The sequence below is a fragment of the Saimiri boliviensis genome, chromosome 17, assembly GCF_048565385.1.
Source record: "Saimiri boliviensis isolate mSaiBol1 chromosome 17, mSaiBol1.pri, whole genome shotgun sequence".
NCBI lineage: Eukaryota > Metazoa > Chordata > Mammalia > Primates > Cebidae > Saimiri > Saimiri boliviensis.
This window is the reverse complement of record NC_133465.1, coordinates 18,243,224-18,478,908: the sequence shown is the minus strand read 5'-3', so window position 1 is coordinate 18,478,908 and position 235,685 is coordinate 18,243,224. Positions and strand designations below refer to the sequence as shown.

General features: G+C 55.4%; 2 protein-coding genes across 12 annotated transcripts; one reads left to right on the top strand and one right to left on the bottom strand.

The window, feature by feature from the left end:
- Positions 1-971: 971 nt before the first annotated feature.
- Positions 972-27,780, top strand: SREBF1 (sterol regulatory element binding transcription factor 1). 8 transcript variants are annotated; one of them, XM_074388298.1, is made up of 20 exons: positions 972-1,271; positions 15,410-15,499; positions 18,726-19,157; positions 19,520-19,707; positions 19,792-19,926; positions 20,008-20,229; positions 20,836-20,950; positions 21,300-21,520; positions 21,746-21,947; positions 22,107-22,285; positions 22,522-22,783; positions 22,867-23,033; positions 23,219-23,387; positions 23,887-23,995; positions 24,277-24,386; positions 24,471-24,603; positions 24,825-24,990; positions 25,464-25,664; positions 25,766-25,877; positions 26,379-27,780. In XM_074388298.1, exons 1-20 carry the CDS (start codon positions 1,181-1,183, stop codon positions 26,606-26,608), a joined length of 3,534 nt encoding a protein of 1,177 aa, XP_074244399.1. In that variant the 5' UTR covers positions 972-1,180; the 3' UTR covers positions 26,609-27,780. The 8 variants fall into 8 exon arrangements, with proteins under 8 accessions (XP_074244399.1, XP_039332777.2, XP_074244398.1 ...); XM_039476843.2 differs by lacking the exon at positions 15,410-15,499; XM_074388297.1 differs by lacking the exon at positions 15,410-15,499 and having other exon boundaries at positions 21,743-21,947.
- On the bottom strand, positions 27,703-156,840 carry RAI1 (retinoic acid induced 1). 4 transcript variants are annotated; one of them, XM_039476838.2, is made up of 6 exons: positions 156,399-156,840; positions 113,236-113,370; positions 39,539-45,131; positions 34,921-35,014; positions 29,573-29,622; positions 27,703-29,154 (listed from the first exon to the last, which is right to left on the bottom strand). In XM_039476838.2, exons 3-6 carry the CDS (start codon positions 45,113-45,115, stop codon positions 29,140-29,142), a joined length of 5,736 nt encoding a protein of 1,911 aa, XP_039332772.2. In that variant the 5' UTR covers positions 45,116-45,131; positions 113,236-113,370; positions 156,399-156,840; the 3' UTR covers positions 27,703-29,139. The 4 variants fall into 4 exon arrangements, with proteins under 4 accessions (XP_039332772.2, XP_074244394.1, XP_074244393.1 ...); XM_074388293.1 differs by lacking the exon at positions 113,236-113,370 and having other exon boundaries at positions 28,372-29,154; XM_074388292.1 differs by lacking the exons at positions 113,236-113,370; positions 156,399-156,840 and adding an exon at positions 55,343-55,586 and having other exon boundaries at positions 28,372-29,154.
- Positions 156,841-235,685: the final 78,845 nt, after the last annotated feature.

Sequence of the window (235,685 nt, the reverse complement as noted above, 5' to 3'; positions counted from 1 at the left end):
TCTTATCACATTCAGATAACTGAATGTTAATTCTGGTTTATTTCAAACCACCTCATTGGGACCCCTTCCCTCCTTCCCGCTCCACCTGGCTCTGTCCCTAGGCCACAGAACTGGGTATGGTTTCCAGCCCTCTTCTCAGCAACGCTGCCTGCTCTGATCTAGTCCTAGCTGTCACGGTCCAGGGCAGCCTGGCTCTGATCTAAAGCTCAGCCAACTCTTCCTTGGGGCCCCTGTCTTGGTCACTCCCAGGAACAAGCACCAAATCTGGGGTCAGACAGCCCTGGGGCCAGTCGCCCTTGGGTAACCGCTTCCTCTGTCAGGAGCCGCACTGGGTCTACTGGGGTCCTATCTCTACGGCTGGATCTGGGAGGAAACCAGATGAAGACGAAAGGAAATTCCAGCCTTTCTTCGGTCACTCCTGCCTTCAGCAGGCCAATCTTCTGGTTTCTTTGGAGGGAGGGCAGGCGGATTTCCACATCGTCAGCCTCCCAGCCAGCCGGCGAGGAAGCATCATTAGGCCCACGTTACAGATGAAGGAAACCGAAGCAGAGCGATGTAACTGGCCCAGCAGTTACCTCAGGTCTGCTCACAACACAGCAGGCCTGGGACCCCTGTAACTTGGGTCCTGGTCTGTCCTGTTCTCAAGAGTGAAATCTAGAAGTGAGGAAGCTTTGGTTTGTGATGGGCCCGGGCCTGGGGCTTCCTCTCAGCTCCTCGCTTGGTGCTGGAGAAACAGAGGCCCAGAGAGAGGACTTGGTTGACCCGCGTTCCTGCAGCAGCCGGCCAGAGGCCGCTCTGCCATGGTGCGCGAGGCTGGATAAAATGAAAGACTGGAGGGCGCTCTGGAGGAGGGGCCCGCTGAGGGCAGATTGGTGGCGCAAACCGGGAATCAGGGGTCCCCGCTCTCTCAAGGTGGGGCGGGGCCGTCTATCTGAGAGGGCGGGGCCTCCCCCGAAAGGCCCCGCCTCCGCCTCCGCCTCCACCGCCCAGCGGAGCCGCTGCCGCGGGAACCCAGTTTCCGAGGAACTTTTCGCGGGCGCCGGGCCGCCCCCGAGGCCAGGGCAGGACACGAACGCGCAGAGCGGCGGCGGAAGCTGCGAGCCGGGGTCGGCGGCAGTCCCTCGGAAGGGCCGTGCGCGGCGGCGGGCCCGGCGGGCCTCCCGGAGGAGGCGGCTGCGCCATGGACGAGCTGCCCTTCAGCGAGGCTGTTTTGGAGCAGGCGCTGAGCGAGCCGTGCGATCTGGACGCGGCGCTGCTGAGCGACATCGAAGGTGCGTCAGGGTGGGCAGGGCTTGAAGCCGCGCCGGTGGCGCGAGTCGGGGGCGCGCAGGTGGCTCCCCGGCCTTTGTCTCCCCCCGGGCGCCAGCTTCGTGCTGTGCTCGCGCGGGGCTTCCCGGCGTCTCTGAGCTGCGCGCCATGGCCCTTGGTGTCCCGGGCCTTGCCGAGCCTTCCTGGCTCCTTCCCTGGCTCCCGCCCTGGCGTCTCGATCCGCGCGCTCGGCGAGGACCCCCGGGCCGGGCCGGTGTCACTTGGCGGCTCCGGGCCAGGACACATGCGCCTCTACGCGTCCCAGGCCAGGTACCGCCCGGCCGGTGGCTGAGTCTCCAGCCCTGTGGCGGCCGCGGCTGGAGCTGGGGACCCGGGCGTCGCCGAAGCCCCGCCCCGGCCCCAGCCGTGACGTCAATGCGGGGTTACTCGCGGTCATTCCCTCCGGCCCGAGAGTTCAGCTGGGCGTCGGAGCTCGTGCGCATGCGCACGGGTGCAGCTCGCGCACTCGTCGGGCCTCGGGTCGGGTCCTCCGGGTCCGCGCTCATTCACTAACCGAGTGCCAGGCCCCGTCTTCAGCCCCGAGGGTTCACAGACCGCCCTGGGCACCCGCTCTTTTCGAGAACACCATCCCGCGGGAAACCAGCAAATAGATATTTAGTTGCACCTTGGGTGGAGCGGGGCGAGGGGAGGGCAGGGATGTGGCTACTTTGGGTAGAGCGTCAGGGACTTCTGGGCTGAGACCTGAGGGTCACCCCCAGGACCAGCAGGGAAAGATGGTTTCCAGGCCAGGGCCAGGTTTGGGCGAAGGCCCCGAGGCAGGGCCTAAGTGTGAGGGGTTAAAGGCTTGCAAAGGTTTCGGAGGGAGAGGACGCCCGCCGCCTTCCTCGGCCAGGGAAAGGGCGGAGCAGGCCCGGGGCACCGGCTTCCATCTTTGGAGCACCACTCGGGCTGTCAGGAGACGGGGTTTGGGGCCAACGGTGGCACCAAGTGCTAGTTAGGTGGCCCGTTGCTTCTATTTTGTAGACAGCAAAGGGAAGCCCCCAGCCAGCAAATTGCCTCCGTGGTTTCTGTGCAGGAGTTTTAGCAACACTGGCTGAGTTGCACTTGGTTGATGAGGAAACTGAGGTCGAGGTTGCAGGAAGAAGATGCCTAGACTCCCAACCTGAATGGACATGTCCGTGAAACCTGTGGTCACCCTGGGGCTCGCAAACAGATGCATCTGTGCCACCCCCACTCCTGCCCTACTGCAGCCTTGCAGATGAGCTCAGCTGACTGCCAGCCCCAGGAGCTTCCCAGCCCTTCCTTCTTCCCTCTGGGGCTGGGCTAGGGGACGACCCAAGAGGAGAGGCCCTGATTGTGAGGCTTTTCCAAAACAGCCTCCCCTACCCCTGGCAGGAGGGCTGTCCTTCACTGCACCCTGGAGAGATGGACCCTGAAATCCCAAGCCCTAGGGAGATCTAGGCCTGACTCAACTAGTTCCACAGCACAGGGCCCAGTGAGGGTCCAAGAGGCAGCAGGACCAAGCCCCAGCCAGACATGGGCTTTAGGGTCAGAACTTGAACCTGGATGCTCCTCACTTCCTCTGCCATCCCGCTCAAGCCCTCTCACCCTCTGAACCTTAGTTTCCACCTCCAGAAGAATGAGGATACAAACCCTCCCTTCATGGGCAGCTGGAGAGCAGAATCTGGGCTGGGCCAGAGGTCTGATACAGACCTTTCTTACTGACTCATGGGTAACATTGTCTCTCCAGACCCAAAGGCCAGCCATAGGCAGCTGTGTGGCCCACGCTCTAGTCTCTGAGAGAACCCCAGCGCCTTAAAGACTGGGCAGCCCCTTCTCACTAGGCAGGCTCAGCTTTACCCACTTCAGTAGAGGATTTTTCGGTTTTTATTCAAACTTGCTGTTCTTTCCAATGACACATCTTTTTTCATTGTAGAACAATTAGCAAGTGAAAGTGAGCAAAAAGAAGAAAATAACATCTTTAGACCAGGTGTGGGGGCTCACGCCTATAATCCCAGCACTTTAGGAGGTCGAAGCAGGAGGGACTACTTGTGTTCAGAGGTTTGAGACCAGCCTCGGCCACATGACAAAATCTTGTCTCTACAAAAATAAAAAAATTAGCTGGGTGCGGGTAATTTTTTTTTTTTTTTTTTTTGCCTGTTTTTGTTTTTACTGGAGGCTCAGGTGGCACATGACAGATCATAAAATGGCTTCAGAAGTAGGGGGCCGGGGGGAAACAAAAATAAACTGGGGGAACAGAAAAACAACCAGGAGGAGGTAAGAGCTGGCTGGTTCCTTCTCAGCCCGAGTTAGGGGAGGGAGTTGGTATCTCTGAACAGTAAGGATGGATCCCTTCCTTCGACCCTTGATAAGGGGAGGGAATAGAAAAAAAAAAGCAAAAGGATGTTGCTTTGGCCCTCCTGAGACTCAAGGAAAAGGTGAAAAGCTGGTGTTTTGATGCCATGAATCATGGGAAGGGGGAGCAGGGTACTGGGTAGGGTCAGTTGGAAAAACTGGCAGATACCAGATGGCAGCTCTGGTTGTCCTTTGAGTTGGAATCACTCCAGGATGGTAGTGGTGGGGTCCCCACTGTTGATAGGGCCTGAGGTCTCAGGGGCTGCGGGCTGCCGGGGGCCAGGAGGCTGCTGCCATCTTTGCTGGAAATACGGGTGGTTTCGTGGGCGCTGAGGCTCAGATCGGGAACCATCCGCGGAAGCTTGACTGGGCTTAGTCTCATGCTTGTAGTGTCAGCCATGCTGGAGGCTGAAGTGGGAGGACTGCTTGAGGCCAGAGCAAGAGGCTGCAGTGAGCTGTAACTGTGCCACTGCACGCAGCCTGGGTGACAGAGTGAGATTCTGTCTCAAATAAAACTTTAAACCTACCACCCAGAGATAAGCCCTGCTAATTGTGTGAAAGAGCTTTTCTTCTCTTTCTCTCTCTCTCTCTTTCTCTCTCTCTCTCTCTCTCTCTCTTTTTGGTTTGGGATGACTGCACACTCTTCATAAACTTTTTTTTTTTTTTGAGCCAGGGTCTTGCTCTTTTGCCCAGGCTAGAGTGCAGTGGCATGATCTCAGCTCACTGCAGCCTCTGCCACCCAGGTTCAAGAGATTCTCCAGCTGCCAGGTAGCTGGGATTACAGTTGTGCATCACCACGCCTGGTTAATTTTTGTATTTTTCATAGAGACAGGGTTTCACCATGTTGGCCAGGCTGGTCTCAAACTCCTGAGTTCAGGTGATCTGCCCGCCTCAGCCTCTCAAAGTGCTGGGATTACAGGCATGAGCCACCGCACCGGCCTTCATCAACTTTTTAAAAACAACTTCATTGAGGTATACTTTATATACCACAATATTTATCCATATTAAGTGTATCATTCAATGATTTGTCACTTTCTGAGTTGTGTGACCATTACTAGCTGCAGAACATTTTTATCGCCAAGTAAGATCCCTCCTGCTCCTTTAGTCACTTTCTGTTCCTGCTCCTGGCCCAGGCAGCTATGGATCTGTACTTTTAAAAATTAAAATAGGGTCCATTGGTTCACAGCAGATTGGAAGCTGCTTGGTTCCATGTCAACAGCCAGATGACAATCAGGCTCCCTCATTTCCCCACCTGATCCCCTGTCGATGGATACCTGGGTTGTTTTATCTTCATCAACTGTGCTATAGTGGACACCGAGGCCAGTCTTTGCCCAGTCCTCATTGTGTTCCTAGGATGAGGTTCTGGGAAGGGACTTGCTGGACAGAGATCGAGCCTGCTTTTGAAGCTTCTTCTACCAGGCATAGAGCTGAGCAGGTTTGTTAAGGGCTGAAGAGAGGTGATTTGGGGGTAGAAATGCCAGGTCTCTTGAGAGACATGAGGGATAAGAGGGGGCCAGGCCGGCCTTGAGTGCCAGAGTATAGAGCTGGGCTAGATGTGGGGGTCGGTCAGCAGTCGGAGCAGGGGCACGCCGTGCTTCAGCTCCCTCCGGCTGCCCGGGTGGAGGATCGTAATGTGAACAGAAAACACGAATTGAGTCCTTACTGTACTCCAGACACTGCTGATGATCTCACTTAATCCCCCAACAATCCCAAGTGGGTAGACATATGATGAAGATGACAGCCTTAAGGACCAAAGAGGTTAAGTGACTTGCCTGAGGTCACACAGCCAGATGATGGCAGAGCCAGGATTTAAACCCAGGCTGTGGGCTCCAGAACCTAGCTCTTAAGTTCTTAATCGCTGAGCTCCTAAGAATGGGGATGAGGGGTTGAGGGAGGCTGCTCCATGTGGGGCTGTGTCGGGGCCTGGGAGTGTGGGTCATAGAGGGGTCAGAGGTTATGTGGCCACCTCCCCGTCCCAGTCCAGAGTAGCGTTTGAGTCATCAGATTGGGAACTGACCCGGGGGAGCCAGCCAACGGTTTTGAGCCCCATCCGGTCCTGCTGCCTGCCATGGCCAAACGCTTGTCACGTGGATGGATTTGGGGGTGGAGAGTCCTTGCGTCTGTGGGTGAAGGCACCGCCCGGGCTGTAGTGTCCCTGGGTTTGAGTCCTGCCTCTGCACCAAGACCTCAGGCTCACCTGTCTCCTCCCGGCCCTCACAGTACCTTGCGACAGTGGGGAGCGATGGATCGGGAGAGCTGCCCTGTGCTTGCATTGGGGATTAGTATTAAGCCTGTGGCAGTCTTCACCTCCCTGCTGAGGATTCATTCATCCGATTTTGCACAAGCTTACGAGTGCAGAAGAGGCAGATGGAAACAGAGCTCTGGCCGAGAGCCTAGAAGGGGCCTCAGGGTCCCTTTCTTCTACCTGCACCCCGTCATGCCTGCTGTTGTCGGACCCCAGATGTCTGCCAAGCCCCGTCAGAGGCTGCTTTCTGGGAAACTCTTCCGGGCGTCACCTTGCCCTAAGCAGTGCATCCTCAGAGTTCTCCGGCCCTGATGTCCCTCCCAGCGTGCCCAGCCCAGCCACCACAGAGCCTGGCTTCCGGTCATGTGTCTGGCTGTTTTCTGGGTCCAGGCCAGCCCTGGTAGGGCACAGTGGGGGCCAGCTCTGCCACCCCATACCTCTCCCCAGATATCTCATGCCCCAGTTCTCTCCCCAGTCCCACCAAGCACCGGGATGCCTTGGAAAACATAACTCTAGACTGGTCACTGTCCAGCTCCCAGCATGGAACTCCCCTGCTCTCCAACCATGCATAGCTTCCCAGTGCTCCAAGATAAAGTTCCCTTGTCTCATTGTGGCATTCAAGACTTGCAAAGATTGCCAAACATGCCCCTCCTGTGATACTGCCCATCTATCCAGAATCCCCAGCCTCAGGCACAGCCTGCTCTGCTACAGGGTCCCTTCTCCCGCATCCCAGGGTTGAGAGCTCTCTCGGGGGTGGAGCCTGAGGGGTCTCTCCTATCAGACATGTTCCCCTTCCCATGCCTTTTTCTGCCTCTTGGCATCCAGCCTGTCCAACCCCAGGGTGGCAGAAAGCCCTCCCAGTGTGCCCATGCATTGCTGTTTCTCCTAGGGAAAGCACCCTGCCCTCTCTGAACTGCAGGGCCCTCCCCTGAAAAGCAGGAGATGGAGGCTGTAGGATTTGCTGCCTGTCAGCCCCTAAGGGGTTTGGCCCTAATGCATCTGAAGGGACAGGGTTGGGGAGATGGAGAGGAGGGTGCTGGGAGGGATCCAGGGGGGCAGCGGACAGGTGGCTGGTACTTACCTCCTGCCCAGCAGTCACCTACCCAGACACAAACATCCCAAGTGACCCGGTCAGCTCCAGGCCGGACTCACTGCCAGCAGAGGCCTGGGATCTAGACTTTGCCCGCTAACAGGTGGAGCCCAGGCTGGCCAGAGGAAGTGCCCCTGGCCTTGTCTCCTACCAGCCACGGGCCATGTGGATATGCCCTTTGACCCTGGGCACTGACGTGTGACAGTCTGCACCGTGTGCTCCACAGGAGCGGTTGTGTGTGTTGGGGGCGAGGGGGAGAGCCTTAACCAGCTCAGGGGTGAGAGGGCAGGGAGTCATTGAGACTGGCTCCGTGTGGGTCCCCTCCTGGGTTGGGGCTTGTGGGAGGTGGCACAGGGCTGAGGGAATTTGTGGCCTCCCCGAACCCTGTGTGAGCGCCTTCCCCTAACTCACCCCCATCTCTGCAGCTGTCTCCCAGCAGGTCTTGCCTTTGCACGCTGCCCCTGCCAGGTTCTGGGGTCCCTGTGCTCCCTGCAGCTAGAAGGCTGGGACCCAGGGGTCTTCATGTGCAGTTCTCGGACTTTTCAGGTTCTTATCAGTATAAAGGGAACAATACTAGAACCAGCTTCTTGGAATTGTGGGGATCCGACGAGTGAAGGCCTAAGCAGTGCATGGCACATGGTAGGTAGGCCCTGAACCAATGCCAGTTAGTCTTATTATCACCATTGAGCCAGATGCAGTGGCTCACGCCTCATTGACGTTAGAGGCTGAGGTGGGAGGATTGCTTGAGGCCCAGAGTTCAAGACCAGCCTGGGCAACATAGCAAGACCCTGTCTCTAAAACAAACAAAGAAGTCATCATGTAGAGCACTTAACCAGTATCTGGCACCCGGTAGGTTTACCTCTACAAATATTAGCAGCAATTACCCAAGAAGCCTGTCCTGGAAGTTTCTAGGATGTACCAGGCTATGGTTCCAAGTTCTGAGCATCTACCATGTAGTGGTCTGGAGTCAGTGAGAGACAGAATGGGGCTGATTAGGTCAGTGGGGAACCCCCACCCCCACCACAGGGAACAGGCACCCTATCCTTGGCTTCCATGAAAGATAATTGACTTGCTGGGCGTGGTGGCTCATGCCTGTAATCCCAGCACTTTGGGAGGCTGAGGCAGGAGGATCACTTGAGTCCAGGAGTTCAAGACCAGCCTGGGCAGCATTGTGAGACCCAAACTAAAAAAATTACCTTGGTGTGGTAGAGCGCGCCTGTAGTCCCAGTTACTTAGGAGGCAGAGGCTGAGGCTAGAGGATTGCTTGAGCCCAGCAGGTGGAGGCTGTAGTGAGCCATGATCGTACCACTGTACTCCAGCCTGGGCAACAGAGTGAGGCCCTGTCTCAAAACAAACAAAAATAACCTGCTGAGGAAGCAGTATTTCTGGCTGGGGGAGGAGGGGCAGAGTGGCCATCTGGCCACAGATGGTGGTTTCTATGCAAAACACATCAAGGCAGCCTTGGAAATGTGAGTGAAGCCACCTGCAAAGTTCTAGTCACAGCCTTGGGACCAAGCAAAGCCACCAAAAGTACATAAAAGACAATGACCATCACCCAGTGCTGGTGATGCTGGAAGGAACAGGAATTCACTGTAGGGGAGGTGGTAAAGGGCTTTATCTCTTCAGACAGCAGCCTGGCAGCTCGGGAACATCTTGCTGCCTTCATGTGAGCTTTAAAACAAGCTGCAGAGAAACAGCCCAGCGGGGAGCAATCTGTATAATTTATATGAAGAAATGTGCAGCAATGCCATTTTTTAATTTATTTGTTTTCAGAGGCAGGGTCTTGCTCTGTCACCCAGGCTGGAATGCTGTGGCACAATGACAGCTCGCTTCGATCTTGAACTCCTGGGCTCACTCAAGGGATCCTCCTGCCTCAGCCTCCAGAGTAACTGAGACTGCAGGCTCATGCCACCATGCCCAGCTATTTATTTATTTATTTTTTTTTTTTGAGACAGAATCTCGCACTGTCGCCCAGACTGGAGTGCAGTGGCGTGATCTCAGCTCAGTGTAACCTCCGTCTCCCAAGTAGCTGGGACTATAGGCACCTGCCACCATGCCCGGCTAATTTTTGCATTTTTAGTAGAGACAGGGTTTCACCATGCTGGCCAGGCTGGTTTCGAACTCCTGACCTTGTGATCCACCCGCCTCGGCCTCCCAAAGTGTTGGGATTACAGGCGTGAGCCGCTGCACCCAACCTTAGTACCGCCATTTTGACTGAGAACAGCTGCCCAGCAGCAGGGTCTGCTCCCAGAATTGCCACCGCATCAGGCCCATGGGTGGTTTTTCTGCTGCCAGTGTTAAGTGTGTGCCCTGGGCCGTGTCCCTGACAAGCTGTCTGAATCGTGCCGACTGCCCTCGCGTGTGATCGCCGTCTCACAGGTTCCTGCAGCGCCGAGCAGAGCCCAGTGGGGAGAAGTGTGGCTGTGAGGTTTCCAGGGTCGGACGGCCAGTGTGTTGGAACTGGCATGTGGAGGGCACAGACGAGGGAAGAATGCGGTGGTGCCAGAGCAAGTTTTGAGGGAGGAATAGGAGTTCTCCCGGTGGAAAGGGCATTCCTGGTGGAGGGAACAGCCTGGCCCAGGGAGACACCCCTAGGGGGTGGTGGGGGCGGAGGCAGCCATGGCTGGAATCCGCCCAGCCCCTGACTGGGGTCCCTGCGGTGGTCAGCCCTGTGCTGGGTGAGGTTGTGGTCACAGCTGGTTCAGGCCCTGCCGGAGGGGCCCCCAGCTGAGGCCTGGCCTCTAATTTGGTGAGGAACGTGGGTGGGTCTCCGTGGGGGGCGGTGGTTAGGAAGCCTCCAGGCGGAGGCAGTGCCGGAGCTGAGCCTTAAAGAGCTTCATGTTGTCCTCTCTGTCCTTGCAGTCCGAACACGCTCACTGGACTGACAAATGAGGACAGCTGGTCAGGGCAGAGGCAGGCCGGACCTGGGGCTCCCTGCTGTCCCCGGCAGGCTGGGGCTGAAGTGCAGGCTCTGGGGTCAGCAGAATGGGCTTTACGTCCTTGATTCTTCACAGGGCAGCTGTGGCTCTTTGGGCATGAGGCCTTGCTCCGAGCCTTAGTTTCCTCCAGAGGGCTGTGCCCCGGTGCAGCTGGGGCTCCAGCCATGGGCACATCCCATTCCAGGAAGAGCTGGCACACACTTGCACCCCCGGGGCAGCCGTGAGCGCACAAAGGGCAGCCTGTGCCCCTGCTGCAAACAGGACCAGCTGCTCACAGGAGAACCGCCGACTCCAGTTAGGAGGATCAAGGAGATGCCTGGTGGGAGCAGAACAGCAAGGGGGTGCGGCCCAGCTCCCTGCAGGGACGGTGTGCAGCCTCCCTAGCACTTCTATTAGCAGGCACAGAGGTGTGCTCTGGGATCCTGTGAACCACTGTGCTGCAGCTGACCCTCTTCACAGTGGGCGAGGCTTTGTGATCTGCAGGGCAGGGTCAGTTTGCAAATCCCTTTCCCACCCATTCCTTGGATAATCAGAGTCCTTGGCTCAGATGACAGAAACCTGAGTTGGAATCCCAGCTCCTTGGCTGTGCTGGCTCTGCTCTTCCTCACTGTCCAGCTGTTGCACACCTGCACCCACCGCAGGGCCTTTGCACATGCCGTTCCTTCTTCCCTCCCTTCTGGCCCACTCCCTCATTTCATTCAGGCCTCCTTTCAGATGTCACCTCCTAAGATGGCCTGCCCTGACTACCTCATCTACAATGGCCCCAGTGCCTGGCACAGGATTGGGACTCAGTAGATATTGCCAAAGAGATGGATCTGGGTTCCGTGGACGAGGCCGTGGGGGCAGGTGGCGAGTTCCCTGTTCCAGTTGGTGTGCAAGCAGAGGTTATCTGGGGTTCAAGGCCTTGTGCACGTTGTAGGCTTCTGTGCTGGTCAGAGCTGGGTCCTGCAAGTGTGTGGTCTAACGCCCGCCCAGGGCTTCCATCGGTGCTTCACAGAACACATTGACAGGAGTCGTTAACGGCTTCGCGCGCGTCTGCTTTCAGAGAGACGTTTGAAGGTGGAACTGGGGATGCCAGGTGGGGGTTCAGGTTTCCTGTTGGGTCCTGATAGGATCAGGGCAGGAGAGGAAGAAGAGGGAAGAGGAGGAACCCAGGCTCGGCGGGGAGGGGTGTCAGGGCTTCGCAAGGTGGGGAAGGTGAGTGAGGGAGCAGTCTGTGCCTCCTTGTCCATCCTGTGTTCAGAGTGTGGGAACCAGAAGGCCCTTCTTAGAGGTCGTTGGGAAGCCCAGTGATCGGTTCACCCGCAGGTGGGCTGCACTTTGGGTGCCACGTGAGCCTCTAGACACTAACTGTCCCAGCTTCCAGGACAGGGACTAGGGGAGGTGAGAGAGGCGCTTCCTTAAATTGTGCACTCAAGGTGCCTCAACTGCCTGACTCTGGTTAGACTGGTTCCGTTAACTCGCCTTAAAAAAAAAAAAAAAAGAAAACGACTCCATCAAATGGTCATGGAGCTCCGACTTGAACACTGTAATTATCAGGCAACTCACTACCTGACTTTCCAGTTCTAAACCATTCTGATCGCTGTAGAGGGAACTCACCTTTGTTGAGACTGTTGAGTGGTGCATGTTTTACACACTTGCTCTCCCAGAACCCCCACTCCTGGAGATCCTAGAGAGTGGGGAGTGGACTGTCCCCTTCACACAGCAAGTGAGAGGCTGAAGGAAGAACAGGCCCAGGCATGCTGCCCCAGATGGCCTGCTTGGCTGTGGCTCTGGAGAGGCTGTGGGGCTGGCTCTAGAGTTTCCTTTTTCAGTCTTAACCAGCTTCTGTAGAAACTGGCCAGCAGGCTGGGCGTGGTAGCTCACGCCTATAATCCCAGCACTTTGAGAAGCCGAGGCAGGCAGATCACCTGAGGTCAGGAGTTCGAGACCAGCCTGGCCAACATGGTGAAAGCCCGTCTCTACCAAAAACACAAAAATTAGCCAAGTCTGGTGGCGCAGGCCTGTAATCCCACCTACTCGGGAGGTTGAGGCAGGAGAATCCCTTGAACCTGGGAGGTGGAGGTTGCAGTGAGCTGAGATTGCGCCACTGCACTTCAGCCTGGGCAACAGAGTGAGACTCTGTATTAAAAATAACAACAACAACAAATTGGCCAGCAGATCCAGCCCCAGGGGAGAGTGAGACAGGTCTGGCCGGGCCTTGCGTTTCAGAGGATGGCCATGGCCATGGCCAGTGGCACACAGGCTCTTCCTCCAGGCATCTTAACATAGTCTGTGCCCTCTGCCCTCTGTTCCCAGGTCACACCCCTCCTCTTGGAAGACCCCATGCCCTGCCCCCACCAGAGTCTTTAATGACTTTTCTGCCCCTGGGGCTCAACAGAGCCACTGCCCCTCCTCTCCCGTTTCCTCTGTGGGATGGGAGTGGGGGAAGATGGGAGAAATAAAGACAAACAGGGCTGGAATCTGTGGTAAAGCCAAGATGGGGAAGGGGAGGGGACAGGCTTGACTGTTCGAGATGGCCCTGGCCCTGCTGTCTCCAGCAAGTATCTGCTTGTTGGTCCAGCCACATTCTGGGTTCAGAAACTGGGGAGCAAAGTAATGAAAGACCCAGGCTGGGAGGCCATGGGGATGTCCCGCCTGGAGTTCAGCTCTCCGCCTGCACCAGGCTGGAGTGCAGTGGCGCCATCTCGGCTCAGTGCGACCTCTGCCTCCCGGGCTCAAGCAATTCTCCTGCCTTGGCCTCCTGAGTAGGTGGGACTATAGGCGTGTGCCACCACAGCCAGCTAATTTTTGTATTTTTAGTAGAGATGGGGTTTCACCATGTTGGCCAGGATAGTCTCGATCTCTTGACCTTGTGACCTGCCCACCTTGGCCTCCCAAAGTGCTGGGATTACAGGTGTGAGCCACCGTGCCCGGTGAGGCTTATCTGTCTTAAGTCACTCATGTGAGGTCAGAGCCTTTGCCAAGAGCAATGCTGTGTTTTGTTTTGGGGGTGAGGGAACACCCATGGGCTAAGAGGGGGTTGGGCCGGCTAGAGAGGTGGTCTGTTGTCCTTGAATCTCCCAAAGCCGGGAAAGAAGTGCCTGGGCTGGACGGCGACAGGGACAGGGTGTGAGGAAGACATGGCTGGGTTTTCTTGCTTCAGGTCCTGAAAAGAGAGCAAGGTTGAGGCCACACGGACCCCAGCCCCTAACAGACAGCCGAGTCTGCCCAGGGTTCAGCCTCCCTCCCGGGTTGCAGCCAACTGGAGGACTGGGGGCAGGGCAGAGGTGCGGCCTCCACGTTGAGGCCGAGGCAGGCTTTGCTGGTAGTCTGCTTGGCTACAAAATCAGCTGGCCAGGCTCTGATCTCGTGTGCGTGTGTGTGTGTGTGTGTGTGTGTGTGTGACAAAATCAGCTGGCCAGGCTCTGATCTCGTGTGCGTGTGCGTGTGTGCGTGTGTGTGTGACAAAATCAGCTGGCCAGGCTCTGATCTCGTGTGCGTGTGTGTGTGCGCGTGTGTGTGTGACAAAATCAGCTGGCCAGGCTCTGATCTCGTGTGCGTGTGTGTGTGCGCGTGTGTGTGTGACAAAATCAGCTGGCCAGGCTCTGATCTCGTGTGCGTGTGTGTGTGTGCGCGTGTGACAAAATCAGCTGGCCAGGCTCTGATCTCGTGTGCGTGTGTGTGTGCGCGTGTGTGTGACAAAATCAGCTGGCCAGGCTCTGATCTCGTGTGCGTGTGTGTGTGCGCGTGTGTGTGTGACAAAATCAGCTGGCCAGGCTCTGATCTCGTGTGCGTGTGTGTGTGTGTGCGCGTGTGTGACAAAATCAGCTGGCCAGGCTCTGATCTCGTGTGCGTGTGTGCGTGTGTGTGTGACAAAATCATCTGGCCAGGCTCTGATCTCATGTGCATGTGTGTGCGTGTGTGTGTGTGTGTGTGACAAAATCAGCTGGCCAGGCTCTGATCTCATGTGCGTGTGTGTGCGCGCGTGTGTGTGTGAGAGAGAGACAAAATCAGCTGGCCAGGCTCTGATCTCGTGTGCATGTGCGTGTGTGTGTGTGTGACAAAATCAGCTGGCCAGGCTCTGATCTCGTGTGTGTGTGTGTGTGTGCGCGTGTGTGTGTGTGACAAAATCAGCTGGCCAGGCTCTGATCTCATGTGCGTGTGTGCGTTTGTGACAAAATCAGCTGGCCAGGCTCTGATCTCATGTGCGTGTGTGTGTGAGAGAGAGACAAAATCAGCTGGCCAGGCTCTGATCTCGTGTGCGTGTGTGTGTGTGTGACAAAATCAGCTGGCCAGGCTCTGATCTCATGTGCGTGTGTGTGTGAGAGAGAGACAAAATCAGCTGGCCAGGCTCTGATCTCGTGTGCGTGTGTGTGTGTGTGACAAAATCAGCTGGCCAGTCTCTGATCTCGTGTGCGTGTGTGCGTGTGTGTATGTGTGTGACAAAATCAGCTGGCCAGGCTCTGATCTCGTGTGCATGTGTGCGTGTGTGTGTGTTTGTAACTCTTACCTTTGACAAAAGAGGGAAGGCAGGCCCAGGCACCTCTTCAAAAGACCCCCAGAGCGCCTGTGTATGTGTGTGTGTGTGTGTGTGTGTGTGTGTGTGTGTATAAAACTCTTGCCTTTGACAAAAGAGGGAAGGCAGGCCCAGGCACCCCTTCAAAAGACCCCCAGAGCCTGTCTGTCCCAGGGCCTGTCCCTTCCTTGCTTCCCAGGGCCCTACAATCCATTAGAGGTTCGGGATTCACTTGGTGACTACTGGCTTGTGAGGCCTTGAGGAGGAGGAGCAAACTTCACCCACCCAGCAGGGAGACATCCGTGCTGGCCGTCAGGAAACCCTTATGTCCGGGCCTCAGTTTCCCGGAAGTTACCTGTTTTCAGCGGTGGCCTCATCCCAGCCCATCAGCCCCGCTGCGGTGGGCGGTGGCCTCTTCCCGGGGCTGCCCTAAGACGGGGATGTCCCTGCGCCCACCGCAGCTACTACTCGGCAGCGCTTGGCCTTAATCGCTTCTTAGTGTTGCACCCATATTGTCTCCTACCATTCGACACCGGGGAGATGAGTGTGCTGTTTCCTGGAGGAGTAAACTGAGGATTGGAGCAGTTGAGGCTCACGCAGGGCGTCAGCGAACCAGTGATTTCGAACAGAGTTCTGAGGTGTTGGGCCAGGACCTCCCTGCTCTGACCCTTTTACGGAGGGGGCAGGAGCTGAGGGCCAGTGACCGCCGGTAACCCCGGCAGACGCTGGCGCCGAGCGGGTTAAAGGCGGACGCCCGCGAGTAACCCCAACCCCATTCAGCGCCGCGGGGCGAAACCCGAGCCCCACGCCGCCGCCGTGGGGAGGAGGGGCGGGGCCCGGGCCCAGGCACTAGCGAGGCGGCGGCGCGGCTGCTGATTGGCCGCGCGCGCTCACCCCATGCCCGGCCCGCAGCCCCGAGGGGCGGGACCTGCGGGCGGGGCGGGGCTGGGGGCGGGGCGGGGCGGGCGCGCCCTGGCGCTCAACGGCTTCAAAACTCCGCCGCGCCTTGACAGGTGAAGTCGGCGCGGGGAGGGGTAGGGCCAGCCGCCTGGACTCCCCAAGGGCGGGTGCAGATCGCGGAGCCATGGATTGCACGTTCGAAGGTATTTTTGGAGGCCCCCTCAGCCTTTTATACAATGCCTCCGTCTCCTGCAGGTTCTCCTGGAGTGGGCGGGCGTGGGGGCTGGGAGCAGGAAAGAGCCCCCTCCCGAGGGAAAAGGTGTGACAGCCGTTTCAGCTCGCTGGGGAAATGGGGGGCTACCGCCAAGCAAATCAGTGCCTCCTGCAACTCAAGGGGGAAGGGTTTGCTTTGAGAGCCGAGAGCAGCACCCCGACCTAAGGTGATCTGGAGGCAGAGGATGACCTTCTTACCTTCTCTGCACCTGCTTTGGGAGGGGCCAGGAGGTTGCAGGGAGGAGGGCCCGCTGTCCCTCTGTCTGCCACAGCGTCCAGTCTGTTCAGCACCCCTGCCTTTTGTGGGCATCTTAGACTCTTTAGGCAGACGGTGGGAGCCTTAGATTGTCAAATTTGTCAGTTTTTCCTTGGGGCCTCAGTTTCCCCCGTCTATCAAAGGGGTTCATGCAGACTGGGATAAAGGGGTGGGAGACCCTGCGGTCGAATATCTATAATGACTTGATGACTTGTGAGCTGGAGCGTTCACAAACCATGAGAGTTTCTCCTGGAGAAGCCAGGGAGGCTGGGCCCGCCACCCTATCCTATTCTGCCAGTTGCTCTAGGGAATTCCCATCCTGCATTGACCTGCCTGCCTGGGCACCTGTCAGTAGGCAATGTTGGGTCTCCAGTCTGTGCCCACTGCCTGCTAAGCAAAGCCTCAGGCAGCCCTACTAAAAAGGGTTTAATCTTTTCCGTTGTACAGATGAGGAAACTGAGGCCAGACAGCAGAGGCTATTGGTCCAGGCTCCACTTCAAGCTGGTGCTGGGCAGGGCTTGGAGCTCAGGCTGGGGATCCTGAGAGCACTGGAGGCCCCCATGGGTCCTATAGAGCACTCTGACCCAGTGCGTGCCACCACGAGTGGGTTAGAGGGCCCTGGGCTGAGCCAGTCAGGCTGCCAGTCGCCAGCTGGGGGAGAGGGCCCACAGCCAGGCGGGGCCGAGGTGGGAGTGTGTCCCAGTCTGTGTGAGGAGGAAAGAGTCAGGACAGACAGCACTTGCTTTTACAGAGGTGAAATCAAAGTCCTGAGTGGCCAGGCCTGGGTCTTGAGGCTACTTGGCTGCAGGCAAAGCCTGGACTTGAGCCCAGAACTCTACACAGAGACACACTGGTTGGTTATGTGGCCAGCAGCTGGCTGGGCCCTGCCTTGGTCTCTTCCACTGAGTAATGGGTTGGTGATGGCAGCCTGGCTCTTGGCTTCTAGGTAGGGCAAGAAAAGGCACAGAGACGATAGATTTGGCATTTTGCAGACCTGGATTTGAACCCCATTGCATGCCCTTGGGCTGCGCGTGGTTCTCTCTGAACCTCAGTGTCTTTTCTTGTCTCCGAGATGAGGTGAGCTAATTTTTGTTTTGTTTTTGAGATGAAGTCTTGCTCTGTCACCCACGCTGGAGTGCAGTGGCGCAATCTCGGCTCACTGCAATCTCTGCCTCTCGGGTTCAAGCGATTTTCCTGCCTCAGCCTCCCAAGTAGCTGGGACTACAGGTGCACGCCACCAGGCCCGGCTAATTTTTATATTTTTAGTAGACGGGGTTTCACCATATTGGTCAGAATGGTCTCGATCTCTTGATCTCATAATCTGCCCACCTCAGCCTCCCAAAGTGCTGGGATTACAGGCATGAGCCACCGCGCCCGTCTGAGCGAATCTTTTGAGGTAGTCTAGGGTAGTGGCCAGTGGTTGGGGCATTGGAGTCAAGTATGGTCTGGACTCCGTTGAGTCTGACTCTATGAACTTAGGCCAGTAAGTCACCTCTCTACAGCTCCGTTTCTTCATCTGTAGAATGGGGCCAATGATCACACCACGCTCTCAGAGCTGTGGGTGAGGATTAGGGTTCTAGCCTGGTCTCATCAATGTGGATAGCCCCACAGCAGGCCTGGCTTTTGGCCCAGACCCACCCTTCTGACATGCGCCCTCACCGTTAGAGTGCTTCCAGCATGGATGAGGACCCTGCTCTGATCTGGGGTTCTCCTGGGGGGACTTCCCTGTCTGCCATTCTCTTGGGGATCCTGTGCTGCCCTAGGAAGAGTGGGCCCAGGCTGCACAGCTGGTCCTTGGGCACAGACTTCTTCAGGGCCTCAAGCCCATCCTGCCTCTCTCTGCACCCCTCTTTTCTGTAAACTGAGGGGAGGGGAAAGTCACCCACTCCTCAGCAGTTCCTAAGCTGCTTTGTCAAATGCAGTGTCCTGCTGAGGGGGCCTTGTAGGAGTGGCCAGTGGGTGGGGCGTGGGGCCTATCGCTCCTGTATGGAGACCCTCTCTATCCTGTTTCCCACCTGCCCTAGACTGCTTCCTCCCTCCCCATCCCCATCTCCCACCCAAAGACTGGAGCTGCTGGATCTGTGGATGGAGGCGTGTCCCCATTTCACACATTGAGAAACTGAGGCCCCAAGTGGGGCCAGGGAAGGCTGTACGTGGGCCTCTGGATTCCTTTTGTCCTGGGTGGGGTGGGAGGTGATGGAGTGTGGAGAGGGCAGGAGAGCGTCTGCAAGGGTTGGTCACCTCATGAGCAAATGCTTGGAGGCTGGTCTGAATCCACAGTGCAGTGTGTGTGTGTGTGTGTGTGTGTGTGTGTGTGTGTGTGTGTGTATTCAGAGGTGGATGTCTTCTAGTAAAGACATCAAGATACAGGACATTCTCACCAGAAAGTTGCCTGGTTCTAGGCAGGGATTTTTCTCATTCACAGCCAGGAATACGGCCTGGCATGGTGTGGGCACCCAGCACATGCTCATTGAATGAGCGAATGAGTGAATGAATGTGGGCCTGCTGTTTGCTGTGGACTAAGGATGTTGCCAGATGTTTGGGCAAATACTGGGTGGCGGGAAGACCTCAGGCCCGAAGTCTGTAGTCTTGGGCCGACCCTGGGCTCAGCCCCAGCCTAGCCGTGGGGCAAGACTGGGAGCCTGTGGTGCCCGCCTTGTCCAGGTGTTGTGATGTGCTGGCAGCCGCAGGCAGTGCTCCGGACAGCACAGGTGTTTGCAAAATGGCTGTGTGTCTGGGAACACCAGCTCCCGCGACTGGCCTTCTGTTCTGGTGGCATTGCCCACACATACAGCTGTGTGCAGACAAAGGTTGTGTGAACAGGGTTGTATCTGGATGTGCGCGATGCCCTGTTGGGGAACTGGTCTCCGCCTCACTCACACATCGTCTTCTTTTCCCAGACATGCTTCAGCTTATCAACAACCAAGACAGTGACTTCCCTGGCCTGTTTGACCCACCTTATGCTGGGAGTGGGGCAGCGGGTACGGACCCTGCCAGCCCCGATACCAGCTCCCCAGCCAGCTTGTCACCACCTCCTGCTACACTGAGCTCCTCCCTCGAAGGCTTCCTGAGCGGGCCGGAGGCAGCACCCTCGCCCCTGTCCCCTCCCCAGCCTGCACCTGCTCCATTGAAGATGTACCCGCCCGTGCCCACTTTCTCCCCTGGGCCTGGTATCAAGGAAGAGTCAGTGCCACTGAGCATCCTGCAGCCCCCAACCCCACAGTCCCTGCCAGGGGCCCTCCTGCCGCAGAGCTTCCCAGCCCCGGCCCCTCCGCAGTTCAGCTCCACCCCTGTGTTGGGCTACCCCAGCCCTGCAGGCGGCTTCTCCACAGGTAAGGGGGATGTGTGGCAGAGGGGACACCCGAGGTGGGGCTCCCAGGAGCACAGGAAGAAGCTTCTGTGATGTTGGTAGAGGTCTGCGCAGGCTTTAGAAACGGGCTCCGCTCTGCTGCTTGAGGTGCCTTGTTACTAGCAGTCCTGGTGTGCTTGTTGCCAGGGTAGGCGCGACCTCAGCCTGGAGGCCTGGCTTGAAGCCAGCACGTTTGCGTCAGAGCCCAGGCAGGGACTGTCCATAGGAAGCCACCACATGGGGCTAATGACTCACCCCAGGCCAGCCGGTGATAGAGACCCGAGGAGCAGGTTGGAAGTGGGTGAGAGTGGTGTGTGCCTGCAGCCTCAGGCTTTATTTCTGCAGGGAGTCCGCCCGGGAGCACCCAGCAGCCGCTGCCTGGCCTGCCACTGGCTTCCCCGCCAGGAATCCCGCCCGTCTCCTTGCACACCCAGGTCCAGAGTGCAGCCCCCCAGCAGCTACTGACAGTCACAGCTGCCCCCACGGCAGCCCCTGCAACGACCACTGTGACCTCGCAGATCCAGCAGGTTCCGGTGAGGGGGTCTGGCCTGGGGTTGGGAAGGGGACAGCTCCTGGCCGAGACACACAGCTTATGGCCGAACCCTCTCTCTGCTCAGGTCCTGCTGCAGCCCCACTTCATCAAGGCAGACTCACTGCTTCTGACAGCCATGAAGACAGATGGAGCCACTGTGAAGGCGGCGGGTCTCGGCCCCCTGGTCTCCGGTGCCACCGTGCAGACAGGGCCTTTGCCGGTGGGTGGTGTGGGCAGAGCGTGAGGGAGTGGGGTCTGCACACACACGTGCCCACCTGGTAACATGTGTCTGGCCCTGCAGACTCTGGTGAGTGGCGGAACCATCTTGGCAACAGTGCCGCTGGTCGTAGATGCGGACAAGCTGCCCATCAACCGGCTGGCAGCTGGCAGCAAGGCCCCGGGCTCAGCCCAGAGCCGTGGAGAGAAGCGCACAGCCCACAATGCCATTGAGAAGCGCTACCGCTCCTCCATCAACGACAAAATCATCGAGCTCAAGGACCTGGTGGTGGGCACTGAGGCAAAGGTGTGGAGAGGCCTGGGGGCACAGACTGGGGTACCCCTGGGATGGAATAAATCAGGGGCAACTGGAGGGAAGAGAGGGCATGAGGCTGAGCCTGGACAAGCAGGGAATTGAGCTGCAGCCTCATTTGTTTAGTTAAACTGGATTGCGGGCCTCTCCAATAAAGGTGGGGCTGCGCTGGCATTCAGGACGCACCAATGAACAAGTCAGACAAAAACCGTCCCTCCAAGAGGGGCCGGTGTTCGGGTGGGGGAGAGGGACAAGAGGCAGGATGAGTGCTGGAAGCCAACGCGTGGGGCTCATTGCAGAGAAGTCAGGAAGAGGGATGGTGAGGGCCCCTGGTGGTAGCCAGGGAAGGCCTCCCTGAGACGGTGCCAGGCACAGCAGCAGCTAGCCAGGCCCCGCTGTCTGCATCTTACATCCTAACCCTGTGCCTGGTCTGGGATGGGGGAGGGGAGGAACATTTCAGGTGGAAGGAATGCGTGCAAAGGTCCGGAGGCAGTAGTGTTGCAAAGCAGCTCCGCACCCCCTTGCTAGGGCCCCCCCCAATCCCTCAAGCCGATACCTGACGGCCACCTGTGTGCTCTCCCCTCCCTCCACACCGTGCAGCTGAATAAATCTGCTGTCTTGCGCAAGGCCATCGACTACATCCGCTTTCTGCAACACAGCAACCAGAAACTCAAGCAGGAGAACCTGAGTCTGCGCACTGCCGTCCACAAAAGCAGTGAGTCCTGGCTTCACTGAGCTCCAGTCTGGCCTCTAGCCCTGCTCCACGGCCCAGTCCTAGCCCCACCCTGCCCTTGACTCTGTCCCTGTCCTGGTTCTGGCCCAGCCTCTGCCCCGCCCACCTCAGCCTTGGCTCTAGCCCCGTCTTCAGCTCTAGTCCCGTGGTTACTTTCGGTCCTGAAAAGAGCCCTGCGCCTCCCTTTGGCCCTAACCCAGCCCTGTCAAAGCTTCCCGGGCCAGCTTCAGGAGCTACAGCAGCCTCTAGGCCCCCAACCCCAGGGCCCTAAGCTCCGATCTGGGGTCACATATTCAGCCTGTGCCCCGGCTCTGTTCCTTTCGGCCCACAGAATCTCTGAAGGATCTGGTGTCGGCCTGCGGCGGTGGAGAGAACACAGAGGTGCTCATGGAGGGTGTGAAGACGGAGGTGGAGGACACACTGACCCCACCCCCGTCAGATGCCGGCTCGCCCTTCCAGAGCAGCCCCTTGTCCCTTGGCAGCAGGGGCAGTGGCAGCGGTGGCAGTGGCAGTGACTCGGAGCCTGACAGCCCCGTCTTTGAAGACAGCCAGGTTGGGCCCTGCCACGGTGCCTCTTTCCCACGCCCAGCCCTATCTCTGAGCCTCAGGATAGGGCCAGACCCTAACAGATCCTACCCCCTATTTCATAGAATAACTGAGGCCTGGAGCCATGTGGGGTCTCACAGTAAGGTGGGCAGAATCCTGACCCCCTCCTCAGCCCCATGCTCTCTGGAGTCCGTCCAGTTCTGCCTTCACCACCCTGCCCACCCCCAGCAGGCAAAGCCGGAGCAGCGGCCGACTGCACACAGCGGGGGCATGCTGGACCGCTCCCGCCTCGCCCTGTGCACGCTCATCTTCCTCTGCCTGTCTTGCAACCCCTTGGCCTCCTTGCTGGGGGCCCGAGGGCTTCCCAGCCCCTCGGAGACCACCAGCATCTACCACAGCCCTGGGCGCAACATGCTGGGCACTGAGAACCGAGGTGGGACCGGCCAGCCAGGGTGTCTTGGGGACGGGTGTTCCTGGGGAGTTCCCACCAGGCTTGTTGGGGGGATGCTCACGGGGAGCCCCCGACCAGGCTTGTGGGCTGGGCCTCTGGATTTCCTGGGAGCTGTGTCCCCAGCTTTCCCTCTGCCCACAGAGGGCCCTGGCTGGGCCCAGTGGCTGCTGCCCCCCGTGGTCTGGCTGCTCAATGGGCTGCTGGTGCTGGTCTCCTTGGTGCTTCTCTTTGTCTACGGAGAGCCAGTCACGCGGCCCCACTCAGGCCCTGCCGTGCACTTCTGGAGGCATCGCAAGCAGGCCGACCTGGACCTGGCTCGGGTAAGGGGGTGGCCCCGGCAGAGTGGGCAGGGCCCCAGGCTGGGAAGGTGCTAGGTGTCAGCCTGTTCCCCGCTCCCTGTGCACACTGTGAAGATCCTGGCCTTCCCGGGCCTGGCTGTGCTTCTGCAGACCCCCCCCCTCCCCCGTCCCTCCAGAGCCTGCTGTGTACAGCTCTCCTGAGCTGTGGGGCAGCTGCTCTGACCTCGCTTTCTCACCTGGAAAACCCTCATCTGCAGGGGGACTTTGCCCAGGCTGCCCAACAGCTGTGGCTGGCCCTGCGGGCGCTGGGCCGACCCCTACCCACCTCCCACCTGGACCTGGCATGTAGCCTCCTCTGGAACCTCATCCGTCACCTGCTGCAGCGTCTCTGGGTGGGCCGCTGGCTGGCAGGCCGGGCGGGGGGCCTGCAGCGGGACTGCACTCTGCGGGTGGACGCTCGTGCCAGTGCCCGAGATGCCGCCCTAGTCTACCATAAGCTGCACCAGCTGCACACCATGGGTAAGGCCGAGCGCGGGGCAGGCCCTGTGGCGCTCCCTGCTGCCTGGGCTCCACCGCAGCCTCATGGCCTGCCTGCCTTCCAGGGAAGTACACAGGCGGGCACCTCACTGCCACCAACCTGGCGCTGAGTGCCCTGAACCTGGCAGAGTGTGCAGGGGATGCCGTGTCTGTGGCGACGCTGGCCGAGATCTATGTGGTAGCTGCATTGAGAGTGAAGACCAGTCTTCCGAGGGCCTTGCATTTTCTGACCGTGAGTGGAGGCGGGTGGGCTGGTGGGTGGGGCCTATCCCTGAAGCTCTCTCCAGAGGCCCCCTGGTAAGAGCGGCACCGGGTGTGGTGGTGGTTACCAGAGGGGCTCCTGGCCAAGCTGTGGCTCAGCCTGGGGTCTGGCCCCAGCCTGTGTCCACTGCGACAGCCCCTTTCCCTCCCCTACAGCGTTTCTTCCTGAGCAGTGCCCGCCAGGTCTGCCTGGCACAGAGTGGCTCAGTGCCCCTTGCCATGCAGTGGCTCTGCCACCCAGTGGGCCATCGTTTCTTCGTGGATGGGGACTGGGCCGTGCTCAGCACCCCACGGGAGAGCCTGTACAGCTTGGCCGGGAACCCAGGTGCTCTCTCACCCCCTCCCTGTCCCTTACCTCCTGAATCTCTGGCAGTCTCTGGCCACCCGAGTCCTAGTCCCCGCCGTGGGTTGTTGCTGTGGGGGCTGCAGGAAGGGGAAGGCCTAGATAAGTCTTGGTTCCTGCTGCGGCCTTCAGAAGCACACACGGGAATTTAGGGGCAGGTGGCTGATTTGGGAAGTGACCGCAGGCGGTGCCTCTGTGGAGTGAAGTGCGACAGGGAAGAGCGGAGCCAGTAGTGGCACCTTGTCAGTCGATTTTCCTTTGGGAGCAGCGCAGGGCAGGTCTCAGTGCTGTTCTGGCAAGGCTGGTGCTGGGGCATTTATATCCGTCCGTTTTCCCGTCCTGGGCAGGGGCTGCACCCAGGGCTGTGCTGGCACTTCCCATGGCCCTGGGTGTGGCCCCAGCCCACGCAGGAAAAAGCCCTTGGCTTGGAGAGGAGGGTGGAGCCCTGCTCCCCACCCCACTCAGCCCCTCCTCTCCACAGTGGACCCCCTGGCCCAGGTGACTCAGCTATTCCGGGAACATCTCTTGGAGCGAGCACTGAACTGTGTGGCCCAGCCCAACCCCAGTCCTGGGTCAGCTGATGGGGACAAGTAAGTGTTGTTGTGCCCTCCTCCAGGCAAGACCCCTCTAGCAGGAATCTGGGAACGGCTCTGTCCTCAGCCCTGCGGAGAGGGCCAGAGCCTGGACTGCCGTGCGTGCTGTGTGCCCTTCTTTCTCTGTGGGGTTCCTCTCCCTGCCAGCCTGTGGGAGGAGACAGTGGCACTTTGCAGAGCCAGGGGTCAGGCTGGACTCTGGTGGGCAGGTGGGGAGGGCCAGCACCCTCCTAGGACCCCTGCGGTCTGTCCGGACAGCCAGCCCTCTCCTGCCACAGGGAATTCTCGGATGCCCTCGGGTACCTGCAGCTGTTGAACAGCTGTTCTGATGCCGCTGGGGCTCCCACCTGCAGCTTCTCCATCAGTTCCAGCATGGCCACCACCACCGGTAAGCACCCGGCCCCTGCCCCGCTCCCTTCTCAGCCCCGGTGCAGTGTGGCTGAGGGCTCAGGGGACCCTCCGTCTTCTGCAGGCGTAGACCCGGTGGCCAAGTGGTGGGCCTCTCTGACAGCCGTGGTGATCCACTGGCTGCGGCGGGACGAGGAGGCAGCCGAGCAGCTGTGCCCGCTGGTGGAGCACCTGCCCCGGGTGCTGCAGGAGTCTGAGTGAGTGCAGGACAGAGTCCTCCTGCCTGGTCCCCGGCCCAGCCTTCTCGTCCCCAGGGCACTGTGCCTCCACCCTCGCCTTTGTTCTGTGCAGGTTTCCTCTCCCTGCCAGCCTGTGTCACCACCTTTTTTCCCAGGAAGCCAGAGCCAAGGCAGTGGGGGGCACTCAGCCAGGGCTAGTGGCCTGGTCTGACTGGCACCCTCTGCCCTGGTCCCAACAGGAGACCCCTGCCCAGGGCGGCTCTGCACTCATTCAAGGCTGCCCGGGCCCTTCTGGGCTGTGCCAAGGCAGAGTCTGGCCCAGCCAGCCTGACCATCTGTGAGAAGGCCAGTGGGTACCTTCAGGACAGCCTGGCTACCACACCAGCCGGCAGCTCCCTTGACAAGGTGAGGGGTGGGGCCAGGGGCCTGGCAGGGCTGGGAGACTCAGCCTTCCATTCCCTGGTCCTTCTCCCCAGCCCCCAGGGGCCCCAGAAGATCATGGGATTAGCCCTCGAAGTGCAAGATGGGGATCCAGCAGACCTTGTTTTCTGGCTAAGGCTTCTGTCCAGGGGAGAGGGGTTGCCCCTATCTGGCCTCAGTTTCCCCACCCCTGGGAGGAGGGGGGTGGATGATGTGGCAGGATCCCTTCGGAGGCCCTGCATCAAGAGGCCTGGACAGCTGCTCAGGGCCAGTGGCGGGTGTGGGGGCCGAGAGAGGCGGGCGGCCCCGCGGTGCATTGCTGTTGCATTGCACGTGTGTGAGGCGGGTGCAGTGCCTCGGCAGTGCAGCCCGGAGCCGGCCCCTGGCACCGTGGGCCCCCATCCTGCCCCTCCCAGAGCTGGAGCCCTGGTGACCCCTGCCCTGCCCGCCACCCCCAGGCCGTGCAGCTGTTCCTGTGTGACCTGCTCCTTGTGGTGCGTACCAGCTTGTGGCGCCAGCAGCAGCCCCCGGCCCCAGCCCCAGCAGGCCAGGGTGCCAGCAGCGGGCCCCAGGCTTCTGCGCTTGAGCTCCGTGGCTTCCAACGGGACCTGAGCAGCCTGAGGCGGCTGGCACAGAGCTTCCGGCCCGCCATGCGGAGGGTGAGTGCCCATTGGTGCCCTCTCCTCAAGATGGGGAGGAGTCAGGTAGTGGTGGAGAGGGAAGAGCCTGAGTCTCCACTCTGCTGGTGCCCCTTGCCCAGGTGTTCCTACATGAAGCCACGGCCCGGCTGATGGCGGGGGCCAGCCCTGCACGGACACACCAGCTTCTGGACCGCAGTCTGAGGCGGCGGGCAGGCCCCGGTGGCAAAGGAGGTGAGGAGCAGCTGCTGAACAGGGCTGTGCTGTCTGCCCAGCAGGGAAGGGCACACATGGGGTGTGATACCAAGGGAGACTGCGTGTGTGTCAGATGAGACGGGCCTGGAGTGGTGGCTTACGCCTGTAATGCCAGCATTTTAGGAGGCTGAGACGGGAGGACGGCTTGAGCCCAGGAGTTGGAGGCGACAGTGAGCCTGGGAGACAGGGAGAGACCCTGCCTCAAAAAAAAAGAGACCAAGCATCTTGGTGGTTACCTGACAGTTCCTTTCATGAGAAATCAGTGGGGCGGCTGTCATTTGTGGGATACAGGACTGCACATGCATGACTCAGTCTGTGGACTTTACGTGTGGGCCGAGACTAGGGTGGGGAGAAGGGGACCTGCCAGCCCCGTGTGCCAGGTACAGGGAAGGGGCAGAGCCTTAGCTTGTGTGTGGGCGGGGCTCCCCCGGGGGCGCGGCCAGCTCGAGCCCCACCCCTGACGCATCCCCGTTTGCGCAGGCGCGGCGGCGGAGCTGGAGCCACGGCCCACGCGGCGGGAGCACGCGGAGGCTCTGCTGCTGGCCTCCTGCTACCTGCCCCCCGGCTTCCTGTCGGCGCCCGGGCAGCGCATGGGCATGCTGGCTGAGGCGGCGCGAACGCTCGAGAAGCTCGGCGATCGCCGGCTGCTGCACGACTGTCAGCAGATGCTCATGCGCCTGGGTGGTGGGACCACTGTCACTTCCAGCTAGACTCCGCGATGTCCCCAGCCTCAGCGCCCTTACCTCCAGGCACCTGGGTTCCGTGTGGCTTCTGTCCTGCGTCGAAGCGCTGAAGGCCGAAGGCAGCGCCAGAGATCCTGGCCTCCACGGTTCAGCCGCGGCTGCAGTGTCCTTTCCGCGTGGAAGGCCTGAGGGGCGCGACTCCGACTGGAAGCGCGGCGGCCATGACAGTGCTGACCTCTGGTGGCCGATCTGGGCACTGCAGGGGCCGAGCCGTTGGCGGGGGAGGGGGCCCTTCTTGCTCTGCAGGCACCTTAGTGGCTTTCCCCCTCCTGTCTAGAGGGAAGAGAGGGGTACATTTCCGTCCGCTGCCCGAAGCCACCTTGGCTTTCCCGGACTGCGAGCGGGGCTCGGCCCCGAGCGCCTCTCTCCCCCGCGTGGAAGACGCGTACGTAGTGTAGCGTGCCTGACCTGAGGCTCCTGTGCTACTTTTGCCTTTTGCAAACTTTATTTTCATAGTTGGAGAAGTTTTGTACAGAGAATTAAAAATGAAATTATTTATAATCTGGGATTTGTTTCTTCAGCCGACGGATGTGCTGACCAGTGAGCGTGCTTGGGCCCGCCCCCCAGCACCTAGGCAGAGGCTTCCCATCCCCCGCCGGCCGCTTTCCCACGTTCGTGTGGGGAGGGCTGGCTGTACGGCCTCCAGCCGACCTGTGCCCCCGCTTCCAGGGCACGTGTTCGGGCTGCGCCAACCCCTAGGGCCTCGATGGGCTCAGCCGTGCCCCCGTCAGGTCCTCGGGTGGCGTGGGAGGATGGACTGTCCTCCAGAACCCGTGTACTGTACGACAGGGGCTCGGGTCTCCCTAGGTCTGGCATGTCTCACCTCCCGCTTCCTGTCCCCCTGGTCACTTCACAGCAGAGAAGCCTCCGACCTCCCTCCCGACCTGCGGCCACGCTGGAGACGGGCCACAGGAGCCACAGGGGCGGGGGAGGTTTCCCGTTCCGTGAAGGGCCTCAGCCCCTCCCTTCATTCCCATACCCCAGCTAAAGCCTGGCCCGGCTCCCAGCTGAATCTGGTCGGAATCCACGGGCTGCAGATTTTCCAAAACAATCGTTGTATCTTTATTGACTTTTTTTTTTTTTTCTGAATGCAATGACTGTTTTTTACTCTTAAGGAAAATAAACATCTTTTAGAAACAGCTCGATACACACAATCTTCAGTGTGAAGCAATATACTAATAAGAACACTAGTCGTCTTAACATTTACAGTCTTCATATATATTATATATATGTATATGTATACATATATATACACTATATAACGAGGCCAGATATAATACACACGTTTACCATTTTACAGTCATATGTACAGGAAGTTGCTAGGGCGGCCCTGGGCTGGGGGCTGCGTCAGGCCTATCGAAGCGTGGACAGAGCTGAGGACACGGACGGACAGGCGGACGGACTGGCAGGGACTGGCCCGGGCCGGTGGTGGCTGCGTGGGCAAGGGGCATCACGGTAGCCCCCTACCCGGCAAAGGCCCGGTTGGGGCTCTGTTGCGGGCGCACGACGCACGGCGGCGACACACGGGAGAAGCGAGCATGTTCCCAACATATATACATTCTATGTAACATATATATAGAGGGGTACACAGGTTTTGTACACGAATCTAGCGCTGTCCCTGCTCCCGTGCCGAGTGGGCGCGGCGGTCCCTGGTGGTGCACAAATGTCGCGCGTCCGCCGGAGGTGCGTTCTGGCCGCTTCTTGCGTTCTGCGCTCCCAGACCAGGCTCCAGGGGTGGGCGGAGGACTGGAAAGAGGACCAACAGAGAGGCCAAAGGGTGTCCCAGTCCCGCCCGTCTTCGCGGAGCCCACAACCCCTAACTGAGCAGAGCCCAGGGCTACCCCGGCTTTGCCCGAACCGCACGAAAGATGGGGCAAAGGCTGTGCGGGAAGGGCCCCGGACGCGTTCCGCACGGTTTGTTCCAAAGGCTCCGGCCCCTCCCGCGCCGGTCTAGCCCGCTCCCAGGAAGGCTTGCTTTCTCCCCAGCCTCGTCCACGGAGCTAGGAGCCGCCCTCCGCCTCTTCCAGGACTGTTTCGACCCCCACCCCCAAGCCCTGGGCTCCCAGCTGCACGCCACGACCGACAGGGGTGGCGGCAGCACCCACGTGGAATGTGTGCCACGTCGTCTTGAGATGCCGGAGGGGAAAACCGTCCCCAGGCCAAAGCCGTTTCCCACCCCCGCCAGAGGCTGAGCGTCCCGGGGAGTCTGGCCGCTCGGCGGGCTCCACCTCTGCAAGCCTGGCCCCTGGGGTGGGCAAGAAGGCCCTGTGACGTCCGGTTCCGGGAGCAGGCGGCTCCGGAACGGGTTTTCCTCCCAACCCGGGCCGCATGTCTGAGCCCTAAGCGGCCGGATCCACGATCCGGGACCCGGATCAAGGATCGGCTCTGGACCCGCGCTGGGAGCAGCTCAAAGGCCCGGGGGCTGCGCAGGCGGCTCCTCTCCGTCGGCGGCGGGCGGGCAGGCGGGCTCCGGCGGCTCCTCCGGCCGTTGGGGTGGATTACAACGGCAGCCTCTGCAAAAGACGCCCACCCGCCAGTTACCGACGACCGCGGACCCCACAGTCCACAGGCCCCGCCCCCCGGTCCCTGACCCGGGTGACGCGGGCGCGCGGCGGGGGTCTCCGCCCGAGACCGCTGGCCCGACCCCGTCCACCTTCGGCTTCGTGCCGCCGTCCCGGGGACGCCCCCCCCAGGCCCTGGCTGCCCCTGCCCCGACGCCTGCAGGTCTCCGGCGGCAGCGCGCAGGCGGACCGGGACCCGAGCTGGGCTGCGGCGGCGGCTCCGAGGGGTGGGCGGGGAGCGCTCCCTCCCTCTCGGGCTGGGCCCTGCGGGGCTGTGCGGCCCAGGGACGCGGGACTGTGAAGGAGGTGCGGGGTGGGGCTCCTCTCCCGCTTGACTCCCATCCCCCTACAATGCACTGTGGTCCCCTACCTTATGTTTGGGACATTTCAAAGAAAAGTTCTCTTCGATGAATATGCAACCTGTGACCAAAGAGAAGTTTCGGTGGTTAGGACAGGGTGGACGCTCACAGCCTGACGTTTTGTCCGCCGCCAGGAGCGGAGCCGCGGCAGGGGCTCCTCCAAAGAGTTAACTCAAATCCTGCTGAAGACCCTCCACCCTCCACTCCACGGTGCGGTGCGGGTACGGCCCTGGCCTGGCGGTCTGGACTCGCCTCACCTCCGCCGCCTCCCCACGGAGTTCCACGCACCGTCCCTCACGCCCTCCCCCAGCCTGACTGCCAGCCACACTGGTCACTGCCCCCTAAGAGGCCGGCCCGTGTGGTGATCTTGTCTTGGTCCTTGCTTCTTCCCCACCGGCAAGCTTCCAGAGAGCACCAGCTCTCATGGGCTTCCCTAGAGGTATGCCTGGGTCTGGCTCTGCAACACCCTGTGGACAGGCTGGTGGTGGTGTTGCAGGCCTGGATTTGCACGTCTGCTACTTCTCTGAACCTCAGTCTCCACATCTGTAAAATGGGCATTAAGCCACCTACTGTAGGCCTATCATGGAGATTGATGATGGGAGTGTATAAAAACCACCCTGGCCACGAGCAGTGGCTCATGCCTGTAATCACAGCACTATGGGAGGATGAGGTGGGTGAATCACTTGAGCCCAGGAGTTCAAGACCAGCCTGGGCAACATGGCAAAACCTCATCTCTACCAAAAATACAAAAATTAGCCAGCATGGTGGCGCATGCCTATAGTCCCAGCTACTCTGGAGGCTGGGGCAGGAGGATCGCTTGAGCCTGAGAGGCGGAGGTTGCAGTGAACTGTGATTGCAGCACTCCAGCCTAGGCAAAAGAGCCAGACCTTGTCTCAAAACAAAATAAAATGTAAAAATAAATAAATAAATACACTACCCTGTACATGTGTGGCACACAGTGGGTGCAGGAGGCAGGGGTAGAGAGGACAGCCAAGCATGGCCAGTGCTCATGCCCACCTAGGCCTGGGATGTGCTGCTATCTCAGGGAGTCCCTATTCCCCTGCCTGCTGCCACTTAGGGAGAAGGTGGCTTTTCCCCCAGGGACCCACCTCCCCCCCCCCAGTTCTTAGTACCCTTCTGGGCTCCCGTCCCCCACCAGCCTTGCCAGCCACTGATTTAAACAAACCCCAGACCCAAAAGTAGCTGGAGGCTGGCGCTCTCTCCAACACAGTCTTCCTGTTCACATTGGAGGTGGCTCTGTGCAGTGGCATCATGGCAGCCAGTGGCCAGCAGGCAGGGTGGGGACAGCTCTGCGGCCCAAGGGCAGGGCTGGGCAGCGGCAGGCCTCTCTGAGGCGGTCTCCCCTTGTCTCCAGAAGCTGGGGGTGCCTCAGACCTGGAAACCGCCATTCAGGGCCAGCAGCTGGAGATGCGCCACCCGCTGGTTCCCTCCCCTTGGCTCCAGCAAGCCAGACGCAGTTCTGGGGCTGAACTAGATTTTCCAAAGACACTGGGCCAAAACCCAAGGCCTGCCCCCTGCACGCCTGAGTAGCTGCAGGCGCTCCTACCAAGGGAAGTTGAGGGTAGGAGGTCGCTGCTTCCAAACAGGCTCCCTCAGCACTGCCCAGCACCGCCCCGCAGGGGGCATGGGGTGGGAGACACTGGGTAAAGCCAGTCCTCAAAGTTCTGGCGCGGGCCCTGGCGCCTGCAGCGGGGGAACCTGGGCGCTCACTGCCAGGTTGGCCCCAGGGCCTGAGTGGGGAAAGGTTCAGACAGAATACTGGGGTGTAGCAGCCTCTGCCTGCTCTTCAGAGTTACTGCTTGTCTCCAAACTGGGGTTCCTTAACAAGGATTGGATGGGGGGAGGATGAGTGGGCCAGGACAGTGCAGTGTGGGGCAGAGGCTGGCAGCCAATGGGCAGCCCTGGTGCCCTGTAGTCCAAGCGCCTGGTGCAGAGGCCTGGGGCTCCTCCCTGGCCAGACGGATCAGGGGATCAGCGTGTCCGGCCTGCTCCCTCAGCCCTCACTCCCACCCACCCGTCTCCTGCCTCCCAGGGGCCCATTTTCCGTTCTCCCTCGCCTTCTCTGGCAGCTGCTCCTCAGTTTCCCGGGGGGCCATTCCTCCTTCTTAGCTAGCTGTTCCATGGTGAGCACGACCCCCACTGTCTTGCCCCTTCCAGGGCTCTGATGAGCCCTCACCTGCTGATGGTGGGTGAGACTCGATCCTCAGCCCAGCTGCCTCCACTGCAGTGTGGCCAAAGGGAACCGCCGTGTGCGTAGAGGGCCTGGCAGAGCAGCCCCGTCCCCTCCTTGCACCCGGGTCCGTTACGGTCACCCCATGGAGGGGTGGGCCACACTCCTCTGTGCTGGACTTGGGACTTGCTTTCACTAACTAATGTGGTGAAGTCCAGGATCTAGGCTGTGACAGGCCCTGTGATCCCCGTGCTCTCGGGGCCCCGCTGCCACGCCGCCATGAGGACGCGCCCAGGCCAGCCTGCTGGAGGATGACACAGCCTGTGTGGAGCAAGGACAAGCCGGCCCGGCTGGGGCCACCCTGTCATCCTGCTCCCAGCAGAGCCTGCAGCCAACTCATGCCTTTTGAGAAAGAATGAAGGGCTGGTGCGGAAGCCACGAAGCTGGGCCTGGAATGCCAGTGGCGCTGCGACATGAGCTAAGACTCTATCTGCATGTGTGCACCCCGATTCTCCCCCTTCGTGCGGAAGCTGGGCGTGAGGCTCGACACCTCCCTCTCCCTCATCCCTTATATTGAGACCTGTGGATTCTGTGCCAGCTCAGTCTCTGAGCTGTATGTCTCCATCTGCACCAGGCAGCCCTTCCTGCTTAGACCACTGCAGTAGTCCCTTAGCTCAGATCACATCCGTGTCTTGTCTTCCCAGCCCCTTTCCTGCCTCAATCATCACAGCGCAACAGGAGTCCCTGTTATATGAGGAATGCTAGGATTTTATCTGAAACGAAAGTTCTCTTGCTCAAAGCCTAGTGTACAAGTCTCACCGCTAAACAGTTGCTGCCCACCTCCCCTGATCTTTTAAGGCCTGGCTTAAATGTCACCTCCTCCTGGAAGTCTTCCTAGATTTCTTCCTGGTTCAGACAGGATGAACCTCTCCCACAGTGACTACTGTCTCCTTCCTGTCTGGTTTCCCTAACTTTGGCCAAGAACCGTGGTTTTGCTGTCTGTCCTACTCATGGGTGAGCCCCTTGGGAGGCTGGGCAGTGCTGGGGTAGGAGGAAGAACATAGGACATGGAGCAAGAAAGCCAGGGCATTATGTCCCGGGACTGTCCGTGCCATGCTGTGTGCCGTGGGTGAGGCAGCCAGTCTGTGAAGATGGCCGGAAACAACATGGGCTTGTCGCAGGGTTGGGAGTGGTTGGCACTCTGTTCATCACTGTGGAAGGAGGAATGTGACTCGTGGCAGCTATTATGTGGAGTGCGGCCACACGCCTGGGTAAGTGGCAGGGTCCATGGTAAACTCCGGCTCACACTGCTCAGAGTGGGAGGACGGGGCCAGTGAGAATCCTTCACATCTCGCCCCGGCGAGCCCCTCCCTGCTGGGTGCTGGCAGCTCAGTCCCCTCCCAGAAAATATCAGCATCCAGAGTCTTCTGTGTCCTCCCTGGGGCGGGCTGGCTGGGCTGACACTGGCCAGGGACCCAGCAGGCAGGTGGGCCACAGGCTGCAGTCCCCTCTGCCCGGGGCAATGCCAGCAGGGCATCAGGTTATGAGGAGTGGCAGTAGAGGGCGCTGCTGGGAGAGTGACGGGAGCCTGGGGGGCCTGGGCTCTGTCCGCTGGGAGGTGGGTTATGACTTCACCTCTTTCCAGGCCAGAGCGGGGAGGGATTGAGGGTGTGGGTGAGAGGTCATACAGGCCGGACCCAAAATAGGACTGCGTTGGTAGTGTTCATTATTTCACTCTCCTCCCAGCAGCTCTGGAGAGAAGATGCTATGATCACCTCCATCGCACAGGTGGGGAAACCGCGTGCAGACGTGTTGACCGACTTGCCCAAGACCAGACGTTAGAAACACTCCCGGGAGCCAGCGTGGCTGCGCACACCTGTGGTCTCAGCTGCTCGGGAGGCTGAGGTGGGAGGATGACTGAGCCCAGGAGGTGGAGGCTGCAGAGAGCCGCGATTGCGCCCCTGCACTCTAGCTTGGGCGACAGAGCAAGATCCTGTCTCAAACAAAAACGAAAATCCCCACCAGCACTAGGGTTTGAATCCAGGCCAAAGTGGGTCCCAAATCTCCCAAAATACTGCTGTCATCAATAACTAGTAGTGCACGATAAACAACTGCTTTCTGTGGATGAAATAAGGAATGTCTCTGAGCCTCAGTTTCCCCACCTATTCGATAGAGGTAAGGGCTTCCAGGTATCTCCAGCCCATGCAGTCTCGCTCTGTGTGTCCAGTGATCGTAGGCGCTCAGTAAATGCTTGCGGAATAAATGAATGCATGAGTGAGAGGAGGGACTCAGGGAGAGGATGGGGGAGCCTGGGCCTGCCTCCAGACCCCATTACCCTGCTTCAAAGCTTCCACAACTGCTCCTTGTGGCCAACAGGAAACCATGGGTCTCCGTCTCTCTTTTGAACCTCATCACCCCCAACTCATCTGGTTTTTGCTGTTGTAGTAGTGCCTTTCTCGTTGTCTCTGCTCAGTGAACTCCTATTCATCCTTCAAAGGCCCAACCCCAATACCCCTTTCTGAAGCCTGAGCGCCTCCTCGCCCGTTAGCAATGACAGCTCTGCAGACAGCATTCCACACTGTAATTTGTGCCTCCATCTTCCCTCCCTGCTCTGGGCATTCCTCAAGCAGGTGCCTAGGGAATGCCTCATTTCCACATCCCTGGCATTGCCCAGCAGAGGTCCTCAGGCAAAGAGAAAGACAAAACAAAGAATTGCCAGGGGCCGGGCACAGTGGTTCACACCTACAATCCCAGTACTTTGGGAGGCCTAGGTGGGCGGATCACCTGAAGTCAGCAGTTGGAGACCAGCCTGACCAACATGGAGAAACCCCACCTCCACTAAGAATGCAGAATTAGCCAGGCATGGTGGCACATGCCTGTAATCCCAGCTACTCAGGAGGCTGAGGCAAGAGAATCACTTGAACCCAGGAGGCGGAGGTTGCGGTGAACCGAGATCGTGCCATTGCACTCCAGCCTGGGTAACAAGAGTGAAACTCCGTCTCAAAAAAACAAAACAAAACAAAAAACAAAAAAACACACAAACAAAGTAGCTGGGGCAGGAGAGGAAGGACACTGAAGATGGGCCCTGGGCTTGGGGAGCTGTGCCCAGGGTCCCCTGAACGGCTTGGACGGGCTCCAGTGCCCTCCTGTTCTTGGGCGGGCTCGTACCTGCGTCGCTGGCACACGGGTAGTGATAGGTGTGGATGCATCCTTTGTGTCGGCACCCAATGGTGGCCCCGGCTTCTTGGCAGCTGGAACACATCTGATGAAAGAAAGGAAAGGCAGGTGAGTCTTCAGCTGGAGCCCAGCCCTCTTTTACAGGCTGGCAGGCCAGCTGCGGCGGCTCAAGCCTGTAATCCCAGCACTGTGGAAGGCCTAGGTGGGAGCATCCCTTGAGTCCAGGAGTTTGTTACCAGCCTGGGCAACATGGTGAAACTGCCTCTGCAAAAAATACACAAAGTAGCCAGGTGTGGTGATGTGCGCCTGTAGCCTCTGCTACTCAAGAGGCTGAGGTGGGAGGCTGGCTGGAGCCTGGGAGGTTGAGGCTGTGGGGAGCTGAGATCATGCCACTGCCTGCACTCCAGCCTGGGCAACACAGTGAGACCCTGCTTCCAAAAAAAAAAAAAAAAAAAAGCCTTGCAGGCTGGTCCCCTGTGGTCCCCGCCTCCTTTCTCCAAAATGGTGCTAGAAACCTGCCGGAAGGAGGCTCGGCACTGGGGTGCTCATGCCCACAAGCGTGGGGCCTTTGGCACCCCCTGGACTGGTACACTGGGTCGGGAGACCCCCTTGGGACAGCGATGCCAGTTACCACCATGGCTGTGGCTCCTGGCCGGGGTCTACGGCATGCGTCCCGCGCGCAGGGGCTGCTGTGTCCTTATCCACTGGCTCCAACAGCCCTCCGTGGGTCACTTTCATGAACGTCACTTTACAGATGGTGAAACCGAGGCTCCCATTCCAGGCAAGAGTGAAGGCATGGGCATGGTTTTCTACGCTCTCTGGCGGCAGGAGCACGGAAGCTGGGCTGGGACTACTCTGCCTAGGATGAGACCTGCACCCTCCGGGACCCAGCCCTCAACCCCCGAGATGCTGATTTCATGTAACTCTGATGCCCTCATCCTCTAAGTCTCAAAACTGTCCTCCGTGAAGCTGGGGGGCTGCCCCACACCTGGCCCAGCTGCTTGGAGTGGGTCATGGCCAGGAGAGGACAGCCAGGCCAAGAAGGCCCTTGGGAGAGCGGAGTCAACCTGAGGCTGGGGAGGGAGACGCCACCCAGGTGCCAGGGCCACAGCACCACCGTGCTGGCAGGGGTAAGGAAAAGAGGGCAGCGGAGAGGGTGGTGGCCGGTGCCCAGGTGCGAAGCCAGTGAAACAAGTGACAATAGCTTCCTGGGTGCCAGGCGTGCCTGGAAGCCTCATGCCCTCATGCCAACCTTATGATGCCATTACTGCTCTTTTGTCCAGGTTACCAGTGAGAGCTGAGGTTAAGTAACCTGCCCGAAGGCTCCAGGCTGGAGGAGGGACCCACAGGACCCCACATGCTGGTGGGGGGATGCACCCTCCCCTCCCCAGCAGCCGAGACATGTCTGAGGACACTCCTCTCCCGGCTGCCCGTGCCCAAGCTGGGAGTGGGCAGGTGGGGGGTGCGGCCTGGGGTTTGTTCTACAATTTTGGGTTTTCAGCTCAGGGCTGAGGGCTCCTTCCCGCCTGGTCTGGGATGGCCTCCTGGGGATCTGGGGTCCAGCATCCCCAATTCCTGACCCAAAACGGATAATGAAACACAGGAGACCGCTGTCCGCGAGTGGCGTCGGTGTCTGGGTGGTGAAGGGCAGGGGGTCTCTGGCCGAAAGCTTCGCTCCACTGGACTGCAAGGCAGCCCCACTCTCAGGGAGGCATCTGAATGGCATTTTAGATGTGAAGAAATTGAGAGCAGAGCGAGGCCTCAGGCCCTTCTGACCCCAGCTACCCCGAGGGGAGGGCAGGGGTGGTGGCCCGTGAACCCTGCCACAGGCGGGCCCTCTACAGACCCCACCCAGTCCCCAACAATGCCCGGAGCCCGCTATGGGTCCCTCTCACCCCATGCACTCTGGGCCAGGCCCCATCTGGATAGGAGGTAGGGGTCTATGATGGCTTTGGAGGGGGGGCAGGCTCTGGGCAGCCAGGGACACCAAGGTGCCAGAAGGTTGGCATGGTAGGGCTCAGAGACAGCAGACGGGGCCAGTTCCCAGAAAGGGCCATCGAGGAAAGAGGGTATCCCTGAGGGCTGGCTCAGAGGTTCTGCCCTCCCGAAAGCCAAAGTGAAGCCACGGCGCCAGGGGGCATGGCAGGGCTGTGGCCGGGGATACAGCTGCACCCCAAGCCCCTTCCACGTGCCGGGCAGGTCTCACATGATCCGCAGAACCCCACAATTCTGCTAATGGGGTTTGACATTGTGGGACTCTCAGAGGACGCATGACTTGCCTGGAGTTATGGAACCAGCCCTCGGCAGAGCTGGGATTTGAATCAGGGTCTGACTCCAAGGATCGCGGTGCCCCCAAGCCGAGGCAGGAAGGGGTATGAACCAAAAGTGACCCTGGGAAGCCCCAGACCTGCCCATCCCCCTAGATGTCGCATGTCTCCGGCAGGGCGTTCCTGGTTCTGACCTTCCCGGGGCAGCCCCAGTCATGAAGGCTGTCAAGCCATTTCTGGAGCATGGACAGCGGACAGGCATGACCCAGGCAGGCGAGTTCCAGCCCCCGTGTGGCGCAGGGAAGCCGGTGCCGCTCCAACACTCGGTGTCAGTCCGGCAGAGCGCTGTGTGTGCATGGACAGTGAGACACCTACGGCCCAGGGACAGGCGGGGACAGGCTGGGGTGCTTGGTGCTCAGGGCTGACCCCTCCTCCCTTCGGCCAGCCAGCGCTGGCTGCAGGGGACGCAGAGACGACCGGATCCCAGCCTGGTGGGACGTGAGTGTCGGGAGCACGGAGGCAGCCCCCGGAGAGGCTGAACGGCCGGATGCAGTAGGGACAGGCTTTCAGGGAAGGGGCTGTGAAGAGGGGCGATGCCAGCCGGCTGGGGCTGGGGATCTGAGGGTTTATGATGATGGGAGAGTCCTGAACCTGTTTCAAGGTGCTGGGAAGGAGCCAGTAATGAGAGAAAGAGACAGAGAAAGCAAGAGAGGCAAAACATCCCTAACTGGGAAGAGACCCAGAGCCACCGTCTGCCGGGCAAGCAAGGCCTGCCCCATCAGGAAGCTGTGGGTGCCCCGTCCAGGCCGGCCTTCCTCTGAGGCAGAGGCTGGAGTGAGGTGGGTAGGGCGTCTGGGCATGGAGATACAGCCATCCCCATGGGCAGTGGGAAGCAGGTGCCCAAGACACACGAGGTGTGAGTGGAATACACAGTGGGCCCCCCGCCCCAGGACCTTGGTAAGGCCAGATGATGTCACAGCAACTGTCAGGGGCAGAGGCTACCCAGAGGGGCGCAGGGGCACTGCGAGGGGCAGGTGGGCCGCGCTGCGCCAGGGGAGGAAGCCATGCAGGGGGAGCTGAAGTCACTGGGGCCACTCCGCTGGGTCACTCAATTGCTCAGAGGCAGGCAGTGTTCGCGCAGGGCCTCTGGAGACCCCTGCCAAGTCCCTCTCGCTTCCCTGTGACCTCAACCGCACACAGCAGGCTGAAAGAAGGAGTGGAGGGGATGGGACTCAGGGCAGGGGCCACTGAGAGAGCAGTTGTTCCCACTGAGAGCCACCACCCAGCACTGGGAGCCGGGAGCATCACTCCATGGAGGTTTGGATGCGGCAGTGGAGTGGGGGCTGGACGTGGGGGCAGGAGCACGACTCTGGGGGAGAAGTAGACCCCACCGTGACCGCCCTCAGAAGGGCAGAGGGACCTTATGGTACTGGGGAAGTGGTGACACCACTAGGCACATCACCCCACTGCCACCAGAGCCACCAGGCCCCTCTGCACTGACTATCACAGGGCCGCCGCGCTCTGGAGGCTGGGGACGGCCCTCATTTAACCCTCCCGACCCCTCCTCCATGGGCACCCTCACACCCACGTTAGGGGCGAGTGGACAGAGGCACAGAGACGGCAGGTCACGGCCCCAAAGGTGCATGGCGGCGCGGCCCGAGTTCCCTCTCACGTTGGCGCTCAGCAACTCCGGCTTCCAAAGCTGGTCTCAGAGCCAGGGGCGAGAGGGTCTGGGTCTGCCCCGCCCTGCCTGTGTGACCGTGTGACCCCGTGGACTGTCCTGCAGCGGACAGGCATGGCCCAGGCATGCCTGTCCTGCAGAGGGAGGGGCCCTGTGACTGGTCCACGTGCCAAGCCTGTGTCGTTGGAGGGAGTCTTCCCCTAAGCCCTCAGCTCCATTCCAGAGGCACAGGAGACAGAAACAGAGGGTGGGCAGCTTGCTCTTGTGCCGCCCAGGACGGCCCTGACGTTCAATCCTGGGAGGCTGCATGTCCGCTGGGCCTTGGCAACTCCAGGGACAGCATGGGGAGGGGCCCTGTGGGCTCTGGGCAGGGCTGGAGCCTGAAGATACCAGGTGAGTGGGAGAATGGCGGCAGCTGGCACAGGGGCCCCAGCAGGAAGTCTCCTGGCACAGGCTGGGTGAGCCCGACCTGCTTTGGCCGGATGGTGCCTCCACTTCCCCCACAGGGCCCGGAGGACCCTGCAGATCGTCCCGAGACTGCAGACACATTAGGCCCATGCTGTAGCACTAGCGAGACAAGGAGCTCCCTGCCTGCCTGCCTGCCTGCCTGCCTGTCCTCTGGAACCCCACGCTCCCCACCCTGGCTGGGCTGGCTTCTTACCATGTCCACGGCCACCTTCATGGCCTCCTGCAGCCCAAAGAGCTTCCCGGCCACCAGGTAGACGCCACCGGTCCACACGGCGCAGGCCTCGTGCACCCAGTGCTCCTGGGCCTCCCCGCCGGGCTCTGCCGGGGCCTCCTTGCTGCACTCGTGTCTTCGGCCCTTGTCGGCTGGGGCTGCCTCCTCGCCCCCATCCTCCCGGCCATCACAGCAGTAGCAGCTCTGCAGCCTCCGGGAGAGGCCCCGGGCACTGGTGCGCAGCGGGCCCTGCTTGGCCAGGTCGGCGGGGCCGTCGGGCCTGGGGGGCTTCCCGGCAGCGGCGGCAGCTGCACACTCGGGGCCTTTGAGTGTTCTCTCGAGCGGCAGCGAGGCTTCCTCGCAGGTGCTTTCCGGCCGCAGCTTCTCCTTGAGTCTCGGCTTCTTTCTGGGGAGGCAGTGCTCGGGGTAGTAGGGCCCACAGAGGTCACCAAGATCCTGGAAGTTGGCCGGGTTTTGGCAGAGGCAGCAGACAAGGCAAGAGGTACTCAGGGCCTTGGAAACCACGGGCCCCAGGTGCATGGTGGAGGAGAGGGGCAGGGAGGGCCGCGGCTGCAGGATGGAGCCTCCAGGGAGCGTGGCCAGGGAGGCCCCGGCTGCCTCCAAGGAGAACGAGGAGGAGGAGGAGGAGGAGGAGGAGGCAGAGGAGGGAGGCTTCCTGTGGGGCTTGGGCGCATCTCCAGGGGCGTTGACAACAGTGCATATGGTGGTGAACGCGTCTCGCTTCTCCACGCGCACGAAGGGTGAGAAGGCGGGGATCCGGCTGTCTGACCTCAGCCGCTTGCACGAGGAAATGTACTTGAGACGGATTTCAGGCTCTGCGGGATCCAGGGGCAGCACCTGCTGCTGCCGCCGCCGCTTGGCTCGCCCCTTGCAGGGTGAAGAGGTGGTGTTCTTGGCCCGGCCCCGAGTGAGGCGCTTCCGCTTGGAGTAGCTGCTGTAGTTGGCATGGCCTGGCTGTTTCTGTGCCCTTGTCTGGGGCTGGCAGGGCCTGCCCTCGGGGGGCTGGGAGGCCAGGCCCAGCTCCTCCATCTTTGGCTTCTTGCCTCCTCCGCCAGAGTTGTCCTCGACGGCCCCCTGGGTGCCGCCAGCCCTGTCTCGGGGAGTCAGGAGCAGAGCCGGGCCAAGATAGGGCCTCTTCTCCAGGGGGCCTTTGGAGAGCCCGAGGGCTCCTGCCCGGCCTTTCCGGCTTCTCTTCTTAGGTGCCAGGGCAGTCCCCCCGGGTTGCAGGACCTCCGGGGACGTGAAGGCCTCGGTTTTGAAACAGTCAGTCGAAGACAGTTTCTTACTGTTCATGAGTTTGCCTTTTAAGGATCTGTTGGTCAGATTTCTGCACAGCGGATCGGCGACAGAAGCGGCTGGGAGCTTCTGCCCGGCGCCCATAGTGATCAGGCCTTCTTCCACCCCCACCGGGCTGCCCCCAGCACCCTTGAGCCCACGGTCCTTCTCCGGAAGGGCTGGGCTCAGAGGATTCCCGGGAGCGGGCCCCGGCGCTTTGCACGCAAACTTCTTGAGGCTGGGCGACGTGATCTTCTGCACGATGGCTTCCAGCTTCAGGCCCCGGCCCTTCCGGGGCGGCAGCACCTTGGTCTTCATGGCCCCCTGGAAGGCGGCCCGAGAGGCGAGCTTGAGGCAGGCGTCAGGGGCCTCGGGGGGCGGGGGCTTTGTGGCGGGCTCGCCGTTGCCCTTGGCGGGCTTGGCTTTCTTGGGAGAAGACATCCTCTTGAAGAGGGTCGGGGAGCCCTCGGGCCCCTCCTCCTTCCCGTCTCCCCCATGGCCGCTGGCATTGCTGCTGCTGCGGCTCCGCAAGACCAGGTTCCGCTTCTTGGTGGGCACCGGCGCCATGAAGGCCGACTTCCTTTTGAGCGCATGGAGGGGCCGGTCAGAGAGCTTGCTGCCTGCACCCGGCTTGGGGACCCTGGCCCGCTGGCTCACCCTGCCCTCCTTCTGAGGGCTGCCGGAGACCTTGAACGTGGCAGGCAGGTGGCTGTTGTCCAGGAGTTTCTTGGTGGCCCGGCAGTTGGGGAGCCGGCCCTCGGAGGGCCTCCGTCGCTTGGAGTGGAACATCTCCTGGGTCTTGGTGCGTGACCGGAGGATCATGGAGCGCTGGTCCTTGCCAGGCGTGCCGGGTGAGTCCGTCTCCTTGGTCTTGGAGCCCATGGGGCTGCTGTCGGAGGCCACGGGCAGGGCGGCCGGGTTGCTGGGGCTGGAGGCGGCCTTGGGTGAGGGCTTCCCCACACGCTTGCCCGACTTGAAGGCGGCTCGCTGCTTGCCCGCCAGTTTGTCTGGGGGTGCAGGGGTGGTGGTCAGGCCTGGGGGCCCGGGTGTGCGGGGCTCACTCAGGGCCGTGAGAGAGCGAGTACACATCCTGGGGAGCCCCTCCGAGGCCCCCCGGCCTGGGGCCCCAGCCCCTTCCATCTGACCCGCCGGGGGCCCCGTGCAGGATTCAGGGAGCAGGAGGTCTTTGGGCAGCGCGGGTGCCCTGCATGGGGAGTCCTCGGCCTCGGGCAGCCCCCGGTGCACCCGCCGGCTCCGTAAGCTTTTGCCCCGTGGCACAGGCTCTTTCTTCGCGATGGGCGCCTCAGGCACAGCAGGCTTGTTGGGCTTCTGGGCCAGGGAGGTGTCCGAGGTGGCAGAATCCCCTGGAGCTCGCTCCCCGTCGGGCCCCTCTTCACCAGGCTTCATGTGGGACAGCGAAGACTCAAACCAGCTCTGGACCTTTGACTCGGTGCCCACGGTGGGGCCCAGCAGGATGACAGACTCCCCTGAGAGGTGGCACGGGGAGCCCCAGCCGGCCTTGGAGTCCAGCACCTCCTCCACCTCCTCCTTGGTGCAGATGAGCGGGGCCTTGGGCGACAGAGGGTCCTGCATGCCAGGCCTCTGCTCGGGGCTGCCCAGGAGCTCACACAGGGAGGAGTACTCCTCCTCAGCCTCCAGGTCCTCCTTCCTGCTGGTGGGCGGCAGCAGTGGGAGGTCCCCGAAGTCGGCGGTGGAACAGCAGTGCCGGCTGTCCTCCAGCCACCGATCGGCCTTGCCCACCTCGGGGCACTGCAGCAGCCCGCCTGCCTCCTCCTTCACCCCACCCGCCTCCTCCTGCTTGAAGTCCCCGGGCAACGAGACCACCTTCTCCCCCGGGGGCTCCTCCTCCTGGAAGCCCAGGCAGGCCGAAGCCTCACGGGCGTCCCCTTTGCTGACGCCATCCGAGGCTTTCCCACCCTGCTCCAGGCCCTTGGTGAGGTCACCGGGGTGCAATCCCCACCTGGGACAAGCATCGCCCAGGTTTTCCTCTGGCCAGGCAAAGGGGTTAGCGCTGTCTGCCGAGCTGGCAGCAGTCGTGTCCGGGAAACAGTCAAAAGCTGCTGCGGTAGGGTCTGGAGCCGCAGCCCCGAGGGTGGGCTTGGTGCCAAAGGAGAGAGGACCAGTTGTCTTTTTGGGATCAGGGGTAGCGAAGGCCACGGAAGGGTCTTCGAACAGCCCTGGGCTGAAGTCCTTGGTGGTGCCACCCTTGTCCAGCTGCAAGGGGTCGGGCAGGGCCTCCGGCTCCCCAGGCCGGGGCCACGCACCCTTGGCCACAGAGTCCAGGCAGGTGCTGTGGTTCTCCAGCGAAAAGGGGGGCTTGCTGCTGTCCTTGCCCAGGCTGGGCGCTTCGGCCCAAGCTTTGTCGGCCTTCTCGCCGATGGCTTCCTGCAGCCCCAGGATCTCGGAGGCTAGGTCCTCCTGTGCCAGGGCGCTCAGCAGCAGCCGAGGACAGTCCCGCTCGCCCGCCACGAACTTGGAGAAGCTGTCGAGCGGCAGGCTGCTGTGCAGGCTCTGGAAGGAGTCGTCAGATTTGGTGGACATGTCGTCAGGAGAGGTCACAGAACAGGTGGACACGGACTCCGGCTTGGCCTTCGAGTTGCTGTTGACCCTGGCAGGGCTGCCGCGGGCCTGGCTGCAGTAGAGGAAGCTGCGCTCCAGTGGGTCCTCGGAGCCGCTCAGGTAGTCGGCCTCCTGCGGCTCGGCGTGCGTGGACTGCGGCGTGCTGCTCAGCGGCTCCGACAGCGGCGTGCCCGCGGGCTCGGCCGAGTAGCCACTGCCTTCTGGGCTGCAGTGCTGGCTTTTGTGCTGCTCCGGGGTCCTGGACACGAGGTTCTTGACGCCTTTCTTTTGCGGCACGGCAGCCTTGGAGAGCAGCAGCTGCTGGACGGTGCTGGAAATGTTCTCCACCTGTGAGGTCAGCGCCGTGAGGCTCTGCAGGCTGAGATCCGACAGCAGGCTCTCGGGGAGCTTGTCCTTCTGCAGCGGCTTGCCGTTGCCGGCCTGCGTGTCCACGGAGCTGGTGGCATCCGTCGGGGAGGGGTTGAGCAGGGGCATGAAGTGGCTGTGGTCTGTGATCCCTGCGGGAAAGGCCCCTGTGCTCAGCGGCTGCTGGCTGTAGGGGAAGCTCTCCAGGTTTGGCATCAGCGGCGACGGAGTGGAGCTGTAGGAGGGGGAGCGGCCCACGGAGCGGGCGGGCGAGTGGCTGGAGCTGGGGCTGAAGGTCTGGTAGTACTGCTCCGGGGTCCGGACCGCTGCGTCCGGCTGGCAGTAGCCCTGGCCTTGCTGCCCGTAGTGCTGATACTTGGCGAGGTTTTGGTAATGGAGGGTTTCCTGGGCATGGTGCCGGCTCTGAAGAGCTTGCTGCTGCTGCTGCTGTTGCTGCTGCTGCTGCTGCTGCTGCTGCTGCTGGTGGTCATAGCTGAGGCGGCCCGACTGGTAGGCATGAAGATTCTGGACCCGCTGCCCCGGGGCCAGGCTGGAGCTGGCGGTCAGCGGCCTGTCGTGGGGCTGGGCACTCGGCGCTGTGCAGCTCTTATAGGAGTGGGCCCCCTGCCCACCGCCCTGGACGGAGGAGGAGTAGGTGGAGGAGGTGGGGAAGGACTGGGAATGCTGGGGAAAGTGGGTGCCCTGGGGGAAGGGCAGAGGGGAAGCGATGTCGTTCTGCAGCTTCTGCCTTTGCAGCTTTGGGTATGCCAGGGGCTGCTGGGGCAGTGGTGGCTGCTGGACGTGCAGGGAGTGAGTCCGAAAGGGCACCTGGGCACCCTGCTCTGCATACTGCCTGCTGGGGGCCACTGCCGTCTTTTTCATTAAGTTCTCATCATACTTGCCCACCCCCGCTGACAGGGGCTGCGGCTGTGGGGGTGGTGGCTGCGGGGCCCCCCAAGCCTGCAGGTTCTCCTCGCCAGCATAGCGGCCTGGGTAGGGGCTGCTGTCCTGGGCGCTGTAGCCGGCGAAAGCCGGCCTCCCCTGCAGGGCCTGCTGCGTGGGCAGGGCCTTGCTGCCTCGGTGGTACTTGTCAGCAGCCACCGCGGCCGCTGTGCCAGAGGGCGTGCCAGTGCCACCCTCGTAGCTCGGGTAAGGCTGCGGGTTATAATAGTCCTTGGCGAGCAGCCGCTGCCGGTCGCAGCTTAGCCCGGCCTGACTCGGCTGCCTGTAATTCTCCAGGCGTGATGTTTCCTGCGAGGTCTGCTGGTAGTTCTGTTGTTTGCCATGGAAACCACACCTTTCTCGAAAAGACTGCATGACTCGGGCTGGTTATCTGTGAAAAGAAAAAGGGAAGGAGGGAGGGAGGGAGGGAGGAAGGACGGGCAGGGAGGGGGCAGAGGGATGAGTGATTCAGATGGACCACTTCCTTTTGCCTCAGAAAGCACCCTCCTACCCACCTCCCCACCCTGCCTGCTCCCCCGCGTAGCTCTTAATATTCCCCCCTTCGCCTGAGCGTCCCCACCAGCTGTGCACATATTGACAACTTCTGTGTCAGGGAGGTGTGCTGTGTAATTCCCACTCCCACACTGCCTGCAGCTGAGCCTTGCCAAGGATGGCCACCGATGCAGGAGGCAAAACCGGCTGCCCAGCGCCAGGTCACCGGGGAGCTACCGCCCTCCGCCCCCTCCACCAGCTCCTCCCCACTGCTCCCCACCCACCACTCCCAGCCCTTCCTGACAGCTCAAAAGCATTTAGCAGAGCAATTCCCGCTCCCCTGTCCCCCGGGGACTGCTGGATCCTGTAATCTAGTCCCTGCTCGGCCATGTTCAAGCGTGACCCAGCCACGCTGGGGACCGAGGAGGGTTTGCCCCTGCCCCAGGGAGGCCGCCTGAGCACACGCGCACGCACGCACAGACATATGTATGCTCATACACACGCACACACGCATGCACACACACCTCCTCGATCACTGCCACGCCATCTGGAATCTGTCTGTTCCTTCCAGCAGACGTCGATTAGGGGCTGCCAAGCCACCGTAGACATAAAACGTCCCCTCCTCTGACTCTCAGGAACGAAAGACAGCAGCACCTGCCTCCCGTTTTTGATATCATAGGTGCATAAACAGATTACGTGGCCCAGAGTGAGGGTGTGCATACTAATGGGGCTAGAGATGCAGTCCCACGGCCACGGAAGGGCACAGCTCACCACCCCCAACCCCCCGTACTGGGGGATGCAGCCCTGTCACTCTTGGCCAGACCCTCCCCACCTCCGCAGGAGAGGGCTGGGGCAGGCAACAGCCACGAGCCCATCTGGTTATGATTTTAGGGCCCAGGGCCCAGGCGGGGGTCTAACCTGCTCCTGTCCCCACAGCAGAATCCTGGGTCAGGAAAGGAGCCGGGGTGGGTTGGGGGAGCCTTTCAGAGCAGAGTGTCTGCCGGCCTGGAGTCCAGGGTAAAGCTTCCCCCAGCTGACTCGCTGGCCTGGCCACCCTAGAAGACCCCTAAAAGAGGGACGGAAGAAAGAAGGAAAATGGCCCAGGTTTTGGAGGAAGTGCACGGAGGGTCTGGCCATTGGCCGAGTCCCAGAAGGCTTGGGATTTACCCAGAACCACGCTGGCCGGGAGGCAGGAAGAAGGGGGCCCAGCTTGGCCTGTGTGGCCCAGGCCCCCAGGGGGACAGGGGACTTTCCAGTGCTGGTTCCCAAAGGCTCCAAAAGGAAGGGGTGGCCTGCCTCCGGCTACAAAGATTCCAGGTTGCCAAAGGGGTCAGGAAGGGACACAGAGAAGGAGAGGCACAGAGAGTCAGGGAGGGAAACAGGAAAGAGGCAGAAATATGGGGCGTGGGGAGAGCTGTGGGGGGGCTGCTATGTTCACCCCTCTTCCTTCGCCCAGACCCCACCACAGGTGCCTTCCTCATTCAGTGTCTAGGGATGGATGCAGGGAAGGGGACAGAGGGCCTCCTTGTGCCCGAGAGCAGGGTAAGCCCAGGGCAGCCGGACGGACCCCAGGAGCCAGCCCATCCCCAGTGCTGGGACCACCTCTCCTGCCCTGGCCCGGGAACGCAGGAAACCCAGCCAGTGGGGGGCCGGCCACTTTCCCAAGAGGCAAGCCCCTGCCCACTGGCTCATCAAAGCCGCTTGCCTCTGCTCCCCCTCCTCTCCCTGGATTTGTCACAGGCATCCCTAACAAGCCTCACGCCCGCCCTTCTGACCCACTTCAATCCTACCCCTGGCGGCTTGGATAAAACATTACAGGAGGTTCCTGCTGCGACGCGCCAGCCCAGAGGAGCTGGGAACGGCGCTTGGTTCAGGTCTGGCAGCTCCCTGCCAGGTGGGCAGCCTCTCGCTCCTGCCCTGGCCAGACCGCCACAGGGCAGCCCAGGCGATCCTGTGCCCAGGCCGACGGCACGGCGCCCGCTCCCTGCCCTCCCCAGGCGCATGTTTATGAGCCCAGAATGTGCAAACCCAGGACCACTCTGAAGCCTGCGCCTCGTATATCTGCACAAATTACATTTCGGCTTTTATTAGTCCCAGATCACTCTCATTTCCTGCTGAGTGTCCTGTGGATATCATTAACATTTCTACGGCTTTATTTTTTATTTTTTTTCACATTCTCCAAAATGCATTACCAGAAACATTATTTAAAGAGAGACAGACAGAGACAGAGATGGGGGCTCTCACTGGTGTCCCCTCCCTGCCTGTCCGTCTGCACCCCTCCCTCCCTGTTTAATCGTCCAGCTGCTGCGTCTTTTAATTTAGCAGAGCTGTATTACAGGCAGGTTTCCCAATACACACGAGCAGCTGGATGCCGTGAAAGCATCTATTGCTAAGAAAAGACAGTTCAATTAAAACACGAGCCCAGTGCTGACGGAGAACGCAGGCAAAAATGCTCACCCCAACACCACCCCAAAACCCAAGGCAAAGGGAGGATGGGAACAAAGGCACAGGCTGCCTCTCAGGGCCAGCCAGGTCCCACTGCCAGCTCTGCTGGGAGAAAATAGGGGTCTGCCTCTTTAAGGGCCGCCTCAGGCCTGCTGTGGGCTCTGTTGTTATTAATTGTTGTGATTATGATTACTTTTCATGAGCACTAGGTCAGGACACAGGGAGAGAGGCAGGCAGCAGGGCTGGGCTGGGCAGGCCTCAGAAGAGGAGTGGGCAGAAAGATCCCTGGCAGAGTGATGGTGACCTTTGAACCTGGAGGCGGGGAGGAAGTGGCCTACTGGGCACACTGTGGGTTTGGCTGTGGCTTGGGCTGGAGGGAGAAGGGGTGGTGGGCAGGGACTGGCGACGGCACCCCCCTTCCCACTGGGCTCGCTCCTCCTCATGGTCCAGCTCAACCACACTGCCCAGAGAGTCCTCACTCACTCCCACCCATCCCTTTCTGCCCCACCTGCCTCTCCTCCCAGACACCTGGTCCAGGCCTTATCTCCAAAGTTCTTGCTGAAACTAGAAGGCAGGAGGGATGGCATCTGGTGCGTCCTCTAAGCACCAGATACAGGAACACTTCACCCTTAGAATCAGCTCCTGGAACTTAGTCTTCCAGCGCTGGACAGTGAGGCAGGCCAGGCACAGCGGGAGCAGGAGCTGGGGCCACACAGCACTCAGAGCACCAGGATTTCCTCGACACAGCAATGCGAGTCCCCACTCCAAGCTATGAAACAGTGGGGGCACAGCCCTTCTTTTAGGCAAATACTCCAGCCCTTCCCGTCCAGAAATCTATAGGGCTGCAGGGGCAGAAGTCAGGTGACTGCAGACACCTACTCTGTGGGGCTTCTCCAGCAATGCTTTGATTAATCTCTCCTCCCTATTTACAGAAAAAAGGGAGCTTCAGGACGAGTGCCCTGCTTAGGACCCCAGCAAAGAGCCCACCCACAGTGAAGTGCCTTGGCAGGTGCCCTTAACAGCAGCGGCAGTGACTGGACCCCCAGTGGACACCCCTGTCCTGAGCCCTGCTGAGAGGTCCCACTTTGGAGGACGGTCTTTTCGAGTAGGTTCAAGCCACAGCTGCTGTGGGCAAGGGGCTGAGCTGCAGCCTGTGACGCCTGAGCCCCAGGCTGGGGGCTCACTTATATTTTTATTCTGTCCTCATCTTTAAATCGTCAGACCCACCTCAGGTGGGTCCACTAATGGGCAATGATGGTCACCAGCTGCCCGCTGTCACCAAGGCAACTACTGTCCCCTGGGCACCTCGGGGAGCTGTCACTAGGCCTAAAGCCTCCTCGGACCCCAGGCTTGAGCCCCGAGTCGGGAAATGGGCGCGGTGTGGGGCAGGTCTCCCGTGGCTCCTAGGGAGCCCTGCTGAGAGGCAGTGGCTGGAACTTTTTCCTGAGAGAGGGAGGTGGGGAGGGAGGGAGAAACGGGGCTGGGGGCTTCCTGATCCCCAGCAGCAGCTCCGAGGCCTGGTTCTATCCCACCTACTTACCCAAGGTGGCTTTATGATCTGGTTTCCTCATTTGTAGCTGCGAGAAAAAAATTAAAAAACCCAACCCACTCAAGGCCTGGGAACCTCAGGAGGAGCGTACCAGGACTCAGGAAGCCGAGGAAAGCCCAGGGAGGCGTGGGGAAGGTGGAACCCCTCGGGCCTCCCCATCTGTTGTGGGTGATGAAAACTCGATACAGGAGACTTGGTGAAAATGAGGAATGGCTGGCCGGAGTCACTGCTATCCTATGGGCACAATTCCATATCCCAGGCCTGGCTTGAATGGGAGGAAGGGGTTGAGTTTCCAAGGAGCCCACAAGACAAGAGGGTCGCGTGCTCACAGGCCTCTGGGACAGGTTAGGGTCCGTGGACTGGGAGGCATGCTTGGGGTAGATGGAGGGCCCTCCTAGGACATCAGGAATCTCAGAAGACCAGGCAGCCCCTCCAAAGCATGGCCTCTCTAGACCACTCCCTGTGGGCAATGCTTAGATATTTGTCCTGCCGCTCCTCATTCATGGCCCTCATGTCATGAAGGAATCCCATGGGGTGACCAACATGCCCTCTCTGTAGAGTCTGGAGTCCCAAATACCAAGAAGCCAGTGACGGGGTGAGAAGTAGGAGGGCAGCCCCAGCCAGCCCCATTTGGAGGTTGGGGGAGCCCTGGCGTAGCTGGGGACTCTGGGCTCTTCGGGGTGCATCAAGCAAAGGTGTCTGGATTCTCCAGGTGTTGGAGAAGCCTCCGCTCACAGCCCCCAGTGCCATCTCCTCCACAGACCCAGTGGTGGGGACTGCTGAGGCCCGCTGAGCTACCTGAATGGAATCCATGCAGGACCTCACCCACCTGCTGGCCCAGCCCCACGTGCTGTTTCCCGGCACAGCCAGGCCCCTGCCCAGTACCCAGGTCCCCTAATTCTGAAGCTGTGCCCTCCACTCCTACACCACCGACCCTTGGTGCCTGTTCCTGGGATGCAGCCGTCAAGGGGCCTGCAGATCTGGGCCCCACAGTCCAGGGGTGAGGGGCAGATGGCCAGGTGTCCCACCTCTACTGTGAGGTGAGAGAAGCAGGAAGGGATTCCGCAGCAGCCGCGGGCATTCCAAGGCCCCCCCGGAGGAGGCTGCGGGAAGGAGCTCACCTATTATCAGCTCTGTACTGATAAGTCTCTTGTGGACAATAATTTTTTTTTTATATATCACTTTATTCACCACTGAACAAAAAGCATCACCACCTCTCTGTGTCTCTGTCAAAATGAAGAAAAGACAAAGAGGGGGTGTTGATTGCTGGGATGCAGATAGTTAACAGGCGAGGGTCTGGTGGAGGCAGCTGTCCAGGTCCTGTGGGGGACACAGCCTCTGTCCCTCCCCAACCAGGCCAGGCTGATACCATCACACACAATCAGTCCCAGGCCTAGCAAGACCAAGGGGCTGGCTCAAACCCTGGCACAAGGGTCAGATGGGACTCACAGAGGTGCTCCCAGCCAGCTCCGTTCTCCCTACCCCAAGCCCTAGCAGTTTCTGCCCTTGTGCAAGGCCACATGATGAGGATGAGATAGACTTGGTGTGGCTGCCAGCTTTGAAAGGAGGCACAGGACTCTCTGGCCCCAGCCTTATCCTCTCTACCCCACGTGCCCGGAGGGTCCATGACTTACTTCCCTGCGGAAGTGAAAACACAGAGGTGCCCAGCCTGCGAGCTTGTCTGACTGTTGGCTGTGTGACCTTGGGCAAGGCTTTACCTCTGGCGATGCCACTCCCAGATCCTACACCGCTCTCCACCCCGGCTCCTAGTCTCGGCTCCTCACCTTCTCAAGAAGCCTTCTCCAACCACTGTTAGAAGCAGCACCCCTCGCACCCCCATGATGATCTGTCGTAATCCAACCTGACTTGTTTTATTACCAGTCTCCTAAGAACAAAAGTTCCACGAGAGCAGGGATTTCTGCCTGTTTTGTTCACAGCCTATTCTCCATTGTCCAGAACAATAAATATTTATTGAACGAATACTGCACAACATGCCACAGTAACCCTGTGAAAATACCCAGGAGCAGTGGAGTGGCGGCACAGGGTACACGTGGGTGGGCCAGGCAGCGGAGTCAGAGGCGGCCACCGCTGTGCTTCATTCATTTGACAAAGAACATCTTCCAGAGGCTTGGCAGGGTAGGTGGGTACCAAGGCAAACTGGCGATCCTGCTCCCAAATAACGTGGGGTGGGGGGGACAGTAGCACCAGCAGACTGTGGCCACTGGGGAGTGGGAGGTCAGGGTGCCAGAGCTTCTGAGCTTTCCCTTGAAAAAGTCAGAAATCGGGATTTTATAAAAAGGGATCTCTCTCAATTAAGACAATGTTATCAACCAAGTAAAAAGTTGTTTATTTCATAGTCTAGAGTTCAAGAGAACCTGTCTGTGGCCTGTATTTGATCACAAGCTCCCTGGGTCAATGCTGAGAGAACCCACGCAGAAATGCAGCAGGATCTATCTGCGTGGGCTCGATGGGGCACACAGCAGGCGACCAGTACAGGAGAACAGTGCTCCCTGGCCCAGGAGAAGCTCTGGGACCAGCACAGACCAGCAGGGCAACGCAGGAGAGCAGAAAGGTGAGTGCCCGGGGCTGGGGGCGTGGGGGGAGAGGCAGGGCAGACCTCTGCAGGAGGGGCATCCAGCAACCTTGGAAAGGAGGTGCAGAGAGGAGGGGGGCTGCAAAGGCTAGAGGCTCCCAGAGCTGATGAGAACCTCTGTGACATTCCACACCAGACATGGGGAGAGGCCCCGCCCCCACTCTCCTGGGTCCCCGGCCAGGCTCCTTGGTGGCTCTCATCACTGTGGTAATTACATAATTGATGGTACGATGAGCTGTTTCACACGTGCCTCTCTCACTAGAACGTAGCATGCGGAGGACAGGGACTGCCTCTGTTGACCCTAAGCTCCAGGCCCAGAAACTGGCCCCAGCCTTGTCCCTTCAGTATTGCTTGGATAAATAAACAGACGAGAGGGATAGGGGTGCTGGGCTCTTTCAACTCTCAACGTGACTTGCTTTATTAGTTGGGTGCATTTAGCCAACACAGACTGAAGGGATGAGATACCCAGAGAGAGGTTTGAGGATGAGGGGCCTGGAGGCCAGGATGCAAGTAACAGCCAATCAGGAAGGAGAGAAAGTGTGTGCTCGCTCCTCCAGAGCCCCCGCGCCTGCACTGGCTCACTTGTGGAGCATATTTCTGCTCAGCTTACAGTCTGGATGTGGGCCAAGCTAGGTGCCAGGGACACACACGAAACAGTAGCATGGCCCTCGCTCTCCAGAGGCAGAAAGGCACACGGACAACCGCCATGTGGTGTTGAGATGTAGTGACACCCAAGGCGCCGTGGGAGTGGGGAGAGGAGGTATCAGAGGAGGCTGGAAGAAGGGGGACTTAACTATGTGAGGAGGGGCGAAGGCACCCCATGTAAGCAGCGGCCTGGGTGGGGCTGGGGAGCTGCAAAGAGCAAGTGGGGTCCCCTGCAGTCACCTCCCACCTCTGCCAAATTCTCTGGGCCTTCCCGGAGCTCAAGTGGCCAGGCTGCTGCAGCCAGTGCTCAACGTCCTCTGTCCTCATGGCACCAATCCCTGGCAATCCTGCAAAGTCACCCCATCCATTAGCTGCCTGCATCATGGCTCCCCGCCGCTCCACCCTCCTGTGTGCCTTGAGGCCCATGGGTCTGCCACCCAAACCGGATAGGAGTCTCCTGCTTGTTTGTACGCCTACACCCCCTCCTGGCCTACAAGATCAGCTGCTAAGAGCAATGAGCCACGAGAAGACACTTTTTGCAGAACACATTCTAGGTCAAACCTCCCCCTCATTTTGCCGACTGATTAATGAAAGAAGCCCAGAGAGGGCCAGTGACTTGTGCAGGACGCCCAGCGGGCTGAGATCCCTCCACAGCTCTGTGCCGTGGAGTGCCTGTCTGTCAAACAGAAAGGGGAACAAGGTCTCCCCCCTGGATACTCCAGCTTCCCCGAGGAGTCGTGGAATGTGCCGCTGCCTTGCGCCTTCCCCAGCCTAGGCGGAACCGCCCCTCGCTTCCCTGCCTTCGACACCCCCTCGCTGCAGCCATCCTGACAGCCGGGGAGGCACAGCCGTCCAGCCCCTCCCAGCCCCGGTTCCACCTGGGGGAGCCGGGAATTGGAGCCCCCTCCCTCCCCCCAGTCCCCAGGGGAGGAAGCCGCCTGTCAGGCCGCCACGGCGTGTCAAATCCTCTTGCTGCCTAATTGTGAGACGGCGGCGTTTAAAGAAACGCTTTTCTGGCCGCCTGCCACACCGCAAACTGCTTGGTATAATTTTATTATTAAGGAGAGAGAAAAAGAGGCAGGGGGGTTGGAAGAGAGAGGGAGAGAAAAAAGGGGAGAGAGAGGAGGAAATTGCTTCGTCCAAGTCAGCTGGTGGAGTATTCTGCTCAACGTGAAAGCGGGGCCGGCTTTCCAGTTGGCAAGCTGACTTCGTTAATTGCGCATTCAGTCTCTACTTAGGGTAATTGAAACGAAGCGGGGCCGGCTCTGACAATTAGGGTCTGCGACTAGGCCATTAACCCTTTCCGCCCCCGCCCCCCGCCGACGCCTCCGGGCGCCCCCGCCAGGGCCCTATGCGGGGCGGGGGCGAGGAGCCCCACGCGAGGCGCGGAGTGCGGCAGTGGGTGCCGGGCGCGCGCCCCAGCGCGCGCAGGGTTAACGCGGCGCCGGGAGTCCTGCAGCCCGGCTGGGGCCGAGGGGGACGGGGAGCCGCGCAGGGTGTGTGGGGGTTGTTGCGGCCTCGCCGCCCCTCTGCAACAGATGTTTCAGCCGTGTAAGACAAAGGCAGAGCGCCTGCTGCTGCCGGAGAAAATCCGCAGGACTCCCTCAGGGGCAGGTAAAATTTCACCTTCTATTTGTGTTCCCCCGCCCGCCCCCGCCTTGTTTCCCGGCCTCTGCGCCAATCCGGAAAGCGCCACCAAAGACGCCGCGCCGCCGCCTCCGCAGCCCAGCCCGCTGACCCCAGCAAGGTCACGGCGACCTCGGGCTCCGCCAGCAGCGCACCCGCCAGTTCTCCGCCGGCGAAGGGCGCCCCCCCGCGCCCAGTCCCCTCCTGGGGCGGGCCCCGTTCCCCGTCCCCGGTCCCCGGTCGCAGCAGGCGCCAGGAGAGAGGAAGGGGGCGCTGCACTCGCCTTGAGGCGGAGGCGACCTGGACGCTCCCCGCCTCCCTCCGCCAGCGCGGGGACCCCGGGGGGCTGCGGCCCCCCCCCAGCCCCCATCATTCATCTCCCTGATTCTCTCCGTAGCCGCCCTCGGAAGTCAGCCGAGTGAAGCAGCTGTTCCTTGCACACTCCACTTGACCAAAGATGATGATAAATGAGGCCGGGGCTGCGGCGGGGACGCGGCGGCGGCGGCGGCGGCGAGGGGCGCGCAGGGCGGGGCTACGGCCCGCAGCCCCCTCCCCGCGCCTCGGAAAGGGCGAGGACGCGAAGGACAGGAGGCCGACAGCAAAATCTAAGGCCCGCGCTTTTCTCCTGGTGCCCTGAGCGGCTCTGACGCCCGGGAATGTGGAGGAACCTGGCGGAGAAATGCGCCCGGTCCGTGGGGCCAGGCCGAGACCTCTTCCTCCGGGCCGCGCCGCAGCCCCGCCCCCCGCCCATCCCCCTTCCTCCCCACTCCTTCCCCTTCTCTTCCCCGCCCCCTCCACCCCTTCCCCTAATGCTCGGGTCCCCACTGCGTCCTCGCCGCCCCCCCTCCGCCCCCGTGGCTCAAACCTATTAACGCTCGTAAATAATGAATAATGGAGCGCTTCCCTCCAGCCGCGCAAGGCTGCGGGCGGGGGGGCCACTGCCAGATGCGCCAGGTCCTGGGGAGGGGGCACCCACGGACCGGGTGCAGTGGGGGCCAGGGCGCGCGGCCCCACACACGTGCAACCGCGGCGCGCAGGCGGGCACCCCGCCCGGCGGAGGAGGGGGAATCCCGCTCTGCCCTCCCCAACGCCACCTCCCCTGGAGTCCTCTGGCACCGAACGAGGCGAGAGAGCGCGCGCGAGCTTCCCAGCCGGAGAGGGTTATTTTTAACCTGCCCCCCTTTCTATATCTGCCTCTCGGGTTTGCGCGCCCGCCCGCCCGCTCCACCAGCCGAGGACGCGGGCTCCTCACCTCGCTCGGCGGCTCCGGACTCTGAGCGCCTCCCCCGGCCCGCGGCCCCCGCCCCTGCGCGAGCATCGCGCGGCTAAATCTCAGCCTGGAAAGGACCGATTAGGAGCCGCGTGCCTTTCTGCGAAATATTGGAACCGGGTGGGATGGGGGCGGGGAGCCCGGCGCTGTCGTCCCCTCGCCTCCCTCTCTCCCTCCCACCCCGCGCGCAGAGTGGCTGCGAGAGGCGCGGCTCCTGCTCTACCCCCGCAAAAAGGGGGCGGCCGGCCCGGGCCCCCGAGCCCCACGTTGGTTTTCGGTCTTCCCTCCTCAACGCCCACCCACCCTTCTTCAGTCATTTACGAAGCTGGGGCTTCTAACACGCGGACCTTCCGGCAGCGGTGGCGCCAAGTGGGGCGCTGCCCGCCCCCCATTTCCAGTTCCCTCCCTAAGCCACTCCAAACAAACACACCATTTAAACAGCAGTGGGCTGGCCGAACCAACAACTTTGAGGCAGACCCCACCCGTGCCTGCGACCGCGCCAGGGGGCTGGGAAAGTGCCAGGGGCGCGCAGTGGGGACTCCCCGAAGGCAGTTTAGTGCCGCCGTCTTCTTTTCAGGCTCACCCTCCCTTAGACTCACCCAGAACCCTCCCTCCCAGCCCCTTCCCCTGCGGCCCAGCGCCCCAGGCCAGCAGCTCCGACTACCCTCCGCCCCCAGCCAGGGAATGAGGCCGCAGGAAGTTCAAGTCTGCTCCCATTACCCTGCTCTCCAAAAGGCCACCCAGCCAAACCCCAGCCTGTCCTTCCCCACAGAGGTGGGGAGCAGCAGAGGAGCTGGCTTAGTTCAGAGGCCCCCCTGGGGCTTTGACTGGATCCCTCCCTCACTTGACATTTTCCAGACTGTTTGGTGCCCAATCCTGGAGACCCACAGCATAGGGCCCCTGGATCACCTCCCTCCTTAAGACTCGCCGCTGCAGCACGGAGAAGGGAAGGCTGGAGGAAGTGGTGGGCCGAGAAGAAAGGAGCAGGGCCTTCCAGCCGCCAGGAGCTGCCTAGTTTGGTGATGAGGAAGAACACCGCCTATTTGGGAACCTGAGATGGAGTTCTCTCTGTGGCTTAGCTGGGCTGGAGGAGACAGGCCTCAAGGGCTGGGCCCCTACCCCAAGAGGGCAGCCTCTGGTGGGGGGGTGGGGGGGGCGGTGTGGAGATTCCTGCAGAGGTAAGAAGCCTGGCAGGTTCTGAGCTCCTGGGAGGGGAAGGGGTGAGAATGCCTGTGGAATACAGCAGCGGACCCAAGGAGGCAAGGCTGGCCCAGAAGGGGAGAGACAGGGACAGGGCCTCCTAAGCAAACGCAGAGCCTAGCACTCCAGAGTGGGGGCTCTCAAGGGGCTTCTCCCCAGCCAGCTGGACACTGGGCTTGAGCTTCCCTCAGATCTGGAGGTCTGCTGTAACTGCAGCACCCTCAAAGGCTCATGCTCTCTGGCCCCTCCTGTGCCCAGGGTGCCTCGAATAGACTTTACTTCTCTCAAATTACCCTTCTGGGAGGTGACATCACCTGTCATTTCACAGACATGGAAACTGAGCTCCAGAGAAAGGAAGGGGCCCTTCCTGGTCTCCCTGTCCTGGGCCCTGTGGGTGGGATCGGTCTGGGCCTCAGGGAGAGGCCTGTGGGGCTTTTGTGAATACAGGCACCCAGGGGTGCCAGACATGGGTGAGGAGGTCCTGGTTTCCTCTGAAAATTTCAGAAAACTGGTTTTCTTGGGAGAAAAAAGGGGGGGTGGCCGGGCGAGGTGGTTCACGCCTGTAATCCTAGCACTTTGGGAAGCCAAGAGGGGTGGATCACTTGAGGTCAGGAGTTTGAGACCAGCCTGACCAACATGGTGAAACCCCGTCTGTACTAAAAATACAAAAGTTAGCCGGACGGGGTGGTGCACGCCTGTAATTCCAGCTACCCTCGAGGCTGAGGCAGGAGAGTTGCTTAAACCTGGGAGGCGGAGGTTGCAGTGAGGTGAGATCGAGGCCCCGCACTCCAGCCTGGGTACAAGAGTGAAACTCTGTCTCAAAAAAAAAAAAAAAAAAAAAAAAAAAAAAAAAAAAGGGTGGGGAGGGGACTAGAGAGAAGTCCCATGGCCTACCATCACCAACTCCCCGCTCTGCACTCGGCCAGGCTACCTATGAAGGGTTTCCTTGTGAGACTTTGCCTCCTGGGGCTGCAGAATTATGGTAATGAGGCCTAAATCCGCATGGCTCTTGTTCAGCTGTAGACCAAATACAAACCCCGTGTGGCCATGTGCCACACTCTTCAACTGTGTGGAGCTACTGTTATGCTGAAAAAATGAAATTCACCCAGGGCCTAAGAGCTTTGCGCAGTTATATCCCCCTTCCCAACGACAGACTAACAGCTCCTGTTTTGAAATCAAGGGCTGGGGTCTCAAGACAGGGAACTGTGGGGCCATGCTGTCCTGGCCTCCCCGGTGGCCCTGCTGCCCTCATGCCAGGAAGGGAGCTTCCATTTCCTGCGGGCCTTGGATGGCCGGCCCACGGCCCCCAGCTCTCCCTGGGTGGGGGTGGATCCTGGCCAGCCCCCGAGACACGCAGCCTGCTAACCAGAAGCACCAGCCTTCAGGGAGAGCTAGCCACCAGCCAGCCACTGCACCAGAGGCAGGCCTGGGGCCGCCTGGGAGGCTTTCCTCAGGATGGAAAATATTTTTGCCTTTGGTTTTCGGCTGCTGTGTTGTCTTGTGTCTGAATGCACAACTGGCCGGCTTCTTTCTCTTCTGAACAGCCATGAAATGCGAACATGTTTAAGAGTAAAAACCAGGTGAGGACAACTGTCTGGGCCTCGGGTCCGGCTGTTTGGATCAAAACCCTTGTTTTTCTCCCAGGATGAAAAGAATACTTTCTGCGGTTCAGAATACTCTGTGCTGGCCCCTCCTCCCAGGCCCCGCCCCAGCCCCCTCAGGCCTCACCTCCAGCTGCTCCAGACCCTTCCAGAACTCCCTCCCTCTTGGCTTCCAGGCACTCAGCATCTGGGGGAGAGAGCCTCTTCCAGCTGTACATAGCTAGCTTGGCCTGACCCCAGAACTGCTGTGTTCTGGAAAGTTATAGGAGAATCCCTCTTGGCTGGCTCTCCATGGAGAATCGCAGGCCTCTGCTCCGGAAAGGGAGGCTCTTGAGAGGTCAGATTCACGATGGCCAGGCCAACCAACTGTGAGGACTCAGGGGCTGGGGCTGACTGGAGGGTGAGAGGAGCCACCATCTGCCCCCATGCCCACCGTGACTGTAAATGGCTGGACTCTGGTGCTGGGGACAGCTCTGGATTCAAATCCCAGCTCCTGCATACCTATATGCTGGGCGACCTTGGGCAATTTACTTACCCTCTCTGTGCTTCGTGTGCCCAAGCTGCAAGATTCTCTAAACAGTAAACTTCCAGGGCTGCTGTGAGACTAAATGGGATAATGTGCTTGGTAGCTGGCAGAGGCTCCATAAAGGGTAGCAACTTCCAGGGCCACCAGTTCAAGGGGAGCCAGGTCAAGTCTTAGACTTTTTGTGCCTTCCAGGGAGGTATGTGTGTCTGCGACACAGCTGGGGAGGACATTCTGTGGCTGAGGGTTAGGGTTGAGGTCTGCCCACAGAGCAGCGGCCTGTACCTCCAGGCAGGGAGGGTATCATCCTGGCTGGGCCTCAGTGTGCCTCAAACATTAACATGTACATCTTGGTGAGCAGATTCTGACGCAGCGGTTCACGTGGGCCTGGGGTTCTGCAGTTGTAAGGGACTCCCAGGTCAGGCCAGTGTGGCAGGTCTGTGACTGCAGCTGGTGTGGCCAAGATCTCAGCTCTGGAAGACTCTCGGTTCTGCTGAGGCTGGGCTCAGAGAGAGAATACAAGTTCTGGTCTGTCCAAGGAGGGCCCTCCAGGACTTCAGGACAAGGCTCTGACTCAGTGTCCCCAAGCCCTCCGTCTCAGACCTCGGGCCCTGCAGTGGCCTGAGCAACCCTCCAGACTCTCCATTCAGCACTTGTTCCTGGCAGCAATGCATGGATACAGAGCAGTTTCATGCTGCTGAGCTGGCAATCACTTCAAGGCCTCTCAGCCTCAGTTTCCCCACCAGCACAACAGGAAGCTGGGATAAGCTAATCCCACCCCACATTGCTCTTCCCTTCCCAAAACACAGGTCTGAGGCCTGAACATCCATCCTAGGGGCTGGGCCCCCATCAGTCATGGGGTACAAGACTCATGCAGATTCAAGAACAGCCACTCCTCACCTGGTACTGCCATTTCCAGGCACTGTCCTAGGTATTTGCATCCACAGATTGCTCACCACAATTCAATCACCACTATTTAATAGACGAGGAAACAGAGGCCCACAGGGGTGAAGCCTATTGCCTCAGGTCATGCTATATTGCTCACAGGTACAGGGCTGGACTCAGGCCCCCACACATGGCCAGGCCCGTGAGTATTTGTAAGGGAAGCAGCTGTTTGGTTTTCTTGGCACAGAGCATCTGCCTGGCTGGTGAGGGCATGGGGAAAGAGGTGCCCAATCTAGTTGGGGATGGTAGGGTAAACCAGTACCACCTCTTTGGAGAGCTTTCTAGCAGTATGGACCCAAATGCAAATTACATGTGCCCTCTGACCTGGGCCCAGAGTCATCTGCACAAGGCTATCACTTGCCGTGTCCTTTGCAGCAGCAAAACACTGGAGATCCCCTAACTGTCCATCCATGGGGGATGAGGGAGCTACATCTGGGAGGTTCTACCAGCTGAGTACCAAGGAGAGTATGGAAGCGCCACATAATCGGAGCAAGCTTCAAGTTGGTGAAAAAAAGTGCAGTGCACAAAATGTGTACAGGGCCAGGGGCAGTGGCGCATCCCTGTAATGCCAGCACTTTAGGAGGCTGAGGCAGCAGGATCGCCTGAGCACAGGAGTTTGAGACCAGCCCAGGTAACATGGGAAGATCCCATCTCTACAAGAAAGAAAAATAAATTAGGCAGGTGAGTGGTGCTTGCCTGTGATCCCAGCTACTTGGGAAGCTGAGGTAGGAGGATTGCTTGAGCCCAGGAAGTCAGGCCACAATGAGCTGGACTGCATAACCTGGGTGACAAAGCAAGATCCTCTCTGGAAAAAAAAAAAAAAAAAAAAAAAGACAGTGTGAGCCGGTCACGGTGGTGCATGCCTGTGATCCCTGTACTTTGGGAGGCTGAGGCGGGATGATCACTTGAGGCCAGGATGGCCAACATGGTGAAACTCCATCTGTACTAAAATTGCAAAAATTAGCCAGGCGTGGTGACACATACCTGTAATCCCAGCTACTCGGGAGGCTGAGGCACAAGAATCGCTCAAACTCGGGAGGTGGAAGCTGCAATGAGCTGAGATGGCGCCACTGCACTCCAGCCTGGGTGACAGAGTAAGACTGTCTCAAAAAAAAAAAAAAAAAAAAAAAAAAGTGCGAAACATTTGTATAAAAAAGGAAGTTGTATTTGGTTTTTTTCTGCCATGAGCATGTGACAGCTCCTAAAAGATTTAACAACATGTGAATAAATATCTGCCTTTTGGGCTAAGCAAGGTGACTATAAAGAAAGAGCCTGGTTTCAGGCTCAAATCTGGCACTGCTGCTTTCCAGTTGTTTGACTCTAGGCTGGTGGGTCGACCCCAGATTCCTCCTCAGTTGGATGGGACAAGTCCCAGCTCCCCAGAGGAGTCAGCAACCCTGCTTCCTGGGATGCGCAAGATAAGGATCAGCCTCCCGTTTTACTGATGAGGGAACAGCCCCCAAGCGGGGAAGGAGGACCAAAGCTGAATCCCTGTACAGGCCGTGTCCTCGGGGGGCACACAGCTTTGGGGGACACAGCAGCCAGGACTGGCTCAAGCACTAAGCTGTGTGCGGACCTGCTGCTGCCAGCGCCACGTATGGCTGACCCTTCAACACGGTCTACTTATATATGGATTTTTTTTCTCAGACTCAATGAAAATTCGAAGTGATTAGCATGCCCAGCATCAGAATAACTGAGGCAAGATCCCAGCGTGGTTTTTTCAAAAGGTTACCTAGAGTATGTCTGCCTCTTCTGCCTCCCTCTCCACCCCCCAAGACGATGAGACCCCCCCACCGCTTCTTGCTCCTGGCCCCAGTCTACTTAAAGTGAAGGTGGCGGGGAGGATGACCTTCATATGATCCGCTTCTACTTCCTGACTAGTCAATAAATTAGATTATCTCCTCCTTATGATTTTCTTAACATTTTCTTTTCTCTAGTTTACTATATTGCGTAAGACTACAGTAAATAATACATGTAACACGCAAAGTGTATGTTTACAAACTGTGTGTTAATCAACTGTTATTGGTCAGGCTTCTGGTCAACAGTAGCTTTTAACAGTTAAGTTTTAGGGGAGTCAAAAGTTACACACGAGGCCAGGGGTGGTGGCTCACACCTATAATCCCAGCACTTTCGGAGGCCCAGGCGGGCAGAATGATTGAGCCCAGGAGTCTGTGACTAGCCTGGGCAACATGACGAGACCCCATCTCTACAAAAAAATACAAAAATTAGCGGGGCATGGTGACATGTGCCTGTAGTCTCAGCAACTTGGGAGGCTGAGGTGGGAGGATCACCTGAGCCCAGGAGGTTGAGGCTGTCGTGAGTGGAAATTGTGCCACTGCACTCCAGCCCAGGCAACAGAGCAAAGCAACACCCTGTCTTGAAAAAAAAAAAAAAAAAAAAAAAAGTTACACATGAATTTTCAGTGTGGGGGTCAGGAATCCCTAACCCCACATTGTGGAAGATCTGCTGCATACAAAGCACTCCTGGTTTCATGTGTTACAATGTTCTCATTCTATTTCTATATTCTTCCCCACTGGCACAGTGGGAAGCAATATGCTTTCCTTCAATCATCTGAACAAATCAACATGTTATAAAATTTAAAAACAGAAGCTGGGTGGGGCTCTTCTTGGCCCCAAGACTCTGCCCTGAAGGCCTGACTGGTAGGGAGGCTCCCTGTCCAGCTCCACACCCCCACCCGGACACTGCCTTGCTGTAGGGCCTTGGACAGACAAGTTCCCTGTGCCTCAGTTTCCTTATCTGCAAACAGGCAGAAGAGTATGCACCTCACACAGATGCCAAGAGGCAGTGTACATGCAGCTGCCAGACCAGTGCCGGGCAGAGGAGGGCGCAATTCAGTTAGCTGTTACTTTTAAAAGATAAATGTTTATATAATTTTTTGTAACAGAGAGAAAGTTCAGGAAAATCCCTGACTGGTCGTTGCTGGCTGTGGAGGTGGGGCTGGGAAGGCAGAGCTCCTTGAAGTGACAGGAACCTGGCTCCAGGCCACAGCCTCAGGAGCAGCTGGTCACTGCCCGGGTAGGCGGACACGCCGTCCTGGCACAGGACCTGGCAGGGCAGTGGCCAGAGCGGGGTCTGGCTGGCTGTGTTCCCTGGCTGGCACGTTGGGTGGGACAGACTTGGCTGACTGGCCGGAGGTCCCCGTGGTCCCAGGCCCCTGGAAGGAAGGTTCAGAAAGGCCCCTGTGTTCCGGCCTGGTCCGGTTCTTTCTTTGGAAAGAACACGGAGGACCTGATACCTGCTGCTGACTCACTGTGTGACCTCAGGTGAGTCACTCCACTTCGCTGAGCTTCCACTTCCTCACCCATAAAATAGGGATAGTGATTAAATGCCCAGCTTGCGGGGTTTAGCAAAGAACCCATGAGCAAACAGACAGAGAAAGACTTTGTCATCAGCATCCTTGGGGCTCATTCCCACACAGAACAGACATGTGCTGGGCCCTGTTCTGAGACGTCTACACCTTTTAACTCATAGAGGAGGCAGCAGAGGCACAGAGAGGTTAGGGCACTTATCCAAAGTCACACAGCTTGCAAGTGGCAGAAGCACTATAGTAGGTAATTGTTTATCTGATGTAATTTTAAATTATAGATTATATAAGCTTTTAAATAAATTATATATAAATATACAAATTATAAATAATGTAGACAACTGGGTGCCATTGCTCATGCCTGTAATCCCAGTACTTTGGGAGGCCTAGGTGGGTGCATCATGAGGTCAGGAGTTCGAGACCAGCCTGGCCAACATAATGAAACCCCATCTCTACCAAAAATATAAAAAAGTAGGCCAGGCAGGGCAGGGTGTGGTGGCTCATGCCTGTAATCCAATCACTTTGGAGGCCAAGGCGGGCAGATCAACTGAGGTTGGAAGTTCAAGACCAGCCTGACCAATATGGTGAAACAGTGTCTTTAAAAAAAAAAAAAAAGGAAAAGGAAAAAAAAAAAAATTAGGCTGGGCATGGTGGCTCATGTCTATAATCCCAGCACTTTGGGAGGCCAAGGCGGGCGGATCTTGAGGTCAGGAGATCGAGACCATCCTGGCCAACATGGTGAAACCCCATCTCTACTAAAATACAAAAAAATTAGCCGGGCGTGGTGACACGCACCTGTAGTCCCAGCTACTCAGAAGGCTGAGGCTGGGGAATCACTTGAACCCAGGGGGTGGAGGTTGCAGTGAGCTGAGATCACTCTACCGCACTTCAGCCTGAGCAACAACAGAGCAGGACTCTGTCTCAAAAAAAAAAAAATAGTAATATAGACCTTATAATTATGTGATTATTAATGATGTGCCTGTTATAACATGGCTACAGGATCTGGCATAAGGTTTGGAAACGTCACACTCAGTTTCCGGGGGTAGCTCTGGTGGGGGGACGACGGCCCCTGTGGCAGGGACCACAGCAGGAGCTGCTCTCTCGGGCGTTGAGCTTCTGAACTCTGTATTTCCTGTTGCCCTCTGTGTGCTGGGCATCAGGAGAGGTGCCATCTCCCTATCATATTGCTTTTGTTTCTCCCCGCCCCTCCCCCATCACATTGTTTTAATCCCCCAAGAAACCGCAAGGAACTTGAACGCACCAGCAGTCCCATTTTATAGATGTACAATTAAGGCCTGGGAGGCAAAGCAAATTTCCTGGTGAGCAGCAACATTTGGACTTGAACTCTACTGGTCTGGCTCCCAGTCTGATACCTGGGCAAGGATCCTGGGAGCAAGCAGATATGGAGACGGGCATTGGTGTCCCCCCAAAGAAGGGGGCCCTTGGGCTGCAGTGACGCCAGGCAACCTTGTTCTGTCCCACGCACGGTCTGTGGAGCACCTGACCTGCTGCCTGCTGAAGCCTCCACCTTCTCTCCAGCTCGCCCTGAGCCTCCCCACTGGACACAGGAGCTGAGCTGACCATTTTACAGACAGAGAAGTTGAGGCCCATGGAAAGCCAAAGGCTTAGAACTCCATTTTCTGGTGCTTCTGGGATCGCTTCCTAGACTTCCTGGCCTCTCCATCTACCCTCACAACAGTCCAGTCATCTATTACTGCCCATCCACCCACTCACCCAGTCACCCATCCCATCTCCATCCAGCCACCCACCCACCTGTCCATCCATCAGTCTATCCTCTGTCTATGCATGCACGCACACCCATCCATCCACCCGTCCCCATTCACTCACTCACCTGTATCTCTCACAACCACCCACCCACCCATCCATCCATCCATCCGCTCACCAACCTATCCTCTTTCTACCCATGCATCCATGCACACATACTCATCTACCCGTCTGCCCATCCACCCTTGCACACACCCATCTGTCCATCTCAGAAGCACTTACTAAGTGCCTACTGTATACCACACACGTGCCAGAGATGGAGCAGCCAGAGACAGCCGTGGGCTCAGAGCCTCGTGGAGAAGGCAAGAAAATGCCAGCGCACGGGCGAGCACCCTAAGTCACCCCTGGGTGGGAACAGGAGGGCAGAGGTGCTTCCCAGGGCACCTCACCTGAGACCCAGGGGATGTGCCGGAGTTAGCAAAGGAAAGAGGGAACGCTTGGAAGGCAGGAGAGAGTGAAAGACGGCAGTGAGAATGTGGGCTGGCTCTGGAGTGGAAGCAAGAGGCAGGACGAGAGACGGGCGGGGTCCACATGGTGTGGGGCCCTCTGGGCTACAGTGGAGAGCACAGACGTTGTGGCGAGGGCCATGGGGAGCCCCAGAGGGTGAGCAGGAGTTGAGCATCGCACATGTGTGTTGGGCAGTCCGCAGTGGCTGCGGCGAGACAGGATGGATTGGTAATGGAGGTGAGAGGGGAGGCCAGGAGGCCAGTGAGCAGGAAGCTGGGACTGTCCCCCAGAGAGCAATGATGGGGCCAGACCAAAGTGGTGGCAGAGGGCTGGAAAGGCAGGGTGAGATTCTAGAAATGTCAGGAACACAGCATTGGCAGGACTTAGCAGCCAACTCCAGATACTGGTGGGGAAGAAGGGGTTTCTCCAAAGTCCATGCTCCTAACCCCCAGTTAACACTCCCTTCCTCCTGGACCAAGAAGATGCCTCACCCAACCTCCTGTACATATCACTTACGCTTGAGTCTGGCTTACACTTCTTAGCGTCCCAGAGCCTGGCAGGGTCAATACCCTTAGGTGACAGACCGCATGTCTGAGGCGCAGAGGGGACAGGGGGATACACAGCATGACGACTCAGAGCCACGCACCACCTCCGTCTCTAGCACATACCTGCGCCAGCCTGCTCTTTCCCCTAGGCTCACTGCAGGTGGGGGGCGGCGGGGACAGAGAGTGTGACATTCCAGGCCTATATGGTGGTGGCCTCCCTCCGGCAGTGCCTCCTTGGCATCACTGTCTGGGTGTCAGTGGGAGTACTGGCTCCCAGCACAGGGATAAAAGGCTGGTGCTGGGGGCTTGGAAGGGAGCGAGATTCCCGTGGGAAAGGGATGACTGCATACCAGCCCCCGGCAGGCCGGCTTTGATGATGGATCAACCCCAGCGGCTCCTCGGGCACCTGCCCCTTGCTGGGAAACAAAGGCAGTAGACGTGGCCGTGGCTGTGCGCGCACATGAGCAGGGAGCCCCCCGCAGCGCCTGCGTTTCTGCCGTAGCTCTGTCTCTATTCTTGTCTCCTCCTCTTTGGGCAAACACCCCCTTCATGGACTGGATGTACCCAGGTTGACACACCCTCTGTCCCCACAGCCTCCAGAGCCCCTCGGTCACTTCCCCTTCTACCCTCAGAGCCACTGCTAAAGGATTTTGTCTCCCAAACAAACTGCATTTAGAGATCACCCACTTGTTCCCTCTCGTGGGAATGATCAGCTGAGTGCGCCTTTCACGGACATGCTCAGGCCAGGGGCTGGTGGGCCACAGATGTTGAATGAATGAGTGAATGAATTTAGTGGATGGATGGAATTCCAGCCCCAAGCAAAGCCACTGCTATTTTTGTTAGCCTAAGCAAAATAAGGCTTTTTTTTTTTTTTTTTTTTTTTTTTTTTTTTTGAGACAGAATCTTGCTCTGTTGTCCAGGCTGGAGTACAGTGATCTCGGCTCACTGCAACCTCCGCCTCCTGGGTTCAAGTGACTCTCCTGCCTCATTCCCCCGAGTAGCTGGGATCACAGGCACACGCCATCACGCCCAGCTAATTTTCGTATTTTTAGTAGAGACAGGGTTTCACCATGTAGGCCAGGATGGTCTTGATCTCTTGACCTTGTGATCCGCTTGCCTTGGCCTCCCAAAGTGCTGGGATTACAGGTGTGAGCCACTGCGCCTGGCCCCCTAAGGCTTTTAAAATCATGATGGGTAGCTCCCAGGGCCCCCAGGGTCTCCTTTGTGGCCTTTCTTCATGACATCTGGGCTGGGAAACTCAGGGGCATGGCCCTGCCATGGCCAAACCATGGGGTGTCCCTGGACCCCGGGCTCCTGTCTCTCTATCCATTACCATCCCAGGGTCTCTAAAGCTCCCCCTGAAGCCCCCTTTCCTGAGCCCTGCCCTCCCTTGGGCTCCCAGAGACCCGAAGGGCTTCCCCCAACCTATGCGTATCCCCGGCCCTGGGTCCTCAGGAGCCTCCTTAGTGAGGGCCAGAGGACACGGCAGAGGGAGGGCGCGTGGAGGCCGCCCAGCGGCTTTGCAGCCGGGGAGAGCAGGGTGTTTGTCATCTGCTGAGGACAGTGGGAATGGTTTAAGGTGAAATTTAAGCCCATTAGTGCTTGGCTAATGACGGCAGCGGCAAAGGGGAAAATGAAGATGGCAGGGTGTGTGAGTACCCATAAATTGCCGGGGCTGGCGCCGCCTGCGTCCTTGGGCCTGGCTCCCCAGCCCCTCCACTAGCCTGGGCCAAGTCGCGATCCACCCCCACCCACCCCTGTGGACCTCCCTGGTCACCAGCAGGCCCTGGCCCTTGACCTGGCCAGGCCTCGCAGGCCGGGCCCCCAGGGTCAGTGTGCGGCTGGGGCCTCAGCCGGGGCGTGAGAAAGGAATTGGCAGGGGAGTCCAAGCATGGAAGAGGCAGTATCTTCTTAATCTCCCTCCTTTTATAACTTCTGTCTTTTTTATGCACACGCAAGGATCCCAGCTCAGCCGCCAGCATCTCTTCCCCAGGCCGAGCTGTCTCCCTGCAGCTAATGCCTGACAGCTCTGTTTATGTCTCCCCATAATTCTCTGGTTTTATGTTTTTTTTTTCGGGGCCATTAAGCTCCCAGCCACAGGCTTCTTCCCCTGCCCCCCGCCTGCCTTTGTCCTTGAGGCTCAGCCGTCCCACCACCCTTTGGGAGACAGGCTGTCTCCCCACCCCGCAGGTAGACAAGGACCCTGCACCCCGGCCGGAGGCCTCGCTCAGGATGGCTGCAGTGGAGCCTTCTGGTGCCAGGCCCTCCTGACAGCAATCCCTCATCCTCCCGCCCCTCCCATCACAGGCCTTGTACCCCAGTTCCAAGGGAGACCCCACCCAGGGTCCTGTAGGGCCCAGTAAAGCCCTCTTGCCCTGGGTGGGGACCCCTCTGCTCACCCACCCTGCCATCCTCCCGTGTCGCTGCTCCTTGGTCCCATCCTCTGGTCTCTCTTCCTGGGTGACCACACCTCCTCCCAGAGCCACTTCCTGAGGGCAGAAGCCCCATTGCCCTCCACCTGACCCACCTCTGCAGCTCCAGTGTGTCCACAGTGTCCCCAGTCCTCCTCGCCCCACAGGCCTTGCCTTCTGCCCCAGTCCTTCTGTAAGGCCTCTCTGAGAAGGCCCCTGAGTCCCGGGGTCCCCCCTGCCTGAAGTGTGCCCATCTGACCCCTCCCCCATCCCCACTGCCACAGCCCTCGGTCTGGCAGCTTCACTACCCACCGGCAACTCCATGACCACCTGCCAGCAGGATCTCCTCATCCCAGCCTCTGCCCTGTGTGGCCCATCACAAGCTTGTCATGTCACTCCCTCATTATGAAGCCTTCAGTGGCTCCCCATTACTTTCTGATCCTCTAGCCCCAACCTCACATGCTGCTCAGGCCTCTGGAGCCCCTGTACCTCGGGGGAGCTGGCTCCCAGCCCCACACACTGCAGTCTGAGATCCAATCCGAGCTGTCCCAAGGAGGCCCGCACAGAAGGCTTACAAGGCACATCTTCTTGCCTCCCACTCCTTTCAGGGGGACCCCCATCCATCCACTTCTACTCTGGGGCCCAGCACCTCCAGCCCTGAGGGTGACCCAGCTGGGAGAGAGGGCTCCCCTCAGGTCCCCTGGCTCCTCTGTGGGGACCACGCCAGCATCTTTCTCCTCCTTCATGAAGACATGGGCAGGGGAGTCATTTCTTCATCTTTAATTTCCTTTCTGTGGAGTGGCCTGTTAGCCAGAGGCCCACACACCTGAGTCCTGGGGGCCCCTTCCCCACACATGCAGGTGGCTCCCATTCCACCTCGTCTGTGGGCGCTGCTCTGGCCTCCTGGCCACCCTCTGCCATGGCCTCGTCTGCCCCCCAAACTGCCTGGCACTGTTACCTTGGCCTTCTGGATACCAGGTGGCCTGGGCTTCGCTCCTCTCTGTCATGACGGGGTGCCGGGGGGCATCCAGGCCTGCCTCCCCTAACGGGCCCCTGCCCACCCTGCCACAGAATGCAGGGGAAGAAGCCCTGAGACCACCCACAGCCGCCGCCTTGGGTCTGAACCTCCTCCTCCCTTGCGCTCTGAGGCCTAAGCTCTTGGCTTGGTTTCAATTGATTCCAACCTGAGTCGTCTTGTGTCTCCCGGTGGGCCTGGCTGCAGGTCAGCAGGACCCAGGCTACCCTGCCCACCCCTGCTGGCACTCCATGCAGCCCACTTCCTGCCCAGACAGACACACCGTCGTCCTGGCAGCCCCTCACGTGATGGTCAGAGCACTGCCTGGCCCTGTATCTGGCATGTAACCTGGGCAAGCCGCTTGGCCTTGCTGGGGTACTGTTCTCCTCTGAACCAGGGCCCACCCAGCCCTGCCTTCACCCCACAAACAGCTACTGAGCACCATGGATGTGTGGGGTGCCCTGCCAGGCTGCCCTAGGGACCAATCCTATTGTTAAGAGTGGCCTCAGAATTTGTGGGGCTCAGTACAACACGAAAATGCAGTTTTCATGCTGCAAAGTAATAAAAACTTGCTCACAAAGTAATAAAACCTCAATCCCACAGCAGCAGAGTGGCATGCACCAAGCACAGGGCATCTCTGAGCACCGGCCCTGAGCAGCTGCGCAAGTCACGGCCCACAAAGATAGTCCTGCTAGATCATGGGACTAGGTGCCTCTGGCAGCGTCCCCTAGGCCCCAGGCATTCTGCTGAATGCTGCAGGAAGATCATGACTTCATCCTCACATCACACCTTTGACATCACAGATACCAGCCATCCTCACGGTAGCAACGGCTCCTCTTTACTGAGCACTTATTATGTGCAAAGAGTTCTACTGACATCAAGTCAATGAACCATCACAACCACCTGGTTCTGCGGCTTAAGAGATAGGGGTTCAGAGAGGCAAAGTCATTTATTCAGGATCACGAGGTGGGAGAGTGCTCAAGGCTGCAGCGAGCCCAGGTTTCCGAGCACACTGAATGAAGTGTGCACTTGGTGGCAGTGCCAGGCCTGTGCCCACCCTGCCACAAGCATCACCAGGCCCACCCCCGGGACGCAAGGCTAGAACCACAAGGCCACCATAGCAAAGAAAATACTGAGACTCTTGGCTGGAGCCTGAGAAACCTCCTTCAGTCTCTCCTTGCAGAGAGGCAAAAGCTGAGGCTGAAGGAGGGCAACGACCCCTTCGGGGTCACACCGACGCTTCCAAAGACGTTTTTTTCTGCCCTAGCAAATGCTCATGATCGGAAGGACAATGGAAAAGGCAGGACGCAAAAGCGGATATTCGACACAATCCCAATTTTCTTAAACAAACTGGGTGGAAATGCACGCAAGTACTAACATCAGTGTCTTCTCATCAGAGGGGCTACAGGTGACTTCATTTTCTTCTTTACTTTCTTTAGTATTTCTTTTCTTTTTTTTTTTTTTTTTTTTTCCAGTGAGATTTTAAAAAAGACCAACAGCTCTGAGTTTTCTAGAATGAATGGGAACAGGAATTTGTGGAACCAAATTCTGGTTAATGGAGAGTTGCCATAGATACAGTGTGGGCATTACACATTCCCCAAGATCCAGAGCAAAACATGCTAGTTCCGGGCGCGCTTGGCCTGGGCCTCTCTTCCCTTCTTTGTTGAGGATTCAGAAGGCTCCTCAGGACCCAGAGACCTGGGGTCCTCCCTGGGACATTTCTGCCTGGATCGCTAGGGAAGTCAGTGCTCTGGAGGCTATGCACCCCGGCAAAAGGCTGCGTGGGGTTCCTGCAGCTGGGAGTTGACTGGGCTAGGGCTCATTGTGAAGTGTGTCCACACGTGTGTTACACTCGCCTGCCCAGTCCCCACTCTGGCCCTCACTGGTCCCTGCCCCTCTTCGTCCTCCCCCCACATCTGAGACCTCCCTCAGACTCACACCACCTCACCCTCTCCTGCTTACAACCTATGGGCTCCCAAACCACAAGAGCAGACTCCGGCCCTCCCCTGAGCTGGCCCCTGCCACCGGGCATGGCCAGCGCCCACTGTGCTCTCCCAGGCCTCAGAGACCGCGGCTCCTTTCCTGCCTCCACACCTTTGCTGTCCGCTGCCTGAAGCACTGATTCCTGTGCCAGGCTGTGGCCAACACATGGGGCCTGACAGCGCTGCCGCCTGTGTGCCTGCCTGTCATCCCCAGCAGACCCCCTGGCACTGCCTGCTGGTGTCCCCGCCTTGGGCCTCAGTGCAGTGTCGGGGAATCCATCATGAGTGCTTTCCGCCTTCCTCGGAGGTGGGGCTGGGTTGAGGCCCCAGCACGCCCTGGTGCTGACGCCCAGCGTTCAGCAGACAGCACAGAGCCACCTCCTGCCCAGAGAGCCCCCTGGGTCTCCGGCCTGAGAAGAGCTGACAGCTCCTTAATAGAAGCAGGCCGTGGACTCGGCTGAGTGACAACGAGCCTGGCTGAGAGGCGGTGGCTCGCATCAAAGCCTCATTTTTCTTCTTCCTGTTAGGCGCTGAAACAATTTACATAGAGCACCCCACATGTGTCTGTGACAAAGATGCATCTCTCTCATAACTGGCAGGCATCCCCTCGGCTTCCCACATGCCCCCATCAATGCCTGGCCCCCTTCCTTAGGAGCGGAGGTCTCAGAGACATGGGGCTCGGGGAGGCCGGCCAAAGCAACAACCAGGCCATGTGTTTCCTGAAACAAAAACAAAACCCATCAGCCCTTCAGGGCTTGGGGGTGGGGGCATGCATCTTGCAGGACAGGACAGCTGCACGCGACACCCCGATGTGAGTTCACAGGGAGGCCACCCGGCTGCTCAGGGGCTGGCCTGGGCACCTCAGAACCAGGTCTGCACATCAGGTCTTCCCTGTGATGAATCTACGTTGGAAGACACCGGCTCCAGCGCCTAGCACCTACCACTGAGGCTGGGTGGTTCCAGGGGCAGCTCCCAAGCAGCCCTGTCTTCTAGAGCCGGAGCCTGAAGCCCCACCCTTCTCCTGGCTTCATTCTGGGCAAAGGATTACCCACTCTTGGCTTCTAAGAAATGCCACACCCCAAGAGTACCACAGGGTAAGTCTCAACACCTCTGTGAGCGATCAGCACACAGGCCCTTCATCCTGGGTGTCCAGGAGTAGGGAACAGAGCCAGGCTGAACCCCAGCCCCAGGCCCAGGCCCCAGGGCAGGACTTTCCCCCCCCCCCGCCCCCCGCTGACTTGATGGATGGGCTGTCTTCCCTCTTGTCAAATGGGTGACTTGCAGGGAGATTCCTCACACGTGTACCTGGTGGATGTGAGTTCAATGCATTCAAATATTATACAACTATTCTTGCCTGTGTACTAGAATGTGCTATAACATTACCGTGTGACTCACACAGTAAGGCCTACGTCTTGCCGTTTGGGGCTGCACGCTCAGCCCCATGTGTCTGGGCCTTGCTTTACATGATTTTCATCTTATGTGTGCAATACAGACCTCCAAGTCCTGTGGAAGACCAGACCACGCTGGAGGTGTTTCTGGATTCTGAGGTGGAGGAGCCACAGGGCTGGGCCCACACCCCTTCCCTCCACCTCCGGCATGGGCTGTGCCTTGGTCTCTTCTATGCGTCCAGCAGAGACCCCCACGCTTTTTTTTTTTTTTTTGAGACAGAATCTCACACTCTAGCCCGGGCTGGGGTGCAGTGGTATGATCTCGGCTCACTGCAACCTCCGTCTCCTGGGTTCAAGTGATTCTCCTGCCTCAGCCTCCTGCGTAGCTGGGATTACAGGTGCCTGCCAACACACCTGGCTAACTTTTTGTATTTTTAGTAGAGACGGGGTTTCACCATGTTGGCCAGGCTGGTCTTGAACTCCTGACCTCATGATCCGCCCGCCTTAGCCTCCCAAAGTGCTGGGATTACAAGTGTGAGTCACTGTGCCCGGCCCAGCAGAGGTTTCTTAAATGCAAATGAGACCATGGCAATTGCACCTCCAAGGCACACATTCAGTGGGAATGCCACACACAGGTACCAAACAATGTGTTCCAGAATGTTCACAGCCGGCAGAGCCACAAGATCCTCTAGAGAGAGAGAGAACCCAGGGAGCTTTCTGGGCAGGAGGTGGCTCTGTGCTGTCTGCCAAGGATCTTGTGGCTGTTCATTTTTCAAAAAAATGTTTGAGAGATGAGGTCTTGCTATGTAGCCTGGGCTGGTCTCAAATTCCTGGGCTCAAGTGATCCTCCCACCTCAGCCTCCCAAAGTGCTGGGAACAAAGGCATGAGCCACCAAAGATCCTCCAATTATAAACAGCCCAAAAGTTCATCAAAGGTAGGAGGAAGAAACAAGCTGTGGCATATGCACACAATAGAATACTACACAACAATGAAAAATAAACCACTGCCACACACAACACGGACAGGTCTCAAAAACAGTAAAAGGAAGAGGCTGGGTGCAGTGGCTCCTGCCTGTAATCCCAGCACTTTGGGAGGCTGAGGTGAGCAGACAGCTTGAGGTCAGGAGTTCAGAACTGGCCTGGGCAACAGGGCAAAACCCTAAAAATACAAAAATTAGTCAGGCGTGGTGGCAGGCACCCGTAATCCAAGCTACTCATGAGGCTGAGACACAAGAATTGCTTGAACTCAGAAGGTGGAGGTTGCAGTGAAGCCGGATCACGCCATTGCACTCCAGTCCAGGCAACAGAGCAAGACTCTGTCTGACACACACACACACACACACACACACACACACACACACACACACGAAAAGAAGTTGAACAGAAAAGGTTTCGTATCTGTGAAATTGAGAAGCAGACAAAACTATTCTTGGCCTAGCAGCTACCACTCAGGCTGGGTGGCTCCAGGGGCAGCTCCCAAGCAGTGCCTGATGAGGGGGACAAGGGACCTCTGAGGGGGCTGGTGATGTTCTATTTTTTTAATCTGAGTTTCAGTTACACACGAGTGTGTTTGGTTTGTAGAAATTCATCAGCTGTCTGCCTATGATTTGTGCTCTTCTCCATATGCAAGTCAGTAAAAAGTTAGAAGGTAAAACAAATTAGGCTGCAGCTGCCACTCCTCAGCCCCTCCCAAGGCTCCTCGCCTCGCTCGGGTGAAATGCTGAACCTCTTTGGTCCGTGTGGTCAGCATCAGCACCATCACCAAATATTTCCTGTCCTCCTCGGCCAAAGGCGGCAAGCAAGTCACCAGCCCATAAAGATGTCCAGAGGATGGCCATGTGGCCCGTTTTGCAATGAAATTCAAGTGGAAGTGCCACAGGCTGCTTTACGGAGGAAGCTCCATGCATCTGTGCACCTGTCTGTCTCTCCCTCTATGCCACAAAACAGCCCAAACGGCTGCCGTTCTGTCCCCCAGGACCCGAGTGACATCGATGAGCAGTCTCCCTGATGTCTGGTCAGAGACCTGGCATGAGTGAGAGCCAAACCCTGTTTGAAGGGGCTGATGTTTGGGGATATTTGTTACGCAGCACACCCAGCCTGTCTTGGTGAGTACAACCAGGCATTCAAAGCTCTTTGTAGCCTGGTCCCTGCCAACCTCTCTGGCTTTGTGAAATAGAAACATTCTGTGAGCCCTGTGGATTCTACACTCCAGGATACTGGGATCTCAAAGCTGTTCAAATGTACCTGGTTCTCTTACGACCTGGGCCCCTGTGCCTGTGCCCAGCACACTTCTCCCTGCCTGCCTTCCAGGCAGACTGCCATTGCTCCTTGGCCACTCTGGGCTGCCCTCTCTGCCCCAGCACAGCTCACCCCTCTTGCTGCTGCCAGCAGCTCCTTGAGGGTGGGCGTGTGTCAGTGGCCAGTTGTCATGTCCCATAGGAACAAGCAAGGAAGGGAGTGAGACACACAGGCTCCTGACCTCCAGCTCCCTGGGGAGTCACTTCACAGGCAGCTCCTGCTCTGGATCACAAGGCTAAGTGCAGCCCCGTGGCTGTGGTCACCGGGTGGATCTCCAGGACTTTTCCGGCAGTCTATGCACAGTGTGTCTTAAACCTGACCTCCCTTCTGTACTTCCAGGGGCTGCCATTCCCACCCCACGGTGGCTGCTGGCTCAGAAAAGCTGGGGGCTGCAGGGAAGGATCTGGGGGAAACAGTGCTGCTAATTAACCTGTTTTAGGCAATGCAAGTTAGAATCTCAGAGAAAGAACTTTTTTTTTCCCCCCAGAAAGGCCTCCATTTGAGGCTGTGTGATAAATGATCTCTGGGCGCAGCTCTGGCCTCGGAATCCCAGCTACAAATGCTGGTGGGGAACTACCGGGAGCAGGAGGGTTTCCAAGCGACCTTTAGAGAGTCTGCCAATCATCAGGCCAGCCCCCATGGGAGCCTCTTTCTTTAAGCCCTAGAGAGGGTTGGGGAGTGGGCTGTGTGGGCGGGAGTCAGTGGGGACGGGGAGGTGGGCGCATGGAGTGGACAGGCTGTGGAAGCACAGGCCCCCCTGGATGCCCTGTGTCCTGGGGCTTCTTGGTCCTACTGAGCTCACCTCCACCTGCTCCTCCCCTAAAGTCCCCCACCATAGAGCAGAAATGAGTGGGATCACACTCCTGGCCAGTCACAGCTGGGGAGTCACTAAGCAAGCACCACGCTTTCTTCTGTGTTGCCACAGAATTTGCAAGCTCAGAGAGGGTGGGCCGCTTGCTCAGTGTCACACAGGAAAGTAAAGTGAGTGCTGGGAGCTGGCTCTCCTGCTTTGGTGGGGAAGCTCCCTTGCTGCTGGGGGGAGAGTAGAACGTCCCCTCGACTCAGGTTGTACCTCTTAGCTGTCTAAGGTGAGGGGTACCTCCTCAGCCTCATTTCCCACCCCTCTCCCAACCACACGGGCTCCACTGGTTCTTCATACATGCCACGCCCCGACACACCTTTGCACATGCTGTTCCCTCTGCCTGGGACCCCATCCTCCTGGGTGTTCTCCGATGAGCCCAAAGTCACCTCATCTGAGAAGCCCTCCTGCACTGCCCCGCCTAAGGGAACTCTGCTAGCCCCTAGCTCTTCCCACTCTCCAAAATCACCTTCCTTAGGTATTTACTCACTCGCTCTTGTCTGTGTACCCCCACTGGATGATAAGCTCTGTGAAGGCAGAGTCTATCTGTCTTGTCGGGGCATACAGCAGGCACATGCTGAATGGATGAGTAGCTGCTGGCAGCCCTCCAGCCTCAAGCCGGGTGCAGAGGTGAGGCCTGTGGCTGTTTCCGGGCCACCCTCACAGTCAGGAACTCCTGGTTCAGCCAGAAGGGCCTTGGGTGCCCTGAGACCTCCCACCCATGCCTCTCTCCCTGCTGGGCCCTCCGTCCCAGGTCCTCTCCATGCCCCTGACCTGCCCACACCCTTCAGTGACCATCACCTTTCTGCCACTCAGTTGTGCCCCCTGCTCAGATGCCACCCAGGCCTCAGTCACCAGTCAAACCCTGTCCCTGCCTCCTCGGCCTGGCATTATTCACAGGGGATTCCCACCTACCTCCCCAGCTCCCAAATTTCATGCCCAGCAACAATGACCTACAAGGAGCTACTGGCACCCTCCAGAAGTCTCCCAACCTTCTGTGCCTCCCAACTTCTCCACCCCCTCCTGCTCTGCCTGGCAAAATGCTAGTAGGCCTTGTCACTAGTTCAGGGATCAGCTCCTCTCAAATCTCACTGTGACTTTCCAACTGACGCCTGCCCTAGATTCATTCCCTCTTCCCCTGCCACCATCCCACGGGGCACTGGCCACTCCACAGATCAGGATCTGCAGCTGTCAGCCTCCCAGCAGGCCTGCGGCTTGCAGTTCCACCACGGTGCCCCTGTGCCTGGCACAGAGTAGGTGCTCAGAAAAAGCTAATGACGTGGGCTGGTGAATGGATTGGTGCAATTCCAGAGGCTGAATCTGGTGGCTGCATGTGTGCCAGGAACCAAGAGACCAATGAGGAATCTGCCACCCCCATTTCCTTGGGCACTAGTTAAAAAAAAAAAAGAGAGAGACTCGCAAGAATCATTTTCATTTGCCAAGCACCTACTATGTGCCAGGCCCTGTGCTGGGGCATTCACAGATGGGTCCCCTCTTTCAACCCTCAAGACAACATTGGTCTATTGTTATCATTTCCACTGTAGAGATGATGACTCTGAGCACAGAGAGGACAAGGAAGTAGCCTAAGGTCACACAGCTAGGAAGTGAAGGAGCTGAGGCTTGAACCCAGGTCTGTTTGACCAAAACCCTTCTACTGTGAATGAGTTTCCTAGCACCTGACTGTGCAGTTCTAGGAGGTTCTTGGGGGGTCTGGAAAGGTGGGTAGTCTGCTGGGCTTCCCTCTCGAGCCTTCTACCCCCATCACCTACAGCCACGCCTTGATGCCCAACTGCTCCTTCCCATAAGTCAATCCCCTACTTCCTTGGCCAGGAGGTAGGGGCTTCTTCCTGGAGTCTTTCTTGGCCTGGCCCTAGGCAGCTAGGACCAAGCAGGAGGGAGGGTTTTCTGGGCTGTGGCACCAGCACCTGGAACACATTTTATTTCAGCCCCACAGCAGGATTCCAACTCCAGCTTCTAGACTCTGGAAAGATACACCCTTTGACTTCTGGGTGGAGGCTGGGGGCTTCCCTGGTGTGGAACTCTGGAAGTGGACACTGGAGGTCAGAGCCCCCTCTCCATGGCAGGGGACCCAGGACCAGGGCACCAACTGAGCTGACAGAAACCCTCGGCATCCAGGAGTTCCCAGGCCAGGAACACTGGGCTGAGCCAAACTTCTGGGTACAGGCTGGGTGACCTTGACCCTGATGCCAAGCTCATCCTGGCTATCAGTAAAGTTTTCCTTGGGGTCACTGGCTCCTCAATGTCTACACTTCCGCCATTACAGTACTGCTCGTGCACACAGCCAAAATGACTTTGGCACCTTGTCTGTCTTTCCTCCAAGGCTGGCTGCAGGTGGGGGCAGAACTCCGTCTGGGTGCCCAGTCCTGTCCAGCACAGGGCTCAGACCAGGAGGGAGCCCTCTGGGGATGTCTGTTAGATGAGTGAATGGATAATTATGCATTTATTTCCCTTCTGCTATGTTCTATGGCCCCCCTCCTCCAGGAAGCCCTCCCTGAACACCTTCCACCGATTACTGCAAGCATTCAGAGTCCTTAAGAAGCACAAATCTCACCCCAAGACTCAGTTTAGCCCCAGATCCAGATGGCAGCATCCTAGTGGGCTCTGTCCAACTTCGACTCAAGCTTCAGGGACAGAGCTTCCTTCACAGCTCCGCACTCAGCATCCACCGGGGGCCCGTCTCCACGCTCAGTGCTGAGTGCAGCATCGAGCAGGACAGGCACGGCCTCTGCCCTTGAAGACAAGCACTGAACATCTAGGTCAGCTGGGTCCCCTCTGGCTAGCCTGGCTCTTGGCAAACCTCACCCCGAAATATGTGAGGACACGGGGAACTATTCCAGCGTATTAAGGGAGAAAAGCAGGTCACTGAGGCTAGGCAGAAAGAACATGATGCCACTTCTGCTTTAAAAAATGTGTATCTGTACCTGGTTCTGGAGCTACTGGGCCCCAAATGTGACGTGGCCATCAGGGGTGGGGGTGGGCTGAGACTGCTGGGGAACATGATTTTCTCGAGACTTCTATTTGCTGAATGTTCTGCAACAAACGTACATATTATTTGTCACTAAGTGGAGGGACTGCCGATGGACGCATCCATAGCAGGGCTCAAGTCTCTGTCTCAGTTTGTGTCCTGGTTTCTGGAGATGCAGACAGACAACTCCTCATGGGTCGGCCACTCTGACCCGGCAAATGGCCTCAAGCTCTCTGCCCGCCTCTGCTTCCCTAGGCACTCTGTCCCCGGGTCTGAGGCCACGCCACCCTTCCCAGCGTGGGGATGGGCATACAGCAAGTGCATCATAACAGCTTGCAGAGAGCAGCCAGCCTCCCCTGCTTTCTGCCTGGGCGGGCGCTCTCACCTGTGTGGGCCTCAGTACCCTTATCTGCAGAATTAGGGTGATACTCCCCAAACCCAAATCTTTGTTCCTCCTCAGCTGAAAACCTTCCTTGGCAACCAAGGCCCCAAAGTAAAAATCCTCTTGCTTTGCATTCTAGGTCCCGCACCCTCTGATCCCTGCTCCCTCTACCAGCTCGCTCCACACCAAAACAGGTCAGCCTTGTAATCCACCTGTCAGCTGGGCAGCTTCATACCCCAGGGCCTCTGCACACACCAGTCCCTCTGTCCAGAACAGACCGACCCTCCCCTATTCGTCCTTCAAAACCCTGCTCAGGCATCGGCCCCCGTGGAGGGCCCTCTGTGATACCCTCACCACGCTGAGTTTGCTCCTGGTACATACGTTGATCCGCGCACAACTGCAATTAGGGGTTGGCGCGCCTGTCTCCCACCAAACCCGACTCGACAGGGACTGGGCCTTTTGTCTTTGTTTTAAATTTCCCGTGCCCAGATACTGCCTGCAGACAAACAGGCACTCAGGAATGTCTAGCTGACAGGTGGGTGAGTCGGTAAACAACATCTGCACAGCCCTTTACAGTTTACGAAGCTTTCTCCTGTCCTCCATCTCGCCAGCCTCCTCTTACCAAGACAGGGAGGAGGGGAGGCTCCTGGAGCCTGTCCCTGACCACAGGTGCTGCCTCTGAAGGCCTGGGAGCTGGAGGGCCCCTTGTCCTCACCTGGGCAGGAGCTAGGGTCTGCAGGGCTCACCAAAAGCAGCTGGGACCTCCTTTCAGCTGTAAGTCACCCGTTGCGTCTGCCAAAGGCTCTCTCCCTGCCCATCCCCTGGAGGGGGCCTGCTGAGTGCCCAGGTGGTGGCCAGGCGGGTAGGGCTCGTGGTGGCCCTGCCATCCTGCCCAGAGCTGCTGGGATGCGGCCACTGGAGCAGCAGCTCCACCAGCGAGTCTTGGTAACAGTTGCTATGTAAAACGCTCGGAGGGGGAATTTACTGTCAGCGTTAATAATAGATGAAGGTTTCAGAATTTTTGATGCCTTACGTTCTAAGCCGTTTGATTTATAATGTCTCTGGAAAGGGAGAGATGAGGGTGGGGGCGAGGTAGGAGGCCCAGAGGCATGAGCTGGGAGCTCATCTCCTCCCTGCACCTTTGGCAGACAGGGAAACCGAGGCCCGGAAGGGGAAAGCTACTGAGCCGTGTTCCTTCAGAATGCCAGGACCCACGGCGACTTCAGATGCCCAACACTGCCCTGTTCCACGGGAGGGGAAACCGAGTCTCAGCCTCTCCCGCCCCAGCGCCTGGGCTTGTTTTGATGGATTACTGCTTCTGCTTTTAGCGCGAGCAGGTGTATCTCAAGTAGTCTCCGGAAGCGGCATTGCTGGGCGCCCGCGGCGGGGGCTGTGTGGGGCTGATTACAGGCGCTGCAGAGGCAAAATGCAAGTCCCAACTTCCCTTCTGCTTAGCTGCAAGTGGCGGCGGCTGTTGAGTCGGGGGGGAAAAATCCTGAGAAGAGGCGGCAGCCACGGCTGGGCAGGAAACAGGGCTGTTGAACTGGGGTCCTGCCACCACAGGAAAGCCGCAGTGCCGAGGGGGAAGGTGGGGCATGGGCAGGCACACGCTGGCGGGCTGGGGTTACTGGAACTGCACTGGTGTGCGGGAGGGCAGCTGCCCTCTCTGTGCTCACAGCCCGCCGCCCCCCAGCGTTGCCCGCACGGCCTCCTCACCTGGAGCCCTCTCCTGCCTCTGCAGACCCATCTTGCCTTGCAGTCCAGGCTCAGGAAACTTTTCCTGACTCTGCAGCCCGATGAGCTGCAGTCTTTAGGCCGAAGAAGCCAGGTCCAGGGCTGGGTCCCCAACACCTCCACAGCTGTCCCCACTTACAAACTGGGGTGTGTCTGGGCTCAGGGGCTCCGTGCCTCAGTTCTCAGGCCAGGAGCTCTCCCTGGACTCCGCTCCAAACATGTGGCACCTCCTGATCCCTCCCTGGGCCTCCCTCTGCCCCTCTGTAAACCACCGGTGGTGGCCAGCCTGACCCCACAGGATAGAGTGTACACAGGCATTCTGCACCCGCGGGGGCTGCCTGAGAGGGCCCACAGACTCTGAAAGGCAGTGGGCATGCAACTAGCAACGGCAGCAGCCGTCGTGAACAGAACAGTGTTCTCACCAGGTGAGCGCATCGTTCCAGCGGACAGGCGAGAAGACTGAGGCCCGGTGCGCACACCTTCAACACAGCCCCTCTCCCTCCGCATCCACTCCCTGCCTCGTTACCGTTACCGACGACCTGACTGGCTTTCCCCAGTGCCCTCGACTCAAGCGGCTGCTTCACTAAGAGGATTTCTGTCTGTCTTGTTCACACTGGGTCCTGAGCACCTGGGACAGCCCAGCACGTAGCAGGTGCTCCCTCCAGGTATTTGCAGAAGGCTATGTGTGGATTTTCTGACTTGAAGCTAGCACGCTGTACTTGACTGCGTCTCCCTTTATAGGTAAGGGAACGAAAGCTGAAGAACAAGACACTGGAAAGGAAACAAACTATTTCAAAGGCGTTTCCAAGAATAAAACATTCATTCATTCCTGCTGTGGCCAGGCACCCCCATGCCAGGCTCCGTGATGGATACTTAAGTTTCACAGGCTCCAGAACAACCCATCTCAGGGGAACCGGTACACAGTTCCAACCGGACCCGAGATGGAGGCTGCCCGGGCCCTCCTGGCCTTCCATGCTGGCTAGGGCTGGAGTAAGGACTGGGTGCACCAAGGGCCGCACTGGGGACACTGGTCTCTGGTGAGCTGCAAACAGCAGTTAGCTGGATTCATCACTAAAGGGAGAGGGCTGGGATAGGAAAGGGCGATGTGTGGGTATAGCCCCAGCCCAAGCTGCGAGGCCCGGCAGGCCTTGGGGTAGAGAGAAGTGTGCTTGAGAGGGTGTGGGCCAGAAGTGAGGGACACTGGGTGCCCGGGGAGGGGCTGGGCTTTATCAGAGAGCCCTGGGGTGACCCAGCCAAATTTGAGGGTCAGAATGACATGACCTCACGGGAGAAAGCTGGGCCCAGGATAGGAGGACGAGCAGGGAAGAATCTGTGGGGCACACATCCCTGTGGGCTAGGACACTGACTGATGGAGACGGGCATGCTCCTCGGAGGGACTAAGGGTCTGTGATGGAGCGACGCCCCCACACAAAGACTGTCCTGACTCTACCACCCTCTGTCCTCCCCGGGCTCCAATGTCTGGGCCCCCTGCCCTTCAGTCAGGCCCAGCTGGGGCAAGTTGGTGGGGTGGCCCCAAGATTGTGACAAACAGGGAATGCCAACTCACCCTGCCAAGTGGTTCTGGTGCCCAGTGCTCCCCTTTCCCCGCTAACTCCAGGCCTACACCCTTCCTTTCTGCACCACTCCGGTCCTGTCCCCACAGGGAGCAAAGCTGCTAGAAGCTAGAGCCCCCTTAATCAGCCACTCAGCCTTCCACAGAGCTGTATTCTACACTCTTGGGGTGACTGTGTAAACAGGCCTCCAAACCAGGGTGGCAGCACCGTGACAGGCTCAGATTGTGGGAACTCAGAGGAGGCCTCTAAGCAGTCCAAAGGTCAGGGGAAGGCTTCTATGACTTGCGCTGGCCAGCGGCATGGTGTGAAAGTGTGGGGTACAGCTGTGGTTACTTCCTCTCCCCTCCTGATCTCCCTGTCCCACTCCAAAGCCTGTGTTCATCAAGTCGCTCCAGACAGGTGGGCCTTCTCCACTCCAAATTACCAGTCCTCTCAGAACCTCAGTTTTCCCAATCTATACAATGGACCCAATGAATATAGACTGGACCAGTGCTTACCAAGCACCTACAATGTAGCTCCTCCTCCTCTCTCCTCCACCCTCTGTGCAGACGGGCCTTGTGCCCTTGTCCCATCTTCCTAACTCATACTGAGGCCTGGTGGCAGCCCCCAATCACTGCCCAAAAAAGCTTAGGGCTCTGGGAGTACCAGGAACTGAACATTAGTAGGTACAGGCTGTCAGATGATTTGTTATGACTTTAATTACAGTTTACAGAGGGCCAGTTTCCCATGGATCAGGCACGTAACTTCTGTCACTTTATGAGTGCTGCTAACTTGAGTTGTCATGGGAGGCAGGAGGGAAATTAAAGATCGGGTTAGGGGAATGGCATATGATGTCTGTACAAAATAGGAAAAGACACCCTAGGTGCCAGGCTGCACAGCTGGCCCGTGGCTGGATTTCTGCCAGGCATCCTTGCACAGTGTACAACTTATACAACCGTACACTTTGGCCCTAGGTTCAGGTGAGTGTCAGCATGGAGGCCTTTTCCCAAATAGGTCTCCCCTGCTTTACAGACCACCTAGCCCAGTATGAGACCTTCTTGAGATCCAGTGCAAAGTTTGCCTGTGTCCGTGGACCAGCACATTTTTTCTGAAGAGGGTCTAGAATTTTTTTCCAAATCCCAAAGGATCCACAGTTCCTCCAGTCTAGACTTGAATCTGGACCCAGGGTCTGGAGCGAAGAATGGTAGACAGGACTTTCTAAAGCCTGGAGAGGAGTTAAAATGTGTGCTGGGACACAGACGTCTGTCATTCCATTTCTCAGATGATGGACTTACGACTGAGTATCAGAGCCACCACAGCCAGTTTGAAAAAAACGGCATTCCCGAGCCTCATCCCTTAAAGTCTGTGATCTGGGGGTGGCCTGAGCCCAGGAATCTGCCCCAGTACAAAGTCCAGGGTGGTTTATGGCACCCACCAAAGCTCAGGAAGCTTTAATACATTGTTATTAACTTGGCTCTAATTGGATTTTTTTTCCTTTTTAATTAATTTTTTTTCTTTTATTTGAGACAGTTTCACTCTTGTTGCCCAGGCTGGAGTGCACTGGCACGATCTCAGCTCACTGCAACCTCCACCTACCAGGTTCAAGTGATTCTCCTGCCTCAGCCTCCCAAGTAGCTGGGATTACAGACGCCTGCCACAATGCCCGACTTCTACTTGGATTTTCTTTTGGTGTTGGTGAGGAAACAGCATATACACCCCAGAGATCACCCAACCCCCAAAAGGCTATCCATGTATAACTGCGAAACCTACTTCATGAGTTCAGCTCCCTTTGGTTTTGTGGGCATGCCATGGGGGTAGGGGGTGTGGAGATTTTCTCACTGCTCTATCACCCCCACCCCCACTCCAACCCTGTGAAGCCAGGACAAGGCACAGCAGGTAATGCCCAAACCAAGTCAGAGGCCAGGCCTCCCAGGTCTGGCCCACCGCGGGGGTCTGGAGCGGCCTTCACTCCAGGTCCCTCCAGCCGGTGTCTGTGACCATGCCGACCAGCCCCTGGGGCTGTCTGGCCAGCACAGTGGGCCATTCACCAAGGACACACACCAAACCAGGCCAGACACTGACCCAGTGCCCTGGCCTTGGAGACAAGCTCTTCTGTGTCTGGGTCTGAAGGCACATCTGTCTCCCTTCCTCCCAAGTCGAGGGCCAGTACAGCCGGCACCACCCAGCAAGGAAGCCTCGGGCAGCCTGATGAATGGAGGCATTCACAACGCAAAACGAGCACCTACTGTGTGCCAGGCCACAGACAGGGCCCTACCCTGAGGCAAGCGTGTCGTAAGGGTGGAGAGTGCACAAAAGGTACAAACGCAGGGCAGAAGAGTGCCAGGCAGGGCAGGTCACAGCCTGTGCGGAGAGCCTCCTGAGGGGGTGAGGGATCGGCCGGAAAGAAGGACTTGAAGAGTGTCCAGAAATGACGTGCAAAGGCCCTGTGGTGGGGAGGGGAGGGAAGGGCCAGCGTGGCAAATAAGGTGGTCCGCCCTCGGGGGACAAGTCTGCAGTGCTCGGCCATCCAGGGCCGGATAAGGATTAGGGGGCGGTGGCCCAGCAGGCCTCTCACTCTCAGACTCCAAGGGGCCAAGAAAAACCACGGAGAGGAAGCCAGGGTCTGGACTGCCTTTGTTCGGGACCGCCATCCAGGAGCACTCACCCCTATCCCAGGCTCCCGGGGCGGCTGTTCCGGAAGCCCCGCCCCTTTCCAGTCGCGCGCGCCCGCGACCGCCTGTTAATCACAGGCAGCGCGCGCCGATAGGCGACCTGCCTCGCCCCGTGCGCCCCGCCCACAGGTCAGCCCCGCCCCTTTCCGCTCACCCCGCCCCGCCTCTCCGCAGTGTGACGGCCAATCAGGGGAGTCGGCCCGGGGTGGGGGCTGGGGCCTGCGCGAACACAAAAGGCAGGAAATACGAGTAATCTCGGGCGCTGTCACCATGGCTACCTGCGCCCGCGCGCCGCCCCGCGCCCAGTCCCCGCACTGGCCCGTGGGTATGCGGGGCGGGAGGCTCCTGTGGGGCGTTGGGCAGCGCCCCCCGACACGGCTTCAAGACCCTGGGCCTCCACTCTCTGGTCTGTGAAATGGGGTCACATTTTGCCCATGGCTAGATTCACTCATACTTCAAACATTTACTGAGTGCCTACTGTGTTACGGACTACAGATCCACCAGTATAAGAGATTTTAAAAAGAAAAAAACCTCAGCCCTTGGTGGCTTTTTTTTTTTTTTTGAGACAGAGTCTCGCTCTGAAGCCAGACTGGAGTGCAGTGGCACGATCTCGGCTCTGCAACCTCTGCCTCCCGGGTTCAAGTGATTGTCCTGCCTAAGCCTCCTGAGTAGCTGGGACTACAGGGGCGCGTGCCACCACGCCCAACTAATTTTTGTATTTTAGTAGAGACAGGGTTTCACCATGTTGGCCAGGATGGTCTCGATCCGCTCACCTCGGCCCCCCAAAGTGCTGTGATTACAGGTGTGAGCCACCGCGCCCAGCCCCTTGGTGGCTTCTATGGGGGAGGAGTTAGGGAGACGCAAGGAAGGGAGGCGGCCAAGAAGCAGAAACAACAATCAGTAAATTGTACAGGGCGCTACACCGCGACTGAGTACTCTGGGGGAAACATTCGCTAAGGAGAAAAGGTATTAGGTTAGTCGTTTTAAATAGGGTGGACTGGGAGGCCTCATCAAGGGAGGTCATTTGAGGGGAGACTAGTCTAAGGGGAAGATGGAACCAGCCTGGTGGCTCTCCGGGAAGAGCACTGCAGGCAAGACAGGTGGCCAGTGAGTGCAAAGGCCCCAGGTGGCAGTGTGCCCGCGGGGGAGCAAGGGGACCACAGTGCATAGCTGGGGAAGAGTTCTGGCAGATGACACAGCAGAGCAAGCCAGCAGGTGCTCAGCCCAATGGTTATCTATTCACTTTCCCTCCTCACCTTCCTTTTTTTTTTTTTTTTTTCTACTCCTTCCTTCTCCTCCATGGACAAGCTTGAGGTGAGATGAACAGTAGGTTTAGGAGACTTTCCCTTTGCAGTGTGGGTTGGAAGGACCTCAAACCTAGGTCACTGGTCTGGGCAAGCTCTAGGGGCAAAGCAGAGACAGGAGCCGAGAAGCCAGGCTCTCTTAGCCTTTGCACAAGCTGTTCCCTCTCGCTGGCATGCCTTTCCTTTCTTAGTCTGACAAACTTCCACCTTAGCCTTCAAAGCCCGACCAAATGTCACCTTCTTGGGAAGCCTGGGCTACTTGCCTTGGTGAGGAGCCACTTCCTGGAGCTACCCTTCCATACAGACCCCATTCTAGCACCGACCACACACCCCTCCCTCCCGCATGGAGCAGCTGCTAAGGGGCAAAAAGGCCAACATGCCAGCACTTGTCAATCATAAGGAGCCAGAAAGACAAAACCCGAAGCCGACGGCTAATGGTTAGTAGCCACATGTGTACCCATCTTCCCCCTCTGTGGAGGGCAGAAGGAAACAGACGCCCTCTAAAAATGGACAGCTGGAATGATGAAGTGCTGAGCCCTGGCCCAGACCGTCAGAGAGACGTACTCCACCACCTAGCTACCCTTGGACAAGCACAAAACCAGAGCAAAGAGAGGCCAGCAACTATGCCTAGCCCACATATTTTCTTCTGGACACTGGCCTGCCTATTTGAATACCCGTGGTGTTCGGTCGAGTCAGGGGTGAGGGTCTCAGCCTTTGCTTGCCGCATCTCCAGACACCCATCATGTGTTTCTAGTGGCATTTCCCCCCTAACATGTCATTTGAGCCCTGCCTCCCCATAGGTAAACAGGGCTAATAATACCACCCTCCTGCAGGATTGTTTTAAGAATAAAATGGGATAATTTCAGAAACGTGCTTACAACAGGGTGTATTGATAAGGACTCAGTAATGGTTGGCTCTGCTGATTAAACCAATACAGCAACCTGGATGGGAAGCTTTGGAGTCACCAAAACCCGTTCTTTGATCTTGGAGCCACAACTGGACTACATTTCCCAGCCTCCTTTGCAGCTGGGCATGGTCACATGACTGCGATCCAGCCAATGGAATTTGCCCTGTGGAGAAAACCTCCACCCACCAGAGATACTACCCTCCGATGTGAGGAATAAACATCTAGAAATGCTAGGTTGGTTTGTTGCTGCAGGTGGCCCTACCCTAACTAGCACAGGCATGTGCTTATCCATTCACTAATTTACTCATTCAATAAATATTTAATGACGCCCTGGCAGAGCCACATACTCTATGCTGGGTGCTGGAGATACAGAGAGGAGCAACAGAAGGTAGGGGAACTCCCTGCCTTCATGGAGCTTACAGTATGGTGAGAAAGACGAACCTTGGTAAACAAATCAGGGCAGGAAGGCTTCCCTGATATTTGATCTATAAGAAAGAAGAAAGAGGGAAAGAGAGAGAGAGTTCCAGGCAAGAAAGACCAGCAGAAGCAAAGGTCCGGAGGCCTGAAGGAGCATGGTCCACTTCCTGGTAGCAAGAGGGGAAAAGACGAAGCCAAGTGGGCCATCTCCATCACATCCTCTCTCTGAATTTGCTTCCTCATCTTTAAACTGGGACCGTGCTGATAGCCTCTCACAGGGCATCTCTGAATCTCAGAGGAGAAAATAGCACACTCGAAGTGCTCCTGGATGCTCATTCATTCCTCATTCATACCAAGAGTGGGCAGAGAGGCCTCCGCCTGATTCCTGGGCAGTGCAAGGAGGATGTCGGCTAGGAGGTGAGCAGAGCTGTCTCTGGGGCTCAGGAGGCAGGAGCAGGGAGGGAGAGTTGCTGCTATTAAGGCTCCTGCCACGCAGGCTAAATATCAAGAATCGTCTCCAGCCGGGAGAGCTATTAGGCGGTAGCGGAAGCACTGGCTCTCTGGGGAGGCGGGCAGGACTGTCCCTGGAGGCAGCTCAGGCGAGCTGGTGCTAAGAGCGGGAACTCTCTGCTGACGGGCAGATGCTGGCCGCCATTCAGCCTCTTTCTGGACAGGGATGGCTGTGATGGGTACTGCAGGATTCATGGGGAGATCCAGGAGGCCCCCAGGGGCTGATGTGTTGTGCGTTTCCCTGATGCTCCATGCCAGCCCTGCTGCTGTCTCCTGAGGTCAGAAGCAGGACCCGACGCAGCAGATCTTTGAGGTGTGCCTGCCGCCAGGTGCCAAAAAGGGCCCAGGTAGGTGGCAGGGTACAGCTAGAGGAGGGCCCATTAGGGGCTGAAGTCCCAGTGATTTGCAGCAGGACCACATCACTCCCTTGACTCACAGGCCTGTCGTGGCCCCTGCGGTCCTTGCTGCCAGCTTTCAGGCTCACCCCTGTGCACACCAGTGCTACCGACGTCTGCAGCCCTCCATGCCACAGTGCCCCACTGACGTGCCCCACTGACATGCACCTGCGTACACTGTTTCTTCTGCCAGGTAGGCCAGCCTCAACTCCCATCCTCCTACACCTTTTCTATCATCTTTTAAGAACTGCCTGGAGTTCTAACCATGGCTAAGCCAGTTGTCCAAGCAACCTCCCCTCTCTGATCCTTAGCTTACTCACTGTTAACATACGGAGGCTCTTTCCTATCTCACAGGGTTGTTGGTACAAATTAAACATGACAATGTATGTGAAAAGCACCTAATAGCATGTGGTATGAAGTATTTAAAAAGTAGAAAGAAAACTCCCACAAAAAAACACCCAATCAGCTTCCTCAGAGCAGCACCTCCTCCAGAAAGTCTTCCCCAATCACACCCTGGCTGTCCCCCTCCTCCGTGCATTTAAGTGTCTTTTTGTTGGTCCCTCGGCTCCCTGGATGGTCCTGCCATGGCACTGCCTGGGAATACAATGACTTATTTGGGCATCTGCCCCATCCCCCCCCCCCCAGCCTGTAAAGACTTTGAGGGCAGGGACATTCCTGGTGGGTGCCAGGCTACAGAGTCAGTGTTAGATGAGTGAGTAAAGAAGGTTGGGTGTTCTCATTCTCTTTGCCTGCTGCAATGTAAGACATGCCTTTCGCCTTCCGCCATGACTCTGAGGCAACCCCAGCCAGGTGGAAGTGGTCTTGCTCTGTCACTCAGGCTGGAATGCAGTGACATGATCATGGCTCACTGTAGCCTCAACCTCCCATGCTCAAGTGATCTTCCTGCCTCAGCCTCCAAGTAGCTGGGACCACAGGCACATTCCACCATACTTGGCTAATTTTATTTTTTATGTAGAGATGGGATCTCACTATGTTGCTCAGGATGGAATCAAACTCCTGGGCTCAATGATCCTCCTGCTCCCTCCCAAAGCGCTGGGATTACAGGCGTGCATCACTGTGCCAGCCAGATTGGCCTTTTTGAGATATGTTTTCAAGATTTTTCCATGTCTGACAACTGATGGCTCCACCTGGACCTGCCAGCAGCTTCTGTGGCCCCACCGAGAAGTGACTCAGCACAAGAGAACAGCTCCAACCCAAACAGTCAGCACTCCCATACCCTAGGCCCCTCCCCACCAAACTACGTTTGAAAAACCCCTAACTCAGAGTGTGGCTGTTCTCACGTCAAATGCCCCTGGAACGCTACAAGTCTCCACTCTCAGCCCAGGATGGGCTGCCAGGACAGCCCTCTCTCAGTTGCCTTCACCTCAAGCTCTGCCCAGTGGTCCTGACCTCAGCCCAGGCTTCAGTCTCCTTCCCAGGCTGCCACTAATGACAGCTTTCAGCGATGGGGACTGGCCCACCCAACCTCCCACATCTTCCGACAGGCCACTAGTCAGCCAGTGGCTGAGTGCCAATCGGCCAGCCTGAGCTCAGGGCTGGCTGGAGAAGGGGTTATAAAACATCCCAGGCAGCCCCAGGGGCTTGGGGAGGTGACGTGTGGGGGTCTGTGAGCTGTCTCCATTTCTTCTAGAAACCTCAGGGGTACTGTGCATTCACCCCAAATGAGACTGCACTGACATAATCTGCCAGTGCCCCTGCTCTGGACTGGAAGGCTGTCAGCTCGAGGCCCCACTGGTTCTCTCCCCAACCCAAAGCTCAGATAGGCAGTTATGGCTGTCTTTGATTAATAAGAAATAGGGGCGATGAATTAATCATTATGTAATAAATGCAGTTTGTTTGGCAGCCGTATCTTTCAAAAACATGGCTCTAGTGTGTGTATGAAATAATGAAGGGTCCTCAGAAAACACGTGTGGTGCTCTGGGGTAGGCGAGGGCTTTTGCTCCAGTAGCCCCATCCTTGGGGGCAGGCAGTGACTGGGGCTTCTTAACAGGATGGCAGCAGCTCCCAAACTCCCAGGAGTTCAGGGAGAACAGAGCACGGTGGTGGCTCCTCTTAAACTCCTTCGGGCAGGAGCTCTAGGCTCAGCCCAGGTTCTCCACGTCCCGCCCAGGGCCAGACCGACCTGGTCCACGGCCTGCCTCGCTCTGAAAGAGGACTGAACAGATGTTTCCTCCAATCAGGAAAATCACGTTGGCTCCCAGATGGGCTGCGGCGGGGAATCATGTCCTCTCCGTGCCTCCCTTTGTGACAAGGTCTTTCTTTCTGGGGAACAGCTGAGTGTCGGAGGTGGCAAGTGGGGGCACAGTGGCACCCTGGGGGCATCTGCTGGGCCCAGCTATCACCCGAGTCCCTGGAGAAGGAATCTTGAAGCACAAAGGCCCTGCTGGCTGCCATTTCCAGTGCTCGGGGCTGACAGGTGCTGGTGGACGATCTGCTGGCCAAGAAAGGGGCCATGGTGGCCTGGTAAGCAGGGCCTGAGCCCGGAGGGATGCCTCCCACAGCCTGCCAACTCCACAACACCCATGTGGGAACCACAGGTCTCCAGCCACGGTCTGGCTTGGCTCCCCACCCATGCGCAATTGTGGCCCAGGGCGGCTCCCACCTACGGGGGCCCAAGCCCGTCCCTCTCCTCCGGCCACATCCACACGGCTTCCTCCACCCACTGGCCACTGTCCCTGCCTGCCCTGGACTCCACACAAGCCTCCCTGGGTACTCCCTGCTCACCCTTCTGTAAGCTCTGTGGGAGACAGGAAGTTTTTAAAATCACATGCTGGACCAGGTCACTTACTTCCCTGCTTAAAAGCCTGCAAGGCCAGACGTGGTGGGTCACGCCTGTAATCCCAGCACTTTGGGAAGTCGAGGTGGGCAGATCACCTGAGGTCAAGACCAGCCTGGCTAACCCTGTCTTTACCAAAAAATACAAAAATTAGCTGGGCATGGTGGCACGTGCCTGTAATCCCTGCTACTCAAGAGGCTGAGGTGGGAGAACCGTTTGAACCCAGAAGGTGGAGGTTGCAGTGAGCCAAGATCGTGCCACTATGCTCGATCTGGACAACAGACCCTGTCTGGGGGTGGCGGGGGCGGGAGCCTTCAATGGCTCCCTGACCTAGAGAATAACACAGAAACTCCATGGCCTGGTGGCTCCCTACAGTGGGTTGATCCTGGCCATCCCACAGGGACCTGAGTCAGCACATCCCAAATACCTCCCTTTCCTTGGAATGCTCTTCCAAGCTTTTCCCTCTCCTTTTTTCTACCTAAAAGCTTGCGATCTCAGTGGAGTCCCAGTTCACACGCCATGTGCTTCAAGAGCTCCCTGATCCTCCTTCCCTATCCGGCCAGCCCCTCTTTGGTGCACTCCTCTTCCATCATCACTTTGCAGGCCCACTCCCATGGGGGGTAATTTATCAGCTTAGGGGTCAGTCTCCCCACCGGGACTGTGAGAGCCCCTAACAGCAGGGCTCAGGTCTGATGCTCCTGTAAATCCTCAGGGCTCAGCACACAGTAGGTACACAGTGAGAATTTAATTGTGTGTGTACACGCCCACAAAGAGATTCAAAGACTCACATGACACTAGTAACCATAAAGACCTCTAGGGAAGCCTAGACAGGAACTCTGACCTGCTTATGCACCTCCACAGTTTTCCCTTATTTATTTACAACCATTTCCTTTCTTTGGTAATTAAAAAATGATTTTGAATGAAAACCACACCCAGGCTGTCCCTGATAAACTGCCTGCTGTTTCTGGGAACCAGTTTTGTGTGGGGCCTTGCTTTTCTGGCCACTGACCCTCATGGTCACCCTGAGGGTGCAGAGATGGCTGGACCCATATTACGGAACAGCAGACTGAGGCTGTGAGCTGGGAAGGGCCACCCAGGGCAGACGGGCAGGCGTTTGAACCCTAGGGGAACCCAAATCCTGTGCTACCCTGAGGGCCACTGGTTTCCCCCAGGCAAGTTGGGCTTCAGTGACAAAGAAGGGTGATACTGGCAATCCCACAGGGAATTCCAGGTGGACAAGTCCCAAATCCGCTCCTCCTCAGGCATCCCCGTATGCACCAGTGCCACCACTCACACACTCACTCAGGTCGGTAGGCAAAGTCTCTTAAACACTGTGTGCCCAAAACTGTGCAGAAAATGCGATGACTGTCTCACAGCCCAAACCAGAATCGGGGAGACAGAGCCCCTGCTGGTCTCCCCTCCATTCCCCTTCCAGCTCCCCTCCCTGCCCTGGGCCTGCTGTCTGCCCTCCCACTGCCCAGCCAGGGGACTGCAGAGTGGATCCGGGCCCTGCCCAGCCTAAAACATGTCCTTGGTCTTCTGAAGCCTCATGCCACTTCCTGAACCTGGAAGGGATCCATGGCACCCAAGGGGCTAGTAACAATTCAGATTCCCAGGCCACCTCCAAGGATTGAGAGTAAAGCAGGTCCGAGGACAGGAGCAGTACACGTGCCCAACCAGCTAAATCCTGGGCTGCTCCCACATCTGGCAACTGAACTTCAGAGACCTGGCACTTGGGCCCTGGGGCAGGGGTCTGCCTGCCCATTGGGGTCAGGAGGCAGCCCCAGATAAAACACACGTGTGGGGTCTGCCACCCACATGTCCTGGCATTTCTAGTGGCATACACTAGTCTGAAGGAGCCTGGATACCAGCAGTGATGGGCCACTGGGCTCCTGGATGCTGCCACTCCGGGGCCCCCACACCCCTCTGGAACCAAGTGCTCCTGTGGCCTGGGGCCTGGCATATAGTATGGTACAAGCAATGCTTAGGACATGCATAGCACTGGGTACAGATTCCTCCCAAATCACATTTATCAAGTGCCTGCCCATGGTGAGTGTTCTGCCTTCAGGATCTTGTTTAAAACTAGGGCTGGGGTGTGAGCCCATTGGGAGCCACTGTGGGAGGCCAAGGCAGGAGGATCACATGAGCCCAGAAGTTGGGAGACCGGCCTGGGCAACATAGTGAGACCCCACCTCTACAAATAAATTTAAATAAAAATTAGCCAGGCATGTTGGCACATGCTTGTAGTCCCAGCTACTCCGGAGGCTAAGGTGGGCGGATGGCTTGAGCCCAGGAGGTTGAGGCTACAGTGAGCTGTGATCATGTCACTGCACTCCAGCCTGGGCTGCAGAGCGAGACCCTGTCTCAAAAATCAGTCAGTCAGGGACTGGAATGAAGGGAGCTATAATAACAAAAGTGTTTTCCATACATCCACCCCACAGAGACTCACAGAAGTACCTGCCTCCTGGGTCCTGGGTTGGAGAGCAGGCAGGGGCACTCTGCAGCCCAGGCAGATCTGAACCACATCCAGATCTCACTGGGGACAGGGATGGCTGACGGGCCCCACAGCGTTGTAGAACAGTTCGTATGCAAGGACCCCCACACCAGATGAGAAATGCAGGGGATTCCCAGAGCCTGGAGGAAGGGCTAAAGGATGGATGCCTACCCTTGGCTCTCGAGGACTCAAGTGTGGGGCAGCATGGATGTGAACTTCTGACTTCACACACTTCTGTCTCTCTTTTTAAAATGATGAGTGCATATTATTTTTTAAAAGGGGAGGGGATATTACTTTTGGCAAAGCTTTCAGTGAATTCAGTGCCAGGGCTTAGGGAAAGTGGCATCGGTTGTCCGTCCAGATAGATAGTTTCAGACTCTAGAGAACACTCATTCATTCATTCATTCATTCATTCATTTAATTAAACCAAGATCTGACCCTCTGAGCGACCTGCCTGCTACCTCAGGCCTTGGCAGTAAGAATTCTTTTGTTCATTCCACAAATATTCATTAAGTGTCTGTTGTGAGTCGTGGGGGCCTCTGCCAGCCCTGTCTGTGGTGATCCTGGAACCACGATCAGAGGCTGAGCTAGGAGTGGACAGGCCAGGGTGGGGCAGGCAGGGCAAAGCCATGTGGTACTGCCTGGTATCTGCCAGGGGCCCCAACGTCCCTGCCCCTTGGCTCCTGAATAGCATCACTCGTGGCCGCAGAAGCCCACCTCCCACCCCAGAGCCGGCAGTCACCCAAGACGGGAATTATGGTCTCTACAAGAGACACTGACATGAAGCTGGTTACTGCCTTTTCAGCAAACGTAATTCCTTTTTATTAGAAAATTAAAGGGTAGGACCAGCTTGCCAAAAGCCAAAAGAGCTGAAATGTGCTTTCGTAAGATATGCAGCGTCTGATAAAACGGATTTACCCATCTCCCTCCTGTTCTACCATCATCTCCCTCAGCCAGTCTCTCCTCCATTCATTCCCCTTCCGCTGGCACCGAAGCAACGGCCCTGAGCTTGGCCCTGGCCGACGGGCCCGGCACCCTGGATGTGGGGAGTATGCTTTTGTTTCCTCCACGCAGAGCCCCACTCCCAGGCTTTAAGCCTTTTTAGAACGACCTCGGGGATTCTCTTGCTTTCCTGAGATGCAAAGGCTGCCTGTGGCCTCTGCTAAGCTGAGGGTGTCAGGAGGGGAAAGGCAGGAACAATGAAGGATTGAGCTCCCGGAGAAACAAGCTCGTCCATCTGGAGACCCAGGAGCAGGCGGCTCCAGACAGAGCCGGCTGAGGGAGGCGGCCAGGGCAGAGAGCCGAGGACGAGTCCCGCACTGCCACACAAAAAGCAACTATTCAAAACCACCCAGGGAGTTCTCTCTTATTGAAAAGTCCTTGATTCTTCCCTTTCTGTGGCAGAACTCATGAACAAGGGCCCCATCTTATTAACGGGGTGATGGAGGGGCCCGGGAGGGAGGGTCCCCCTGCTCAGGAAGGTGGCCGAGCCCGCCCTGCGAGTCATTAGGAACTGGTAACTAAGGTAACTCCAGAATCGGATTTTCCTCCCACTAATCTCTCTTTTTCTCTTTCCCTTTCTCTTTCTTTTTTTCTCTGCCGGTCAGATGCTACCTTCCTGGTTTAGAGGGGACTCGGGAGCGGCGGTGGGGAGAGGGGGAAAAGAAAGACACGCGTGTACGTGCGCGCCTAAGTTGTGAGTGTGAGCGTGCGTGTGTGCGCACGTGAGTGTGAGTGTGTGTGTGCGTGTGCTGAATGCTAACATGGTCACCACTCTCCTGGTGCTCTGACGGCGGGCGGGGGTGGTGTCTCGGCTCAGGTATGTGTGCCCCTGCCCTCTCCCCACATGTCCCCACCCACCCCTCCTGCCCGCCCACAGCCTCCCTGTTCAAGGGCAAATCCATTCCCTCAGCCCTCCTTGAGTAACAAAAGGCGAGATTGAGTTTCCTTTCACCTGCTCTGATGGCAGCCTCTGCTTTGGCAGGTCTAGCAGAGGCCGCTTTGTTCTGGGGAAAACCAAAACAGGATCTGTCCTGGGGCCTGCCGGGGTGGGCGACAGGGTGGGGGTCAATACCAAAATCAATACAAAAAAAAGCATTGTCCCCAGGCTTTTGCTGCCTGGACCTCCTTCCCTGAAAACTGAAGTCCAGGAAGGTGCAGCCCAGTCAGCTTTGCTCTGAGAAGGCAGGTTCAAACCTCAGCCAGGCCACCTGATGGCCACGTGGCCTGGGGCAAATTCTTTCACACTCGGAGCCAGTGTGCTTATAGAAGCGCCTGCACCTATGCAAAGCCCTCCCCCCACATCCCATCAGGCCTCTTTCCCACCTGGTCCTCTTTAGGGCTGAGAGCAGATGAACTACTTCCGTCAGGGTGAGTGGGGAGCAAAGAAGAAAGTGTGACCCCACTCTCCAGAGGTGGCCATGTTGGGGTTCCAGCTTTCTGGGTGGTGTTTCTGAGAAAGAGGCACACCAGTGGCCCCTGGGACCTAAGGAGGAGCTGGGGACCCCTGGCCAGGGTCCTTCCCAAAGGGGTCCTGACTGCAAAGGCACAGCTTGGGGCAGGCAGGAGCCCTAGAGGCTGCACAGCTCCTTTCCCCCTGATCACAGATGCCTGGGGTCTCTCCAGGCTCTAGCCGGGCACTAAGCCCAGAGCCCCAGGCACAGGGCTTACCCCATGCAGGCAAACACCCCTCTCGATGGACGCTGATGTCTGATCCCTGGCTATTCCCACTTTGGAAGGGCTCAGCGTGGCCTGTGATTCCCTTGGGGTGGGGCTGCGGCATCTGGAGGCTTCCATTCCCCCTCCCAGTGGGGAGCCGGAGCTGCCACGCGGTGAGTCATGTCAGCTCAGCGGCTCTGTGTGCTTGGGGGAAGGGCCGAGCACCACTGCCCTCCGTCTGGGCCCAAGGCGACAAGGTCAACCCCGTGGCCCACTGGCCAGCTGAACTGGCGCATGGGACCCACCCCAGGTGGCCTCTGGGTAGTTCCCACTGCTCCAGGACCACCCTCATCACCACCCCGCACCACCACCAGTGCAGGAAGCCTAAGCCTGCTCAGAGTCAGGTGGTAGCGTAGGGCCTCAAAATCCCCACGGAATGGAGGTAGGGATGGGGGCTGTGGAGCAGCTGGAGGTCAGGGGAAGCAGGCAGGTGCTGGATGTGTGGTGGGAATGGGGTGTCTGGAGCTGAAACAGCAAAGCTTTCCTAGCTCTGGAAGGCAGGAGGGGCCGCAGCCCCAGCCAGCAGCAGCAGGCACCCCAGGCCCTATGGCCACAGGCTCCCTGACCCCTGGCTGCCAGATTCCCTCTCTACGTCCTCATCTCTCCCCGTCTCTCCCTGCTCTGCCCACCCCTTTCTCTCCCTCCCAGGCAGGGCTGCTAAGCAAATGGGCTGCAAATGGGATGGTACGTTTTCATTTGCACCCACCTTCGCTTCCCTAGCTCCCGGGGACTGGCTTGTCCTATCCTGTCCAGCCATCTCTGTCTTCCCCCACTTGGAGGGCAGCCACAGCCACACCCCCACCAAGGATGGGCTGTGAGCTCCTAGAAGCCAGGGGTCAGGTGAGCTAGTGACAGGGCTTGCAGAGCTTGGCTCACCGCCATGGTTTTCGAGAGAGCCTTCCCTGGGCATGTGGCTGCCCCACTGTGTGAGCAGTGTGCTTGGAGGAGGCAGCCTCACTCCCATTCTTCGCTTCGAATTGCCTCAGTCTCCCTTGTCCTAGAACTTGTCTTCCCCAGGGGTGGAGAAGGCCCTGGGCAGGGTGTTTTCACTGACAGAAATATCCTGGGTGCCAGGAAAACACACCTCCGAAATAACACTGATAACAGCCACTGCCCTTCCCCAGGCTACCATGGGCAGCGTGCTGGGCTGCCCGGGAAGGCTGAGGCCTGTATATTTATAAAAATGGCAAGGACACCCCATGCTTGCATGCTTGCAGCACTGAGCCCTTTGAAGGCATTTCAGGCCTGAAAACTACCAAGCCAACCCATTTCCCAGATGGAGAAGACTGAGGCCCAGAAGGGCCCACAGGTAGACTCTCTGACCCTCTGCAGGCCATCAGGGTCCAGGGTGAATACAGCAGCTTCCAGCGTGGCGCCTGGGTTGCCTGAGTCCAGACACACGCAACTACAAGCCAGCAGTGGCTAGTTTACCCCAGCACCTCAGAGCCACCTGGAGATGCTCACGGAGGGGGGCCCCAGGCTGGTCTCAAGCCCATGGCTTCTCCCAGTTTCCTGCTGGTTCCTGGAGTCCTCCGCGCCCCCCTCCCCAACCTTCGCCAGCAGATAGGCCAGGCAGAAGGCCGTGCGGGACAGCAGGGACCACCCAGGTGGTAGAGGCTCCTCCCAGCCTGACCGCAGCAGCCGGGAAAACAGGCTCCTCGGCTGCACCCTCCGGCCCACCCCGCCCCACCAGGCCAGCCGCCTCACCCAGCCCTGAACCAGGAACTGGGCCTGCAGCCAGCCAGCCTGCCCGCCCCACCCGCACCACAGCCCCTCACCCACCCAGCCCACCCCTCAGCGCCCGCCAGATGTGGGAGGAGGCAGTAGTCTCCTGGTATTCACTCCCTCATGCTACCCTCGTCAGGGGTCAGGGGGAGAGGCCCAAGCTTCCCATGGCAGCTGCCATGCTGGCCTGAGCCCATGGCCCCTGTGTCCCTAACCAGCAGCCGACCACCTCACACCCACGGCCAGCATGTGAAGCCACCTGCCTCCTTGAGAATAGTGGCTGGCACTGCCTCCCTCCTTCTGGGGCCAGGGCGGGGGTGCCCCCTCCCCCCACCAGGGGCAGGGTCTCTGTGTCTGCCTCACACTTCTGAGGCTGGATCACTGAGGCTGAAATTTCAATTAAGGAAGAGAAATAATTACTCTGGGGCTCCAGGCCTGCTCAAGTGGTGACAGCCTCAATATCTGCTTCTCTGGAGTAGGAAGAGGTGGCTGGGCCCCCGCCCGGAAGTCAGGGTGAGCGCCAGCAGGGTCTTGGCCCCTTGCCCATGTTCAGCCTTGCAGCAGCACCCCCTCCATCCGTTTGCTGCAGTGAGGCCAGCCTCAGATATCCCCAAGGTAGGGGGACATGGGGCAGGGGGCTGGAGGAAAGGTGCGGACTTCCGGCAGAGGGGGCTGGGGAGCAAGCCTCAGCTGGCTTGACAAAATTGAATTCAATTAAGTTTAACCATTCAGTCACTGCCTTTCCCTGTGGTGAGCCTAGAAGCTGCCAGGCCCCCACCAAAAGCAGGTGGGGACCCCAACAGCAAGAATGGGCAGCTCTGGCCTCCCTCTGGTAGGATTCCAGCACAGGCTGGGCGTGTGTGAGGGGGGTGGCAAAGGCTGCACTCTGGAAAGGTCTCCAGAAGCCCACTCTACAGCTCAGCAGGAGTGAGTCTGGGCAAGACCCTCCCACCAGACCATCTGCAAAGCAAGGGCCACAGGTGGGGCCTCTGGGCCCAAGTCCCTCCCCATCTTCTCCTCTAGTGGCCTTGAAACAGCCAGGCATAACCCCCACATCTTCAGAAAACTCCTTCCCTAGAAATGTCCCATCCTCAATCCAAAAATGTCCCTTCTCTGAGAATGACCTGTTTCCGCCCCAGAAATGCTTCATTTTAACCCAGAAATTTCCCAGCTCCAGAATGTTCCATTTCCAGAAATGCTCCCTCTCCAGAACTATTCCCCTTCATCTTCAAATGTAATCCATCTCCAGAAACGCCAGTGTTCTACAGAGGCCCCACCCTAACTCCAAGAATGTTCCACTTCCAGAAATGCCACATCCCATCTCCAGAGATGTTGCACTTCAGCTCCAAAAATACCTCATCTTCAGAAGTGCCCTATTTTATTTCCAGAAATACTCCAGCATCATCTTCAAAAACACACCACTTCCAGAAGTATTCTAGTTTCTCTTTAGAAAGATTCCATTTCCAGAAATGTTCCATCTCTAGCAATGCTCGGAATCCAGAAAAGCCTCATCTTTACTCCCCCAAAATGCCCTCTCCCATCTCCAGAAATGTTTTCATCTCCAGAAATGCCCCTCCTCCAGAAATGCTTTCATCTCATCTCTAGAAACCACCTCATCCTGTCTCTAGAAACACCATGTCTCTTTTCTAAAGGCATTGCATTTCTGGAACTGTTCCAGCTCCTATCTGGAAGTGTGCATGGCATCTCCAGAAAGGGCTCTCCATCTGGTCCAGATGCTGCAGAAACGACAAGACCCACTTCCTTCTGGATCTCCTACAGAGAAGCTGAGCAGTGACTGGGCCTCCTCCCTGCTCACTCCTTTGGGACTTCTTGGCCATCTGCTGGGCCTGCTCTTATCCCAGAGCAAGGACGAAGTCAAGAGCAGTGCTGGCAGGTGCCAAGGTCTCTCAGAAAGGGAGCATGAATGGTCAGGGTTTGGGATGACTGAGAGCCCCCCAGGTCTGACCTGGGGGCAGGGGCATGAGAGGAGCCTGGGGTGGGAAGGATGAGCCAGACGGAGGTGGTGGAGGTCTCAGCACAGCTCCCTCCAGACACATTCTAGCCACAAACACCTCCACTGGCCCAAGTGCGCATACTCACAGTTCACAGTCAATACCCACACAGCCCAGAAAGTCCCCCCATTCCGCAGGGCCACACACAATGCACTCTCACAACATGGAAACCCACATGCAACCCTGGAAGTCCCACCCGCACAAGCACACACACCATACACAGAGGCGCACACATAACACAGACACACAAGTCCACCACCACACAGCACACACCCACACATACAATCACAGTCCCCCACATTTCTCAGGACTCTTGTGGGCCAAGTTCAGGGCACACCTAGGGGCAGGAGCTCCAACCAGTCTGGGTTGGCAAGATAGGGCCACTTCAGAACACAGACCTGGGCGCTTTTCACTTAGAAAGGACCACAAAAGAGAGGAAGGCACAGGTTCAGCATCTATTGCACACCTACTAAGATGGGGCACTCACTCCCTCCTGGAGCAGCCCAGGCCACTTCTACATCACTTCTGAATGACAGAAAGTTCCTCTGTGGGCCAGGCATGGTGGCTCATGCCTGTAATCCCAGCACTTCGGGAGGCCGAGGCAGGTGGATCACTTGAGGCCAGGTGTTTGGGCCAACATGGTGAAACCCTGACTCTACTAAAAATACAAAAAAAAAATTTAGCTGGGTATGGTGGCGCACATCGGTAATCCTAGCTACCTGGGAGGCTGAGGCAGGAGAATCGCTTGAACCAGGGAGGTGGAAGTTGCAGTGAGCCAAGATTGTGCCACTGCACTCCAGCTTGGGCAACAAGAGCGACACTCTGTCTCCAAAAAAAAAAGGGTGGGTACAGTGGTTCACATCATAAGACTCCATCAAGAAATGAAAAGAAAGCAAGAAAGTTCCTCTGTCCACACAAGCAGGTACTGCTCTCTGGAGGTGCAAAGCCCAAGTCCTGTTGAGATTTCAAACAGATTCCCCCCTCCCTGCCCCACATCAGGTGGGAATGGAAAGAGGGACGGCTGTTCTTGGGGAACGGGGCCGGGAAATAGCTTCGTGGAGGTTGAGCTGGTGTGAGAACATACAGATATGCACACACTTAGATGTACAAACATATAGGCACAGAGATGTGCCCCCATGTGTGTCCAAGGAGCTCACATGCAGACATACAGGGCATGGAATACACCTACACATGCTGAACCTCACGTAAGGAAGCACACGATGGGCCCCGCTCTGTCCCTGGTCTGTCTCTGACACCTCTGCAGTGGAGATTCTTGGAGCCTCCAGGTGGGTAGGAGGGAAACAGGGTTCTGTCTCCATGACCCCCATTCCTAGTGGTCTTGGTTAGCTCCCATGGGACGATTACCATTTATTAAGCCTCCCAATTTAGAATCTGTCACAATTAACTGGAACCTCCCAACCCCAACTTTTTTTCTTTTTGAGACAGAGTTTTGCACTGTCACCTGGGCTGGAGTGCAATGGTGCGATCTCAGCTCACTGCAGCCTCTGCCTTCCAGGTTCAAGCAATTCTCCTGCATCAGCCTCCCGAGTAGCTGGGATTACAGGTGCGCACCACTATGCCCGGCTAATTTTTTGTATTTTTAGTAGAGATGAGGTTTCACTATGTTGGTCAGGCTGGTCTCGAACTCCTGACCTTGTGATCTACCCACCTCACCCTCCCAAAGTGCTGGGACTACAGGCATGAACCACTACACCTGGCCCCCAACTTCTTTATTTTTTTTTTTTATGTAAGGTCTCGCTCTGTCACCCAGGCTGGACTACAGTGGTGCAATCTTGGCTCACTGCTGCTTGACCTCCTGGGCTCAGGTGATCCTCCCACCTCAGCTTCTGGAGTAGCTGGGACTACAGTTACCCACCACCAGGCCTGGCTAAATTAAAAAAAAATTTTTTTTGTAGAGAGAGGGTCTTGCTATGCCAAGCCCCTTTTTTGGTCCTTGGGGGCTAAGGACAGACGTGAACAGCACTTGAACATGACCTTCAGTTTGCCCCTTTGTCTACCACCCCGCAACTAGCCAGCGCTTGACTAGAAATGCAGCTTCAACGTCTGTCCTCACGCATCCTCCTCAATCCCTGCCCCTGTCCTGGATGCTCATTTTCTCTCTGTCTAGACCACCCTCCTCTAGGAACCAAGATCCTCACCCAAAAATGTGAGAAAAATAAACCAAACAGTGGAACAGGAATCAGAATGTCCACATGGTCCCAGGGCCCAAGATGGCCAGAGCTTTGCATTGGGTGATGAGGGGGCCCCGGGTCTCCCAGCCCCCAGAAGCAGCCAGGACTTCTGCAGAGGCTTCAGCATTGGTATTCTCTGTCCCTCACAGCCCAAATTACATTGACTCTCCTGGGACCCTTTTATCGCACGTTGTCGCTTCAGCAAAAGGTTATGTACGAGAACATGGAAATCCCTCCCGCATATTAACTAAAGGAGCATTTTAAAAAATACACCGGAGAAAGAAGCCCACCTAAGAGCCAATTTTCCCAGTGTCTTAGATGACACGAGCACTGGACTGGGAGTCAGGAATAGGAGTCCTTGTCAGCGTTCTGCCCTTACTGGGACCTGGGGCGTGCCACGTCACTTCCCTGAGATCCAGTGTTCTCATCTGCTAAAAATGAGAATAAAAGCACCCACAATGGTGCTCTATCAGGGATGCTGTGAGGGTCATCTGAATGCCTGGAATGAATGAATCATCTTATAGAACAAGCAGAATCTGATTGGTGTTAGTATTCAGGCTTTGCCAACCAAGTACTTAACAGGCAAGGAGAACATGGAATTATTCCCCAAGCGTTCTGCATCCTTTCACACCTCCTTATCTTTCCCCACACAGTGCCCGCACCTGGTATACCTTTTCTTTTTCTTTTTGGCTTGGAGAACTCTCAGAAAACACCAAGACCCAGTTTGGAATCAGTTTCTCAGTTCTGACATTTACTAGATGAGCTTCAGAGATGTCATCTGCCTTGGATCAGAGAAAGCCAGGATGCCGGGACGGGAACCCAGGTCTGAGCAGGGTGGCAAGCTCTGCTGAGTATTGGGGCCCAGCTGGCACAGGAGTGGGAACTGCAGGCAACCAGGTGACTCAGAAGGTGGCAGCCCCGTGGCAGCTCTGCCGATAGTGCCCTGTGGGTGTGTGGCCCTGCAATGCCGACCCGATTTTTTTTTCAGGGAAGCAAAACGTAGAATTTTTATTTGAAATCCAACGTTATTTTTAAAACCCTGGGCTGGCCAAACAGCGCCCACCTGGGGGCATCGCCAGAGAACAACTTCTGGCCATGTGCTTAAGCTCTGGCCTCTCCATGGAAGAGATGGCAGAGGAGGGAGCAGGGTCTGCCCAGGGCATGGGAGAGTGAGGGTATTCCAGGCAGGGCCGAGGGGGCAGGCAGGAGCAAGGGCTGGGCAGCAGGACTGCACGAAGCAGGTTTAACTGGCGAGGAGAAGGCTGGCCGCCGGGCAGCAGCCGCCTCTGGGCCTTGGTGTGCTCTTCTGTCAAATGGGGATGATAAAAGAGCCCAGCTCCGGCAGGTGATGAGAGGAGTGTGCCAGAGGCCCCTGGCGTGAGAACAGGCGCGGTTGGGACCTGTAGGATGAATGAGGGAGTAAGAGATTCTTAAAGGGTAGTCGTCCTCAGCCAATCACTCTGCGAAGGCTGCAAACCCTAGGAGATGCCCAGGGAAGGACATCAGTTGCCTGGCGTCACACAACAGGTGACATAAATGAATGGCAGATCCAGTCACCACAGTGTGATCCATGATCCCATCCCCCTCCCCCAGACAGAAGGCCACAAACACAGGGAGTGTCCTGAGGGGCACTAAGAAGGTCTCCCCTGCTCCAACCTGTTACCGCCTTAGGCCCGTGGCCTGCCCAGGATGTCATCAGACAGCCTTTGTCTGAACTAAGCGGTGCCTTCTTCTCAGTAAGGAGGGCAACGCTCCCAACACAGCCCTGGGTTCAGCCGCAGGCTCGCTTCTTACCAGCCATGGGCTTCCAACCACAGCTGCCAGACCTTTCCAAGCCTCAGTTTCTCCATCTGTAAAATGGGATGGCAGCAACCTTTCACTGGCAAGGAGGGTCTGAAGACTGGACACAACAAAGTGCCAGGGCTGGGCACCTCGGAGGCCTCACCGAGAGGAAGCTCGGAACCACCTAGATGGGCACCTAGGAGGCCTCACGGAGAGGAAGCTCGGAACAAGATGGTTCAGTACTTCCTTCTGATGAACATTCTTGTTCCCCCCACCACCTCCCCCAGTGATCCTCCTCCAGGCTGCACCAAGGCTCTGGGTGCTATTCCTCCCTCTCCATGCTGAGCTTTACTTTCAGAGAATTAGAATCTGCTGAGCTTTAATTATCAGTCCTCCAGGACCATCACCTACTTCTCCAGCCAAGACTGAACAGTCCCCCCCAGCACTCAGCTCACAGGGGATGCAGGGCAAGGCCGAGCTGCTCTGGGCTTAGGCAAGAGCTTGGGGAGAGGGTCAGGTCCCCACTTCCCTCTAGACCAGCATTCCAGGCCTGCACAGCAGCTCCAGGAGGAGGGAGGCTGCTCTCATCCAGCCCACACCCCACCAGTTAGAATCGGAGGACTCAGGAGTTCTCAGGGAGGAAACGGAGACCCCACCCGGGTTCTCTTTTGCTTCCCTTGAGCCTCTCCTCATTGTCCCTGTGTGTTCCCACCGCCGAGGCTGCTCCAGCCGTGCTCAGTGCCCAGAGCACCTGTCTTTTCCTGCTGCCTTCAAGAGAAAACCCTTCAAGCAGTCAAGGCCCAGTCTCCTGTTTGGCCTCAGTTGCTGCCTCCGCCTCCCCACTCCCACCTGCTCACCACCCACACCCGCAGGCCTCTGACATGCTGTGTCCTGCAGCCAATACTCTTCCTTCTGCAGCAAGATGCTTCCCCTTGGAGACCCGGCCCCAGTCCCTTTGGGTGCCTTGGCCAGGGCATCTCAGCCAGATCCGTGGGGCCATCAGCAGACACTGCAGAAGGACTGAAGGAAATGAAACACAACCTGTAAACGAGGCCTGAGTCAGATGCGCAGGAGGATGGGCCTGGCCACTGGGGCCCCAAGTGCAGGGTCAGGCTCACCTGGTTCAGGCTGGTCCCGACATCCTGTGTGTGGCCCCTCTGCTCCCACATCCTCACCTGTAGGAGGGCTACTAAGGGCTGGGTGGGTGTGAGAAGCACACCAGACTGGCACCATGCCTGGCGCCCTGGCAGTTCCCAGGGTCCCGCAGAACCTGCCTCCTTGAGCATCACTTGCCCCGCAGTCTAGAAAGGGCTCTCAGGCTGGGCACAGTGGCTCAAGCCTGTAATTCCAGCAATTTGGGAGGCCAAGGCAGGCGATCACGGGGTCAGGAGATCGAGACCATCCTAGTTAACAGAGTGAAACCCCATCTCTACTAAAAATACAAAAATTAGCTGGACGTGGTGGTGCACGCCTGTAGTCCCAGCTACTTGGGAGGCTGAGGCAGAAGAATCACTTGAACTCGAGAGGTGGAGGTTGCAGTGAGCCGAGATCACACCACTGCACTCCAGCCCAGCAACAAAGTGAGACTCCATCTCATCACACACACACAAAAAGGGCGAGGGGTGCTCTTAGCTACTCAAGGAGTCTAGCCCAAGATCCCAGGCTGTGAGCGGGCCCAGGGCAAGGCTCCCGCGGCTCGGGCATCAGAGCAGAGTGACACTGGCAAAGCTTCTCTCCCTCTCTGCCCTGTGCTGCCCTCGGAAAGGCCTGCTCCAGCCTACCCTCCTGGGCCAGCAAAGTCTCATCCTGTGCCTCGGTCCCCCAGTCAGTGACAGCACCTCATAGTATATATCCCAGCCCTGTCAGGGGAGCTCCCCTCTGGGAGCCCCAGCTTTGCCATCCCTGCCCCCACTTGTACTTCAGGATGGTCACGGTGACCACTGGGCAACAGCAATGAAGCCAGGAGGCTGCACACTAATGGCCCCCCGTCTGAATCTGGTCACAGGGGTGCTGCTGAATTAGGTGACTACACATACAGAACAGGAAGTATCATGTAAATCTGAATCCCGTTCCTGAGGCAGTGGACAGCCGGTGCTGTGGGCTGCATCCCTGTGGGCTGCCACGGCAGAGCCAAGCTACCGCGCCCCACAAGGGCCACGCAGCCACCACCTCCTCATCGGCGCTGCCTGCCTGGCCCTGCAGGGCCTAGAGGTGGGTGACCCCTGCATTTTGCAAACATGAGTTCATGTTCTGATCACTCCTCCAAGGTAACACGTTTGCATTTTGAGCAAGGCCTTCAGTGCTCTGACCTCAGTGGTGACTAACGGAAGCATTTCAGCCCCGGGAAGGGCAGGAAGGGGATATTTGGCAGGAAGGCAGATACCAACATCAAAAAAACTGCTTCTGAGAGGTGGCATCTTGCAGGGATGACCCGGGGCAGGCAGGGTCTCTCTGCTGCTTCAGCGCAAAGGGCTTTATGTGGAATGAGTAAACATCTGCCTGCCTCTCTCCTCGTTCTGCCTTGGGGACCAGGTGGATGCCGACTTCCTGTTCTGCTGCCCTTCTGATCCCTCATGATACTGTTTCTGGCTCCCCATAAGATATGGGACCGGGTTCAGCAAATCTCACTAGGACCTACCCCAGCAGAAACATCTCTCCCTTTTCCCCCCTCTACCTTTGATAACAGAGCCTCAGGTGGGTCCAATGAGCATCTTTGCCCCCTAGAGGCTCATACTGAGATGACAGTCCCCTGAGCCCCAGACTGTCTCCTAGAAAGCACTGAAATGTGACAGTGTGTCCCCCTCCCCAGAAGCCAGCAAACCCAAAGCCTCTGCTGTGGCAACACACAAATGCCCCGAATGGACGGACAGGTACACAAATGCACAAATGAGCCCCTGTGTGCATTCCGGGGCTGCCAGGCACTTGAACAAACTTGACCTGGTTTTCCTTCCTTTTGTCGGTCCTCTCCGGAAAAGCTATGGTCCCCATTACACAAAGGGGAAACTAAGGCTCAAAGAAGCGGAAAAAGCCCCTGCTCCTGGCCAGCGGTCTCACTGGCTTCTGTGTGTGGCCAAGCCACAGTGTGTCTCCTCCTCTAGAGAAGATGGGCTCAGGGAGCAGAGGACGCAGATGGCAGGTGGGCGTGAGCAGGGGTACGGCAGCGGGCAGGGCCCACAAAGGCTCGTGAACCCCGCAACACCTGATGCTGGGGTGGAGGCGGGGGGTCGCCTGGTTTATTGTCATTACTACTCCTTTCTACCACTGCAGTCCTTACCAGGCTTATAGGAGACAGATAACCAGGCAAGGCCCAATGTGACCAGGCCCAGACTCTTTCCAGAAAAGGCATGGCACAGGTACCCAGCAGTGTGGATACAGTGTCTGAGCCTCACGGGGCACCTGTGGCTGATCTGCTGTGGAACCATGAGCCAGGTGGGGCAGGAGCAAGGTAGAGAGAGGCAGGCACTGCCCAGTTTGGCAAAGGTGACCTGAGTCAGACCAGGCTGCTCCAGGCTAGTGAGTCACGCAGCTCCCCACATGAATGGACATCACGGCCCCCCAGCCCCACGCTGCTTGGACCTCAGAAAGGAACCACCTCAGGGGGGCCACAGAGAAGAAGGTCTTGTCACTGTGGGTCCCAGCTTCCCAGGGGTCCTGCAGACGCAGGGGTTCATGGCGGGAACCTGGGTGCAGCTGGGGGCTACGAGGGGCATCTAGGCCTCAGGGTCAGAGGACTGGGTCCAATCTGGGGTGCTCGACTCCTGGCTGCATGACCTCCAGCGCGTCACTTCTCTGTAAAACTGGAACCACAAATGCTGACTTGCAGGATCTGTGCAAACGAGCAGCTCAGTGCCTGGCATATGAGTGGGGATCCACAGGGCTGGGGGCTGCCACCCACTCCTGGGATCTCAGGGATCCCAGGAAGAGAAGTCCCACCGCTGGAAGAGAGTCCCTAAAATTCAAAGGAGAAGCTCAAGGCTGACTCGGGCACATGTCCCTAAACACCTTGCCACTTGATTTCCCCAGCCCGTGCTCCCCTCTGTGGGCTGCGGCTCCAACTGGCTGTGCCCTGCCACTGGACCCTACCCCATTTTGCATTCTCTTCTCTCAGCCTCTTCCTCTCCCTGGCTGGGGGATGTGAGCAGGAATGGCTCAATCAGGATATAATCGTTTTTAATTAACGTGCGGATCATTTCACAGGCTGATCTCCTTGGAGACCAGAGGGAAGACGGTCTTTTAAGATTTTCTTTTGCCTCCCTCAACCCCACCCCTCCCTGCCGAAGGCCTTCCCCCCCTTCGCCCACCCAGCCACAACCTTGAAGCAGCACAAAAGCCTGATGCCTGGATCCCTCCTGGGGCCATTAGGAAGAAACCACATGCACATACATGCACGCGCGCACACACACATGCCTGAGCTGGGGGGCACCCTCTCCTCCCCCCAGAAATGCACAAACAGGATCAGAGACTGACACCACAGAGGGGACACACACAGGAACGCACACACAGAGGCATGCATGCACAACACATGCCCAAGCTGGAAGGCACACAAACCCCTTAAGAAATACACAAACAGGATCAGAGGCACACAGATGTGCACACATATTCAGACGCACCACAAAAACAGAGGCACTCACAGGCACGCCACACACACAGACGTGGACATACAGACGCACATGTCCATGGGGACGCATCCAAGCAGAGAGACATACTGCAGAACTGTCCAAATACCTACACTCACGGCGGGTTTCTCTCTACTTGGACGGTTGGTGTGCCGCAGGGGAGGGGCAGAAAGACCCTGTCCTCTGATGGGGAGTCAGAGCCGTAAGTGCCCTGTCCCCCACAAGCACCCCTAAGCCTCCCCCTGGGGTACCCTGCCACCTGCCCCACGAGGGACCTAGTGAATAGAGAAGCCACCACCCCCAGGCCCTGCCTCCTTGACATCCACCTGGCCAGAGCTTCCCACCTCTGGCCCCCAGTTGTCCCACTGCACAGCCCAGCTGAATGGCCAGCCCGACACCCCCACTGGGAGTGATGTCACGCAGCCACTTCCCTGGGTGCCCCATGAGGCCCTCAAGGGGATGAAGGGGCTTTCTCTCTTCTTTCTTCATTTTACATAAATCCTTCTCCTTTCCTCCTTTATTCACGCCCCCCCCCATTTCCTTCCTTCCAACTCCCTTCCTGCTTTTCTAATCCCTTGCTTTCTCTCCTACCACCTTGGCTTCCACTCTTTGTTCCTTCTCTCCTTCCCTCCTCTCCCAGGGGTCTCCTGGAGTGAATCTCCCGCCAGACAGAGAGTTTAAGGGGTACCCATCCCGCACACCACTCCTTCCTACCACGTATGGGTGCCAACACCTGCCTCTGCTCCTGAACAGATCCAAGGCTAGGTCTCTGACAAGTAAACTGAGGCATGGGGCAGGGGCGCAACCACCAGGACCCCTTGAGACCTGCGGTCCCACCCTCTCACTGCACCTGCTTGGGATCCCCAGCTTTTTGTCTGGAGAATGGGTGGGCAAAGAGGAAGGGGAGCTGTGGTGGGGGGTAGTTGGGGTGGTGGGCAACAGGCAGACTGTGGCCACCAGATCCTGTGAACACGTCCAGTGGGCAGTGGCCCAGGAGGGCCAAGAAGCCTGTCTGAGGCTCCAGCTGCGGTAAGCTTGGGGTCTCAGTACCTCCATCTGTGAAATGGGCAGCGTCAGCCATAAATGGGCAGGGTCAGCCATAAAGACCTCAGGAATCTTCTCAGATGTGAAAACTAACATGGCAAATCAGTAGCTGGGTCTTGGCTGCTGCTGCATAGCCCAGTGACTGCTGTGTGACCTTGGGACTCACTTCCCCTCTCTGGACTCTGGCTTCCTCTTCTGTCAAAGGAGGGAGGTCAGACAGGTGATTCATTGCCAAGGCTCTTTTTGGCTCTGGTAGAAGGTTCTAGATTGTGGGAAAGGAAAAATAGTGTCCCACTTATCCAGAGAAAACTAGAGAAGCCGTTTCTCCCACTGCACACAGTCGGAGCCTTCGGCATCAGCAGCGGCATTTTGAGCAAATCATTTTAAATATCAAGAAAAGCTCTCTATACAAAATATGCACTACATCATTCATCAGGAACATCCAGAATGTTGGACAAAAGGGGAATATTAAGTAAATTATGGTACATCCACTTGATTGGAAAAGCCTGAAGACATTAACCATGGTGTTTATGAAGCATCGGTTACAAAACAGGAAAAGGCTCACATTATGCCGGCAAAGCAAGCAGGATATACATCTGAATATAGAGAATGACGACAAAGTCTTTAAAAAACAAACCAACCACGGAGTCAAAAAGGACTAGGAAGAACTACATGAAAATACTAGCATTGTCAGAGCCCGCTAAGACTGTCACTAACCTTGTCTGTTTTCCTTTTCCCCCCTTTTCTATGAATGCTATTTTACACTATATATTTCATAAAGGTTTTTTAAAAAAAAACCTACAAGGGCTAGATGCTTCCAATTGAGAAACTTTCCCTTTTCATTCATTCATTACTGATTCATTCACTCCTGTGTTTGGCTGGACAAACACAGGACACTGTGCGTGTCTGCTGTGTGCCAGGCCCTGGGGGCTCTAAGGAAGATAGGAAGAAAAAGGTTCTTGAAAACGGAAACTCGTGGTCTGGGGAAGGGAAGGCAGCCCTACAAATAACTCTCCACTAAGGGGGTTGTGCCATGGGCATGAGCAGTAGTCAATCCTTACTGGTTTCAAACCTGCCTCCCAGAGCCTCCCTCAGCCGCTAAGGTCTCATAGTCCAACCTATGGGTCAGACACCCACACTTAACGGCCAGGCCTGCAGCTGGGTGGGTGCTGGGAGCAGGGCAAAGGTTTGCTCAGGAGGCCCCCAACCTGGGCAAAGGGTAGAAGGGCCCCTCCCTTCCCTCTACCGCAGACCCACGGCGACTTCCCTTCCAGTTCCTGATGGCCCTGGCTCGTAACCTCTCTTCCCTCCGGGCCACAAGGCCACTGCCTTGCTGCCTGACCCTCTCTGGGCTCTGATTTCCGCCTCCCAGAAGGTCCCTGAACAAGGCACCACCCAGCCCGGTACTGTTGGCTTTGAAGGTGGAGTACAGGGTCTAGAATCTGCTTGCTCCAGTCAGCCAGTGTCAGGCTGTTAGCCTGTCAGAGGGTCCAACAATGTGTCCCTGCTGTGTGGGGGCTGACAGATTTCTGGGGGAGGGTTAACTCCTTCTATTCCTGGACCAAGAGACAGAACAGCCTGAAAACAGTCTAGCCACCCCCACCCCCCACAAAGGTGCCTCCCCTCTCCCCCAGGAATCCTCTCTTCCAGCCGGGAGAGGAATTGCCTTCACCTGCCTGGGCTGCCAGCTTGGCGTCTCTGGACCTGGTTCTCCATCCCAGGAAGCAAAAGGGGAGGGGGCACCTTGATTGCCTGGCTGCTTGCCTGGGAATCCAATTAAGGCTGATTTCCACGGGCTCTCCACCCCCCAACCGCCAGTCCAGCTAGCCCTTCGCTCTTCCACGTCTCCCCCTCCTCTGCATCCCCCGATGGAGCAAAATAATCTGGGGGCTTTGAGTGCCGGGAAGCCTCTGATCCGGCGGTTCCCCCTTGGATTGAGCCCCCGCCTCAGAACTGCAGTCCCCAGAAATTTTCTGGGCTAGCATTCCCTTCCCAGGGCCGCAGTGGGAAAAGGAGAAGTTCCCACCACTCTCCTCCCCTTCATCCTCCCCTCCCCCGGCCCTGAGGGAGGGGGAGAGGCGTCCGGATCTCCGGGTCACCGGAGCAGCGTCTGCTGAGGATCGCAGGAGACAAACACTTCGTCACACCAGCACAGCACCCTCGGGATCACCTCTTTCAGCCCGCATTGTACCGGAGGGGAGGAGGCTGAGGTTAGAAGGGCCCTCAACGTGCCTGAAGTCACCAGCCAATCGCCAAGCACAAGAGGGGCTGCCATCCAAGACCCCCGGCCGCGAACCCAAGCCTCTCGTCAGGGCCGCGCACACCCCCCAGCCCCCTCCCTGCCCCGGCGCCATCCCAAGTCGACGTCTCTAACCCAAACAAGCCCCTCCCCCGGGAGCCCCCTCCCTCCCCCTACCTGAGGCCCAGGGTCAGCAGCCCCAGGAAGGACCCCCTCCCCACCCCAATCCCCCGCAGCATAAGTGCGAGATTTCGTTGTCGGCCTGGCCACTCGACCGCGCGTGAGACTGGGACGAAGGGCGGGGGGCCACCAGGCAAGCTCTTGTGGGAGGAGTGGGGAGGGGTCTCCAGGGTAAGTGTTTGAAGCCGCTCCTGCAGCTCCGTCCCGATCCGGAAGCCGCCAGGGAAGGGAGGAAGGCGGGGGTGGGGAGAGCGCGACCTTAAGCGCTGGCGGGCGGCGAGGAGGGGCGGCAGCGGCCGGAGGAAGCGCCCGGAGGCGTTGGGGGCGCCGAGTCCCCAGGGAGGCCGCGCTCCCGGGAAGTTTCCCACCGGTTGCCCAGAGCAGGATTGGGCGCGCGGATCGCCCTCCCCGGTCCGACCAGCTTCGGGGCGCAGATTGCTAACTTGAACAGAACTCCTTCCTTCTCTGGCATCTCTAGCCTCCCCATCTGCGGCCAACAGCCCCGCCATCTCAGCCCCATGCCTTCCGCCAATACCACAGTCGCCAAGACCGTTCCCCAATGCTTTGTGGAGGAAAGGGGAGGGGGGAATCCCCAGCACAACCAAACTGCAGCCAAAAGCGACCAAAAAAAAAAAAAGAAAAGAAAAGAAAAAAGAAATTCCTTCTCTTGAGACCTATTCCCTCAACCAGCGTGGAAAACCCCCAAACAGGCAAATTCGAAACTCCAGCCAAGATCCCGGCGCCGCGGGAGGGGTGTCTGCGGCGGGCGGCGACCCCTGCCTGCCGTCCCGGGCTCCGGGTAGCTCTGCGCGCGGCAGCGGGCCGGGGGCTCGCGGAGCCCTGGCGCCCACGGCGGCCCGCCGAAGACACAAAGCTCCGCCGCCAACAATACCTGCGGGCTCCTCCTGGGTCTCCCGGGCGCCGGCGCTGCGCGTCTCGCCGTCTCCCTTTCCCCCGCCGTCTCTCTCCTTCTCTCGCGCACGCTCTCCCCCTCGCCTCTTCCAGAACGCGGTAGCCAGATGAGATCCTTGGGAGAAAAAAATGTGAGCGCTCGCACGATTCCTTTCTCTCGCCAGTCGCTCGCAGCGGCCCCGGGCTCGCTCCTCTCCCTCGCGCTCCCGCGCGCGCCGCGCCTCTCACGCCCCGCGTTTCCTTCTTAGCAGCCCCAGCGAGCGCCCTCAGTAGCCATTATTCACAGGCCGCTGGGGGACAGGAGGTAATTAGAGACGGCCCCGTGGCCGCATCCACTCGGTAAGCGCGATGCGGGCGCGGGGCGCGCGCGGGGAGGGGCGCGCGACGAGGGGGCTTGGCTGCGCGCAGCCCGCGCCCCAGACGCGGGGGAAGGGAGGAGGAGGAGGGGGCAGGGAAGGAGGAGGCTGGCGGGCGGGGGGTGGGGGGGAGTGATGAGCTCTGGAAGGGAGCAGGAGGAGGGGGCGCCGGGGAGACGCTCCTGTGGCTTTCACCGCGGGGGCTTGGGGTCACTGGCTACGAGGCTCCAAGGCGCTTAGGGACGGGGGGTGTGAGTGTGAGAGTGCGCGCGCGCGCGCGCGGGCGTGTGTATGTCAAAGATAGAGGAGGGGAGGGAGGGAACGCTTTAATATTTTTCTAGTGACTTACGAGCCTGCGGATGAGGTCTTGGCTGTGCGTTTAGGTCCGTGTGTGTATCTATGTGGCTGTGTATTTCTGGTCTGTCCTACGAGTGAATGTCACGGGGCTTGAGGGGGGGTCTGGATACAAGCTTGTGAATGTGTTTCTGGGTCTCGGCGGGACTGAATGATGCGGCACTGCGTGGGGCTGTGTGTCTGTGCGATTGTTTATAGGGGGGTTGTGTGACTGCGTGAGGTACTGCGTGGGTGGGATTATGCCTGTGTGAGGTGGTGTGTATGGGATTGTGCCTGCGTGGGGCTGAGTGTCCGGAGGGCCGTTGTGTGGCCGTGTGGGCCTGTTTGCGAGTGGGCTTGTGGATGTAGGGGCAGTAAGCCTGTGCGGGGCTCCGGGTTGGCTAAAGGGCTGTGGTGAGTATCTGCAGGCGGTCGTGTGTGTGTGGCTGGATCTGCGTGGAGTCTGAAGCCTGGCGGGTGGAGGTTAGTCCTCCTGGCGTCGGGGATAGCACCCCAGTAGAAGAGCCGCTTAAGGCGCGAACAGGCAGCACCGGGTCGCGGCGGCGCAACGCGTAGTAGCGGTGGGGCGGTGGGGCGTAGAGAGAAGGTGGAGAAGAAGGGGGCCTTCATGCCGTGCCTCCCCTCGCCGCATCAGAGACGCAGCTTGGAGATCCTGCCACTTGCCCGCCCCGCGGTCCTAGAGGCACAGGGTTTGGGGACCCTCCCCAGCTGGCAGTGAGAACTGAGACTCAGATGATCCTGGGGCAGCACAGAAGCACACGGCCAGGACCGCCCGGAGAGGTGGGTCATGGCCCGGAGACAGCCAAGAACTAGGCCGAGACAAAGAAGAGCGGGACCGGGGACCTTGGGGCTAGACCACGGCGACTCTAGGTTCCCGGGTGGCCGAGGGGAGCGCGCTCAAGGCCGGTGCGTGGAGCCTGGCGGTGGTGGTGTGGGCCCTTCTTCACTGTAGTCCCAGCAGCCGCTCCAGAGCCCTGGGGGCACGTAATTACGCGCCCCAGGGCAGGGCTGCGGTGAGGGGTGTTCTCAGCGCAGCTGGCGGCGCCAAGCCCCGGGGCTGTGATTGAGCGCTCAGCTGGCCCGCCCCTCTCTCAGCAGCTCACCGCCCACGCAGTCATTCATTCATTCATCCATCCCTCCATCCATCCGTCGCTGCATCCACCCACCTTTCTATCCATCCACGTGTCCATCCATCTACCGGATTTATACTGCACCAGGGATCACACAGATGTGTCAGCCGCAGCTGGTCCCACCACTTTCTCCCGCTGGCCAGTGAGTCTGTCTCATTCTCCTCGGCCTCCAACTCCACTTCCTCCTGCTCAGGCCCCTCACTGCTCTGGAAGGAGCTACCGACCACCTCTGCCACAGTTGGGTTTTGCTGCTCAGTGCTGCTCCCCTCTCTACCTACTAAACCCCCCACCCCGCCCATACGAAAGTCTCTATACATCCGACACCCAACCCTGCCCATCAATATGTGCCAGGCGGGCCTCGGGCACTTTTTCTGGCACTCCCTGAAGCCTGTTAGCAGGCCTCGCCACCAGAAATGAATCCCTTAGGTCCTGGGCAGCCCCTGCTCTGCTCTGGACTCCCCATATTTAAAATGTCAGGCTGCTTAGTCTTCAGTATCTGTCTTGGGAACCAGGGTCACTCAGTCCTGAGGCTGCCGGGTGAACCAGGAGATGCCCATTGAGTATACCATTAAGGGGGCAAAGGAAAAGACCAGATCCCTGCTGGGGATCACCAAGCTGGTCGTCAATTTGACACCCCACCACCACTATCCCCAGATCTTTGCCCTCAGCCCCAGACAGTCCCTGTCACATCCTGATTTAGCCACCTGCTTCATGCAGCCACCCACAAGGCCAAGACTGGCAGAGGGACTTGACGGTGTGAGGGCAGTCTGTGGGCTCCCTTCTCTTGGAGGGGAGAGAATGTCTTCCCTCCCCAGTTTCTGAGTGGTAAGGAGAAAGTCCCCCAGGTGGTTGGTGCCAGCCCATACAGTTAGGCCCCCACCATGTCCTGACCTCAGTCCCAGCCTGTTGCCCCACTCACCACATTGCCCCTTGCTGTTCCTGAATTCACCAGGCACACTCTCACCTTAGGGCCTTTGTGCTTGTTGCTCCCTCTGCCTGGAATGCTGTTCCCCACCTTCTAATACACTGAGTCATTTACATATTTATGTATCTGGTAGGTATTTTTGTCTGTTTGCTCCTTGGTGTATCCTCCGTACTTGGAATGGTTCCTGGTACACATTCCATAAGCACTTGTTTAATGAATGAGTGAATGCATGGAAGAATGAGGTTAAACCAAGCCCTCCTCCTGTAAGCCTGACCAAGCCCAGGGTTTCTCTTCTTTGAGCCAACAGTCCCCTTGGAGAAAATGGGAGTGGGAGGTTGGGGTAGGGGATGGAAAACATCAGGGCCAGGACACGTCCCATGACTCAACTGAGGTGGCTCAGTGAGTACCTTTCACAGATTCCAGATTCTGGGGATGGGTGTAGAGGGATGGAATGGTGGTGGGTGGCTTGTCTCAAAAAAGAGCAGAGCCTGTCATTTGTTCCAGGGGCCTCTCTTGTTCCCCAGCTCCAAGGACTCCCTGGGGCTCCTGGGGTAGTCGGGCGGAGGGGTCTTGATTCAGGAGCGCTGCCATTCACATCTGTCAAAGAGTGATGGCAATCCCGAGCTGGCCAGGGCCCTTCCACAAGGGTTATCATGGAGAATCACAAGACAGCACCCCAAAGTCAGTATCTGACCATCCCCTGAGGAGAAACCCAGGCTCAGAGTCTGCAAAGAACTGGCCGAGACCACACAGCAACACAATCGGATCCCATCCGACTCAAAATTTCAAGATGCCTTGCTCACCTCCATCGAGCACGGTGTGTGGCATGTGGTAATGCAGCAACTTAACACGGATCAAACGAAGTGCAGCCTCACAATTCAAACCTAAGTGTGCACGAACCCCAACACCCTGCTTACTCCATCAGACCCTACTGGCAGGATTTCCTGGGATCATGGTGCCAGCACCCAGACCCTATAAATGTTGCTGGCACACCAGAAGAGGAGGCTGCCTAGCAGCAGGCTTCCTGCTCCCTAGGTTCGGACTTCACCTTTCACCAAGAGAGTCTCCCCCAGGGGAGAGGAGTTCCTCCCTCCCTGGGATGGTAGGGGCACTCACGGGTTTTAAAGGGCCCAGTCCTTCCTGGGGAAGTGTGGCTGTGTTCTAAAGAATCTGGGTCTGGACAGGTCAGCCCTTCTGTTTGTCAAGCACTATCTCAATAGCTGCTTTCATGCAAGTACGTGTCCAGACGCCGTTCCAGAGCTACTGGAGCTGCTGACCAGAGAGGGAGGGTGAGCAGAGGGCTGAGGCCTCCAAGCAGGGGCCTGGGGAATGAAGGCAATGGAGCCAGTCAAGGACAAGGCTTGCTGACAGGCCACCAGGGACAGAACTAGCCAGGGGACACCCAGGTAGAAACAAGGGATAGGGACTCAACAGGCCAGGCTGGTACACTGAGATCCACAAGTCACATTTGAGCTTGGCCCTGGTCTAGTCCTGCTGGGAGCCTGCAGGCCTGAGGTCAGATATAGACCAGTTATTAACATCTATTCCACACCTGTTTATTGAGTAGTGAGGCAGCAACTTCAAATCTCTATGTATCTCCCCCAACCCCATCAGTAAGTCTCATCATTTCAGAGACTGGGTCACTGAGGTCCGGGAAATGCACTTGTCTCCAGTCACACAACAAGAAGGTGGCAGCAGTATGCCTCCATCAGCTTGGTACATATTTACTGAGCACCTACTAGATGCCAGGGTCCATTCTGTGTGGAGGATTCAGAGCAAGGAAAGAGACAATGCTTTCATTCTAGTCTCAAAAGACAAGAAACAGAATGAATAAGTAAATGATGTCGTATGTTACATTAGGTGAAGCATGCTATGGAAAAATAGAGCCAGGGAAGGAGCTGGGAGCATCTGCAGAGGCTGTGTTTCTATGCCGGGTGGTCAGAGTTCATACTTAAAAGCATTTGAGAACAGATTTTTTTTTTTTTTTTTTTTTTTTTTGAGACAGAGTTTCACTCTTGTTGCCCAGGCTGGAGTGCAATGGCATGATCTCAACCTCTGTCTCCTGGGTTCAAGGGCTTCTCTTGCCTTAGCCTCCCAGATAGCTGGGATAACAGGCACCTGCCACCATGCCCAGCTAATTTTTGTATTTTTAGTAGAGATGGGGGTTTCACCATGTTGGCCAGGCTGGTCTAGAACTCCTGACTTCAGGCAGTCCACCCACCTTGGCCTCCTAAAGTGCTGGGATTACAGGTGAGAGCCACTGTGCTCGGCCTGAGAACAGACTTGACAGACTAGGGCAGTGAGGCATGCGAAGCATATCTGGAAGCAAAGCTCTGCAGGCGGAAGGAAGAAGGGGCGCAAAGGCCCTGAGACAGCGGCCAGGCTGGGATTTTCGAGGAACTAGAAAATCCTAGAGGCTAGTGTGGCTCCAGGGGAGTGAGCGGGAAGAGATGCGGGCAAAGAGGGGCCAGGGGCCACACCTCCAGGGGCTTGCGCACCACTCTAAGGACTCTGGTTTTTTGAATGACATGAGGTGCTCTGCAGTGTTGTGAGCAGGAGTGGGACATGCTCTCCCTTGGGTGGTCAGAGTTTCTCCCTGTGAAGAGAGCAGATGCAGGGCCAGGCCAGGAGCAGGGAAGCCTGCATCCCGCACTAGTCCAGGTGGGCAATGATGAAACCTGGCCAGGGTGGGGTCGATGAGAAGGGGCTAGACTTTGGATTTATTTTGAAGGTAGGGCTAGCAGGATTTGCTGACATATTTTGCCTGAGCAACTTGCAAGAAGGATGGATGTGGCTGCTGGGATCTGCCATTCATGCTAGCAGGTCTGGTGGGAGAGCAAATGCCTCAGGAAGGAGCCACCCCCTGCCCCTCCTCAGCCTCCACCGTGCCTGCTCCAACCCGTTAATGCCCTTCATGCCAAGGTAGTAGCTTAGAAAACTGCTGAAGAGGCCCCATATTTAGTGACTGTACCAGGAGCTGTGCCCTGAGTCAGCAGGGGGTCATCTCCCCAGTCACCTTCCTACTTTCCCAGCCTCAATATCCCCTTTTTATGAGCATGTTGATCCAGGTCTGCAGCTGCCAGCCCTCCCACCCCCATGGATCCGGTTTTGTCTCCCAGCCCAACTGAGCTAATCTGCCCACAAATCTCTCCTTTTGTAAACATTTATGGAACCCACCATGTTCCCGGCGTTGTTCAGGGTACTGTGGGACAGCAGGGAACAGAACAGACATCCCTGCCTACATGGCGCTGGCATGGTCATTCACCAACTACAGCCCTGTTCCCTTTTCTCCCCATTAAAACCCTCTAATGCCAAGCGCTTCCTGAGCAAGCCTGGGCTACCATGTGAAACTGAGAGCAAAACACTTGAGAAAATGCTTTTCTTTGAAAGCAAAGAGCTTGAGATTTTAGCTGATGGGGGTTGGGAGCATCGGGAGTATAGAGATCCAAGTTCCCTTATATTTTTGGAACATTTTCAAATAGGTTGTGTTCCCCTGAGTGTCCCCACTCCCCAGATTCCAGGATGGAGGCTGATCTGCAGCCCCCTCCACCGCTGACCCATGTAGGGGAAGGGGCATGAGGGAGCACACCTCAGTTTCTGCCCTGGGCTGGGGTCTGCACAGGAATGCTGGTGCTGGGCCAAGACCAAGGCTTTCTGCCTGCCTTTGATCTGAATGACCTTTGATCTCTTCTGTCTGTAGTTTTCCTGCCATCTGTGTGTCCATCCACTCTTCCCTACTTGACTGCAGGAGGCCACCAGATAAGGTCAGTGCAGCTTTGGGCTCAGACAGGGAAGAATCCAGGTCTAAGCCCCACTTGACCCCCGCTGGGGACCCTTCACTGGACACACGTTCCAGGAAGATGCCCCCCCTCCCTGCAGGCCTGTGACTGCACCTCCACGCAGCCTCCTTCTCCTGGGGTGTCCAGACCAAGGGTATTCATCTTCCTTCCATAGCACCAGCATCTGAGTGAAGTCAAAGCTGCTGAACTTGAAAGAGGCAAGGCCCTGGGGTTCAAAGGGCCCAGGTTAGGGGCAGGAGGCTGGCTGGAGGAAAGAGAGGACTGGGCAGCTGCAAAAGGAGACAGACTGGGGGGTGGGGAGGATGAGAGCAGATGAAGGGGTGGGGAGGAAGAAAGGCAGGAGAGGGAAGGAGCATTCTAGAGCCACAGGGCTGGGCACCGGAGGGTGCCTAGGAGAGGCACCGAGAGGCAGGCAGGGGTCTTCTATCAGTCTCACTTGGGAAGCACTGCCCCTGCTCACCCTAGCACAGTCCTGGGCACCCTTGGTTTCTATCTATGATGAAGCCACATACTCTGGACTCATTGGCTTGGCTGGGGTTCTCTGTTATGGCCATGGGAAAAGCTGGGCACGGGCCTGCTTGGTAGCAGGACCCACAGGTGCCTTCTTGCCCCTGCCCCTTGTGTCCAGGGCTCAAACCTATCCCTGGGCCAGGGAGCCACCAAGGGGCTGGGAACAGTGGTCTGGCTGAGGTCTAACCTGTCTTCTGTGCCATACAGACGAATCTCCAACTGCAGCCACAGACTGACCCTCACCTGTGGCAGCAGCCACATTCCGACTCCTGAGCCTAGTCACTGTGATCCCTCCCCAATCCCAGCAACAGACTGACCCCCCCCAGCCTCTTCCATAAATGGACTTCTGACCTCAGGCACAGGCCCCAGCCACAGACATCTAGCCACTGCTATCTATAGAGAAGACCTGAGCCCATGACAGCCTGAGCCTCGGCCCTGATGCTGGTGGGGCCCCAGTGGTGGGCATCCCGTGGGCACCTTCCCAGGCTTCCTGGGCCATCAGGATGGGCCTGCTCCATGCCATCCCACCCTGAGGAGAGCAGCAACGTCAACCCCACCAGTGCCCCACGCTAAGGCCATGGGGCTGTGGTGACCACAGCAGAGTCCAGCAGCACCAGGCAGGAAGCCCCTCTGTCCTGCCCTGGGCCAGTGCGTGGGCCAGACACACACGTAGACACGCCCAACACAAAACACACAAAGAGTCCAACAGAACCACATAGTTGCCTCATACACAGCCCCTAGACCCTCTATACAATGTGTACTCAGACACACAGACACCACACACATAAACAGGCACAAAACCACACAGACACGTGTGCACACGCACACAGAACCCTGTCCCCACCTCAGGCTGGGCGCACACACCCAGAAACATGAGTACACACATCTGTGTGTATACACACTCACACAATCATTCAAACATGCACATGCACGCACATGCAGAAATGTGTACAGACACATACCCACGTATACACATCAATGACGTGTGCACATGCAGGAACACGGAGCCTTCTCTACGTAGAAGTACACACCCCCCCAAGTGTCAGTCACCTGCCTGCACGCATCTTTTGTTCCCTGACCCCAGGGCTCACGGGTATCTCTGGGTGGCTTAACCACTCCACAAGTGACCCCTCCAGCCCCTTCCCGATTCAGCGCAGAGCTCCATGGGCTTCTGCCCTCCCTGGACTTGATGGCAGCAGACATGCTGCCTCCAGGCTTCTTCCGGCCCCAGATGGGTGAAGACCTCTAACGTCTCCAATTCTGTCCTGACGGGTGGCTGCAGCTCCTGCCTGGACTCAAGCTGTCTATGACATGCCCTCAAGCCTTTGGCATGACTTGGACCACTCTCTCTCTCTGCTAAGGGAAACCCAGCCCCCACCACAGTCTGTCATCTGCAAAATGGGTAACCGAATGCTTCATGGCCTTCCAGCACCCCTCTACTCCTGACATAGGAGGCCATAGGACAGACACCAGGAGGCGGCTGTGGAACAGAGTATGTGGGATTCCCAGGGGCAGCTTGGGATCACAGCCTCTCACAGCCTCCAAGTCCACATCCGTGGAGGGCTGAGGGCTCAGTCCTCTCAGCTCTGTGGCAAGGCTCAGGCTGGGTACAGACTCTCTGGGGCCAGGGTGAGTTCCGGGGAACCTGTGCATGGAAAGCCCTTTCCAGGGGCACCTGCATCTGTGGAGATCACTCCTGGAAGGATGGGGAAGAAACTGCTAGAAGGTCAGGAGCCAGAGGGACACTCACTGCTGTGCTATCTGAATTTTTACCGCGTGAATGGAAGGGGCCCGGGGGAGGCAGAGGAAGGACGCCAGTGACCACGCTGCTCCCCGTGTGGTGTCATCCCAGCATGCTGTGGTGGAGCCCAGGTGACTACACCATGGGAGGGGGTGACATGCGGAGCTGGAGCTAACTGTGCCAAGCAGCCCACGCGGAATCCTCTCAGCCATCCTTTGAGGTAGGTGTCCTTAGCCCATCTGAGAGCTGTAGGCACTGAGGCTGTGGGAGAAGAAGAGAGGAGCATGGGCCTGGGTCAAGCCCAAACCACTGCCTGGTCTCACAGCTTGTCATGGGGCTGCTTATTTACCTTCCACACCAGGGTCCAGCTCAGAGCAGCCCAGCCCAGGCACAAGTGCAGCGGAAATGGGAAGAGCCCCTGGCTTCAGGTGCCCCTGGCTCTCCAGGAGGGGATGGGGTGGTAAGATGATGACTCCTGGCCTCTCACATAACTGAAGCCAGGAAAGGCATGCCCTGCTCACCCCCAGTGCAATTCTTGGCTTGGGCCTGCCCTGGCTGTGTGCCCCTGGGCAGTTCCACCCCCTCTTAACCCCAGTTTCCAGAGCTGAGATGAGGGATTGCATTTCTGCTCCTGCTTCCCTAACAGAGGGTGATGTGGGTGGGATGGGAAGCAGCGTTCTAAACTGGGAAGTCCATGAGGTGGAAGGCGACGTTACTACCTCTCTCCCCGAGCTCAGCAAGAACGCTCCTGTGCTGAGCCAAGGAGAATCCTCCCAAAGCCAGCACCTGCGACGAGGCAGCTCGGAGAGCAGACATGCAGACCCTTCACCTGCCACAACACGTCCATGGGCCTGAGCCCAGCCTACAGCCAGCATTTCCTTCCCGTCCTGCTTCTGTGCCCTTCTGTAGGGCAGAGGTTGCCTGCTGCTGGCTTCCTTATTCAACCTGCAGCACTCCCACAGTGTGTGCCAGGAGGCTCGCACCCAGCTTCCTCCCATGACGTTTCTGAGCCTCAGGTTTTTCACCTTTAAAATGGGGAAGAACGGCAGGGTCCGGGACGTGCTGATGACGAATGGAAATGAGAGCCTGAGCATCACTCAGTGTTGGCCACGCCACAGCCCTCCACAGGGTTAGTGCTGATGATGGCCGTTCCCTCCTGGCCCACAGAGAGACTTGAGTTTTCAGTCTCCAGGATGAGTATCACATTCCAATTTCACAGCCATGGCCTGGACACTGAATGTGGAAATCTTACTTGGTTGTGCAGCCAGGACACAGGCCCACCCACGCTTTGTCCCGAGAGCTGAATGACCACCAACACAGGCTCTGGGGTGCTGGTCCCCGAGTCTCTTCACAACTTCCCAGTGGCCAAGGTAGGCAGGGAGAGGCCTGGGAGCCCCCTTCTGCAGACCCAGAAACTGGGGTTCAGAGAGGGAGCTGAGGAAGCAACAGGAAGACAGATTTCACCTCCATATAAGGAAGAGCTTGCTCGCAGGCAGGGCTGCCCAGAAATGGAAGGAGGGAGCTGCTCGGGAGGTGGTGAGCAACCTGCGGCTGAAGGCATGCAAGCAGAACGGGGCAGACTCTGGGTGGAGGCATCGTGGGCGTCTGGGACACTCTCCAGGGGAGGGCTGCTGGGATCTCTGGTCCTGTGACTTGACCAAGGCCATGTGAGCAGGAATGGAATTCCAGAAGGTCAGAGCCGGGGACCAGAGCAAGCTCCTGCTCCCAACCTCCCACGTGAAAGCCACGCAGCTGGAAGATCCACAAGGGCTGGAGAGGCTGAGCCTCTCTGAATGGATGCCCCCATCCCTGGCCCTGGTCACCAGTGTTTATGGTTTTAGAGAGAAATGCCTGATTTTTTTAAATGGAAAAGTACACAGAAGTAGAAAGACCAAAAAAAATCCAGAATACCCCTCACCCTGTGACAATGACTGTTAATATTTCCTTACAATCTTTTCTTTTTAAAATCCATTATTTATTTATCGAGACAGAATTTTGTTCTTGTTGCCCTGGCTGGAGTGTAGCAGCAAGATCTTGGCTCACTGCAACCTCCACCTCCTGAGTTCAAGCCATTCTCCTGCCTCAGCCTCTCCGGTAGCTGGGACTACAGGCGTGCGTCACCACGCCAGACTAACTTTTGTATTTTTAGTAGAGATGGGATTTCACCATGTTGGCCAGGCTGGTCTCGAACCCCTGACCTCAGGTGATCTGCCCACCTCGGCCTCCCAAAATACTGTGAGTACAGGTATGAGCCACTGTGGTCAGCCTATTATTATTCTGTAGAGGCAGGGTCTCACTGTATCACCCAAGCTCTAGTCTTGAACTCTGGGCTCAGGTGATTCTCCTGCCTCAGCCTCCCGAGTAGTGGAGACCACAGGCACCCTCACGCCCAGCTCCTTGCCATCTTTTCCAGGTGCATCAATTTTGGTCAGAAATCCAGATGTGCTTTAAAAATTTTTAAGTTATAATTCACACACTGTAAAATTCACCCTTTTAAAGGGGACAATTCAGGGTTTTGGTATATTCACAAAGTTGTGCAACTATCACTGCTACCTAATTTCAGAACATTTTCATCCCCCTCCCAAAAAGAACCCTGTCCCCGCAGGCCGTCACTCCCCATTTCCCCACCCCCAGCCCCTGGCAACTGCTCCTCTCCTTTCGTTTCTCTGGATTTGCCTGTCCTGGGCATTTCATATTAATGGAATTATATGATCTGCCGTCTTTTGCATCTGGGGCTGGTGTGTTTTTAATGTACAATTTTCTAATCCTATTATCACATAGGATTCCTAATACATATCACCTGATACATGCATTATACACAGTCACCATTTGCATGCTACTACCAAGTCCTTAGAATCAGTACTGTTTGCACACCACAGAGAGGTTTGACCACAGTTTCCTCAGGCCACCCTCTGGCGACGGCCCCCATCCTGTTCAGGCCCCATCATCACGAAGCTAGACCAGTGCACTAGCCCCTTCTGGGCCTCCTAGGCCCATCCTTGCCCCCCTCAGCCCTTACAGCCTGTTTAACAGAGCCTGTTAAATCAAGTCGGCCCCTGACCCTCCCTCACTCAGAATCCTCCATGGCTCCCTCCTCACCTAAGACTTAAAACCACGCTTATACCACAGACCACAGTCTCCTATGCCATCTGACCTCACCTCCTCCCCCAGGCCCGCTCCAGCCACACGGCCTCTCACACACCTAGCAGGGCCGCACCTCAGGGCCTTTGCACTGGCTGCTCCTTCCACCCAGATGTGGGCTCGGCCTGGCAGCCGCTCTCTGTTCTGGACCCCTGCTTCCATTTGCTTCCTAACACATATCACCTGATATATGTTTGTTCACTGTCTTCTCCCACTAAAATGGCAGCTCCGTCACATGTTGTCTTATTTGCTGATAGAGCCCCGGCACCTAGCACGGAGTGACTATTTGGGCTATTTCCAACAAAATGACGAATGTAAAAGAAACAAATGCAAAACCCAAGCACCCCACAGTGCAGACAGAAACCGGCGGTCCTCTGCCTGCGGACATGTGCGGTTCAAACCACACTGTGCCTTTTGTTAATTGAGCCAGCATTTGAAAATCAGGAGAGTTCACAGAAAATCCAAATTCCAGCTTCTCTTGAAAACACATATCTGGTCATCGGGGCTGGACACCCACGTGACAGCCATCAGCAGACACCAAGGGGCTGGGCCTGGGGACATTCCCACCTCCGGTGAATGCTTTGTCCCTCCGGTGAATGCTTTGTCCCTTCTCGGAGGCCCCAGATGTGGTGCCCAGGAGGAGGGCTTGCCCTGGGAGACAGCCCAGGCCTCAGTTCATGCTGCTGCCTGATATCTGGACCCTAATGGCCCCCCCAGCCACCAATAAGGTCCCACCCACCTTTATTCAAAGACTGGGACCTTCCCAGGGTCCCTACGCTCTCAGGGAGCCCTCACAGCCGCTGTTCCTTTGCCTGGAACTTCATCCTGTGTCCTCCAAGGATGCCTCACCTTGTTCTGGGACCTGTCGAGGCCTCATCACATCTGGGGGGTAGTCGGGAAGTTCCATCCCGTGTACTTCTCCCACTTCCCTCTGGCTCCATCCCAGCCTCCCCCGCCCCAGGCAGCGTCCAGCATGAAGTAAGCCCTGGGCCACGTCTCTGAAAAGACTGAATGGCAAGCACCCCACACCAACGCCACCCCAGGGAGCTGGGAGGACCAGGGGGACAGTGCACACAACTGAAAGAGTCTAATTTGGGTCACACTCAGGGCCAAAATGCACGTGTTAGTCACCTACTGTGCGCCAGATGCCTCGGGGCACAACACTGGAAATGGTGGGGGTGGCCCAGGGGCGCTGCAGCAGCCAAGGCCTGCATGTTTCTGCCGAGCAGGGGCGGCCCCTAGCCAGACTGTGACCAGAGTTCTTCCAGGGATTCAGTCTCCCCACCTGCACGCAGGGCTCCCCTATCACCAGCCTCTCAGGCCCCAAGGCTGAGCCCCGCCTCCCACCCTGGAGACGTTTTCCGGGTACTGCGGCCCTGCCTTCCCATCCATCAGGATTTTGCTGCATTCCTGTGAGTCATTCTCCAAACAAACCGTGTGAGGGAGAGAAGGGAGCAGGGGAGGGGGAGGAGGAGGCTGGGAAACAAATCAGCCCTACCTCCTCCCTCCCACCTGCCCCCCATCAACACCCCCGCACAGGCACATGGGGGCCCTCGGAGAGCTCTCCAGTCCGAGGCTGGCTAGCTTATGCCTTGCTGTGTGACCTTGGGCAAGACGACAGCCCTCTCTGGGCCTCTGGAAAAAATGGCCCCAAAGGTCCCCACCTACAGAACGCAAGGGCTTCCTGGAGGGCTGTCTTAAACAAGGCAGGGCCCTGTGGGAGGGGCGCCTGGTTGTCTCCGCTTTTTTACCTCAGTTTCTCCACCTCTGAAATGAGAAGGGGGCAAGTCCTTGGTAGCCACAAGGGGCACATCTGCCAGGTGGGGCTCAGTGAGGCCAAGACACCAGCGCCGGGGCCGGCAGGGCCTCCCCCGGGAGTCCTGGTCTCGGTGGTCACTGCACCACCATTTCCCCAGCAACAGCTGAAAGGGCACCACTGGCAGCCTCTGACTCACAGGCCCCCGGGGCCAGGAGGGTGTCTGGGCAGCCCCCAACCCCTACACTAGGGTGGGGAATGAGGTACTGTTAAAAAGTAGCCCAAACCCCTCATTATGGCCATAGCTGCCATGGTGGCCATGTGTCCACGTGGGGGTGGGTGCTGGAGAGTGGCATGGGTGCCCCAGGTTCTCCATGTGCCTCAGTTCCCACAAGAGGTCCTGGGTAGCTGAGGGGCATATGCTTGGCACATGGGCAGCCCTTCTCCCTGAAATGCTCTTTTTTGTGTGGCTAAAGTCCCCTCTGGGCTCTGACTCTGTGAAAAGCAGGCTTCTGAGTCACCTCTGCTGCTGCTACCCCAGCGGCCAGTGCGTGTGAAGGTGCACGTGACCTGGTGTGTGTCTGTGTGTGCCCGAGGTCATCAGGACCCTGACCTGAGTGTGGCCAGGGCTGGGTGGGTGGTACAGTGTGTGTGTGAGAGGGCGTGAGAGGCGTGTGGGTGTCCAAGGGTTGACCACCCGGGCACGTCCATGTGCTATGAATGAGTGTGGGGTGAGCTGCCACAGGGCTGGCATCTAGGAATGTGTGTGCGCATGTCTGCTGTGCAAGTTTCCTCCTGAAGCACCAGCTCTTCAAACTGCCTCCTCCTGGGTGCTCATTCTATCTGCCTCCATGAAAAACAGGTTTCCAAGACTCTAGAAGCTGCACCCCCCGCCCTCATGGAGCTGATCTGGGGGCTCCTTAAGGTTCAGAGGAAAGCTCCAGGCCCCGGCAGACAGAGCCCGGCCACATCACGTTGGACCTAGTGCTGGGGTTCCCCCTCCCCGAGGCCCAGCAGCTCCTTGGACCGGAGAAGGGAGCTCAGGGCCAGAGTGAGTCACGAGGTAGGGCGTCGTATCCATGCTAGGATGCTACACCTAAAGTCACCTAGGGCACAAGGTTCAACTCCGAACCCTGGAGGGGCATGGGAGCAGACCCAGGGCAGGGCTTAGGGGGCAGCTGCCCCAAGCTGGAACTGGAAATGCCCCACTGTGGCCTATATGTTGGGGCAGCTGTGAAGAGGGTCAGCTTCTAGCCGGGAGTGACCACGGTCAAGCCAGGCAGGGGCCTCAGGAGCCTGAAGGGGTAGAGAAGAGTCAGGGTAGGAGTACCCGGGGGCCAGCAAGGGGCTCTTCTGAGTAAAGGTGGGACCAAAGCAGAGAGAGACTGAGGGGAGCCTGCCCGAGCATCCCCCCATGATACGGAAAACAGCAGACGGCAAACAGCTACGTGCCCAGGGCTCGGCCAGCTCCAGCTCGGCGCTGCCTGGGTGCTGTCAGCCTCATAGCCTCCTCCCGTGGACACGGATGCTGTGCCCTCCTTGGGGTCCCTCAACACGGTGCCCGGCACACTAGGCCCTCCATCCATTATTGTCACCAATGATGGTCCCTGGGTGGCTGCTGGAGTGCCTTGGAAAAATCCCAAGCTGGGAGCCTGGAATGGGCTCCTCTCCTTCCCTTCCACTCTGGGCCTCAGTCTTCCCATCTGTAAAGCGGCATGTCCCATCCCACTCTGCATCTGAGAGAAAAGGACTGACGAACTGCTCCCTTTGTGCCTGGAGCAGGGGTGGCAGGGGCCCAGGGCACAGGGTTCAACTCCGAACCCTGGCAGCTGTAAAGCTGGACTGTTCTGGGCGTTCCCAAAGGGGCTGTAGCATTTGAGCACAGAGAAAGGATGGGTCAGCTATGGTGTCCACTTATGGTGTGCAGCCTGGGATGGGGACCCTGGTCTCTGAACTTCTGGGCCACTGCTCTGTGCCTCTCACCTTGTCCAGAGCCCGTCAGTCGCTAGAAAGAGACTGAGCTGCCTGGAGTCACAGGAGGTGTACAAGGAGGTGTGCGAAACAGTGACCCACCGAGTCAAGAGGCAGCCCAGGACACCCCTAAGATTCCATGATTCTGGAATGGAGTCCCTAGCCAGGCACTCTAGCACACACCGGTAGTTCCAGCTACTCAGGAAGCTGAGGTGGAAGGACTGCTTGAGCCCAGGAGCCTGGGCAACAAAGTGAGACTCTGTCTCTAAGGGAAAAAAATGTACGTGCGTGCATGTGTCCGTGTGTGCGTGTGTGTGTAGAGAGGACAGGAAGGTGCAAAAGCCAATTCCTTGTTCATTCAATCTAGGCTGATTAGCACTAGTGTTAGAGAAAATAGGGCTTGCTAAGCAACCAGCTTCTCAGAGTTCATCAAGGGGTCTCCTCCTGGGGAGGGGGCCTGCCGCCCCTCCTGCTGCCACCTCAGGGTCAATATACACTTACAGAAGACCCGGAAAAATGGCACAGGCTGAAGTACCATCAGAGGGTGGCAGCAGAGGAGGGAGGAAGGGCATGGCAGAGGCAGGCAGCCTGTTCCCCCAATCCTTGGAGATGGAGGGTAGGGTCAGCTTGGTTGATGTGGCTGCAGCTTCGGAGGCCTGCTAGAGCCTCCAGGAGCCGTCTACTGCCCTTCAAACTCCGTCTGGCCCCCTCAACTCCCAAGGGAGCCTGTGAGATCCTAAGTCAGCTTGGAGCCTGCCTCTCGTGGTCTCCAGCTCGCTCAGAATGAAAGCTAGAGTCTGGCCGGCGCGGTGGCTCACTCCTGTAATTCCAGCACTTTCAGAGGCCAAGGCGGGTGGATTGCCTGAGGTCAGGAGTTTGAGACCAGCTTGGGCAATATGGCAAAACTCTGTCTCTGCCAAAAATTCAAAAAATTAGCTGGGCATGGTGGCGCGCACCTGCGGTCCCAGCTACTCTGGAGGCTGAGGTGGGAGGACCACTGGAGCCTGGGAGGCGGACGTTGCAGTGAGCTGAGCTCATACCACTGCATTCCAACCTGGGTGACAGAGTGAGACCCTGTCTCAAGCAAAGACAGAGTCCTCCAGGAACCCTCTCCGCTCTCTCAGTTCCCTCCAGCCACAGTGGCTCCCCTGCTGTTCCTGCATCAGGGGCTTTGCACTGCTATTCCCTCTTTCTTTAGACATTGAAAGGGTCGCTGACCTTTCTCACTTGTCACTTTCTCAGTGAGGTGTCTACTGGCAGTCCGATTTAAAACTGCACGCAGCTGGGCGCAGGGCATCACGCCTGCAATCCCAGCACTTTCGGAGGCTGAGGTGGGCAGATCACAAGGTCAGGAGTTCAAGACCAGACTGGCCAACATGGTGAAACTCCGTCTCTACTAAAAAACACAAAAATTAGCTGGGCATGGTGGGTCGTGCCTGTAATCCGAGCTACTTGGGAGGCTGAGGTAGGAGAATTGCTTGAACTGGGACCCAGGAGGCAGAGGCTGCAGTGAGTGGAGATCTCACCACTGTATTCCAGCCTGGGTTACAGAGCCAGACTCCATCTCAAAAATAAAAAATAAAAATAAATTTTTAAAAAAATTGCATGTATCTCACCTATCCTTGAGCCCCCTCCCACCTCTACTTTTTTCTCACTATATCTATCTTCTTTTCAAAATCAGTTTTTTTGTTGTTTTTTTTTTTTTGAGACGGAGTTTCACTCTTGTTACCAAGGCTGGAATGCAATGGCATGATCGCGGCTCACCGCAACCTCCGCCTCCTGGGCTCAGGCGATTCTCCTGCCTCAGCCTCCTGAGTAGCTGGAATTACAGACACGCGCCACCACGCCCAGCTAATTTTTTTTTTTTATTTTCAGTAGAGATGGGGTTTCACCATGATGACCAGGATGGTCTCGATCTCTTGACCTCGTGATCCACCCGCCTCGGCTTCCCAAAGTGCTGGGACTACAGGCGTGAGCCACTGCGCCTGGCAAATTAGTTATTTTTAGATATGAGGTCTTGCTATGTTACCCAGGCTGGATTTGAACTGGGCTCAAGTGATCTACCTGCCTCCACCTCCTGAGTAGCTGGGACTAAGGAGTGTGCCCTCAGGCCCGGCCTATCACCATCTGAGACGCCCTACACTTCACTCAGATTGCTCGTCATTAGCTGCCTGGCTCCAGAGATTGTCGTCTGCCTGCTCACCCATGGGCGCCTAGGGCAGAGCCCGGCTCACAGCAGGGGCTCAGTAACTGTGTTTCAAATGCATGGATTAAAACATTCTTGTTATACAAGATCAGCATTCCAACGGTGGAGTCTAAAAACTTTTTCCCTGTGGGAGTTTCAATTCTTTTTTTCCCCTGAGCCCACAAAGAGAACAAGTGTGTGCCTCCCCGCTCCCAGCGCAGGCCCCACCCTCAAACCAATGGTTTGCCTATGGGCAGGCAGGGTGGTTCTCACTTTCCTTCAGTCTTCTGTCCATTCGCCAGTCTACATCCTGGACATCTCTGCTGGACTCTGCTCGGGTGCCCTGATTCTACTCTGATCCTTCAAACTTTCCCCATTACTGCACAGGGTACCCCCATCCTGCCCCCAGCTCCCTCCAACCACTGGCCATCCAGCCCTGGGCTTTCCCCAGCCCCACTCTTCCCTCCTTGGACCCACGCCAGCCCTTGCCCACCTGGATCCTTGGCCCAGCCGTCTACCTGGGTCTTCCTCCCTCCAGCCGCTGGCCTCTCGTTTCACTTATGCACACCACTGTCATCATTCAGTCCAAAGCACTACACACTTCATGACCCGGGGGCAAAGTCCCCTCCAGCCTGGCCACTACCTGGCCCCATCCCTGCTGGCTGGACCCAACTGCCTAGTGTCTTCTGTCACCTCTAGGCCTTTCTCAAGCAGACTCACTCCCCCAAGTGCTATTCCTTCCCTCGCCCCAGCTCTGCAAATCTGATGCCCCAGCCCCAGTATCCCACAGGGGCTGCTGGCCTCTGGGCAAGCACTGTGGCTCTGAAGAACGGTCCAAAGCTCCCTGCTGGCCTTTGTGCTCCCTCCTGACCTGTGAAACAGGTGCTCAAGAAGCGTCTGGTTTCAGTTGCTTTTTGGAGTTTTTTTGAAAGAGGGAGTCTGGCACTGTTGCCCAGGCCAGAGTAGAGTGGCGCGATCTCAGCTCACTGCAACCTCCGCCTCCTGGGTTCAAGCAATTCTTCTGCCTCAGCTTCCCAAATAGCTGGGACAACAGGTGTGCACCACCACGCCTGGCTCATTTTTGTATTTTTTAGTAGAGACAGGGTTTTACTTTATGTTGGCCAGGCTGGTCTTGAACTCCTGACCTCAGAGTGATCTGCCTGACTTGGCCTCCCAAAGTGCTGGGATTACAGGCATGCCCACCACACCCAGCCAAGAGGCGTTTTTTTAAAGGAATAAATGATGTGAGGAAATTGGTGAGAAAGTGAACAAATGAGTAATAAATTAAGTCAAACAATTGTAGAAACGGATTGGCAGTAAAGTTCTATTTTTCTTTTTTTGATATGGAGTCTTGCTCTGTCAGCAGGCTATAGTGCAGTGGTGTGATCTCGGCTCACTGCAACCTCCACCTCCTGGGTTCAAACGATTCTCCTGCCTCAGCCTCCTGAGCAGCTGGGACCACAGGACGAGCCACCATACCCAGCTAATTTTTTGTATTTTTAGTAGTGACAGGGTTTCACCATGTTGGCCAGGATGGTCTCAATCTCTTGACCTCGTGATCTGCCTGCCTTGGCCTCCCAAAGTGCTGGGATTACAGGCATGAGCCACTGCGCCCAGCCTAAAATTTTCTACTTCTTGACAGCTCTCCTCCATGGCTGCTGTTCCCCTGTATAGACCCCTGGCGGGGGACAGGCGTTGAGTGTGGTGACGATGATGAATCAGTCAGGATGTGCTAACCATGCTGCTTTAACAGAACTCTCAAATCTCAAGGGACCAAAACAACAAAAGGTGATTTCTCCTTCATACTACCATCCATCAGGGTAGCAGCGAGGCTCTCTCTCACTGAGCAGTTGCCACCTTGACCTTGGGCTACCAGAGGAAAGTGAGTGGTGGGGAGCCTCATCAGCATGAAAGGCTCCGGCCGAGAAGGGACATGTCACTTCTGCTCACACCTCACTGGCCGTAACTGACTGGCAGTAAAGTGTATTTTTTGTTTTGTTTTGTTTTGTTTTTGAGAAGGAGTCTCACTCTGTCACCAGGCTGGAGTGCAGTGGCAAAGGGACATGTCATGTTTGCTCACATGTCACATGATCCCCCCCCTTCCCAGACCACCAGGAAGCACAATTTCCCCTAGGCTTGGGAGGGTGAGCATCTGGGAACTTTGGCCAACATCTCCTAAGGACGTCTCACACACCACCACCACCAGCAGCAGCAGCAGAAGCCACGTATCAGCTCCTCCTGTGCCCTGGATGCCAGGCTAAGGACCTAAAGTGGGAGTTTCACTTACTACTCATGGTAATGTCATGATGTCAGGACTATGTATATCCACGTTCCAGATCAGAGCTAAAACCTGTACAGTAAAGGGACTCACCAAGGTCACAGAGCTCATGACGATGGGGTTGAGATCGGAATTCCTGTCTGTGTGTGCTAGGCCTTTACATACCCCACTGCCCGGCACAGGTGCTTGGGGAGGCTGGGTGGTGGTTAAGGACTGCCCTGGGGAGACAAAGATCCCCCCCACGGGGAGGGCCATCCTGACTGCCCCACCACAAAGAGCCCCCTCACACTGCCATGTCCACTCTCAGGCGTCCAGTGCTGGAACCCCTGGAGATGATAAGGCCAGTCCCAGATTCTGCTGAGAAAGAGACAGGCCCAGAGGGAGCAGTGATGGAGCTAGGGTCACACCTTGTGCAGGGCTGAAAAGAGACTTCAAGTCTTTGTCCATCATGGTCTCAGTGTCCCCAGCTGCCTCAACAGCACTGGGTGCCAGGGGACGACAGCCTCTGCCTCAGGAAGGCCCCTCAGAAGCGAGGGTGGGCATGTGCACTCCACCTTCCTGGCAGGCCAGGCAAGGGTGTAATGGTCCACCATGGCAGGGTCCCCAGGACCTGGCCCATCAATCCTGTCGCTCTGAAAGCCTGGGCCACCCACTAAGCAGCTGGGCTGCCCTGGTGCACAGTGGCTCGCTGCTCCCAGGGACAGTCCCCAAGAGAGAGACCTGAGAGGCCTAGAGGGGAGACTGTGCTCCAAGACTCCACAGCCAGGACCTCTGAAGACAAGGCCTTGGGCCTTCTGGGAAGGCGCATGAGGGTTCTGTGCAGAGTGGAATGGAACAAAAGAAAGGAGGTCGGTGGGGTTTGAAGACAGCGTCAGCTAGGCATGACGGTTCATGCCTATCATCTCAGCACTTTGGGAGGCCAAGGTGGAAGGATCATTTGAGCTCAGGAGACTGAGTCTACAGTGATCTATGATCATACCACCGCACTCCAGCCTGGACAAACAGAGTGACCTCCTGTCGCAACTAAAACAGAAACAGAAAAAGAAAACAGACCCAGCTCTGCTCTGTGACCTTAACCTGTCTGAGCCTCAGTTTTCACCATGCTTGTTTTGCCCACCAATGTTCCCTTCCACCTGAGTCCCAGAACCATGATCTAACACCTTCCAGAGCTACGGCCGGGCCCCTACACCACAGAGGTTATGGGAGGACTCCTGCTGCCAATGCCGCAAGGACGCACTGCCCTCAGAGAGTCCCTCCCACAGGTTTTGGGCCTGGGGGCTGGATCAGAAAGCAGTCCCCACCCTGCATGGAAACCCTCACCCGCTCTATTCCCCAGTTTTTGCTGATGATTCTGCGATCTGCAGTGCAGCCTTTTCGTGTCAGCCTGGCCTCCAAGCGGGAGGAGGGCGTGGCGGGGGGCGTGGCTGTTATCCTGACCCTGACCTGGATAGGAAGCTGGATCCTCCCCAGCCTCCAGCGAGTACACTCCCTGCTTGGAAGCCTTGAGTCGGTCCTCAAATCCCCTTAGGGCCCCTGCCCAACTCCTGGGGGTGGAGGTACAGGTGGGGAGGGAGAGTGATGGGGCCTCCCCACTGCTTCTGAGCCCTGCCCACGGCTTACTGCCCTAATCATCCAGTCCGCAAGCATTTACTGAGCACTTACTACATGCCAAGTGCTGTGCTAACCACCGTCAAAGAGATGAAGTTCAAAAGGCAGGGCCCTGCTTCCTGAGTCTAGCAGATGCAGAAGATGCATTACTGATGCCTCACAGCTCAGCAGGTACACGTGCAGGCTTCGAAGTCACACAGCCCTGGGTTCGAGGCTCAATTCTGCCACCTCAGAGATGAGTGACTTTGAGCTCACTCTTCACCCCCACTGCATCTGCAGAATGAGATATTAAGAGAAGCCACTTCATGGGTGGTGCTAAACTACTGGGTACCGAGGGTTTCACACACAGCCTGGCAGGGAGGTGCTCAGCCCCTGTGAACCTCCTTCCTTGCCTTGACCAGAGCAAGGGCAGAACCCCGAGGCATGCCAGTAAAGACCTCCCTCTAGGTTTCCACCACCTCATTAATCAGGGAAGACTGTCCACCCGGCTGTGATGCCACCTGATGCCCCTGGCAGCCTGCCCATTCACCTCCATTTTGTCTGCAAGGACATCTGGGGACAAGAATGGGTGCAGGGGCATGGAGTTGGGCAGCAGGCCCCACTGCTGCCAGCCCCGATGGGGTTACTGCCCATTCCCCCTTCCCACACACACAGTAGGCTCACAATAAACATCTGAGGCTTAGGCTGGTAGTGGGGAACTCGGCCGAAGACAATAGGCTGCATCCTGGGATAAGGTGATGGCACAGCTTTCGTGCCAACTGAAGGGTCTGAACTCGGCCCTCTTGGGAATAGGGAGGCACTGAAAGTTGCTGGGCAACAGAGGAACCTCTGGCCACTTCTCCAGCCTCATGCCTCCACTTTGGAGTGGGCTCAGTCTTTCTGTGGTTGTCCCTTACTCCCCTCATGTGTGCCAGTGTTCTGCCCTAGCCAGGGATGAACTACAACTGTTTCCCTACCTGAAACACTGTTCCTGCCCATTAGCTCACACTTATCCTTCCTTCCAGGCTGAGCTTAGAAGCCTCTCCTGGCCTTCCCAGTCTGAGCTCAAAAACTGTTCTCTGCTTCCTTTAAATTGGTCCTTTTTTCATTAGAGGACACGTATTCCTTTCGAGGGCTGCCTCCCTGACTGGAGTCCTTGGAGGGCAGAGCCCAAATCTGACTCCCCTCTGCCTTCTCAGCATTGCCTGACAGAGGCGGGACCAGGGCCAGGTGGCCTCCCAATGGGCACTGTGTAATGCTTTAGGTTCGGTCTCTGAGATGCACAGAGGGAAGAGAAATGGGACGGGAAAGGGCAGAAAGGAGGGGCTAGCCAGGCATGGTGATGTACACCTGTAGTCCCAGCTACTTGGGAGGCTGAGATGGGAGGGCTGTTTGAGCCCAGGAGTTCAGGGCTGCAGTGAGCCATGATTGTAGCACTGCACTCCAGCCACCGTCTTGAAAGAAAGAAACAAGAGGGGCTGGGCACAAGGGGAAACGGAAAGGGGGGGAAGGGGACCATCTAAAAACTGCATGAGCAGTCTGCATACTCCCTCTTCCCTGTTTTCCTGCCCTCTGCAGAAAGAGGAGAGAGAGGGAATGAGGGAGGGAGACGGAGGGGCAGGGCCTACCCCAGGGCTCACCTGATGGGATGGGGAGCAGCCCAGGGAGGCCTGCAGAGAATACCATTAGGTCTCAAGGTTTCCATGAGGTTCCCATCAGTCTCAGTCTCAGTTTCTTCTGGGCAGAAGGCTCAGGGCAGCACTGCAGCCCCCCAACCCAGGGGGGGGCCATCCCCGGGGAGAGGCAGGGGCTGCAGAGGCAGGGGTATGCAGAGACAAGGCAGTCAGACAGACCGGCCTCAGTGAGATGTCAGTCCAGGGGGAGGACATACCCAGACAACCTTCACCAGGGGCAGGTCCACTCATCAACAAAGGGCCCAGACCCATCCCCATCCTAGGAGGACAGAGAATCATCTTGGAGGGACAGGATAGGGCGGGGGTTCAGGGAGGATGAGCGAAGAGAGGGGCCTTTGTTGCAGGCAGCGGCACCAGCTTCTAAACGCGAAGGGGGTAGGCCGAGAAGAGGCATCTGGGGTCTCTACGAGGTCGCATTCAACCCTCCAGGGCGCCGGGCACATAGTATGCGACCACCATTATTACCGCTCGTGCAGAGCATCGTGGCACTGGGTCAGCGGCAGCAGCGGGTCCCGAAGGGCGTTGAATGCCAAGCCCAAGATGGCCGGGGACAGCGCTGGGGAACACGAGGCCAGAACCCAGGGGCGGTGCGGTTGATCGCCGGGGCGCGGGTGAGAGGGTCTCTGGCAAAGCAGGGTGATAAATGAATGAAATGAACTCGCTATGCGAGCCTCTCCCGCGCAGTGGCGAGGACTAGCGGGACCGAGCTGCAGCCTCGGCGGAGGAGGCCCAGCCTCGTGGAGGCCCCGTCGCTCTCCCCTTCCTTGCCTTCCCCTCCCTTCCCCGCCAGGCGTCGTTTTCCAGGTAATTAAGGCCGTTCGGGCCGGCGCGCAGCTGCTTCCGCGGCCTGCCGAGCCTCCGGCCCGGGCAGGTGCAATTAAACCCGCGCGTTCGCAGCCATTAAGCTTTAATGGGGCTCATTAGCATAAGAACGAGAAGACGCTTTGATGGCGGCCACCCCCGCAGGGGCAGCGCGCGAGCGCGGAGGGGCGGCGGGGCGCGGCCGCGGGAGCCCCGAGCCGGGAGCCGCGCCTCCAGCCCGCGGCCCAAGGCCCGCCGGGGCAATCCCGCCAGGGGCCGGGCGACAGGAGGCGGGGCCGCGGGGCCGCGGGGCCTGACCTCGTCTCCGGGGCTCCAGGCTGCATCCGAGAGCCGGAGGTTTCACAGGGCCTAGGCCTCAAGAACAGGTCTTTGGAGGGCGAGAGCGAGGAGGCCCAACCTAGAGGGTAGATGTGCTTTCCCAAAGAAACTGCTGGGGAAACTGAGGCCTGGAGGTGCCATGTGACACACAGCCCAGGTCTCAGCCTGCAAGTGGCTCATTTATTCAACAAGGATAGCTGCCAAGGCTTATGTGCGTTTTAAGGATTTAGCATAAATTCTCTCACTTAATCTCCCCAACAGCCCCAGGAGTAATGGGTACTTGCTCTTGTGATCCCATTTTACACAAGAGGAATCTGAGGCTTGGAGGGGGACACCCGAAGTCCCACAAGCCACAGTGAGCTTTGAACCTGGGCAGTCTGAAGGGGGGATTATAACTAGGAAGCTGGGCTTTGCATTATGGCTCTGACTGTGGGCCGTGACCATCTTGACTACCTCATAACTAGGAAGCAACACAACCATATGTGACACCACCAGGAGAGGCCCGGGGTGGGGAGGACTGTGACCAGCTAGGTAGCTGGGTGGGCCATCCTACCCAGCAGACAGTAGCCAGCTCCACCAACCGTGGGGGTGGTGGGGGGGGAAGCAGGGTGGAAGAATTCAAAAGAAATGTAAACTGGAAATTGGAAATGAAGTCAGCCAATGTTTACTCACTGGCAATAAGTTTGATTCCCACCCCCCCAGAATGGATTGGCTTTCAAAACAGGTCTGTGGGCAAGACATGGCAGGAGGATGACCACTTTGCCATCTCAGTCCAGCATGGAGTGCAGTGCCCAGCAATTACCAGGTGTTCATGAAACACTAGTCAAGCAAATGAATGAGTTGAAGGCATGAATAAATGCTTTTCTCTCCAATTGGTGGGGGGGAAATAGGAGACTAATTCTTCAAGTTTATGTCTTCCAGGCTTTCTTTGGTCCAGGAGGTGGCTCTGTGAGAGCAAAAGGGCTCAGAGGAACTGGCAGGTGGGGCCTGAGGCAGCGGTGCTGTGTTTGACTCCAGGCATCCCCTGGGGCAGTGCCTCCAGCATTCCAAAGTCAAGGCTGTTGCCGACAGATGTCTTGAGGGCCCTGGCAGGGAGCGCAAAAAGCACCGAAGAGGAGACACAGACTGCCTGAGTTCCACTCAGAGGTGATGGGAGCCAGAAGGAAGCTGTCAGCCCCCAGGAGCCCAGAGAAGGTGGGCAGTTGCCTGAGGCCACACAGGTCTCCTGATTCCTTCAGTCGGGGCTGAGCCTTTACCTAGTACCTGGATCCACCCCCAGTCTAGGCACAGGACTCCCTGTCTCTGTCTTGAGAAGCTCTGCCCGGCCTCTGTCTTGGCTTGTGATCAGCCTGCATTCCCATACATGAATGCATGACTCAAGTCACTGGATTCTCTGATTAATGTCTTTCTTCCTTTGGCCACACCTCCTTCAAGGGCAGGGATTTTGTCTGTCCATGCAGATCGTGGCTGGTCTCAGTGCCTGGCCCACAGTAGGCCTACAAACATAGATGTCGACCAAGTGGAAGTATCATTACTACGGAGTCACACTGCCAAAGAAAACTCCGTGCCTGGTGTGAGCTTTCCTACCTCCCCAAGCTCTCCAGCCTCCTCACAGCTGGCTCAGGGGTGGAGAGGGGCCTCAATGCCTCCACAGCTAAGCAGGCCTGGGGAGGTGCAAGCAGGGGAAGGGCTCAGCTTCCCCTCCAAGCCTGACCCTGCGGCTGGCCCACCCCCTCACCTCTGGTCTGCAAAGGCATCTGCCCCAGGGGAGCCCTCCGCAGCCTCATTAGCAAAGTAGTGACAGACACACTGGCTACAAAGGGGAGGGGAGTTACAGGGTTGAGGGCTGAGGGCTGTTACAGGGTTGCCTGCCACATTCCTGACCACTGAGCCCCATCTGGGCCAGGGCTGGGCCTAGAAGAGGGACAGAGACAACGCCGAGAATGCAGAGTTGGGCCCCACAGCAGGGATTTTCCCATTATTCTTTGCTGTTCTTGAGTCCTGGTGGGACTCAACTCTTGAGTAGCAGGAGACAAACCTCAGCCTGCTGGCGCCTCAGCCTGATGCTCTAGGCCTGCTGTGAGCCACCCAGCAGCTCAAGTGCGAGAACAGCCACAGGGACCGGGGCGCATGCCCTCTGTGCAGAAGAGGAAACTGAGGCCCAGGGAGGGGTAGGGTCACCCCAGGGCAGAGCACTGGAGTGGGAGTCATGCTTTGCCATTAGGTCTCTGACTGTGGGCCTGGACCACCTTGAACACCAAATTCCCTCTAGTCTCTGGGCTGCAGGGCAGGAAGGCCTACAGTTCTGCTGGAAGACGGTCAGGTGTTGTCAGTACCCATGCAGGGCAGGATAGAAAAGCAGATACCCCAGCAACTCGGTCAGTGCGCAGTGCTCTGCCACTGATGACAAGTGGATGGGAGAGACCCAGGCCTCATACCACAGGACATGCACACAGACAGTGACCCGGCTCCACACACAGCTGCCCCAACACACAAAGAACATGTGATCTGCTGTGAATACTGCCTGGTGTATAAGCACCCATACCCTCAGCTCATTTCCTCAACTCACACACACACACACCCCACCTGTTGGTCCCAGTCACAAACACAGACACACCATCTAACAGCAACCCCCCAATGCATGCAAACACACTCTGTTTTTACACACACGTCCCCAAGCTCAGGAACACAGCCACACCCATTGTCACTAATTCCACACTCAGGTAGTGCCCAGACCACAAGAGCAAACTCATATAAATGAATCATGTTCAGCACATCAATCTCGGTTGCCTCCTGGATAAAGGTAAAGTGAAACGGGTCTTAAATATTTTATAACTGAATAAACCTGTTAAGAGAATAGAATTTACAGGGCTGTTGACTGCAAGCTGACATCATCCCTCCCTCATCTTTTCATTTCTGAGAACACACAGCGGCAATGGCAGGTGGTGGCCAGGCAGGGCATGGCGTGCCCATGCCACACCCACTGCCCCTCAGTGAGGGCTGTTATTCCTGAGGAAAGGGGCATTCTGTGATTTTTTTCCATCCAATAAATCCAGCTGCTGCTCTGAGACGGAGCCCTCCATCCTCTTGTCTCTTCAGCTTTTTTCCCCAAGCCTTGGATGCCTTTTAAATGCCAATCCATCCCTGGCAACCGTGATTTCCCAAGGCCTGTTTCACACAGGGCTTGGATGTATTAGAACTGAACTGTTCTGGAATAGGGGAGAACAGACAGGCCTGGCAGTAGGCATGGACAGGGACAAGGGCAGCTGGTAGCTAGGCCCGAGGGCCAGCTGGACAGAGGGAGGACGAAGCCAAGATCTGAGACCTCCCTGAAACCTGGCATACCTGGGCCAGAATAAAGCCCTTCACTATTGGAGCCCATCTCAGCACCAGGCCATGAGTTTAGCATGTCCCTGTCTACACTAAGCAGCCTCCTAGGCCCCCAGCAAACAGGACCCCCTGGCCCAAGCTACATATCATTGGTTAGTGGCAATGGGGAAGGGCTCTGTAGGGGGCTACAGGTAGGGAGAGGACACACTCAGAAAGTGAACAGCCAGTCCAACAAATCACCCCCAGAAATGTCTGCCTCATCTCAGAAGCTCTCCTAAGAACATGCTTCAGGAGCATGTTAAACAGCATTAGTGAGAAAAGTGGGATATCAACTGGTACATACAGGAGTAATGATGGCATATCTAAACAGACAGAAAGACACAAAGTGAAAAACCCCGTGAACGGGTGCTGGGGGAGGGCTGTGGGGGGATGACAACTGTGGCTGCCTCTGGAGACTGAGCATGGGTGAATTTTTTTTTAATTTGTCATATTTTCCAAAAGTCTATAATAAGCCTGTCCTCCTTTTATAGTGAGAAAAAAGCTATTAAAACCACCAAGTGCCTTACAAAACCAAATATATAGCATGACTCTGTATATGTATCATAAGTGGTTTATTATACATCTACATAAAGTATGTTAACAGTAGTTACATCCTGCTGGTAGGATTATAAAGTACTTTTTATTTTCTTGTATTTTTGGATATTTCTACAACCAACATATCAATAATCTGACAATTTCATTAAGGACAAAAATGCTTAGGACTGGGATCTTTTCGATGGCAACCCTGAGTCTCTTCTGCTACAACTGCAGCCCATTCTCAGCCTCTCTGTGCATGTGCCCTGGGTGAGGGAGAAAGGCAAGAGGACAGCCTCTCAAGCAGCATACAGCCTCCCTTCAGAGACCCAAAGCCCAACATTAAATTTAGCTGTCTGCTCAGTACAAGTGAGGTGACAGAGGGCAGCTGAATCAGTGCCTCTTAAGAGACTAGGGGAGGCGGGGCACGGTGGCTAACACCTGTAATCCCAGTACTTAGGAAGGCCAAGGTGGGAGGATCACTTGAGGTCAGGAGTTTGAGACCAGCCTGGCCAACATGGTGAAACCTCGTCTCTACTAAAAATAGACAAAAAGTAGCCATGGTGGGTGACTGTAATCCCAGCTACTCCGGAGGCTGAGACGGGAGAATCGCCTGAACCTGGGAAAGGAAGGTTGCCGTGAGCCGGGATTATGCCACTGCACTCCAGCCTGGGCGACAGAGGAAAACTCCAGCTCAAAAAAAAAAAGAAAAGAAAAAGAAAAAAGACTAGGAAAAAGGTGGCGGCTGTGGAGTGAGTAGCTGGGGACTTACGGCACAAGAAGGCCGGGTGGGGACAGGGCAGTGTTGGCAGAGGGCAGGGCTGGCTTGGCAGCAACGTTCTGGAAGAGGCTGCCCAGGGCAGGCGGGGTGCCCGAGCTCAGGAGGTAGGAATGTGCCTCCCGGCCAGACAGTCCAGTGACTGCCAACTAGGGGAGGCCCGCGCTCCTGGGCTGGAGGGAGGCTGGCTGGAGCTGCAGGGTCCAGGCCCGGACCGCGTGAGGTGTGCACTCCCGGCTCGCTCCTTTCTCCCGACCTAGCGCAAAGGATAGGTCCTGACTGGCCCATGGGCAGTCCCAAGGAGGGCAGAGCTCCAGACCCAGAGACTGCAGCTGAGGGGCTGGCCTTGTCCTGGCCTCCACTTTCAAGAGCCCCAAGCGGCAGGAGCCGGGTGGGGGGTCCAGCCTCCCCCCATTATCCTGGCCCCCGGAAGCGCCTTCCCGAGGCCTCTGCCGTGGGGTTGCCGGGCGCGGTGAGCAGAGCCAGTCCCGAAGCTAACCCGTACAGGATCTCGCTCATTCTCCCCAAGCATCCAGGAAGTGGGAGAAAGAGGCCCAGAAAGGAGAGCCGACCGGCCGAGTGACCCGCAAGCAACGGCCGCAGCGCGACGACTGGAAGCCCCCGCGGTCCCGGAAAAAGACCCGGGCTCCGCCAGGGGGCGGGGCCTCGACCCCCGCCCCGCCCCGCGGCCCCGCGGAGCATGCCGGGCCGGGCGCTGCCATGGCGACGCGAGCGGCCCGCCCCGCTCCGCCCCCCGCCTGGCCCCAGCGCCCCGAGGCTCCCGGGCCCCCTCCCGGCGTTGGCGTCGCGGGCCCCGACCGCGGCCTGTGGGACGCCGCCGCGGAGGAGGCCCCGGCGTGGCCAAGATGGTGGGCGCCGCGGGAGGGGAGGGGCGGGACCGGCAGGAAGCGCGGGCATTTGCCCTCTCGCCGCCCCTTCTCGAGGTCGGGGAGAGGAAAGGAAATGGCCTCGGAGGCGAGAGTGGAGCTACCCGCGCGTCTGGCCTGACAGCTCCTACCTAAGCCTTCCCTGGAGGCCCGGGTCCGCCCAGCCCTCTGAGAGGTGGGCCAGGTGGGGGGGCTGACCTCGCGGGGATCCAGAATGTGACACACACCCCAGAAAAGATGCCCGTCCCTCCCCACAGGAAGGCCCGTCTTCCTGGCTGTTCCTCCCCGCACCTCCTGCGCCTCCACCCGCGACGAGGAGGGGCCGGTTTGGTTCCTCAGGCCTAGGGGCCTGATGCCAGCCTCTGCCCACCTACACCCCGGGCATCCGTTATTGGGCAGAGAACCCGTTTCCCCTCAGCACAGCTGCCTTCCCGGTCAAAGCCTCCAAAGTGCCCACAGATCTGAGCAGAAGTAGCTGCCCTCCCAGGAGACCGGGGAGGCTAGCAGCTCCCAGGAGACCCTGAATCCCTTCGATTCTGTGTCCTCTTAGCAATGACGGGACAAGGGTAGGATGAGAGCATACAGTGACTGGGGCCAGGCCAGGTGACTCTCCTCCTACGTCAGTGAGTCCTACGTGTGAGTGACTGCCCAGATTAGGTGGGCAAACAAGCCCAGATCTGTTAAGCAGTGAAGTAGCAGAGCTGGGACTCGGCCAGGCTGTGACTCCAGATGCCTGTCCACAAGGAGCGGCACTCCCTGCTCCCTGGCTGTCCAGCCTGGGCTGGTCCAGCCGCCCATCTCTGGCCCAGAGCAATGGCCTGGTCTCCTGTTCCTTCCTCTCCCTTCCCCCTACCACAGGCCTGGCTTCCCTTCCGAGCCGCCAATCTGCAGCCACACAAAGCCCTGTTTGTTTGCTTTCTCTGCTGCTCCCCCTGGATCCGATGTCTTAGCTACCTGCCGCCTGGCTTCCTCTCCAAGCTGCCTGCCCAGCCAGCTGAAGGGAAGGAGGGGCGGCCATTGCAGCAAGCCCCGCCTCATGGCCGCCCCATTACTCCTTGAATCCACCTCCCCAGTGCAAGGGGCTTCTAGCCTGGGTGGCCTGACCGTCGACAATGGCTTGGGAGCCCCCTCGCAACATATTAGAAGTAGGGTGCCAGCTGGGTGGAGCAGGAGAGATGCCTGGGGCAGGGGGAGGGGAGCTGGAGAGGCCCAGCCAGCCTCCCCTCTCCTTTTGTGAGCAAGCTTGTTTTGTTTGTCAATCAGGAAGGCTACCCCTGCCTTTCCAGCAACCTACTGGCTGCCAGGAGATAAGGAGATGAATGGGACCAGGAGGGCCTGATCAGAGGAGGTGGAAGAATGATGCCCTGGTTTCATCGCCCTCACCCATCCACACTTTCTGGGGATGCCCAGGTATCCCAGGCGCTGTGATGAGAGCTTTACAGGCTGCACAGGGGGCCTCACTTGGTGGATGCCTTCAGTGACCACCCAGGGCAGGCCCCTCCACATGGCAGGCACATCAGTGTGGAGATGTACGCACCCACTGCAGTGTCGGGAAGCCCTACACAGTCAGCCTGAGCGAAAACAGGGCTTTCACAGGCAAAGAAAAATAAATACCCGAATTCCACACCACCTTCTCCACCTGCAGAGTGGAGTCTGCCCTCTCTCCTCTTTCAAATAAAGAAACCCAACACTGATAGGCACAGAGATACTGCAATCTTGCCTGGCTCCCTCTACCCAGGACTTTTTTATTGCACCCTGCCAAACTGGGTGGCCCAGGGACCTCCTCCTTCCCCTTACATCCCCTTCTATGCTGAGTTTAACCCTTATAGCAACTCCAGGATAAAAGCATGATTATGCCCACTTGAGAGCTGAGGAAAGAGGAGGCTCTGAGGGAGAAAGCCATGAAAAGCAAAGCTGCTCTGGTCAGAAGTCAAGCTCATGGCTGTCTGACTGCAAGCCTTCACTTCTCACAAGATCACGGTTATTATTTAATAGCCAGGGATTAGCTCCCGAATGGAAGAGTGACTAATGTGGGGAAGGGGATAAGGAGCAGGCAGGGCCTGCTCTGCCACTTGGTTGCTGTGTGATGTCAGGCTGATCACTTAACCTCTCTGTGCTTCAGTTTCCTTGATAATCTATATAGGGCAGTTAATAAGACTTAGGGAGGACCACCCAATGCCTGGCACAGTAGTGGGCACTGGATGCTGGCTTTTCTCCATGATCCCTTTCAGAATCCAAAGAGACAGATATTCACATATTAGAGGAACCAGGTTTCTCCCAACAATGCTTTCACCCAGTTGGCCCTCCTGCCAGGAACCCCACCCCCACCCCCCGCCCGGCCACCTTCCCAACCCCTGTAACCATTTCTGGCCCTCTCAGGCAGAGGCCAAGGGCTGCCAAGCTCAACTCCCCAGGCTCCTGCCCTGTCTGGGAGACCAGGGCCTCACAGTTTAATTAGCCAGGGCAGGGGCCCCAGGGGACAGTGTCACCCCAAGGGAACAAAGCCAGCTCCATCCACATCCTGCTGGACTCAAGGAGAGAGCCACTCAATCAAGTCTGATTTGGCAAAACGTCTGTTTTACTGCTATTTCGAGCCACGGTGGGGATTTTCTGTGTTTGTCTCAAAGGTATCATAAACCAGCTTCCTTATCGCCTCCCCCACCCCTATCTGTGTTTGAGATGAAAATATTGTTTTTCCTCTGCTCTCTTTTTTCCTGCTTCTCTTTCCCACCTATCAGAAGAATGCAAATGAGAGAAAGGGAAAAGGCTGGCCCCAGGCTGGGGGGGGGGGGTAGCACCTGGGCCTCAGGTGCTGCCACCGCCCACCTGACTCTGCTCAGTCCCCCGGAGCACAGCATGCTGGGGGCTGGAGTTGCCTCAAACCAGTCTAAAGGGTTTAGTCTTCTCCTTTGTCTTCTCCCTACCTCTGGGAGCCACTTCCTGGCCCACTGAGGCCAGGTCTTTTTCTGATCTCTCCCTGGGCATGCACCAGGTGCCTGGGGGCCTCCCCACACACAACATACCCTTGCCCTTTCTGCCTCTGAGCCTTTGCCTGGGCTGTGCCCTCAGCTGGAAAGACCTCCCCAGAGGCCCTCCCTTGAAGAAGTGGAAAGCCCCGTATCTCTCTTTCTGCCCGATGCCTTTTCCTTCATAGCTCACATTACAAGTCAATATCCATATCTAGGCAATAATTTCTGTAACATCTGCTCAGCTACCACCCTGCATGCTTCAAACGGGCGGCGGCTCCATCTGCATGGCCACTGCTGCTTCCCAAGGCAGGGATCTCAACCCTCGGCACCACGGACATCGGGACCAGCTGCTGTGTGGTTCCGGGGCTGCCCTGTGCGATAGGATGTTTAGCAGCATCCCTGGCCTTTACCCACTAGATGCCAGCAGCACCTCCCTAGCTGAGACAACCAAAAATGTCTCCAGACACGGCCCAGTGTCCCCTGAGATGCAAGATCACCCCTGAATGAGAGCCACTGCTCCACAGCCTGGCACAGAGCCCTCTGTAATGAGTGAATACATGACTTTATCCCTCTAAAGTCTAATAGAACATATGATTTTATTTTACCTTTTATCATTATCATGTAGAGATTTCATTTTCCCTATCAGAACAGAAGCTTCCAGAAGATGGGCCCATGTGACCTCAGCTGTGAATCAGTGCTGCTTGCCCATAGCTATTTGCTGAGAAATAACTATCAAAGCACCAGAGAGCAACAGACTAAAAGCTATTCCCACTCCTGCCCACCCCAAGCTGGAATGCTGGGTGACTTTGCTACAGGAGTTAAGCTTCTCTGGGCCTCCTGTCTCTCCAGCTGCTGTAGTAATTCTTTGTCCACTTGGGTTCATGGCAGGTTTACAACTTCACATCTCTATGCAGCTGTAGCCCCTAAGAAATCGTTCAGGTGCTTTTTACTTTACATTGAGAATTCTTATCATCACTAAAAGGCACAATATTTACTAGGCACACTATTCCTGTGCCCAGGACTGGCTAAGAGCTTTAGAGGCCCTATCTCATTTGATCCTCTTAACAAAACTACAAAATATGTAATATTACTTTTGCCATTTGATGAAGGAGGAAGCGGGCTCAGGGAGGCCTGAGGGACCTGCCTAAGAACACACAGAGGCGGGCAGTCCTGCTGCCTCACACTGCTGAGGAGTCCTCAATCAGAAAATGCTTTCCGCTTTCATACTTGAGACGGAAATTCCTTCTTTTTGAGACAAGGTCTCACTCTGTCGCCCAGGCCGGAATGCAGGGGCATGATCTTGGCTCACTGCAACCTCTTTCTCCCAGGTTCAAACAATTCTCCTGCCTCAGTCTCCAGAGTAGCTGGCATTACAGGCGCTTACCACCACACCCAACTATTTTTTTGTATCTTCAGTAGAGACGGGGTTTCACCGTGTTGGCTAGGCTGGTCACGAACTCCTGACCTCAGGTGATCTGCCCACCTCAGCCTCCCAAAATGTTGGCATTACAGGTGTGAGCCACCTTACCTGGCCCCCAACTACCCCACCTTTTTTTTTTTTTGGAGACAGAGTCTCACTCTGTCGCCAGGCTGGAGTACAATGGCACCATCTCAGCTCACTGCAACCCTCCGGCTCCCAAGTTCAAGCGATTCTCCTGCCTCAGCCTCCCAAGTAGCTGGGATGACAGGTGTGTACTACCACACCTGGCTAATTTTTTTTTGTATTTTTAGAGATGAGGTTTCACCATGTTGTCCAGGCTGGTCTCAAACTCCTGACCTCAGGTGATCCGCCTGCCTCGGCCTCCCAAAGTGCTGGGATTACAGGTGTGAGCCTTGGTGCCTGCCAGGACTGAAATTCCTTCTCAAATCAAGTACAACTGCACATGAGAGTGGACCTTCCGGGTGAATATGGCCTCACAGCATCAGGCCCCAGCAGCCAAGCAGAGAAGCAGCTCCAGGTTGCTATAGAAGGGTCTGTCTGCTTCAAGGAGTCGGGGGGCTTTGGCACCCACTTCTGGATGCCAGCCCTCACGGAGAAGTGCTGCCCAGGGTGACCTCCTTCAGCACCAAGCTGGTCCATGAGGTCCTTCAGGTCAGGAATAAAAGCAACAATGGGTGAAGGGACACGCTCTAGCACTTGTAGCTGACACTGGACTTGAACAACCACCCGCCCTATGAGGTAGATTCTATCAGTTCCCCCATTTTACAGATGAGGAAACCAAGTAAAGGAGATAAATAATTTAGCTAAGCTTGCAAGTGGAAGACCCTGGATCTGAAGCCAGGCAAAGTCCAAAATACGTATGCATATCCACTATGCTACATTAGAAGTGCATCTCATTCATGGCTGTGTTTCCAGTACCCTGGTGTTCAACACGGGATTTAGATATGAACGAATGAATGAATGGAGTTTGTGGTTATACTGCCACTGAATTCACAAGTTGCTGGATGCTTTCCTGAGGTCCACCTATACTACTAGGGCAAAGTCCCTTTGGATACAGAAACTCTGGCCAGAAAACTAGTAGTAATTCTCACCTGCCCCATATATAAAAAGACCCACTCAATCGATCTGCCTTGACCTGGCTAGAAAAGAAACAAGCACCAAACTCCTCATTTTGGCCAATGTTATTACGGGTAAGGTTTACATGTGACCTGGCATGAATGGTAAAAGAAAAATAATTGGCCAGGTGATGGTGGCTCACGCCTGAAATCCTGAACATTCTGGGAGACCGAGGCAGGTGGGTGGATCATTCTGGCTCAAATAATAATGATAATGATAATAATAATGGCGATTTCTTCCACATGCAAAACACTTTAATAAGAAAAATAACTGCCCAAAGCCAGGTCCAATGCAAGCACTTTGTAGGCTGAGGCGGGCAAATCATGAGGTCAGGAGTTCAAGACCAGCCTGACCAACATGGTGAAACCCCATCTCTACTAAAAATACAAAAATTAGCCGGGCATGGTGGCACACACCTGTAGTCCCAGCTACTCAGAGGCTGAGGCAGGAGAATCGCTTGAACCTGGGAGGTGGAGGTTGCAGCGAGCTCAGATCGTGTCATTGCACTCCAGCCTGGGAGACAGAGCAAGACTCCATCTCAAAAAAACAAAACAAACAAACAAACAAACAAAAAACAAAGGGCCAGGCTCAGTGGCTTACGCCTGTAATCCCAGCACTTTGTGAGGCTGAGGTGGGCGGATCACCAGGTCAGGAGTTCAAGACCAGCCTGGCCAAGATGTTGAAACCCCATCTCTACTAAAAATACAAAAATTAGCTGGGTGAAGTGGCAGGCGCCTGTAATCCCAGCTACTCAGGAAGCTGAGGCAGGAGAATCACCTGAACCCAAGGGGTGGAGGCTGCAGTGGGCCGAGATCATGGCACTGCACTCCAGCCTGGATGATAGAGTGAGACTCTGTCTCAAAAAAAACAAAAACAAAAACAAAAAACACACCTGCCCAACAGCCCAGCAGGGACAGCCCAGCTGAGGAACTATGCACCAGCAACCAACCAGGAGGGGTCTGTATTTATTTTTTTGAGACTGAGTCTTGCTCTGTCACCCAGGCTGGAGGGCAGTGGCACAATCTCAGCTCACTGTAACATCCGCCTTCAGGGTTCACATGATTCTCCTGCCTCAGTCTCCCAAGCAGCTGGGATTACAGGCACATGCCACTATACCCAGCTAATTTCTGTATTTTTAGAAGAGATGGGATTTCACCATGTGGGCCAGGCCGGTCATGAACTCCTGACCTCAAGTGATCCATCCACCTCGGCCTCCCCAAGTGCTGGGATTACAGGCATGAGCCACCTCGCCCGGCCTATTATCCCCATTTTAAAGGGGAGGGAAATGGAGCCCACAGTGAGCAGCTGGTACCTAGATTTGAACCCAGGCTGGTGTGACCCTGTGTTTATGGCCCCAAGCTATAGGACTTCCTTGCTTTCCAGATCACAAAACACAGCATCACTCACTTTTTTTTTTTTTTTTTTGAGGCAGAGTCCCCTTCACCCAGGCTGGAGTGCAGTGGCACTATCTTGGCTCACTGCAACCTCTGCCTCCTGGGTTCAAGCAATTCTTGTGCCTCAGCCTCCCAAGTAGCTGGAATTACAGGCATGGGCCAGCACACCTGGCTAATTTTTGGATTTTCAGTAGAGATGGGGTTTTGCCACGTTGGCCAGGTTGGTCTCAAACTCCTGACCTCAACTGATCCGCCTGCCTCGGCCTCCCAAAGTGCTTGGATTACAAGCGTGAGCCACTGTGCCCCAGCTCACCTCTTAACGCTTACAACAAAGCCCATTCACATTTTTGACAGAAGAGGAAACTGACCCTCACAGAGGGAAAGTGACTTGCCCAAGGGATGCTGCAGTTGGAACTAAAATGCATTTCCTGACTCTGAATCCAGTGCTCCTTCCCCTACCCCACCCCTATCTTGCCTTCCCGATGAGCACAGCCTCCAAGAAGGGAACTCTAGGAGGTGAACCCAAGCTTCCTTGGATTTTGCATGTTCTCCTTCAAGCCCCTGACCATGGGCCTGTAGACACTCTGAGCAGGCCCACTGCCTCATTCTATCGCTGTCTCCACGGGGTCCCTGGTTTCTCACCCCCAAGGAGTGCGTGACTTGGACCCACAGACCATCAGTCGGAGAGCAGTCCACCCTCCCCCATTTACCAATGAGACTGAGGCAGGAGAGGAAAGGCAGATGCCCCAGCAGTCCTGGCTCCCCACCACAGCGCCTAACAAATGGCTCCCCTGCCCCCCACCCCACGCTTGCCTGCTGCAACCCCCTCCTGCCTCTGCATCGCATCCTGGGTGCCTTCTCTTCCCCAGCCTCATCACTTTGTGCAGAATCTAGATGCTCATCCTCCAACTGGCCCCTAGACCTCAAGGGCCTCAGAGCCTGGACCACAGGCTTGTTCCTGTCTGGGGCCTGTGCAAGCATGGAGCCGAGGCGAGAGGACACTTAGGGTTGTCTGCTGGACAGAGAAGGAAGGCATGGCCCATGGCAGTGGGAGCTGATGTGCCTGGCCGCTTTCCCTCCCAGCCCTGAGCATACTCTTCAGACTCTCCAGCAGCAGCAGCAGCAGCGGGAACTTCTCCGTCACTCCTTGTCTTCCCCCGACCTCCATCTCTCCCAGTCCCTGCTCACCACTCCCCGGGTCCCCTACCCCCACTCCACCCGCTCTGCCCTCCTGTTTTTCTCTTCCCTATTTCTCCCCTCCCTGGCTGTGTCACCCCAGACCACACATACACACACACACACACACACACACACTCTCTCTCTCTCTCTCTCTCTCTCTCTCTCTCTCTCTCTCTCTCTCTCTCTCACTTCACCCAGCTCTGCCCCCTCCCCCCGACTTCACATGGGCTCAAAAACCAGTGGAGCAAAATCTGCCTTTTGCCAGCCAAGCCCCAGCCTGCACCTTCAGCCCTGCCTCCTCCTCCCTGGTGTCACATTCCAATCTCAGATCCCCAGTGACCCACCAAGAACAGGGCACAGCTCTGCCCCAATCACTGGGGAACAGGACGAGCCAGTTTCTCCCAGGCCCCTCAGGAAGCAGCCTGGGGAAACCGCCCCCATCAACAAGCCCATCACCCCACTCATCTAAAGTCTGACAGCACAAGATCCACAGAGACCCGAGCATGCCCTTGCTAAGGATCAAAGGGACCCATGGGAGACCATGTCCGGGCTCTCACCCTCTCCACCTCACCTGGCCCTCCTGCCAGGAAGCATTTCTGAGCGTCCTGTGTTCCAGGCCTCGCCCTTGGCGCTGGGCCGGAGAGAGCAAGGAGACGTGCTTTTAGGCCTCGATGCTCCAGCCTCATGGGGAGAACAGACACTGGCAGAATTGCCGATAATTCCGTGATAAACGCTACACCACGAGTATAGACAAAGGGAGATGACTCATTCTGCCTCGGAGGTCAGAGGAGGAGGAGACAGGACGTCTGTTTTGGTCTGGGGCGGCAGGGAGGAAGGTGAAGGGCATCCCAGGTGGAAGAACAGCCCAGCCTGACGAACAGAAGCAGGGATGCACATGGCTGCACCTTAACAAGGAGGTGCCGGCTGTGGCTGGAGGGGACAGGACGGAATGAGGGCAGGGCAGGCAGAGGACACCAGAAAGGGCCCTGGGCAGCGTGGGAAGCACTACAGATGGGACCTTTATTCAGAAGGCGGCAGGAGCCACTGGAGGTTATCTGCTGGACTGAGAAAGATCACTCTGACCGTGCTGCTGGCCAGTGCCTGGGAGGGGGCAGGGAGGCCAGTGAGGAGGTCCGGCAACAGCCCAGCCTCTTCCGCCACCATTCTTCCCGAGCCAAGTCCTCCCCTCTTGGCCACAGCACACAGGCCACGTCCTGTCCAGCCTCCAAAGACTTGTTCTGCCCACTATGTTCCCTTTGCCAGGAACGCCCCTGTCATTCTTACCTCGCCGTGCCTGAAGCACCTGCTCAAAGCCCCCTCCTCCAGGAAGCTCCCTCCTCCAGGAAGCCCCAAGCTCTGGTCAAGGCCTTGGCTATTAGCTGGGTCCCAATCAGCCACTGGGCTGTGAACTTCTTGTGGCCAGCACAGGGATGTTTCCTGCTTGGACCCCGGCATTAGCACAGAAACAGTGGGTCCTTGGAAAATCCCCGTTCCTTTGGGCCCAGCGCCCAGGTGCCCTTTCCACAGAGACCCTGCTCTGCACACACCGTTGCTGCTGCGTGCACCTCCTCCCTCCCTGTGGAGCCACACATTGGACGGGGGATGAAAAAGCCACCCAAGCCATGGCCACAGACAGCTGTTAAAAGCAATGAGTTTCGAACATGGACTGCCGTGGAGATAGAATAGCAATAATAATACAATAATGACGGCAGTAATCAGCATTTATTGGCATAAGCCCTGCGCTAAACTTCGTATGGATTAACTCCCTACATCTTTACTTCAGTCCCCTGAGGTCTGTACTGTGATTCTCCTAATTTTAAGATGGGGACACTGAGGCACAGAGCAGTAAATGGCCCATTCAGTATGTGGTGGAGCCAGGAATCAACCCAGAACTTGCCCTGAAGGACTTCGCCACACAACCAACCTCTCCAAGACAAACGGAGAGGAAAAAGGAAGCTGCCTGGTGAGAAGCCACAGTGTGTCCCCATTTGGGGAAAAATAAAACTTTGCATGTACTGGTATATGCGATATATGTGTGCCTGAAGTGAGTAACAAAAAGTCTGGAAGGAAACGTTCAAACTGTTACCTGGGGTTACCTGCAGGGAGGGTGCCGAGGGAACTTTCACTTTTACTACATATATCACTGGCTTATTTGCATTTTTCACCCAAGTATCCGAGTGTTACTTGAGTAGTTTAAAACGGGAGGAATTAGGGTTGCAATTAACATTTGTTGAATTAATAGATGGCAAATTAATTTCCTAGGCCTTTTTTTTTCAGATTCTGGGTATGACCCATCAGTAGACTGCAAAATTAATTTCGTGGGTAGCAATCAGTAATTTAAAAAAAAAAATCAAATACACTAGAACAAAAAGTATCATAGACCAGCAGACATAGTAAGGGAGTTATTTCAGTAAACTTTTGTTTCAGTTATATACAGTGGGTATGACCTGTGTAGCTGCCTAAGATGTTATTTCTTACTGCAGGTCACAGGCAAGAGTTTCAAAACCACTGGGCCGGGCTTGGGACTGTTAAGAGGAGTAAAGCTGGGAGCAGTGACTCACTGCTGTAATCTCAGCACTTCGGGAGGCCAAAGAGGGAGGAACGTTTGAGCCCAGGACTTCAAAACTAGCCAGGGCAACCGTGGCGAGACCCCTGCTTCTAGAAAAAATAAAAGTAAAATTTAGCTGGGTGTGGTGTCGGGGGCCTGTGATCCCAGCTCCTCAAGAGACTGAGGCCGGAGGATTGCTTGAGCCCAGGAGGCTGAGGCCGAAGTGAGCTGTGTTCGTGCCACTGCAGTCCGGCCTGGCCGCATAGCAAGACCCTGTCTCAAAAATAAAGAGTAAGACAGAGCATCTGCCTACAAGAGCCCCACGGTCAGTGGAAGAGAAAGGCAGCTCCAGCACCCCTGAGTTCCCTTTATCTCTGCAAAGCCAGAAGAATGCTGGGCTAGTGGGAAAAGTCCTATTTTGCCCACTCCACAGTTGGCTTCTGGGGCCTGGATCTCGCCTTTATACATTCTCCTCCTCTCTAAGGCGTCTTCTTCTGAGAGCTTTTGCCAGAGTTATGGGGCTGAGCCTGCCCTGAGATCAGAATGACTGTGTCCCCTTCTGTGTCACGCAAAAGGCCACTTCTCCTTGCTCCTGGGCCCCGAATGTACCGGCCAGCCTGTCAAGAGGGGGAGGGGTGGGAAACTAGAAGATTCCTTTCCAGCTTCCAGATCCCAAGGGCCACGTTCCAGAGAAGCCTCTGAAAAGGCAGCTGTATGGTCAGCCGGGAAGAGCCACCATTCAGTCTGCAGGGAGGGCCGTCCCCCACCTGGAGTGGGGCTCCGAGCAGAGCGAGGTGTGTATGGAGAATGAAGAGGAGCCGTGGCAGGAAGAGAAGCAGAGCCCCCAGCTCGGGGCTCCCATCACGCTGGCGCCTCCACCTCAGCTCTCCTAACCCACCCCCGCCTCTCCTCCCAGGGCAGCAGACAACTAAAAAAAGATAAAATAAAAAGAAGTAATTCCCCTGCTCTGACGTCAGTGCGAGGTCTTAACAGCCCGGCAGCGGCATGAAACTGGATTGCAACCAGATGTAATGCCCTTGAATTCTCAACACACTGCTGCGCTGGAAAAGACATAAAGCGGGAGAGGGTGGGGGGGAGTATTGGTGGGAGGAACCGTGCAGGTCCCGCGTGGGTCCCTGAATCCCGGCCCGCCGAAACCGCGGGGAAGGCGGCGCGGGAGGAGGGCGGCGCGCGGAGCAGCGCGGGGCCGGCTCCGCCATTCAGGCGCGCGGCCTCCCCTCCCCCAGCCCCCACCGGCGCATTGTTACACTCGCTCCCATCCATTCAGAGCCCGAGGCCCGCCGCGCCCCCGCCAGCCCCGGCTCGGCGCAGGAGGGCACCGCCGCAGCCCGCACTCCGGCCCCTGCGTGGACTGGAAAGCGACCAAGAGCACCAGGAAGGGAAACTGCTCGCTGGGAAAACGGGCGCCCCAGGAAGCTGGGGCCGTGACGGTCTCGGGCCTGGCTGGTGTTTCGCTTCCCCTCGGCCCCACCACGGAGGCCCCTGGAGCGACCGGGCTCCAAGTGTCACCCTCGCGTCCTGCCACCCCCTGTCCCCGCCTCACTCGGCTCCCATGTCCTCCTCCCGGGTTTCCTGCCTTCAAGGCGCGGGGGGGCCGGCCTCGAGAAAGGCGACAGGCTGCGCCGCTGTCTACGGGGCGCCAGACTCGCGTGTCCGGGGCCCCCGCCCGTGACGTCACCCCCGAAGGGCCCGTGCGCCCCGGGCCTGGCCGCTACAGAACTCTCCGGGTCGCGGGGGCCGCTTCCTGCCCGGCCTCAGGGCCTGCGCACAGGCCCAGGCGCCGCTGCCCGGGTGGGGGACACCGCAGAGAGCCCGCGCACCCCATCTCACCACGCACTGCCCTCGCCGGCCTTGACCCACGAGACGGCCACGCCAGGCCCGGGTCACGCATGGGGAAGTCAGCCACCCGCCCCCCACCTCGGGCGCACTCACAAAGCTCCCCTTCACCCCCGGCGCCGCGCGAATGTTCCCCACGTCCCCACCCCACGCTCCTCAAACACTCCGCGCCTCGGCGCAAGCAGAGCCCCTGCCACACTCGCCCCTCGCGCCCCGACGCCCCCACCCGACCTCAGCTCCGCTCACATCCCCAGAGGACCCTCCGCCGCGGCGCAGGGCGCCCCCACCCTGCAGCTCCCCAGACGTCCATCCGGTGACCTCGCGCACCCCCCACACCACACAAAGCAAGGACCCCGCGGACCCCACATCTCAACCCAGCGCGCGCGTTCGGCCCCCGAATCCGCCTCGGCTCCTCACCGGGCCCAAGATCCCGCCGTTTCGCGCCGCCCCCGCCCCGCGGCAGCGTCCACTGCGCCCCCCGCGCCCCGGAGCTCGCTGCTCACCTCGGCGCCCGCGCTCACTCAGGGGCCCTGGGTCTGGCGCTGCGACTTCGCGGCCCGGAGGCCTGGGTGGCCATGGGGGTCCGGTCGCGGCGGCCCGGCCGGCCCGCGGCCAGGCAGGAAGGAGGGTGGGCCGCGGCGCCCCCTCCTCGCGCCGGCGCTCGGGCCGCGGGCAGGGGCGGCCTGCTCCGCTCGCCTCTCGCCCTCGCCGCCCTCGCTCTCCCACTCGCCTCTCGGAGCCCAGCCGCGGGCGGGGGCGGCGCCCGGGGGCGCGGGGAGCGGGTGGCGCGGGGACCGGGCCCTGGCCGCACACCCGGCCGGGCCTGCCTGGTGTCCGCGGGTGCCGCGGGGAAATGCGATCCCCTCCGCACAGGAAGAGCGGACGGGCGGGCGACGCGCGGGGGGAGAAGGAGAGCGAGAGCGCGAGGAAAAAAGTTCCCGGGCGGCCTGGCTGCGCTCGCTCGCGGCCCCGGGCGCCAGGTGGGCCGTGCGCGCCCCGACAGCACCCCCTGGCGGTCCGCGCGCCACACTGCGCGCCCCCCGCCCGCCGGCCTGCGGGAGGGGGCCTCTGCCGTGGGATCCCCGCGCGGCCCGGGAGGACTCCAGCGCCCGGCGTTCAGGAGCTTCCAGCGTCAGGCCAGGCCCCCACCCTCACCCCGCCGCCAGCCCTCACCTGTGTCCACCTCTTTACAGTTTGAGAAACATTTTCGATTTCAAAACTCCACTGGCTTCATGTAAACTTCATTTACTGGGCACCTGGCACCTTGCTGAGTCCTGAGGAATCAGCAGAGACAATGCGGTCCCTGCTGTCATGGAGCTGGCATCCTGGTGGGAAGAGACAGACAGCAAACAAATGCTTAGATACACGACGAAGATAATTTTAGCCGTAAGTGCTAGGAAGAAAATTAGCAGGTGAAGTGACTGCTCAGGCTCCTTGGCTGAGGGGTGAGAGAAGGAGGCCTGTCTGTGCAAAGATCTAAATAGCAGGAGGAACCGCCATGGGTAGAGCCTGGGAAGAGCATTTTTTTCTTTTAGAGGCTCTGTCTTGCTGTGTTGCCCAGGCTGAGCTTGAATTCCTGGCCTTGAGCAGTCCTCCCACCTCAGCCTCCTGAGTAGCTGGGACTACAGGGGCCTGTCCTGCTGGGAAGAGCATTCTTGGCAGAGAGAACATCAAATGCAAAGATCCCGAGGCAGGAGAGAACTTGGAGAGTAAGTGGAATTGTGTGGAGGTCATGAGCAAGGGGACAAGTAGTGGGCACACTGAAGTCAGAGCCATAAGGGGAGGGGGCAGAGCCTGCAGGGCTGTAGAGGGCCCAGTGAGGAATTTGTTTGCAATTCCAGAGCAAGGAAGGTAGTCACTTTAAACAGGAATGTTAGATGAATAAGTCCTTGCATGAAACTTACAGACCTCTGACCAGTTTCATGCCAAGGTCTCTGCTTGCCATAGCTCAGATGGGAGCTCACTGCCACCTGCTTGGGAAGCCTTCCAGCCACACCCAGCCTCTAGGGTCTGTGGGACACCCCCCATTAACAGCCCCATCAAAGCCTCCCTTATTTGTCCTTTCGTTGGGCAGTGGGGAGCTGGTCAAGGCATCAGAGCTTGTGGGTGACCTGGGAGGAGTGAGTCCCACATTTGCAAAGTAAGGTATTGTGACAGGTAGGGTGCCCTCACTCTGTCCCAGGCCTGCTGTGCCCCTTCTGTGCATGTCTCATTAGATCCCAGTGCCCCCTCTGTGAGGTTGGCTCATCACATTTTGTGGATGAGGAAACCGAGGTGCAGAATGATGAAGTCCCCTCTCCAGGTTCTCAAGCTACAGGACAGAAAAGCAACAGTGGTCCTCACAGTCCTTCCTGCTGGGCTTGGCTACCTGACTCCCCGGGTGAATGTTAAGAGCAAGACAGAGCTGGATCCCAGTGTGAACTGTGTTGTCTTAAGCTTGTTTTAAGCGGTTTCTGGGGGAGGCAGATCTGGTTTCTAAACATGGCTTCTCTGTGCCCATCTGGGTGGCATTGGGCAAACTACTGAACTCGCTGAGTCAGTTTCCTCATCTGTAGAATGGGTAGAATAGTAGTACCTACCTTATAGGTCTGCTGAGAGGAATGAATGAGGTATATGTGGAAAGCATTTAGCTCACAGCCTGGCACGCGGTAAATGCTGTTCTGCTTTAAGATGCTAGACGAATGGGAACAGTCCTTGTCATCCATCCAGGGCCCCCTACCCCAACCCCAGGCTGGTCTCCTGCCCTCCCTGCCTTAGCTTAACCTGCTCTTGAGTGGAGCCTAAGGGAAGGCTGGTTCTTGGGACCCCAATGGGAAGCAAGACAAGGAGGCCTTCCTAGGGGATTTCTGGTTCCCACACAGGGGTCCCCAAGGCTAGCTTCTTCACCTGGAGAGGGCAGGAAACCAGCTGGAACCCCAAGTCCAGAGAGTCCATTTTCCGGCCTTGGAATTAGGTATTTTTTGTTTTGGAAATTCCTTGGTATCAAATTTACGTGACTGGGGACATTGGACCCTGTACGAAGGGTTGGGGGCACAAAGAAGACCACAAGCCTGGGCTCTCTGGGAGTCACGGCTCAGGCACCGCTCAAGGAAGCACATTTCTTCAAGGGATTAGCACTTCTGAATGTCAGTTCAGTGAACGATTGGAGGAGGTGGCGTTTGAGCCAGACGTCAGAGGATGGACAGGAGGGGAGCCCTGGGTCACAAAGGGGATGGGTGTCCCAGAGAGTGAGAGGAGGAAGGAACATGCAGGCAGACGGAAGAGGGCGTGGGGTCAGAGTACTAACAATGGTCTTTGTGTGTGTGAGACAGGGTCTTACTCTGTTGCCCAGGCTGGAGTGCAGTGGTGTGACCACAGCCGCCTACAGCCTCGAACTCCTGGACTCAAACCCCTGAAGTGGACTAAGCCCCCTGAGTAGCTGGGACCACAGGCACACACCACTATGCTTGGCCAATTTATTTTTTACAGAGATGGTGTCTTGCTATGTTGCCCAGGCTGGTCTGGAACTCCAGGCTCAAGCGATCCTGCCGCCTTGGCCTCCCCAAGTGCTGGAATTTTAGGTATGAGCCATCACGCCTGGCCAGAACGGCTGCTTTTGAGACCTGCTGGGTGCCAGGTGTCTAGCGATGTTGTAACAAATTGCCGCAAGTGACTTAAAACAACACAAATGTATTCCTTTTTTTTTTTTTTTTTTTTTTTTTTTGCGACAGATTCTCGCTTTGATGCCCAGGCTGGAGTACAGTGGTGCAATCTCGGCTCACTGCAACCTTTGTCTCCCAAGTTCAAGGGATTCTCATGCCTCAGCCTTCCAAGTAGCTGGGATCACACCACCATGCCTAGCTAATTTTTGTATTTTTTGTGGAGAGTGGATTTCACCATGTTGTCCAGGCTGGACAGATTTATTCTTTTTTCATTCTTTACGGTTTGGGAGGTCAGAACTCCAAAAATCAGTTTCACTGGGCTAAATCCAAGGAGTGGGCCGGGCTGGCTCTCCTGGTGCCTCCAGGGGAGAATCTGTTCCTTGCCTGTTCCAGTTTCTGGAGGCTGCCTGTGCTTCTCGGCTTGTGACCCCTTGGTGACCTCTCGAAGCTAGAACAGGCAAGAAAACAATGGCTTCCATTGTCCCAGCTCCCGCTTCCTCCCTTGACCTTCCTGCCTCCACTTATGAGGAGCCTTGTGATTCCATTCCAGGCCACCTGGATAATCCAGGCTAATCCCTCCATCTCAAGAAGACCCTTAATTTATTGAATCACATCTGCAAGGACCCTCTGAATGCTGCCTCACCACAACTCATTTTACAGATAGGAAAATCAGGGCTTGGAGAGGTGAAGTCGCAGATCCAAAGTCACATAGCAGGTGAGTTTAGTCACCCATTTCATGCATGGAAAGCCCACTGTGGTTCTGACACTGGGTTGCAATGTGAAAGTTACCCATGAAGAGTGCTGTGGTGCTCAGGCATGCAGAGTAATGCCCTGGTCCTGTTGAGGAATTCAGGGAAGCCTTCCTGGAGGAGGTGATGGGTGAGTTGAGCTTTCGGGAGTGATTTTCTTCTGCCTGTTTTAACCAGGGGAGGCTTCTGAACAATCGAGGGCTCTTCCAGAGGAGGACAGCTATAGGCCTAACCATGCTGAGACTGCTCCAAATGATGCTGGCTGAGAAGGCTCATAGGTCAAAAGGAGATCATGTTTCCTGCCTGGAGGAGAGGCCCCTGTGGGCTAGAATAGGGGAAAGAAGAGGGGATGTCTCTCAGGATAGAATCCTGCACCCTACCAGGGACCAGGCTTATCCTTGGCTCACTCCACAGGATGCAAGGGTGCTTACTGTGGCCAGGCGATTCCTGCGGACTCACGAGGTAACACCCGCATTTCAACAGCCCCCTTGTTCAGATGAGGAAACAGACTCAGGGGGTGAAGTCACCTGCCCAAGACCACACAGTCATACCTAGATTCTCCTGGCCTGAGCTCCTCCCCATGCTGCCGTCCCTCCTCTGCGATCCTGGAGGCTCCAGGCTGTTCTCACACAGCCCTGGCCAAGTGTGAGTGTGCAGTGGGACTCCCCTCAGCAAGCACGTAGCTAGTACCTATTTGGCACCTTCTAGGCACATTTCAGTCTTATCTCCATTTTGCATAGAGGCCTAGAGACGGGAGGAATCTCTCCTAGAATACCTACCTCTGTGTGGGTAGCTGTCAGCCAGGCTGTCTGCTTAGACAGTAACAGAGGAACGAGATGGAAAATCAGAACTCCTGCCCTGGCTGTGCCACCTGCCAATAGCATGGCCTTGGGCATCTCTTCACCCTCTCTGAGCCTCTAGTTTCTAACAGGAGGAGTGTAGCAATGCCTGCCTCCTGGGCTTGTGAGGATTTAAAACACTTCAACACTGTACAGCTCTGGACCCCTCACCCCCTCAGCCTCCACCACTTCTACTGAGAAAACAAATGTGACTGTGAACCTTTCTTGCCAACGTCTTGTGAGTGCCCAGAGCCCTATGGCAAGAAGCCTCTGCCAGGGAAAGGGATGAGGGAAGTGGGGGCGGTGATAGGGAAGCAGAGCCAGGAGAGACCCTTGGGCTTCCTTCCCTCAAGGCCTCTTGTCTCTAGCCGAGAGAAGAGAGTGAGCAGGTGAGAGCCCGCTTAGCTCCAAGCATTTAATTTTTTTTTTTCCGGACAGGATCTTGCTCTGTTGCCCAGGCTGGAGTACAGTGGCACAATCATGACTCACTGCAGCCTCACCCTCCCAAGCTCAAGCGATCCTCCCACCTCAGCCTCCCAAGTTGCTCTGACTACAGGTGCACACTCTCACCCCCAGCTAATTTTGTATTTTTTGTAGAGATGGGTTTTTGCCATGTTGCTCAGGCTGGTCTCGAACTCCTGAGTTAAGTGATCTGCCTGCCTTGGCCTCCTAAAGCTGGCACTGCAGGTGTGAGCCACTGTGCGTGACCAACTCCAGGCAAATCGATCACCACAGAGAAGGGGATTCTGTCCAGTTCCAGGGATGCCCCTTAAGGGGTCCCAGACTAGCTGGGCCAGAGCCAGACAAGCCTTACTAAGATCTTCTGTTCATTCATTCAATACATATTTATGGAGCCAAACGTCATTCTAGATTCCATCCCCAGGAATAAGATGATGTGGGACCCATCACACAGCACCCACAGTCTGGTAAGTGAGGCAAATATTGAACCCACACTGGAGAAGGGTCTCATTATCTCGAGAAGAAGGCCTCGGGATAATGAAGAAGGCCTTTGTGTTTTTAGTAGCCATGGGGTTTTACCATGGTGGCCAGGATGTTCTCAGTCTCCTGTGATCCAAAGTCCTGGGATTACAGGTGAGCCACTGAGCCCTCGCTTGTATTTTCTTCCCTGATTTCTTCCAGCATCACCCTGGAACATCAAATGGAGCTGGTGGGAGCAAGCATCCTTGCTTCTGATATTAGATATTAAAAACGGTGTTACACCGCCAAAGAAAAACAATTTTTTTTTTGTTCTGATCTTTCAAATATATGATGCCTAGCTAATTTCATTTTACAATAAATGGGAATCTGTTAAAAAAAAAAACACACACACACAAGTCAAAGCTCTGGGAACTAACATTTCTTAGTAATTGGAAAAAAAAATTTTTAATCGGAATTTTGTTTTGAAAAATGAAATAAAAACTATGAAAATATATACATTTTATCTTCCATAAACAAAATTTAGATTAATGTGCTAATACTTAGTGTTATGGTTTGACTGTCCCCTCCAAGGTGAAATTTATTTATTTATTTATTTAATTTATTTGAGACGGAGTTTTGTTCTTTTCACCCAGGCTGGAGTGCAGTGGTGAGATCTCGGCTCACTGCAACCCCCGCCTTCCAGGTTCAAGTGATTCTGCTGCCTCACCCTGTTGAGTAGCTGGGATTACAGGCACCCACCACCACGCCTGGCTAATTTTTGTATTTTTAATAGAGACAAGGTTTCAGCATGTTGGCCACCTTGGTCTTGAACTCCTGACGTCAAGTGATCCACCCCCCTCGGCCTCCCAAAGTGCTGGGATTACAGGCGTGAACCACTGCCCCCAGCTGACTTATGATGAAATTTAATTGCCATTGTGAAGGTATTAAGAGGCGGGACTATTAAGAAGCGATTAGGTCATAAGGGCAGAACCTTCATGAATGGATTAATCTCTTCATTGAAGGAGTGAGCTCATTATGAAGACAGGAGATTTATTGTAAAATGAGTTTGGCTCTCTTCTGCTCACTTGCCCTTCTTCCGTCCTCCATGGATGATACAGCATGAAGGCCCCCACCAGATGCTGGTGCCATACTCTTGGACTTCTCAGTCTTCAGAATCCTGAGCCAAGTCAGTTTCTATTGTTTACAAATTACCCATAGTGGGATTCTGTCGTAGCAGCAGCAAACGGAGTAAGACAATTTGAGTGCAAAAAGTTCATTTGAGAAGGCATAGTTCTTCTCACAAAATTGCCCAATGGTCCTTACTGGCCCCTTCTGGGTCCTGTCAACCGAAATGGTTCATCACATCCCGCTGAGTTCTTTGGGCCACTCTGGGTTCTATGACATTCAAATCATTTTCTTCCAGAGCAGTCATCTTTCTTCACATTGGGGGTTTTCATTGTTTAGACAGGGCTGACCCAGCCAAATAGATAGTTAGATCCTTGGTTTGTCAGCCACTGTGTGGAGGTCTCCAACATCACTCTCATCAACTTCATGACATTCTACAGCTCGGAAGATTTCCTTTGCCACCAGCTTGCGTCCGCAGACCTGACAGGCAGAAGAGACGCCGGTGGGAGGGCCGCACAGACACTGGTGCTAGGCGGGTGAGACGCTGGAGTTCGAACGAAGCAAGTGGCCGGGACAGTGGCGGATATATTCATGTTTTAACAACTCTTACTTCCAACTCAGATAATGAATGCTCAGCTCTGGGGCACCCCAATCATACAATTAACCGAATCAGCCCAAGATCTCTTGCAACTGGAGTCAGGGAGGGATAAAGTCCATCTCATTTCAGCTGGTGTTATTGGGGATCTCTGTTATAAAGCCTACGTCCTACCTAGCACACCGAGTCTTTTGGTGGTCATTACAGCTGATTTTCCTGGGGGGACCATTCTTTCCCGCTTGCGGCCCGTGTGGTTCAGGATGGGCTGTCCCTACCTCTAGGATGCAGAGACTGTCAGTGCATTTGACTTGGGTTCGACCGAAGTGCCCCATTTGCCTGGCCACAGGGATTGGTTCAAGCATGGTTTGAATGACCTGAGCCCGCCTGGAGTTTTGCTGGAAGCGCTGAGCTTTGCCGAAGCCTCCAGGAGTAGTTGAACTGGTTGACTGCGAGTCTGAGCACAAAGCCAATGAGGAAGAACGAGGAGTTAAGAGACATGGAGACACGCTCTGGGCACCTGGATTCAGCTGTGCCTGAAGCTCGGAAACCCCAGGACTTTAAGTTACTTGAGCCAATACATTCACCTTTTTGCATAAACCAGTTTGAGCTGGTTTTCTGTCACTTGCCTGAAAGAGGGCTGACACTATACCCAGAGAAGAAAAATTTGGAATGGGGAGAGAGGGGGAGTGAGCACTGTCTTCAAAGATCTGAAGGGCCGCCTGGGCCTTGGGTGCTCACACACAGACTGTGTGGTTCAGTGGCAGAGACTCCAGCAGGATTCTGGCTGTTTCTGAAGAATGTTCCCATAACGAAAGCTCTTCAGAGTGGGCCCCGGGCAACTTCAAGAGAGGGAGGAAGCTTCCCATCTCCGGGGGTATGCAAACAGAGGCAGGACGTGGTGAAGGGGACTCAGGCTGACTGGAACAGGGATCCTGTAATTTATGAATGTGACCTAGCACCTCCAGCCAGCCTGCATGTTGAGCCGGAGAATATCCGTCACGCCCCATCTTTAATTATAAAATATTTAAGCTATTCAAGAAGGAACAGAAAATAATTCAGCGATCACTCTTGCATTCACCACTGTCAGCTGAAGAAATAAAACCATGGGGACAGCCGAGCTCTGACCGCAGACCCCTCCACCCCCTGCCCTCCCTCCCCCACTGGTCATTAAGCTTTGACTACCCATGCACGGTCCTAAGGGATAAGTACTTCAGAGGTCTTTTTTAAATAGAGGGGTTAGAATTGCCATGCTTTCAGGCCTACAGATTTTTTGTTATTACCAGTGGTGGAAATAAAAGTGTTTAGCTACTAATAAAACTTGTGTTTTCTTTCTTTTTTTAAGAATAGAAAAGTATGACAAGAGCAGTCCCTGAACAAGGACTTTTTTCGTCTTGTTTATATAAAAGCCATTTCCTCCCCTCCCCTCCCCACCCCCGCCACCCAGCCTCCCGCACCTCCCTGTTCCCAGCTCTGGATTCTGTCTCTGGGCTCTATTCCCTGCTGATAATCACAATTCCAGGATTGAGACTGAGATAAGGCATATCAAGCACTTTGCACATTCCCTGGCATATAGTAAGCACTAATTTTAGCACTGGTTGTCATTATCGCTGTCATTGCCATCTCGGGAATTGCTCCACCCCCGTCCCCTCCCCTTGGCAGGAAGTTGCCAACCCTCCACTGCCTCTGCTCACCCACCTTCTCCAGGTCGGTCCTGAAATTCCACCAGTTTTACCCTTCACTACCTCCCAGACCACAGTCTGGAACCGGTTTCCTTGCCTTTGCTCTCAACACCCCATTCACCCTCCTCACAGTGGCCCAAGCAATTGTTCCTTTCCAGTGTGTGGCTCCCTAGTTTGCCCCCACCTCCATGATGCCCCCAAGGCTGGCCTGGCACATACACATTCTTCCAGGCCCCATCCCTGCGGACTGACTTGCAGGTTCCTCAACTACCTCTTCCCTTACTCCTCGGAGCAGCCTCACATGCTGTTCCCTCTGGCCAAGATGCCCTTCCCCTCTTGCCCTGTCTGGCTCCTGCCTCCATGTCCTTCCAGGCTTAGCTCAAGAGTGAGTTCCTCCAGGATGCCCTCCCAGGCCTCCCCAGGTCCAATCAGGTCCCTGCTCCCTGAGCAGTGTGCCAGACCTAACAAGCCTCTAACAGCCTCTGGGATCGTGGTTCTCTGTGCATCTCCCTTGCTCCAGGTGGTGAGTTTCTTGAAGGCGGGAGGAATGCTGTCTTCCTCAAGGCCGGCCAATGGCTGTTGCATAACAATAAAAAAAAAATAGTACCCCTGACTTGTCTAACCTTTTTTTTTTAAAGACAGAGTCTCACTCTGTCGCCCAGACTGCAGTGCAGTGGCGTGATCTTGGCTCACTGCAACCTCCGCCTCCCAGGTTCAAGCAATTCTCCTGCCTCAGCCTCCCAAGTAGCTGGGACTACAGGCGCGTGCCACCATGCCTGGCTAATTTTTTTGTATTTTTAGTTGAGACGGGGTTTCACCGTGTTAGCCAGGATGGTCTCGAACTCCTGACCTCATGATCTGCCTGCCTCAGCCTCCCAAAGTGTTGGGATTACAGGCGTGAACCACCACTCCCGGCCCTTATCTAAGCTTGTTGCTCCTTTCAACTCGCTTAAGCTTGCCAAGAGCCCAGTGGGGGAGATCCTGAAGCAGCCCCATTATACAGATGAGGAGGTGAGGCAGCGTGTGTGTGCTTCCTGTGGCTGCTGGGACAAATGACCACAAACCGAGTGGCTTCAAACAGTGCATGTCTATTCTCTTACAGTTCTGGAGGCCGGAAGTCCAAAGTCAAGGTGTGGGCAGGTCTGGACCTTTCTGGAGGCCATGGGGGAGAGTCCTTGCTCCCGTTCTCGCATCACGGCAACGTCCGCTTCCATCTACGCAGCTCCTCCTCGCGGGCCAAGCTCCCTCTGCCTCTCTTATATACAGGAACACTTGTGATTACATTTAGGGCCCATCCAGACAGCTCGAAACAATCTCAAGGTCTTTAATCTCATTACATCTGCAAAGCCCCTTTCTCCACCTGAGGGAGCACTGGTAGGCTGCCGGGAGGAGGGTGTGGGGTCCTGGGAGGCCTCTGTGCGTCTGCCTCTGATGGTAGCAGTGGCAGAGCTGCGATGTGGACTCAGGGGTCTGGCTCCAGATCTCCGTGCCATAGCACATCCCTCCAAGGAGGTTCCCTGACTGTGGAGCTGGCCATGGGGCAAGGCATTCCAGGCAGAAGGAGGAGAGCAGCCCCGGCCTCCAGGCGGGAAGGCAAGGGTAGCATGGGGGGACTATCTGGCCTCTGCCAAAGTGCGGCACACCCAATATAGCTTTGTGGGCAGAGTGAGGGCACAGGTTACGTGGACCCTGACGGGACATTGTTCTCCTTGGCCTGCATGCTGGAGGCCAAGGCTGTGGAACCTCCATGGAGGGCGGGGATAAGCCTGTTCCTCCCGCCTCCTCCCCATGCCTAAACACCCTTGAACGAAGGAGGAAGGGAGGCTGTGGGTTAGCAGGGGCTGGGTGATGGTGACAGTCCCTTCGTGGACTCGGTGTTTAGAAGGTGCCAGGCAGTGAGTGAAACTATTTGTGTCCATCTCTCATTTAATCTTTACAACCATAATCCCTCGTACACCCATTTAATGGATGCACAAATTGAGGCTTATCAACAATGGCTAGTATGTCTTGAGCATCGGCCATAGGCCAAACTCTACATAGTTTCGTGCTCATGTGACACTTCCAGCTCCCGGCAGCCCTGTGTGGAGGGGTGCCATCTGTCTGTACAGCCCACTGATACAGTGAGCAGTTACGGAACGCTGAGGATGGTGTAGGCAGGGGGGAGGCCTCAATCAGGCACTGGAGCTGTAGTTTGGCATGAGAGTGGAGGACTGGCTAGGTTGGGACCAGAGCAGATGGGGCTTGGGTGGGTGGAAGAAGCCCCCAGGCCCCTCACTGTCAGTCATGAACAGCCGGGAGGTGTGCAGGCCCTGTCCCTCCACCAGGCAGCCGGGGGTGGGGAGCCAGTGTTGGTCCTGGGCTGTGGGATGGAGGTGGGGAGGGAGTAGGAAGGGGTCTGGGGTAGGGAGTGGGGAAGGTAGGATGGGGTGGGGAGGGAGCGGGAGTGGGGGAGGGGGAGGGAGGATAGAGGGAGGAGGGAATGAGGCTGGGGTGAATGGGAGAGAGTCATGAGGTCCATGAGGGTCACCATAGTAACAGGAGCCGGCTCTGGCTCTGCTCTGAGGCCTGAGTCTGAGCCGCCACGGGGAAGGAGATAAAAGGTTTTCTATCGATCTCTGTCGGGAAAGTCATCGGTGATAAGCTGGGCTGGAGGGGCGGGCTGGCGGAGTGTGGCAGTTGCACACGCATGGTTCACGGGTGCCCAGGGAGCCTCATGGACTGGGGTCAGACTGGGAGGTGACCGCCTGAGCCGGGGGCGGGGGGAGCTGGGCTGGGAGCCACGTCTGCCTGCTTCTCCTTTAGTGTCCCCTTCGGCTCAGTGTCCCCTTCGGCTCAGTGGGGCAGTTGGGCCCCACTGGGGCAGGGAGTGAGTCAGGGATGCAGAGGTGGGGTGGAGGGAGGAGCTCAGAGGCCGTGGCTAGTCTCTGGTCTGCGGCGGAGGTTTGGCTGCAGGAAGCTGGTCCTTTCTCTTCAGGAGAAGCTCAGGTCCATCTGGGACATCAGCAGCCACGCTGGGGTGGGCTGGCAGCCTCGGGTGAGGAGGAAGACTCCAGCTGCCCAAAAGCCAGGGCCAGGCTGTCATTTAGGGCCCCACTGAGCCAAGAGTAGCTTTGGCTCAGGGCCTCTGTGTGTGCAGGTGTGCGTGTGTGTGCATGTGTGCATGTGTGTGCAGGTGTGTGTAGTGTGTGCACATGTGTGCATGTGTGTGTGCAGGTGTGCATGCGTGCAGATGTGCATGTGTGTAGGTGTGTGTGCGAGTGTGCATGTGTTTGCGGGTGCATATATGTAGGTGTGTGTGCAGGTGTGTATGTGCAGTTGTGTGCACATGTGCAAGTGTGTGTGCAGTTATGTGTAGGTGTGTGTGCAGTTGTGTGTGTGGGTATGTGTAGATGTGTGTGCAGGTATGCAGTTGTGTGTAGGTGTGTGTGCATGTGTGCAGTTGTGTACGTGTGGGTACATGTGTGTAGGTGTGTGTGCAGGTGTGTGTGCAGGTGTGCATGTGTGCATCTGTGTGCAGATGTGCGTGTGTGTGCAGATGTGTGGGGGTGTGTGTGCAGGTGTGTGTGCAGTGTGCATGGGTATGTGTGCAGGTGTGCAATGTACATGCATGTGTGTGTGCAGGTGTGTGTGCAGTGTGCATGGGTGTGTGTGTGCAGGTGTGTGTGCAGGTGTGCAATGTGCATGGGTGTGTGTGTGCAGGTGTGCAGTGTGCATGGGTATGTGTGTGCAGGTGTGCAGTGTGCATGGGTGTGTGTGTGCAGGTGTGTGTGCAGGTGCGCAGTGTGCATGGATGTGTGTGTGTGCAGGTGTGGGTAGCTGTGCAAGTGCCCCACCAGGCCTTGAGTGTGTACAGGTCACCTGCCCCTGCCTGTCTCTGTGTCTGCACACCTTCCCTCCACAGGTGTCAGAGCTTGCGACGCCCCGGACGCTGGGCTGGGTACGGGTGCAACGGTGACTGAAGTAGACACAAATCCCTGTCCTGGTGGAGCCAACATTCTGGTGGGTGTCTGGGGCAGGAGAGAGACAGACGAAATAGAAAAGCAAACAGGGGCTATGGATGACGAGTGTCCTAGGGGGCGCGGGAGGGGGTCGGAGGGGGAAGCAGTTTGTCAGTGAGGTGAGGGAAGTTAGTCTGAGAGCCGGGACCCGAGTGAGGCAAGGGACAGATGTGTGGGCGCCAGGAAGAGTAGACAGCAAGTGTAAAGATGCTGAGGCAGGAGTGCTGGCAAGTGGGGAGGCCTGTGGGCTGGAGAGCAATGCCTGGGCAGAGCGCAGGAGGCAAGGGCAGAGACGGTCAGGACCAGCTTGGGTGGCTACAGTGGGGCTTCTGGCTCAGACCCTGAGTGACGGGGGCCTTCAGGGAGGGTGGGGGTCTCCTCTAGGTCCTCACAGTGTGCCCTGGCTGCTGAGAGAGGTCAGGGCAGGAGCAGGAGGCCTGGGCATCCAGGGGGCCCGGGCATCCAGGGGGCCCTGGTCAGGGTGGGACTGTGGGCTGTGAAGATTCCAATTCCAAATATATCTAGAAGGTAGAATGGACAGAAATTTCTGACTGCGGTGAGGGGAGCAGCCTGGGACACTCCAAAGTCTTCTGCCTGAGCAACAGCAGCGAGCTTTCAGAGACGGCATGCAGGCTCTCTGCGGGCGTCTAACTGTCGTTCGAGGCCCAGGTGTATGGAGGTAGGGGGTGTGCATCCGTCTGCACACGTGGGTGGGGTGTATGTAGCTCTGTGTGCACCCCTAGAGGGCCAGGCTGGGGTCTCAGGGCTGTTGGTCTGAGCCTCACCCAATTCATGATGGGGCCAGCTCCCAGCCGCTGCTGGAGGTGAGAACGGCCCCTGCCTGGCTTGCTCCTGGGAGATGCTCAGCTCCTCCTGCTCTCCTGAGTCCCTAGAAATGAGGGTGTACCTAGCCATGCCACATCCCCTGCCTCCTCCTCCCTGCTGCCCTCCAAGGCCTGTGGGATGGGGGCAGGAGACAAAAGGGTGAGGACACCGAGGGAGGGAGGGGCCGCGGCAGGCCGCTGAGAGACACCTGTGCGGTGAAGGCAGCCCTTTAGACATACCCACCCCAGACCACCACCTGTTGCCGGGATGGATGTTGTTGGAGTCTGTCCTGGGGCCCCTGAGAGGAGGAACCCGCCCAGTAACAGAAACACTGGCACCTGAGGTCACCTCCTTCCAAAGCCAGAAAAAATTCCCATTGATTCATTCAGCTCTCAGAGTTCATCCACGCTCCTCTTCCGCTTCCCCAAATCCCGGTCATTCTCCAAGACCAGCTCACCCTCTGGCTTCCAGGGGCCTGACTAGGCACCAAGAAGGGGGAGGGGCTTGAGTCAGCCAGAGGGCTCATGCTTCTGCACCTGTCACTGCGTGATCTGGGGACAGTCACTTCGCCTCTGAGCAGGTCCTTCCTCCCCCTGTAACTCTGAGCTTCTCTGTGGGGCGGTTCAGAGGTAAGCTGCACAGAAGACTCCGCTGTTACTTCTGTGAGTCTTGTTTTCCTAATCTGTCAATGGCTGTCGGAAGTGAGACTCTGTGGAGGCCCAGCTCGGAGGCCCAGTGTGGAGGCCCGGCTTGGAGGCCACAGTGCGCCTCCCCTGAACTCACGCCCTCCTGCTCACCAGACCTGCCCGTCTCCCTGTGCTCCTCACTCTGCTTATCCGAGAGCCCCACTGTTGCGGGGAGCTCTCACCAGGCATGGCCACAGGCTCTCAGGGCCCACGGTGTCATCCTGACCGGATCTCTGAGGTCTGTCACTGCGCATGGTGCCACAGCCGGCGCTAACTTTGGGAGCTGGCCGTGGAGTGTCTGTGGCTCCCCATGGTGGGCTGAAAAATGGCCCCTAAAGATATCCACATCCTCATCCCTGGAACATGTGGGTGTCCCCTTTAGAAACTAGGCATGGGCTCCTGCAGATGAGCCAAGTGAAGGGTCCTGCGACAAGGAGATGGTCCTGGGCGATCCGGGGATGCCCTAAATGCCATCCCACGTGTCCACACCAGAGAGAGGCTGAGGGGGGACTCGATACCCACAGAGGAGGAGATGGTGCAGCCACCGAGGCAGAGGCCGGAGTGCCGCGGACACAGCCAGGGAGAGCCAGGGCAGCTGGCAGAGGCTTCAAGGGACCCTGCACGGGTTCTCCCCTGGTGCCTCCAAGGGGGCACAGCCCCGCCGGTGCCTGGATTTCAGGCCAGTGATCCTGATTTGGGACACCCGGTCTCCAGACTGTGTGGTAACTCATGACAGCAGCCACAGGAAAGCAGCACTCACAGCTTCGGATCTCCTGGCTCTGTCCCTACCCTGCCCTGCCCCACGTCTACCCAGAGCTGGGCATGAGCAGGGTATGCAGACGGCTGTTTACTCCCGCAGGCCAGCAGAGGCCGGGGAATGCTGGGCAGGTGGAGAGAAGAAGGGTGGCCAGGCTTGGGAAGCCCAGACACAGGGATATTCTGTGAACTGCTGGACCCTCCTCCCAGGCCCGGGAGCTTGGGAGGAATAAGCCGCAGGGCATGTGGTCGCTACCTGTGTCCACATAGCTGCAGGCTGCATTTGGTGCGTGCCCACATGGTGGCTTGTGTGGGCACAGAGGTGGGGAGTAGGCACTTGTGCACCTGGTATGGACCCAGTGGAAAAGCCAGCTGTGCCAGAAACCGCCAGCTTTTTTTTTTTTTTTTTTTTTTTTTTGAGATGGATCTCACTGTCACCCAGGCTGGAGTTCAGTGGTGTGATCTCGGCTCACTACAACCTCCGCCTCCCAGGTTCAAGCTGTTCTCCTGCCTCAGCCTCCCATGTACCTGGGATTACAGGCGTGCACCACCATACCCAGCTAATTTTTGTATTTTTAGTAGAGACAGGGTTTTACCATGTTGGCAAATCTGGTCTCAAATTCCTGACCTCAGGTGATCCGCCTGCATCAGCCTCCCAAAGTGCTGGAATTACAGGCATGAGTCGCCACGCCCAGCCCCTTTATTTTAAATCAACTTACATTTTATTCTAAGCCCCCATCCTGCTGGCTGGTGGGCAATTGTATCTCAGCCATTATTGGGACCTTCTTGCTTCTCCAGAGCCACGCAAAGGTCCCAGGGCCATGCTGAGTCTGGCCCCCAGCTCTGGCAGAGGAGGCCGGCAAAGCTTTGAGAGAGAGGACATGCTAGGGGCCAGGCTGCCTGCATGGAATTGGAGCTTAGGGTGGGGTTAGTAAAACCTAAAACAGAACCACAATTAATATCTGCTGTTTATCCAGAACCCTGGAGCTTTGCTGCTCAATATGGCTGTCATTTGCCACATGTGGCTAGGTACATTTCAATCCATTTAAAAGAAATGAGGCCGGGCGCGGTGGCTCAAGCCTGTAATCCCAGCACTTTGGGAGGCCGAGGCGGGTGGATCACGAGGTCAAGAGATCAAGACCATCCTGGTCAACATGGTGAAACCCCGTCTCTACTAAAAATACAAAAAATTAGCTGGGCATGGTGGTGCGTGCCTGTAATCTCAGCTACTCAGGAGGCTGAGGCAGGAGAATTGCCTGAACCCAGGAGGTGGAGGTTGCGGTGAGCCGAGATCGCGCCATTGCACTCCAGCCTGGGCAACAAGAGCGAAACTCTGTCTCAAACAAAAACAAAAACAAAAACAAAAACAAAAACAAAAACAAAAAAAAAAGAAATGAAACTTAAAATTATTATCGCTGGGCGTGGTGGCTCATGCCTGTAACCCCAGCACTTTGGGAGGCGGAGGCGGGTGGATGAGCTGAGGTCAGGAGTTTGAGACCAGCCTGGCCAACATGGTGAAACCCTGTCTCTACTAAAAATACAAAAATTAACTGAGCGTGGTGGTGGACGCCTGTAATCCTGGTTAATTGGGAGGCTGAGGCAGGGAATCACTTGAATCCGGGAGGCAGAGGTTGTAGTGAGTTGGGTTTGCACCATTGTACCCCAGCCTGGGCGACAGAGAGAGACTCCGTGTCAAAAAAAAGGAAAAAAGAAAATTGTTATTGTTACACTAGTCACTTTCCGGTGTTCAGGAGCGGTGTGTGGCCCCCCACTGCGGGGTATGGGACGTTCTGTTGGGCTGTACCACCAGGAGGGTTCAAGCACTGACACGAGTGCTGCCCCTCCGCATGGGGTGACCTGCCCGGTTACAGGAGGGAATGCAAAGCTCAAGCACAAAATGACTTACCCAAGGTCACTCGCAGCAGTTGGCATCTCCGAGCTCCACAGGCAGCGGAACCCAGGGGTGCTTGTCAACGCCGGCTGCCCAGTGAACGTGCCGGTGCCGTCCTCTGCCTCCTTGAGGAAAAGCGCTGCCTGTGAAGAACAGTCCTGCCCTCGTTCAGTGGTGGGCCCTCCTGAGCTCAGCCTGGCAAGGTGCTCTGTGGCTCCAGCCCTGCCTCGGGTACCACACTCTGCCTCTTTGGGACCCTACGTCCCTGTCCATGAGATGGAGATTGCGACCACCTCATAGGGCTGCCTGGGGTTTCTATGAGTGAGTATTTGTAAAGTGCGTAGTACAGTCTAACTCAATGATATGACATTTGAGAGACCGTGGCATTCGGTGCACAGGAACGAGCACTGCGCTACCTCAGACTGACCCTGGGTGCCTGGGATCCTCTCCCAGAGGTCAAGGTTAGGATTTACCTAGACTTAGACCCCCAACCTTATCATGCTTCTAGCATTCACCTGAAAAACATCTACTGACTTTGCTTTTGGGGGCCACGGCCGATGTAAGCCTGCAGCTGTGAGGTCTACCCCAGGCTAGAGAGGGTTAGTCTGAAAAGAAAGTGAACCCCAAGGAAGGGGAAATCCAGAGAAAGATTCCTGATGACATCTGAGAGCTGGATCCAGCTGTTCCTGAAGCTGTTATTTTCCTGTTTTGTTTGCCAATAATTATTTTTGTCATTTACAACTCAAAGCCAAGCCATCTGGTCCAGCCCCTTGTCCCCTGATACTTGATGCTTCTCCACAGCAGCTGTGACAGCCTCTACTCAGATGCTGCTCATGATGGGGATCTCACTACCTACCAAGGCAGCTCCACAAGGGCAGAACCAACTCTGATGCAAGGGAGAGCTGATAATTGATTGCTCCTGTCTGGATAGGGTGTGCACAGCTGGGAGCTCCCCTGGACTGGATGCAGGGCAGTGGAAAGAGGATCCTTCATGGTTCAGTAGACCTGAATTCAAATTTCAGGGCTGCTGGCGACTCACTGCGTGATCCAAGTGAGGCAAGGGACTTTCCTTAACTGAGCCTCAGTTTCACCATCTGTAAAATGGTCTCCCTGGCAACATTGATCTGGTGAGGACACCCTGAGGATTAAGCAAGAAAATGTGTGTGAAGCTGTGCGTGCATGCCAGTGTGTGGCACACAGGGGACACTCGAAAGCCACCACCCTCCTGTGGGTAATGCTAGTGGACACTGCACACACACCTGAGAGGGTCCACTCTGTGTCCATTGGGGGTTGGCACTGGAGGGTCCACAGTGGCCCAGGCTGCTCCTGCCCTGTGGAGCATCTGTTGCAGCTGTGACTCAGCCCGAGACTTGGAGCCGCCTGTTGCTATGGTGACACAGGCCCACTGGAGTCCTGGGCCGTCAGTCACCAAGGTCTGACGCTGGGGGAGTGTTTTGGCGTGTGGGTGTGGCCTGTGTGTTTGTGTGGGGGGATGGGCGTGTGAATGCTGTTCCTGTGTGTTCAAGGCAGTGTGCCTGTGTGTGTGTGTGGACTATCCTGTGTGTGCCAGGCTGGGCGTCTGTGTTGAGGGCGTTTGTCTGTGTGTGGTGTTGAGCTGTGTGTGTGATCTGGGTGTCTGTGGGCTGTGTGTGTGTGCTGTACCTTGGTAACGCTGGCCCTGAGACAGGGTGGGCAGGAGGGTGGCCCAGGGGGGGTGTGAGCCCGGGTGTCTATCACCCTGACCGCGTGGCCATGGGTTGGTCACTGTACCCTTCTCAGCCTGTTTCCACCTCTATAAACACACAGGTTGCAAAGGACACTCACATCCGCTATTTCATTGACTCCTGTGATCCTGTCCCAGCAACTTTTCACTAGCTCACATTTATTGTCCACTCTGTGTCAGGCCCAGGGACACAGCCATGAACAGAGACTTCCTCCGCGAGGGGTCTCCAATACACAAACAAAACCAAAGAGACTCCAGTGGGTGCTGGGAGAAGGAACAGCAGGAGGTGGGCATAGAGAGGGATGGGGTGGAAACTGAGGACAGGGTGTCAGAGAGGTGGCTGATGAGCAGAGGCTTGGAGAAAGGAGGCCAGAGTCATGGGAAGAGCATCGCAAGCAGAGGGAACAGCAGGTGCAGAGGCCCTGAGGCAGTTGGAGGTTCTTGCGCATGTGGCCCAGCGAGCAGGCGCGCACCGCAGCCATGTGGGCGGGATGGGCGAGGCCGCTGCTTGCCATTTGTGGATTCCAAGGCAAGCTCACCAGTCAGAGCAGCCCAATGTTCATCCACTGATGAATGGACAGGCAACATGTGGTATGTCCCGACAGGGAAATAGTATTTGGCAACAAAAAGGAAGGAGCTCTGGCCAGGCGTGGTGGCTCACGCCTGTAATCCCAGCACTTTGGGAGGCCAAGGCTGGCGGATCGCTTGAGGTCAGGAGTTCGAGACCAGCCTGGCCAACATGGTGAAACCCCATCTCCATAAATTAAAAAAAAAAAAAGGAACAGGCTCCTGGTATGTGCAAAAACACCAGTGAATCTTTAGTGCATTATGCTGAGCAAAAGTAGCTGGCCTCGAAAGGCTGTAGGCTGCAGGATCCTATTATGTGACATTCTGGGAAAGACAAAATGATAGGGACGGAAAAGGAATCAGCGGTTGCCGGGAACTGGGAATGGGGAAAAGGCTGACTACAAGGGGGCTTGAGGCAGTTACGTGATGTGACACATCTGTCAAAACCCATAGAACTGCATGCTAAAAACTGATGTGTTTAACTATATGTAAATTATGCCTCAATATCACCCACAAAGCTTGGGGCTGAGTGACCCTCCTACCTCCTGCAGAGCTCGTGAGGGCAGCTCTGGGAAACACTCTTCTCTAGGTCTTGTGGTTTCGTTTTCAGCTGCCATGTTCTTCATCTGTCTTCCTGTGAATACGGTAGTTTCTTTTTTCTTTTTCTTTTTTGTTTAGTTTTGAGATGGAGTTTCACTCTTGTAGCCCAGGCTGGAGTGCAATGGTGCGATCTCGGTTCACTGTAACCTCCGACTCCTGGGTTCAAGTGATTTTCCTGCCTCAGCCTCCTGAGTAGCTGGAATTACAGATGCCTGCCAACACGCCCAGCAATTTTTTTTGTATTTTTAGTAAAGATGGGGTTTCACCATGGTGGCCAGGCTGGTCTTGAACTTCTGACCTCAGGTGATCTTCCCACCTCGGCCTCCCAAAGTGCTGGGATTACAGGTGTGAGCCACCATGCCCAGCTGGTAGCTTCTCAATAAGAATTTAATCAACTGATCTGGAAACACTTCCTGTCCAAAACTGAGGGCGCTTGTTCTCAGCTGCTGAGGAAGGAGCAGGCAAAAGCATCAGGGGCTTGACCGGGAGGGGTGTGCGCGTGTGTTCACGTGTGTGTGTGCATGCGCACGGGCATGCCTGTGTGAGGCAGGGCTCAGTGCACACCATGAAGAGTGTTTTTAGCAGAGTATGGTGGTATGTGGAGGGCATGAGTGCCCCGGTTCTCCTTCCTGGCACCGGCCAGGGTGGAGTGCACTTCCTCGAATGCTTCAGGGCCAAGGCTGCCTGCAACTTGCTTTGGCCAATGAAATGTGAGCAGAAGTGAGGATGCCACTTCTCAGAAGCAGCTTTGGGAGCTGGTGTGCAATTCTTCACTCTCCCTCTTCCCTGAGCTGGTGAGACCCCCTCAAAACAGAATCTCGGTCAGCCTGGGCCCCAGACTGGCTCCACCATGCATTGTCTTCCAGCTCCCCTGGTCAGACGCAGCATGAGCAGGCAATCGCCTTTTGCTCTTTACCTATGTATTTTTTTTTTTAATAGACTTTCTTTCTTGTTGGAGCAGTTTCAGATTCACAGCCAAACTGCGTGGAAGTTGCAGAGATTTCCCATGTCCCCAGTGCCTCCACACGTGCACAGCCACCCCCTCCATTGTCAGCACCCCCCACCAGATGGTACATTTGTTCCAGTCCATGAACCTGCACCGACTCGTCATCACTGGAAGTCTTTGGCTTAAGTTAGGGTCCCTCTTGGTGTTGCTCGTCCTGTAGTGACAGTGCCATGGGTCCCCATCGGAGGGTCCTACTGAGTTGTTTCACTGCCCTGCAAGTTCCCTGTGCTCTGCCTATTAATCCTCCCCGCAAACGCTGACCTTTTTACTGTCTCCATGGTTTTGCTTTTTCCAGAATGTCACATATTTAGAATCATATGGTATACGGCCCTTTCAGATGGGCTTCTTTCACTTAGTAATATTCATTTACAGTTCCTTGCATCTTTTTGTGGCTTAGTAGCTCATTTCCTTTTTTGCAATGGAAAAGATTCCATTGTCTTGGTGTGCCGTGGTTTATTTATCCATTCACCTACTGAAGGACGTCTTGGTTGCCTGTACTTTCTGGCAACTATGAAAAAAGCTGCTATAAACATCTGTGTGCTGGAGTTTTTTTTTGTGTGTGTGTGTGTGTGTGGATATATGCTTTCAACTCGTTTGGGTGAATACCAAGGGGCATGATTACTGGATCACATGATAAGCGTCTGTTTCGTTTGCAAGAAAACTGCCTGTCTCAGCTGGGGCTGCCACAACAAAACACCACAGGCTTTGTGGCTTGAACAACGGAAACGCATTTCTCCCAGTTCCAGAGGCTAGCAGTCCAAGGTCAAGGTGTGGGCAAGGTAGGTTTCATCCTGCGGCTCTTCTCCAGGCTAGATGGCTGCCTTCTCTCCGTGTCCTCACATGGTGGGGGTAGGGGAGAGCGAGGCAGCCAGCCCAGAGCTTGCTTTCATGTCTCTTTTCATGAAGACACTCATCCCATTGGATTGGGGCCCCATCCCCGTGATCTCATTTAGCCTTCATCACCTCCAGGAAGGGCCTATCTTTAAATACAGTCACAGAGTGGGCTGGGGCTTCAGCACATGAACTTTGAGAGAACACAAACATTCAGTCCTTAACACTGCCAGACTGCCTTCCAAAGTGGCGGTATCATTTTGCATTCTCGCCAGCATGAGTGAGAGTTTCTGCGACTCCACGTCCTCACCAGCGTTTGGTGTTGTGAGCATTCTGGATTTGGGTCATTCTGATAGGTGTGCGGAGGCATCTCACTGCTGTTTTAATCTCCATTAACCTGCCGGGCACAGTGGCGCATGCCTGTAGTCCCAGCTACTCGGGAGGATCGCTTGAGCCCAGGAGTTCTGGGCTGTAGTGCACTATGCCGATCAGGTGTCTGCACTAAGTTCAGCATCATTATGGTGACCTCCCGGGAGCGGGGACCACCAGGTTGCCTAAGGAGGGGTGAACCGGCCCAGGTCGGAAACGGAGCAGGTCAAAACTCCTATGCTGATCAGTAGTGGGATCGCGCCTGTGAATAGCCACTGCACTCCAGCCTGGGCAACACAGCGAGACCCTAATTCTTACAAAAAAATTTTTTTCCATTAACCTGATGATGTATGATGTTGTCACATTGAGCTTTTTTTTTTCAGACGGAGTCTCGCTCTGTCGCCAGGTTGGAGTGCAGTGACATGATCTCCGCTCACTGCAACCTCTGCCTCCTGGGTTCAAGGGATTCTCCTGCCTTGGCCTCCTGAGTAGCTGGGATCACCACACCTGGCTAATTTTTGTATTTTTAGTAGAGACGGGGTTTTACCATGTTGGCCAGGATGGTCTCCATCTCCTGACGTGATCTGCCCACCTCGGCCTGCCAAACTGCTGGGATTACAGGCGTGAGCCACCGCACCCGACCCTCTTTTCATAACCTTATTTGCCATCTGTATATCTTTGGTGAGGTGTCTGTGTAGCTCTTTTGTTTTGTTTTTTAGAGATGGAGTCTTGCTATGTTGCCCAGGCTGAACTTGAACTCCCAGGCTCAAGCAATCCTGCTGCTCTGCCCTCCTTGGTATCTGGGACTATAGCAGTATGCCACCATGCCCAGCCCCATTTTTTAACTGGATTGTTCGTTTTCTCACTGTTGGTTTTAAGAATTCTTTGCATATTTTGGGTAACAGACCTTTATCAGATATGTCTGTTGCAAATACTTTCACCCAGTCTCTGGCTTGGCTTTTCATTCTCCTGACAGTCTTTTGTACAGTAGAGCAGAAGTTTGTAATTTTAATGAGGTCCAATGTATTAATTCTTTCTTTTACAGATTGTGCCTTTGGTGTTGTATCTAAAAAGTCATCATGGGACCTTTATTCTCTTTTTTTTTTTTTTTTTTTTGGAGACAGGATCTTGCTCTGTCACCCAGGCTGGAGTGTGGTGTGGGCAATCACAGCTCACTGCAGTCTCAAACTTCTGGGCTTAAGTGATTCTCCTGCCTCAGCCTCCCCAGTAGCTGGGACTGCAGGTGTGTGCCACCATACCTGGCTAATTTTTAATTTTTTTGTAGAGACCTCGGGCTTCACTATATTGTCCAGGCTGATCTTGAGCTCCTGACTTCAACTGATTTTCCCAGGTCCACCTCCCAAAATGCTGGGATTACAGGCATGAGCCAACCCGCCCAGGTGCAACCTTTGTTCTTTTGAGACTTAAAAGCCAGCCAGGCGAGGTGGCTCAACACCTGTAATCCCAGCACTCTGGGAGGCCCAGACGGGCAGATCACTTGAGGTCAGGAGTTCAAGATGAGCCTGGCTGACATGGTGAAACTCCATCTCTACCAAAAAATACAAAAATCAGTAGCGTGGTGGCATGTGCCTGTAGTCCCAGCTACTCGGGAGGCTGAGGCAGAAGAATCGCTTGAACCCGGGAGGTGGAGGCTGCAGTGAGCCAAGATCACGTCAGCCTGGGCGACAGAGTGAAACCCTGTCTCTCAACACTCACAGAGCTGCAGCTGGAGCTGGTGACACTGCTATAGGGACACGTGTCTTTGCAGCAGGGAGGAGCCTCTCCCACACTCCCTGCTTTCTGATCACACATCTCAGTGAATCTAATGATCAGAGCCAAGTTCACATCTAGAACCTACTGCAAGAGAGTCTAGGACTGTGATTTCAGGTTCCCAGACTCACTATGCAGGAAAGCATATGAAAAGGAGGTAGGGACGGGGGGCTATAGGCCCCTTGACCGTGGTCAATGAAGCGGGGTGGTGGGAATGGGAGGGTCACCACGGCAAATGAGAAGAGGCAGAGGATGAGACACGGGAAGGGTGGCAGGAGGGGTGAGCAAGCTCAGACTGGTGAGAGGGTTGAAAGGAAGAGGGTGCCCTGAGGAAAGAGCAGAGGACAGAGGTTGGCACTGACCAGGGGGAGAAGCCTGGGACAGGATGAGAGAGGGAGAGGGTGGATTAGTGTGACCCTGCATGTAGTGGGTTGAATAGTGTCAAAATTCATGTCCAACCTGACTCTTGGGATTTGATCTTATTTAGAAACAGGGTCTTTGTAGTCATAATTCGTTACAGATCTCAAGGTGAAATCATTCTGGATTTAGGGTGAAGCCTCAAACCAATGACTGGTATTCCTATCAGAACAGGAGAGGGCTGTGTGCAGTGGCTCAAGATTAGAATCTTAGTGCTTTGGGAGACAGCTGAGGTAAGAGGGTCACTGGAGGCCAGGAGTTTAGGCTGATGTAGGATTGTACCCCTGCACTGCAGCCTGGATCCTGTCTCGGCTAGGTGCGGTGGATTATGCCTGTAATCCTGGCACTTTGGGAGGTCGAGGTGGGTGGATCACCTGAGGTCTGGAGTTCGAGACCGGCCTGGCTGATATGGAGAAACCCCATCTCTACTAAAAACACAAAATTAGCCGGACATGGTGGCGCATGCCTATAATCCCAGCTACTTGGCTGAGGCAGAACAATGCTTGAATCTGGGAGGTGGCGGTTGCAATGAGTGTCGAGACCCTATCATTGCACTCCAGCTTGGGTGACCAAGTAAAACTCCGTCTCAAAAACAACAACAACAACAACAAAACCCAAGACCCTGTCTTAAAAAAAAGGAACAGGAGAGGACACAGAGACACACAGTTTCTCATGTGAAGATTAAGGCAGAGATCGGAGTAATGCAGCCATGAGCCAAGGAATGCTGGGAGGCAGGAAAAGAGCCTTCCCTAGAGCCTCTGCAGGGAATGTCGCCCTGCAGATACCCTGATTTCGGACCTCCAGCCTCCAGAACTCGAAGAGAATACATGTGTGGTAAGCCACCTTGCTTGTATTGCTTTGTTGCCGCAGCCACTGAAAATGAATACACTGGCCAGGTGAGATAGTTTAGATATTTGTCCTGTCCACATCTCACGTTGAAATGTGATCCCCCTCGGCCGGGCGCGGTGGCTCAAGCCTGTAATCCCAGCACTTTGGGAGGCCGAGGCGGGTGGATCACGAGGTCAAGAGATCGAGACCTTCCTGGTCAACATGGTGAAACCCCGTCTCTACTAAAAAATACAAAAAATTAGCTGGGCATGGTGGTGCGTGCCTGTAATCCCAGCTACTCAGGAGGCTGAGGCAGGAGAATTGCCTGAACCCAGGAGGCGGAGGTTGCGGTGAGCAGAGATCGTGCCATTGCACTTCAGCCTGGGTAACAAGAGTGAAACTCCATCTCAAAAAAAAAAAAAAAAAAAAAAAAAAAAAAAAAAAAAAGAAATGTGATCCCCCATATTAGAAATGGGGGCTGGGCATCTGTAATTCACACCTGTAATCTCAACACTTTGGGAAGCCAAGGTAGGTGGATTGCTTGAGTCCAGGAGTTCAAGACCAGCCCAGGCAACATAGTGGGACCCCAACTCTAAAAAAGAAAATCCCTTTGGGAGGCTGAGGCGGGTGGATCACGAGGTCGAGAGATCGAGACCATCCCGGTCAACATAGTGAAACCCCGTCTCTACTAAAAATACAAAAAATTAGCTGGGCATGGTGGCACGTGCCTGTAATCCCAGCTACTCGGGAGGCTGAGGCAGGAGAATTGCCTGAACCCAGGAGGCGGAGGTTGCGGTGAGCCGAGATCGCGCCATTGCACTCCAGCCTGGGTAACAAGAGCGAAACTCTGTCTCAAAAAAAAAAAAAAAAAAATCCCAAATTAGCTGCATGTGGTGGTGCATGTCTGTAGTCTCAGCTACTTGGGAGGCTGAGGTGAGAAGATTGCTTGAGCCAAGAAAGTTGAGGCTGCAGTGAGCTGTGGTTGCACCACTGCACTCTAGCCTAGGAGACAGAGCAAGACCCTGCCTCAAAAAAAAAAAAAAAAAAAAAATATATATATATATATACACATATATATAATGTATATATATCTATATATATACATTATATATGTATATATACACACACACACACACACACACACACACACACACATACATGTACATATGAGGTGGGGCCTGGTGGGAGGTGTTGGGGTCATGGGGGTGGATCTCTTATGAATGGCTTGGTCCCTCCCTATAGCAGGGAGCTCACATGAGATCCGGCGCCTCCATCACTTTCTCTCCTGCTCCCTCTGTCACCATGAGACACACCTGCTCTCTCTTCACTTCCCACTGCATTTGGAAGCTTCTTGAGGCCCTCACCGGAAGCAGATGCCAGCCCTGCACTTCGTCACCAGCCTGCAGGACCGTGAGCCAAATAAACCTTGTTTCTTCATAAATTACCCAGCCTCAGGTATTCCTTTATAGCAACACAAATGGACTAATACAGAATTGATACCAAGGAGTGAAACGTTGCTATAAACATAAGTGAAGGTGGGGCGCGGTGGCTCACGCCTGTAATCCCAGCACTTTGGGAGGCCAAGGTGGGTGGATCACCTTGAGGTCAGGAGTTCGAGACCAGCCTGACCAACATGGAGAAAGCCCATCACTACTAAAACTACAAAAATAGCCAGGTATGGTGGCACTTGTCTGTAATCCCAGCTACTCGGGAGGCTGAGGCAGGAGAATCACTTGAACCCAGGAGGCAGAGGTTGCAGTGAGCCAAGATCATGCCATTGCACTCCAGTCTGGGCAACAGGAGCAAAACTCCATCTCAATAAAACAAAACAAAACAAAAACACACCTGGAGATGTGGAAGCAGCTTTGGAACTGGGTAATGGCTAGAGGTTGGAAGAGCTTGGAGGGCAGATGAGGGGAAGTTTGGAGCTTCTTAGAGGCTAAATAACTGGTTGTGATCAAAATGCTGACGGAAATATGGACAGTGAGGGCCAGGCTGATGAGGTCTCAGATAGAAATGCAGACTTTATTAGGAACTGAAGCAAAGGTCACCCAGCTATGCTGCAGGAAAGAACTTGGTTGTGTTGTATCCATGGCCAAGGGATTGGTGACCTAGAGTATCTGGTGGAAATTTTTTTTTCTTTTTTCTTTTTATTTTTTGAGAGGGAGTCTCGCTCTTTCACCCAAGCTGGAGTGCAGTGGCATGATCTCAGCTCACTACAACCTCCACCTCCCAGGCTCAAGCAATTCTCCCACCTCAGCCTCCTGGCACACAGACGTGTGCCACCATGCCTGGCTAATTTTTTGTATTTTTGGCAGAGACAGGGTTTTCCACGTTGCCCGAGATGGTCTCAAACTACTGAGCTTAAGTGATCCACCTGCCTCGGCCTCCCAAAGTGTTTGGATTATAAGTATGAACCACCACGCCCAGTCTGATGGAAGAAATGTCTAAGCAGCAAAATTTCCAAGACATGGCCTGGCTGCTTCTAATAACCTGTGATCAGATATAGGGGCAAAGAAATGACTTAAAGTTGGAATTTATATTTAAAAGGCAAGCAGAGCATAAAAATGGGGAGAATGTGCAGGCTGCTTATATGGTAGAGAGGAAAAGAACATCTTCAGGAGAGGAATACTAATTGACTGTGGAGCAACCACTTGCTAGAGAGATTAGCATGACTAAAAGCCAGGTGCCAATAGCCAAGACTATGGGAAAACAGCCTCAAAGGCATTTCAGAAGTCTTCAGGGCCAGGCTTGGTGGCTCACACGTGTAATTCCGGACACTTTGGGTGGCCAAGGTAGGCAGATCAATCGGGGTCAGGAATTTGAGACCAGCCTGGCCAACATAGTGATACCTTGTCTCTAGTAAAAATACAAAAATTAGCTGGATGTGGTGGCAGGCATCTGTAATCCCAGCTATTTGGCAGGCTGAGGCAAGAGAATCACTTGAATCTGGGAGGAGGAGGTTGCTGTGAGCTGAGGTCGTGCCACTGACTTCAGCCTGGTCAACAGAGTGAGTCTCTCTCTCTCTCTCTCTCTCTCTCTCTCTCTCTCTCTCTCCTCCGCAAAAAAAAAAAAAAAAAAAAAAAAAAAAAAAAAAAAAAAAAAGTTATCTTCAGGACAGTCCTTCCGATCATAGGCTCAGAGGCCTAGGAGGAAAGAGTGGTTTTGGGAGCCAGGCCCAGAGGCCCAGAGGCCCAGGGCCCTGTTTCCCTGTGCAGCTTTGGAACACTGCTCCCACACCCCAGCTGCTCCAGCTCCAGCGTCAGTCGGAAGGGCTCTGCATACAGCTCTGACTGCTGCTCCGGAGGCCGTAAGCCAGAAGCCTTGGCAGCTTCCACGTGGTGTTAAGCCTTCAGGTGCACAGAGTCCAGGAGTGAGGGAGGCTGGGCAGCTCCGCCTGGATTTCAGAAGATGTATCAGAAAGCCTGGGTGCCCAGAAGGAAACCTGCCACCTCTACAGAGAACCTCCATAGGGCAGTGTGGAGGGGAAGTGTGGCGATAGAGGCCCCATATGGTCCTCACCAGGGCATTGCCTAGCGGAGCTGCAGGAATGGACTCACTGCCCTCCAGACCTGCTGGACCACCAGCAGCTTTGCACCCTGAGCCTGGAAAAGCCACAGGCACTCAAGTCCAACCCATGAGGGCAGCCACAGGCGCTGCACCCTGCAAAGACACAGGGTCCTGGAAGCCCCAGGCCTTGCTCCAGTGTGCCCTGAGTGTGGGTCACAGACTCAAGGATCATGCTGGAGCTTTCAAGTTTCAAGTCTGCCCTGCTGGGTTTCAGACTTTCATGGGGCCTGTTGCCCCTTTCTTTTGACCGATGTCTCCCTTTTGGAATGGGAATGTTTATCCAATCCCTGTACCACCATTCTATCTTGGAAGCAAATAGCTTCCCAAAGTGTTGAGATTACAGGCATGAGCCAGTGTACCCAGCCAATCTGGTTGTTTTAAAGAGCCTGGCACCACCACGTCTCTCTCTTGCTCCCTCTCTTGCCACGTGACACGCCTTCTCCCACTTCACCTTTCATCGTGATTGGAAGCTTCCTGAGGCCCTCACTGGAAGAAGATGCCAGTATTATGCTTCTTGTACAGCCTGCAGGACCGGGAGCCAAATACATCTCTTTTCTTTATGAATTACCCAGCCTCAAGTATTACTTTATAACAATGCAAATGGAGAAATACTCCAAATAACTGCTTCCTTACCCAGGGAAGCCCCCAGCCAGGGATTGGGCACAGTGGGGTCCTGGAGCTGTCTTTGCCTAGCATGGGACTCCTAGGACGGGCAGTGTTGGCTCTGGAGCTCCTGGTTGGGGCTGCCAAGACTTTCAGATTTGCATCATGGTCTGATGATGCAAAGGCCCCTGCCAAGGCCTGCTTTATCTCCTTTTATCTTATTTATTTATTTATTGAGATGGAGTTTTGCTCTTATTGCCCAGGCTGGAGTACAATGGCATGATCTTGGCTCACTGCAACCTCCACCTCCCAGGTTCAAGTGATTCTCCTGTCTCAGCCTCCCAAGTAGCTGGGATTACAGGCATGCACCACCACGCCTGGCTAATTTTTTGTGTTGTTAGTAGAGATGGGGTTTCGCCATGTTGGTCAGACTGGTTTCAAACTCCAGACCTCAGGTGATCCACCCACCTCAGCCTCCCAAGTGCTGGGATTACAGGCGTGAGCCACCACACCCAGTCTCTCCCCTTTTATTGTTCACAGGTGTTCCTCACCAATATGCTTCCTATACTCCTGAATCCATCTCAGCAACTGAGTCCTGGGTGATCTGAACCCACACACCAATACTCTATACACTTTATCACGCCCAAGTAAATGCCCCTCGCTGCTGAGCCACACAGGGTAGAGAGAGGAAACATTCTTGCCAGCACCGCTCTGTGTCCTCCCTGGAGCTAGAATTAATTGAGTTTGGTTTGGTTTGGCTTGGGTGTACTTATCCCAAATTCGATCCCAAGCCTTCTGCCAGTAGTTTGAATCTACTCTCACACCTTTGTCCACATCGTGTGTTCTGTAAATTTCATCTACTTGATGAAATCACTTGAGGGCCCTTTTGCCCTGCTCCAATCTGATCTGACTGTCCTTTCTGCGCAGGGCACAGATGGGGCCATTCAGCTACTCCTTCCAGCAACGCCTTCAGATCACTCCTTACCTCCAGAGGTGGATGTCCTGTTTTTTTTTCTGGTCCCGGGATTTCCCATTCTTGAAGAAGGGTGGAAGATGTGCTCTACCAAAATGAAAAAGAAAGTAGGGAAGAAAGAAAGGGACATAGATTTATTGAAATCTTTCATGTCTGAAAATGCCTTTAGTCTATGTACTTTCCTACTTGATTTGTAGTTTGGTTGGGTATAAAATGAAGATTGGAAATACAGTCACACATTGCTTAATAATAAGGATACATTAGAAGAAATGCATCATTAGGTACATTTGTCATTGTGCAAATATCAAAGAGTGACTTACATAAACCTGTGTGGTACAGCCTACTACACTCCTAGGCTATATGGTCTAGCCTACTGCTCCTAGGCTACAAGCCCGTACAACATGTTACTGGAGTGAATACTGTAAGCAATTATAAGACAATGGTAAGTATTGATGTGTCTACACATATCTAAACACAGGAAAGATAGAGCAAAAATATGGTATCTTATGGGACCACCACTGTATATGCAGTCAATGGTTGACTGAAATGTTGCTATACATTGCATAACTGTAGTTTTTTGTTTTTTGTTTTTTATTTGAGATGGGGTCTCCCTCTGTTTCCTAGACTGAAGTGCAGTGGCGTGATCTTGGCTCACCGCAACCTCCGCCTCCCGGGTTCAAGCAATTCTCCTGCCTCAGCTTCCCAAGTAGCTGGGATTACAGCGCCTGCCACCACGCCCAGCTAATATTTGATTTTTAGTAGAGATGGGGTTTTACCAAAGTGGCCAGGCTGGTATCAAACTCCTGACCTTGTGATCCACCCACCTTGGCCTCTCAAAGTGCTGGGATTACAGGTGTGAGCCACAGTGCCTGGTCGACTGTAGTTTATTTCAAGGGCACTGTTCCAGCATCCGCTAGCTTCTAGTGTTGCTCTGAGAAGTACAACGTCAGTCTGATTTCTACTCCTTTGTATAAGATATTTCCCACATACCTGCTCTTTTATATTTTCCCTTTTTGGGAACTTGTAGAACCTTCTCTGTCCCTAATCTTCATGATGATATGCTTTTTTTTTTTTTTTGAGACGGAGTTTTGCTCTCGTTACCCAGGCTGGAGTGCAATGGCGCGATCTCGGCTCACCGTAACCTCTGCCTCCTGGGCTCAGGCAATTCTCCTGCCTCAGCCTCCTAAGTAGCTGGGATTACAGGCACGCGCCACCACACCCAGCTAGTTTTTTGTATTTTTAGTAGAGACGGGGTTTCACTATGTTGACCAGGATGGTCTCGATCTCTCGACCTCATGATCCACCCGCCTCGGCCTCCCAAAGTGCTGGGATTACAGGCTTGAGCCACCGCGCCCGGCCAGATATGCTTTGTTAAAAATCTGTTTTCTGCCAGGCATGGTGGCCCATGCCTGTAATCCCAGTACTTTGGGAGGCCGCGGTGGGTAGATCACAAGGTCAGGAGTTCCAGACCAACCTGGCCAATATGGTGGAACACCATCTCTATTAAAAATATAAAAATTAGGCTGGGCACGGTGGCTCAAGCCTGTAATCCCAGCACTTTGGGAGGCCAAGACGGGTGGATCACGAGGTCGAGAGATTGAGACCATCCTGGTCAACATGGTGAAACCCCGTCTCTACTAAAAATACAAAAAATTAGCTGGGCATAGTGGCGCGTGCCTGTAATCCCAGCTACTCAGGAGGCTGAGGCAGGAGAATTGCCTGAACCCAGGAGGCGGAGGTTGCAGTGAGCCGAGATCGCGCCATTGCACTCCAGCCTGGGTAACAAGAGCGAAACTCCGTCTCAAAAAAAAAAAAAAAATATATATATATATATATATATATATATATATATATATATATATATATAAATTAGCCAGGTGTGGTGGCATGCGCCTGTAGTCTCAGCTACTAGGGAGGCTGAGGCAGAAGAATTGCTTGAATCTGGGAGGTGGAAGTTGCAGTGAGCCAAGATCATGCCACCACACTCCAGCCTGGATGACAGAGCGAGACAACATCTCAAAAAAAAAAAAAAAATCTGTTTTCATCTATTATTCTGGCTTCTTGGTAAGCTCTTTCCTTCAGTTCTGAGACATTTTCTTGACTTACATAATCAATTATTTCTACCCCTCCATTTTCTCTGTCCTTACTTTCTGGAACTCCTATAACTCAGATACCGGCCCTTCTGTGATCTGGATCTGTGACATTTTCCTTTTTTATTTTCCATCTCACTTCTTCAATTTTATCTTCTAATCCTTATTTTAAGGTTTTAATTTCTATATGTATGTGTGTAAGTGGAAATATATATTACATATCCACCCATATACTGTCCATAAATAAGATATATAAAGAATACGTGGTATGCATTATAAATATATTAATATAAAACATATAGGTAGATAATTTTCATGGCCTCTTTTCTGTTCTCTGAATATTCCTTTTTTCTTACGCTCTGTTCTTGTTTTATGATTGCAATTCTCTTATCTCTCTGAGGATACTGATGAGATTGTTACTCATTTTTGAAGTTTTCTTCTTCCTATAGGGTCTCACTCTGTCACCCAGGATGGAGTATAGTGACATAATCATAGCTCACTGTAACCTCAAACTCTTGAGCTCAAGCCATCCTCCCCTCTCAGCCTTTCCAGTACCTCCCAGGACTACAGGTGCACACCACCAAGCCCAGCTAGTTTTAAGATTCTTTGGAGAGATGAGGTCTTGCTATGTTGGCCAGGTTAGTCTTGAACTCCTGGCCTCAAGTGATCCTCCCGCCTCAGCCTCCCAATGTGCTAGGATTACAGGCTTGAACCACCACACCTGGCCCTCTTTAGGATTCTTGAGAACCTATTATACACTCCATATGTTATGCTGAACATTTACAGTTATGCTGTGAGATATATTATCTCCAACTTACAGATTAAAAAAAGATAATCAGTTGGGTGCGATAGCTCATACCTGCAATGCAAGCGCTATGGGAGGCCAAGGAGGGCGGATCACCTGAGGTCAGGAGTTCAAGACCAGCCTGGCCAAACATGGTAAAATTCTGTCTCTACTAAAAATACAAAAATTACGGCCGGGCGCGGTGGCTCAAGCCTGTAATCCCAGCACTTTGGGAGGCCGAGGCGGGTGGATCACGAGGTCGAGAGATCGAGACCATCCTGGTCAACGTGGTGAAACCCCGTCTCTACTAAAAATACAAAAAACTAGCTGGGCGTGGTGGCGCGTGCCTGTAATCCCAGCTACTTAGGAAGCTGAGGCAGGAGAATTGCCTGAGCCCAGGAGGCGCGGAGGTTGCGGTGAGCCGAGATCGCGCCATTGCACTCCAGCCTGGGTAACAAGAGCGAAACTCCGTCTCAAAAAAAAAAAAAAAAAAAAAACAAAAACAAAAATTAGCCGGACATGGTGGCAGGCACCTGTAATTCCAGCTACTGGGGAGGCTGAGGCAGGAGAATTGTTTGAATTCAGGAGGCAGTGGGTACACTGAGCTGAGACCATGCTACTACACTCCAGCCTGGGCAACAAGAGCAAAACTCTGTCACACCCAAAAATAATACTACTAATAATAATAATTGGCCGGGCCCGGTGGCTCATGCCTGTAATCCCAGAACTTTGGGAGGCCCAGTTGGGCAGATTACAAGATCAGGAGTTTGAGACCAGTCTGGTCAACATAGTGAAACCCCATCTCTACTAAAAATACAAAAAATTAGCTGGGTGTGGTGGCGCGTGCCTGCAATCCCAGCTACTAGGGAGGCTGAGGCAGGAGAATCGCATGAACCTGGGAGGTTGCAGTGAGCTGAGATTGAGCCACTGCACTCCAGCCTGGGTGACAGTGTGAGACTCCGTCTCAAAAAAGAAAAAAAGAAAATCAAAGTTCACCAAGTTGCCTTTTTCTGTCTGTTGATTTTGGTCTTTCTTGTCGGGGGCTTCGCCCAGGTTTTAGGTGGCGTCTGGACCCTGCAGAGCACTCCTGACTCACGGCCTCACGCTCGGGTCTGTCAGCTGCTGTGGCAGAGCGTCAGAGACCGGGCGCTCCGTCAGCCGAAGCTTGCTTCTCACGTGCTGGAGGCTGGAAATGTGAGACTGCAGGGTCAGCAGGGCTGACTCCTGAGGCCTCTGTCCTTGGCCTGTGGACCGTGTCTTCTCCCTGTGCCTTTACGTAGCCTTCCCTTTCTATGTGCCTGTGCAAATTCCTGCTCCTTATTCGGGCACCAGCCGTGCTGGATTCGGGCCATCCGTGTGACCTCATTCCACCTCAATCCCCTCTTTAAAGGCTGTCTCCACATGCAGCCACATTTGGAGGTGCCAGGGGTTAGGATTTCATCGGGGGGGATCTGAGGAGACATGGTACAGTCCGTAGCACCCCCATACTCCTGAAGCCTAGCTCTCTGGCCCAGGTTCCACTGCTTCTTGGAAACAGCTCCTCCCAGAGTCACCGGCCACCCTCTTGATGTGCGTTCCCCTGGAGAGAGGCTCCTCTGTCCTCTAGCCGGGCTTTCAGCAGCATGCAACCCTGTGGCTCACTGCTTCTCCCGAGAGTCTCCACCCTCTGGCATCTGTTGGGTCTCCCTTCATGCCACTTTTCCTGCCACATCTCTGCATCGTGCTGCATCCTGGACTTCTCGGCTGGTCCCTCAAAATTTGGGCAACCCCAAAACCCTGTGGTCTTACTCCTTCAGCTCCACCAAGGCTGTGGGGTCCACTGACCACCTGCCTCAGAATGACACAGACAGGTTGGGGGATGCCTGTAAAAAGCCAGATTCCAGATGGGCACGGTGGCTCCCGCCCGTAGTCCCAGTGCTTTGCGAGGCTGAGGTGGGCGAAGGATCGCTTAAGCCCAGGAGACTGAGAATAGCCTGGGCAACATGGTGACCCCATCTCTACAAAAAATATAAAAATTAGCCAGGTGTGGTGGCGCATGCCTGTAATCCCAGCTACTCTGGAGGCTGAGGCGGGAAAGTCACCTGAGTCCAGGAAGCTGACGCTGCAGTGAGCTGAGATCACGACATTGCACACCAACCCCGGTGACAGAGTGAAACCCTGTCGCCAAAAAAATCAAAACAACAACAAAAACCTCAGATTCCCAGGCTGAATGTGATGCTGTCTCAGCCAGCATCTCTGGGGGTGGGGACCAGGACTCTTTCTCTTTAATAAGATCCCTAAATGAATCTTATGCACACTAAATAGTAGCTAACATTTGCTAAGCAGTCACCAGGCACGGACCTAAGCCCTGGGCAAATATTAACTAACTGAATCTTCCCAGCAACTCTGTGAGATAGGAATGGATTCCTTCCACTTTGGGAAGAGGGGAAGGACGCTCAGAGAGATTCAATAACTCGCCCGATGCACGCAGCTTGTAAATGGCAGTGCTGGGACTTAAGCCAGGCCACTGGCTTCGGAGCCCATGAATCCACCGCCGCTGGTGTCACAGGGTTCAGATCGTTGTTCTGGGAGACCTCAGTCATCCGGCACCTGAACTCTCCAAGCCCTCAGATTTGAGCCCAGGGTACTGTCACCAGCCCAGACCCTCCCCTGAGGCGGACCCTCCTGTCCCTACCTCGATATCTCAGGCATCTCCCACCCATATTCTGGACGTATTCTTCTTCTTCCTCCCAGAGCACTCCTGCCCCAGGGTTTCCAACCCTGATGAGCCCCAGTACTGAGCCACCAACCTGCCTCCCTTCTTTCCCTCCCCTCCCACATCCCCTCTCTTCCGACCTCCGGCTTCCTCAGGCTTTGCCCCTCCTCCTCTGCCCCCTCCTATTCCCTTGGCCCCGTCCCTTCCCTCTGTCAGCTTTTGAACCCACCTCCAATCCCCTCCCCCCACATCCCCTTCCCCCCCACCGCAGCCCCTGAACCCACCTCCCCTCCCCAACATCCCCTTTCCCCTCAGAGCTTCTCAACCCACCTGCAACCCCCCCCCCCGCCTCCCCCGCAACCCCAGAACACACCTCCAGTCCCTTCCCTCACACCTCCCTTCTCCTTGGAGGTCCCAGAACCCTTCCCAATCTGCAAATCTGGTCACTCCATTTCCCTGCGGAAGAGCCGCCGCGAGCTGCCCGTTGGCACAGAGGAAATCTAAATCCCTTTCCTGGCGCTCAGGGCTGCATCCAGCCTGTGCTCTTGCCAGTGCTCTGGGCAGTCTGTGGCTCCCAGAAGCCGTCCTGTGCTGCTGCCTTTGGTGCCGGCCCTTTCCCCTGCCTGGGGCTCTGTTTCTATCTTTCTTTGTCAGTAAATTATTATTTTTCTTTCTTAAATTTTTTTTTTTTTTTTTGAGACGGAGTTTCGCTCTTGTTACCCAGGCTGGAGTGCAATGGAGCGATCTCGGATCTCGGCTCACCGCAACCTCCGCCTCCCGGGTTCAGGCAATTCTCCTGCCTCAGCCTCCTGAGTAGCTGTGATTACAGGCACGTGCCACCACGCCCAGCTAATGTTTTGTATTTTTAGTAGAGACGGGGTTTCACCATGTTGATCAGGATGGTCTCGATCTCTTGACCTCGTGATCCACCTGCCTTGGCCTCCCAAAGTGCTGGGATTACAGGCGTGAGCCACCGCGCCAGACTTAAAAATTTTTTTTTTGAGAAGGAGTCTCACTCTTGTTGCCCAGGTTGGAATGCAGTGGCACAATCTGGGCTCACTGCAACCTTTGCCCCACAGAATCAAGGGATTCTCCTGACTCAGCCTCCTGAGTAGCTGGGATTACAGGCACCTGCCACCACACATGGCTAATTTTTCTGTTTTAGTAGAGACAGAATTTCACCATGGTAGCCAGGCTGGTCTCGAACTCCTGACCTCAGCCTCCCAAAGTGCTGGGATAACAGGCATGAGCCACCGCGCCCAGCCTAAATTTTTAATTGAGGTAAAATTCACATAGAAGTCACCATTGTAGCCATTTTAGAGCACAATTCGGTAGTTTGGGGGATACTCACAATGTTTTACAACTGCCACTATCTAGTTCCAGCACCTTTCATTCCCCCAGAAGGAAACCCGAGCCTCCTGACTCCCCTCGACTCAGCCCCTGGCAACCATGCGTGTGCTGTCTGTCTCTGTGGGTTTGCTCGTCCTGGACATTCTGTGTGAGTGGACTCGTAGGTGACATTTGTGTCTGCTGCTTTTGTGTCAGAAAATGTTTGCGATTCATCCATGTTGTTGCATGGATCAGAAGTTTGTTCATTTTTTAAAAAAATTTCCAGGCATGGTGGCTCAAGCCTGTAATCCCAGCACTCTGGGAGGCCGAGGCAGGTGGATCACGAGGTTAAGAGATTGAGACCATCCTGGTCAACATGGTGAAACCCCGTCTCTACTAAAAATACAAAAAATTAGCTGGGCATGGTGGCACGTGCCTGTAATCCCAGCAACTCAGGAGGCTGAGGCAGGAGAATTGATTGAACCCGGGAGGCGGAGGTTGCGGTGAGCCGAGATCGTGCCATTGCACTCCAGCCTGGGTAACAAGAGCGAAACTCCGTCTCAAAAAAAAAAAAAAAAAAAAAAAAAAGCTGGACATGGTGGCTTATGCTTGTAATCCCAGCACTTTGGGAGGCTGAGGCAGGCAGATCATTAGGTCAGGAGTTCGAGACCAGCTTGGCCAATGTATTGAAACTCTGTCTCTACTAAAGATACAATCCAGGTGTGGTGGTGAATGCCTGTAATCCCAGCTATTTGGGGGGCTGAGGCAGGAGAAACCCTGTCTCTACTAAAGATACAAGCCAGGTGTGGTGGTGAACGCCTGTAATCCCAGCTACTCCAGAGGCTGAGGCAGAAGAATCACTTGAACCCGGGAGGTGGAGGTTGCAGTGAGCTGAGATTTCGCCATTGCACTCCAACTTGGCAACAGGTTGAGACTCTGTGTTAAAATAATAATAATAATTATTATTATTATTATTTTAGGGGATATCTCCCAAATTAACTTTTGCCCTCAGATCCTTGTCCCAGGCTCTGCTTCTGGAGGGTCCTGGTGGAGACACTCCCCTACTTTGCTCCCCATCCTGGGGAGGATCAAGCCAGCAGATTCCGGCCACTGTTCCTCGGGCGTGGACTCAACACCCAATGCAGCAGGCAGATCCCTGCCCTGTGAGTTCATGGCCGGATTGGGGGTGGGGTGGGGGTGGGGCAGACTGCAGACGCATCATTGGTTTGGCTGAGGGTGTGTCTGGGGAGGCTACTTGAGCCCAGGTTGGTCAGAGAAGGCCTTACTGAGGAGGTAACATCTGAGCTGAGACCTGAATGGTGAGAAGATTCCAGCCATGGCAGGTGCTGGAGAGGAGCACTCCTGCTATCGGATACAGCAAAATGGAGGTGGCTCTGCCCCTCCCATCTTGCTCTCCCACCACAAGCACTCTCACCAGGCCAGGAAGACCCGAGGGTCACTGTTTCAGGAGGAAGAGCCAGATCCCTGTCCTGAGAGCAGTGATGGAGGCTGCTGAGTCTGGAGCAGAAAGTGGAGCTCCCTGAATCCTCCAAAGGGCTGTCAGAGGGCAGAGGGGTTGGATGATGAGCTCTTTGTGGAAATAGAGGAAGAGGAAAGAGTGGATGTTACACAGATATAGCAAGAACCATGTGATAAAGACACGTGGAGAGTGAGCTCCCCATCCCCGGAGGTATTGGATGATCTCTTGGCAGGATACAATGGAGGGATCCAGAAAGTCTGGGTTTGCTGTCGGAAGCACCCACACAGGGCCAGCCCTCCGATTTTCAGCTGTGCTAACACAGTGGGCCTCCTGTCCTGTCCCCCTTATGAAGTCAAAAGCAAACAACTCTGCCCTTGGCCTCGAATCACAAACGCCTAGGGACCATTTCCCAAGGGTACTTGGTGATTCTTCTGCTGTCCCTGTCATCCGCCAGGTGGCACTGTTTGCCTGGTGTTGGGGCAAATTGAACGCCTGGAAGCATTTTTAAAGACTGGTGGACTGGGGAGATACCAGTGCTGCAAGGACCCAGGAATGGCCAGAAGATGCGTCGCCCGAGTGTGAAAATCCCTCCCAGACATGCACTCAGATGGGAGTGGGGACAGTGTGGCCTCACGAGAAGCGTCAGTGCAGACAGAGGCCCTCTCCACTCTGCCACCTTCCAGCGGTGTGACGTTGAGCAAACCACCTCTCAGAGTTTCTGTTTACTCCTCCATAAATCAAAAACTGACCCCATCTTGAGATTTTGCCGAGATGATTAAAAACAGTCCACGTGCCTGCCACAGGGCGGGTCGCCAATAAAACATGGCAGCAGCCATCAGCGGTGTAAGAACCAAGCTCTCAACACCCAAATGGCCCCCTAAGTCTCCAAGAGCCCTTTCTCTGATCTGAGGAACGATCAAGTGGTCATTCCTGCCCCTCTTGGTCCAATGGTGGGAACGTTGATGGCCTTGAAGGCCCTGGTGGCTTCCCAGGCTGGCGAGGCCCCTGCAGAGCATAGCTTTCTTCCTGTGAGCGACTTCCATTCAAGCAGACACTCTCCAGACCCCAACTCCACAGAGAATCAGCCTTTTGGAAAAAAAAAAAATGGTGCTCCTCTCCTCTTCATGATTTTCTTTTCTTTTCTTTTCTTTTTTTGAGATGGAGTTTCGCTCTTGTTACCCAGGCTGGAGTGCAATGGCACGATCTCGGCTCACCGCAACCTCCACCTCCTGGGTTCAGGCAATTCTCCTGCCTCAGCCTCCTGAGTAGCTGAGATTACAGGCACGCGCCACCATGCCCAGCTAATTTTTGTATTTTTAGTGGAGACGGGGTTTCACCATGTTGACCAGGATGGTCTCGATCTCTTGAGCTTGTGATCCACCCGTCTCGGCCTCCCAAAGTGCTGGGATTACAGGCTTGAGCCACCACGCCCGGCCTTCCTCTCCTTTTTTAAACATGTTTTTGGAGACAGGACTCACTCCATTGCTAGGCTGGAGGGCAGCAATGTGATCACGGCTCACTGCAGCCTCCACCTCCTCAGGCTCAGGCAGTCCTCTCAGCTCATGCCTCCCAAATAGCTGGGACTACAGTAGGTGTGGACTAAACCACGCCCAGCTAATTTTTGTATTTTTTGTAGAGGTGGGGTTTCACTATGTTGCCCATGCTGGTCTTGAACACCTGGGCTCAAGCTATCCACCCACTCAGGCTGAGGTCCCAGAGTGCTGGGATTTCAGGCATGAGCCACCTCACCCAGTCTCTTCTTTTTCTTATAGTCATTAGTCCCATCTCTTTACGTGGCCAGGCTGAGAATTTTCCAAGACTTTCTGCTTTGCTTCCCTTTTGATTATAAATTTCATCTTTAAGTCATTTTCCCTCTTGAAGCCTAATGTAAGTAGCTGTGCAGCCGCCGGAACACTTTCCAGCTTAAACAGTTCTTTCGCTACTTCCTCTTCTTATAAAGCCATCAGTCCCATCATGGGGGCCCTGCCTCATGACCTCATCTAATCCTAATTACCTCCCAAAGGCACCACCTCCAATCAACATATGAATTTGGGGAGTAAGTCTCCAACACATGAAATTTAGGGGACACGCTTCAAACACCGTAGTCTGCCCTCAGCCCCAAAATTCATGTCCCCGCATCCAAAATGCATTCATTCCATCCCCAAAGCACCAAAGTCTTAACTTGTTCCAGCATCAACTCTGTCCAAAGTCCAGAGTCTCACCTGAATGAGATTCAAGGCACGATTCATCCTTCCAGCTGCAACCTTGTGAGATCAAACTCGTTCTCTCCTTCCAAAACACAATGGTGGCACAGGCATAAGCTAGACGTTCCCATTCCAAAAGGCAGAAGTAGGCAAGACGTAAGGGGGCAGATGGTCCCACAGAAGTGCAGACACCACAGGGTAGGCATTAGATCTTAAGACTCCATTGGCCGGAAGTGGTGGCTCACGCTTGTAATTCCAGCAATTTGGGAGGCCAAGGCAGGCGGACCACGAGGTCAGGAAATCGAGACCATCCTGGCCAGCATGGTGAAACCCCGTCTCTACTAAAAGCACAAAAATCGGTCAGGCGTGGTGGTGTGCCCCTTCAGTCCCAGCTGCTCGGGAGGCTGAGGCAGGAGAATTGCTCAGACCTGGGAGGCGAAGGTTGCAGTGAGCCGAGATCGAGCCGCTCACTACATTCCAGCCTGGCAACAGAATGAGACTGCCTCCAAAAAAAAAAAAAAAAAAAAAAAAAGACTCCAGAATAATCTTTCACTCTGTGTTCTGTCTCCTGGACATACTGGGGTGGGGGCTGGGTCCCCAAGGCCTGGGGCAGCCTGGCTCCCGTGGCTTTGCTGGGCCCAGCCCACACTTCGGCTCTCCCTGGCTGGCGTTGCATGCGGGTAGCTGTGTGGTTCTGGGGTCTTGGTGGTGATCTCACTGCCTCAGCTCCACCAGGCATTGCCTTCATGGAGGCTTTCTGCAGTGGCTCCACCCCTGCGGCAAGCCCTGCGAGGCTCCCAGCCCGGTACAGCCTTTGAACTCTAGGCAGAGGCTGCGCTGCTCACTGCTCTTGGTTTCTGTGAGCCTGCAGAATTAGCGCCATGGGGATGCCATCGAGGCTGTGGGCTTATGTCTTCCAGAGCAGTGGGTGGAGCCACACCTGGGGCTGCTTGTGCCACAGCTGGGGCAGCGGAGGAGGGCTACATGAGTGCACAGACACCCTAGGGGCCCTGGACAGCAAATCCATAAGGGTGCTTGTCCTGTCCCCAAAGCCATTCGTCCTTCCTAAGCCTGGGGGTCTATGATGGGAGGGCCAGCCAGAAGATCTCTGAAATGCTTCCAGGTCTTTCTTCCATTCTCTAAATTTTTTTTTTTTTTTTTTTTTTTTTTTTTTTTTTTTTTTTGTGAGACGGAGTTTCGCTCTTGTTACCCAGGCTGGAGTGCAATGGCGCCATCTCGGCTCACCGCAACCTCCGCCTCCTGGGTTCAGGCAATTCTCCTGCCTCAGCCTCCTGAGTAGCTGGGATTACAGGCACGTGCCACCATGCCCAGCTAATTTTTTTGTATTTTTAGTAGAGACGGGGTTTCACCATGTTGACCAGGATGGTCTCGATCTCTCAACCTCGTGATCCACCCGCCTCGGCCTCCCAAAGTGCTGGGATTACAGGCTTGAGCCACCGCGCCCGGCTTGTTTTGTTTTTTTGAGACAAGGTCTCACTCTTGTCACCCAGGCCGGAGTGCAGTTGCGTGATCTCAGCTCACTGCAACTTCCACCTCCCAGGTTCAAGCAATTCTCCTGTCTCAGCCTCCCGAGGACTTGGGATTACAGGTGCCCACCACCACGCCCGGCTAATTGTAGTTTTTCATAGAGACAGGGTTTCACCATGCTAACCAGGCTGGTCTCGAAATCCTGACCTCATGATGCACCCACCTCGGCCTCCCAAAGTGCTGGGATTGCAGGCACGCCCGGCCTTTCTTCCATTCTCTTGCCAATCCATCTTTCTGCCTGTACTAATTTCCTTAGCAAACAGCTGCCAGGCCACCCCTTTGGTTCCCTCTCCTGAGCATGCCTTTTCTTTCTTCACGTGACCAGGCTGAGAATTTTCCAAGACTTTCTGCTTTGCTTCCCGCTTGATTATAAATTTCATCTTTCCGTCGTTTTCCGTCTTGCAGCTTCACGTAAGTAGCTGTGCAGCAGCCGGAACATTTTGCAGCTTAGATCATTCTTTCGCCAGATATCCTCATGTATTGCTCTTAAATTCTGCATTCCATACAGCCCTGGCACAGACACAATCCAGCCAAGTTCTTAGCCAGTTTATAACAAGGATGGGCTTTCCTTCAGTTTCCAATACCCTGTTCCTCAGTTCCATCTGAGACCTCAGCAGAATGGCCTTTATTTTCCTTATTTCTATCAGCATTCTGGCCATGACCACTTAAGTAATCTCTCAGAATTTCAGTCTTCCCCTAGTCTTTGCGTCTTCGGAGACCTCACCAGAATTGCCCTTAATGCTCTGTTGATGGCAATACGGGCTTTTTCCAGCCTGCTCCTCCAGATTCTTCCAGTCCGTTGGGTAATGCTAAGCAGTACCCCATTTCAAAGCTGCTTGCATGTTTTTGGGTATTTGTTACTAGCAACACTTTCTGGTACCAATTTTCTGTCTTAGGTATTCTCTGTTGTTATTACAGACTATCACAGACTGGTAATTTATAAGAAATAGAAGCTTATTTAGCTCATGGTTCTGGAGACTGGGGAGTCCAAGAGCATGGTGCCAGCATCTGGTAAGCTCCTTCCTACAGCACCAGGAAATGGCACAGTGCATCACATGGCGAGGGAGCCAGAGAGTGCCAGCCCAAGTCTCTCCTCCTCTTCTTATAAAGCGACCAATCCCATCATGGGGCCCCCACCCTGAGACTCTCAGCTAATCTTAAGTACCTTCCAAAGGTCCCACCTCCGATCCACATATGAATTTGGGGATTTTTTTTTTTTTGAGACAGAGTTTCGCTCTTGTTACGCAGGCTGGAGTGCAATGGCGCGATCTCGGCTCACCGCAACCTCCGCCTCCTGGGTTCAGGCAATTCTCCTGCCTCAGCCTCCTGAGTAGCTGGGATTACAGGCACACGCCACCATGTCCAGCTAATTTTTTGTATTTTTAGTAGAGACGGGGGTTTCACCATGTTGACCAGGATGGTCTCGATCTCTTGACCTCGTGATCCACCCGCCTCGGCCTCCCAAAGTGCTGGGACTACAGGCGTGAGCCACCGCGCCCGGCCGGGTTTCGATTTTTTAAGGGAAGCACAGGCCAGACACAGTGGCTCACACTTGTAATCCCAGCATTTTGAGAGGCTGAGATGGGAGGATCACTTAAGGCCAGGAGTTTGAGATCAGCCTGGGCATCATAGTGAGACTCCATATCTACAAAAAAAAAAATGTTTTAATTAGCCAGGGGAGGCTGAGCACAGTGGTTCATGCCTGTAGTCCCAACACTTTGGGCTGCTGAGGTGGGCAGATCACTTGAGGTTGAGGTCAGGAGTTTGAGACCAGCATGGCCAACATGGTGAAACCCCGTCTCTATTAAAATACAAAAATTAGCTGGGTGTGGTGGTGCATGCCTGTAATCCCAGCTACTAGGGAGGCTGAGACAGGAGAATCACTTGAACCCAGGAGGCAGAGTTGCAGTGAGCCAAGATTGTACCACAGTACTCCAGCCTGGGCAACATCTCACAAAAAAAGAATGGCCAGGTGTGGTGTCGAACCTGTAGCCCTAGCTATTTGGGAGCCCTAGCTATTTGGGAGGCTAAGGCAGGAGGATCTCTTGAGCTTATGAGTTGGAGGCTACAGTGAGCCATGATTGCACCACTGCACTCCAGCTTGGGAGACAGAACAAGACCGTGTCTCAAAAAAAAGAGCAAAAGAGTCAGTGAGATTTGTTGATGCAGGTTGAGCATTTAGGGGTCCGTGGAAGCTGGTTAGGATTCCAGGTGTGCCTGTGTGTGTACACAGTGTGAAGTGAGGGCTCTGGCCTGGGCATGGAGCAGGAGTCAGACCTTTCAGCGTGAGAAAGGCTGATGCCAGCGAGAGGACCCCAGCCTCCTGGAGGAGGCAGTGAGAACAGGACTGACTTCAGGGACCCAAGCTAGGAGGTGCAGGGGCTCAGCAGGGAGGAGCCTGAGGAAGACCCCAGGGCACAGCAAAGGCCAAGGGCGGGAGGGAACGGGGACTTTGCAGAGAACAGCAACTGCCACGCTGTCTCCAGCTTCTCCCCAGTGCCCTGACTGCAGTGGCGTTATCATTTGCATCTGACAGATGAGGAAACTGAGACCCAGCCAGACTCACAGAGTTAACGGGACAAAACCAGAGATGTGCGTTCCCCTGGCAGCCACCGGCTGGGTGAAGTCCTCTCCCTATCTGGACCTCAGTTTCCCCATTTGCACCACAGAAGGCCTGGACTGGATTCCTGGGGTCCTTTCAGCTCCAAGGCTGCCCAGCTCACCCGGGTCAATGTGTTACACCTTCGAAGGGGCCTCCCTCTGACGTGGATGGGGCCTTTCCTCCTGGGAGCACAGGCAGCGGCCGGGGAACTTCCCAGCTCTCGGCCCCTCCTCGCAGCCCAGTGGGAAGCTGTTTCCCGTGTCCAATTACCCAGTCGATGTGCCACTCTGAGGGTTCACCCGTCCCCCAGCCCTGACCAGCACTCCCCCAGGCCAAGGCAGCCCTGTCCAATAGGACTCTGAGCCCCCGCCTGGTCCTAGGACGATGAGAGGCGGAAGGAGGCAGCCCACAGCGTTGCCGCCATTGATTTGGGAGAACAAAAGATCTGAGGCTCTGGCGGTGGAAACGCAGGCAGAGTGCAGGATCACCTGCGGGGCCTCTCTGCCGAGCGGCCTTCAAATCATCTCAGCAGGTGGCTTGGCAAAGGCGGGTGAGGGAGGTGGTGCGAGGCCTGCGGAAGTGCCGGGGCCTCTGTGAAGCTGGGTGCTCCAGGCTTCCCGTCTTCTGTCTGAGAGGCTCCTCTGCCTTCTGCAGCCCTCAGACCCCCGATTCCTCATCTGTGCCGGAAGAGCCCCAGGGGGCAAACTGAAGGGAAGAGGGAGGCGGGGCAGGGGGGCACTGCCTCCCACCATCAAAGGCTGCGTGCCTGGCCGATGGACTTCTGGTGATGAAAATATGACCGTTTATTATTCTTTCCCTTTTTTTTTTTTTTTTTTTTTTTTGCATTTTAGATATTGTTCTTAAAAAAACAATGAAGAGGATCAGTGAGACATGCTGGCCTAGGATGGATATTTAGAGAAGGATTTGAAACCTAATTAGGGCCAGGCATGGTGGCTCACGCCTGTAATCCCAGAACTTTGTGAGGCCAAGGCAAGCGGATCACCTGAGGTCAGGAGTTCGAGACCAGCCTGGCTAACATGGTGAAACTGTGTCTCTACTAAAAATACAAAAAATTAGCTGGGTGTAGTGGTGGGCGCCTGTAATCCCAGCTCTTCTAGAGGCTCATGCTGGAGAATTGCTGGAACCCAGGAGGCAGAGGTTGCAGTGAACCAAGATCATTGCACCACTGCACTCCAGCCTGGGCAACAAAAGCAGAAACTCTGTCTCAAAAAAAAAAGAGGTCCCAGCACTTTGGGAGGCCAAGGTCAAGAGATCGAGTGCATCCTGGTCAACATGGTGAAACCCCCGTCTCTACGAAAAATACAAAAATTAGCTGGGAGTGTTGGCATGAACCTGCAGTCCCAGCCTCTCAGAGGCTGAGGCAGGAGAATTGCTTGAACCCAAGAGGTAGAGGTTGCGGTGAGCCGAGATCACGCCATTGCACTCCAGTCAGGGCAACAAAAGCGAAACTCTTTCTAAAAAAAAAACAAAAAACAATAAAAAAAAGAAAGAAAAGAAAAGTAAATGAAACCTGCTTAGGAGTGTGTGTGTATGTGTGTGTGTGAATGTGTGAGGGGTGTATGTTTCTCCCCACATCTCCCTAAGGATGGGCCAGGGACTCTCTATACACCGCTCTGTCCCTCTCTATACACCCCTGCTGTCTCAGCAGCCCTGAGAGGTCAGCCTCGTAGTTCCCAGTTGGCAAGGAAAAAGCAGAGGCTGAGAGAGGTAGAGAGACCTGTCCAAGGTCCCAGAGTCAGCCAGCCAGTGGCACCGCAGGGATCAAAACGCAGTTCTGGGGCTCTTGAGACCCGCTCCATGGAGCCATAGAGGCAGGTCCTGTGTACACAACCCCGGAGGGAGCCCTGCCCTCTGCAGATCCCTGGTGTGTAGTACACCGCCCCGGGGACCAAGGTGGCAGCCCGGGAAGGTCTGTCTGCTGGCCCCAAGGCCAAATAAAGTAGGGTGGTCTGCCCGGCCCGAGAGGAGCCAGGCCCCCGCGTGTTATGTGACTGGGGAGGCGGCAGTGGGGGGAGGGTGATGGCCTTAATCCTGGGAGACCTCCCACTGTCTGGAGTATGTGAAGACAGCACGACATGGGTGGCCGTCTTTCCGTGAACCAGCTGGGTGTACTCAGTGCTGACATTTCCCTGACCAAGCTTTTCTTCTCAGAAAGAACACACAGGATGTGTAGTGACTCTGGCAGCTGTGTTTAAACGTCAGAGTTCACTTGACCTTCAGAGGCCAAGAAAGCTGACATGTTTCTCACAAACTTCCCTATCTCTTCTCAAGGGAGCTCCTTTACTTAGAAACAGCAATTTCAGGCTGGCATAGTGGCTCACGCCTGTAATCCCAGCACTCTGGGAGGCTGAGGCGGGTGGATCACGAGGTCAGGAGATCGAGACTATCCTGGCCAACATGATGAAACCCCGTCTCTACTAAAATACAAAAAATTAGCTGGGCATGGTGGCCCGTGACTGCAGTCCCAGCTGAGGCAGGAGAATCACTTGAACCTGGGAGGCAGAGGTTGCAGTGAGCCAAGATCACACCACTGCACTCTAGCCTGGGCAACAAGAGCGAAACTCCGTCTCAAAAAAAAAAAAAAAAAAAAAAAAAGGCCGGGCACGGTGGCTCAAGCCTGTAATCCCAGCACTTTGGGAGGCCGAGGCGGGTGGATCACGAGGTCGAGAGATCGAGACCATCCTGGTCAACATGGTGAAACCCCGTCTCTACTAAAAATACAAAAAATTAGCTGGGCATGGTGGCACGTGCCTGTAATCTCAGCTACTCAGGAGGCTGAGGCAGGAGAATTGCCTGAACCCAGGAGGCGGAGGTTGCGGTGAGCCGAGATCGCGCCATTGCACTCCAGCCTGGGTAACAAGAGCGAAACTCCGTCTCAAAAAAAAAAAAAAAAAAAAAAGCAAGAAACAGAGCAATTTCACGATGACCTCCTGGTGTAGCTGGGTCCACAGGTGTGGGTCACATGCCCCACTAATTGTGAAGGTGCTCAATGCCATTGAATGCTGTACTTTTAAGTGGTGACAATGGTAAGTTTCAGTTATGTGGATTTTACCACAATAAAAACAAGCAAAGGTAAATCACACTACATCTAATGAGAACCCTCACTGCCTCCCCAAAGGCCCTCTCAATTAACCCACCTTCCTGAGCACAGCCCACCGACTACAGCACCATCCGGCCCTGGGGGGCTCGGTCCGCATCTCCCTCCACTTGTCCTCTGTCCTTTGAATACTGCCCCACCCTGCCCTGACCCTCCTGTGCCACTTTGCACCAGCTGTCCCCTCCCCCAGACCCTTTGGGGCTGCCTCTCCCTCCCCAAGTCTCCTCCCAGTTCACACCTTCCTCCTGCACTGTTTCCCATCAGTCGCTCGACTGCTTAATGTAATTTGGAGCACCTGACGCTACTGGAAATGATTGTGTTTATTTATTAACTTTATTTGCCAATCACCTTTTTTGGACTAGAAGGTGAGTCTAGGAGAGGCAGGAGCTTGGTTCGATATCTCTGTAGCTGAGTCCTGGGTGCCTGGAACCCAGGGGGCCTTGCCCTGCTGACCGACTGCAACCCTCCCAGGCTGCTGCAACCCACGCAGCTTTCTGGCTGAGTCAGAATGTCTGGCCACCCTCAGTCCCCGCATGGATCTACCGAAGATTGACCCCTGAGCAGGGTGGCTCCCAGAGCCAGCACCCTCCAGGCCCTTTCTGCTGTCCAAAGCAGTTCCATCCAGCAGTCTTGATTTTTGCCTCACGGCTTTCTGCTGCTGCTTTTTCTTTTCCGTTTTTAAAATGGAGTCTCATTCTGTCACCAAGGCTGGAGTGCAGTGGCGAGATCTCTGCTCACTGCAACCTCCACCTCCTGGGTTCAAACGATTCACCTGCCTCAGCCTCCTGATTAGCTGGGATTACAGGCACGTGTCACCCCGCCTGGCAATTTTTTGTATTTTTAGTAGAGATGGGGTTTCACCATGTTGGCCAGGCTGTTCTTGAACTCCTGACCTCAGGTGATCCGCCGACCTCATCTTCCCAAGGTGCTGGGATTAAAAGTGTGAGCCACTGTGCCTGGCCACTGCTTTCTGCTTCTGCAAATCCTCTGGACTCTGTCCCTGCCTATGCCTGTGCCCATGAGCTCTTCCTCATCTTCTGGCTTTGGGGAGATGGAGTTCAACATCACATGAACCTTCACACAGGCAGGACTGTTGAGGGTGGAATGACGGCTAACGCCCTGGGTTGGGGTGGGCAGCACTGGGGCTTGTTCTAGAATGTTCCTGTGTCCCTGTGACACCCTGAATTGAAGGCCAGGAGAGTCTATGCTTTGTCAGCTGCTGTGGCTGCCTCTATCTGCCTTTAAGACTTCATCCCAGCCGGGCGCGGTGGTGCGTGCCTGTAGTCCCAGCTGCTCGGGAGGCTGAGGTGGGAGGATCGCTTGAGCCCAGGAGTTCTGGGCTGTATCGCGCTATGCCGATCGGGTGTCTGCACTAAGTTTGACATCAATATGGTGACCCCCTGGGAGCGGGGGACCACCAGGTTGCCTAAGGAGGGGTGAACCAGCCCAGGTCAGAACGGAGCAGGTCAAAACTCCTGTGCTGATCAGTAGTGGGATCGCACCTGTGAATAGCCACTGCACTCCATCCTGGGCAACATAGCGACACCCCGACTCTTAAAAAAAAAAAAAAAAAAAAACACTTCACCCCAAAGTCACCTTCTTAGGGGGTGAGTTCCCTACTTAAAATTGCACTCCTACCCCTCCCCCATCTCTGCCTGACTTTTCTCCAGAGCACCCCTGATTTCACCATTTATCCCTTTCAGAGTGAGTCAGCCCCATGAAGGCAGGGGGTTTGTCCCGCACAGCACACAGCGGAGCGGCACTGGCTGCATCAAGCTTGTTAAACCCACGCACGGTCTCAGCTTGCCATTTGAACTTCCTTGTTCATGACTATCTTGCCTGAGTTTTGGGGGGGTGTTGATCATAAATTGTTGGAGAAAAACAAGCCTGCCAGCCCCCTGCCCCTTCACAGCACAGCCCTGTCTGGCCTGCTCCTTCCTCTCCGGGACCATGGCTTCTGCCCCTGGGCCTGGGCTCTGGGCTCTGGCCTTCTGCCTTCAGACTACCCTCCTCATGCAGACAGAGGCTGGGGGCTCCCTGTGGTGCCTACGCAGGGCTTCTCAACCTCAGCACCACAGACCCTGGGAGTGGATCATTCTTTCTTTCTTTTTTTTTTTTTTTTTATAATACAGGGTTTCGCCGTGTTGGTCAGGCTGGTCTTGAACTCCCGACCTCAGGTAATTTGCCCACTTTGGCAGATTACGCTTGGATTACAGGCGTGAGCCACCACGCCCGGCCTTATTTTTAATGAATTTTTCAACGAACTCTCATTCATTTCTGTTGAGAATGCAAGATGAAACAGCCACTTTGGAAGACAATTTGACGGTTTCTTCCAAAACTAAACACAGTTTTACCATACAATCTGCAATTGTGTCCCTTGGTATTAATCCAAATGAGTTAAATACTTTTGTCCCCAAGAAAACCTGCACACAGATGTTTATAGCAGCTTTATTCATAATTGCCAAAACTTGGAAGCAACTAAGATGTCCTTCAGTGGGGGAATTGCCAAACTGTGGTATATCCGGCAATGCAGTCTTATTCAGTGCTAAAAAGAAATGAGCTATCGCTGGGCGTGGTGGCTCACGCCTGTAATCCCAGCACTTTGGGAGGTCAAGGCAGCTGGATCACAAGATCAGGAGATCGAGATCATCCTGGCTAACACTGTGAAACCTGTCTCTACTAAAAATACAAAAAAAAAAAAAAAAAAAAAAATTAGCCAGGCGTGGTAGCAAGCACCTGTAGTCTCAGCTACTCGGGAGGCTGAGTCAGGAGAATTTCTTGAACCCAGAAGGCGGAGGTCGCAGTGACCCAAGATCACACCTCTGTACTCCAGTCTGAGTGACAGAGCGAGACTCATCTCAAAAAAAAAAAAAAAAAAAAGGCCGGGCGCGGTGGCGCAAGCCTGTAATCCCAGCACTTTGGGAGGCCGAGGCGGGTGGATCACGAGGTCGAGAGATCGAGACCAACCTGGTCAACATGGTGAAACCCCGTCTCTACTAAAAAATACAAAAAATTAGCTGGGCATGGTGGTGCGTGCCTATAATCCCAGCTACTCAGGAGGCTGAGGCAGGAGAATTGCCTGAACCCAGGAGGCAGAGGTTGCGGTGAGCCGAGATCGCGCCATTGCACTCCAGCCTGGGTAACAAGAGCGAAACTCCGTCTCAAAAAAAAAAAAAAAAAAAAAAAAAGAAATGAGCTATGAAGCCATGAAAAGACATGGAGGAAACTTAAAGGCTACGTACTGTATGATTCCGACTGTATGGGAAACTACGGCGACAGTAAAAGGACTGATGATTTCTGGGGTTGGGGGTGAGGGAGGGTTGAACAGGCAGAGCACAGGTGACTCTCAGGACCGTGAAACTGCTCTGTATGATATGACAGTGGTGGATGCATGCCCTTAGACATTTGTCCAAACGTGTAGCATGTACAACACCGAGAGTGAACCCTAGTGTAAACTGTAGACTCTGGGAGATAAGGACGTGTCCATGTAGATTCATCAGTCCTAACAAATGTACCGTCTGACGGAGTGTGCTGATAACCAGCAAGGATGCACGAGTGTGTTTGTGGGGGAGGGTGGACGGGAACTCTGTACCTTCCTCTCAATTTTGCTGTGAACCTAAAACTGCTATTAAAAAAAAAAGTAAGGCCGGGTGTGGTGGCTCATGCCTGTAATCCCAGCACTTTGGGAGGCCGAGGTGGGTGGATCACGAGGTCAAGAGATCGAGACCATCCTGGCCAACGTGGTGAAACTCCGTCTCTACTAAAAATACAAAAAAGTAGCTGGGCATGGTGGCGCATGCCTGTAATCCCAGCTACTCAGGAGGCTGAGGCAGGAGAATCGCCCGAACCCAGGAGGCAGAGGTTTCGGTGAGCCGAGACCGTGCCATTGAACTCCAGCCTGGGCAACAAGAGCGAAACTCCGTCTCAACAAACAAACAAACAAACAACAAAAAAAGTACCAATGGCCAAGAAACATATGAAGAAATGTTCAACATCACTCATCATCTGGGAAATGCACATTAAAACCACAGTGAGACACCACGTTACCCCAGTCAGATGGGCATTATTAAAAAGTCAAAAACAATAGATGTTGGCGTGGATATGGGGAAAAGGGAACATTTACATACTGCTGGTGGGAATACAAATTAATACAACCTCTATGGACACCAGTGTGGAGATCCTTAAAGAACTAAAAGTGGATGTACTATTCAATCCACAACCCCACTACTGGGTACCCACCCAAAGGAAAATAAGCACTTTGGGAGACTGAGGCGGGCAGATCATTTGCGGTCAGGTGCTTAAGACCAGCCTGAACAACATGGTGAAACCCCATCTCTACTAAAAATGTAAAAATTAGCCCGGTATGGTGGCGTGTGCCTGTAGTCCCAGCTCCTCAGGAGGCTGAGGCAGGAGAGTCACTTGAACCTGGGAGGAGGAGGTTGCAGTGAGCCAAAATCACACACTGCACACTGGCCTAGGTGACAGAGTGAGACCCTGTCTCCAAAAAATAAATAAATAAATAAAATTTAAAAAGACACCCGCACGGTATGTTTATCTCAGCACAATCACAGTTATCAAGACATGAAGCCAACCGAAGTGCTCACCGACCAATGAATGGATAAAGAAAATGTTGTATATATACACCATGGAATACTACTCAGCCATAAAAAAGAATGAAATAATATCTTTTCCAGCAACTTGGATGGAGCTGGAGGCCATTATTCTAAGTGAAGTTACTCAGGAATGGAAAACCAGATACCGTATGTTTTTGCTTACGGGTGGGAGCTAAGGCATGGGTATCCAAAGGCATGAGGGATGGTATAACAGCCTTTGGAGGCTCAGAAGGTGGAATGGTGGGAAGGTGAGGGATAAAAAACTAGGTATTGGGTACAATGTACCCTACTGCAGTGACAGATGCACTAAAATCCCAGACTCCATCATTGTACAATTCATCCATGCAACCAAGCTATTGAAATACAAAGAAATACATACCTTTTCTTGTCTTGTCTTCTCTTTTCTCTTCTCTCTCTTTCTCTCCTTCTTTCTTTCTTTCTTTTTTTGATGGATTTTCACTCTCGTTGCCCAGGCTGGAGTGCAGTGGTGCAATCTTGGCTCACTGCAACCTCTGCCTCCCGGGTTCAAGCGATTCTCCTGCCTCAACTTCCCGAGTAGCTGGGACTACAGGCATCTGCAACTATGCCCAGCTAATTTTTTGTATTTTTAGTAAAGATAGCGTTTCACCATGTTGGCCAGGCTGGTCTTGAACACCTGACCTCAGACGATCCACCCACCTTGGCCTCCCAAAGTGCTGGGATTACAGGCATGAGCCACCACACACGGCCTTTTCTTTGTTTTCGGAGACAGAGTCTCGCCCTGGAGTGCAGTGGTACAATTGTGGCTCACCGCAACCCCAAACTCCTGGGCTCAAGTGAGCCTCATGCTGCAACCTCCCAAAGTGCTGGGGTTACAGGTGTCGGCCAACATGATTGACCTATTTTTTTTTTTTTTTTTTTTTTTTTTTTTGAGACGGAGTTTCGCTCTTGTTGCCCAGGCTGGAGTGCAATGGCGCGATCTCGGCTCACCGCAACCTCCGCCTCCTGGGTTCAGGCAATTCTTCTGCCTCAGCCTCCTGAGTAGCTGGGATTACAGGCCCACGCCACCATGCCCAGCTAATTTTTAGTATTTTTAGTAGAGACGGGGTTTCACCATGTTGACCAGGATGGTCTCGATCTCTTGACCTCGTGATCCACCCGCCTCGGCCTCCCAAAGTGCTGAGATTACAGGCTTGAGCCACCGCGCCCGGCCTATTTTTTTTTTTTTAAGTAATTATAGGATGGGCACAGTGCCTCACAACTGTAATCCCAACACTTTGGGAGGCCGAGGCAGGTGGATCCCTTGAGCCCAGAGTTTGAGAACAGCCTGGGCACATGATGAAATCCTGTGTCTACAAAAAATGCAAAAGTTAGCCAGGCATGGTGGTGTGCACCTGTGGTCCCAGCACTTGGGAGGCTGACGTGAGAAGATCCCTTGAGACTGGGAGGCAGAGGTTGCAGTGGGCCAAAATTGTACTCGGGGCTGGGAGACAGAGCCAGGCCCTGTCTCAAGTAAATAAACAAACTAATATAGTTCTTTAAGATCATCAAATAGCTCACTGGAGATCCCATTTTTCCAATTGGCGCACGTGTGCACACACACCTACATATACACACATGTATACAATATGTAATACATATAGTTGAATTGGGATCCAGATAAGACCCAGCACTGTAATTGATTGATATTGATATGTGTCCTTTTGTCTCTAGGTTCCTGGTTTCTTTCTCATTGATTCATTGCCATTTATTTGCTGAGGAAGCCAGCTGTTCTCCCCAGAGGGTCTCTGGCCGTCTGGATTTGTGCTGGTCGCACCTCTGTGGTGGCGCTTCATATGCTCCTCTGTCTCCTGTATTTTCTGCAATTTGCTGATTGGGTTTATTTCTTACTTAGATTCAGATTCCATTAGTTTTGATGTAAATAGCTCAGAGGCAATACTATGTTCACCAACAGGGAGGCTTTTCTGTCTGTGACGTTAGTAGCCGGAAGCCTTCAATCAACATGGTCTCCATCTCTGCCTGTTCCTGGTTTGCTGCAGGCAGACCTAGGCTGCTTGCCTATGAGGCATTTCTGGACCTCTACCAGATGGGGTGGCGTGCAGCTTCTCAAAGGCTGTGCTTGTTCTCCTCAACGTTATGAGTTCCCAGGACTGCTGAATGGGGCCACAGGATGGCTCTGCAGTCAGGACTCCACCATCCAGAAGTCAGAGGTGGGGGCCTCTCTCCAGCCCTCAAGAATGGGTGGTATGTTGACAGGTTGAGGTGAGAGACAGGGCCCCCAGGGGGAAGGGAAACAGCCCTCGTTGTTGGCTTTGCCTGTGGTCCCCAAGGGGACTCACCACACTGCCTGGCGTGTAGAACCCATTCTCCTGCCCACTATCCCAGGGGCCTGTGCCTCCTGGGGTCATGCAGACTGGTGGGTGGTTTAGAGTGTGGATGCTGGTGTTAACGTTTTACTGGTTCCGTAACCTTGGGCAAATGCATAGTTATTTGCAATTCTTAATTCCCTCAGCTGTACAATGGGTGTCATATTTGCAAACATATATCCTGGGCTTATTTCGTGCCAGATGCGATTTTTGAGTACTTTACATGTATGACTCTAGTGAGTTTTCCCAATAAGCCCATAAAGTAACTACTACTATCTTTCCCATTTGATAGATGAGGAAACTGAAGCCTAAGGACATTACACCTGGGGAATGATCAAACTGAGAAACAAACCCTATCTGACCAGAGCTCATGTTCCGCATGCTACTGCAGGCATTACCCCTGTGAGCCTGTTCCACTCTTGGGAGAGTGGCAGTGGTGACTCCTCTGGCTGACTCGAGGGACCCGTCACACAACGCTTGCCAGGCCCTCCACTCAGCACCTGCTGCCCAGTAGGCGCTTGGCACATTTCGGCTGCTATTACCCTGTTCCCAGCCCCCAGACTCCTCCTTCGTTTCCCACGGGTGGCTAAACCTCGTCTGCCTGGGGCATGTCTTTCATCCTCTGGCTACTTTTAATTCCGTTTCCCTGGAATTCTGGATTCTATATGCGAGTATCAGTGGTTATTTTCAGATCGTGTGGAAAGGCCAGGGGATTAGGGAGATGTGGCAGCTTCTCAGATGTCAGTAACTAGGAATACTGTGTTTATTCTGTAGAAAACACTGACCCTGTGCCTCTGCTGGGAGAGTGACTCACTTTCTGTCTCTTGGGGACAGAGTCCAGCCTCATCAGAGTGGCTGGGTTGGTGTCTACTGGGAAAGGCCATGGTCACAGCGTGTTGTGGGTACCCTGAAGGCTTCCTGAGAAGCACCAGGGTAAGGCAGCAGGCAGGGTGAGAGGGTGGACAGACCATTCACTTTTCTGCCGTTTTATCCTTATGTAGTCTCGGCTGTGGGGAAAATCAGGTGTGGTAGTGAGGAAGGAGACCCTTAATCACCATTAAGCATCTAAGACCACATCCCCCTTGACTTCCACAGTGCATTTCAATAGGGGAAATAAAGGCTGGCAGACCAGACACCACCTTTATTCACCCTCCTGTAGATGGCAGGCATGGTATGGAGGAATCTTTCAGGAAGGCATTGTTTTTACTTAAACAGATCAAACCCCCACCTAAGTTACTGTACTCCACCCTACTCCAGAGCCCAAGACCCTTTCACATGTAAATTCTAGAGCTGTGAACCCAAGACCCTTTCATGTGTAATATCGAGAGTTGTGAGCCTTTACAAAGGCAGAGATTTCCTTTGTTAGACGAGCTTGGCTGTTAGGCAGCTATGCTGCCTTGCTCCTGGCGGAATAAATCACCCCTTCCTCCCCAGCTCGGTATTTGAGAGGTCATTTATTTCCTGGCCTTTTCCTGCTTCAGTAGCCCTTGAGAAGATGGCCTGAGATGGTCCTCTTGGCCTAGGAGAAAGGACTTTTGACAGCAGCCCCAGATACAGGACTGGAAATCAAGGCAGACAGTACTGGTTGCTTTTTAAATACCTATTCTTTGTGCTTAAAGAAAAAAAAAAAAGATTCATTTGTGAATCAGTGTTCTAAGCCAATTTTACCTTCTCAGCCTCTTGTACTAGCCATTTGCCAGTTCAGGCCAATAACCCTTAAAGTAGAAGTCTGCAGGGGTGATTTCTGGAAAAGCTTTTGCTGTCCTGAGGAAGAGACAGATACAGTTAGCACTGCCCTAGGTAAGGTCTTTCAGGCTGACTGATGGTGCCATGGACGCCATGTTAACCTCCGTGACCCGCATGGACACTCCAGATGAGTTCCTGGAAAATCTAAAGTAACTGAGAGACCAGGAAAAGATGAAAAAATGGTCAATCCCTGCAGCACCCACTTAACTTTAAGACATTCTCTATTGCTCCTTATTCCTGCCCTAATTGATAAGGCCACTGGACTTTGCAACTGACCTTGGTCAACCTCGTGACTCCACACCCTATGACCCCCTCCCAGCTTGCAAACCTACAACCACCTCCCAGCTTGCAAAAACCTGCCCTAAACTGTAACTTTTCACTGCCCACCTGAAACCTATAAAACTAATTCCTAACCCTCCGCCCTTCGCTGATACCCTTTCAGCCTCAGCCCACCTGCACCCAGGTGAATAAACAGCCATGTTGCTCACACAAAGCCTTTTTGGGGATCTCTTTATTCAGCATGTGCGTTTTAACACCCTAGGTATTTCTCTCACCTTTGCCTGGAATCCCAGTGTGATAATTAGCGCTGTGGCAGCCATCTTGTGCCTATGAGGCCAAATCATGATAATAAAAAGGTCAGTCTGTGAGAAAACACTAAACATCTGTTTGCTAATAATAAAAAAAAAAACAAATTTAAATAAAATTTTTTTAAAAGGTCAGCTTGGCCTGGTGGCTGGCACCTGTAATCCCAGCACTTTGGGAGGGGCCGAGGAGGGGGGATCCCTAGATCAGGAGTTCGCAACCAGCCTGACCAATATGGTGAAACCCCTGTCTCCACTAAAAATACAAAAAATTAGCTAGGCATGGTGGCGCATGCCTGTAATCCCAGCTACTTGAGAGGCTGAAACAGGAGAATTGCTTGAACCTGGGAGGCAGAGGTTGCAGTGAGCCGAGATAGTGGCACTGCACTCCAGCCTGGGCGACAGAGCAAGACTCCCTCTCAAAACAAATAAAACAAACAAAAACAAACAAAGGTCAATATAGGGATGACAGAGTCAAATTACCTCATGCGGCTGGATATGGTGGCTCACGCCTGTAATCCTAGCACTTTGGGAGGCCAAGGTGGGTGGGTCACCTGAGGTCAGGAGTTCAAGACCAGCCTGGCCATCATGGTGAAACCCCATCTTATTTTTTAAATAATAATTAAAAAATTACCTCATGCTAGCAACTGCCTGCATCTAGCCTGTGTTTCATGAAAAAAAAAAAAACACACACACACACAACAAAACACCTCCTATTTGTTTAAGTTTCTGTGAATTGGATTTTCTGGGTTTTGTTTCTTTTTTGCAAGTGAATGTATTCCTAATCAACACAAACAAAGGAAGACAGGGCGCAGTGGCTCATGCCTGTAATTTCAGCACTTTGGAAGGCCAAGGCCATCAGGTCACTTGAGCTCAGGAGTTTTGAGACCAGCCTGGGCATCATAGTGAGACCTGCGCCCCCGCCCCCCAATCTCTGCAAAAAAATAAGAACATTAGCCAGGGATAGAGGTGCATGCCTGTAGTCCCAGATGAGGTGGGAGAAGTGCTTGAGCCTAGGAGGTCGAGTTGCAGTGAGCTGACCGCACCACTGTATTCTAGCCTGGGCAACAGAGTGAGACCCGGGTCTCAAAAACAAACGAACAAACAAACCAAAAACCCATAAAGGCAGAATGAGCCGGCCCCTCGGGACATTACATGCTCAGAGATTTCCACAAATGGTTCCTCAGCATTGCCGCCTACCTGGCCACTGCCAGGCCTTTGTTACATCCGCAAATCAGGCCAGGGCCCTCCCCTCAAGGGACTCATAGTCCATCAAGAAAAAGAACACAAATTGTGTAACTGGTACAAACTATCACACAACTCTCAGGGTGGAAGAAATCCTTTTATTTTTAAGGATCAAATTAAGCCCTACTCAAGGCCCCACTTGCCAAGGCTGGCAAAAACTACAAATGAGCCGGGCGCGGTGGCTCAAGCCTGTAATCCCAGCACTTTGGGAGGCCAAGGCGGGTGGATCACGAGGTCAAGAGATCGAGACCATCCTGGTCAACACGGTGAAACCCCATCTCTACTAAAAATACAAAAAACTAGCTGGGCATGGTGGCGCCTGCCTGTAATCCCAGCTACTCAGGAGGCTGAGGCAGGAGAATTGCCTGAACCCAGGAGGCAGAGGTTGCAGTGAGCCAAGATCGTGTCATTGTACTCCAGCCTGGGTAACAAGAGCGAAATTCTGTCTCAAAAAAAAAAAAAAAAACCTACAAACGAATCTAATGGAGAACAGGGTCGGGGAGGAGGAGGGTGGAATCGTTCAGCATCAGCCTTGGATCGTATGACTTGGTCAGCCCTGAAAAACTGAAGGGGAATTTTGTCTTTCACCTTGGACGTTCCTGCTGACCCAACAGTATTAGTTAAATAAAATTAGCTGCTGTAACAAGTAAACCCGAAGGCCCAGGGCTCTACACATGAAGATCTATTTCACATCTATTTCATGTTGCAGTCCAACCAGACGGCATAGGGGGCCAGGGAGCCTGCATAGTCACTCAAGCACCCAGGCTTCTTCCCTCTGCTGCCCTCTAGGCCTTCAGGGTCCTCTGGCTCAGCTGGGAGACTACCGGGAAGGACAGAGCCCCGTGTGGTGCAAGAATTCCATGCCCAGGCCAGGAGTGGTGAATCACTTCCTGTCAACTCCATTGACTGGAACTTGTCATATGGCCACACCTACCTGCAAGGGGCCCTGGGAAATGGAGTCTCCTTCATGTGCCCAGAAAGAAGCCAAAACATGAATATCCTGGGTACCACTTGGCCCCACTTGGCCCCACTTGGCCCTTTAGAAGTGGAAGTTGGCAAGATGCCCACTTACCCTCCTGGAAGACACCACCATCTCCCAGCTTGGCTTCAAGGGAGGGCAGGTCTCCTCCTCTTGAGAGGCCCATCCAGGGATTCAGCCAGACCCAGGGCTCCCTCCTTCATCTGTGCAAGCCTCTGCCTACAGCTTCTTCTCACAGCCCAGCCGGCCAATGTCTGCCATGGACCTGCACCTTCCCAGCATAAAAACCTGAGCATGGGCCATCTCCAGAGCTCACCTAGGCCTGGGAATGCCCTCTAATGCTGAAACATACACACACACACACACACACACACACACACACACACAAAACTGTATTTCCACCTGGAGTTTGGACAGTTTCTCAACCTCAGCACTGTTCTGTTTGGGGTTGGATCATTGTCGGTTGTGAGGGCTGTCCTGCACTTTGTAGACTTTTGTCGGCTTTCTAGGCCTCTACTCACTAGACGTCCATAGCACCCCCAGCCCTACCCAGCGGTGACAACCAAAAGTGAGGCCAGACATTGCCCAATGTCCCTAGGGTGTATGTGTGCCACAATCAGCCCCGCTCGAGAACAGTTCACACATCCCAGAGCTTTCGATGGGAAAGATTACTTTCTCCTTGGCGGAAGTGGGAGGTGCAGGGAGTCGGGGGAGAGGCCCTTGTTCCCTGCTGTGTCTGAACCAGCAGAAAAGAAAACCAACATGGCAATTCATTTTCCATAAAGATTATCATAGTTAAAACAATAACAGAACAAGCTGGGCATGGTGGCTCACATCTGTCACTTTGGGAGGCCAAGGCAGGCCGATCACTTGAAGTCAGGAGTTTGAGACCAGCCTGGCCAACATGGTGAAACCCCATCTTTACTAAAAATACAAAAATTAGGCAGGGCGCGGTGGCTCAAGCCTGTAATCCCAGCACTTTGGGAGGCCGAGGCGGGTGGATCACGAAGTCAAGAGATCGAGTGAGCCGAGATCGCGCCATTACACTCCAGCCTGGGTAACAAGAGCGAAACTCTGTCTCAAAAAAAAAAAAAAAAAAAAAAATTAGCCGGGTGTAGTGGTGCATGCCTGTGGTCCCAGCTACTTGGGAGGCCGAGGCAGGAGAATTGCTTGAGCCCAGGAGACAGAGGTTGTAGTGAGCCGAGGTCACACCACTGCACTCCAGCCTGGGTGACAGACAAAGACACTGACTCAGAAAAAAGCAAACAACAACAACAAAAAACAACTGGATGAGATCAACATTATAATGAGATCTCTGCCAGGCTGTGTGGGCTCAAAGGTGGGACAGACAGAATCAACTCTATAATGCAGGGAGGCTTCGCAGAGGACAAGACAGTTCAACTGTTGTACTGGCCCAAACATAGAAAGTCAACAGCAACAGAAAAGTACGCCAAATCGCAGTGTCTTAATTGCCGGCGTCCACAGAGGACTCGCGTCTTTCCAACCCGTGGCCCCGAAAGGAGTGTGTCGAGACCTTTTATACCCGTAAAACCACCTCAGGAGTGAGGGTGAGAGGCAGGGGTGGGGGTGAGGGGCTGCAGACATTCTGAGGGCTAGTGGATTCTGTAAATCACCTCCCGGGCAGAGATGAGGGTGAGGGGCTCCGGACACTCTGAGGGCCAGGGGATTTTGGACGTTCTGATTGTTACTTAAGGGGTTCACAAAAGTCAAGATAAGCATTTGTTTACACATTGTCTGGGTAGGGTGGAAATCACAGACCTTAATTACTTATTACAAGTCGCAGGGCCGAGATGGCGTGGGTTTGGACTGCTTGTCTGTCGCATTTGGGTTACAGAGAGCAGTTTCAACAGAAAGCCGAGATATGGTTGAGGTGTGCAGTTTTTTTTTTTTTTTTTTTTTTTTTTTTTTTTTTTTTTTGAGACGGAGTTTCGCCCTTGTTACCCTGGCTGGAGTGCAATGGCGCGATCTCGGCTCACCGCAACCTCCGCCTCCTGGGGTCAGGCAATTCTCCTGCCTCAGCCTCCTGAGTAGCTGGGATTACAGGCACGCACCACCATGCCCAGCTAATTTTTTGTATTTTTGGTAGAGACGGGGTTTCACCATGTTGACCAGGATGGTCTCGATCTCTCGACCTCGTGATCCACCCGCCTCGGCCTCCCAAAGTGCTGGGATTACAGGCTTGAGCCACCGCGCCCGGCCCGAGGTGTGCAGTTTTACGGGGCTTTTACCATGTCACACAACCGGGTTGTGAAAGCTTAGAAGAGTTTGCCCAAAGGGCAATGGGAGAAAGAGTTTTGGGTGGGTTTGCAAAGTTCCCCAGACAGGAAAGAGCATGGTGCATTCTGGGAACTGGAGAGAATTTAAATGGCTGGAATTGGGATGGATACTGGGTGACCACTTTCTCCTGGATCTGGTCCTCTCCTCTCGGCTTCCATTGTCCCCTTACAGGCCCCTACTGTACCTCTGGTCACTTGCTTGGCTTCTCTCCAAGTCCTGTCTTTTGTTCCACAGTCTGCCAGTCTCTCACAGATAGCAGATGCTCCGAAAATGGAATGAATGAGTGAATCCATAAATGAAAGAACTGATTCAGCCGGGCGCGGTGGCTCAAGCCTGTAATCCCAGCACTGTGGGAGGCTGAGGCGGGTGGATCACGAGGTCAAGAGATCAAGACCAACCTGGTCAACATGGTGAAACCCCGTCTCTACTAAAAATACAAAAAATTAGCTGGGCATGGTGGCATGTGCCTGTAATCCCAGCTACTCAGGAGGCTGAGGCAGGAGAATTGCCTGAACCCAGGAGGCGGAGGTTGTGGTAAGCCGAGATCGCGCCATTGCACTCCAGCCTGGGTAACAAGAGCGAAACTCCGTCTCAAAAAAAACAAAAACAAAACAAAAAAAAAAAAAACAAAAACAAAACAAAAAAAAAAGAACTGATTCATGGAAGGGTCTCATGCACCAGCCTGAGAAGATGGAGTTTTGGTCTGGGCGGTAGGGAGTCATTGCAGGGTTTTGAGCAGGGGAGTCACCTGCTCCAGGGTGGAGAGGGTGCTTTGGAAAAGATGGATGCTTGGGAAAGCCAGCTGCCTCGATTGTCCGGGTGCCAGCTGATGAGCTATTTCAGAGGAACAATTATGGGAGTCGATGACTGATGAGTCACGTCCGAGAGGGGCAGGGAGGGGTCTGAGTGGCACCCGGGTGTCTGTTTAGGGTGATTGGGACCTGGGCTGGGGTCAAGGAATAGGGAGTGGAGGGGATGGAATGGGAGGAGATAGGCTGAGGTGCCTGGAAGGCGTCCGCCTCGGAGTGCAGCAGGTGGACGGAGTTCAGAGTCTGAAGGAGAAGTCTGACCAGGAAGTGGAAAAGTAGAAGTCATTTGTGTGTAGTGACTGGAAGAAAAAGCATGTAATTCCATTTCTAAGGAACTGGCTTTAGTGATTTCCCCATACATTCAAGGCAACAGCTGCAACTGGGATGTTTGGAGAAAGAGCAGATCTCGTTGGGTGCGGGGGATACTTTAAAAAGCCCTTGGTTCCGTAAAGGAAAGGCCTTGGGGTTGCCTGGAAGCGACTTCCTGGGGAGATGGAATGCTGCTCCCTAGAGATGGAGTGGGCGGGACCATGGGATGAAAGGCCGGTGGGACTGGCTCTGGGACCGAAGACTGGGTCTCCCCCAGTGACAGGAGACAATTTCAGCAACCTCGAGAAGCTGCAATTTCCCACATTCCATTTCAAAACCCCTCCTGATGTGTAGGTCCCGCTTCATCTTGGAATTCAGTCATAAAAAGGCAAATGACCCAATTAAAAATGGCAAAGCATCCGAGCAGACGTTTCTCCAAAGAAGATATACAGATGGCCAATAGCATGGGGAAAGATTCTCAGAATCGTTAGCCATAAGGGAAATGCAAATCAAACCACAATAAGACTTACATCTATGAGGATGGCTATGATCAAGGATCCAGAGCCAAAAACAAACAAACAAAAACAAGGGCAGGATGTGGACAAATGGGAACCCTCGTGCGCGGCGGCTGGGAATGTGAAGCCGTGTAGCCGCTTTGGAAACAGTCTGAAAGTTTCTCAGAAGGTTAAGCATAGAGTAACCATGTGACTCAGCAATTCCACTCCTAGAGAATGCCCAAGAGAAATGAAAACACATGTCGGTAAAAACCTTGTATGTGAAATCTTCACAGCAGCATTATTCACAATAGCACGAAAGTGGAAACGACCTACATGTCCATCAACTGATGAATGGAGAAGCAAAGCGTGGTGTGTGCCGACAGTAGAATGTTAGCTGATCTTAAAAAAGAATGAAGGGGCCAGGCACAGTGGCTCACGCCTGTAATCCCAGCACTTTGGGAGGCCGAGGCGGGTGGATCATAAAGTCAAGAGATCGAGACCATCCCGGTCAACATGGTGAAACCCCGTCTCTACTAAAAATACAAAAATTAGCTGGGCATGGTGGCGCGTGCCTGTAATCCCAGCTACTCGGGAGGCTGAGGCAGGAGAATTGCCTGAACCCAGGAGGCGGAGGTTGCAGTGAACCGAGACCGCGCCATTGCACTCCAGCCTGGGTAACAAGAGCGAAACTCTGTCTCAATAAATAAATAAATAATAAAAATTAAAAAATAAAAAATAAAAAAAGGAATGAAGGAGCACAGTGGCTTACACCTGTAATCCCAACACCTTGGGAGGTCCAGGCAGGTGGATCGCCTGAGGTTAGGAGTTCGAGACCAACCTGGCCAACATGGCGAAACCCTGTCTCTACTAAAAATACAAAAATTAGCCAGGCATGGTGGTACACACCTGTAATCCCAGCTAGTCGGGAGGCTGAGACAGGAGAATTGCTTAAATCTGGGAGGCAGAGGTTGCAGTGAACCAAGATCACGCATTGCACTCCAGCCTGGGTGACAGATTGAGACTTCATCTCAAAACAAAAAACAAAAAAATAAAGTCTAAAAGTTAAAAGAACAAAAGAAAACAAAACAGGAAGTGGTGCTGGGGAGTGTGAAGTGTGTGGCCCTGGGCCCTGGGTACCCCTGGGATCCCGCCATTCCCAGCACCATCGAGGCAACCTGGGCACATCCCTTCCTCCTTTGAGTGAGACACAGCTTCCCAAAGGGTTAACAGAGGCTCTCTGCCTAGACAAAGGGATTGTTGCCTTTAACTTTATGACTACCCAGTGGGGAAATGGGGTCTCAGGGACAGATCCTTTTTTTTTTTTTTTTTTTTTTTTTTAAGCAGAGACAGGGTTTCACCATGTTGGCCAGGCTGGTCTCAAACTCCTGACCTGAAGTGATCTGCCCACCTCAGCCTCCCAAAGTGCTGGGATCACGGGTATGAATCACTGTGCCTGGCCCAACAAGGACATGTTTAGTCCCATTGCCTCATTCGTAAGAAAATGAAAGGGATTTTTTTCTTTGTTTCTTTTTTTTTTTTTAAAGACAGGGTTTCACCATATTGGTCAGGCTGGTCTCAAACTCCTAACCTCAGGTGATCCGCCTGCCTCAGCCTCCCAAAGTGCTGGGATTACAGGTGTGAACCACCACGCCCCGCAGGGATTTTTTTTCTTTAAAGACAGGGTTTCACAAAGTTGGTCAGGCTGGTCTCGAACTCCTGACTTCAGGCGATCCACCCACCTCGGCCTCCCAAAGTGCTGGGATTACAGGCGTGAGCCACTGCGCCCGGCCTCAGGGATGGATCTGCCCCAGGTCAGTCAGTGGGTAAGTGGCAGAGCTGTTATGTAAGGGCCAGGTGTGTCTGGCCCTAGTGGGCAGGAGGGGCTTTGCTGTTCAGTCAGCTTCTGGGATGTCTCTGGACAGCAATGTTTTTCAGTCTAGAGACACACACAGTTACTGCCTGGAAACGAAGACACACTTGCACAGATACTGAGCAAGAACAAACACTCCCCAACACAGACACAAACATATACACCTACTGAGACACAAACACACTCACAGACACATGTGTCCTCACACCAAAACACAGCCACACCCACTTACATACACACTGAAAAACAGACACACACACTCACATAGATCCTGAAACACACTCACGTGGAAACAGACGCACAGGCTGCAATAGACACACAGATCCATACAGTAACATGCCTAATAAAGCAGACAGACATACACACACACACTGAAACACAGACACATGGACGCAAACGTGCTCACACTGTCACACTGGGGGTGGGCCCTGTTGCGGCTCTGGCTTGTTGCTAAAAGTGTTGGTTATGTAATAAATCCTGGACTGAAGGAGAGGGAACCTGCCAGGAGAGGCAAGGCTGGCTTTGGGTTTCCTGTGGCCTTTGGGTCACTTTGACCTATCTGAGCCTCCCTATTGAGGTAGTTGGCCTGGTAGCAAGCAGTCTGTTCTAGATGCTTACTGAGGGCGGGTGTGAGTCAGGGGCAGGGAGCACCTCTGGGACCAGGGCAAGGTGCTCTGGGCCACCCCCGTGAAGTGCTAAGTCCCCTCCCATTCGTTAACTCCAGAACTGTCAGAATCCTTGAGAGTAGAGGTGAGGGCTCCCTAATGGATCCCAAGGGGGACAACTAATGATAACAGTAACGGTGCTGATGGTAACGTTTGCTAAATGCTTGCTATATAACAGGTACTGTACTAAGAGTGTGATCACCTTTAATCGCCATAACAGTCAGGTCAGTGCTATTACTCTACCGTTATACAGACGGGGAAACAAAGATCTACTGAAGCAAAACCACCTGCCCAAGCCCTATTGTTAGTAAGTGGTCAAGCCGGTCCTGGGACCCAGGACGGTTGTATCAGTCAGCTATTGCTGCAGTAATGCCACATAACAAACTGTCCCAAATGCAGTGGCTTATGGCAATAAGTAGTTAAGCTCATGCAAATGGGTCTGCAGCTTGAGTGTGGATTGGCTGATCTAGTCCAGCTGGGCCAGTGAGTCTGGGCAGGATTCGGGCCCTCCACACGTGTTTGTTCTGGGGCCCAGCCTGAAGGGGCAGCAGTTACTCAGGGTATGTGTTTCTCGCGGGAGGTCTCCAGAGCACAGGAAGCCAAAGCAAATCGCACCAGCACATGCACGTCCTGTCCATTCTCATTCCGCTAGCCAAGGCAAGTCACATGGTCTGACCCAACATCAATGGCATAGGGAAGTATGCTCCACCTGTGGTGATGGGGAAGGGTGGGCAATATTAACCTCTCACTCAGGCTTAACTCAGGAACCTGGGGGCACAACCCACGTGTGACATCACCTCCGTGACTGCACAGGTGACTGGGATGGGCGTCCTGGCTCCAGCCCTAGCTGGCTGCTGCTTCACCTTTCTGGGCCTCACTTTTCTCATCTGTAATATGGATTGTTACAAAGTAGAAATGGGATAATGCTTGGCACAACGCCAGCACATAAGATGTCTTCCATACACAGTAGCTGAGTGTTTGTTTGTTTGTTTGTTTGTTTTATTGAGATGGAGTCTCGCTTCGTTCGTCACCCAGGCTGGAGTACAGTGGCGTGATCTCGGCTCACTGCAACCTCCTGCTCCCGGATTCAAGCAATTCTCCTCTCTCAGCCTCCCAAGTAGCTGGGATTACAGGCGCATGTCGCCACCACGCCTGGCTAATTTTTGTATTTTTGGTAGAGACAGAGTTTCACCTTGTTGGTCAGGCTGGTCTCAAACTCCTGATCTCAGGTGATCCACCTGCCTTGGTCTCCCAACATGCTGGGATTACAGGCGTTAACCTCTGTGCCCGGCTGGTAGCTGAGATTATTAGTTATCGCCTAGTTGTTCTTAGCTGGGGGCCACGACACCCTCCTTGGGAGTGAGGGCCAGCAACGCTTAACATCCTGCACCTGGTGAGACCACTCGGACCCAAAGAATGGTCCATTCAGGCAGGGTGTGGTGGCTGACTCCTGTAATCCCAGCACTTTGTGGGCCGAGACAGGCAGATCACTTGAGGTCAGGAGTTCGAGACCAGCCTGAACAACATGGAGAAATCATGTCTCTACTAAAAATACAAAACTAGCCAGGTATGGTGGCACATGCCTATAATCCCAGCTACTTGGAAGGCTGAGGCAGAAGAATTGTTTGAACCCAGGAGGCAGAGGTTGCAGTGAGCCAAGATGGCGTCATTGCACTCAGTCCTGGGCAACAAGAGCGAAACTCCATCTCAAACAAAAAAAAAAGACTGTAGCCGGGCGCGGTGGCTCAAGCCTGTAATCCCAGCACTTTGGGAGGCCGAGGCGGGTGGATCATAAGGTCAAAAGATCGAGACCATCCTGGTCAACATGGTGAAACCCCGTCTCTACTAAAAATACAAAAATTAGCTGGGCGTGGTGGCGCGTGCCTGTAATCCCAGCTACTCAGGAGGCTGAGGCAGGAGAATTGCCCGAACCCAGGAGGCAGAGGTTGCGGTGAGCCGAGATCGCGCCATTGCACTCCAGCCTGGGTAACAAGGGCGAAACTCCATCTCAAAAAAAAAAAAAAAAAAAAAAAAGACTGTCCATTCAGATGCCAATGACCCTCATTGAGACACTTAAACAGCTTCAAAGCCAGGCACTTCCTGTTACCGATGAAGAGGCAGGGACTGGGGACGAGTCTCTGGGAGCATATCTGCAGCAGCTCTGAGCTCCCAGCCCTGCCCCAGACTCTCCTTTTGGGTAACCCCCTTGGGTCTGATATGAATTCAGGGAGTCTGTTGCAGCTGGGCTGTTGACTCATTCACAGGCGATTTTCCCCTTCGATCTCAAAGCACACAGAGTCTCTCTCCCACCTGGGGTCAGGAGGGAGGCAGGGATGTCAGCATTAACAAGGACGCATCGACCAAGCAACCAGGGCTGGGATGACAGCTTGCCCCGGCGTCGGCCTGGGATGCTCACTGAGACCCAGCTGCGTCTCAGCTGTCCTCCTGAGAGGGGCTTTAAACGCCTCACGAGTCTGACAAATCAATAAGAACAGTACCTCAGCAGTGGTCATTCAGAGCAAAGGAAATAGCAAAACCTCACATGCCTTTGCAGAAGAGACCCCTGCTGTTCACCAGCGATCACAGCTCCCCGTGACATGGCACCACAGGCACCGGGGACAGAGCAGCTCGCAGGTGACATTCTTGCAGAGCCTGCAGTGAGTCAGCAGCCCTAGACAAACCCACCTGAGGGGCCGTCTACTAAATACCGTGCGCCTGCTCTCCAAAAATGTCAGTGTCTCTCCTGAAGGACAAACACAGACCAAGGAGTGTTCCAGATGAAAGCCTGCTAAAGACAGCACGTGATCCTGGATCTGAGAAAAAAATGCACCATAAGGCTATTATCAGATCAATCAGTGAAATTTGCATATGCACTGTACGTTAGCTGACTCCATTGTATCAATGGTAAATTTCCTGATTTTGATCACAGGACTGTGGTTTCATAGGAGAATGTCTTTGTTCTTCAAAGATTTAGGGGTGAAGAGTCTGCAACTTATCCTCAAACAGTTCATTAAAAAAAAAAATCACTGGCCGGGCGCGGTGGCTCAAGCCTGTAATCCCAGCACTTTGGGAGGCCGAGGCGGGTGGATCACGAGGTCAAGAGATCGAGACCATCCTGGTCAACATGATGAAACCGCGTCTCTACTAAAGATACAAAAAATTAGCTGGGCATGGTGGCGCGTGCCTGTAATCCCAGCTACTCAGGAGGCTGAGGCAGGAGAATTGCTTGAACCCAGGAGGCAGAGGTTGCGGTGAGCCGAGATCGCGCCATTGCACTCCAGCCTGAGTAACAAGAGCGAAACTCCGTCTCAAAAAAAAAAAATCGCTGTATAGAAACCGATAAAACAAAGGCCAGAAAATGTTGAAAACAAATCTAGGTGAAGCTAGGATGCTTAATGTATAATTCTTTTTTTTTTTTTTTTTTTTTTTTTGAGACGGAGTTTCGCTCTTGTTACCCAGGCTGGAGTGCAATGGCGCGATCTCGGCTCACCGCAACTTCCGCCTCCCGGGTTCAGGCAATTCTCCTGCCTCAGCCTCCTGAGTAGGTGGGATTACAGGCACGCGCCACCATGCCCAGCTAATTTTTTGTATTTTTAGTAGAGACGGGGTTTCACCATGTTGACCAGGATGGTCTTGATCTCTCGACCTCGTGATCCACCTGCCTCGGCCTCCCAAAGTGCTGGGATTACAAGCTTGAGCCACCGCGCCCGGCCTTAATGTATAATTCTTGCAACTTTTTGTTGGGTTGGAAAATTTTCAAGGTAAAAACTTCTTTTTCCCTACAAGACAGAGTCTTGCTTTGTCCTCCAACCTGGAGTGCAGTGGCATGATCTCAGTTCACTGCAACCTCTGCCTTCCGGGTTCAAGGAATTCTCCTGTTTTAGCATTCCAAGTAGCTGGGATTACAGGCACCTGCTATCAAACCCGACTAATTTTTGTATTTTTAGTGTAGATGGGGTTTTACCATGTTGGCCAGGCTGGTCTTGAGCTCCTGACCTCAGGTGATCCCGCCTGCCTCAGCTTCCCAAAGTGCTGGGATTACAGGCGTGAGCCACCAAGGGGCAAGGTAAAGCCTTATTTTATGTTGTTATGTTATTTATTTATTTTATTTTTAATTTTTTAAGAGATGGGGTTTCACCATTTTGGCCAAGCTGGTCTCAAACCACTGACCTCAGGTAATCCACCTGTCTTGGCCTCCCAAAGTGCTGGGATTACAGGCGTGAGCCACCACACCCGGCCGGTAAAAACTTCTAATAATCACTTAAACATTACAACAGTCTGATTCGTTTAAGTTAATAAATTCAAGAGATTGCTAAGACTGAGATCCATAAGCATTTTTGAAAAAAAGGCACAAAGAGAAGTTGTGTTGGGAAGTAGTACAAATAAAACACTGTTTTAATTGAAAAGAAAAGCACATAAGGGCTGGGGGCCGTGGGCATGGTTGTGGGCACCTGGAATCCCCACTCAGGAGGCTGTGTCAGGAGAATCACTTGAACCCGGGAGGCAGAGGTTGCAGTGAGCCGAGATCACACCACTGCACTCCAGCCTGGGTGACAGAGCAAGACTCTGTAAAAGAAGGAAGGAAAGAGGGAGGGAGGGAGGGAGAGAGGGAGGGAGGGAAGGAAGGAAAGAAGGAAGAAAAAGGCACATGAGAAAATATCACTAATAATATAGGAAAGAGGCAAATTACATTTTTCAACTTTGAATTAACATACACATTTTTGGACTAATAATACTCTGTGCTGGTGAGTATGCAGTGAAATGGGAACTGTACTATTTTGCAGGGCATCAACCTTTAAAAAGCATTTTGGCTGTGTCTTCTGTGCTTCCAGGGTCCACCCTGAGGGAACAATCCTATACAAGACTCCCAGGTTAAGCAGATCCACGTGCCACTGGAGGGAGAGTGTTTGGTGAGGCCCTGTCCCATCCTCAGCACTAATCAGGGCTGCCTTCAAGTCGTTTTTGTCGTTGCTTTGTTTTGTTTTTGAGACAGAGTCTCGCTCTGTCGCCCAGTCTGGAAGCAGTGGTGCTATCTCAGCTGACTGCAACCTCTGCCTCCTGGGCTCAAGCCATTCTCCTGCCTCAGCCTCCCGAGTAGCTGGTGGAGGCCACCACGCATGGTTAATTTTTGTATTTTTAGTGGAGCCTGGGTTTCACCATGTTGACCAGACTGGTCTGGAACTTCTGACCTCTGGTGAGCCGCCTGCCTCAGCCTCCCAAAATGGTGGGATGACAGGCGTGAGCCACCGCACCCAGCCTGCCTTCGAGTCTCGAATGCTGCGCTTCTCCCCTCCCTGTGCTCACCGCTGCTGAGCAGTGTTTCACTCCGTGGTGACGGCCTGCTTAGAGTCACTTCTGAGCTTCCAGGGCAGGACTGCTTGTGGCCGTTTACCTACACAGCACCCTCCTGTCCCCGTGGCGCTAAGTTGGCACTCAGGGCTCCATGCTGCCTCGGGACTCCAGCCCTCTATCTGTGAGATTAAACAAGAAGTGCTGTCTTCTTATACAGTCAGATCTCCTGCCCCTCCCCTGGCCACTGTTGCCTGGGTAGAGTTTGTCACCGACCCACCCTGAGCCAGTCATAGCACCCGACGCCCTTGGCCACCATTGCCCGTCCGTGGGCGACACCTGACCCAAGCTGGACCTTGTTTCTGGGGTTGAAAAAAATGCATTATCTGGCTGGTCGTGGTGGCTCATGCTTATAATCCCAACACCATGGAAGGCTGAGGAGTATGAATTGCTCGAGTCAGGCGTTCAAGACCAGCCTGAGCAATATGGTAAAGCTCCGTCTCTATAAAAGATACAAAAAAAAAAAAAAAAAAAAAAAAAAAAAAATAGAAAAAGCCAGGCATTGTGGCATGTGCCTGTAGTCCCAGCTACTTTGGAGGCTGAGGTGGGAGGATCACCTGAATCTGGGAGGTCGAGGCTGCAGTGATCCATGATTGCACCACTGCACTCCAGCCTGGTGACAGACACCCTGTCTCAAAAAACAAAGAAGAAAAAGTATTGTCTAGTTTCCAAACATTGGAAGTTTTATTTTGTTTTGTTTTTTGAGACAGAATCTCACTCTGTCGCCGAGGCTGGAGTGCAGTGGCATGATCTCGGCTCATTGCAACCTCCACCTCCTGGGTTCAAGTGATTCTCATGCCTCAGCCTCCCAAATAGCTGGGACTACAGCTGCCCGCCATCATACCCGGCTAATTTTTGTGTTTTCAATCAAAATGGGGTTTCTCCACGTTGACCAGGCTGGTCTCAAACTCCTGACCTTAGGAGGTCAGGCCTCCCTAAGTGCTGGGATTGCAGGCGTGAGCCACAGCGCCTGGCCTTTAAGTTATCATCTTGTTTTCCGGTTTAATCCTACTACGTTTAAGAGCATAAACTGCGATTTCGATTATTTGAAATCTTGAGATTGGCTTTATGCCCCAGCATAGGGTCTGTTTTGGCCAACGTTTGGTGCGAACTGGGAAGAAGGTACATTCTGCAGTTCCTAGGAGAGTTCTAGGAATGTCAATCATGCTCAAATCTACAGCCTTACCGATTTTTTTCTGCCTTTTCTCTCAGTTACCAAGGTACGTATTTTAAACTCCACAAGATGATTTTATGTTTCCAAGCACCTAACAGTTATTTCGCTCACCCACACACGTGCCTTTTTCCTTCCTTCCTGTGTTCCCAGGCTTCCAACTGGGATCATTTTCCTGCTGCCTGCAGAGGCCATCCATGCTATTTCTTTTCAGGCTGCATCTGATGGTGATAAATTCTCTTAGCCTTTGTTTGTCTGAAAATATCTTTACTTTGCCTCCTTTTTTTTTTTTTTTGAGACAGAGTCTTGCTCTGTCGCCCAGGCTGGAGTATAGTGGCGGGATCTCAGCTCACTGCAACCTCTGCTTCCCCGGTTGAAACGATTCTCCTGCCTCAGCCTCCCAAGTAGCTGGGGTTACAGGCGTCACCCACCACCACATCCGGCTAATTTTTGTATTTTTAGTAGAGACAGGGTTTTGCCATGTTGATCAGGCTAGTCTTGAACTCCTGAACTCAGGTGATCTGCCTGCCTCAGCCTCCCAAAGGGCTAGGATTATAGGTATGAGCCACTGTGCCTGGCCTTTTCCTCCATTTTTGAAGGATATTTTCATGGGACTTCAATTCTGACCTCCCTTATTCAGCAAATATCACCTAGTGCTTGATGGATGTCAGGTGTGTACCCGGTGGGGCAGGAGATCTGATGATGGACAGGGCAGACGATGAAGGGACCGTCGTCGCCCTCCAAGAAGAGAGGGGAAGAGTGTGCCGGCAGAGTGAACGGGAGTTGCAAAGGCCCTATGGCTAGAAGAAACCTCAAAGAGGCCAGCGTGGCTGGAGTGTCGAGGGCAAGAAGAGCTGCCAAGGTGGGCTGGGCCTGGACCATCCAGGATCTCAGGGCCGTGGTGAGGAAGATGTTTTGCCTTCATCAGACCAGCAGTTTTCAACACCGACACTTAGCTGTGTGACTGTGGGCCACTCCCGTCCACATAAGTCAATTTCCTCATCTGGAAAGGCAGAATAACATGCCCTACCTCATAGGGCTGTTGTGAGGCTTAAAGAAAATGTGCTCTTTATTTTATTTATTTATTTATTTTTGAGATAGAGTCTCGCTCTGTAGCCCAGGCTGGAGAGCAGTGGCTTGATCTCTGCTCACTGCAACCTCCTCCTCCCAGATTCAAACAATTCTCCTGCCTCGGTTTCCTGAGTAGAGTAGCTGGGATTACAGATGTATACCATTATGCCTGGCTAATTTTTGTATTTTTAGTAGAGACGGGGTTTCGCCATGTTGGCCAGTCTGGTCTCAAACTTCTGACCTCAAGCGATCCGCTCATGGCATTCTCCCAAAGTACTGGAATTACAGGTGTGAGCCTTTGTGCCTGGCTGCAAATGTGGTCCCAGAGTGCTGAGTTTAGGGCCTGCAGCCAGCAAGAGCTCAGACAGATCAGCTGTTGTTTCCACCATTAGGTTTTTGTTTGTTTTATTTTGTTTTTTGAGACAAGGTCTCACTCTGCTGCCCAGCCTAGAGTGTAGTGGGCCATCATGGCTTGCTGCTGCCTCAACTTTCCAGGCTCAAGTGATCATCCCACCTTAGCCTCTTGAGTAGCTGGGACTACAGGCTCATGCCACCACACCCAGCTAATTTTTTTTTTTTTTTTTTTTTTTTGGTAAAGACAGGACTTAACTATGTTTCCCAGGCAGTATTGACCTTCTGAGCTCGAGCAATCCACCCATCTTAGCCTCCCAAAGTGTTGGGATTACAGGTGTGAGCCACCATGGCGGACCAGGAACTTCAATCTTTTTTACTAAGACAGAGTCTCACTCTATCTCCCAGGCTGGAGTGCAGTGGCACAATCTCGGCTCACTGCAACCTCTGCCACCCAGGTTCAAGTGATTCTCCTGCCTCAGCCTCCCAGGTAGCTGGGATTACAGGTGTCTGCCACCATGCCTGGCTAATTATTTTGTATCTTTAGTAGAGACGGGCTTTCACCATTTTGGCCAGGCTGGTCTTGAACTCCTGACCTCATGATCCACCCTCCTTGGCCTCCCAAAGTGCTGGGATTGCAGGCATGAGCCACTGCTCCCATTCAAACTTCAATCTTAATAGGTGGGTTTGGTCTCTTATTTGGATAACAGACTCGGTCACCCTCCCCATTCCACAAACATGGTCACTGAGGCCCAGAAAAGTGGTTTTCCCAAGGTTACCCAAAGTAGGAGTAGCAGAGCTACAGTATTCATTCACTCATTGGATATTCAGTGCTTGCTTCGTGCCAGAGCTAGGTGCCCAGGAGAGGGGTGTGTACAAACAGACAGAAATCCCTGCCCTCTAGCCGGTTGCAGCTAATCCAAGCACTTTGGGAAGCTGAGGTGGACAGATCACGTGAGGCCAGAAGTTCTAGACCAGCCTGACCAACATGTTGAAAGCTGGTCTGTACTAAAAACACAAGAATTCGCCAGGTGTGGTGGTGCGCACCTGTAATTCCAGCTACTCGGGAGGCTGAGACAGGAGAATCGTTTGACCCCGGGAGGCAGAGGTTGCAGTGAGCCAAGATGGCACCATTGGACTTCAGCCTGGACAACAGAGCTAGACTCTTTCTCAAAAAGAAAAGAAAAGAAAGAAAAGGAAGGAAGGAAGGAAGGAAGGAAGGAAGGAAAGAAGAACGAAAGAAATCCTTGCCCTCAGGACCAGGTGCGCTGGCTCAGGCCCGTAATTACAGCACTTTGGGAGGCTGAGGTGGGTAGATTACCTGAGGTCAGGAGTTCAAGACCAGCCTGGCCAACATGGCAAAACCCCATCTCTACTAAAAGTACAAAAACATTAGCCGGGCATGGTGGTATGTGCCTGTAATCCCAGCTTCTCAGGAGGCTGAGGCAGGAGAATTGCTTGAACCCAAGAGGTGTAGGTTGCAGTGAGCCAAGATCTTGCCACTGCACTCTAGCCAGGGCAACAGAGTGGGACTCCGTCTCAAAAAAGAAAGAAAAAATGAGGCCGGGCGCGGTGGCTCAAGCCTGCAATCCCAGCACTTTGGGAGGCCGATGCGGGTGGATCATAAGGTCAAAAGATCGAGACTATCCTGGTCAACATGGTGAAACCCCGTCTCTACTAAAAATACAAAAATTAGCTGGGCATGATGGCGCACACCTGTAGTCCCCGCTACTCGGGAGGCTGAGGCAGGAGAATTGCTTGAACCCAGGAGGCGGAGGTTGCGGTGAGCCGAGATTGCGCCATTGTACTGCAGCCTGGGTAATGAGAGCGAAACTCTGTCTCAAAAAAAAAAAAAAAAAAAAAATTAAAAAATAAATAAAAGAAAAAAAGAGACAGACATCCCTGCCCTTCATCAGGCATGGTGGCATGCACTTGTAGTTTCAGCTATTCTGAAGGCTGAGTCAGGAGGATCTCTTGGACTCAGGAGTTTAAACCCAGCCTGGGTAACATAGCAAGACCCTGTCTCTGTCTTTTTATTTTTTGAGATATAGTCTCACTCTATTGCCCAGGTTGGAGTGCAGTGGTGAGATCTCGGCTCACTGCAACCTCAGCCTCCCGGGTTCAAGAGATTCTCCCGCCTCAGCCTCCCAAGTAGCTGGGATTACAGGCACCTGCCACCATGCCCAGCTAATGTTTTGTATTTTTAGTAGAGATGGGGTTTCACCCTGTTGGCCAGGCTTCTCTTGAACTCTTGACCTCAAGTGATCTGCCCTCCTCAGCCTCCCAATGTGCTGGGATTACAGGTGTGAACCACTGAGCCTGGCTGGCCCTGTCTCTCTCTCTCTCTCTCTCTTTTTTTAAGTCCGGGTTTCACCATGTTGGTCAGGCTGGTCTTGAACTCCCGACCTCAGGTGATCCACCTGCCTTGGCCTCCAAAGTGCTTGGATTACAGGCAGGAGCCACCATGCCTGGCCCCTGTCTCTTAAAAAAAAAAAAAAAAAGCTAGGCATGGTGGGTCACCCCTGTAATCCCAGCACTTTGGGAGGTTGAGGTGGGCAGATCACCTGAGGTGAGGTTAGGAGTTCAAGACCAGCCTGGCCAACATGGTGAAAACTCGTCTCTACTAAAGAAAAAGAGGAAAAAATAATTAGCCAGGCATGGTGGCACCTGCCTGTAATCCCAGCTACTAGGGAGGCTGAGGGCAGAAGAATCACTTGAACCTGGGATGTGGAGGCTGCAGTGAGCTGAGGTGGAGGCTGCAGTGAGCTGTGATCGAGCCACTGCACTCCAGCTTGAGTGACAGAGCAAGACTTTGTCTCAAAGGAAAAAAAAAAAATGGGCCAGGCATCGTGGCTCATGTCTGTAATCCCAGCACTTTGGGAGGCAGAGGTGGGCAGATCCTGAGGTCAGGAGTTTGAGACCAGCTTGGCCAATATGGTGAAACCTCGTCTCTACTAAATTAGCAGCCAGGTGTGGTGGCTCATGCTTGTAATCCCAGCACTTTAGGAGACCAAGGTGCGAGGATCACTTTAAATCAGGAATTCAAGACAAGCCTGGTTAACAGGACAGAACCCCATCTCTACTAAAAATATGTAAAATATTAGCCAGGTGTGGTGGTGGGCACCTATAATCCCAGCTACTTGGGAGGCTGAGGCAGGAGAATCACTTGAACCCAGGAGGCGGAGGTTGCAGTGAGCAGAGATCACACCATTGCACTGTAGCCTGGATGACAAGAGTGAAACTCCGTCTCAGAGAAAAAAAAATACAAAAATTAGCCTGGCGTGGTGGTGCACACCTGTAGTCCCAGCTACTTGGGAGGCTGAGACAGGAGAACTGCTGGAACCCGGGAGGCAGAGGTTGCAGTGAGCCGAGATCATGTCACGGCACTAGCCTGGGTGACAGAGCAACACTCTGTCTCCGGGAAAAAAAAAAAAAAAAAAATCCCTGCCTTGGTGAAGTTCCTGTTCCAGGAGATAGGGAATGGACAGGGATCGACACTATACGATATAAATAAGTACACTAAATATGTTTGTTAAATGATACGGTCCATGGAGAGAAATAAAACTGGGAGAGACCCATGGCCAGCACAGGGAGATCAGCATGTTCAGCAGGGTGGAGAGGAGGAACGTGAGCAGAACCCAGAGGAGGTGAGGAGGCTGCTGGAGGAAACGTGGGGAAGAGCAACCAGGCGGGAGGCACAGCACAGGCAGACGCCCTGTGGTGTTGTGTCCTGGGGTGTAGACCTCCGGAGGCAGCAGGAAGGCGGGCGTTTGTGCTCTGTGGACACTGTGGACTCTGAAGGGCAGGGTGGCCCTGCCAGCACCAACATTATTGTCGATGTTCCCGAGGCTGGCCTACGCTGTGGACCACTGAGTTCAGGTGACTTCACTCCTGTGCCCTCTTCCCAGCAAGTAGTAGGTCCTTGGCGAAGGGGGTTCCAAAGCTCAGGGCGGATGGGAATGGGGAGGAAACTCGTGATCAGGGCATACATCTCCAGATGACCTCTGCCCTGCCCCAGGTCCCACCCTGGCTCCCACTGAACCTGCTGCTCACTGGTTCCTGGCGCCACCAGGGGCAGGGGTAGGGCAATCAGGCCTGAGTGTACGAAGAGAGCGCTGGGCATTTTGGCCACAGCCCTCCACCACACTCCCTGTTTTAACGCACTCCCAATGACAGTAGGGTTTCTGATCACCCGCAGTACACGCTGTCTGGGGAGCAGCTCTGGCCCATCCTGGCCCCTTCCCACCCATCTCCTCCCAGGAATTCAGCAGGTCCCTGAGCTGTCAGCCAGCTCTGCTGGCCCAGTAGCATGTCCGTGAGTGTGACCTTAACCACCAAATCTCAATTATATAGAAAGTGGGGAGCCAGGTGCGGTGGTTCACATCTGTAATCTGAGCACTTTAGGAGGCTGAGGTGGGTGGATCACAAGGTCAGGAGTTCAAGACCAGCCTGGCTAACACGGTGAAACCCCCGTCTCTACTAAAAATACAAAAATTACCTGGGTATGGTGATGTGCACCTGTAATCCCAGCTTCTTGGGAGGCTGAGGCAGGAGAATTGCTTGAACCTGAGAGGCAGAGGTTGCAGTGAGCCGAGATCATGCCACTGCATTCCAGCCTGGGCAACAGTGTGAGACTCTGTCTCAAAAAAAAAAGAAAGGAGGGAAATATTTCTTTCTTTCTTTTTTTTTTTTTTTGAGACAGGGTGTCATATCGCTTAAGCTGAAGTGCAGAGGCGAGATCACATCTCCGTGAATGAAGTCTCTGTCTCCTGGGTTCAAGTGATCCTGCTGCCTTAGTCTCCTGACTAGCTGGGACTACAGGCTCATACCACCACACCCTGCTAATTTTTTTTTTTTTTCTAGAGATGGGGTTTTGCCATGTTGCTCAGGCTGTTCTCGAACTCCTGGGTTCAAGCAATCCGCCTGCCTTGGCCTCCCAAAGTGCTGGGATTACAGACATGAGAACGTCTGCGCCCAGCCTGGTTCTTAGAACCCACTGTATGCCAGGCACTTTTGTTCACGTTATTACCTCTAATCCTCACAACAGCCTCACTCAAGAGATATTATTATACTCAAGATATT

What these genes read in the sequence shown, in the direction of transcription:
- RAI1 (XM_039476838.2), bottom strand. Translation starts at nt 45,115, where the DNA reads ATGCAGTCTTTTCGAGAAAGGTGTGGTTTCCATGGCAAACAACAGAAC. An exon ending in TGAAGGTGGCCGTGGACATG is followed by an intron (nt 35,015 to 39,538) that starts GTAAGAAGCCAG and finishes TTCTTTCATCAG; the next exon opens with ATGTGTTCCAGCTGCCAAGA. An exon ending in CCCGTGTGCCAGCGACGCAG is followed by an intron (nt 29,623 to 34,920) that starts GTACGAGCCCGC and finishes CTTTGGTCACAG; the next exon opens with GTTGCATATTCATCGAAGAG.
- SREBF1 (XM_039476840.2), top strand. Translation starts at nt 1,181, where the DNA reads ATGGACGAGCTGCCCTTCAGCGAGGCTGTTTTGGAGCAGGCGCTGAGC. An exon ending in CACTGCCGTCCACAAAAGCA is followed by an intron (nt 20,951 to 21,299) that starts GTGAGTCCTGGC and finishes TTCGGCCCACAG; the next exon opens with AATCTCTGAAGGATCTGGTG. An exon ending in CAGCATGGCCACCACCACCG is followed by an intron (nt 24,387 to 24,470) that starts GTAAGCACCCGG and finishes CGTCTTCTGCAG; the next exon opens with GCGTAGACCCGGTGGCCAAG.